Genomic DNA, 288358 nt, shown 5'->3' on the forward strand with positions numbered 1-288358 from the left:
CTGACAACCGATGCCCAGGAAAAAGCCAACCTGCTTGTTGGGTATTTTGAGCTGGTTTTTCACCAGCCCTGCTCAATATGGTACAGGATGGCCAGAGCGAGGAAGAACTTTTACCCTTCATTAATGTGAAGAAAAACCTTGAGAGGCTGGACACCTTCAAGTTAGGTGGCCCAGACAGCTTATACCCCAGGGTACTTAAGGAGCTGACAAGCATTATAGCTGTGCCATTGGCACGGATCTTCAAGAACTTGTGGAACTCAGGTGAAGTGCCCAAAGATTGGAAGAAGGCCAATGTGGTGCCTATCTTCAAGAAAGGAAAGAAAGTAGATCTGGGGAACTACAGGCCCATCAGCCTGACCTCTATTCCAGGGAAGATCTTGGAAAAAATCATCAAAGAGACCATTCTTGACAAACTGGCTGAAGGCAACTTCCTGAGGGATAGCCAGCACAGGTTTGTTGCAGGTAGGTCTTGCCTAACCAATCTCATCTCCTTCTATGACCAGGTGACATATCACCTGGACAAGGGAGAAGTGATTGCTGTCATATATCTTTACTTCAAAAAAGCTTTCGATCTCGTATCCCATGATCGTCTTATAGAAAAACTGGCCAACTGTGGCCTCGGTTACATCACAGTCCACTGACTGGGGAATTGGCTTTGCGGTCAGACCCAGAGAGTGGTAGTTGAGATGTCAATCATTGTGATGCGCTGTGACCAGTGGGGTCCCCCAAGTCTCTGTCTTTGGGCCTATTGTTTTCAACATATTCATTAATGATGTGGACATTGGTGTCAGAAGTGGACTGGTCAAGTTCGCTGATGACTCCAAACTTTGGGGTAAAGCGTCCACACCCAAGGACAGGATGGTGACTCAAGCAGACCTTGACAGACTTGGAAAATGGGCAGATGAAAGCCTGATGGCCTTCAACGTGGAAAAATGCAAGGTATTCCACCTTGGGAAGGAAAACCCACAGCATGCTTATAGGCTTGGCAGTGCTACACTTGCTAGCACCATGGCTAAAAGGGACTTGGGGGTCATGATTGAGCACAAGATTAACATGAGCCACCAAGGTGATGTTGCAGCCGGCAAAGTGAGCAAAACATTAGCTTGCATGCATAGATGCTTCTTTAGCAAATCCCAGGATGTCATCCTCCCACTGTAGTCAGCCTTAGTGAGGCTGCAGCTGGAGTACTGTATCCAATTCTGGGATCTGCAATTCAAAAAATATGTGGAGAAGCTTTAGAGAGTCCAGAGGAGAGCCACACGCATGATCAAAGGGCAGGAAAACAGGCCTCATGATGAGAGGCTGAGAGCTATGGGACTCTTCAGTCTGGAAAAGCGTGGGCTCCTGGGGGACCTGGTGGCTGCCTATAAGCATACAAGTGGTGTACATCAGGATCTGGGGGAACATCTGTTCACCAGAACACCCCATGGGATGACAAGGTCAAGCGGTCATAAACTTCTCCAAGACTGTTCCAGGCTGGACATAAGGAGGAACTTCTTTACAGTCCGAGTCCCCAAGGCCTGGAACAGACTGCCACCAGAGGTGGTGCAAGCACCTACTCTGGACTCCATTAAAAGTCAATTGGACATTTATGTTGCTGGGATCCTGTGACCCCAGATGACTTCCTGCCCCTGGGGTAGGGGGCTGGACTCAATGATCTTCCGAGGTCCCTTCCAGCCCTAATGTCTATGAATCTATGTGTAGACACTCCCAGTTAGTAGCAGAATAAGAAGACCTACATACTAAAGTAACATAAATTCCTGGTCCAAGAGAGACTTAGGTCTCCATGAATTGCTCTCTGAATGAGGGCTATGTGACAGATCAGAATCTGAACCTACTCCTTATATGATAATGGGGGTAGGGGCCTTATTGGGCAAAGGTCTGTTGCAATTTCAGAGAATTTATAGTATCAAGTCAGAAAAATGAGGTGAGTGTGAGGAGAAGACAACAATGAAATGAGCAGAACACAGTAAAAAAGCAGAAACCTAATAGAAGACCATATACGGGGTAATGTCCTTTACATTTCTCTCTTGGATTCGGCTGACTAGTCTAGAATGCTTAGCTAATTTTCCTATGGACCAAGCATGACAATACCTCATTGCACACTCAGGTTGTATTACAGATCATAGGCACATGACTTGTTGTGATGGGAAAAAGAAGAGAGACTGAGAAAATATTGGTTTAGAAAATGCTTTCTCTTCTGGTTGCATTCCCAGAGGGAAAGGCCCAAGAGGTCCCAAACCAGTTTCCAGTGCAACATGATATCCCTAGTGCTCACAGGAAGCACAGATCCCAGTAGCTCTTTCTTCCGTGACAGTTTCTCCACTTTTCTTCTCTTCCTCATTAATTAAGTATAAAACTAGATTGTCTTGTAGGCACAAGCTACTTGGTTTTAGCCTCATTTAATCAGTAGCTTTCACAGTATTCTGGTGCATCATAAATCTGGTCACTCCAATGCCAGCTATTCAGTCTTCAGTTCGAGGCAAGCCAGTGAGATTTAATCTACTGTAATCGAGGTCCTTTGTCTCCAGTGTTCTTCTCCATCTCTCTGGGACTCAATTTACAGTATGTAGAGCAGAACCTTGTCAGTGTAGAAAGGAGAGAAGGGGGACTTGGGAAGCTAGAATGGACGGTAAGGACCGATCTTGAGATCAAGCTGTTGGAATCATGCCCAGAAAGGTTCTGCAGCAACAGTAAGTCAGCCACACCGCATATAGGTTTTATGGCATAAAAGTGAAGAGCATATACCAAAATGAAATGAGTGCCAAAGCTACACCTAAAATTGCACCAGGAATTATAACTTGAAGCTACTTCATTTCTGTGATCCTTCAAATATCAACCAGAATGCTGGATTAATGGCAACGGGTTTTTTTGCATTTATGACTGTTTATAATGGATTTATGAAGCTGGCCTGTGAATGATTCCTTACATTAAAAGCAAGGGCTAGATCAGTGGTTCTCCACCTCATTGGACTTGAGGCACCCTCCATACCTCTTATGAATTAAGCAGCACCCAGTTTCAAAAACTAATTTATATATTATAGTGCTTACTTCCTTGCAGGGAGCCCAGCAGTGGAGATGGGGAATCGACCAGGTAGGGGCAAGCTTTAGCTTGCACATATTGGTTTATCTTCTCATACTTCACTTACCTCCTCACAACTGACAGCACCCTTCAAAAGATGTGGCTGAGAATCACTAGGCTAGATTCTAGTACTGAACACTTGTGGGGTTCCTGTTGACTTCACTGCGAGCTCTTCTATATCCAGAGTCAGCATATGTTTGAGATTTGCATTTCTCATTGTTTGAAATTTGCATTTCTCAGTGTTTGAAATGTGCATTTCTTTAAATAACCTTTAACTTTGATACACAGTTTAGTTTCTTTCTTAGTTTTCTATCTTACATGTAACAATCTTGGAAGTCTTAAGCAGCTGCTGATTTTTTTTTTTTGCCAGAGGTGGCTGCATTACAGGGATGAGTGTACGAATCCCTATGCAGAAGTTGGGATTTCCACTGATTTGCATTTTTGTCACTGAGTTACACTCAGTATGGGCATGGAAAACTGTCAGATTACAATGGTAGCATTCTGGCATCTATTTAGGGTCAATATAAATAACCATATAGATGCAGGGCTATGTAGAGTCAGACACGAAATATAGGAGCCTAAGTTTGTATGCATGCTTTAGCAGCCAGTTTAATAATAGCTTGCATTTTTTTCAGTACTTGGAATAATTACTCAAATGGCTAATTAGAAAAAAAGTTATAACAAAATAGGCCATATTCTTGGCTGCTGCATCCTAGCATAGTCCTTTTCATTATGTTGGTGCTGTGCAAATGTGTGTAGCACCTGTCTTGCTGAATGCTTCTAGATGCAGGCAAACAATGCAGTTGTTCTGAATGGTCATTATTATGCCATTTCCTTGGCAGTATTTTAGATCTAAGTAGAAGAGCAGGGACTCCTTCAGAAGGGGTTTCAAAGGCATGTCATTGGATCACAGCAGCCCATGACTGACGAGCGAGGGTTGAGAAATATGCTAGCTAAGCATATTCTTAGCCATTTTGAGGTGGTCAAAGATCATTCAGTCCTTGCAGTAACTTACTGGAAGGACTCAAGATGCACAGAATACTAAATTATCACCATAGTAAAAAGTTATATATTATTTACAAGCACAGTGTGAGCTGTCAGGTCAGTTAAATCAATTATTCACCATTTGTTCAATTTAGCTTTGTATAAATCTTCATTTTCTCACTCAGCAAATTCCAAATTTACTACAAAGCCTTATGCCATGTCTGTAATGAGAACAGACTGGAAAGTATAAAAAGGCAGACAGCTTACTAAATTTATAAGCAATGGCTTGAAAAAATGATGAGGGCCTACACTTTGCTCTGTTCTATCTAGAGTGTGATTTTTATGCATAAATCATACATGAAATCTATATAAATTAACATTTTGAGATGAAGGGACGCAGCCCCATCCTCTTTCTGGATAGTGTTTATAAGCCATGTCCAGAGAATTCCCCCAAAATCCCAAGTGAACAAGCATGCTCTTATAGATTTTATAACCTTTGTGACATAGGCTATAGACTTTGAAAGTGTTAGAGAGTTAAGAGAGTGTTAGCTGTGCTTTCTTTTTTCCTTAATTGAGCTGTATCTTACCTTTTGGTTTCAATGAAAATGCATCGAAAGATAGAAGTTAGAAAAGGGGTGTTCACTTGCATAACCAGAGGGCTAACAGAGGAGATTTGAAGCCTGAGCTGTTGCATGAGGACTAATTTTACTCTATTTTAATGAAAATACTCTATTTTAATGAAAATAGTCAGCCCAAAAGTATTGGAAAGAGGGATCTCTTTGGGCCTGTCTCCACTGACAGAGGACTGAACAGTCTTAGGACGCACTGCAGTGATACCTTGACGGCGTGTAGTGTAGCCCAGTGCTCAGCACATCCAAGACAGAAAGCTGTCACCCAAAAGGTAAGGACGTTCCACCCTTTCCAGCTGTAGCGCACTCAGAGAAGGCATGTTGTGCTCCCCTGCAGCATGCTGTAGCACGGCTCTTTTGTCTACTGGACATGGCAATGCGTGTGCTTGTCCAACCAACCCACACCTCAACATTACTTACCAGCCAATGCCAATCCCTGCCTTGTCCAGGAGCAGACCCCTGATAAGGTGAAGAAGTTAACACAATTTCTGCTCTTCTGCTCTTGCCTTTATTGACCAGTTTGCAAATGGAGCAAGGTATTGGTGTTCATAAAGACTGAGTGAGGGATAACGTTCCCAGATCAGCCAAAAATGCTGGACCTACCTCTGTACCTGGCCCTCGTGGATTGATTTACACTTGCCCCGAACATGTAGTTTTCTATAGTGCTCATTACTGTGTAATCTAAGTGCTTCCCAGGGGAGTTAAACATGCATGGTTTAAATATTTAAGTCAGCATCATACTTTTTGACGTGGAAATGGGTAGGGTTCTACGGAGCACCATGAAAATGACTGGCTTGGTCTGAAGTCTCTTCTAGAAATCTGCTCCACAACCCAGGCTTTAGATCAAGATGTCCAATGTCCCCCTGCCCCGGCAGCAGGGAGCTCCCAGCCCTCACCCCACGATTGCATGGCCACAGCTGGGAGATCCTTATCTCCCAACCCAAGTCCCACATGGGACCCAGGCTCAGAGATCCTTATCTCCCAGCACCAGCCCCATGACCCAGCCCCACCACCAGCCCCATCACCCAGAGCTGGCTCTGGGTGAGTATGATCTGCCAGTGCCAGCCCTGCAACTGTGGATAAGGATCTTCCAGCCCAGGTTCCACAACCACAGGGCTCGGCTGGGACAAAAGGAACCCCAAGCCCCAGTCCTGTGACTGTGGAGCTGGGACTGGGAGATAAGGATTGCCCAAACCTGGATCCCATGACTGCAGGGCTCGGGCTGCAGATAAGGATCTCCCAGCCCACGATTGCAGAGTAGGGGCAGGGAGCTCCCTGCTGCCGGAGCAGAGGGACATTGTCCCCACCTGGAATCCGTCCCAGCAGCAAACAGTTCCTGGGGGCAGGGAGCAAACTCCTACCCCCGCTACCCAGCTGACTGGGGGCACATTTTCTCCCAGTCAGGAGTCTACACGTGCTCTACTGCACAGTTACTAATGACAAATAAATTTGCTACTTGCATTTGCAGGTAGCAAATTTACTTGCTATTAGAGTAAGTTTCTGCACGTGTAGACACAGATGCTTACTGCACTGTAATTAGCTCTAGCACACAATAAATTGTCTTGTGTAGATGCTCTCACTGTCATGAGTGAGGTGATTGTAGTGCCTGAGTACTAGTCTTATTAGGACCCATCCTATGAGGCCTACAGATAAATTCTGTCGAAGCTCAAGCCTTTCTGTTGTAATTGTGTTGATGTGGAAAGTGGAACTCCCTCCTTCTTGAGACTCACCAAAACCCAAGCTTGGATATCTTTCAGAAGCAGTGTAAGACCTTCCTGTTTGGGCAGGTATTCACCAAAAATACCTAAGTTGAGATGTTGTTTAGGGGGAAGGGGGTTCCGTTTTATCTTGTTCTAATTCTCCTTTAAGCTGTTTTGTTCCTCTTATTGCTCTCCTGTTTTTAATTTACTGTATCTCTTACTGTAAGCCACCATAAGCCTTTGCTCGGAAGGTCAGTATATAAATCAAATAAATACATAAAAATCATATTTAGTTCCATATATTGTGCCTATAGCAAGCTACAGTGATCCACCATGAAAGTTAATGAATACAAATGTCACCAAGAGGAAGGGGTAGAATTTCTTAGAGAGCTGCAGGGGCTGCTGGTTCTCTCGGCAGGATGAGTCTAACAGGGCCCCATGGTGTTATACCATTTGCCGAATAGGAGCCATGTGGCTTCTATTGAAGAACAAGACAATCCCGACTAGTTCATCAAAGCCCTTCTACTTCTGACCAGCACCACTTCACTTTTTACCTTCTTTATTTGAGGACTTCACTCATGCCGTGATCTTTTGAAGCCTTTAGGATGTCTTGGGGTTGGTTTAATCTCTGGAAACGTATGGCGAGGTATCTTAGCGATCTCATGTAGTGTGGTCTAAGGTTTATCATGTACATACAGAAAAAAATGGAAGAAGGGATAATGAATCTAGATGACAAAACACAGGTGGAGAGGAGTAACTAGAGAGCCACTACAATGCTTTCCTTCCTTATCCAGCTATGTGCGTCATAGAGGTCAGTAGCATCTTGCAGTTCCCTGACACATTTCCCAACACATTTCTTTAATGCTTCTCAGGGCCTCTTGTATGTCTTTTATTGGATATTAGGGTTAATAGCATGGTAAGGAGCTGCCAAACTGTGACCCAAATTACAGGGCATAGGAATCAAAATCAATACAGTAGAGCACAGGACTAAGACAGAAGGTCTGAGTTCAGTTCCCAGCTCTGCCATCATTTCCTTTCCCGAAATGTCACCTCTTTTTTTGCATGCCTCATTTTTCACCATCTGTAAAATGGGGATAAGAACAATATTTTTGTGCTAACATGCTAATTTATCATTAGAACAGATGTTTAAATTGTGACTTCTCATTTGGGGCAAAAAGTGTTAATTAAAAGCTCTCATCAAAATATTAAAAAGCTATGGTAGACTCCCCACTAGAGTGGAATTTAAGCATTTATCAAACAGGTACAAGGAAAAGCCTAGCAGTTAAATCAATGCAAAGGTTCATTTCAAAGCTGTTCCTTGATGGATTTGTTTCCTACTGGAATTAGCAATCAAAATTTGTTGCAAGTCTGATTTTTCCCCCTGTCTGCCCATGCAAGGATATAATCTAAGAAAAACTAAATGAAATATTTATGGCAGAAAATGCTTAGAAGCTTATGTAGTACGTAGCATTAATGTGCCAGGTTTCCAGTCTGTTACCTTTTACACATGGCTTTGTCCTTTTACATCCTGCTTGTACTCCATGGCTATTTAAAAAGTCGTCCTTCAGAAAATGCTCCCTCCTGAAGTGAAAAACAATTCTTTCCATGCCACTTCCAAAAGTGACTGTTTTTGAGATGAATGAAATGTGCCAGTGAACAAGTCTAGTAAATGCATCAATAATGCAAACCAAAATGAAGCAATAGGTTAACTGCTCAATGCCAGTTGAAGGAGCCCCAACCTCCTGTCTCCTTACCTATAAGGAGAAAGTTTCATAAATCATGAATTCTACAATCAAACCTTGATAGACCTCCCAGGCCAGCGTCAGTAGATATGGATATAGTCTGACAGTGCTGACTACGTGGTGCTGCTGAACATTGTGATGAACTGTTAAAGCTTGACCTTAACAGCATTTGGCTTGGACACTGGTAGACTTAGGGGGAGAGAAATGACGTCAGGAGACAAAGCCCTTTACCAATAACCTTGCTATGGTTCCCATGTCAATGGAGAATTTGTTAGCTGAGCTGCTCTGAGAGGAGAGATGTGGTCTTTTAAAGCTCCAGGATACCAAGTAAAGCTACTGTCTAATATCTCAGAGGCAAAAACCTGTGTCAGCAGGTAGCCACGTTCTGCACAGGATGTAGCTTCCAAAGTTGAAAGCTGCAGGAGTTGTGTCTAGAGGAAATAGACTGAAGAAGTTCACTGTGGCCTGGCTTGCATCTGAGAAGGGACGTCACAGTCAAACGCGGGTAGAAAAGTAAAAAATTCTATAATGTGGGAGCAGCGCTTTGACAAGCGGATGTTTAAAAGACATTTAGGCATCCTGCTCCCTATTTATGAAGGCACAGGACACCAATGGCAGGAATACTACAGCAGCATAGAATTGATAAGGGCCATACTGACAAGGAAAAAGGAAGAGAATCCCCCAAGTAAGGGAGAGCAGGTCCAAAATCAATCAAATGAAATTCAGCAAGGACAAGTGCAAAGTCCCACACTTGGGATATAATAACCAAATGCACAAATAGAGACAACAGAATGACTGGCTCAGCTGCAGTACTGCAGAGAAGTACCTGGTGGTTACAGTAGACCATAAATTGAATATAAGCCAATGGTGTGCTCTTCTTATAAAAGCAACCAATAGCACACTGATTGTATTAGCAAGAGTACCTCTTGCAAATCAAGGGAAGTGATTCTTCCTCTCTATTCAGCACTGGTGAAGCCTCACATGAAGCACTGAGTCCAGTTTTGGGCTCCACACTTCAAGAAAGATGTGAACAGTTTGGAAACAGCCCAGCTCAAGGCAATAAAAATGATTAGGGGCCTGAGAAACACGATTTATAATGAAAGGCTGAAAGGACTGGGATTATTTAGTCTGGAGGAGAGAAGACTGAGGAGGAATTTGATAACTATTTTAACACCTGTAGGGTGATTATAAAAAGGATGGAGACAACCTTCTCTTTGTGGCTGTAGGAGACATAACTAGGAACAATAGGCTCAGCAGAAAAAAATATAATTTGGAGATTAGGAGGGACTTTCTGACTGTGAGGGTGGTCAAGCATGGGAACAGGTGATTTAGAGAAGGTGTGGAATCTCCATTCTGAAAACTTTCAAGAGCAAGTTACACAGACACTTGGCTGGGATGATCTTGCCTTGAGCAGGAGGCCAGACTAGATGGCTTCATGTGGTCCCATCCAGTTCTACTTTTGTATGATCCCGTGAACTCCAGGCAGTTGCAGGTAGGCACTCAGAAATAGCAGTTGATAGAATTGGTCTACAGGGAGAGCCTTCAGCCCCTGCCTCTTCTTCCCAGTGTAGACAGGAAGAAGAGAACAATGTTCCTGTGCTCTTTTCCCATCATGGCACATCCTTTTTTGACTCAAGAGGAAGAAAGCTATAGTCAGTCCTGATAGGTCTCTTTTGCTTTGTGCTCCAGTACTGCTGGCCAAATTAAAGCAGAATGGTGCACGTGAGAAAAGTTTCTATGAGCCATCTTTCTCTTCTGCCGGGCCCTCACAGAGTGCTTGTACCTTATCCCATGACGGTTTGATACATAATTTCTGATGTCAGTGCATATCAGTAAAAGCGCTTAGTGAAATGAAACTCTTCAAAGACATTATAGGACACAGGGATAGTGAACAGACTACAGTGCTTTTAAAATAAAGTGCCTTTATGACAGAAATAACTTTGTCAGGTCAAATCAGGGGACGGGAGTTGCATCAACAGACTTTCACAATGGGTTTAAAGGCCCCCCACCCTCTCCATGAAACAATACATCATATTTGAAAAAGCCTCTTTCATAAAACCCTGCAAGACCCGTAGCTAACAGCTTTCTATGAAACTTCTTCCAAGAAAATGGTTTGTAAACTCGAGTTCTATCCAGGATTTCTGCAAGCCGGTTTGCATGATTCATTCAGTGCTCAGTAGATTAGATGTCACTGAATTCATAGAAGTTGATGTTAAATAAATAAAGAGAAGCTGAACAGCTGGGGCTACTCATCACTCAGGCACATGACATCCATTGCCAAACCCAAGAGGGACTCAATAGTGTTGTAATCACTAAACTGGGTCAGTGGTGAAATAGTGCAGGGGTTGCTGTAATACCACCCTCTTTGATCTATAGCTTGCTTTGTTCGTTACAGAGAACAGGAAGTATCAATGGGTTCAAACCTGTATATGGAGCATCCTTATTCCAAGGCATAGTTCTAATCCTGTGAATAACAATTACTCACATTAATAAAGGTACAATATGTTAGACCAAACTCTTATCAAGTACAATAGAAAATCAAATGACATTCATAGTACCATGCAGGGAACAGGCTTTGTGCTGCAGAACTGCTGCTTGCAGAATTCCCATTCAGATCTAACAGAAAGGATAGTTTTATGGGTGTTGATAGAGCTGATTCCCATTGCTGGCTCTGTTACAGACTTCCAGTATGCCCAGGGCTCTCCTTGGCAAACTGCCTAAATGCTGTCTTCTTTGGGTTTCTGGGTGGTACTGAAGCTTTGGGGGGCAAAGAAAATGGACAAGAATGAGTGTGAACTGGCAACAATACCAGATCATGTAGGTGCACATATGTTTGGAAAACTACCTGTGACTGGCACCCATACAACTCCAGAAAATCTTATTTACTGTATTGGCAAACACATCCTAGCTAGTATATGTTCATTTTTAATCAGTATCAACAGTTCTCTGTTACTTTACATATTATTCATTATCTGGGGAAGCTTAAGTATGTAAAATTCAGTGAGGTGCCAATGGAGCATGTATGATGCCAAAGACTTTTCAGACAGAAAGGAAAGCATTCTGGACTGTGCCTGGTTTCCATTCCTTGTCCTTGGTTTCCCCTTATTTAATCAAAATCTGCTGAAATATCCTGAATCTTCACTTTGCAAAATATTGATATCTCTAGGTTTCAGGATAGTACAGCACATGTCTTAAAGCCAGGGCTGTTCATTTCAAGTGAATTGGTGCTATTGGGAGAATTGGACACTGTGGCCACATCTAGACAAGCACGGGTGCCACACACCACACATGCAGGTGTTCCTTGTGATGCTACCTTGCAGCACATGGAGATTTTTTGACTGCAGGAGATCCTGGGGTAAAAAAAAAATGCCAAAAAAAGAAAAATGCAGGGTGGCACGTGGTGGCAGCACGCACCGGCCAAAACCAGAGCCCGGCTAGCCGGAGCCACACTCCAGCTGCCAGCCAGGCTCGCAGCTGCAGGAGTGCCAGAGCTGCAACTCCCTGAGAACCAGGACCCCAGGTAAGGCTGCTGGGGCCAGCACAGTTGCTATAATATAGCGTAGCAAAGCATTTCCCTCCACTTCTATTCCCTTTACCCTCAATTTAGTTTGTACCTTTGATACCTAAAAACCCATACGGCAGTTAAAGAAGTGCAAAGTGAATCTAAGCATTCAGTTCTGCCCATCTAAGTTTCTTATCTTTATATAAACATGGAGCTAGATGGTGAATTTTGTAATCCACTGTGTAGGTGTTTTGCAATCTCTGTGTAGGTGTTATCAGGCCAGGAGCAGAATCAGAGATGCCATGCATACCTGAGCAAATGTCTCCCAAGAGTCAGAATGGTAGGGTTGGAAGGGTCATTTAGTCCTACTCACTGCATAGCAGGATTCATCATTCTTAATGCACACCTATCTGGCTTCTTCTGAAGATCTCCAATGAAAGCGATTTCATAACTTCTTTAGGCAGCTCCCCTAGGGATACCAGTCCCAGACCATACAGCACGTCTATGCCACACCATTTGTCCACTTCTATGATTGGCATTAGCCAAGGAGAGTATTGCTTCTGGATTTTTATCTGAGGTGATTCAAGTGAAGGATTTAGATTTGAGCTAATATATAGGGGGTTTCACAATATGGAACAAAGAAGACTGGTGATGAGCCAGAAGAGGATAGAACTGTATTAGATACTCTGTTGTTCCTGTCTCCTCTTAGACTCCCTCACTCACCAGCCCAACACCTGCTCTCAGGATCTGGAACTAGGCCAGCCTGGGGAGCCAGGGCCTAGATCCAAGAAAGGAATTAGGAGCCTAAAGCCCATTGTGGGTGCCTAAGCCCAAAATTACATATTTCAAAACCACTGCTCACCTGTCATCTATTTCAGAGGCACCTATAATCCGAAAGTGCCTTGGTTTTTAATAGCTAAATTCCCTAATTGTCTGCTTCTGGGCTTAGGGACAAGCACTCTGGTCTGGATGGGGCTAAGTATCTTAGTATCTATCTTATGTCTAGGCCCAATTGGTCATTCCTCTACCTATGATACCTGAGGGGCTTGATCTGGTATGTCTATCGAACTATTATCTGTGGCCATAGGGGACAGGACTAAAGCAAGGACCTCAAGCTGCAATAGGCAAACTTTAGGATGGTGATTATGAAGAACTTTCTCACTATGAGGGTGCTTAAGCCAATGGAACAGGCTGCCTTGAAAGTTGTAGGATCTCTATTTTAGGAAATTTTCAAAGCAGGTTGGACAGACATTTGGCTATGGTGATTTAGACAGGAATAATCCTGCCTTGAGCAGAGAGCTGGGCTAGATGACCTCCTGAGCTCTGTTCCAGCCCTGCCATTCTTTGATTCTATGAAACTTGGCTCAGCCCAAAATGAACTGGCAGCCACTGCTGTCACTTAAGCCAGGAGTGTTCAAACCCTGGCCTGTGGACCAGATCTGGCACATGGCCCCGTGTCATCCAGGCAGTGAAGTTTCCCATGGTTCCAGAAATTTGGCATTGCTCCCTGGCTGCCAAATTTCCAGACCCATGGAGAGCCCTGGGCTCTGCGAGGTAGATTAAGCACTCGATCCCAGAATGCAGGGCCAGGCTGGGGTAGAGTCAGGTTCCAGGATCCAATCCCGATATGAGGAGCCAGGAGGGGGCAGTGCTGGGTCCATGAAGTCTAATTTTGGCACACAGGAGGAGGGAGGGGGGTGACACTGGGCCCAATCTTGGTGGGAGGGGGCATTGCAAGGCTTCTGGGGTCCAATTGCAGCTGTGGGGATGGGATGGGGTGGCATCAGGCTCCTGAGGTCCAATCTAGCTCATGAGGCCAAAAGGTTGAGCACCCCTGAGTTAAGACATAGCTGGTACAATGTCCTTCCTTATCTCCAATAGCTCAGTGGCTAACACACTCACACAGGGTGTGGGAGATCAGAGTTCATTTCTCATCTCTAGCGGGGGTCTACCAAACTCATGGTGCCTGCTGGCCGATTTAGCAGGCAGACCGTGGTGGCCATTTTCGTGGGTCAAGCATGGCAGGACCCCCCCAAGCCTCTGATTGGCCAAGGGGCCCAGGACCCCCACCCCTCACTTCTGATTGGCCGTGAGGGCTGCCATCATATGGCCCCACCCCTCACCACTGATTGGTGGAGAGGGGTGAGGCCATATCATGAACAACCCTCACACCCAATCGGTGGTAAGGGGTGGGGGCAGGCAGCCATCTTGGCATGCCAGCAGTCTCTTTTCCACCTTTCCCCCGGTAGACTGTACAGCCCAGCCGCAGCGGCCATGAGGACTGCTGGATCCCCAGAAGGAGCCAGCATTTTATTTTTGGTATGTATTTTTTTTTCAGGAAGCCCACCGAAAGTGTGGAGTTCACACTTTTTTGTGGAGCCTGCCCAAAATCACAGGTTTTGCAAAATCACAATTTCAGTAGGTCCCTACTCAGGTGTCCTGGCAGGATTTCAAATCCATATTTTCCATCTCTGATGAGAGTGCCCTAACCACCAAGCTACATGTTCAGAATGTATATATCATGTCTTGCAGGGGTGTCAAACTCACCCTCGGTCCTGGGCCAGATCTGGACCTCAGGGCTCCCTGGATTCATGGGCCAATGGCTGCAATGGTGGCAGGTCCAGTAGCAACTGTGGCAAGGGTTCAGGATGCAGCAAAGATCTGGCAGCTTCAGAGTCAAGCAGTAGGAGAGTGAGTAAGGCTGTAACACAACTCTCATTTACCTCTCTGCTGCTAATATCCAGCAGGGCCCAAGGGTCCTAAACTCTGTGGTAGGCCTCCAGTAGCTCGCCAGTAGCCTGGATAAAATAGCTCTTCGGGCTGGATCTGGCCTGGGAGCCATGTTTGACACCCCTGTATCCCTGTTTGGAACGTCACTTCCTTCCCACTGCACAGCCAGCCAATTGTGTTGGCTAGATTATGGGTGGGGAAGATCCACAGCCCTGCCTCCTGTCCCCAGGGGAATAGAAAGGAGATGGTTCTTGCATCAGAGAGAGGCACAACTTGGCCTGAAGGGGGTAAATAATAAATGTCTTGTGTCTTTAAAATTGCAACAGGTCTTTTGTCTGAAACTAGTACAAGGGAGGTGCTGAGTAGGACTCTTGCTACTCTTGAAATTTCTCTTGCTAACCGCACAGCTAAGCAGCTTGCTATGCAAGTCGGAGCTTGCACTCTTCGGTTACTACATGCTCTTTGTGTTCATCTGTTCGCTCTTCTGTGACATTATAGCCGCCTTATATAACTAGCATGTGGGCATCTTATTCCACAGGGTTTGCACAGTAACATTTTTTGCTGCTGTTCAAAACTGCAGCTTCTGTTTTCTAGCAGCTGCAACATTTTTCCTTTTAGTTTTCACTGTCCCTTAGAGCTCATTCCAACACTTTGGAAGGAGAAACTACCTAGGTAAGACACTTTCACGGTCTCTTGCATATTAATAGGACTGCAGAGTTTGAACCACACCCTGGAACATTTAAATTGGGGTCAAGAGCTCTTGTCAGACATTAATGTATTTCTGTAGGCAGAATTTGGCCCCACAAATTTTGGGTGCTAGAGGTATGGCTGTGGGATGACTACTTCTCAGTGTTCTCTTGCCCATGCAAGCCTAGTGTCAGGGCTTGTTTTGTCTTGCGTATCTTCCTTGTAATATATACCAATATCTTCTGATATTGATGAAGGTACTGACACCAGGAAAATCTTCCAGACATAAACAATAAATTCTGCAATATTGTGCGGCAAGTAATATGCATGTTGACTTAAAGCCATGGCCCACTGGTCATTTCACTAAGAAGCCTGCTCCCAACTTTGCCATGTTTTTGGGCTTTCAAGAAAAAGCTAGTAATAGGCCCCAGAAATTCACCCTACATTCAAGCTAGGGATCTCTATATGCAGGTAGGCAATAATATTTTAAAAATAGTTTAATCCACATGTTAAACATGACCAGTGGATTGGCAGGTTCTACCTGATGAAGCCTGATTCCAATTGCTGATTCTTCTCATTAATCTGAAGCCCTAAAAATATAGACTATGGCCACTGCAAGGGCCACTGCAAAGAAATGCAGCTGCTTACTGAAATCAGAAGCAGCTGCATTTCTTTGTTGGGGGGAGAAAAGAGAAGTGGGGAGCAGAAAAGCTGGCTATTCATGACTAAGGTTTCCTTTGAGGAACAGATTTATTGTATTCAGGCATAATTTTTCATGAGGCAGAACTGTCATCCCTTTAATGGGGACAGAAATGGCATTCATTTTGCGAGGGTTTGTGGTGAATGTAGAATTGGGAATAAAAAAGTCATGCCACTGCTGGTCCCAGTCCCAAAAGCAGAGCATGCACCAGTTGTGAGACGGGGCAAGCTGGTAAAGGAGGGCTCTGTAGCCAGAAACCATTGTGCCAGACTGACTTGTCCTTGAAGCTGCTTTCACTTACTACAGGGACTGGGAAGGCTGAAGACAACCTTTAAATACAAGGGGAAAGGTATTTCAAGGCACACGTTCCTCCCACTTCTGCATGGACTCACTTGCCAGAACTGTGGATTGGGTCTATGCTGTCTCTGCTGCTTAAGAGAAACCCTGTCCCCTTTTCTATTTCTGTAAACAGATGAGAGAAATGAAAATAGCTGCCTGTGAGGGGAAGAATATGGAACAGGAGAAAGGCCCTGAGAAACTTGAACAAAAGGTACTTACCTCAGGTACTGAGAGGAGCTGATCCAGAGTGAAGAGCATGCAGATGCATTTTCAGAGCTTGTGCTCCATCTGGACTGACAGAAGGAGCCCAAGTACAGGTATTTACAGCCCCAGAGAGGGGCAGCTGAGTGAAGACTGCAGCCTGCACAAGTGGAAGATGCCAGAGATCTTCCCTGCTGACAGTGTCCCACAGACAACTGTGGGGAAAGCAAGTGGGACCATAGGGCAAGGTGGTCAGAGGGCCAATGACTGAACAAGGGACATGCCGTGCCAGAGAACCGCTCCAGGACAGTTGGGAGGAGACAGAAGCAGTGGAGGCAGAAGCCAGGGCCGTGAGTTTGCTTGCTGAGTTCATTCTTCCTTGTTTTTTTTTTCCCTTTTTCTTTCTGCTTGTGGGATTAGTGTCCCTCACTCAAAGTACTGGGAAAGCAGCAAAAGGAAATTTTCTTCTCCTCATGAGAGCAAGTTGATCCTGACCCTGAGGAACTGAGGTGATGTAGGAACCCCTAGCAAAAATGGATTCTGAGTTGACTGACCCCTAGACAGGGGAGGAACTAATTTTCTTTAATGGCTCTTTGAACATTTGAAGGACTGAGATAATTTGATTGGCCCCAGAACCAGGAAGGAATTGATTTTGTATTTTTCAGATTAATTGATGGATTCTGTTTGGGGTTTGACTTGATTAACCCAGGAACCTGGGATGAAATGATTCCGATTTGATTGTCTAAAGGACCCTTAACAGACCTATCGGGATTAATTAGCCCAGGAACCAGTGATGAATTGATGTAAGGCAGAGGCCTCATGGACTCTAACCAGGCTTATCAACTGATGAGCTGGGGAGGCTGTAATGGATTGATTTAAGGTTGATCTCAGAAATCCCAAATGATGGAGTCTAACTCATAAACCTTATTCAGGGAACAGCAAGTAATGGTCAGTGGCATCTTTAGCCAATGCAAGATCCAGGCCATGATGTGTGTCATTCTGGATGTGGTTAAGGTGGGGTGTAAAGGGAGGAGAAGCCCCATGGTGAAGGCTCATCTGGGTGAACAGGCTGCACTCGTGGTGCTCTGGTGTGGTGCCAGAGGACTGGCCAATGTGATCCCCATTTTCAAAAAAGGGAGGAAGGAGGACCCAGGGAACTATAGGCCAGTTAGTCTTACCTCGATCCAGGGCAAGCTTTTTGAGAGAATTATCCTGGCACATGTCCATGAGGGGCCAGCAGGGGAGGTTATGCTTAGGGGCAATCAACATGGGTTCATGAGAGGCAGGTCCTGTCAGACCAACCTGGTGACCTTCTATGACCAGGTCACTAAATCCTTAGACACAGGGGTAGCAGTGGATGTAGTCCTTCTGGCCTTTGACACTGTCTCTCACCCAATTCTCATTGAAAAAAACTAGGGGACTGTGGTGTCAACACCTACACAGTCAAATGGGTCGCTAACTGGCTGGAGGGCTGCACCAAGAGAGTGGTTGTGGATGACTTTTATTCGACCTGGAGGGATGTGGGCAGTGGGGTCCCTCAGGGCTCAGTCCTTGGGCCCACACTGTTCAACATCTTTATCAGCAACTTGGACGAGGGGGTAAAAAGCACCCTGTTCAAATTCGCAGATGGCGCTAAGATGTGGGGAGAAGTGGGCATGCTAGAAGGGAGGAATAGGCTGCAATCAGACCTAGACAGATTACAGGGGTGGGCAGATGACAACAGGATGGGTTTCAACACTGACAAGTGCAAGGTACTGCACCTGGGGAGGAACAACTAACAGCATACCTACAGGCTGGGGAATTTCCTTCTCATCAGCTCAGAGGCAGAAAAGGATCTTGGAGTTATTATTGATGCCAAAATGAACATGGGCCGACACTGTGGGGACATGGTCAGGAAGGCCAACCACACCTTGTCATGCATCCACAGATGCATCTCGAGCAGGTCCAAGGAGGTGATCCTCCCCCTCTATGTGACACTGGTCAGGCTGCAGTCGGAGTACTGCGTCCAGTTCTGGGCACCGCACTTCAGGAGGGATGTGGACAACATGGAGAGGGTCCAGAGGAGGGCCACTCGCATGATCAGGGTTCAGCAGGGCAGGCCCTACGAGGAGAGGCTAAGGGACCTGAACCTGTTCAGCCTCCACAAGAGAAGGCTGAGGGGAGATCTAGTGGCCTGTTACAAACTAGTCAGGGGGGACCAGCAGGCATTGGGGGAGTCCCTGTTCCCCCGAGCACTACCAGGAGTGACTAGAAATCACGGTCACAAGCTGGCAGAGGATAGATTAAGACTAGACATCAGGAGGTGCTACTTCACTGTCAGGGTGGCTAGGATCTGGAACCAACTTCCAAGCGAAGTGGTGCTGCCTTCTACCCTGGGGGTCTTTAAGAGGAGGCTGAATGAACACCTTGCTGGGGTCATTTGACCCCAGTGCTCTTTCCTGCCATGGCAGGGGGTTGGACTTGATGGTCTGTCAAGGACTCTTCTGACCCTACAAACTATGAAACTATGAAACTATATCCAACTCCCATTAATTAAAAATATACATCAAGATGTGGCGGGTGAGAGAAGGACATCAGAGGTTGATAGTGACAGGACCATCCGATTTTCCTCATGGCTTACTCCAGTAACCATCGAAGAGGCAGGGACCACAGCCTTATAGCACCCCCCCCCCACGACAATGTCCTCCTAAGGCACTGCTGGAAGGGCACCTGGATAGCACAGCACAACTCTTCATGTTACCAGCCATGTACCCGTCAATCCAATGTCAGTTTGTTCAATCATAGGTGAGATGAGCCTGCAAATGAGGGCAAGTTCAAGCCCAGAGCTTACAACCAGTGAACAGAACATACATTCACCCTTTGGGGGGCGGGAAGAGACACAAGTCTTAGACTGGGTTCTGCCATTTTTAAACCAGTCTACATGTGCCAAACTTCTATTCTATTACAGGTATAAACCAGTTTCCAATCACTTAAACTGGTAAAAGTGTAATGTCTATACCTGGCCTAAAGCTATAAAGGAATGATCACGGGTAGAATAGTACAGGGATAGCTGTGTGGTCCTAAGTGTTACTAGGTCCATACCATAGCTAAAAATATATTTCTTACATAGGTTGACTTTCCTTTTCAAGTGACTTACAGCACGAATGCTTCAACCGAAGTCAAGAGTGATTAGCTTTCTGTTTCAGTGCCATTCCCAGGGTGCTGTGTCACAGATCACATTTCTCTCCTCTGGGCATGCTGATGCTGAGCTGCTGAATGTGTTTAACATAATTTGACCAGCTGACTACTACAGGATAGCAGAGTTTGCGATTGAGTAACTCATTAATTGTGCCGGGTGAGGGAGAGAACAGATCTGCTTTGAAGGACGACCTCAGCAAAGGGAAAATAATGATGTTAGCCTCTCTTTTTATATCTCTTTCTTTTTTCTTTTCCCTTCCTGTCTGATTATTTCTAAAAGAATTTATAACCGTTGATCTTTTCTGACAGCTGGCATTATAGCTTAACTATCACTATTCATAATCACCCACCCATAATGCATAGATACTTTGAGGATCACTTCTCTCTGAATTCATTGTTACGTCTTCTACCATTAAGCCTTGTCTACTCCATGCCTGGACAGAATTCCTACCCGTGCTAACGCCTGTAGAGCTCAACCGGGGTTTAAAATGTTGGAAGCCCGAATGTGGATTTTGTTGCGGTGTTTGGAGTAGTGCATTAAGTAGGCCCGCTTGGAGCAGGGTTTGGTTGCCTCAGGATTTAAAAAGACAGGAGGGGGCTCATCTACACCAGAACTCCTATACTAATCATTGCTGGTAGAGTCGAGCCTGTGTTTGCAACGGTGGGTGTGCCTGTGTGTGTGACACAGCATGGCCTGAGAGGCACTCTGTACCACTGAATGGCAAGACTGCCACCATGTGACTGCAGTGCAGACATGCAATTGGAAAGGGAAACGAGGATATTTCTAGGTGAAAGTTCACCATGCAGAATAATGGCCCAGGGCCAAGGTAGCCAAAAAATGCACATGCACACACACAAGGAAAATGGAGAGTTCATTGAGGTGCACCCCTGCTTCCTTTTCTTTTGAGGGTGGCATGTTAGTCTTCTGAGAAAAATGGGGGCAGGAACAGGCTTGTCACTGAACACTGGGGGTCTGTGGACAGCCAGGGGCACAGCTTTATAGATTTCCCTAGGCATGGAGCGGGACATGAATTCCCTCTGTGCACTTCTCCAGCCATCCCAAAAGGGTGGGTTTGGCTCTCTTGCCCCCCTATTGACTCCGTTACCTCAGCTGTGTATGCCCATCAGTCCTTCCTGTGGCAATGCAGCATTTTGCCATTGAGCGGTGTGAGCACCTTTTCCATGGGGACCATGGCAGGAAAGTTCCCAGCTCCTTGGCTCTAAACCAGTCACACAGCATTCTCCCTGAACCCTGCCTGCCCTTGTCTATAGGTATCCGGAGAAGAGGTGTGCAGAGTGACCATGTGTGTGCTCTCTGCCTCTACTTGCTGATGCCAATTAAACTAAAACATTGATTATTCTGCATTGTAGATGGGCCTGAACCATAAATCCAGATGCCAACCCACACGAGCTCTGGGACTGCTGAGATACTCGCATAGAACCTCACTCCACATCCATTACAAAGAGGCAAAGTGAATGCCTTCTCTCCTTCTGTGAGTCATGGACATTTTGTGCACCTGTAGGGACTGAGCCCCACAATAAACAGCAAATTAAATCTATAGGCACCAGCTGATGAGATGGGGGTACAGCATCTTCCCATTTTACCAGGCTGACTGTGCATGGTAGTCACACACATCCTTGCACACCAGGAGCACAAATGCCTGTGGGTCTTTGTACATGCCACAAAATTAACCTTCAAAGCAGCTTAAATGCCCTTTTGCAACACTTTAATGGTGTTGCTGTTTGCATACCTAGCAACATATTCCACTTTAAATACACCTCCAAGGTGTTTTAGTTTGCTACCTAACAAAGTGCAACAGTGCACAGAGTGCTGGAAGCTGATGTGCTCAGGGCTTGGCAGGCCCTGCACAGCTCAGGGGCTGTGCGACCCAGCGGCAGCTCCAATGGAGAAACCCAGCAGTCAGACTCCATTGAAGAAAAAAAAAAATAGGGGTGAACCTGATCTTTTTTTTTTTCTCTCTCTTTGGAGTGTGCCTGCCTGCCTGAGCTGTGCGGGGGCCCAGGGCTTCCCTCCACAGCTGCAGGGGGGCAGTGCTTCCCTCTGTGGTGGTGGCACCCCCCAGGACTGCCCAGGCTGGGTGCAAGCAGGTGGGTGCCTCCTGGACAGCTCAGGGACTGCTCGGCCTGCCAGAAGCTCGACTTCCCCCGCCACTGAAGAAGCAGGTAAGGATCAGGCCCCCACCTTTGTGTACATGCCACAGGGGTTTAGCTCAGTTTAATTCTCCCTAAATTGAAGCAGTGTTTTTAAAAACCCACCGTTTCAATTTAGGGAGAACCAAACTGAATTAAACCCCTGTGTTGTGTACAAGCAGCCTATGACTTCATTCATCACTTCAGCAGATTTAAAATAAAAAAAAGGCTAAGACCTGTTCAGGTTGTCTGAGGGGAGTTGTACTTTGGGGGCCTCAATTCTGTTGTGTGCCCGCTGGTAGTTCACGGGATGGGATCTGCCGCAGGCAAGCTCTGCTTGTTCCAAATTCCAGATGGATATCATATAGCCTTGCACATGCAAAGTGCTCTAAAACACAGGAAATTGCACCTTTTTCAGGCTGTTCTTCAGAAGGAGACTTGAACCCTTCGTCTGAAATATCCTCTTGCCCAATACCTGGGTTACTCTGAATAGGGAGAGGGAAGCTCAGTGAACATCACTTGGGGCAGTTAATTTGTTCTGTGGGGAGCATTTGGTACCATTGGGTGCTGAGTCAATTTTGAAGTCTAAATACTGCAACGATAGACTGCAGAGTTACACCTGATCTCTTCTACCAGGTGAACATAGTTTCCCCTTTGTCCTCTGGAAGAAGCTAAGGAACCGTAACACCATCTCGTGGCCTGATATCAGAATGGCTTCTGGCTCCAAATGTAACAGTGCATTGGCACTGGAGCTGTGCCAGTTGACTGGATGGCTGAGATCACAGGAAGGGGGTGCAGGTGAATTCAGGCTGGCTGAGTCAAACCAGTATTCCTGCAGTCAGAGAATAGGAGTAACACTACCGGGATCACTGGAATGTGCCACTTTCTTCTACCTAGGGCAAATCAGCAAAGTGATTGCACGAGGGAAGGAAGAAAACAATATCTTGAACCTGCCCCCTCCTTGCAGCAGAGACCAGTGCAGTGGTGCCCAACCTTCAGGTGCTGTGGGCTGGATGAGAGGCATGGTGTTGGTCCATAGGCTGGATCCTTCATTGGTTCAGTATGTGGGGTCAGTCTGTGGGTATGAACCGGCACACCAGCCCAGCTCTGTGCACCAGATTCAGCTGTGAACTGGCACAATCTGGCATGCAGGGCCATGTTATCCAGCCAGCAGGGATCCCCACAGGTCTCAAAATATGGCAGCAAGTGAGCAGCTATTAATGCTGCCACCATCTCCCTGCCACCAAATTTCTAAACCCTTGGGGAGCGCCGAGGGCCAGATGATGCAGCTCTACAGACCAGATCTGAGCACCCCTAATCTAGTAGGATTGTGCCTCATTGGTTGGCAGAGATGATGAGACGGACAGAGACCTCACATTGCTAAGCTCCAAAAGTCATCATCTTGGTGGTATCTGCCAATAGGTCCTATCAACATACCCTCTGCACATGATTCTATAGAGTTAAATAAACAATCATGCCCCTGCAATACAGGTTCAGCTGGAAAATTCCTATAGCACAAAGGAAGGAGATCATTCTTTGTTAAACTCTGTAGGTTTTCAGAGAAATTTCTGGAGTAACCACGTGGGTGCAGTCCTGCTAAGTTTTAACCTGGGGGTTATACTTGCTTGTATGGGAACTAGTGAACGGGAGCCTTTTCACTGACTTTAAAATGCTCTGAATGAAGGAGAGGGGGCTGTTTCACTAGTCACACATCCTTCCTCACCCAGTTAAGCTGTTGATGAACCTGATTTGCAAGAGAAAAGTTATTTTTCTGGCTTCCTATGAGAAATCTCCACCCTCCAGCATTTCCCTCCCAACCCCAAATGATGTTTCAAGTGGTACCGAACATCCAGATTTAAACAACACTCACTCTCACAGTAAAGTTAGTCCTATATGCTGGGATTCAGCTGTTTCTGGGAGCTTGTCTGTTAATATCACTAAGCAAGGGATGAAGTAAAGCTGTGGAAATTTGATCTTTTTTATTCTGTAATTACTGTTCTCTGAAATCTGAGAATATGTATTTACTTTAGTATTCTTCCAGAGGTGAGGGGAGAGTCCCCAAGGCAAAGAACATGGAGAGGGGAGCTTGGCATGGAAGAATATTATGAACCCATTTGTGCTTGATTAAATATGTTGTATACAGTAGTGTGTGGATCTTGCTTTGAAGGCTGATGTGAATTGGCAGCATTCAGCTCATCTGGAGGCTTGGAAGCCATCAACACTCCCTCTTTGTAGTGTTAGACCTATGGGTTATATAGTTCAGGGGTGGGTAGACTCCCAGCACCTGGAGTCTTGTGATGATTCATTTTTAAGTACTTTTTAGCTTTCATAATTTGAAAACCTTGACAATGGAAACAGGTGTGCCCTGCAGGCCCATAACTCAGAAGGCCCATAAAAAAGACCTAATGTCATATTTGTCTTAAATCTTTGGCCTTAAAGCTTCCCTCCCCCAGCATCCACCCTCCAAAATTGGGGTGTGTGCCTTAAGTGGGGAAGCTGATTTTTTTTTTTTTGCTTTAATAGAAGCATAGAGACTCTATGGCTGTGTCAACACGAGATGTTCCCCGTGCAGTCATTACTGCGCAGCCATTTAGTACTTGTATAAACAAGTACTAAATCACTGCACAGTAACACAAATTACTGCACAGTAATGCCAATGAACACCTTTTTTGTGACACTGACTGCGCAGTAGCCTAATATATCTGCACAGTAGCTTTGCGTCATGGTTTTTGCACAATGGGCATCTTGTGTTAACACAGTCTCTGTGCTCTAATGGCTGCCAAAATAGCTGCCATTTCTTTTTCATCCAGCAGCAGAAGGGCAGATGCCAGTGGTAACCCTTTCAAAGCCACCAAGGAATTTGCAGTAGCTATTGGCTGAGCGCTGTATCTTGTGCCTGAAGCAGCAACTGAGCTGGCTCAGGGCCAGTGAGCTGCTGCATGCAGTCTGTAGCATCTTGATGAGATTTGTGGTGTGGAAACATTTTAATATTGACAGGAACTTTATATAAAGAACTATTTACAGTAAAAAAAAGTAACAGTCTTGCTACTTCCCTTCAAAGTGTCTGGGGCCTAGCCTTGTTCCTATCTTGCCATACTAGGAAGGTCCTGCTCCCTGACCCAGACGGTCTCCTGGGATCTTACACTTCACAAACACTCGGTCCTGCAGTTGCCTGTGGCTCTGGTAAAATCTTTTTCTACATTCTGCCTTCCAAAAACAAGATGAGTGTCTTATTTGGCTATGTGGTGTGTGAGAAGATATGAGATTTGATGGGGGTAAAACCTATTTCTACTTTATGAACCTCAGTGGAACTAACAGCTGCATAACTTCATTTTTTGGCATTTACACACTGCTTGGCTCCCATGTAGTTATGCTAACCCTGCACTGCATTACAGAATATGCTCAGAGGGCTGCAGTCTGCCAGAACAGTTGCCCAGACATGCACGTGACACAAGGTATGTCCTGACTCTTTAGGGAAGAGGACCCTCCAACCTTTTAGCCTGTGATTATGGCACTTGTCTAGGGAACATAGACCCTTGTGCCAGGCCCTCCTCATCCAGAACTATATCTCCCACTCTCCAGCAAGTCACACGGCCATGGGCTAGGGCTAGCCATTACATAATGCACTCTCCTCTTGAAACCAGCCTTCTGGGTAGCCAAGAGGGGATGATTTGTGGGGCGAAGAGGAGGAGGAGAGCAAACCAGAGGGGTGTGGATCAGTGAGGTGGATGCTACACTGGAAGGAAAAGAGCCTTGGCCCCAGCTCCAGTGGCCCTCATAGCTATCCCTTTTAGCCAATGAATATCAAATGCAAGTGGAGCAGGCTTGCCTTTTGGAGGTTGGGTTCAGTCCCACACTTGAAATCTTGCTGTTTTGATTGGTGGAGCTCACCCCCCAATCAGGAGGCAGCAAGAGGAGTGCAGTCATGCCTCTTTCCTGATGGGAGGGGGAGAGGAGTTCCAACCCCTCCCCCCCATGGACCTGATTGAAGACTGCAACACTCAGGTCTGGAAGACTTCAGAGGCGGAGCCCTGGAGCATATAAAAGGAGCTGCGTGCCCAGCATGAGGGGAGCACATCCGGGAGAGAGAAGAGAGAAGAGCGGGGCTTAGAAGAGCTGAGGAGAGCTGCTCAGCAGGGCGAAGCAGCCCAGAAGAGCCCCTGAAGACTTCCATCAGCAGGGAATGGCAGGCGGCTCCAGCAGCTAGGCTGTCTGTGTGCAGTATGGTGCACGGCATCCAGACCTTGGGAGCTTTGTGAGGTGGCTCAGGTCTGCAACCTCTGGCATGTGGCCAGAGACAGTGCACAGGACGGTGCATGGAGTAGGGCCTTTGGAGTGCTTGGGCAGCTCAGGTCCTCAACCCCTGGAACGAGGCTGGGACCTCGGTGCAGGAGGCGCTGCACGGAGAGTCCGGGAGCGGCCTGAGCCTGGTGCTGCATGAGGCAGCCCTGGCCTCTGACCCATATCAAAAGGTTGAGTCCAGAGAGCCAGACGGTGATCAGGCTACTGAGCCAGCAGACGGGGCCAAGCCAGAGGCCCCAGAAGCCCTGCATAGAGGATCCCTGTTCTAGGGCACAGCGACCCCCCCACCCCGAAGCCCACTGCACGCAAGAGAGCAGCTTGGCACCGCAGATGAGGACCACCCTCCAGGCCTGGGAGCGTTGAGTTGCAGGGAAAAGAGGACTCCCACAAGGGAGGGGAGTCCCACCCGGTTAGTTAAGGGCTCCTGAAAAGGGAGGTCCCACTGAAAGGTCCTCCCTAAAGTTAACAGCTTCTTTGTAGGGCTTGGAAAAGCCCAAGGGCATTGGGGTTTCCCCTCGGGATTAAGTTTGTCTATGGGGTTTATCTGTTTCAGATCAGATACTTACCTGTATACGAGAGCACTGGTATAAGGTTTTATGTCATTTACCCAGAGGGTATTGCTTATGTTACTGGTTTAGATATCTTATAAATATATATATATATACATTGTCCATATGTTTATATCCATGTTCCTTTCCCTTGTGATAAGTTAATGTAAATAAATGTGTATATAGTTAAGTCCCCTGACCGTCCTGGCCTGGTTCTATAGGGACGGAGGGAAACTGAGTGGTCTGCAGTTCCCACCCCACAGCACACCTGCCAGCTAACAATCCCCTTCAATTGGAGAAGGGGAGCATACACCCAAGTTACCTGGGCTACACAAGGCAGAGTAGGCCAGCTTCAAGCAGAGGGCTGGAGGGTGCACTGGGCAGTGCCTAGTTCATGGCATGGTGGTTAGAGCACTTTGCTAAGACATAGGAGATGCACAGGCCTTGTCTGCACAAGGGGCCCTAGAACCTGGTTGAAACCGTCTCCCTGGGGAAGTGTGCTACCCACTAGGCTATTGGGCTAAATAGATGGGTGGGCCTTCCTGCGTTTGTGCAGGGGGAACCTGTCTTGCCACAGGGAGAATATAAACTGTGCCAAAATTTGCAATTTTGTGAGTACTCCTTAGGCATCTAAAGGTGAAATAGGATTTGGCCTTGTTTTGGCCAGTGCTGGTGTTAATATTTTAGTCACTCCTATGGACTCCAGTCAGGACCCTGCCATGGTAGGCCCTATATAAATTTGAAATAAAGATTGTCTAAAGAGTAATCCTTGTAGAGATTAAAGTCCAGGTTAAAGATTGGGGGGAGAGGGGGTATCACCACATCCAGTCACCCTTGAAACAAGTGCAGGGTTTGGCCAATGACTGTTTTGATCCCATGGCACATGCCCCCACCCTCACAGCCTTCCTCCTTTCCAAACTACATCTGCGCATGCATGCTCCAGAGCAGAAACAATAAAGCTTGTATGCAGTGCTGTGTCTGGGCTAATCAGCTCAGTTTAGCTGGAGCATGTGGAGCAGTCTTGTGCTGGGAACATTTGGGTGTGGTTGTGGCTGTCTCTTCTCACTATACTGGCCCTCATACCCCCCTCCTGGCACCTCTGTGGCACACCATTGAGAAGCACTGGCTGAGAGCACGCATGGCAGCATGGTTATGGGAAATTTCATACTGCCATAGTGATGAAAGGGTGCAGTAGGCTGAGGAATGGGTGAAAGGTGAGGTCACCCATGTATCTGATAGAAAAACCTTTAATCTTAGCCAAGGTAAGTTTTTTTTTTTTTTTATGGCTCTGCTGGCTCAGTAGTGAACAGAAAGGAGGTAGTCCAGTGTTGCCCTTCACAATTTGGGTGCAGCAAAATCTCCTGAAGTTCTACATACAAATTCCAAAAATATTAAATTAAGCTGGAGGATAAGCACACAGTGTGAATGAGTTTAGAGCAGTTTGAATGGTAGTTTAACAACTAGTCTCTGTGTCCTTGTGTTGATCCTGCAGTATCATTGTTCCCGTGCAGCTGAGGATCTTTTCTGAAGAGACCTGGTCCCAGCATCATGGCCCAGATCCACAAGAAGGATTTGTGCCTAAGGAGGAAGCAGCATGTTGTGATGAGGAAGGCCAGAGAAAATCCCACCCACATGAATCTGAGAACATATGCAGGGGTGAACAAACCTGGAGCCACCTCACTGGTAAGCTTCTGGATCTAGACTGTGCCTGTGATTGGGCCTATGTTGCTCTTGCAGTGATACAGACAAGTACTAAGAGGTGTGGAGGTCAAGTTTTGGTTGCTTTTGGATGCTTGTCTAAACTCCCTTGGGTAGGGAATGGACAAGAAGTTTCAAATGAATTGTCTTTCCTTTAAGGTTTTTGGATACCTGATAGTCGTCCAGTCAAAAATACATCACAAGGGCCCTTTTTCTATAGGATTTTAGCTGTGTTGTGAATGTGTTGAATTTGCTGATGATGTGAACAACTGACATATCTCAAGAGCCAGTCTGAGCATGGTTCAGGGCTATTCTTTATTTCTCTTAACTATCTATCTGGGATGTATATTTAAAGGTTAGGGACCTCAATAGATCACAGCTCTCTAACCTCTGCTCTGCCCCCATTGTGTTTACAAAGGTCCTAACCCTGTTCTTTACATAACGTTGTCTTCAGTTTTGTCTAAAGATTATCAGTTCTACAAAGCAGGAATCTGTCTGCTACCACACTACACCGCACTGTTGTGAGTACATTTATGCTGATAAATAACTGATTAACATGTTCATTTTATTTCATTTAATGTTTGTTTGCAGCAGAAAGCTGATTTTCCACCCTCAGCAGTTGGGGAATTCCTAGGGAACGCTGGCTTTGCTATTTTGAATAAACTACTGCTGGGCATAATGAATTTCTAGGTTATTAATTAAATCCTTAATGACTGAATTTAAGGTAGCCAAAACAATCTCAAAAATGGTGAGCCTGCTCAGCTTAGGTCTGGAAAAACATGGCCCTCAAAAGACTGCTGGGAATTTAGCCAACTTCATTACTAAATTAGAATATCTTAGAATAAGTTGTCTTTTAATTACCTAGCAAGCAACTTTGTAGACTTTCTAGTTTTGCCCCCACATTTAAGCTTGCCTATATTTTAAAATGATTTCATATTAACCCAAATGTATTTGTGTGTTAATTTTCCTCAAAATAAAATATTGCACCAACATGCAAGATTGTGGATGTGTGTTTGGGGGTGGGGGAGGGAGGTTTGGATATGTGCACTTGTCTTTTTTTTACTTATCTGGTATCTCTCTTTGCATTAATCAATCCATTTTAGGCTAATTAGTTCCAATTTGCAATGAGGTATTTCATGGTAAGGTTAGTGTGGACATAGTCCCCTTTTTAAATTAACTATTCACTTCTGATAGTTCTCACACTGTGTTACTGCACATCTGGTCAGCCTTTCTGTGTCCCTTATACTTCTCTGGAGTCTTCTTGACTAGATGTTACCTTGCATCTAAAGGCTGACATGCATCCAGATGTGTCCATTTGTAATTCCAGTTTGTGGTGAGTTAACACACCCAAAGTCACATACTAATTTATAGCAGGAAGCAGTGGAATTGCAATGAAGGTACATTGCCTAAAGATTCGCCTCAGGTTTCCCTAGAAAGCTCAGATTTGGATCCAAATAAATGATGTAATCACTTTAATAGGCCTGGACCAGAGCTCTGAATTTAAATATCTTCATGTTTGGGGAAAGCTGGATCAGACACCAAGGTCTCCTTCAAAACTCATTGGCTTGGTCATGTACAATATACTTACTCCATCTCATTTACTTGAGCAATGTGCCTCTCCATGACTTCTCCTCTATACAGATGCAAATCATTGGTAGGTTTCATCCACACCTTGTGTCTTCATCTGGCTCTCTTCTTGTGGAAGGGTTCAATGAACTGGTCCTTTGGCCATAATAGCAACTTTATAGACCTATAGTGCATGCTCAACATCATTTCAGCTCTAGATTCAGTGAAAATAAAATCGTTGGTTTAAAACACGGGCAGGCGATTATTTTGGCTGAAGGGCCACTTTAGGAATTTGAGTGAGTTGTGGGATGCGGTGGGGAGACGGTTGCTGACCTGGCTAGTGCAGTGGAGGGGGAGGGGAGGGCAATTGATACTATCTGGCCTGGGCCCATCTACCCCGCACCCACAGCCAGGGGTGCTGGGCAGAACAGGTAGGCAGGGTCTCCATGTGGGGAGTGGATCACGGCTTTTACTAGTGGTGGGCGTGGGCTGGATGGGCTGGGGTACCCAGGCAGTGGGGCCAGGTCTGGCAGTGCTGGCAGCTGGTAGGAACAGACACTGCAGGGGCTGCCGGGAAGTGGAGTCCAGTTGCTGCACTGCCTCCACCCCGGGGGTCACAATGCCATGCAATTTTGCTTTAAAAAGGGGTCTAATCCATTCTCCTCTGACTCTAGGCAGCGTCTAAACTACCCTTGATGCAGCTCAGATAATGCAAGCCAAAAATGGCAGTAGGCCACTTTTACCCCCCAATAACTCCATTCTTGTGGCTAGCAGAGGAGGAAGTCCTGGTGTATGTTAAATTCTACTATGCAGAGTTCCCTCCACTATGGGCAGGAAGATGCATTGCATTTCCAGTTGCTTTGTATCATCAGAACAGTGCAGAAGAACCAGTGTAGAGGTAGTGTTCAGAAAGCTGTAGGGTTTTACATATTAAAATGTCAAGTGGTTTGGCAGGCAAATCTGTAGCACTTTTGCTCTGAGCTGGTTTGCACCTGTTTAACCCTGGAATAACTCCATTGCCTTGAGTAGTGCTACTTCTAACTTATTATGACACCTGGTACCAGAAACAGGTTCTCAGTCATGAAAATAAATGGAAAACACTAATTTATCCATCCCCTCTTACAGTGCAGGACTGTTCTTCACAGTATATTTTCGAGTACTTAGACTGAATGAATAACACCAGCTTTGACGTTCTACACATCAAACCCTAAAAAGAAGCCATTCCAGGTAAATGGGAGAATTACATACAAACTAAAACTACTTTAAATAAGGCCTTACTTCAGTACACTATGACAGGTTTGTAAGGGATTGTTTCAGTTCATTAATACATTGCTCCATGAAGTAAAGTTTCACTAAGTGACTTACTGTGACAAAGTGTAACCAGAATTTAGGAGACCTAATGAGGGTCTACACAGTCAAATGAACTGCTTAATAAGTAATCTCTAAGAGGTAAACTGAATAATTTATTCCACTTACTGAATCATGGCAAGAATATGTATTTGTAGCAACTAATCTACTGGGCTTAATTATTACCTAGTTTGGGATATGTATACATGTCTCTTTCTTGCTTGATATCATAACATTCATTCTGAATGAGCCTTGAACATTTTTGTGAAATCATGCATTGACTCAAGGAACACAGTGCTGAAAAGAAGTCTAGTAAAGTCCAGTTGTCCGCTCTGGTCAAGCATCACTCAGTGCAGAACCCAAGGGCTAGTGACAAAGTTGACTGGAAGTCACAAGCAGTCCAAGTTTGGGGTGTCCAACCTGTGGCATCTATGATACAAGTGGCACAGGTAGCCTCTGTGTTTGGCACTCAGAAGACTGGGAAGACAACAGGCAGCACATTGGCAGATAGGGCAGGTAGCAGACAGCAGAACAGCAGATCATGCAGAAGCACAGAGGAGGGAGCAGAAAGTGAGTAGCAGAAAAGGCATGGGGCAGAAAGCAGAGCAGCAGATCAGACAGAGGAAGGGCTTTACAGTGGCACTCAGAGGGCTCAGGATAAATTTGTGTCACACCTTCCAAAAAAAAAAAAAATGGCCCCTGCAAGTCTAATTAATCATAACTGTCTGCAGTTATACATGCATGCTCTTCTACCTCCATATGTACTCTAGGGCATGAGGGTGCCTGGAGATGTGCAAGGACACTGGTCTGACATGCTGTAATAACAGTGCATCACAGCAGATACAATGAATTGAGTCTGCTGGAGTGTGCTAATTAGCGCACTCCAGCAGCCTCTGCATCTCATGTATTCAGGGTCCCCATGCTTCAAAATGGCAGTGGGGGCGCTTTCACTAAAGCTCATTAAGCGAGCTTTAGTTAAAGCACCCCCATCTCCATTTTGAAGTGCGGGATGCTGAATTCAGGAAACACTGCAGGCACTTTAATTAGAGCAGCTCTAATGAAAAGGCCTCCCCCAACCCCAGGAGCATGGGTAAAGATGCCCTGCGTACCTTCCAGTGGCATAGTAAGCACAGCTTTTGCAAGCCAATGCCAGCTGTGGTGGTGGTGCACAAAACCCCTGTGAATCCCTACTATGCAGACCTTGAAAGTCCTTGTGGATCATCCTCCAACCTCCATTTTTGGGTTAGCCAAATCTCTGCTCCCTTCCTTGTCTTGTTGAGTGCATGCTCCATTATTCTCTGACCTCTAGCAGTCATCTTCTTTTTGGCATGTCATCATACAGTCCTAGCACTTACTCTGATGTGGCCTTGGACTTTAGGCTTCTCATGCTAACTGATACTACCTCAGCAGGCCTCACTTATGTTCAGTACTCACCTTTTGACTGCCTCTAGGTGTAGTGACCATGTTCTTCAGGCACTAAACAGCCTTATCTTAAAGCAGAGTTTTTAGAACAAAAACATATCAAAAAAGATCTTAAAAGAGCACCATGTATGCCTGTCTAAAGTTACCAGCTATCCAGCCATCTTCTGCATGAGGATACTGGCAGGTCTAAGCTGTCTGTGGAACCCACCGCCCCCATATTTCTCTGTTCCCTGAATTCCCCAAAATAGTTTGTTTCTCCAGGGACAAATTATTTCCTCTTCCCCATCCCCCTCTCCTGCTGCTTCCCTGCCTGCTACTACGGTTTTCCCCACTGTCCTGGGGATGTGGGAAGCTCCAGAACGAGACCCAGCCAGGGCTACACAGGGGCTGGGCTTGGCTGGGGACTGGGACAGTGGCAACAGCATGCTGGGAGAGCAGTTTCCCCTTCCCTGCCCAGTCCCCCAGGACCATATGCAAGCCTTGATGCTGATGTCATCATCCTCAGCTGAGCCCAGCCCCTGTGCAACACAGCTGGAGTGTGCAGGAATAGCTCTGATGCTACCCTAGGACAGCGGGGAAAGCAGCACCAGCAGGTGGAGGAAGGGAAAGGGGGGTGAGGGTTGAAGAGGGGAGGGAAAGGGAGAGGCCCTTCCTCTGAGTATGAAGAGGAAGGGAGAGGGGATTTTCATCTGGTTTAGGAACTTTAAAAAGTCCCCGGAGGCTCTCATGTTGTGGTCCAATCCAAATGGGGGGTCCAGCTGCACCACACTGGATCTGCCCCAACTTCCTCTTGCCTTAAAAGTTGTCCAGTCTTTAATAGGGCCTCTTCTCAGAGAGCAAGTCTCTTCTGCTGTTTATAGCTCTTCAGTCTATTCTATTGGCTCCCAGTGTGGGCTAAACATCTGTGCAGCCCTGGGCTGGAAGTAAGCCATCGTCCTGTAATTTCCCCCCAGGGATGTGCGGAGATGTTCCTGATCTAGATCCATTGTGTTTCTTTCTTGCTTGTCCTTTCACCAGCCTGGTCTTCAGCTAGAATAATGTATTCACCCGGGGAAGTCTAGTAAATTTGCATAGTTGTACAGGAGCTTTATCTTACTGATGGGGTCACATGCTGGATTTGTAACGTTATAATTATACATCAGTGTTTCATAGCCCCATGTTGGCCATGGTTCTGGTCCCCACACCCCAAAAAGGATATAGAACTGAAGAAGGTATAAAGGAGGGCGGCAAGGATGCTGAGTGGTATGACGGGGTTTCCACATGAGAAGAGGCTGAAGACGATAGGCCTATTCAGTTTAGAAAAGAGATGCCTGAGGGGGGACATGATAAATGTTGACAAAATACTAACTGGTGAGGAGCAAGTAAATAGGGATATATTATTTCATATGTCTCACAATACAAGAACTAGGGGTCACAAAATGAAATTAATAGGTCGTAAGTTTAAAACTAACACAAAAGTGCTTGTCCACACAGCCTGTAATTAAAGTGTGGAACGCATTGGCACCAGATGTTCTGGAAGGTGACAGGTTAGACAGGTTCAAAAAGGGACTGGACACATTCTTGGAGGAAAGGGGCATCAGTAGCTATTAAGCATGGGATTTAGGGAGACAGCCTCTGAATTTGAAGTTCCTAGACCTTAAATGCTGGAGGTTGCTAGTCAGAGAGGAAAAGTGGGAAAAACCCTGATCATACCCTGTTCGCTCTCTTTCAGCATGTACTCTCTGCCACTGTGTGACCTTGGATACCGGGTAACATGGCCCAGTAAATGGCAGTTCTTGTGTTTGTATGTGGCTGTGGACACTGTGGGGCAGAACAGACTGTGGCATGCAGCAGTTTGCATAACACCTCAACCCGAGCCTGCTGCACCTTTGGGCTAAAAATGGTCTAATTGTTACACACAAGCTGTCATTGCTTTAATGCACCCAACATACTGTTTGGGCATTAAAATCCTAAAATACAAATATGCAGAATTGTTGCATCAACCATCTATTTTGTGGATGTTTTTTGGAAGTTGGAGATGGGGAGTCTGGACAAGGACAATTAATGTAAAATGTTTGCTTCCCTCCCCCTCCCCCGAGAACGAGAGACCAAGTTTAGCCATTTTCTCATAGCTGGTGGTAAGTTCTTATTAGGGATGTGAAAGGTTAAACATTTACACAAGAAATAAATGTATACCAGTAATGCATTACCGGTTAACATTTAGCATGGGGTGCAGTCCAGCAAGGAAGGGAAGCAGCTCTGTGTCTCAGGAACAGGAAGGTGGCAAGGCAGGTGGGAGGGAGGGAAGCAAGGAGGAGGGGAAGGGCGAGGGGGGACTAGTACCCATAGCTAGTTTACTGCCTCCCTCCCAACACACCAGCAGCTGCAATGGGCTGGCAAAGCCCCTCGCCTGTTGCTGTCCATGGCTTCACATGGGCTGTGTTGTCTGGTGGGGCTTGCTGCTGCCTCCTCCCCACCATCAAAGGCCCGGAGGAGCAGCTCCCAGCAGCAGCCGTGTCCAAGTGCATCTGTGCACGGCCCCCAGCTCCCCATGCTGCTCCAGGCAGGTGGCAGGCTGGGGCTGGCCCAGGGCTCTGCAGCCCCAACCAGGACAAGGTATGTTGTAGGTAACCATTTAACCAATAAAAGTAGAGAAGGTTAAGTGGATAATTTTTTTAATGATATATGCATTTCTAGTTCTCATGAGGAGAAGACGTGGCTTTTCTGAAAAAGGAGGGTCTGTATTCAGGGATGTGTGGGTGTTGATCATCCAGGCATTGATGCTATGATGAAAAGCTTAACAGTGCAGGAACTTTTCATCTGACTATTGTACTGATGCATAGCCCAGATGATGACTGATAAGATTGCTGCCTAGACTGAAGGCTGGGCTTCCTGAAAAGTAAATAAACTGTGCTGCATATGACACACCAGAATTATTTCCTCGGCAGCTATTTTTCACTCTGAGTTGTGTAGGATATTTAGACAGAACGATGGAAGGGCTGCCAGGGAGAACAGTCACATGATAAATTATTAGAAATAGCACATGTGTTTCCTGGGTCTAACCAAGATAGTTCATACTTGTGTGACTGACCAATCCTCATTTTTTAATATAGCCTTACATATAAAAGGGAGGACAATAATAACCCCTCAGCAAACATGTAGGTGTAACTCACTTCACTTCGCTTGGCATAAGCAGATAAAACTGTGTTCCTGCCATTCATCTGTTGCTCTGACTGCTTGCAAGGAATAAATGTGTGTTGGTAGAGAAGGGGCACCAGGGCAGGTTTTGGAAGAGTGAGGAGTTCGGCTCCAGTGTTCAGTGTTGTTAAATCCTGGGCTTTTCACTTAGGTACAGTTTTTACAAACTAAAAAAAAAAAAAAGTGGAATTGTTAATAATACACAAATTCATTTATATTGCCCCTTTTCCAAGGCACGAGAGGAATGCAGCCATTTCTAATGTTGAGCGCGCAGCCATGTGAAAGAGTCTGGAAGAGTAATTAGAGCCAGTGCTTCCCAAGCAAACCCCTAGTCATAAAGAAGGTGCTGTTGCATCTGCAAGACAAAACTCTACCTTCATCTTTGTTGGTGTACAACTGCCCTGAAGTCATTTAATTGGACAGTTCATTGGACAATCTTACTCTAGAGAGCAGAATTAGTTCTATACTTCAGTAATGACTACATAAAATGGAGGATTTTAGTTTAAAGTCTTCCCTTAAAGACTCACTCCAGTGTTCACTACAATGGCATGCACAGTGAAATCTGGCTAATTAGTCACTGGGATCACTTATCATTATGGTCTTACTGCATTGAATTTCTGCTAGGGTCCTATTGTTTAATGCTCAAAACACTTTGGCTAATTTGTCATCTGTTAAACTGTAGTGGTGGAATCATTAAATCACAATAGAATTTGCTCCTGATAATTAGTTGACTTAAAAGATACTGACCTATATCCTCCATAGCACCTGCCAATGCAGCTGATGCTTGCAAAGCATTGGGTACTCTTCAGTTTTCTTGGCTCAACAAAACACAGTCAACCAACCAGTTCATATTTGCAGAATTATCTCCTAACTTGGCAATGAGTGCATGTAGGAAAGCAATGCAAAAATTCTTGACTGAGTATTTTTCTGCATTATAATTATACAAGTCTTATATACTCAGAATGCTTTATGTAAGAGATTGTACATTAGGCATTTGTATAATCATACAGTTCTCATGTAGCAAGCCAGAATGCCTACAGTTAATACTTGGAATTCTTGTAATATGTTTTTGTTCATCACAAATATAAAAAAAAAAAAAAGCATTCCTCATTGTATCTTGATATGTCAGGTAAAATACATCTTGTGAAATGCTGAAAATACTGATAATAGCTGACTACTATCAGAAAATGACTGATTTTGAGTCATGCTTGGATAATTAGTCATCATTATTAATTTCCTGGGGACTATGAATTAACCAGACTTTACTGTTTACACCTCTGGAGGAGAAAAAAGACTGAAGCAACCCACCTGGGATGTAATCCTGTGACTTTAAAAATAACCTCTATCCTCACCAAATTGTTCCTTATGGAGATGAAGGGATTGTCTTCACTGCCTCGGTGCTGAGACTGGGACTGCTGTCCATTTGGCACATCAAACTTGGAAATTAGGCAGGGTTGGCACAGCTCAAGTTAGCACAGCCCAAAGCTCTCTTGGTCTCTCTGTCTTGGGTATGTTTCTTGACATGGAGTTGGGGCTTCTCTAAGACAACTACACTGTTGGGTTTGTTGGCTTTTGTGAACACTGAGCAGAAGGTAATGGCTCTTGACAAAAGTCCTGGGCTCCATGTTGGCTTGATTGGGCTCAGTTTCAAGCTCGATTTAGCAGAGCAAATAGTATTTGCAAATAGTATAGCCATGCTTTAGTATTCAGCATCTCTGTCTCCAGGCTAGGCTGGAACCTCTAAGTGCAATACACACAAGTGTAGCAACCCACCGTTATGCTGGTGAATGCTTGTGGCAGTGGGACTATTGTTGCTATGATTACTGTATTGCAAGAGTCTCGTCTCTAAGGGTGCCAGCTGAGATCTTGGCTCCAATATGCTTGGTGCTGTACAAACAGAATAGAACATCTTAATAACAAAGACACTGCAGATGTGAGAGATCAACATGAGCAGATTCAAAGTCAATAGAAAGGCACTTTGATGGGCTCTAAATTGCAGCTTTGTTTATTTTTCATTCAAAGCTGACTCTTGGCGCACCAAGGCAAACTTATTTTAAACTCTCTCCCTTTTTTGCAGGTTTTTTTTTTTGATTATCATTAGCACTTGTCAAAACTGTGAATTCCTCAAAGAAAACCTGAAAAAAGTTTGGAGCAGATTTTGAATGTTTTCCCATTTTCCTAAGAATTTCTCTCGCTATGAATAAGCTTTAAGCAGTCAGACCATTAATGGGATCTGAAGTGGTCTGTTAAACAAACATTTTAGGAAATTTTAAAAGGTTGACTCTAAGAAGAGAAAGATTTTGATGGGAAGGAAAGTTATTGTTTTTGTCAGAAACAGCTCACACCCATTGTTTATATTTTTTTCTCAGTAGTATCTGTACTAATTCCTGATTGTCATCGGGCCTTGGGCTGGTGAAAACATTTTCCATAAAAAAACTTTTTTTTTCCTACCCAATGGACATTTTTGAATTAAAAAAAAACTTTGTGCAAAGTGTCATCTTATTTTTTAAAAATATATAACATTATTTCAGTTTAAAACAAAGCCTTTGACACAGACTGCAAGAGGCAGGGGTGGGGGTGCCCAAAGTGGGGGAGGTAGGGAGGAGAGAGTGGAGCATTATGGTGGATGTTGTTTGAGCAATGAATTCAACCAGCTTTGGGGTGAATTGTTTTTGGTTTTTAATATTTTTGACAAAAAATAGAGTTCTCATTTTTGCGTAGAAATATTCTTTGGGGAGTGGAGAACAAATGGGGTGGGACACGGATTCGGATCAGAAGCACAGATATGCTTCCTTCCTTCCTTCTATCGGACCAGGCTCACTTGGAGCTGCATGGGGTGATCCTGAGCGTAAGACTCCCTGGCTTCCTATCTCTTTTCTTTTCTGACTCCCACCTGTCTAAACATCACTTGCCTCTGTTTATCTCCCTTTCTGATTCTTTTCTTGCATTTTTGCAGTATTTTTTCTTCTTTTTCTCTGCTCTCTGTCCCCTCCCCCTCCACTTCCAGTTTCTTTGTCTGCAAGTTGTTACTTTACATCTTTTTTCTTATTGTTTCTTTTTCTTTTTTCCTTTCTTTCTCTCTTTTTTCTTCCCTTTTATCTGTCTGCCGTGGAGAGTTATCTTTATCTCTTGTCTTTCGAGGGACGTAAATTATCCCCTTCTCTCTCTTTTTTTTTTTTTTCCCTATCTTATCTCCCTCTCAGCCTTCCCTTCCCTCCTCCCTCCCTCCCCTCTTTGGGCACCCCCACCCCCGCCTCTTGCTTTTATGGCCTCATTCCCAAACACTTATCTCTGTAGTTAATATACACAATTTTGTTGTTGTTGTTGTTTCCTTAGCTTTAGTTTTTGAAATTAACCCTATCGTAGCAGGAATGGCTGCTCCTACATCCAGCAGCTGGCATGGGGATGACTCTGAAGACCTCCCCTTTAACCATGGCTTCTGGGTTCACACCCCTCCCTATGTTGGGGTTGAGGTCTGTGTAGGTGCCCTAGCTGGTCTCTTCGGACAGCGTAACATACGTTACATGGGTCATGTTAACACTGTCCCAGTGATTTACCTGAACGCTTCCACCCTGGTCAACAGGGTGTGTGCGGAGGGCCTGGAAATCACAGGCATACACTATCTTGTCATGCCCCTAGATACCCAGGCTTTGAGGGTGGTGATTTCCAACATACCCCTGCATGTGTCTGATGGGGAGCTGGCCAAGGGACTCAAGTGCTATGGGGCTCCTACAAGTCCCTTTCACCGAATGATGATCCGAAGCAAGGACCCGAAGCTGAAGCATGACCTGTCTTTCTGAAAGCAGGTTTTCATGCATCTCAGGGAGGGCCCGTGGTCTCTGCCTTGCTCCTTGAACCTTACATTCGATGGAAGGAGGTTTGTGATTTATTTTTCCTTGGGGGAGATCATGTGTTTCCAGTGTAATAGCTCTTCCCACCTACCGGCCAAATGCCCATGGGGAAACGCAGCTGGAACATTGATGACTGCAGTGGTGCTGATGGATGGTGCATCCACTTCTGGGACACAGGTCCTGCCCAGTGAGGCCGGGAGCTCTTCCCGACTTCCTTTCACCCCTGCTCCATCTGAGTGGGCTGGAGTCTCTGGCGTGAGAGCACCATCCAGCTGAGAGGCTGGGACTACTCCCTAGCCCTCTCCACCACCCATTCCACCTATGGTGTCCACCCCACAGTGCAGAGGCCCCACCAGGTGGAGGGGCTGATGTCTACACTTGCCCCCTGCCTGCCCTCACTACCCCGGCTGAGGCAGCTGGGGTGGCTGGTGACTGTGGTGCCAAGGCCCTGTTGGATGTTGGGGTTTGGGACTCCTCCTGGCCACCCTCCACTGTGGCCTTGTCTGAGGTGGCTGGCCCTGGGGAGGCCAGCTCGGAGCAGTCTGGCCCATCCCCTATGAAGGGTGGGCCACCTGCCACTAGGAAGAAGAACAAAGAGAGGAAGGTGAAGGGGGCCTCTCAGAACACCCCATCCCCACTGGGACCCTCCTTAGTTGGTGCTGGGGGCCCCCTCCTGGAGATCCTGACTCCACTTCAGCTGCCATGCCTGTGACCCTGTTGAACACGGACAGGGACAGCTTGGAGGTGGGGGGGAGGTGAAGGTGGGGGTCACCAACCTGTCGCCTCTCTCCCAGCTTCCAGAATTGGATGGCAGTAAAAGTGATTCAGAATGCCTCTCTTCTGGAGGCCTGACCCAGGGGGTGGCAGAGGAGTCTGCTGACCTCTTGATCACATCCCAGCCTATCGAATTGGATAAGGAAGCTAGTGAGATGGAGATTCAGCTTTCTGACTGTCGCAAGCAACCTCGAGAGCAGGATGACCTCTCCCCGCCCCCCGCTCCCCCAGGAAGGTGGGGATCCCTCTCATGGAGCCAGTCCTTGACCTGGATGAGGAGGGGAGGCTGATGTGTCTACATATTGAGCATGTAGACAGTGCATTTGTGGGTGAGCTTCCACCTGGGGTGCAGCCTTTCCATGCTTCTGTCAGAAATGTCCAGCCCATATTGGCAGACCACCCGCCCCCCGGGTCAGACCTGACTATGGGGGTCTCCTGGCCTTTTTGAAATAGACCAAAGGGCAGAAGAATGTAGTGGGGCGCATCACCCAGTGGTGCACAGATCCTAAACTCTTTGTCAAGGGTGCCAGAGCTGCAGCCAAACTTATGCAACAGGATCTAGACACACAGCAGATGGCTTACCATCTGGAGAAGCTTGCACAGCAGGTGAGAGGTGAGTGGGGCCTGTGGGGGTCCCTGGTGTATAGGAGGGCATGATAGGCCTTCCCCAACCTGTCTCTGCTTTTTTGCTCTGCTCTTGAATGCTCGCTCTTCCACCTACACCTTACCTCACTCTTTCTTTCCCGTACCCACACCCTTGGCAGCCACGACCAGTGGCACTTTTAACATCAATGGATGTTGAGATCCGGTGAAACAGGAGGCCATCCTGAAGCTTCTGTGTCAGAAGCGGCCTGCCATTGCCTTCCTCTAGAACACACATTCCAATGGGCTCACCCATGCTGCCTGGCGAGGCCACTTGTATCTGAATCATGGCACCAACCTTAGCACTGGGGTTGTGACTCCTATCATCACAACTACAGCATGATATGGTGGTGGCACAGGAGATTGTCCCTGGCCTCCTGCTGACTGTCTGTGTCACCCTAGCACAACACCACCTGCTACTCATCAACGTCTATGCACCCACTGATGGCCAGGAGAGGGTTGCTTTTCCCAAGACCACTTCTTCTTGAACCTGTAGTGATGGCGAGCAGCAAGCAGTTTTAGATCACCTCAAGACCCCTGAGGGCCAGGTAATCATGGACCCAGGCGAAGTACACGAGCATACCATCGCCTTCTATTGTGACTTGTTTGCAGCTGAGCCATCCTGCCCCGAGGCCACGCAGGAACTCCATGAGGGCCTGCCATGTCTCTGTGCCCTGAAGGCTAGCGAGCTTGAGTGAGAATTGTCTCTGGAGGAGCTGGCAGCTGCCGCAGCTGGCCTCGCCTCCGGCAAACCCCCAGCCTTCGATGGGTTACCTACCGAGTTCTACAAGACCTTCTGGCCTCTCCTCAGCCCCTGCATCCTGCACGTTTTCCAGGAGAGCCTTGCCGACAAGGTCCTGTTGATGAGCTGCCACCGAGTAGTGCTCACGCTGCTGCCCAAGAAGGGAGACCTTGACTGCATTAAGAACTGGTGGCCAGTCTCCCTGCTGTGCACAGACTACAAGATCCTGGCCAAAGCTCTGGTGACCCACCTCTGCACTGTCATAGCCTCTGTAACTGGGCCTGAGCTGAACTAATGTTTGCCAAGCAGGACCATTAAAGACAACCTGTTCCTGCTGCATGAACTACTCACAGCCAGTGAACTCTTCAGTCTAGACATCGGCCTCATTTCTCTGGATCAGGAGAGGGCCTTCAACTGGGTGGGCCATGCCTACCTCTTCCAGACATTTGGACTTCAGGCCTCTCTTCATCGGGGCCCTCCAGGTCTTGTATCAAGACACCCTCAACCTGCTCAAGGTGAACGGCATGCTCTGTGGCCCATTCCCCATGTGCAGAGGCATCCATCAAGGCTGCCCCACATCGGGCATGCTCTATACCCCGGCCATCGAGCCACTGCTGCACACGTTATGGCACCACCTGAGTGATGGGGCCTTGCCATCGGCCACAGGCCTGTCCATTGGCCCTCGGCTCCGGCTGTCAGCTTATGCAGATGGCTTGACTATCTTCCTTAACACCCAGGAAGACGTGTGGGCCCTGACAGACTGCCAGCGATCCTATGAACATGTCTCCTCAGCCCGTATCAACTGGGCCAAGAGTGATACCCTGCTGCTTGGTGTGTGGATCAGGGGGGCCTCACCTGGTGCCACAAGGGCCTCAAGGTCCTGGGCGTGTTACTAGGGCCACTGAGCTTCATAGCACACACCTGTGACAGCCTTGAGGCAGGGGTAGAGGCCCACCTACAACAGTGGTGCTGGCATCTACCCAGCCTCTCCTACCATGGACATTTCTTCATTGCGAACAACCTGGTGGCAACAACCCTGTAGCACTGATGCTCCATACTTGACCAGCCACAGGACCTACTTGAGAGGCTCCAGCGCCTCCGGGTAGATTTTTTGGGGGATGGGTGCCATTGGTTCCCATGAACTGTCCTTTACCTACCTGTCACTGAGGGAGGGAAGAGCCTGGTCGACCTCACGAGCAAGGTGGCCACCTTCTGCCTGCAAGCCCTTCAGTGACTCCTCTACGGTGAGGAGCACCTACCCTGGCAACAACTGGCATGCTGGTTTCTGCAGAGTGGGGGCCCTTGGCTTCAACTGGGAGCTCTTTCTGTTGGACCTCATGCTTCTGAACTGGGTGGTGTTTCTGGCTTTCTACCGTGGTATGGTATGAGCCAGGCAGGCCAGCTTCTACCTCCAGCCCCGGGCTCAGCACCTGCAGTTCCTGCAGCTGCTGAGGGAGCCCCTGGTGGACAACCCAGCTGTGAGGTGCCCCATGCCAAGCCTGGCCTCCACCAACCTCACGGCTGCTCTCATCCAGGTGCATGTTCTCCACCTGTGCCATCTCCTTGACCGCATTCAGTCAGCCTAGCTCTCGCCCGAGACCCTGAACACCTGGCTAGGCATGCGCTCCATCCGTAGCATGGGCCGTCTTCTGCATGACATCCAGGTGGCCCTCCTACCAGAGGCAGAAGCCACCCTGGATGACCATCTCTGGGCACGCCAGGTCCCCCATGCTGCAGATGCCCTGAGTGAGGCTTTTCCCATGCTGCCTGTCACCCCAGCCATTGCTGGTGAGCTAGCCGGCAGGCCTGGCACCCTGCTAACGCTCCCTGTGCTTCCTGACAGTGACACGGGTTTCCCCTTTGCTTTTCTGTTGTGTAGAAGCCTATATGCCTGGGTGGTTCATGTCCGGCATGCCCTGGTGCTGGCATGTAAGTGCACACACCGTGATGATGGTGCCTGGGGCCCCCAGATTCCCTACCAGCCCACCCGGCTTTGCACATATTGTATAAGCTGCCAACAACCAAGAAGACTGGTGACCTGCTGTGGTGGTTGCTGTACAGCATCCTAGCCACTGGCACACTTGTATCCCACTTTGACCCAACTGCCTCGACGGCCTACCCCTTCTGCCCTGGGGGCGTTGAGGAGAACCTCTTTCACGCCTTCCTTGACTGTCCCCACCTGCAGTTGCTCTTTGTCACCCTTGAGGCGCAGCTGCGAGCGCTGGGCAGGAGCTTCTCAGAGACCACCTACATGTAATCCCACCCATACCAGGCAGCCAAGCGGGGTGCCATCTGCCTGGCCAACTTTCTACTGGGTCAGGCCCAAATGGCTGTCCAAAAGAGATGCCGCAACCGGCTTTCTGGGACAGACTTAGATGATGCCCTGTGGCTTTTTAGTTTCCTGGTGCGGCCACGCCTCTTGCTGGAGTTCGAGCATGCTGTGCTCCAGTGGGCAGCGCCCACCTTTGAGGCATGCTGGGCCCTTGAGGGAGCACTGTACCATGTGGAGGACAGCCGTCTTCAATACTCGCTCTGATATCATGACCGGTCTGGATGACCAGGCAGGCTTGGTGTCAGACTGCGACTCCCAGCTTGTGCCACGCCCTGGGCCCTCACCAGGCTGCTTTTTTGCTATTTTATGTGTGTGAAAAGTTGAAGGGCTTGTCATGTGTATGATTGGATAGAGCAGGGTAGGAATCGTTTGTTTATAGAAGGCTTTGGTCTAGACGACCGCGTGGCCAGTGTCCTGACTGCGTAATGGCATGTTAGGCACGACATGTAATACCGCAAAAGTGTCTGTCATGGTGTGCTGTTATGAATGTAATGACATGGTGCTCTTGGTTTGATGGTAATGTATTTGTCTTTGCTTTGTATATTGGACCTGGACCATGGAGGGGCCAACTTTTTGTACCCCAAAGCCCTGAATAAAGTAGTTAAAAAGTCAAAGTCCTTCCTTCCTTCCTTCCTTCCCTAGCTGCCCTTTTGAGTTCATGTAAGAGAGTGAGGGCATTAGTAACACACCAGGAGTTAATACATGGGTGGGGAAGAGGAGTCTTCATATGGGTAGGAAGATAGAACTAGAATTTGTGTGCTTAGTCATGTACAACACATAATGGACTGAATTGTCCTCTTTGTGTCAGTGCTATAAAGCTGGAATGACACTTAAATCAGTGAAGTCACCTTGTCTGTGCTGGAGAGAGATGAGAGTTGGGCCCATTGTTTAAACCTCTATGCTTTTTATTTTAATATTTAAAACATGCTCTACTCAAAGCAGCTTAACATGTTTGCTTTTTATCAGTATCATATAAATGTCAGATGCTATTTGCTTAAATTTGCATGGGATTTCCATACTTGTCTCTTTAGTTAAGGATTTAGTCATCTTCTACTGCAAAACAACATGTGAGGTGGAGGGGTGGGCTTGGACTTTCTTCCCTGCTTCAGCAAGTCTGTTGTGGAGCTGTTTGTTCAATGTGAGTGCAATAATTCTATATGAGGATGGAAGGGAAAAAACAAAATGAAACTTACTCCCCATAAACAGTAATGAGACAGGGGTCGCATGATTCACACATGTTGCCAAGGCCAGCAGTTGGCAGATCTAGGTTCTGTTCCTTTTTCTGACTTGATGGTTTTTGCCAAGTCATTTCCAATTCTGTGCTGCTTTCTCCTTCTACCACTTGTCTATTTAGTAAGTTCCTTGTGGCTAGAATGGTCTTCTCTTGTATTTTGATAAAGTGCCTCATATGACATAGCTCCAACTGTAACTGAGACTTGAGGTGCTGCTCCGGTAGAAAGGAATGGCAACAGAGAGTTTGGACAAAGGTATAGAAGTTGATTGGGGTTGCAAGTGGGAATGGATATGTACTGGGAAGGGACTGGAAATTTGGTAAGAATACTAGATTAGCAATTTCTGGACCTTCTTCAGTTCCTCCATAAATTAACTGAGGGGGAAGAAGCTGCTTATCCTCAGAACTGTAATCAGCTCTACCCTACCAGAACAGTGGCCAGTTAGTTTGGTATCCCATCTCTGAGAGCAGTCACAATACCATCCTTAATGGGCAAGTTTAGAGAACCTCCATATTCCTATTAATGCCTAGTTCTCACATGTTGCTTTCTATCAAGTTTTCTACAAAGGATGGAGGTCTCATTATCCTATTTTACAGATGGGAAAACAGAGGCACAGAGAGATTTAAATTGCTTTCTGACCCCCCCCCCCCCTCCAGAACACTACTAGCAGGGCTAGAAACAGAGCACTGGAACTCGAAAGACCTAGGTTGTAGGGCTGTGTGAAGCTTTGGTCCCTGATTTGATTTGACAGAGATTCAGCCCAATTTGGTGGCCAAATCTCTGAACTGAATCAGAGGACACTTTAATCTCTCTGAATCGAATCATAGCCCTCTGAATTGATTCGGAGACATTCAGAAAGATTTGCCAATTTGGACATAGACACAGCTTTAAATGTTTTTTCTACATACCTCTAGATACCAGGTGGCTTGTGAGTGCTGCGATGGTGGGGCTTATGGAGTGTCCCATAGAACCACGGGGGGCTCCCCAGTGCGCTGGGCAGCAGACCCAGAAGTGGACCAGAAGCGCTTCTGGTCCACTTCCGGGTCTGCCAGGGAGTGAGTGCGTGGGGCCCCCCTCCCCACCCACACCCCCCTGGCTCAGCGGCTGGTGCCTCCTGGGTCTGGGGGGCACCTGGGGTCCCCCCCATGGCCAATTGCTGAGCTGGGGAGCCAGTGGACCTGGAAGTAGACAAGAAGTACTTCCGATCCACTTCTGGGTTCACCACCAAACACATGGAGGCCCCTCACCCCCACTTCCACACTCCTGTGGGGCACTAAATCCGTCCCAGCACCTCAGCATTCACAAGCCATGCTGGTACCTTGAGGTATGTAGAAAAAACATTTAAAGCTGTGTCTATGTCCGAATTGCTGATTTTCCAAATCAGTATCGGATCTTCAGATTCGGATTTGGCTGAATCGAATCAGGGACAGTGATCCGAATCAACAAATCAAATCACTGCCCCTGATTCAGGCCGAATCTGAATTGAACAGGGGCTGCTTTGTACACCCCTACTAGGTTGTATCCACAAGACCACATGGCCTCAATTGCCCAGATGAGATTTCTTCATCACCCTCAGGAGCATGAAGTTTATTTACCTTAAAAATTGTTTGATCTAGCAGAGCAGTGACTATTCTCCTTGTCCCTGTAGGTAGTTGGCCAGTACTTTCAAACATGGCTATTTACATTTTGTAGTTGCTTTAGATGCTTAAAAACAAATTCAAGAACTAAATTTCAAGCACCAACGTTTATGAAAATGACTATTTGTTTCTTAAATTCTGTGAATGCTAGCAATATTATGTGACAACGAGTTTCACCGGTCACACCTCAGGTAACTGTTAAAAATGTGTTCCTTTTCTCCATTCTCAATGTGTTGACTTTCTATTTCAAGACTATCCCCTTGTTGCTTTAAGGGGAGGGGGTCTATAGAACAGCCTGATCTATGACTTTCGTATTGTTTATTATTTTCTCTTTTTATCACAGTCCCTTTTATTTGTCTCCTCAAAAAACACTCAGCTGTTTTAAGTTGGTTCTGCTGCTTTGATGGGAGAAGAGCTAACTGATTTATACAAGCTGACATCCTGCCTCTCATTCTTTCTATGCAGAAGTCTATTTTCATGCTTCCAATTGTTTTGGGGCTCTCTCTCTCATCCTCCCCTCTATTTCTGCTGGTTTTCTCAGCAGGTGGTTGAGGGTAGATCCAATATAGACCTAGGTACTGGAGTACCTTGCTTGTTGCCACCTACCTGTTAGGCCCCTGCAGTAGAATTCAAATCCCACTTAGGCACGAGGGCCCCCTGTCTGGACTCAGTTGGTTGCTTGAGAAAGGAGAGCTGAAAAACCCGCACACTAAGAAAAGAGTGACCTAGAGCTAGCTAGCCAGATGTGATTAGCACAGAAGTGTATCTTACCTCTTGGCCTTCTTGGAACTTAGGTGCCTGACTCGGGGCTGTAGGCAGGTGCTTTGAGTGAATTGAGACCCAGACCTGGGAGTCTTCTCTTGAGGGTAGATACAAACAACTGTTTTTTTCAAACTCTTTAAAAAACTGGGTAGACCTCTCTCATTTAAAGCACAACTGCTAGAGGAGGTAGTCCTGGTGCCCAAGATAGGTCCCACTTTATGTAATAACATGGTTTTAGAGCACTTGCCCAACAAGTGGGAGACATGACTTCTAAGCTTTCTTCCACCTGAGGGTTCAAACCCTTACCTCCCACTTCCTAGGAAAGTGGACAAACCACAAGGCTGTGGGGCTAAGTGTAGAGGAAGGGGACATGCTTCATCCCTCCTGCCGACACTGTGCAAGTGTGCAGAAAGCAATACAAGATTCATGCAGCCAGAAGGAGAAAGCACACAATAGCAAAGGAAGGTTTCCTCTTGTGGTGAAGGCACTCTGACTGGGAGGGGAAGTCCTGGACTCTCTTCCGATTGCTGCTTATGCATTTTATGTTAAGTGATCATTGGATAGAAATCAGAAATAATCCTTAGAGCTGGCACCAATCTTGGGTCATTTACCGTCCCAGCTGAGTGTCCTAACCACACAGCTACACAATTGTGGTCCCTCTTGAGTGCTTCCTCCCTGGTCCCATGAGTCTTGCATAGTTTTCCAGGCACTGGCAGAGCATCAACGGGAAGATGAAGTATGGCCCCTTTACCTTCTACCTTCCCACCCCTAGCCTACAGGCTGGTAGTTTAGGCACTTTCCTAAGACTGCAGTTTTGGATTGAGGTCCCAGGGTGGATCTCAGGCAACTAAAATAAGAATGAAATCCGTTTTTTAGATGTGGCCATGAGTGACCAGGGCTGATCTCAGAAATTATACTGAGGGTCTGTTGTCCATTATAATTTCCATCCAATTTCTTCTCTGTCCTAACATTTTATTGCTTTCTGACTGCTATACACTGACCAAATATCAATACTGAGCTGCCCAGGAAGCCAAATACACTTTGCATTAGTGGTCTATGTTTGGAGAATGTGTTTCCAGGGACCTCTCTTTTGCCGATGGAACTGTAAAGAAAGAGCATTAATGGTCTTTGAAAGCAATCAGGTTCTGAATAGGTGTGTGGTATGGTATGTTTTGTTTTCCTCTGCTTGGAAGAGGATTTATGCAAAAATTCTGACCTTCATTGGTATTTATTTGCATTGCCATCATTCCTCCTTCCCTTAAGTGCTTTGTTTTGCATAATGTTATTCAGGCACAACAGCCAGCACTTTCTTTCCTATTTTGATTGCTTTACTTCCCCAACTATAGCTGTTCTGTGGTAGCTGATTAGTGTGGTAACCTTTAGAAATATTTTGAAACAGAATGAGTAATACCTACTAGCAGTGAACAATGTACACTGGGTGTGACCTACAGGACTTTCTCTATGGAACAATTTCTTTGCCTAAAAACTCACATTTAAGGGCTATGGGCTTTTGCAGAGGGTTTAACATAGGATGCAAAACTTGCTGTTAGTGTGTCCTGACTATGGTCTTTCATGCTGACCAATTTATACATGTCCTTTTGTGTCCTTGTGCCCCCTCTTACGCTATATTCATTTGCTGTATCTTGATGGAGACTTTGAATCTAAGCCTTTTGCAGCTGGTTAGCTAATTCTGAGCCTTCTTGTCCTGGTTGGTACCATAGGTAGCACAGCAGGGTGTTATCCAATGCTCCTAGGTATTACAGGTATGTCTATCCTGTGACCCCTCTGGGGGTGATGATCCCATGGTCCCTCTTGGGAGGGATACTCTTAAATATACCCTGTTCCTGCTCACATGTGGAAATGTGGCAGGGAAGCCATTCCAGCGGCTATCCCCTCCTGGCTGCATTCAAAACCTCTATTCCTGGTGTGCTATGTGGGATACTCAGGAGTGGCTTTACTACTACATTTCTGGTGTTGGTAGGTGTGAGTGGGAGTGAGTGGTTAGAGCATGTTTGAGGACATCCCACCCCAAGAAGCCCTAGGATGCAGTGAGATGTACCCTAAGATAGCAGAAAGAATTGCATGGTTAAAACAGTGGCACAGGAATTAAAAGCAGAGCAACATTACAAGCATTCTGAGACTATTTCAAGCATTGTGAAAGCATCATCTCATGGGGCTTGCCATAGGGCCCTGCTACATGTTCAAAAATTAAAGCTGGATAGAAACCAGCCATAGAGTTGTTACACATTTTCAAGCACTGAGGGCACCTATACACATGTAACGAGGCTGCTCCAATTCCATCCTTCAGTAAATATTGGATAAGAGTAAACAACTGCCTTCAGAGATGGAGAAACCATCAAAGAAGTTGGGTGTAGAAGCTGGAAGAGAAATATAACAAGTTCGCAGCTGATTGACAGGCCACTTCAGAGTGGCTTTGTTGTGCTAAATAGGAGAGACTAGTCCCAAAGAATCAGTCTGGGAAAAATAGGGCAAGATACCCCTGCCCTGCAAAAAAGAAAAAAAAAAAAGATTTGGATAGAATGTCGATATCTAAATCCAAACCTGTGATATGTGAAAACTATACCTCAGTTGCTGTATAACTCTGAAGACATCCAAACTCCACAGCTAACTAAGATTTTGACTTGAATATTTCCCTGACTGCCTAAAGTTCCACTTCTGCTCATACCCAGAAGTATATCAGTCTTGATCAGCAATGAACAGCTCGATGCCTCTTTCCGACCTAATCCTGCTGAGGATCCAGGACATAGGCATCCCTCTACCTAACTCGTCCAAGGGGCTCGGTCATGTGCACTTTCCCAAGGCAGACCTAACTGATCAGATTCCATAGTAGCACTCACTCGATCTTCTTTCAAACTATAGGCAATGTAGTGGTGGTACTACTTTATCGAACAGCTGAGAGGTTTGAGTAATCCCCCGGATGTTGGAAATCCAGACCCGTTACCTACAGACATTCAAACCTACATCTTCTGACAGTGCTTCCATGATCAGGCTTTGAGCTGTTCTAGAGTGGTTGCATTAATTGCTTCTCCTCTTAAAGCTGTTTCACTGGGTGGAAAAGAAATATAGATCCATTGTGCCAAGAAAAGGAGCAAGAGGAACATGACTCCCTAGTTTAGTCATTAAGGACATTCATGAAGTCCAGTTCCTGTACCAAGGGCTGCTGGTACATTGTACACCAACATAAATGCATAGATAGTCCTTGAAGCAGAGAACAGTGCCCAGCATCCTATTTCCAAGTGTGTACCATAACTGTAATCCTCTCTTTCTGAGATGCAGGAGTATGATACCCCAGTTATCAAGTGTTTCGTATTGGGTAACTCTAGTGTACTTTCTGAGTAGCCTGTAGGTCCTGTTGTGAGGTACCTAACTCCCTGTGTTAGCAGTACTCGGCTCCCCGTGCAGGCAGAGGGAGTCAGCATAGCTAATTCAGGATCTTTGATTCTACTCCAAAACAAATTATTTTAAGAGTTAAACACTTACAGTGCTTGCCTTTGTCATGCATAAGGTCCTTCTTGGACTTCGCCTGTAGTTCCTAGGAAATGGCAGCCTCACAGTAGGCCATTAAAAGGGCCAGTCAGAAAAGGATGGAAGAGCTATTCAGTGTGTTATAATTGATCACTATATCACGAAGTAATCACCATTAGGGGTGTGCGAAAAGGTCCGTATTTGATTAGGATTCAGATTCAACCCAAATCAGGGCCAGTGATTCAATCTGTTGATTCAATTCACTGTCCCCAATTTGATTCGGCCCAATCCAAATCTGAAGATTCAATGCTGATTCAGAGACTCAGTGATGCAGATATAGACATAGCTTTAAATGTTTTTTCTACATACATTGAAGTAGCAGGCATGGCTTGTGAATGCTGCGATTCTGGGGCGGATGGAGTGGCCCACAGGAGCGCATGGGGCCCTCCCACATGCTCGGTGGTGAACCCGGAAGTGGACTGGAAGCCAAACGCACTGCTCCCCCACCCCCCCGCATTCCCACTGGCTCAGTGATCGGCTACGAGGGGGACCCCAGGTGCCCCCCCAGAGTCAGGAGGCATCAGTTGCCAAGCCGGGGGAGGGGGGTGCGCTCCCTGGCAGACCCAGAAGTGGACTGGAAGTGCTTCTGGACCACCTCCGGGTCTGCTGCCAAGTGTGCTGGGGAGTCCCCCATGCTCCTGTGGGATACTCCATCCGCTTCAGCATCTCAGTGTTGACGAGCCTCCTGGTACCTTGAGGTATGTAGAAAAAACATTTAAAGCTATGTCTGAATCATCGAATATCTCCGAATCTCTCTGAATTGATTCAGAGGATCCCGATTCGATTCTGAGAGATTAAAGGGTCTCCTGATTTGATTCAGATTCAGAGATTCGGCCACCAAATCGAGCCAAATCTCCACCGAATCGAGTCAGGGACCGAAGCTTTGCACAGCCCTAATCACCATGGGAATATGCAGATGTGAAAATCTGAAAAACCCTAATTGCAAAACGAACAGTGGACCGTCTCAAGCAGAAGTCTGTATTCTACGCAGTGCTGAGCAGCAACTCCTATGGGGCTGTCAATAGGAACAAACTGTTGACTCTTCAAATATTACAAAAATATTCTCCATGTAATCTCATATTTTCCAGGGGTAGTAAGTCAGCTCATTGGCTCACACTTCTCTATGCAATATATCAAATTTGAATGGAAGTTTAGGCATACATCAAGAAAGGGAAAGGAAAGTAGAACATTTGCCAAAGATAATAATTGGAGCTTAAAATTAACTTTGAGTACTTGTGCTAGGAAATTTGGCTGGGTGACTGTTAAGTGGAAAGCAAACACAAAGGGGAGGCAAGCGAGGTTGAATCCAAGATGTTAGGGGGTTTTTTTCTTCCTCAGTTCAAACAAATATTTGTGGAAAAGGATTTAGTATTTGCTCAGCTGTCATTGAAGAAATGAGACTGTAACAGTTACCGATCTTCTCACAGGTTCATAGCTAGGCCATGTGGTTTCTAACTGCACCCTTTTGGGAAACCATCTTGCAACCAATAGGAGATGGTTCCCAATATACCCAGCTTGGCCATGATGTCTGCCACTACGCCAACAGATGTGCACCCTGGAAAGGACATTGTATCCTATTAAAAGTTCATCTTTGTGCTTCCTCTTATAATTCTCTGATAATGAGCCTTTGCCCTCCGCGTACTTCCCTGATGGGTTGCTTGATTCTGCCAAGAGATACTGCTCTGGGGCCAATGCTGTTCATTGATTTAAACCTAATTTGAAAATTCAAGGCCAAATGCTGTCCTGATTTACACCTTATGGAACCTCAGTAGCTTTAATGAGATTGTGCTGGATGTAAATCAGGAAAGGATTTGGCCACCAACTTCTGATTTTATTGATCATTTTGTATGAGGCAATAACTGTAAAGGGGCACTATGGCACTCTGTGCATTAACAAATAGGTAACAAGGCAAGTACAGTTAATGGTGCCAGAAGTACAGGCCTCACAGTTAATAGTCTTTGGAAAGACATAACAATTCTGGTCATGTTGATTGGCGGTGTATCATTTAGAGCCTTTATTTTCATACTTCCATGCCACATCTGAGCTTAAAACTGTATCCCCCTATACCTGGGTCTGCCATGTGTGGTCCTCTGCCTGCCCAGAATGAACTTCCAGGAAACCTATGCCCCGCAATCTTTAAAACAATTTAAAACCAAACTGCTGACACAAACATACCTGAATGCTGCAACTGCATGGCCTTAAACCACAAAGCTAAAGATTATTAACTTCCGTTATCATACCTTAATTTAGATGCAGAGGACTTTAGAGGAAAAGAGTCTCTCTCACATTTCTATAATGTAACCGTGAACATTTATGGTGCTACTAAAAAAATAGTATCTATGTATAGAGATAAACAAGGGCCCCTTTAAAGTGCCGGTCAGTAATTGTCACCATTGGAAAAACAAGTAGAGCAAAAACTTTTAAAAAGAACGATTCTCTACTGGAGCTACTGTGTGACAGAGACAATATTTCTGTCATTCTCTTTTCCTGAGTGGGAAGAGAGCCACACAGCATAAAAGAAAATTTTGGGTGTGACAAAAATGTCGATTGCACCTTAACTTTGATTTACAAGTGCTCAAGGAGTTACTTTTTTCTCAAGAAAAGGCTTTCCGTGGAAGGCTTGACACACTGTCTAATTCACAAGTTTGGTTTGTCTAGAAAGTCTGTTGCTCCCCAATCTGCTTTTTATGTATTTTTACTAGACATACTATTTCCCATGCTCTATGATGCACTCCAGAGGCAAGAACTAGTCTTTGGGGGTGTTAGTGGGCATAAGGAGTCCTTGCAGTAAAATAACACAATATTAACAGGGACGTGTGAAGTCGAGGGCACCGGTTGTTTAAGTAAGAGGCACTGCTGATCTAAATGAGCAGCAGAACTGAAGGAGGAAAACACACTTAAAATGCACTTAGGCAAAGAGTAATTTGCCTCTTTCTTTCATCACTTTTCCATGGGATCAATTAGATCAGGACTCTGCAAAAGCTAGTATAGATTTTACTCAGTTTTTTACAAAAATATTTTGGGAGTCACAGCTTTCAAAGAGTAAGCAGGTTATTCTAGGTTTCCCTCCTAGTTAACAATGAATTTCCTTTGCCTGGTGGCCCACATCACCCAGCTCAGCTATTAAGGACACAGAAAGTAAATGCCAGCCAGCTTGCTCCTTACACATCACATTACCAATGCAGGGTGACAATAGCAGCTTTCACCTGACCCAGCTCTGAGTGAATAGGCAGTTTGGCACAGGGTGCCCACGTAGGCCTTCACTATCTCGAGTGTAAGCTGAGGCAGTGGCAGAAGCTGGAGTTCCTCTGTGCCTCCTGCCAGAGAGGTAGCTCAGTGTAGCTTTGCATGCACTGGTCACTCTCGTCCACTTCTCCTACCATATCCCAGATTTCCTCCTTCCTTATACTGCTGCCAAGAGGAAAGCCGATAATGGCAGAGCTCCTTGGCACACTGGTGGTTAGAGGGTAGCGGCTGTGACTTGCTATGGCAGAGACCTCATAGTTCCACTTGAGTTTGGTCCTTTTGCACCGATGGGGTAGGGAGCAGCATTTGACCTTGTGATTCTTGTTTAACTTTGGGCTGTTAAATAAAATAGCTGCCCCTTTGAGTTCTTTATCACCTGTATTTGCTTCTATGGGACTGAATATGATGCTCCCCCTGTTATTTATTGGCTAACTACATGCCCTGTCCCCTGTTTCCCCATAGGAGCCAGCTCCTAGATACAGCACATCCAGCCTAGACCATGGAATCAGAAGAGGGAGCTGCCAACTGAGGAACAGCAGGTTTTATACAGTAAGTGGCACTGCTGTTACCCCACAAAGAATTTTACACAAGTTTGGAGTCTATTCCAAAACCAGGCTGGGTTTTAAAACAAAGGCACTAGTGTCCTTGGAGCAGGGATTACATGCTGCCCTAGAGACAAACAGGCTAAAAAAGTGCAGGCCTCAAGGGCATAAGTGGTCTTTTCTCTTTTTAAAAGTGTTTGGAAGGCTTCTTGGCCTGTGGGAGAATAGAAATGATGGGATCCTCTGAGATGTTACATTTTATCTGAGCGGGGGGGGGGAGGGGTTAGACAAAAAAACACTGCCTTCTGCCTTGCTCATTTGTCTTTGCTCTGAAACCTCTCTCTTTGTTTTAATCCCAGGAAAGGTAAAGAACTTCTAAAGAAAGGTCCCTGAGTCCCTGCAGGACATAATGGAAAGTACTTAGTGGCTTTGGAAGACTCTTGCACCAGTGCCCCTTGCCTGTTACCAGCTCCCCATCCTAAGATAGTTCAAGAATTTGGCTCTATTTTCCAAAGCCCTTCACAGGCTGGGGCTGAATTACCTCACCATGGTCATCTATGATGTTCTGCTGTTCATTGTGGGGAGGTGGAGTCTGCATCCCCCTTTAGAGAACCAAACTAGAACAGCAAGTAGGTAGCTCTCAATACTGGGTCCCAAGCAGGTGGTCCAACACAGCACTAGCTGGACCACCTTCAGGTGATCTCAAAGGTAACATAATCCAGTGTAACAGCATGTGTTAGAACACTTTTGTAGGAGGGCCTGGAGCCATGGCTCCATGGGATTTCAAAGGTGGGACTTATGTTCACATTTTGCAACTAACTCTCAGTCCCTTGCAAATGGGATAGAGCTTTCGGTCTCTTGTTCCAAAAACACAGACCCTCCAACTCCATCCCTGTTCATCACCACGTACTGTTACACTGTGGAAGTCATAGCATACAGATAAACAGGCTACTTCCATCTAATATAGCTAAATATCTTGACTGCACATGAGCCCATTCATCTCTCATGCTGGGCAATGCCTGTCTGGAACTGGCCCAGTAGACAGAACTGCATTACATTTCTCTGCACCCCAGACTGCTATAGATCTTTTTTTCTAATAAGAAAACTAATTAATAGAACCCATTGTGCTGGATTTATGGTTTTCTACAGTTTAAAGAGCAGGACAAAACAGGGGAGCGGGGTAAGGAAATCAAACTGTTCCTAGAGAAACAGGCAACCACTGCCTTGCCTTTCTGCAGGGTTCATAGAACTGATAAGTGGTTTCTTAAATAGCTGTTAAAATCTCTTAGAAATTATTTCCTGACAAATGCATGTGGCTTCAAAGGTCAGCCAGAGCCCATCTGGGATAGCCTTCAAGAGAAGCCGACTACAGCCATTTGACGTAGATTTGGAGGCAATTGAAAAAACAAAGACGGAGAGGTTAAAGGCTAATTACTAGAAGGAATCTGGCCTGTTGGCCTGGGGTTATTTTAGCAGGAGTACAGTCAATTGTAAATTGTGGGATTAATTGGGAGAAAGGCATTGTCACCTTGACATTCATGGAAGACCTGGTGAAGTGCACTGCCTGCTGCTGTAGTTGAGAAAGCTTTTTTAAAATTTGGAAACCTTGTTTCACAAAAACTTTTTCTTTGCCTTTTTTAAAGTCTTTGAGACTTATAGTCCACACATATGAAGTTTTATATGAATATGTTTCTACATAAGTTTATAAACAAGTCTTCCTGAGTGGCTCCTGCAATTTTTTTTTTCTTTTCCTAACTATGCAGCCTAAGGATAAAAATATTAAAGCACTTGACTTTGTCATATGACTAGAGATGAGTTTGCCAAGGATGGACCATCACTGAACCCAGCACCTAGACATACGTGTGTTTTACTGAATTAGGGTCTTAGGTTCACATGACACAAAAATGTTCTCTCTATCAAACATCTTCCTGTATTTCTGGTACATCAAGTTTAATGTAATACACCTGCTATATAGTTGCATTCAAGTTTTTGCCTTACCCTTCTTAGCTATGAAATGGGAATAGAATAATAGAATCATAGAAAATTAGGGTTGGCACAGACCTCAAGAGGTCATCTAGTCCAACCCCCTTTGCAAAGCAGGACCATCCCCAACTAGATCATCCCAGCCAAAACTTTGTCTAGCCAGGTCTTAAAAACCTCCAAGGATGGAGCTTCCATCAACCTCTTTAGGTAACCTGTTCCAGTGTTTTACTACCCTCCTAGGGACAAAATTCTTCCTAATATCTAACCTAAACTTCCCTTGCTGCAATTTGAGACTGTTGCTCTTTGTTTTGTCATCTGTCCCCACTGAGAACAGTCCAGCTCCATCCTCTTTGGAACAACCATTCAGGTAGTTGAAGGCTGCTATTAAATCCTCTCTGACTTCTCTTCTCCAAACTAAATAAACCCAGTTCCCTCAGCCTCTGCTCATAAGTCATGTGCCCCAGCCCCTGAACCATTTGTGTTGCCCTCTGCTAGACTTTCTCCAGTTTCTCCACATCCTTTCTGTAGTGGAGGACCCAAAACTGAACACAGTACTCCAGATGTGGCCTCACCAGCACTGAATAGAGGGGAATAATCACTTTCCATGACCTGCTGACAACACTCCTGCCACTCCTAGCACTGCAACCCAGTATACCAATTTGTTGAGGTCACTCTGAATCCTAGTCCTACCCTCCAGCATATCTACTACTCACCACAGCTTGGTGTTATCTGCAAACCTTCTGAGGGTACACTCCATGCCATCTCCCAGGTTCTTGATAAAGACATTGAACAAAACCAACCACAGGACTGACCCCTGGGACACTCCACTTGATATCGGCTACCATGGGTGAGTGGTGCTTCCTGCCTCTGGGAGGGGCACCAGCAGCCGATCGCTGACCAGAGGGGCAGAGGACCCCCAGAGGCTGATCGCCGACCCCAGAAGCACCAGTGGCAAAACTGGAAGTGCCACCAGCACTTTTCAGGGGGAGGAGGGGGGGCACTGGCTGGCACTCCCCACTTCCTGGCCAGTGAGGGCCAATCTCAGGGGAAACACGTGCCCTCCCATGCCCTGCCCCCCCTATGCATCGCCTATGCCGGCTGCCAACTAGACAGCGAGCCATTGATTATTACCATCTGAGCCCAATGATCTAGCCAGGTTTCTATCCACCTATAGTCCATTCATCCAGCCTGTACTTCCTTAGTTTGCCTGCGAGAATGTTGTGGGAGACCGTATCAAGAGCCTTGCTAAAATCAAGGTATGCCACATCCACTGGTCTCCCCATGTCCACAGAGCCAGTCATCTCATCATAGAAGGCAATCAGGTTGGTCAGGCATGACTTGCCCTTGGTGAATCCATGCTGACTGTTCCTAATACCCTTTTCCTCCAAGTGCTTAGAAATGGATTCTTCGAGGATCTGCTCCAAGATTTTTCCAGTTACTGAGGTGAGGCTGAGTGGTCTGTAGTTCCCTGGATCCTCTTTTTCCCTTTCTTAGATATGGACACTAAGTTTTCCCTTTTCCAATCATCCAGGACCTCTCCTGATAGCCATGAGTTTTCAAAGATGATGGCCAGAGGCTCTGCAATCACGTCAGCCAACTCCCTCTGCACCCTTGGGTGCATCCCATCTAGTCCCATGGACTGGTACATGTCCACCTTTTCGAAGTAGTCTCTAATCAGTTCTTTCACCACTGCTGGCTGCTTACCTCCTATACTGGTCACCACTAATCACTTGTGGGTGGTCCTCACTGTTGGCTGCTCACCTCTCACCCTCCATTATTTTTTCTGATTAGTTCATCTTCAAAATGGAAGAATGAACAGGAGGTTAGAAGCTACTTCTAGGAATATGGGAAGAGAGCTCCAAGTCATTAAATCCAGCCTCCTACTACTGTAGACAATTTATGAAGCTTCATCTAAAAAGCCATTAGTTTTTTTACTCCTGCTATTCAGATGGGAAGCCTGTTCCAGAACATCATTCCTTTGATGTTGAGAAACTTCCTTCTAATTCTGATAAGACATTTATTCAGTCAGTTTATATCCCTTTCTTATGAATCAGGATTGAGTACCCTTAGGGTTCAGGAACAAACCTTCCTGGCTAGACAAAGCCCTGGCTGGGATGATTTAGTTGGGGATGGTCCTGCTTTGAGAAGGGGGTTGGACAAGATGTTCTCCTGAGGTCCCTTCCAACCCTAATTTTCTATGATTATACAATTCTATTATTTGGTTTGAAAAACCATAGCCCATCTTCATTCTCTTTCACCTTGAAGTAGAGAATTTTTGAAATAAAAAGGATCTTCATGAAACAATTGGGAATTTCAAGAAACTGTTTAATCTTCCATGTGCATTTTGTGATGGGCATGGGAGGCAACTCCCTAGTCTTTTTCTCTCCACTTGTGAACATGCTGAAAGATCATGTATATGTTTTCAATGAAGTCACTGATAATGGAGAATGCTGGAGGCAACAGCTGTTGGGGACTGACTTACCCTCAGGCTATTTAATCTCCTGGCCTCTCACAAGTGTGATTGCTGGAGGAAGGTAGAGAAGCACAACTAAAATTGTATAGCTTTCAGCAGCTGTTGTTATTTCTGAAAGCCAAGAATGGGTCAAAAATGTGATGAAAGTCCTGGATTGTTATCTGCAGTAGGGGTGGCCAAAGTTGATGCCTTGCCTTGAGAATAGAATTTCCTTTGTGGAATGAAACACAGTAAAGTTGCTAACTCCAAGAGGGCTTAGTTGTCAGGGAGTTAGAGGGGCGCATATGCGTGGCTTGGCATTTCCAAAGTTATAAGAGCATTATGTCAGTACAAAGTGATATAGGTCGTGAAAAGCGGGCCTTGTGTTCTGTAACAAGATCTGGGACAATTGGATGGCAAGAAAAGATAATGTAAAACATTCATTAAAATAGTGAAAAACTGACTGGCAAAGTACAGTGCAGCTGCTGTGTGTGTCAGTTAAGATTTCAGAGACTGGTCCCTTTGTTAAGACTTGGGTTCTGGTTAAATTTGTATTCTGCAACCAAATAGTAAATCTCTCGAAAAGGTAGTTGAGAAGGTAAGTTATATATAGTTCCCAGCAACTACTTTTTTATACATACCCATCGTCCACTCTTTGATAGCAGAGTGAAGTGTCAACGTGCATTGTGCCTTGCAACAGGGTGGGTAATATCATAGTGTTTGTTTGAGACATCAAGTTCATGACCATGCTATGTAGTGTGGGCCCTTAGAATTGCATTGCATTGGTGGAGAGAGAATTTGCATCCTCTTCTTTCAAGAGTGCAGGCTGCTTGAGAGAAAGGAGAGGCTTGGATGTTAGCAGTCTAGGGCCTATGATACATGAGTCAGCAGCTTGATTCTGCCCAGTAGAAATTTCCTTTCACACACACACGGCTGTGGATGCAGAAGTGCACACACACACTAATTTAATTAAACATTTGTGTTTTAAAAAGTCCAATAGAATTAGAGATGGGCTTTTAAATTGAAAATGGCTGTATTCAGAGTCTTATGGGTAGGCTGAGCATTTAGATGCCAACATTATGTCTATATGCAGAGAAAAATCCCAAATTATTCTAAAACTGGAGGGGTTTCAAATGTTCTCAAAATATTTGAAAGTGTACAAACCCAGATGAAGGGCAATAAAAGGATTAAAGCCTCAGTCTGTTCTATAACCTACCTGCTCCCTAGTGAACAGGAAGCAGATGAAGGTTAATATTGCAGCACTTTTATGCAAGCTTTAACATTCTTGCTTGACATGGAACAGGCCACCCCGATGTACTGGGCTTATTGTTGTGGTTGATGGTTTGCTTCAGTAGGCGCATGAAAGTTGGATGCTTAATTGAAACATAGTCGAACTATGCAAACATTCTGACTCTAAACAATTCAGCTGGACATCACATAAACAGGGCAATATATATGGTTTATTTTTTAGTTCAAATACCTGAAAATTCCTCTCCACTGAGTTCCAGAATTACCACAGGTACAATTTTCTTTTTGCATTTAAAGCCTCTGCTTTGGGGGCAAGCTGTAAACAAGAAGGCAGAGAGATGCAGAAAAAAAGAAAAGGTAAATAGGAACCAAGTCCAGTGATATGCAGTAAGAGTCTTTCCACTGACTTTCTCACACACTGGATCAGGCTCTTAAACGTGTTACCCCCTGGGTAGATATTACATGCTTAGCTAGTCATGTTTTATTTATTTATTTAGCTAGCTAGATACACACACACACACACACACACACACCCCTACCACACAGTGACATATGTTGAGTTAATTATTTGAAGGAATGTACAAGTTCTGTTGTACAAGAACTTCTTCCCTGCGGAGGAAAAAAAGGTTTTGTTCTGAAATGTCTAGTTTTATTGTGTTGGTCTCAAACCTCAAACCATCCATAACAATCATAGAAAATTAGGGTTGGAAGGGACCTCAGGAGGTCATCTAATCCAACTCCCTGCTCAGTGGAGCACCATCCCCCAAAAGATCATTCAAGCAAAGGCTTTGTCTAGTCAGGTCTTATAAACCTTCAAGGATGGAGACTCCACAACTTCTCTGGGTAACTTGTTCCAGTGTTTTACTACTTTTCTAGTGAGGAAGTTTTTCCTACTATCTGACCTGAACTTCCCTTGCTGCAAGTTGAGACTATTGTTCCTTGTTCTATCATCTGCTATCACTGAGAAGAATCTAGCTCCATCTTCTTTGGATCCCCCCTTCAGGTAGTTGAAGGCTCCTATTAATCCCCCCTCCATCTTCTCTTCCCCAGACTAAATAAGCTCAGTTCCCTCAGAAGTCATGTCCCCCAGCCCCCTCACCATTTTCATTGCCCTATGGAGTCTCCAATTTGTCTACATCCTTTCTGCAGTGGAGGGCCCACATGGTGCTCCAGATGTGGCCTCACCAGTGCCAAATAGAGGGGAAGAATCACTTTGGTCGATCTGCTAGCAGCTCTCCTACTAATGCAGTCCAGTATGCCATTAGTTTTCTTCACAACAAGGGCACGCTGTTGGCTCATATTCAGCTTTTTGTCCACGGTAATCCCCAGGTCCTTTTTTACAGAGCTGCTGCCCAGCCATTCAGCTCCCAGGTGTACCAGTGCATGGGATTGCTCCGTCCTAAGAGCAGGACTTTGCATTTGTCCTTATTGAACCTCATGAAATTTCTTTTGTTCCAATCCTCCAATTTGTCAAGGTTTCTCTGATTCCTAGCCCTACCTTCCAGTATATTTACTATACTCCCCAGCCTGGTGTCACCTAAAAACTTGCTGAGGGTGCACTCCATCCCATCTTCCAGATCATTGGTGATAATATTGAAAAAAAACAGCCCCAGGACTGACCCCTGTGACACTCCACTTGATACCAGCTGCCAATTAGACATCAAGTCATTGATTACTACCCTCTGAGCCCAATGATCCAGCCAGTTTCCTGTCAACTTTGGTCCATTCATTAAACAAGACTTCTTTAGTTTGCTTGTAAGAATGCTGTGAGAGACCGTATTAAAAGCCTTGCTAAAGTGAAGGTATACTACATCCATTGGTCTCCCCATGTCCACACAGCCAGTCATCTCATCATAGAAGGCAACCATGTTGGTCAGGCATGACTTGCCCTTGGTGAATCCATGCTGACTGTTTCTAATCCCCTTTTTCTCCAAGTGCTTAGAAATGGATTCCTTGAGGATCTGCTCTAAGATTTTTCCAAGGACTGAGGTGAGGCTGACTGGTCTGTAGTTCCCTGAATCCTCCTTTTTCCCTTTAAGATGGGCACTATATTTGCCCTTTTCCAGTCATCTGAGACCTCTTCTGATCACGAGTTTTCAAAGATGATGGCCAGAAGCTCTGCAATCACATCAGCCAACTTCCTTAGCACCCTCGGGTGCATCCCATCTGGCCCCATGGACTTGTATATGTCCAGCTTTTCTAAATAGTCCCTAGCCTGTTCTCTTGCCACTGTCAGGTGCTCACCTCCTCCCCAAACTGTGCTGCTAGGTGCAGTTGTCTGGGAGCTGACCATGTCTGTGCAGACTGAGGTGAAAAGGGCATTGAACACTTCAGCCTTTTCTGCATCCTGTGACACTAGGTTGCCTCCCCCACTCAGTAAGGGACCCACACTTTCCCTGATCCTCCTCTTGGTGCTGACAGACTTGTAGAAACCCTTCTTGTTACTCTTCATGTCCCTTTACTAGTTGCAACTCCACTTGTGCTTTGGCCTTCCAGATCAGCAATCTGGATGTCAGTGTAGAAAGCACACTGTTCAAATTCGCCAACAGCACCAAGTTGTGGGGTGAGATGGGCACACTGGAGGGGAGGGACAGAATCCAACTAGATCTAGACAGGTTACAGAGGTGGGCAAATGAGAATAGGATGGGATTCAACGCAGACAAATGCAAAGTACTGTATCTGGGGAGAGGGAACCTGCAACACGCCTATAGGCTGGGGAACACCCTTCTTGTCAACACGGTGGCAGAAAGGGATCTTGGAGTCATTGTTGACTCCAGGATGAACATGAGCCGGCAATACGAGGAAGCAGTTAGGAAAGCTAACTGCACCTTGTCATGCATCGACAGATGCATCCCAAGCAGGTCCAGGGAGGTGATCCTTCCCCTCTATGCAGCATTGGTCAGGATGCAGTTGGAGTACTGCGTCCAGTTCTGGGCGCCGCACTTCAAGAGGGATGTGGCTAGCATTGAGAGGGTCCAGAGGAGGGCCACTCGCATGGTCAAGGGACAGCGGATCAGGCCCTACGAGGAGAGGCTAAAGGGCCTGAACCAGTTCAGCCTCCACAAGAGAAGGCTGAGAGGGGATCTGGTGATCATTTACAAACTCACCAGGGGGGACCAGTGGGAATTGGGGGAGGCTGTGTTCCCCTGGACACCACCCGGGGTTACTAGGAGTAACGGCCACAAATTGTTAGAGAGAAGGTTCAGGTTGGACATCAGGAGACATTACTGTACGGTTAGGGATGCCAGGCTCTGGAATGGGCTCCCAAGTGAGGTGGTGCTCTCTCCTACCTTGGGGGTCTTCAAGAGGAGGCTGGACAGATATTTGGCTGGGGTGATATGATCCCAGCACCTGTTCCTACCTGGGGCAAGGGGTCGGACCTGATGATCTGTTTAGGTCCCTTCCGGCCCTAAGTACTATGATACTATGATTCCACGAAGAAGATGGGACTACAATTAATTAAAACTGAATACATAGCAAACCTCCATCCCACAAAGCCAGAACAACAAAATAACAGGCATTCATCCCAAAACACTTAAAAAATGCACGTATGTAGATCATTTATCCTCTTACTGAAATGGACACACCATGCAGGGTGGGAGTAGCCTTTCTTTGCCATCTACAAGAACCTTTAGACTCAGGAATGTATTCTGAGAGATTCAAGTGCTTTTCCTATTTGTGGTTGTGTGAGCAGCCTTCCAAACTTGGTTGGGATGAGGCTTTAAGCATTTGAGAATTATGGGCTGCTGTGTCCAGCTGTTTCTCAGAATTGGTCCCAAAGGATTTGCAGAACATGAAGACTGCTTCAGTTAACTTTCCACTGTCAATTTGGCCCGTATCCTGGTACCTTCTCTCCCCTGGAAGAGTTAGAAAGTAGCCCATAAGTACAGCTAGCTCCTTTACATCTTGTCAGAACCGACAAACCAGTCTTGTAATATTCACCCTCAGGAGCAACTTCTGCTTTTTACAGGAGAAAAATGAGAGAAAACAAATTGCCATTTCCTTTTTATTCCTTCACTGTGATCTCTGAACTCTCTCGGCAGATATTTTCTGAGCTCACTCGCTCTGCGGAGTTAAATATTTGGTGATAAATGCTCGTGCATGAAATGTTATATAGCAGCAGCTCATGGAGTAGCAGCAAGGACACTTGTGACCTATCTGTGCTATGAAACAGATTGTTTCAGCTCTGTTGTGTTGCCCCTTTGGGGACCAGTAGTGTTACAGCGCTATTTGATCCTGACTATATAGATGCTACTAAAGAAAGTTATAACCAGATAAGATTAAAAAAAACAGGTTGTAATCCTGGTACTTCCTAGACTTAATTTTTCTTAGCCTGGCTATGTAAAGTGCTGGTTTCATTTGAGCCTAATATATGACTTGTTTGTTCTTAGTTATAGCAAAACATCAGCTCAGCTCCATCCTCAGAGGTGGGCATACCAAATCTTGGCATAACGTAACTGGATTTCAGCTGGATTAAAGATCCATCCTGTAACACAGTCACTTTCCTAGTGTAGATGCAAAGCTTGGGAGGTGGCTGGGCAGGGGGAAGGAAACAGTTGCTTCTGTTCTGCCACGGTGTGAAAATAGATAGAAGAATGCCAAAGGGCTTGTACATACCATCCCTGAAAAATGAGCCCCAACTTGCATAGAAGCCTCTTATTAAGCAGTGACAAATTCCTTCCCCTCATTAGAGGGACGTTCGTCTGCAGCAGAGTTGTTTTCTGGAATCTGGTTTTTGAGCTCTAAGGTCATTTTGATGATACAAGAAAAACATCTCCAAGATCTGGAGGAAGAGCCCTCTAAGTTGCTTTCCCTGACTCTACTAACCACCAGTAGAAGAACAAGAAGCAGCCTGTCCAGTGATGTTGCAACTTCAGGAACTTTCTTGTGTTATGCTAAGAGGTCAGCTACAAGGGCAATGCATGGGTAAAAGCAAAAGAAAACATCACCAACGTCAACTACCAGCCAGCAAATGTTATTAACATAAAACGGTATGTTCTACTTAGCAGGAAAAAAGGCAGTTGAAGCTTTCTAACCATTTCCCCTATGATAAATGTGTATTTGTCATTGCTGGGGAGAAGAGGAACAGAAATGCTACCCCATTGCATCATACTGCAGGCAACGGGCGATGTTGTATGAAACCAAGCCAGAGATGGGACCAGTGAAGAACCCAGCAACAGACTTATCCTCTGAGTGGGGCAAATAGGAGAGGCTGAAATAAAGAGATGCAAAATGAGAAACCATGAAAGAAAGGTAAAATCAGAGACTTCTAATAAGAGATTTCCACCCCCCAGACACACTTTCTTCATTGTACATGAATAAAGGAACATGCAATTCAAAGATCCAAATTTAAAACTGATGAAAAGAGAGGCTTTTACACAAAAGAGCTGTGTAAGGCTGTGGGTCCCCAAACAACATGTCACAGTGCAAGGACTGGGGAGGGGATTAAAAAAGGAGTAGTCCCAGGTCTGAATGTTATCCATTTACAGTGGGGAGGATAACAATCAGAAAAGATGTTAACATTCATGTTTTAGGACATAAGCCAAATGCTATAAGGACTTCGGAAAAACCTTTTCCCATTTGCTTGTGATTGGATAATTATCCATGAAAATGGCCTCATCTATAGAGAGTCTTCATCTGTAGCATAGTTTTCCTCTGTGCAGCACTGACCATTTTCCATATTAAGCAGACCACTCATCTTCTTATACCCCTGTGAAAGTTTGCTTTCAGTGTTATGCATTCTGCTGAAATTAAGTGGGGAAGGAGTCTAATTTCAATGTATCTTTTTTTCGGGGTGGAATGTCTTACAAGTAGCACTACATAACCAAAAAATTGCCAAGTGAAATGTACTAAAGTCACTGAAAACATTAAAATACCAAACAGCTGCCTTTTAGTTGAATAATATGCAACTTACTGTAGTCAATGCCTTATGCAGACTGACAATAGCCTTTGCATGGAACTGGTCCATTGACTGTTTTTATCCAGAAATGGAGGATTGTTCCCCATGTTGCTGAAAACTATGAAGTTTCAAGTGGAAATGAAGAATCATCTCACACAGAAACATATGTTCAGGACTTTAGAGGGGACAAATGCTTTCTCTTCAGCAGAATTAGTCCTAGGTTTCTGTGAATATTCTGCAGTGTTGTTTCTACAGGTGCTCTGTTTATATCCAAAAGAAGGGCTAGATATATGCATGTATGATTCTGTGTATACTCTGGGCCAGATTCATTTCTGTAGGGCCACATGAGGCTAAAGGATGCAAAACAAGTCCTAGGTAGCCTGAATTAGCGACTTCCTAAATGGCCCGGACTGCACCATTGGACCACAGCGCATAGGGCTGCTTGGTCTATTGAGCTGAAACAAACCTGCATCTGAGAGGCTTCCTACCATTGGGCTCTGTAGCCTGGGTTTTAAATCCTCCTTACACTTAAGATGTGATTAACTGGTTAACACACCCTAAATTGTGACCTGGCCACAACTTCATTCAATTAATGGTGTGATAAAATGAGGAATAAAACACAAAGTTATTACACCAAACACGTGTAATAACTTTGTTGCTGGTTCCTATCACACCTTTAACTGAAAATATGGCCAGGGCTGAGCCTCTGGAGCACACTGGAGCCTTTCAAGACTCTTGTGTGCCGCAGAAGCTGGGAGCACCTCTCAGCCAGGCGAGCTCAGGGAGCCAAGCTTGCTTGTTGCTGGTGCAGGGGGATCCTGGGATTGGGCTCTCCCTCCAATGGCAATGTGGTGTGATGGGATCTGATGCTTGATCCCACAGTCATGCTTCTTGCTATGCACATATAGCACAACAGGAAATGTGCTTGTTGGGATCCCACATCAGATCCCATCATGTATTTACTTTACATCTATTGGGGATCTTTTACACTCTTCCATCCTCATATGTTTCAGGTTGAATCTAATCCTGAACACCGTGTCACCAAAGTAGTCATAGAAGTTCATAACTTTATCTACACAATGCCCCTGAAAGGTAAAGGCTATCACATCCAGTGATGGAGTGATATAAGGCCAAAGAAGACGGTGGGTACATTTTAGACACCTACGGTTTAACATCCACGGGTGCTGAGTACCCAGTAAGAATGGCAAGTGATCAGTGATTCTGGAAAATAGTCACCAAGGCATCCTACAATGTGCATACCCAAATCTGAAAGCTAGTTTTGAAAATCTAAGTAAGGTAATTTTATCCAAGTTTTCCATATTAGAAACAGAACCCACATCTTCTGACTCCTATGCCTTAACTCCAAGAGTAGCCGTGTTCTGTGCTGGAGTGGGCAAAATATGGCTCACAGAGCGATTTTGTGTGGCCTGCGGCAGGTCCCTCAACCCCACAGGGTGGTACTGGAGCACCCCTGTCCCATGCCAGCCTGCAGCTCACCCCAAGATGCCCGCACAGTGGTAGCAGCCCCCAGCCCCACTGGCTTGGCATGGGACATAGAGGTGCAGAGCATAGCAGCACGAGGGCAGAGGCAGGATTCCCAGTGATGGGCACTGTGTTTGGGGCCAGAGGCTGGTCTTCATGGAGACTGCTTGTGCCCAGGGAGGGAGCTATGTCCGAGGCCAGGAGCCACTTTCCACAGAGTCCATGTGTGGGGCCAGACGCAGTGTCCTCACTGGGGCTCCTGCCACTGCACCTATGCCACTCTGCTCCAGGCCGCTATGCCCCGTGCCAAGCCAGTGGGGCTGGGGGTTGCCGCCACTATGCAGGTATGCTGGGGTGAGCTACAGGCTGGCATGGGACCGGGGTGCCCTAGCGCCACCTGCCTCCCCCAACCCTGGCCCTGGCCCTGGTTCCAGCCTGGTCCTGGTCTCTTCAAATTCAGTGTCAGGTCCACACCCCTCCCTCCCCAACCTGTGGGCTGGATGACCCAGGCAGGGGAAGAAGAGGGGGGGGGAGGGCAGGAGGGAGACTAAGTTCCTCCCGAGCTTCCTCTGTGGGGCTTGCAGCCCTCCTCTCTCCCTCATGGGTGCCATGCCCCCCCCCCCCCCCCGAAATCGGCCTCGTGGCACCTTTCAGCTCTACTTTGGCCCTGCACTGTCACTGCCCCAAGATCCCAGCCCTGGCCCCAGTCATAGCTCCAGGGATCCTTTGGGGAAGGGTGTGGAGCCAGACAGGAATCTGCACCTGGGGCTGGCACTGGGCTCATAGGGAGGTGACAGCATGGGGTTGGGGCAGGGCAGAGTTGTGATTCACTCCCTGCCCCTGCCCGCAGCCCCTGCCCCTGTCACAGGGGCACGCAGGCAGCAGATCGTGGCTCTGACCCAGCCTTGGCTCCACACTGCCACCACCCTGTGATCCCGGCCTTGCCTGCCCATCGCATTCCTGAATATCATTGCCTAGGTCCCCATACCCATCCCATGTAGTTTTGGTGAGTTGTCGAGTGGCGGGGGGCAGTGGTGCTGACGCAGCCCGTGACAGCTTACCAAAACAGCCTATGTGGCTCTCGGGCCCAAATAATTGCCCACCCCTGTTCTATGCTTTACCACTCAAGTATTTTATATAGAAATAGGCTAGAGAGGTTGTATTCAGGACTTAATCCTACTTTAGATTTAGGCAAGGCTTTTGGCCTATCTCTAAGCTCCCTATCAAGCTTTAGGTTCTGACATATAGTAACTGAATTCCACTCTTGCAAATTGTTCTGTAATTTCTGCTTTAAAATGTGTCCATCTTTTGAGGTCAGCTCTTCATGTGAATGTCCATTGTCTGCATTTGAACTGGAACTAAAAAAACTACCCCCTTTTTTCTCACTCCTTTTATTTTCTTTATTTTTTTACATAAAGGAGAATTCTTGCAAACACTTTTCTTTCCTCCAAGCACTGTTTTCATTTTAGTAGCAGCAACTGAGACTGTAGTACAGCTTCATCCTATTGCCTCTCTAGAAGAAATGCCTGGAGCTGGCTGCTGATAGACATCACTCCACTGTTTAATTGCAAATACTCCGCTTTACCACAGTTTGTGTGGCTAGTTGGGAGTGGCATAAAAGTCAGAAGGTTAAAAATGTAGGACCGGGTGCAGTTAGCCTGCTGTACAAGTTAAACAAGCAGGCACTTGTACAGTTTTGTCTGCTGTTGAAAAAGGTATTAGCTACAGTCCTAACTGAACTCTTTCTTTGCACAAGGTGGACATACAGAAACTGCCTTTTCACCTTAAAATAGCCTTAGTGGGGAATGGATTAATAAATTTTTTTGTGGGAGACACTGTCACTTAATGGAGTGAGTCTAGGATTTAAAGTAAAAAAAGTCCTCTGTTCTAACCCCAGCTATGCTCCCAACTTGTGTGTCTTTGAGTAAGCTATTAGCTCATGATTTTCAAGTCTAGGTACCTAAAGTTGTGTAATTAACCCTACAACTGCTACGATGTTTGGGATCTATTGAAATGAATAGGAGTTAGTCACTAATTATGCCAAATATCTTTTGAGGATCAGGGCTTTAATCCATATTTTCACACCTGAGTAGATAGCCTGATTTTTCACTGGTGCAGATATTGGACAGAAGAGTTTTATGAATTACATGGAGGCAAAGGAAGGACCAGGTATCAGATCTGATCCTAAAATCTGTTGACTTGGCCTCCCTTAAAGAGTCTATTCCCTACTTCTAGTTCTGATGCTAACAGGATTTGCCGCTTTCTAGAGTCACAATCTCACCCACACAGCTCGCAAGATTTTGTAGTTAATGAATGTCCTTTCAAAAACAAGATACCTACCTGAATTCTGGTACATGGATTTCAGCGCTCAGCTTCAAACAATCATATAAAACATCTATACATGTCAGATGATAATATTTACTACCTCACAGCATTGTCAGGCAAAAGAAGGCAGGATGGCACCTTAGGGTGTGTACACATATACTGACTTTCTGATAGTTAACTTTAAAGTCAACTTAACTGTCAGAGCGTACACACACATGTGGAGCAGAGTCAAATGTGGTCTGGAATTTTTTGCTCTTGGGTGCACCATTTGAATGTGCGTCCAGGAGCAAAAAGCTCCGGAGCAATTAGCTCTGGAGTTTATTCATGCATTGCACATGGAGCCCAGTGGGAGTAGTCCAGGCTGGCATGAGACCCAGGAGGTCAGCCTGCTAGCCCAGGGCTGCTCTGACAGGGCTCCATGTGAAGCAGGTCAGAGGCTGGCTGAAGCATGAGGGTGCTTCAGCATGGGGGCTGCTCATGTCCCTGCCAGCCATGGAGCCCCATGGGAGCAGTCCTGGGCTGGCTGCTCTGGCAGGGCTCTACCTGTTGTGGAGTGGCTGGCTGGAGCATGAGGGTTTCATAGTTTCATAGCAGCTAGGGTCAGGCAGGACCTGAACAGATCATCTAGCCTGACCCCCTGCCACAGGCAGGAATGAATGCTGGGTTCACAAGACCCCAGACAGGTGATCATCTAACCTCTTTTTGAATTTACCCAAGGTAGGGGCGAGGACGACTTCCCTGGGAAGTTGGTTCCAGATTCTGGCCACCGTAACTGTAAAATATTGCCTTCTGATCTCTAACCTAAACCTATTCTCCTTCAGCTTATTACCATTGTTCCTTGTCACCCCAGGTGGTGTTGGGGAGAAAAGGGCTCTTCCTATTTGCTGATGATCTCCCCTGATGAATTTGTAGGCAGCCACCAGGTCCCCCCTCAGCCTCCTCTTGCTGAGGCTGAACAGGTTGAGGTCCTTCAGTCTCTCCTCGTAGGGCCTGTCCTGCTGCCCTCTCACCAAGCGGGTGGCCCTTCTTGAACTTTCTCCAGGCTGGCCACATCCCTTTTGAAGTGCAGCACCCAGTACTGGACGCAGTACTCCAACTGCAGTCTGACCAAAGTCGCGTAGAGGGGGAGGATCACCTCTCTGGACCGGCTTGAGGTGCATCTTTGGATGCATGACAAGGTATGGCTGGCCTTGCTGGCTGCGGTCTGGCATTGGCGGCTCATGATTCTCTCCAAGATCTTCCCGAGCACTGAGGTGAGGCTTATGGACCTATAGTTACTTGGGTCCTCCTTCCTCCCTTTCTTAAAAATTGGGACCACATTAGCTAGTTTCCAATCTTTCGGCACCTGGCCAGATGACCACGAATGCTCATACAGCTGGGCCAAGGGCTCCACGATGACCCTTGCCAGCTCCCTCAACACCCTTGGGTGGAGGGCATCTGGACCTGCAGATTTAAAAATGTCCAGTGCTTCCAGAAGATCCCTAACTACATCTGCACTGACCGAAGGCCTGACAGAGCTATCCCCGAGATTGTCCCTACCTCTGGTAGGAGGGATGTCCTGGTCCCTGTTCAAGAAAACAGAGGCAAAGAAACTGTTAAAAATATCAGTTTTCTTGTCTGGTGTGGCCACAAGATTACCGTTTGTGTCTTGCAGGGGCCCTACATGGCCTGGTGCTCTCTTCTTTCTCCCAATGTACTTGATAAAGGACTTCTTGTTGTCCTTGATCCTGGACGCTAGCCTCCTTGGTGATAGCTCCTCCCTTCCACTGGTTGTATGCCCCCCTTTTAGTCCTCGGGCATTGCTGAATGCCCTTGCTGAGCCATGGAGGTTTCTGAGCACTCTTACCCTCCTTGCTTCTCTCAGGGACTGTTACCCTTTGGGCCTGGAGGATTGCCCCCTTAAGGTACAACCATCCCTCATGGACTCCCATCTCCTCTACCTTCTGGGCCCTCAGTGCCTCCCCCACTAATCTCTGTTGACTAGCCCCGTGCTGAAGCATCCTTGTCCCCCAGCCTGCCCCATCACCATCTACACATGCATTTAAGCATGGTAATTTACTGCACTGTTGGATAGTACTTGTTTCTGACAGGGCTACCTGACAGCTCAATAAATTAGTCTACACTGATCTAATTGCCATGCAAATGTTGAAGGTGATGCTTTACTGCACAGTATATTAGTTTACTGCGCAGCAAAGCACACGTGTAGACATGCCCGGGGGTGTTTTGTGTCTAGTGGTATGTGTGGAAGACAGGCCAAATAGATGCTCTTGTGTACCCCTTTGGATATAACATCCCCTATACGATGGCCTGAAATACAAAGGATCAGATTCAGGGGCCCAGGCAGCCCCTTCCAGTCCTATGTAACTTTCTCTAGATTCAACTCAGGGGTAAAAGCATAGCTGGTAATTTTGAATGCTTGGTTTAAAAATGAAAACTGTATCATCTACCGTGGACCCATTAGTGTACACATCCATCCATTCATCCATCCATCTATCCATGTATCTCTGTAGACTATACACGTCACCATGACATCTGCTAGTTCCTCCCTTCCTCCCCCCCACAGCTTTGAGTAGAAGGCTGCTCTTTTTCAAAGATTTTTTTTCCCCCCACCACTGCTCTAAGTGGATTTCACCTCACTTGTTCCGAGTTTCTTAAAGATGCTAACAAAACTGAAGTGTTTCTTTTTCTCTCCCATGTTAAAGAACTGTACACGTCTCCATAGCATAGAGAAGCCATGGTGGTCAGAGAAGGGCTGTTCCCAGAAGGTAGTAATGAGTTGTCTCTTCAAATAATATTAATGTCAGCCTCCCACTCTGATCCTCACAGATGGCCAGAAATGTCTTAGAAATGATTCTTTGCTAAAAAATGTTAAGAGGTTAGTGAGAACCACCACATCAGATGACAAAACTGATAGGAAGTCAATTCAGTTCCATTGTAAAACACATAGTTTCTCTTACATTAAAGTGCATTGAGCAGATTTTACTCTGATTGAAAAAGTCACAGGACCTGTTTCCCCTCTCATGCTAGTGTAAAATCATGGGTAACTCATCTGGAGTCAATGCAGTTAAACTGGTATAAAGAAGGGGAGAAGCAAGTCAATTAATTACATGAACTTAAGGGGACTGCTCTAGGTTCTCTGGGGAAGTGATGGAAGGTGTTAGGTCTATACTACTTTGCACAAGAATCATACCACATTATTATGCATCACTCAGAGCCCCAATATTCACTAATAGATGACCTCCAGCAACCAATATACACCTATGTTTACTTTGTTGGTTTAATCATACCAAAAAGCACATGGTGGTAAAAACAAACCCAGGAAAACTCCTGAGAAAAAAACATACATCCAGACATTGCAAGGGGATAGGTGAACCCTATGTAGTTCAATAAGTGGAAAAGTTAAATGTAGAAATAGCAAGCAATAGTAGAGTGTCCATAGGAGAATGTATTGCTGCTTTTCTCATTTTTATATGCTTATCTTCTAATTGACAGCCTTTCAGTACCATGCCCCGCATGCTTCACAAGCATATTACCATTCATAGTCGCATGCCCTGCAGGACAACCTACTGGTTGCAGCTTTGATAGGAACTAAAGGGGTGAGAATGAGATTTTTCTTATGTTCGGATCAATGAGCACTGATGTGACATATCTTACACTCCTATATGTAATGATTATAAAATCTTGAAAACTGTGCTAGTGAGATTTTAGCCATAAATGGTAGCACCCCTACAGAGCCACTGAGGAGTAGTAAATAGTAGTGGGAAAACTGTCTGGTCTTTGGCTGAATAGCAAATTGCTCAAGCTCAGAGCTCAGCTGTGTGCAAGGGATGGGTAGGACACTAATGTCTAAGGGAATGAAGACAGGTTGCAAAGTGCATTGGTGCCCTCTGCTGGCAAGGACATTTTTTAACCAAAGTGATTTAACTCAGAAGAAGTTATTGTCTTTGATAACTAGAGAACGAACTTTTTTCAATCAGTAGCTGCCTGGACAGATTAATAAGAAGTCTAACTGTGTAATCTCTGTTTCAGTTTATTATCTAGGATTTATTGAGGCTGCACTGTGCAGAATTAATTCCCCTCATGGTGATCTCATGCCTAGAGTTATCATATTTCCAGTTTCAAAAAGGAGGCTGTCCAGGGTTGGAGGAGTGGGGGTGGAGTAATATGCTTGGGGCAGCAGTGACATGCCCATGCCCTGCCCCTGCCCCTCACTCCCAAGCCAGAGCCTCCTCCCAGCCCTGCTGGTGCCCCTTACTCCTGACTTATAGCCCCTTGCCCTCCGCCCCCAGCCCTGCTGGTGTCCCTCGCTCCTGACCCACAGCCCCCTGACCTCCCAAGCTCTGCTGCCCACACAGCTTCCTACTGCCCCTGAAGAGACCCCCGCACCTTTCCCCCATTGGAGGGACAGGCACCTCTCTGCCTCCCTGCCTTGCTGCAGCCCCAGTGCCCGGACAGCTTAGGCCCTTGCCCCCCTCGCACTATAGGTCCCTATCCACTCTTTTATACCAGGGATAATGCCCTTTGCCTTTATTTTATCTGAATCAGACATTATTTTTAAAAGGCTGCAAAAAAGATATCAAAGTGCCCCAGGAGGTACATAGGGTATATGTAAAAGTCAGTGCCTCACCTTTGAATGACACTAAGTATTACGCCATGTCTGTAGCTTGTTGTGGAAATGCATATAAGAGCATAGGGCTAAAAGGGAGCACTTGGATCATCAGGTCCAGTCCTCTGCAAATGCAGGAAATCATGTAGTAGATGTTAAATCCTGAAAAGTCCACAAAAACATCCAGTCTAACCCACTGCCACCGGTCATAAGCTACAACGAGTCCCCTCCCCATTATCTTTTAGAACATTTCAGACTTATAGTAAACCACTTTCAAAATGGCCCAAATCAGTTTAAAATAAACCTGGATGAATGTAGTATCAGATTTAACAGATTTAGGTTAAATCAGTTTATTGAACTTCTGTCCCAAATTGCCTCCAGATTCAAGTTAACTCACAGTCCCCCAGCATCCCAGGATGGTTTGTACCTCCCCTGCAATGCCCCCCCCTTGCAGGTTGAGTGGGCTAGCCTTGGCCCAGGTTGCCTGCTCCAGCCAAGCAGGGAGGCATGCTCTAGCACCCCCCAGTTTCTGGTCTGGGGCACAGCAGGCATGTGGCTGTATTTCCAGAATCAAACGTGAATGTCTGTTTATTTGCTTATCAGTTCAATCTATGCAGCTTAGACTAACCTGCAATCAATTCACCCTCAGGCTTTTTGACTGCCCGTACGTAGCCCAAATGTACCTCTTGTTATATCACATTCCAACTTCGTAATTAGACAAACATTTTCCAAGCAACCCTTTGTGGGTGCTTACAGCCCCAGTGAGATTTGAGAAGATAAGACAGGAAAATATGACACTGAACACCACGTGTCGGAAGTGGGCATAACATAAGGTAACAGATGGTCATTTCTAATGGCAATGCATTAGATTAGTTTGTCTCGTTTTTGTTTGATTATCTGTATCTTGCATGAGAGCACAAGAATATTTCTGGGAAATAAGAAGTGGTATGTTTTGAGGAGGGATTGGAGTGACTGCTCACCTCCAGCTGTTTAGTTTGGGGTTAGTGGTGGAACAAAGGCTTACCATGGCTCTCATATCATTTACTGCATAATACAAAGAGTCATAAAACTCAAGGCCAAAATGCACCATTAGATCATGTTATCTGGTTTCTGGTATACTATAAATCATTAGGCTGAAGTGCTCAATGCCTTTTTTGCTTCAGTCTTCATGGGCGAGGTCAGCTCCCAGACTACTGCACTGGGCAGCACAGTTTGGGGAGGAGGTGAGCCCTGAGTGGTGAAAGAACAGGTTAAGGACTACTTAGAAAAACTGGACATGTACAAGTCTGTGGGGCCAGATGGGATGCATCTGAGGGTGCTGAAGGAGTTGGCTGATGTGATTACAGAGCCATTGGCCATCATCTTTGAAAACTCATGGTAATCAGGAGAGGTCCTGGATGATTGGAAAAGAACAAACATAGTGCCTGTCCTGAAGAAAGGGAAAAAGGAGGATCCAGGGAACTACAGACCAGTCAATCTAACCTTAGTCTTTGGAAAAATCATGAAGCAGAGCCTCAAGGAATCCATTTTTGAGCACTTGGAAGGAAAGGGGATTAGGAACAGTCAGCATGGACTCACCAGGGACAAGTCATGCCTGACCAACCTGATTGCCTTCTATGATGAGATGACTGGCTCTTTGGATGTGGGGAGACTGGTGAGTATGGTGTACCTTGATTTTAGCAAAGCTTTTGATACAGTTTCCCATAACATTCTCACAAGCCAGATAAGAAAGCATGAGCTGGATGAATGGACTGTAAGGTGGATAGAAAACTGTCTGGAACATTGGGCTCAGAGAGTAGTAATTCAGATTTCATAGATTTCATAGACGTTAGGGCTGGAAGGTACCTTGAAGATTATCAAGTCCAGCCTGCTGCCCCAAGGGCAGGAAGTCAGCTAGGGTCAAAGGATCCCAGCAAGATAAGCATCCAAGCATTTCTTGAATGAGTCCAGAGTAGGTGCCTGCACAACTTCTGGAGGGAGCCTATTCCAGGTCTTGGGGGCTTGGACAGTAAATATTTTTTTTCTTATGTCCAGCCTAAAATGGTCTTGAAGGAGTTTATGACCATTGGTCCTTGTTTTTCCTTGGGGTGATCTGCTGAACAGACATTCTCCCAGGTCCTGATGTGCATCCCTTATGTACTTATAAGCAGCCACCAGGTTCCCCCCTGAGCCCACGCTTTTTCAGGCTGATGAGTCCTAGGACTCTCAGCCTCTCTTCGTAAGGTCTATTCTCTTGCCCTCTGATCATGCATCTGGCTCTCCTCTGGACTCTCAAGCTTCTCCACATCCTTCTTGAATCGTGGAGCCCAGAATTGGATGCAGTACTCCAGCTGCGGCCTCACCAAGGCTGAGTACATCGGGAGGATGACATCCTGAGATTTACTTGAGAAGCATCTATAGATGGAAGCCACAGCTTTGTTTGCTTTACCAGCTGCAACATCGTATCGGTGGCTCATGTTCATCTTGTGGTCAATCATGACCCCCCAAGTCTCTTTCAGCAGTGGTGCTAGCAAGCGTAGCATTGCCGAGCCTATAAATATGCTGCAGTGGTTTTTTTTTTCTGAGGTGGAGTACCTTACATTTATTGGTATTGAACATCATCAGGTTTGTATCTGCCCACTTACTAAGTTTATCCAAGTCAGCTTGGATCACTAGCCTGCCCTCAGGTGTGGATGCTTTGCCCCAAAGTTTTGCATCATCGGTGAACTTAGTCCATGCACTTCTGACACCAATGTCCACATCGTTGATAAAGAAGTTAAAGAGAACCAGTCCAAGGACAGAGCCTTGGGGGACACCACTGGTCATAGAGCGCCATAATGATTCACTACCATTGACCACTACTCTCTGGGTTCGACCTCAGAGCCAATTTCCCAGCCATCGGACTGTGGTGTTACCGAGGCCACAGTTGGCCAATTTTTCCATGAGAAGGTCATGGGACACCAGATCAAAGGCTTTTTTAAAATCCAGATATATGACATCAATCTTTTCTCCCTTGTCCAGGTGATATGTCACCTGGCCATAGAAGGAGATGAGATTGGTCAGGCAAGACCTACCCATGACAAACCCATGCTTGCTGTCCCTCAGGATGTTGCTCTTCAGCCAGCTTATCCAGAAGGGTCTCCTTGATAATTTTCTCCAGAATCTTACCAGGGATTGAGGTCAAACTGATAGGCCTGTAACTCCCGGGATCCACTTTCCACCCTTTCTTGAAGATGGGTACCACATTGGCCTTCTTCCAGTCTTCAGGTACTTCTCCTGAGCACCACAAGTTTTCAAATATTTTTGCCAATGGCTAGGCTATGACACCTGCCAGCTCCTTGAGTATTCTATGGTGTAATCTCTCAAGACCAGCTGACTTGAAGGTGTCCAGCCTCTCAAGGTGATCTTTTACTAGATCAACACCAATGCTGGTCAACACCAATACACCCTTACCCTGGCTGCCCTGCATCTTGCTAGGCAGGGCAGTCCCATTGGACTGATGAAAGACTGATGCGAAGTACCCATTAAGCAGATTTGCCTTTTCCTGGGTGTTGGTTATCAGATGTCCCATTTGATTCAGCAGGGAGGGATCCAATGTTACCTTTAATTTTTTTCTGACTCCCTACATATCTGAAAAAGGACTTTTTGTTATCTTTGATATACACAGCCAGATGGAGCTTGGTTGCAGCCTTAGCTTTCCTGAACCGCTCCCTGCAGGTATGGACCAGTGCTGAGTACTTCTCCTTGGTGGTAATTCCAGCCTTCCACCCTTTATAAGTCTCTCTTTTGAGGTGTAGGAGGTCCTCAAGTTGCCTGCTGAGCCAAGGGGGTTGCTGTGCCCTTTTCCTACCCTTCCTCCGAGATGGGATGGCCATCCCTTGTGCTGTCAGGATCACTCCCTTGAGGAGCAACCACTTCTCTTGGACTCCTCATCCTGTTGAGTCATGGTCCCTTAGGGCCTCAACAACGAGCCTCCTGAGCTTGTCAAAGTCAGCTTTCCTAAAGTTGAGGACTTCTGCATTGCTGACTGACTTGTCAGCTTTGAGATGGATAGTAAAGGTGATCAGCTTGTGGTCACTATCACCCAGCTGTCCATTGATTCTTAGGTTGCTGACTAGGTCATCCCTTTTGGCCAGGACCAGGTCCAGCAACACTTTACCTCTAGTCAGCCCATAGACTTCCTGAGTCAGGTAGAGCTCGTCCATGCATGTGAGGAAGCTTTGCAACCAATTGGATTTGGCTGAGTGCTCTTCCCATGAGATTCATAGATCCATAGAGTGTAGAGTCAGAAGGAACCACAAAGGATCATTATGTCTGACCCCCTCCCCCTGGCAGGAAAGAGGGCAGGTCAGATGACCCCGGCCAGGTGTCTATCAAGCCTCCTCTTGAAGACCTCCAAGTTAGGTGATACCACCTCTCTTGGAAGCCCATTTCAGTTTCTGGTCACCCTTACTGTAAAAAATTTCTTCCTAATGTCCAACCTGAATCTACTCTGCACTAGTTTGCACCCATTATTCCTAGTTACTCCTAGGGGTGCTCTGGTAAATAGCACATCTCCAATTCCCTGTTGTCCTCCCTTGATAAACTTATAGGTGGCTACAAGGTCTCCCCTCAGACGTCTCTTGTGAAGGCTGAAGAGATCCAGATCCCTCAACCTCCCCCATAGGGTCTTTCATGGAGGCCACTAATCATGCAAGTGGCCCTCCTCTGAACCCTCTCCAGATTCTCTGTGTCCCTCTTGAAGTGCGGCACCCAGAACTGGACACAGTACTTCAACTGCGGCCTGACCAATGCTGCATAGAGGGGGAGCATCACCACCCTCGATCTGTTGGTCATGCATCTGCTAATGCATGACAAGGTGTGATTGGCCTTGTTGATAGCTTTGTTACTGCCGGCTCATGTTCATCTTGGAGTCAGCTATGACTCCAAGATCCCTCTCAGCCACTGAGCTGCTGAGGAGGTCATCCCCCCAACCTATAGGTGTGCTAGAGATTCCTCCTCCCTAGGTGGAGTACCTTGCATTTATCTTTGTTGAATTGCATCCTATTTCATTCTGCCCATTGGTCCAACCTGTCCAGGTTGGCCTATATCTGCTCCCTGCCCTCCAGTGTGTTAACTTTGCCCCATAACTTGGTATCATCTGCAAACTTGGTGAGGGTGCTCCCCGCACCCTCATCCAAATTGCTGATGAAGATAGTAAATAACACCAATCTAAGGACTGAATCCTGCAGGACCCCACTGCCCATCTCCCTCCAGGCTGAGAATGACCCATCCACCACCACTCTCTAGGTGCAGTCCCTAAGGCAGTTGGCCACCCACTTGACTGTGTAAGCGTCCACTCCATAACCTGCTAGCTTCCCTATGAGAATAGGATGAGAAAATATGTCGAAGGCCTTCATAAATGCCAGGTAGATGACATCAGCTTCAGCTCCTGTGTGAAGGCAGTGTGTGACCTGGTTATAAAAGGCTATAAGTTTTGTCAGGCAGGATCTACCTGTGACGAACCCATGCTGGTTTCCTTTCAGCATCATTTCCCCTGCTGGGCCTTCACAAATGTGTTCTTTGATGATTTTTCCAGAATTTCCCAAGGATAGAGGTAAGACTGACTGGCCTAAATTTACCCGGCTCATCCCTTCTTAAAAATGGGCACCACATTGGCCCTTGTCCAGTCCTCAGGGACCTCGCTGGAGCACCATGAGTGCTCAAGCAGCTGTGCCAGTGGCTCAGCTATGACACTGGCCAATTCCTTCAGCACCTATGGATGGAGGTCATCTGTGCTGGCTAACTTGTACCCATCCAGCCCTTCTAAGTGCTCCTGAACTAAGTCAGCACTAACCTTTGGCAGTCCAGTACCTTTTGGAGATCTGTCTATGCTCAAGGTGGGGGATTTGTCTTGGTCAGTACTTAGGAATACTGAAGCAAAGAACTCATTGAAGAGCTCTGCCTTTTTCCCCATGTCAACCACCAACTGTCCTGATTTGTCCTGCAGGGACCCTATGTTACTCTGCGCCTTCCTTTTGATCACTATGTATCTGTAGAAGGACTTTTTATTGTCCTTGATTGTTGTAGCCAGCCTAAGCTCCAGTGCTGCCTTGGCCTGCCTAACTGATTCCCTGCTATAGCGTGCCAGGGAGATGTATTCCTCTTTGGTAGCTGCCCCCTGCTTCCACTGCCTATAAATCTCTTCCTTTGCCCCCAGTCTTTTCTGGAGTTCCCTGTTCAGCCAAGGGGGCTTTTTTGTCCCCTTACCTCCTTTCCTGCATAAGGGGATAGACTCCTTTTGTGCCTCAAAGATCCCCCCTTTGAGAAACTGCCAACCCTCCCGGACCCCCATTTGCTCGATGCTCTTGAGTTCCGCCACTTCACTAACTAGCCTTCTAAGTTTACTAAAGTTGGCCCTTCTGAAGTCTAACACTTTAGCCTCACTGGATATTTTTTTCACCCTTTACTGGATAGTAAAATCTGCCAAATGATGGTCACTATCTCCCAGGTTACTGTGTACTTGCAGGTTCCCCACAAGATCATCCCCTGTTGCTAAGACCAGGTCTAGCAAGGCGTTACCCCTGGTGGGACTGGACACCACCTGGGTTAGGTGGAGGTCCTGCATGCAGTATAAGAACCTAGGTGAGCGGTTTGTTTTGTCTGTCTGCTCCTCCCAGTAGATGTCTGGGTAATTTAGATCCCCCATGTCCACTACCTCCCTCACCTGTATGGCATCTGAGAGCTGCCTGGAAAATACCTTGTCTAGATCATCATCCTGGTGAGGAGGTCTGTAGTCGACTCCCACTACCAAGTCCTTTTCCCCTGCCTGACCCCCCAACCCAGATTCTGACCCACAGTGCCTCAGTATTCCCCTCCTCTACCCTCGCCTTGATGATGGAAGATGTGTACTGCTCCTTAACATAGAGAGCTATACCCCCACCCTTTCCCCACTCTGTCTTGCCTATACAACCTGTACCTCTCAATGCCTACCACCCAGTCATGCATAGAATCCCACTATGTTTCAGTTAAGCTGACTAGGTCATACCGTGTGCCAGCGAGTAAAAGTGTGAGCTCCTCTTACTTATTCCCATGGGGTGGGGAGTGGCAAGCAGCGACTGCCTGCAGAAACCCTGACAGTGTCAACATGCCTTTTTATAGGGTGCGCACCACTCTGCTCAAGGTTTGCATGTGCACCCACATGCAGCCCCTACACGTTGCCCCTTCCTCTAACTGACCTGTCCCTGCACTGAACCCAGTAGCTAGGCATGTCTTCCAGAAAGCCATCCAGTCTTGATATGAATATATCAAGAGACAGAGAATGTATTCCTTCCTTTTATAGTTTGTCCCAGTGTTTAGTTACTCTCAGTGTTAAATTTATATGCCTGCTTTACCAATGGAATATATCTGACCTTATTTTAAGCCATTAGTTCTTGTTACATCTTTCTCAGCTAGATTAAAGAATCTTTAATCATGGTGTTGTATCCTTTAAAAGTCCCCTCTCAATCTTTTTTCTCTGAGAAGCTAAAGTAATTTAACACTTTGGTCATGTCCAGACAAGTTTGGCTGTGTGGTATGTGGCACCGGAAACATGTCTGTGGCACCATATACTGCACATTCAGATGTTCTCTGTGCTGCAAGGGAATGCTGCCGGTTTGTTTTTTTTTCCACTTTTTTTTTTCATGGATTTTTTGCTGGCCAGGCTCTGTGCAGCAGAATTGCCGCTGTTGCACCCCCAGGATGCCCACAGGACCCCAGGTAAGGTTGCTGGGAGCAACCCAGTGCTGGCCCCAACCTCTCCTACCCCATCTGGGGTAACTTCCCACATGCCAAAACACATGTGGCACAAGCAGTCCCTGGGGACAAGTAGCGGTGGCACAAGGTGTGCCACCACTACTTGTCCCCAGGAAACCAAAAATCCACACTTGTGTGGGCATGGCCTTCAAGTCCATCACAAAAGTCATTTTTTCCCCCTTTCAGCCTTTAAATAATTACTGTGCCTTTCTTCTGTTTTCTCTCTCGAAGGTTCTATATCTTTTTAAAAATGTGGACACCAAAACTATGTAAAACTATATACATTAGTCCAGTACCAGTCACAGAAATGTTTTACAGAGATAAAATCACCTCCCTTTGTCTACTCATTACTGAGGTCTCATTAGTTCTTTTTGTGAAAGCATTACACCCGAAGCTCATGTTCAATTTCTTATACGCAATAGCCATGTATACACATGATACTGACTGCACACTTGTTACTGAGCAGTCATTTAGTGCTTGCATACCCAAGTACTAAATGACTGCGCAATAACCAGTGTTACTGCACAGTAGTGTCTGCACACAGCTTCATGGTGATGCTGACTGTGCAGTAGCTCGTTACTACTGCATAGTAAAATATTACTGCATAGTGCCCCATGACACTACTGTGCAGTAGGGCTGTGCGAAACAGCACCATTTTGTTTTAACTTCCATTTTGCCATTTCAAAGGGACAGTGTTTCATTTTCTTGTTTTGAAGCACAGTTCCATTGTGTTTCATTGAAACTGTTTCACTGTTTCGATGCTGTTTCAACGTGTTTTGATGTTTCACCCATAGGCTATAATGGGGAATCACAAAAATGCCTGTAACTCTGTCATTTCTTGCCTGATTCTGATTAAAAATGCAGGGATGGTAGCCTCATCTGAGGGCATGATGCCTGCCAAGTTTCAAGCAGATAGGTGCTTGGAGATTTGTGAAACTTTACCTCAAACTGTTCTCAGGCTGCCACTGCTGGCTAGGGCCAGCACCAGCACTGGGTTCTTCTCGGCACTAGGCACGGTCTGTGCTGGGCAGCCTTGGGTGCTGGTGCTGACCCCAGCCAGCAGCAGCAGCATGCTGTCATCCACATGCTCCACAGCCGGTGAGTGCAGAGCTTTAAAAAAAATAATAAAGCCCTGTACTCACTGGCTCTGGCAACTCTGAAGCCCTGACCCCAGTTCAATTCCCCAGCTCCCTGTTTGATTCTCCAGTCCCTGGTTCAATTCTCCAGCTCCCAATTTGATTCTCCAGTCCCTGGTTCAATTCCCCAGCCCCTGATTCAATTCCCCAGCTCTCTGATCACTTCTCCCAGATCTCTGATCATTCCCCCAGCTCTTCCTGTGGGGTGCGGGCCCCTGTATCTGTGCTCTGGGTTCCAACAGGCTCCTGCTGCAGGCTGGGGCCAGTGGCAGTACTGCAGTCTTCCTTGCATTCAGCGCAGGCGGCGCCGAGCGGCTGCTGCTGGCTACAGCCTGCTGAAACCCCGCGCACAGACCTGGGGCCGGTCCCCCCAACCCCACAGGAAGAGCTGGGAAAATGATCAGAGAGCTGGGGAATGAAACCAGGAGCTAGATGTCAATGTCAGAGCAGTCATTCCCCCCTCCTCCCCCTCCCTCTCCTTAGTTTCTGTTTGGCTTGGCTTCGAAACTTGAAAAGTTTCAAAACTTTCTAAATGTTTTGAGTGCCCTCATTTCATTTCAAAGCTGTTTTGAAGCCTTTTGTTTTGTTTTGATTTTGCTGTTTCAAGCTGGAAACGCATCAAAACAGCTTCAAAATGAAATATCCGTTGATATTTCACACAGCCCTACTGTGCAGTAGTAACGAACTACTGCAGTGTAAGCGTCTTGTGTAGATGTGGCCAATGACTCCTCAACCTTTGACAAAGTGACTGCTTTTCAGGATAACGTGCTTTTTTTGGAAACAGTGGTGCCAGCTCCCTTCTAAGAGCCAGCCACTAAATATAAGTAGGCCCTTCAGAATCATGTCTTGCCAAAATTAAATAAAAATTGAACTCAAATATCCTGGAAAATATCAGGACTTTGGAAGGACCTCAGCACAAGGGAGATGGGATAGCTCCTTATCTTTATAATTTAAATTCTTATTTGGTGCCATCTTGTATTTCTATTTACTCTGCATGATAAAGTTAGAAAAGCAGGACAGGTGGTTTCTATACAGCCTAGTGGTACAGAGCATAGGTTTGTGGTGGCTCCCATTCGAGTCTCCAGAGAGAACAATTGGGTTTGACTGTAAGCAGTTAGAGAGAAAAACAGTTGGGAGATTGATCAGATATGAAAATCCTTCATGCAGATCCCATGAAAAGGAACGGTGCCACTGTAATTCTGTATCTGTAAGCCAATCAAATATGAGTAGTGTAAGAGTGATGTTGTAGCCATGATGGTCCAGAAAATGAATGGCAAGGATTTCTTATGTCCAATAAATCACTATGTCCAATAAAAGACATCTTAGGGTGATAAACTATATCACCCTAAGAAATCCTTTCCTCTCACATCAGACCATCAGAGCTACAACATCACTCTTACACTACTATACCAACATGAATGATATAAAAATCTGCCACTTACTATAGAAAATCCACAACCTAAAGAATAAAAGAAGCCAGGCTCATGGTAACATCTTCTCCCTATGCCTGTCCAACTGTCAATGACACAGTTGGTCTAATAGAATATATCACCCTAAGAAATCCTTGCCTCTCAAAGATGAGTCACTCAGCACCTGTGGAATCAGATTTGTATATAAGATAGGAAATCATATTCCTCCTGGCTGGGAAGCCATTGAAGTACCAGATCCAGAAATGGTCCAAAAAGGGGTATTCCTTGGTCTTCCAACAATTCCATGAAGTTCTTGGGGCATGGGCTTATACCTTCTCCTTTTTCCGTGGTCCTAGTGTGGCTGCTGGATAGTGAAGTACAATTCACCAACTGACTCTGTTGCAGATTACTTCCACTTCAGACGCCGTACTTTGAAGTTCTAATGCAGTTCATAGTCCAAGAAGTAGCAAATAGAAAGAGGAACAAGATGCCTTAAAATACTTCCTGGCAGCCACAAAGCCATATTCAGGTATTTTTGTGTATCAGTATATTGAGATTTGGGTTTCTGTGTCAGATTAAAAAAAAAGAAAAAAAAACCTGAAAACCCATAGACTTAGTATGGCTAAGTCATTCCAGTTTCTATAGGCAATAGCACACAAGAGAATGATGTGACTAGCATCATCTGCAGCCACCCTTGACACCCAAACCTGAACGACCGGATTCCTATCGACGCTGGCTTGACTGAGAGGAGCCTTTGGCATGAAACCAGAGCAGGGCTCAAACTTACACTTCCAGATTTGTTTCACTCCGCCTTGTGTCAAATATGACCCCAAATATTAAGTTCAGAAACAGGATGATTTTGAGGAAGGAGGAGGAAGGGTGATGCAAAAAATTTCTCTTTGCACAACTGTTTAAAGGTCTGCCCAGTAGGCCTGTGTGAAGAGTTTAGTATTCACTTCAGATTTGGATTTGGATGATTCGGGGGGCAGTGATTTGATTCTGTGATTCAAATCACTGTCCCAAATTGATTCAGTCGAATCTGATTCGGAGATTCGGCTGCTGCCAAATCTCTGAATCTCCGAATCAGGCAGGCCCATCCCCTGCCTGCTCCCCCAGCCTGGCAATGGCTGCCCTGCCCGTCCTAGCTCCCGGCACTTGTTAAAAAACCACCTGACTCATAGGGTACTGCTGGGGGGGGGGGGGCGGTGACTCTGCTGCCCCTCACTGCCCCATTCTGCATGGAGGGAACCCTCCATGAGCCCCAACCCCGACTCCCCTTCTTGCTCCCGCACCCCCCCCATGGGTGCCCCACCCAGGCCAGTTCCAGCCCTTTAAGAAAAAAAACGCCCCAAACCCCCCCCAGACTCATTGCTCCTGCCAGTGGGGGTGATCCCCGCTGCCCCCTGCTGCCCTGCGCCACATGGGGAAACTGCACGAGCCCCCAAAGTCCCAAGGCTGTACCAGGAGCAGTGAGTCCCAGGGCTTTTCTCGTCTTTTCTTTTCTTCAAGGGCTGGAGCTGGCCCAGGTGGGGCACCCATGCTGGTCTGGGGGAGCAGTGGAGGGTTGGGTAGCTTGTGCAGAGCCTCCCATGCAGTGTGGGGCAGTGTGGGGTAGTGTGGGGCAGCAGGGATCAACCCCCCCACCTGACAGCACCCAATGAGCCAGGGCTTTTTTTAAAAGTATTGGGAGCTGGGAGTGGGGTGGGCAACCATGGGGGTGCTGAGGGAGCAGGCAGGAGTCCGGGGAGGCTGGGGGAGCAGGGAGTGTTTGGGTGGACTGGCAGGGTTTCCCGCATGGACCCCTCCCCTAGCCCCCCTGCCCCAGCCCCTAGTATGTACCGGCTCGGAGTTGGCTGTAGCTGCCTGCTGCAGCCACTGGGGACTGCCTGAACCAAAGATTCGGAGAGCTTTGAATCAATTCGGACCTTTAAATTCGTCCCTTGATTCGATTTGGATTTGGAGATTCAGCCACTGAATCGGGCCAAATCTCCAAATCGAATCACCACCTGAAGCTTTGTACAGCCCTACTGCCCAGTATCCATGCTTAGGGTCTCTCTGCTCAAGCAATAAGGGATTCTGGGCTGACTGTCAGTTTATTGCTGTGACTGTCTTCTGGTATTGGGTACTAGAAAGAGCTGGCAAAAGAGGGAGAAGACGAGAAGAAACGCACGCTGTAAAAGGATGTAGCAACGGTCACTGTGTGTTCCCTTATGAAAGAATCCAATAGAATGTAATAGGGATGACACTATTACAGAGCAGTAGCAATAAAAAAGCATTTTATAGAAATGACTTTAAAAACTAATAACATTTAATAGGGAATTAGATCTCTTTCACAGCCCTTTTTTAACAGTTCAATTGATTTCTGTGGCAGAGTTTTAATGTTCTTACAGTGATTTTCACCCCTTCTACACAGGCACCACATTATACAGCAGGAAAAGGCTTCAGGATCCGTCCTCTCCTCCTGCCATAGAGCAAGTGAAAGTGGTTGCACCCCTACTGAAACCTGTCCATGACCTCACCCCAGAGGTTATGCTGGCAAGTTAAGAAGCCAGTCGTGATGTTTTAGAAACCCTGCAGAAAAATAATCCATTGTCTTCTACAGTCCATGGGGCATCTCTGATGAGGGTTTCAAGGCACATTGTTTCTGCCTCAGACAATGCCTTTAGGTAATATCAATAGCTAAGAAAACCTCTTCATTCCCCCTGTTAGTTTATCAACCACACTAGAACCTGAAGCAAGGAACAGGAAACCAGACCAGCTATAAAATTGAAGCATCATCTCATGATTGAGTGAGATGTAACTGGGAGCCTGGACATGATCTTGCATAAAACACAGCCTCTATGCCTTTGTTTCCACAAATTCATATATTATTTACCTACATCACAGATATGTGTTGAATACATGGTGGTTCACTAATTGCATAATTCATTTAAATTTAGTGTTTGGGGTCTTTTGTTGCCACAGAGGCAATTGCCTTAATCACTGGTTTTACTTTTGCCACTGACCTGCTGCCCACTCCCCTTTCTCTCTCCTCTCTCCCCCAAGCCTGAAATTTAGGAGCATCTCTCACAGACTTTCTAGTTTGCAGATGACTTTTCCAGAAATGGCCACAGGATGGGGACGTATCACCATGAGATAAGTGGTCAGGTCTGATTCTCAGCACCTGAGGACGTGGTTAAGGAAGCTGATAATTTACAACACAGAACATTTATAAGGATGCCTGGAGAGTACAACCCATTTTGCCTCACAATTTATACTCATTGTTTAACTGTTGTTTTCAAATCTGTTTGCTTTACCAGTCAAAGCTGCCTGGAGTTTCTTCGACTAGAGAGAGCAGAACAGATGTATTACTCAGCAGGTACATCCAAATCAAGAAATGCTCTGAAACACATGCAGCAGGTTGTTGCTGTTTTACCTACCTGATTTGTCTTCCAGGTTTCTTTCTGTTTTTCATCACTCCTGGATGTACCACCTGCCAGAAAAGTATGAGTGAGAATTCCATTAGCATCGAGCAATGCTGATTGCTCCTTCTTCCCAATCGTTTCTTAATACACTTCTGTAAAGCTTTTGGGCTCTTGTGCTTTCAGCCTGTGCATTATATGGGTTTCATGTAGACTGTTAGAGCCTGATGTAATACCCGCTGAAATGAAAGAGAATCTTTCCATTGTCCTCTCTGGGCATTGGGTCAAAATCTAAGATCGTTCTCTGGTTCAGTGACCAGCTCTTCTTCTGTATTTGTACAGATGATTACATTCAAATCTTGATTTAGCTGTAAAGGCTAGACAAAATCATGATGATGATCTGTTCTGATCTCTTGCATAAAAGGGGCTATATATAACAAAAGTGGTCAAAAGAGAAGTTAGCTCTGGTTTAATTGGTTTGAAACAAAGTAATAGGGTTAGGGGACTCAGTCTGGATTTAACAGAAAGCATACCATTTCCTGATCGTGCCTCTTTGCTGTAAACTTAAATTGACCTGTTATGGTTCTGAAATATTTTAATTTCTTTTTCTTTGCCATGGCTTTTGTTGCTGTTGTTGTTTCTGTGTTACATCCTAAACCAAAGGAGAGAATTCAGAGTATTACTGAAACAAGCGTTGTTTTGCAAGAGTTCCAACCTGAGCATATCAAATATTGGAATTAGCTGGAAGGAATATTATGCCCCTGTGTGATTTCTAACCCAGTTTTACATAGATTCTGAGAGTTCAGATAAGCATTCATATTTAATAGTAATTTGACCTTATGCCTGAAGATTTCAATGAGTTTTGCAAACACAAGACAATTGGCATCACTGCACCCTGTTGTGTAAGTACCATTATTATTTTAAACAATTAGAAATAGAGACCCAAAGGACTAAATTCACAAAACAGCTGAAACAACTGGTCCAAAAATTGAAAGCTCAACTTCCCCTTCTCCCTCAGTTACTGCCTAACCCCTCAGCTTCCTAAATTCCCTCAGCATTTAAATATCTGTTGCTTGGCCTGCATACACCTATCCCTGTCCTGAGGTATCAAGCAACTCAGCACTTAAACTTCAGGGATAAGTACAGTCAAAAAGCCCAAGGCTGAATCAATTCAATCTTTGCAGGTTAGTCTAAGCTGCATAGATTGAACCGATAAGCAAGTGAACAGACATTCACTTTTGATTCCAGAAATACAGCCACATGCCTTCAGTGTCCCAGGCCAGAACCTTGTTGCGGGGTGCTAGAGCACACCTCCCTGCTTGGCTGGAGCAGACAGCTTGGGCTAAAGCTAGCCTGCCCACCCCATGGGAGGGGGTTGTGCGGGGAGATGCAAAGCATCTTGGGTTGCTGGGTGACTGACAGTTAACTTGAATCTGGAGGGGATCTGGGACAAGTTCAATAAACCAATTTAACCTAAATTAGTTAAGTCTGATACTAGATTTATCTTAAATAAGTTTTGGCCATTTTGAAAGTGGTTTATTTGCACTGAACTTCTAGGCTAGGGATAGACATTACACATAAACTAGTTTAAATGATCAGAAACTGGTTTGAACCTGTAACAGAACAGATATTCAGTGCACATACACCAGTTTGAAAATGGCCAAAACCAGTTTGAGGTTAACCTGGTTGAATGTAGTATCAGACTTAACAGATTTGGCTCAAACTGGTTTATGCAATGTCAGTCCCAGGTACCCTTGCTGGTTTAAAATAAACCAGACTTCCCAGCACCCCAGTATGCTCTCTGGGCTGGGCAGAGCTCCGTTCTCTGCTCTAGTGAGCTGGGCTGGCCTCTCCCCTCTGCTCTCTAGCCAGAGCAGGGGCTGGGCGTGGCCAAACATTGGCTTGCCATGGCCCCTGAGGCAAATTCCTCCCTCTGTCCCCTCTCAGGCTCCACTCTGAGGCTCTCTCTTTTAGGTGTCAGCAGTCTGGTGATGGGATGCCAAGGTCCACAGTCCCCCTCCAGTGGGATGCATGAGACAGGCTGCTGGTGTGCCCTCAGTTCATGGTGGCCTTGGGGACCCTTCCTGGGGAACACAAATGGGGATGGGGACCCTTCTCAGGGAAGAGAAGGAGTGACAGGGAGGGATGGGACAAAGGGAGGGACTCTTTGTTAATTTCAAGTCTCTGCTTTTGTATTCTCCTTCCCCCTTGATGACTTCTGATGACTCTTCATCTGTGGCTATCTCTGGTTGGTTGTCTCTCTGTGGTCACGTATCCACGTAGCCTTCTGGGCCATCTCCTAATTTGGTCTGTTCCCCCAAAACTGGGACTTAGCCACCCCTGCTCTCTGAGGGCTTGTTGCTGGTGTCACTTATCTTGTGTTATGGGACTGTATAATTCATACTTCATTTGGTTCCCAGGCTGTTTCCTAAACTATGTGTCCTTGTTGTGTTATACAACCCATCTGCCTTGAAGACTGTGATCTCGTGTTATGGCATGCCCTGCTTCAGTTCTCAGGCTGTGTCCATCCACTGGCCTTGTTGTGCTACAGCCCATTTACTTCTAGGGCCATGAGAAATTGTGTGTGCGTCTCCCAAGCTCTTTGGAAATCCATTTAACCCCTGCTGCCCATCTTGACCCCTTACAATACATATATCTATACCTATAAGCCAATTCCCAAAAAACAGACCTTTAAATACCATTTCTAAGCCAACACCCCCTTCCCACCCCCTCTGTTGGCAAACCCTGGGGACTGCAGCTGATGTTTGCCAGTCCCAGACACACCTCCATGGCTTGCCTGCAACCAGGTAGGGATGGAGTTAATTCCTCCCTCTGTCTCCCCTCTCTCCCTCAGAACCCCTGGGAGTTTGGCTGCAGTCTCTGCAGCTTGCATGCAGCCAGGCAGGGAGGGGATTAATTCCACAGCATGTCCTGCAGGCCAGGGAGAGAGGCAAGCTGGTCCCCTGTGTGCAGATCCAAGCCCTGCACCTGTGAGCCCAGAGCTAAGATCTGCAGGACCAGACTGAGAGGTGGGAAGTGTTGGCAAAGACCTGACAATCATCACACGTGCTGGAGATGTAGTTAAGGGAAGTTGCAGACAGCTTCACCAAAGAATACAGAGAGCCACATACCTAAACAAAGCCTTTCTGAATGCCTGGCTATAAGGAGACAATCTGGTCTCAGGATTAGTAAGATTAATTCTTGTCTTTCTTGTTTACATTTTTAGTTAGACTAAGTTGCATATGCTGTGTTTTACTGGGCTGTATCTTAGCTTGGTGAAGTTTTTTGGTACTTCCCTGTTGTATGCTTTGCAAATTGCTGTGTTCAATACATGCTTGCTTCATACAAAGGCCTTTTTCCCCATCCCCACTCCTCAGTCTGGCATCAGCTATACCCCGTCCCCCAGCTGGTGGCTGTCATCCTGTGTGTTGTGCTAGCCCTGGCTGGTGCCTGAAAATGCCCCCTCCACTCCAGCAGAGAGGGGTGAGAGCCTTGGAGAGTCTCTCTTCCCTCTCCTTTGGCAGTGGCTGGCAGACATGCTCCCCAGCTTCTGGCTTCAGCCACTGCAGGCATGGGGCTTCTTTTCCTGGTTTAACAAAGAATGTCTGTCCAGTTATTAATCAGTTTAAGCTGCACAGCTTAGACTAACTTGCAAAGAGTGAATTAATTCAGGCTTGGGCTTTTTTAATGTCTGTACCTAGCCCTGTTGTGTTACCAATTTAAACCAGTTTCCCATCACTTATACTGGTTTATGTGTAATTCTCTCCCTAACCTAGGAGGCTCCACAAACTAGTTAGTTCTCTGCCTTTCCTGTGACACAGTCTAGTAGGCATTCTCATAACATACCTATTGGACCAGGCCTTGAGCAAAACAAAGGGACAAAGGGTACTTAGAGCACTCACAAGGTTTCATCTTTCTGTGCCTGAGCTGGAACAGTGTCCTAAGTCACAGTCTGTCCCGTCTCAGGAGAGGGTTTTTAATCACTGTACAGCTGTATTTTGAGGTCAGAATCCTTCAGTACTTCCTGTTAAACATGTTTTATCGTGTAAGATTATTTAAATATTGAATGGGGCCAAGAGAGAGTGAAAATGACTGTATGGTTTAGTGATTAATTTGCAGCACTGGGAAATGCAGGATTCAGTTCCTAATCCAATTCAAGCAGCCAAGGGATTTTAACTCATGTCCCCTATATGCTAAGTAAGTGCTCAAACCACTGGATCAATAAACATGGGCTTGGTGTTAGAAAATGAAAAGTTCATGTCTAATTTAGGACCATAGGTTCCACTAAGGCAGCATGGCTTCTAGGAGTTGGTAGATAACTTTGTGGATCTTCATCAGAGATTCTAGGCAATGTGGCAAACAGTGGGATGAGTCTACACATGCACTTGAATGTGCAGTAGCCTATTTTACTGATCATTAAAGCATCACATAAAAAATGTGATTATGCTAATGCGCAGTAAAATAGGCTACTGCACATTAAGCATCATTTAAAAACCATGCACATTCATTACTGCACATTAAGGCAGTCTAATGCACATTTCTTTAGTACCTCACATCGGTGGTACTAAATTTAATGTGCATAGAAAAAGCATCTCAATGCACACGTAGATGTGCCCACAGATAGGCTAAAGTATCACTCCTATATCTAAGATACAGAACCTCCTTCCAACAGCATCAGCCACACTAAACCAACACTTCATACCTTCTGGTGTTTGTTCATTTACCTCAAGAGAAACTTATGGTTTATAATCTACATGAAAAGTGACTACATGATAATTTCACTTTTAACATCGTGTTCCTAATTGGTAAAGGCTTCTTTTCAAAGCTTAGATGATACCAGCTAGTAAATGAGGGAGAAACTTATAATACTTTATTATCTTCCATCCAAGGATTTTAACATGCCTTAAAACAAGGGTGTTAAACTCATCTGGCCCTACAGGCTGAAAGAGTAGTGTCGCACCAGTCTTAAATGGTGTGGGACCAAACTTGTGGACTGCATTGTTTCCACACACCCCAGTGCCAGATCCAGCACACACAATGCCTGGTTCAGTTGGTCCAGGTCCCATGTTGTGCACAGCAACCAACCAAGACTGGCCAGGGTAGACACTGCATGCAGTGTGGGTCTTGGACTGGGTGCTGTGTGTAGCGTGGATCTCAGACCAGCGGGAGTGGGCACCACATGTGATGTGTCCCTGGCTCTGTTAATGGGGCTAGTCCACTGCATGCAACCTGCAGTGTATGGGTCAACTTAAGATCTAGAGGCAGCCTTGGAGGCTGGATGCTGGGGCTCCATGAGTTGGATCTGGCACATAGGCCATATCTTTGACACTCCTGCCTTAAAACATTAAATAGTCACCAGGATATTACTCCAAGTCTCAGATAGTATATCCCAGTAACATAGAAGTTACCTGACTTTCTCCAGGTCACACAGTGTGACTGGTGGTTCCAGGAACAGAGTTTTAGACAATACTCAATTTGTTGGCCAGGTTTTCTTATGAATACAGGATTCAAGCTAAATGGAGCTCAGTTGCCAGGGCTTTCTACCCGCCTTTCTCCAGTAGATGTCTTCTCTTCTCAACCTCCTTAATGGACTCTTATTCTTTCTACCCAGACGTAGCCTATGTAGCTCACTTCACTTTGCCTGGGGTAATCCTTGCTCCACATTGCCACTACAGATGGCACCAGTCAGAAGCCGCCAGCTGTGATGCACTGTGCCTCTTCTCTACTGTTGGTTGGTGACAGCAGCTTTTTTCTCCTGCAACCACAGAACATGTCTGGCCAGTGGCAAGAACTTGTGGAACACACTTCTGCTTCCACTCATCATTAGCTGGTCCGCCAAGCTGGTACTAGATGTTGAGTCCAATAATCCACGGTTAAGCTTTAATCATGTGGATGGAGGAAAAGAGCAGGAACTAGGCAAATTCTGCACTTGAATCCTGAATGAGTCAACAACAATTCACTCCAGTCACTTGACCCATTTTGCTTGAGGCAACCTAGCTGGGAAACCAAGTGAAAAGAACAATCTCACTTAAAATCAAATGCCACATCTGAGCTGAGCCTTGGTGGGTAAATGCACTGTAGCAATCAGGGCACAGCTGAGCACAGGGGCCAGAGAAACATGACCTACATGAGAAGTTGGGCTAAACTGCGCCTCTGTTACCAAACTTTTGGCAAACAAAAGGCCTGGAAAGCTGCTTTATTCTAGGCCACCTCCTTCATTGCTGTGCAACGCTAGAAGAGGATGGGTCTTCATCTCCCTCTGCTGGCTACAGGGTAGTGACTTTGCTAAAGCTGCGAGCTGGTGAACTGTTGTGATTTAGCTGAAGCAGTAGAGGCGCGCAAATGAAGTTTGAGTCAGCTGGTTTTCAGTCTGTGCTGGCAGTCAGCATGGGACAACTGCAAGATGGTGTAAATGCTTTTTCACTACTGAGAGCACTCTGTGAGCTAGCCTACTACACCATATGTCTCCTGGTTGCCTTTGAGGCACCCTCTGTCTTCTGTTACTGTCCACATAGCAGTTACTAGGGAAGGATCATGCAGTTCCCTTCCCTCCAGCTTGAGTTAACTCTATCTTGATGACCCAGCCTATGAAAACAGAGTTTAGAAACCTGATTTCCTAGATGCACAATAGCTGCTGTCTTTCCTGACCACCACTAATTCCTATTTGGTTCTTCCAGATAATTCTGAAGTTGTTTGAGGAGAGAGAGAAATCACTAATTATACTTGAATGCAATGAAAATAGAGCCCAGCATGAACTAGGTGGGGCTGAAGCTATGCCAGAAGGCTGGGAATTCTCCTTACAATGATGAGAGAAGCATCCCTTGCATCTTAGCTCCAGAGCTAATCAATTCTCCAGGGCCTCTGCCAGTTTCTGGAAATTTGATTATTTTTCCTAACCAAGACCACTGACTGAAACGAGTGTCCTAGTTACATGCTCATGTGGAGTATTTAAGTGGGCAGGACTTTGTGGGAGTCCAGATGGGACTCTTTCCATTGAGTTCAGCAAGCTTTGTTCAAGCTTCTAATCTGGGCACATATGGCCCAATTTTCAAAGGTGCTGAGAACGTGCAGCTCTCTGTCACTGAAGTACATAGCTGCTCTTTCTGTTTAGTTGCTGCTCAGAGCCAAGGGGATTTCTAAGAGAAATCTCCTTAATTCAGTTCATGAGATGTAACCAATCTGCAATGCAGAACAAGAGCAGCTGAACAATGCGCCAACCAGTTCCAAGTGGCTCCTGTAAGAACTTTCTAAAGGTTAGTTCCTCTCGTCTTCCTTCCCCGACCACATATAACAGCAAGCAGTAGTCAACAATAATATAAAACAGAATTTCAAATTTACATAAAGAACCTATTAGTTCATAAGTTCAGTTAAGAGGACTGTTGTGTGGACCTCAAGGTCTCTGAGGTATCAGCACTGTTGTTGACAGACACCAGTGAGTTCTGGCTGTGCCCTGTTCTGGAGGCTACTTATGTCAGTATGCCTGTCTGAGACCTCTCTGGGCACAATAGCCATGTCGGTGCCCCTTATCCCCCATGCTCTCCACCCCCCAGCCTAGGACTTTTAGAAAATGTCACCTATGAAATACTACTATACGTTTATCTGGGGTGAAAGCCTCCTACAACCAGGGTATGGCTATGATTCAGAGTAACCTAGACAAATTGGAGGATTGGGCCACAAGATATCTCTTGAGGTTCAACAAGGACAAGTGCAAAGTCTGGCACTTAGGACGGAACAATCCCATGCACTGGTACAGCCTGGGGACCAACTGGCTAAACAGCAGCTCTGCAGAAAAGGACCTGGGAGTTACAGTGGACAGTAAGATGGATATGAGTCAACAGTGTGCCCTTGTTGCCAAAAAGGCTAACAACATACTGGGCTCATTAGTAGGAGCACTGCCAGCAGATCAAAGGAAGTAATTATTCGTCTCTATTCAGCACTAGTGAGGCCACACCTGGAGTACTACGTCCAGTTTTGGGCACCGTATTACAGAAAGGATGTGGACAAGTTGGAGATAGGGGTCTGGGGCACATGACTTATGAGGAGAGGCTGTGGGAATTGGACTTATTTAGTCTGCAGAATTGAAGACTGAGGAGGGATTTGAAAGCAGCCTTCAACTACCTGAAGGGGGGTTTGAAAGAAGATAGAACAAGATTGGTCTCAGTGGTGAGAGATGACAGAACAAGGAGCAATGGTCTCAAGTTTCAGCAAAGGAGGTTTAGGTTAGACATTAGGGAAAACTTTTTCACTAAGATGGTGGTGAAGCACTAGAACCGGCTACCTAGAGAGGTGGGGGAATCTCGATCCTTGGAGGTTTTTAAGGCCCATCTCAACAAAGCCTTGGCTGGAATGATCTAGGTGGGGCTGGTCCTGCTTTGAGCAGAGGGTTGAACTAGATGACCTCCTGCAGTATCTTTTAACCCTAATTTTCTATGATTTCTATGACCACATGGCTAATTCTTGCGATAACTGCTGTTTGCCATCATATATACATGTAGTGCCATTCTCATTGGAGCTGAAATCATGTAAATCTTTTGTTTTGCTTCACCAAACTGTTTGCATATCCACAAGTCCCCAGTCACTTTGGCATCTTTTGCGAACAGTGTAGGCATCCTTGTTCTCAGTTTTCTTTGGAACAAAATGTCAGCAGTTGACAACGCAGGCTTCAGTGGCACTGTTCTGTAAGGTCTGAGTGACTCCACAGCTTTTGTCATTAGGCATTTTGTTGTTTTGGTACTGTTTCCTAAAGCTTATTGGACTGGAGACAATGCTCAAACCCATATTTTTGCTACATAGCTCTTAAACTCATGCCCATTAAACTGTGCCCCATTGTCAGACTTTACCATATCACGTATAGTGTGTCTATATCTGATCTTCTGTTTAGTGATAGTATATTCTAGTAACAGTATCTCAGGGAAGTGAGAAGGATAGTTTAAGCCAGGAATATACTCCTTTCCAGCCAAAATATAAAAAAGCCAATGCCTGTTTTGCTCCAGAGGACTGTGTGTTGTTGTTTTTGGTGGTGGTGGTGTTGCTTTTTCCTGTGATACCAGTATAATATTTCTTGCTTACTCTAGCCTGTATTTCTGGTATATATGACAAGCCTTAGCGTGTTCCTCAGTGTTGATGTTCATTTGATACCAGTATCTGGCCCATCTCTTAGATTTTTCAGTTCTTAAATGATTCCCATGTGTCCTCAATTGTATATTTCTATCAAGCTTTAGGAATCATCATCCTGTTGTCTTAACAAAAAATCCATATACTACTGAGAGGTCCTCCTAAATTGAAATAAACTTTTTACAAACACTCTGCAGAATGTATATGCAAACACCAACCATCTCTTCTAGATTTATGATCAATTTGCAAGCCATACTTTTTTAGCTAAAAGCATATATTTTCTATTTCAGTTTTTGGTAGGTAGGCCCCTTCTGGCAATGATAATAAGTAAGTTATAATTAGTTTGAGCTACCACCAGCATCCAATAAATGAAGATGCAAATTGTATGCCCATGTTCTAAGGTCACAACCAACACTTTTGTTTGAGCATATTGAGGGGTCTGTCCAGCACCTCTTATCATCTTTCCTTTGGGTGAGAAGAACTTTCCTATTTTTAGCCCATACATCGAGTTCACCTATTCCCTTAGTGAGAGATAGTTAGTTAGATAGTTTGAAATTAGGCAGAAGATAGGCGTATTTAACTAGTTAGTCTTTAAGGTGCCACCCTGCCCTGACTGTTTCCTTAGTGGATGAAGATCATCACTGTAAGCCATGAGTTTTCTCCTTTTGTCTTCTTTCTGCCCATGCTTTTTCTTTCATTGCTAACATTACTGTTTCTGGCACTGCATTGCCTTGTACACCTGTGTCCAACAAGTACATGAATAAATGAATAAATTGTCCATTTGGTTTCAGGCTGATAGTCCATTAATCTTTTCCTCCAATGATGTCTATTGCTGCTGTGAAGACTTCCCTTGAGCTTATGGTGCTGCTGTTGTCATCTCTGTTCAGCTGTGAGCACCATCCTGGCACTTGCAAACTCTCACTGAGTTGCCTTGGCTTGTGGTGTTTGCGACAACATGTACAGCTCCATGTCTTTTTTGCGGGCTCTGAGCTCCACTTGCCTTTCTGCTTCCGGTCTCTTTTTGCTTTCTAGTATTTTAATGAATACGGAAATGAATGTTAGTATTTTAATGAACATTACAGACACATGACATGAATCAATCTTTCCACTGTACTCAGTACTAGTAAGGCCTTGCTTGAAGTACTGTGGTCAGCTGGAAAAAGTGCAGATAGATGAGCCACAAAGAAATATTGAAGGATTCGGGTTTGGTTAGTATAGAGAACAGAAAACAAAGTGGAGTTGTGAAAATCTTCAAGGATGTAGAAGGTCAGTGCTAAAGAGGAAGAGTGCAAACTCTTCTCAGTGTCCTCGAGGGATGGCACAAGAAATAATGGGTTGAACTTGCAACATGGGATTTTCAAGTTAAACATTAGGAAAAATGTTCTAATTGTAAAGTGGTGAAGTACTGGAACAGTCTTCCTTGGGACATGGTAGCATTTCCATGCTTGGAGGTTTTTCAGATCAGGTAAGAAAGTCATCTGTCAGGAATGGCTTCAGCATAGCTGAACCCAGTAGCATATCAGTGGGTAGGCAAGTAGGACATGAGCCCTGGATGCTGCCTATGAGGGGGGATGGTGCTGGAAGGGAGCTGAGAGGGTGTTTCACCCCCCTGCCCTCTGTCTCCCCGCTTTCCCCCATACCTGGCAACAACTTGGGCTTGGGCTCTGGCAGCTGCCACTTCTTTGACAAAATGCATAATACAGGAGAAATGGCCATGGGTTTGCTACACCTTGTGGGGAAGATGTCACCTCCTTTTTGCCACTGAAAATCAATGGGGTTTTTTCTGCTGAATATGCAGGTTGTGGCAAAAAAAAGGAGGCAACACCTCCCTTGGCAACAGCAAACCTCCAACCACTGCTTCTGCGGCATGTGCCACCACCCAGGGAACAGTATTGACCACTTACGCCTCTTGCTCAGGGGTGGGCAATTATTTCAGGTGGAGGGCCGCTTGCTGAGTTTTGGCAAGCTGTCAAGTGCCACATGGGTAGCCTCATCCCTTGACAGGTGCCCCACCCCCTGGTCGCCATCTTGTGATCAAATGTCCCACCACCTAACCCCTGACCTTTGCTACCAGAAGTCCCTTCCCCTGCTCCTGGAAGTACTCCTTTCAGCAAGGGGTTTTGCCATCTCGAAACCAGAAAAATATCAAATTATTTTCTAAAAAGGGAACGTCTACAACATTCATTGTGGAGGTGGGAGGGGGTTGGGGGTGGGGTGGGGCCTTGCTGTTGGGCTGCTGGGTCCTGCTGCCAGCTTCCCCTGGATCCTACTGCCCCTGACTCCTGTCATCTTTAACAGGCAGCCAGGAGCAGATAAATATTAATTTTCTCAATTTTTTAGGGGCCCCATGGGCCGGATAGAATGGCTTGGTGGGCCAGGTCCAGCCTGAGGGCCATATTTTGCCTGCCCCTGCTCTTCTTGAACTACCCTTGGGACAGGGGGAATAGATTAGGTGACCTCTCAAGGTCCCTTTTACCCGTGTTTTTTTATGATTCGATGGCTAGAGGTATAAAATGGTCAGAAAGGGCCTTCCCTGTTGTTGCCACCCACTTCTCAAAACCACTCCCCCATTAAACATGGCATCGTGAAACCAAAAGCTGACCAATGCCCTCTGATTGCATCCTGCAATCAGCTTGTCTTACTTCAGTTATGCTGTCCATCACTGCCGCCTATGCTATTCAGTGGGCTGGGCTCAAGAGTAATACTTTCCTTTTAGCATCCTATTAGTAGTGCTCCTGAATACCAAGCTATTAGACCATCTAATAGGAGTAATAAAGTTGATATCAGGTACATTTATTTTAACTATACAATAAGGCACAGTATTAAAACTGCGACATGCCAGCCAGATTTTCAGCAGCACATAATACATCTTGCATTTTTACAGTAACCAGCCAAGCATAAACATGTCTCAGAAACTACCCAGGATGCAGAAATATTCCTTGCTGTGCTGCATAAGGGAAAGCAGATGCGATTCTTTAAAACCAAACATGCACAATTAACAGGAAAAATATTGCCAATAAAAGGGAAAGATGGCTGGTGAGCACAGTTAGATGGGTTAGTTCAAAGTGGAGCAACTTGGGGGATCGGCAGAGGAAAATGACAGTTGAAAGCTTCAAAAGGGCTTTTAAGGGAAGTTGTGCTTTTAGTGACAGTATCACAGAAAGTTGTCAGGCTCAAATGGATGGTTCTAGGGAGCTCTTTGCTGAAGCATATAGGGAGCTTATATCTGATGACAGCTCAGTAAAATCCAGGATCAGCTATATATTTGGTTATCTTCACAGAAGTATTTATGTGAGTGAGGGAGTTTTATGCTGAAACAGATGTGGAAGGAAGGAGCTCTGCTGTGATTGCTCTGAAGTAGGCACAAAAATGTGGATTTTGGTGCAGGCTTGAAACTTTTGGCCTCAGGCTCTGATCCTGAAAGCTATTTAGGCCTTTAATTATGATTGATGTAGGCATCAGGAGGGATATAGAAGAGCTGGTTTTGCATCTTTTATCTTCTGACTCTGTGCCTGTGCTTTTTCCATAAGATCATTCTTACCCTGAAAATGTAACCCCTGTACTCTGATCAGATATCAGGCTGTCACAGGATCTGAGCACCTCACTTTAATGTGTTCATTCCCAGCATCACTCTGAGGTCGGGCAGTCCATTATCTTCATTTACATATAGGGAACTGAGGCACAGAAAGACCAAAGCTCTCACCTAAGGTCATGCATGAATTCTGTTAGTAGAGCATTAAATGTGGGTCTCCCAAGTCATAAACTTGCACCCTTGTCACTGAACTAAACTTCATTTCATGGCTTTAATGAACATCCTTGATCACTGAGTCAAGGCCCCTGACATCAAAAGTGACCAGATCATTTAATCCCTTCCATAAACTGGTCAAAGGGCCCAATTATCACATGGGCAAATTTATTGAAGTCAATGGGGTTCCACATTGAACAGCAGGCAAGACTGGGGCAACCCATACTGAACCCCAGGCTGGATTTCAGGCAGTACCAACACAAGGTTGTATAATGCTTTTTATAACGCAGTTGTCCCCCGTGCTTCATCATGATAAGCTATAAACTTTTTACAAGGTTTTAATAAATGGCAAATAAAAATGCCACCATTCAAAGGAAGGAAATCATGAATGGAGACACTGTCATCCATCTCCAGTGCTAAGGAGACCTGGGAGCCAGTCCTGTGTCTCCTTATTAAAATGTGTATGGAATATACTGATTTGAAGGAGCATTCATTGGAACGGAAAGAATCTGCCTCAGAAGCTGACTGCCAAAAACACAGTGAACTGAAAATCAATGGCACTTTTCTCATTTATATCAGCTGATGGGTACCTCAGGGTCATTTGTATAGGTAGATGCTGATGGTCCCAGGTCAGTTCAGTGGAGAAAAATGCTCTAAAACCTGGCCTCCAAATACAGCATGATACATACCTACAAAACAACATGCTTACATGAATGCAACAGCTTGTAAACAGGGCTGATTAACGCATAGGCAAACTAGGCACATGCCTAGGGCCCTAAGTAAAGAAGGGGCCCAGTTGTGCTTATTTTACATATTATAATTATTGAGTGAAAAAACTAATGTAAATTTACAGTATTAAGTAATGGCCCATGAGTTTGTTTGCCAAGGGCCCACCAAACAGTTAATCCCACCCTGCTTGTAAAGTCGCTCTCTGAAAGCAAACATTCATGGCCCAAATCAAAGACAGTGTTGGTTTGCCTACTGTCAGAGTTCATAGAGTCTAGTGGCACGGAGTAAGATGGGGTGATAAGAGGTAGTCCAAGAAACATAGACCGTGCTCAGGACCTTGAGTCACAATCCAGTGAGAATCAGAGCATAGGATTTGGAGTGCCAGATATCAGGTTGCCTTGTATCCACATAGCACTGACATCTGGCACAACTTAAAAAAAAAAAATCACTTAAGTGTTTCTGTAGGGGGCTGCAGTTGAAAGTTTTATTGTAGCTTATTTAGGGTAAACTTTAGATGAATTAGTGATGTGTCAAAAATTAGAAGCATGGTATCATTAACCACTGTTCCTTTACTGCAAATCATTGCTCTTGTTCATTAGCAAACAAGGAACGCCTATCCAGTAAACAGGGTATTATTGTGGATGTCATTTAACTGTCTGTACCTCTCAAGGTCAGGTTGGTTTCTGTTCTTCTCCCCAGGTAGCAAGCGCTGCCCTGCCCTCTGCTCAGGCTGGATTGTAAAGTTAGAGAGTTCAGCCCTTTGTCTGCTCTGCTCAGTTACTATTTTAGGAATATCAGGTGGAGATAGGCCCCTGGGCCATCAAGTCCAGTCCTCTGCATCCTTATCTAAGGATTCCTTTAAATTGCCACTTGAGTAAGGCATAAAACCAGAAATCCCAGGAACACACTACCATAGGTGAAGCAAGGAGCTGAGGGCGCTGCCGGTGCCCTGTCACTGTAATGACAAGGAAGTAGTTTGTTAATATGTGTTGAGAAGATTCCTTCCATGCTGGAGGGAAATGCCAAGCCTTGACAGTCCTTACCAGTTTGACCTCGCGAGCTAGTTATGGAAAGAGGTTGTGTTTCTTAATAGTGGTAAAGACCTTGTTCTCAGTCTGGAATTTTGTATCTGTTTTGATGCGTTTCCTTTCTAGCTTCAGTTGTGTCATCCAATGCTTATGTTGTCTGTCTAGTCCCTGAGGATGTACACATAGTTTCATAGTTTAATAGTAGTTTGGGGTCAGAAGGGACCTGAATAGATCATCTAGTCTGACCCCCCCACCAGTGGAAGGAGCACACGTTGGGATCACATGACCCCAGACAGGAGTTTGTCCAACTTTTTTTTGAGTTTACCCAAGGTAGGAGCGAGGACCACTTCCCTAGGAAGTTGGTTCCAGATCCTAGCCACCCTAACAGTGAAATAGTGCCTCCTAATCTCTAACCTGAACCTATTCTCCAGCAGCTTCTGGCCATTGTTCCTCATCAGCCCAGGTGCTGCTGGGGGGAATAGGGCCCTTCCTATTTGCTGCTGATCTTTCCTAACGAATTTGTAGGCAGCCACCAAATCCCTCCTCAGCCTCCACTTGCTGAGGCTGAACAGGTTCAGGTCCCTCAGCCTCTCCTCACAGGGCCTGCCCTGTTCCCCTCCAACCAAGCAGGTGGCCCTCCTCTGAACCCTCTCAAGGCAGGCCACATCCTTCTTAAAGTGTGGTGCCCAAAACTGGACGCAGTACTCCAATTGTGGCCTGACCAGTGTCATGTAGAGGGGGAGTATCACCTCTCTGGACCGGCTTGAGATGCATCTTTGGATGCACGACAAGGTGCGGTTGACTTTGCTGGCTGTGGTCTGGTATTGGCGGTTCATGTTCATCTTGGAGTCAATAGTGACTCCAAGATCCCTTTCCACCTCTGTGCTCACAAGGGGGGAGCTCCCCAGCTTGTATGTATGCTGTGGATTCCTTCTCCCCAGGTGTAGCACCCTGCATTTATCTACATTGAAGTCCATCCTATTACCATCCGCCCACCTCTGTAGTCTGTCTAAATCTAATGGCAGCCTCTCTCTCCCTTTGAACGTGCCTACCTCTCCCCACATCTTGGTGTCATCGGCAAATTTGGACAACGTGTTTTCCACCCCCTCGTCCAAGTGGCTGATGAAGATGTTGAACAGTGTAAGCCCCAGGACCGAGCCCTGGGGAACCCCACTATTCACATCCCGCCAGGTTGAGTACGACCCGTCCACCACCACTCTCTGGGTGTGCCCCATCAGCCAATTTTTTACTCATCCAACTGTGTAGGCATCAATGCCACAGTCGCTCAATTTATTAATAGGGTGAGAGACAGTGCCAAAGGCCTTCTTAAAGTCCAGAAAGACTACGTCCATGGCAACACCATCATCCAGAGATTTAGTTACCTGGTCATAAAAGGCCATCAGGTTGGTCTGGCAGGACCTGCCTTTAATGAACCTCCGATCTCCAGTGCAGTTTAAGTAATTGGCTACATTAGTTTAATCAGGTGGATTTTGGTTAAGAAATTGTATTTAATTAAAAAAGGGACTTTTAATAGTAGCTACCAGAGCTACTAGACACCAACCAAAGTGACAAAAATGGACCCCTGACCCATACCATGGGACAGGAGATAAAGATCACTTCTGCTTCTCACAGCTCTATTACAGCCCTCTCTTCCATTCATACTCGTGTCTTGTACCTGTTTTGATCATATCACATACATAAATTCATAGATTATTAGGGGCTGAAAGGGACCTCACAGATCATTGGGTCCAGCCACCCCGCTCTAGGCAGGAAGACAACTGGGGTTACATGACCCCAGCGCGGTGACTGTCCAGTCTCATCTTGTAAACCTCCAGGGTAGATGAATGCACTACCTCTGGAGGAAGTTTATTCCACAATCTAGACACCCTGACTGTGACAGAGTTTTTCCCTTTATTATGCCTGAAGTGACCTTCCAGGAATTTGTATCCATTGGTCCTGGTCTTCCCCAGAGGTTCCCTAATGAACAGTTGTTCACCGAGCTCCTGATGCACTCCTCTGATGTAGCAGTAAGCCACTATCAAGTCCCCTCTGAACCTTCTCTTCTTTAGGCTAAAAGGCCCAGGTCCCTCAGCCTTTCCTCGTATGACTTGCCTTGCAAGTCTCTGATCACATGGGTGGTTCTTTTCTGGACCCTCTCAAGTTTTTCCACATCCTTATTGAAATGCGGCACCCAGAACTGGATGCAGAGCTCCAACTGCGGTCTCATCAGTGCTGAGTGCAGCGGGAGTATCACTTCCTTAGTTTTACACGAGATGCATCGGTTGATGCATGCCAGTGTCATCTTACAAACATGGAGAACAGTACATAGGTTTTGTATGCTTCTCTAATACACGACATCACTATGTTCCCTGAGTTCCTTGCAACCTACTTCTCTCCCTCCCCTTTATATGCTGCAGTAGTGCATTGCATGGTAGTTCCACAGTCGTGGCCAGAACTGGGGCAGACAACTGGCATTCTCATATCTCTTTTGAACGTGTGGCATGGTGAACTGTCTTTCAAGTGTGCCTTGGGCCATCTTGTTACAGGATGATTGAATTTTTATTCACTCAAATAACAGCTTTCTTCCTTGTACTTGTGGCATGTACATTAAGCTGTAACTCCTGTGTAGTGTATAAGTCTATTGCATCCCAAAAGATTGAAGACTCTGAGCTGCATACGTTTCAAGGACAGAGTATACTTACAGATATTTCATTGTTGCACCAGAAATATCAAGTCTTACCTAACGTTGAGATAAACTTTTAGCGTGAAAGCTTTTTTGACTGAAAAATGCACATTCAGTGACAATAAAGCCTTTGAGAATTTGTTCTAGTTTTGCCAAAATGTCTATTTAAAAAAATCTTTTAAATGGTCTGCAAATATTTTAAACACTCTCTTTCAATATATTGAAGAAATATAATATGGTTTTCCTATTTGAAACAGTTTTTCTTTTGAAAATACATTTAAATTCATTTAAAAATCATTTCAATTTAAAAAAAAAAATCAACAACAATTTTGGCTTCTCAGTACCTTAAAAATATTTTTCAAGATTTTTACATGCCAATTCAATTCAAAGCACTTTTATTTTTTTAATGAAATTGTTAGCAAACCATACAGAATAATAATACATACATTTCTAGTTCAGCACATTTCTACAGCAATTCTATAAATTTAGAGTTCATAGATTCATAGTTTCACAGATGTTAGGGTTGGAAGGGACCTCAATAGATCATCAAGTCCGACCCCCTGCATAGGCAGGAAAGAGTGCTGGGTCTAGATGACCCCAGATAGATGCTTATCTAACCTCCTCTTGAAGACCCCCAGGGTAGGGGAGAGCACCACCACCCTTGGGAGCCCGTTCCAGACCTTGGCCACTCGAACTGTGAAGAAGTTCTTCCTAATGTCCAGTCTAAATCTGCTCTCTGCTAGCTTGTGGCCATTATTTCTTGTAACCCCCGGGGGCGCCTTGGTGAAGTTGCTGAAGTGTCAGTTGTAAATTGGCAGACAAGGTAAATTGAACACTCATACTGTAAACAGTGGATTTTTTTCCTTTAGTTTTCTAGGAACGCATTTTCTATGTGTTATAGACTTGGTTTCCAGAAGGCCAGCTTGGAATCTATGCCATCATAGAAAGGGAACAAACATCTGGGATTTGTTGCCTATAAAATCAGTCAGAAAAAAGGTTGCCCAATCTGTGGCACGGTTACCACCAGTGGTATGCAGACAGCCTGTCAGTGGTATGCATTAACAGAGTTATTATAATTACTTTCTATAAAAAAATAAATACATTGCTGGTGGTACTTAAGGTTGAACTGGAAAATTTTCTGGCAGTACAGGCAGTCCTCGAACTTACGGCACATTTGGTTCCTGAAAACCGCGTTTCAAGTCGAAACGTTGTAACTCGGTACCAATTTTCCCATAGGAAACAATGTTATAAGTAGGGGATTGATTCCTGAACCAAGGTTCGATACCCTATTTTCACGAAAAATAACCCAGAATTTTGTACTTGATCAATTATAGATGAGTAACATAACTACATGAATGTATTTATATTGTAAATAGCAATCATATTGATTTGGAAGGACTTCTTCCAGGTGACTTTGCTGGACTTTTTGAAGGGCTCTTAGTTGGACTTTTTGAAGGGTTCTTGGCTGTAGGCTTTTCTGGAGTCTTGTCTGCTTCCTTAATGAAAGTGTCCAAGGAAGTTTGGACAGATGTTATCCAGGGAGATGGGCGATGCAGTGAACTTGTTCACTGGTGTGGCATCGCATCGGATCAAGCGTTGTAAAGTTGAAACTGATGTCAGCGTGTCAATTATATAAGAAAACAGCGTGTCAATTTATAAGTGATTTGAAACTGGTCTAAATCTGTAACAGAACAGAAGTTCAGTGCACATAAACTGGTGTCAAAATGGCCAAACCCAGTTTAAGATAGATCTAGATGGATGTAGTATCAGACTTAACTGATTTAGTTTAAACCAATCTATCAAACTTCTGTCCCAGATCCCCTCCTGACTCAAGTTACTTTGCAGTCCTCCAGCATCCCAGGATGCTTTGCACTTCCCCTGCTAACCCTCTTGTGGGGTGGACGAACTAGCCTCAGCCTGCACTCTGCCTCATCTTCCCCATGACTGTCAGAGCTGAAGCAGCAAACGTCTTCTCCCCAGCCCCATGTTCTGCCTGTGTCTGTCAGCTGGGCAGTGTAGAGTGGGCAAGGGAGTGGAGGCTGGGGGGACTATGTGGAAGGGGCTTTCTTTGCTCCCTCACTGACTGGCCCAGAGGGGCTGTGTTCTGCAGCTTCACCCCCTGCCAGCTGCTAGAGAAAGGGGAAAGAGGAGGATGGGGGACTGGGGGTGGAAAGAGGGCCTACCGCTCGAGCCCTGCCACCTCCCCGACCCAGCCAGAACCAAGAAAACCCTGGCTGTGGACCCGCCCCCCAGCAGTTCTGGCTGGGTGTCAGTGGGGGTGGGCAGGGTAGGAATGGGGGCCTCCACTTCCCTCCTGTCACCCACATCACTGCAGGCAACTTGGCAGGGGGGGCAGGGCTGGGGAAAGAGTGTCTGCTGGCTCTCCCCCTCCCTGTGGCTGACAGCAAGGAATGGGGGCATGTGTCCAGGAGCCAAGAAGGTGTGGCCTGCTGATCAACTGGGCTCGTCTGCCTTCAGCAGCATCCGACACATGGGGAGGCATGTGGCAGCACCCCCACCCTGCTACTGTGAGCCAGTGCAGACATCTCTGTGCCCTTCCTCACACACAGGTGGAAGAACATGTATCCTGTTCCTTCCCAATCTATTCGTTGCAGTTTAGAGAAACCAGTGAAGGTTTGATAGATTCCACCTTGTGCTTTTTGATTGCCTGTTTAGCGATGTGGCCAGTTGCAAGGACTTGTTTGCAAGTGGCTGGGGGGGATGACCAATGGCCACATGGGCAGCCTCACCATCTTTGAAGCAAGACTGAAGGCATGCGTGGGTTGCATGTGTTCAGGGGGCCAGCCAGGACACATCTTCACCGTGGGGTAGACAGTTGATTTGAGCACAGAGGAGCAATCATTGACATCAGTCCACTGGTGGGTCTGAAATGATTCGCTGTTGTTTCTTTCTTATTTACTTCTCCAAAAGTTAAACAGTATGTAGTACTGTGAGCTGCTTTGTATAAACTGTTTTACATACTAAGAAAAAGTTTTGGGGATTTTTTCTTAAATGAAAGAAGCCATGTCAAACTTTGTTCTGCTTTTCAGAAAGTAAATGTTCCTGCCAGTGACAGGCTAAATGAGGTGTTGAAGTTGCACACTGTGAAAAAGGGGGAGTTGGCCTTTTGCATAGCAGAAAAACAAAGCTCCAAAACTTGGGTTTAATCCAATGAAAGTCTATATTTGCCAACAGGAATTAAATGCACAATACTGGGAGGGAGGTCAGCATGAAGTTTTGATGCATCAGGTAAGGTGCGGTGGTAAAGACAGAGTTAGGAATAGGGACTGTCTGGGATATGGAGCCCAGGTCCCTCTTATTGTAGGCTGCCACTTCATTTAATCCTTTCCACAAACTCATTTAACTCCATCTTAAAACCAGCAGTGTTTTTGGTTCCACTACATTACTCTGATGGCTCAAAAATAATACTCAAAGCCAGTTTATCCCCATTTGTTTATGTGCCATCAGTGTTCTTCAGTTTAAGTAATGCTTGTTCCTTCCTCCTCGTGTGCTTATAGACAGCAGCCATATCCTCTCCCAGCTTTTGTTTTCCTAGGTGCTAAAGGAGCCAAATCCTTTCTATCTCCTGTAAAATAAGCCTTTTATTCCCAAATCCTCCTTACTGCACATCTCTTTCCTTGTTTAGTTTAAGTTCATCTCTTTTGAAGAAGGATGATCAGTTCCTATATTATACACTCTTCAAACCCCATGGAATTTAATATCATTAAACCAATACTAATGGGTAAGCTTTTCAGAGAGGGGGTGATGATACAGTTGGTGTCACTAAATGTGATATTGTTTAGCTGTCTCTGTACTTAGCATGGGAAATACTAGAGTAAATATGACTACTGCCAGTTAAACATAAAAATCAATAGAGACCCCCTATGTTTACCATTGGCTAGACTAGGATTGCCAACTCTGTTTGAATTTATTCCAGAAGGTTTCATCACATGAGAATGCCAACGTGTCTGCGACACACAACACAAACATGTGGATTACGCACAGTTACAGATTACGGTGCATAGATTTTACATCAGGGAGGCAAATGCAGATGACTATTACATTTTAAATGTATGCACATTACTATTACATTTTAAAACCCCACTGGACTACTGTATAAATTGGATTCAACATTTAATATTTATTTTATAGATTCATAGATTCATAGATGTTAGGGTCGGAAGGGACCTCAATAGATCATCGAGTCCGACCCCCTGCGTAGGCAAGAAAGAGTGCTGGGTCTAGATGACCCCAGCTAGATGCCTATCTAACCTCCTCTTGAAGACCCCCAGGGTAGGGGAGAGCACCACCTCCCTTGGGAGCCCGTTCCAAACCTTGGCCACTCTAACTGTGAAGAAGTTCCTCCTAATGTCCAGTCTAAATCTGCTCTCTGGTAGCTTGTGGCCATTATTCCTTATAACCCCCGGGGGCGCCTTGGTGAATAAATACTCACCAATTCCCTTCTGTGCCCCCGTGATGAACTTATAGGCAGCCACAAGGTCGCCTCTCAACCTTCTCTTGCGGAGGCTGAAAAGGTCCAGTTTCTCTAGTCTCTCCTCGTAGGGCTTGGTCTGCAGGCCCTTGACCATACGAGTTGCCCTTCTCTGGACCCTCTCCAGGTTATCTGCATCCCTCTTGAAGTGTGGTGCCCAGAATTGCACGCAGTACTCCAACTGCGGTCTGACCAGTGCCTGATAGAGGGGAAATATCACCTCCTTGGACCTATTCGTCATGCATCTGCTGATGCATGGTAAAGTGCCATTAGCTTTTCTGATGGCTTCGTCACACTGCCGACTCATGTTCATCTTGGAGTCCACTAGGACTCCAAGATCCCTTTCCACTTCCATGCCACCCAGCAGGTCATTCCCTAGGCTGTAGGTGTGCTGGACATTTTTCCTCCCTAGGTGCAGCACTTTGCATTTCTCCTTGTTGAACTGCATTCTGTTGTTTTCTGCCCACTTGTCCAACCTATCCAGGTCTGCCTGCAGCTGTTCCCTGCCCTCCGGCGTGTCCACATCTCCCCATAGCTTTGTGTCATCTGCAAACTTGGACAGAGTACATTTCACTCCCTCGTCCAAGTCACTGATGAAGACATTAAAGAGTGTCGGTCCAAGGACCGAGCCCTGCGGGACCCCACTGCCCACACCCTTCCAGGCCGAAACCGACCCATCCACCACGACTCTCTGGGTGCGACCCTCTAGCCAATTCACCACCCACCGGACTGTGTAGTCATCCAAGTCACAGCCTCTTAACTTGTTCACCAGTATGGGGTGGGATACCGTATCGAAGGCCTTCCTGAAGTCTAAGTATATGACATCCACCCCTCCTCCTGTGTCCATGCGTTTCGTAACCTGGTCATAAAAAGAGACTAGATTGGTAAGGCACGATCTGCTTGCCACGAACCCGTGCTGGTTTCCCCTCAGCATAGTTTGTCCTGCTGGGCTCTCGCAAATGTGAGCCTTGATAATTTTTTCAAAGACTTTGCCAAGGATGGAGGTGAGACTGACCGGCCTATAATTGCCCGGGTCCTCCTTCCTCCCCTTTTTGAAAATGGGGACCATGTTAGCCCTTTTCCAGTCCTCCGGGACTTGGCCCGTGCGCCACGAGCGTTTGAATATTCCCGCCAGTGGCTCTGCAATGATGTTGGCCAGTGCCTTCAGCACCCTCGGATGGAGCTCATTCGGGCCTGCCGACTTAAAGGCATCCAGTTCTTCCAAGTGACTCTGCACCATCTCAGGGTCTACGCATGGCAGTCTGGCGCCTTGCTGCTGCTTCTCTACAACCCCAGTGAGAGACTTGTCGTGCCCCTCACTTAGGAACACTGAGGCAAAGAACTCGTTGAGGAGTTCAGCCTTGTCCCCCCTGTCCGTCACCAATTGTTTCTGCCCATTTAGCAGCGGTCCTATTCCTCCCTGGGCCTTCCTTTTACTCCCAATATATCTAAAAAACAATTTCTTGTTGTCTTTTACTTGGGATGCCATCTTCAGCTCCATGGTAGCTTTGGCCCGTCTAACTGCCTCCCTACAAGCATGAGCAGAGGAGGTATATTCGTCTTTGGTGATCTCTCCCTGTTTCCACTTTTTATGTGCTCCCCTTTTGGCCCTTAGGCTGCCCTGGATTTCTGTGGTCAGCCAGGGAAGCCTCCTGGCCCCTTTCCCTCTTTTACCTCGCACAGGGATCATCTCGCTTTGTGCCCGAAGGATTGTTTCCTTAAGGCACAGCCACCCTTCTTGGGCTCCCATCACTTCAAAACTCCTACTCTGCAGCGCGTCCTTGACTAGTCGCCTGAGTTCATTGAAATCAGCTTTCCTGAAATCTAGCACTTTCACCCTACTAGTTACCTTACCCACTCAACGTTTTATGGTGAATTCTATTATTAGGTGATCACTGTCCCCCAGATGGCTACTGATCTGTAGGTCCCCTACCATGTCATCCCCCGTTGCCAATACCAGGTCCAGTATGGCATTCCCCCTAGTGGAACCGTGTACCTCCTGCGTCAGGTGGAGGTCCTGTACACAGGTTAGAATCCTGCGTGAGCGGTGGGACTTTGCTGTCTGCGTCTCCCAGCAGATGTCCAGGTAGTTTAGGTCCCCCATGACTACCGCCTCTTTAGCTTTTATGGTCTCCGAGAGCTGCCTCAGGAGCCCCGAATCTATTTCTTCCCCTTGGTGTGGGGGTCTGTAGCAGAGCCCTACCACCAAATCCCTTTCTCCTTGCCCCCCATGTAGCCTAACCCACAATCCTTCTACTTCCTCATCCTTGGATTCCGTCTTGATGAGGGTTGACGTATATTGCTCATTGACATAAAGCGCAACCCCTCCCCCTTTTTTCCCCACCCTGTCCTTTCTGTACAATCTATAACCCTCAATATGTACCGCCCAGTTGTGGGACTAATCCCACCAGGTTTCCTTTAGCCCTACTAAGTCGTAGGTGTTTTGTGCAAGCAGGAGCGCTAGTTCATCCTGCTTGTTTCCCATGATCCTAGCATTAGTATATAGGCACTTGAGCCCTGCGACAGGTGCCTTTGCTGCCCCCCCCCCACTCCGAGTCCCAAGGATTTTAATGAATGCTTTATCATTTGTGTGGCCGCGACACACAACACGAACATGCAGATTGCGCAGTTACAGATTACAGGGAGTAGACTTTACATCAGGAAGCCAAATGCACATTACTATTACATTTTAAAAGCCCATTGGACTACTGTATAAATCGGATTCAACATTTAATATTTATTTTAATGAATGCCTTATTGTTTATCTCCAGGGTGACACACTCAGCAGTCTCCTAGAGATTTAAATCTAATTTCTGGAGACTCCAGGACAATCCTGGAGGATTGGCAACCCTGGGCTAAACCAGGGGTGACCAACCTGTGGTCTGGGTGCCACAAATGGCACAGGCAGCTTGTGTGTGAGGCATGTGGAAATCAGGGTGAGGACAGACAGCACTGTGGTAGATAGGGTGGGGAACAGAAAGAAGACATCAGATCAAGCAGGGAGCACAGGGCAGGGAGCAGAAAATAGAGCAGTAGCCTGGTCAGGAAGCACAGGGCAGGGAGCAAAACGCTAAGCAACAGATCAGGCAAGGGAAAGTGATCAGAATTACACTTAGGGAGGGTCTGGGATAATTTGTGGCATGTCTGCCCAAAAGTTTGGCCTCTACTGGGCTAGACTGTGACCTTTGTTTGTATTGGTACATAGCAATGCCCATTAATTTCCACAAGACTGACTTTGGGAGTAACAGTTTGCCCTTGCATGGGTGGCTGAGATCTAGCCTTAATAGCCTGATCCTGATTTTTCTTAAAATCACATAAAGAAGAACCCAACACAATGGTAGAAAAGACAGTAGTACAATGGGGAAACTTGACAATGAGATTTGTTAGGCTGGGAAATAGTTTCCCGAGGTTAATGGTAAAAGCTCCATCTATCACTTTGGTCTTTTAAGGCTAGACAAAGAAATAGAAAAATGTACTGTAGGAAAACAATCCTCTTATCATGGAGATGGGATAGTTGATAAATCTTTTCCATCTTTAATCTTTGATTCTGCTGAGGACAGGGAGAGCTATTTTTCTATGGCAGGTCTGCCAAACTTCAGCCTCTTGGGATAAGACTCCTTTATTCTTGATCAATTTCAAGTTTTTGCAACCTGTCCCTTCCGATGAAGGATTTGTCAGCATGTTTCATGGAGGCATTCATCAGCTGACTTTGATTTGTTTGAATTCTTTCTCATTCAGATTGCCAGCCCACACTCCCAGCACCTCACAAATTATCAACAGTGTTATTTCTGGAGAATCTGATTTTCTGCCTGTGTAGTGACCTCTTCTTTACTTTAGTTTGCAAATGCAGGGAACTGGATTTTATGGCCAAAGGAACCCTTTCCTTTCCCATGTACTTACGTGTACCGTATCTACTGAATATAAGGTGACCTCCCAGTAATTAGATTCTGTGTGTGAAAAAATTATAAATGTGTTATTGGATTACTGGAGATTTATTGGAGATTTGCCTTGAATTTGTCCTCCTCCCATTGATACATTAGGTAAAATAAATCTGGAGGGGATCAGGTGGCTTTCTTGCCCTCTGCCCTCTCAACTTATTCCCCCTACAGCCCCTTCCACCCCTCACCTCCCCTTACTGTCAGACCCTGCTGTCTCTGAGCACGTGGAAGTGAGGGTAAAATTGGAAAATACTGACTTTGACTAAAACATGCCTGTAGTAATATAATACATCCAGAATAGATGCATTTTACATTTTTTGAAACTGCAGCAAATTTTAGCACAGGTTCACCATAAACACAATGGTAAGTAGCACTTTTCTATCTACTTATGTACATGAAGTAGAAATATGAAGCAAAAGCCAAAAGGCTCATAATTTATCATATAGGTAACTTGGCTGGACCCCAACAGAGTCAACAGTGTTTTGAGCCAGGATGACCCCACAGCTCTACACTACTCCAGCTACCCCCCACAAAGGATCTATATGCTAGTTATCCCCCCACTCATGACTGGAGCCAGGTATTCATGTCACTAGTCCTGGGATCCTCCCAAAAATTTATATGCAGATGAGGCAAAGGGCAACCTGGTCCAGCTCCACCTTATGGAGGGTGGGGCCATACTAATCATATGTGACAGGCTGAGAGAGGGTAGGACAGAGGGATTCCAAGTAAACTATTTGGGGCCCCATTTGGTGATGTTTGCTGGATATTTAGGCTGGTGAAGAAACAGGAATCTTTCTCATTGAAAATGGGAAAGAAAGGCACAACTTGGCTGTGGGAGTAAAAAGGAAGTTGTAATGTATTCAACGTAATGACTCACCATTGACTTGAAAAAGAGTGGGTGAGTCTCTGAGGGGGACTAAATGCAATGGGCACTACCATATGCTTTATTTAGATAAACTTGCCATACCTAGTCTTGGGATAGGTTCTCATCAGTAGATTGCTTCTCAGCCTTTTGGTAAAGACCAAGTAGAGGCTTGTTCTGCACTGGAGGGCTGAGAGGGGATGGAAAGAGTGGCAGCAGCGGGAGCAGAGGGTGCCAGCAGCTCACTTCTTTGGACTGGATAGCATGATGACAGGCCCTGGCTCCCGAGGATGGACATTGATGGTGGATGGCGATTTGGCAACATATAATGGTTGGGAAATGGCAGAAGATGGCCAAAGCAGAAGGTGGATAGGAGTCAGTGGCAGAAGAATGAACAATGGAAGATGGTAGGAGGAACATGGCACAGGCAAGGGCAACTGAAGGACGAGATGTGATGGCAGGTAGAGGGGTGGCAGCAGGTGGTGAGTGGATGGTGACTGGAGTTGTGTGAGGAAGGGAAGAGGCAAGGAAAACAATAGAAGGGAGGTGCTTGTTGGTTAAGGTGGTCTTGGAAGAGGAAGGAACAGAGGGTAACAGGCTAGAGAAAAACTGACATGGCTTTATGGAAGACATTTTGTTGGGAGTTTCAAAAGTGAGGCCTGAAGAGTTGACCAGCCTAATGGTAGTCGCAAATAAATGTATGTGGGAATTCATGTTTTACATGCCTGCAGGTTACAATAATCTTGGGGGTTCATATAAAGAGTGCGCTAACCCTGTTTTAAAATTACACAAGTTTAATTCTGGTGAGATAGCCCGGGGGAGGGTGGTAACGTTGCACATGTTTTCATATCTGATAGTGGCAGAAGATGTAAAAATATGGTTGGAAAGGAAAACAGAAAAAAGTGCAATGGGTCGACAAAATTTGGGACAAATGTGGAGTGTGGACATGGTTGTGGAGGGCAAGGGTGTTTTTAAGGGAAAAATCCCAGGAGGAGAGGAACACCTGTCCCCATTAATAATGCTAGGACCCCTCAGGGCTTTTATTCTTTTTTTTATATTTCAGGCAACCAATGAGGTGCAGCTGGTGTGAGAAGGAAGGACACATGGCTGTAAATTGTGCAGAGACATTATGTTTTAAATGCAGGGAGTGGTGTCACAGTAGGAGTCATTGCAAAGCCCTTTGGAAAGGCAGTCTATGTGGGGAGGAGGGACATGTCTTCAGGACTTATCCAAAGTCGTTCAAGAGTACAAACCCAGACAAGTGAGGGCAGAGCTGAAAGCGAAAAGAAAGACAGAGCAAGGAGAGTGGGAAAATGAGGAGGGGGAGGTAGGAGAGATAAAGGAAGGACAGAATATAGACCTGGAGACCCCACAAGTGGAGGAAATGGAGCACAGGGAAGGAAAGGACAGAGGCAGTGATGGAGTGGAAGTGATGCAGGCTTTACAAAATGAAGAAGCAATGGGAGAAGGGCAAGAGAAAAGATGAGGAGGGAGAGAACAAGGAGTTGAGTGAGGAAGAGCAGAGAGAAGAAATAGTTGTGGAAAGGTAGAGTCATGTGGCACTGGGGAAAAGAAAAAAAATCAAAAAAGAAAGAAACAAAGTTAAGAAAAGGGTAGAAAGAAAGGGAAAAGAAGCTGAATTTCTCATCCATAGCCTCCTCAATGTCTAGCCTGGACTGGGCAGGGGACATTTTTAAAAACCAGGAGAGCAATGCAGCAGAAGGTGTTTTAGATACAGAAGAAATACAGGGACAGGGATGAAGACAGAAGGGACAATTTCATCCATTTGAAGTAGTGAAGAAGATGCATTAGATAAATTTGATAAGTATTTTAATGACAGTGACGGTGGTGTCTTTATGTGTGGGAAGTGTTTTAACAAGGTGGGAGCAAGTGGAATTGTTTTTAAACCAGATAAATGCAGACATTTTATGTTTGCAGGTATGTGGGATTCCAGGTGGCAAAGAGTATTCAAGATTTGAAAGCAGGTGGAAGTGGGAACTCTCATTTTGGTCCGGGACCAATGAAAATAGAGCAGCAGGTGTGGCAATTTTAATTAGAAACCCAGAAACTGAGGTGGCAAGATTGGAGGAGGTAGTATGTGGGAGGCTGCTGCACCTTACACCAAAGGTAAAAGAAACAGTGGTGGAGTTTTCTAATGTCTGCACACCAGCAGAGAGGGACGTGAATTTTTTTAACAATATTGGCAATTAGCATATTAGGAAGGAGGCCCACGATCATTCATAACAGGTCATTTTAATTGTATCTTAGATGAGTGTGACCAGAAGAGAAGCCTGGAAAGTACAGGAATAGACAGCCCATGGAGGTGTTTAAAATGGACTTTAAAAGGGGAACTTTTAAGGGTTGTGTGGACAAGGGAGAAGGCTTTTATGAGAATAGATCTGGGGGGGAAGAGCCAATCAAGAACTGGTTTGGGTTTTATATCAAAGGAGGTGGAAGCAGAAAGGAAGATTTTTATCTGTGTTTTTACAGATTATTTTATGGTTAAAGTGGTTTTACAAATCAGTAATCATTAGATAGGGGTGTAGGATATGGCAGTTAAATATATAGTTATTACAAGAAGAGGAATGCTGCTGAGGGTTTTGGGAGAGCTACAAAAGTTATAGGACACTGAAAAATTGTTAAAAATCGGAACTGGAATGGTAGACAGTAATAAAAGAAAGAAGTAAAAAGTTTTATTTGAGAGAAAGAAGGCGGCAAGTGAGGAGGAAATGAGAAGGATATTAAAAGCTACAACAGGCATTGCAGTGGATATTGTGGGAAGCGGGAGGAGGAAAGGAGGTGAAAGAGGAATTGGAGGAAGTAAAGAGAAAGGTGGATGGAATGGCTTTTAAGTACAAAAGGAAAAAACTTTCCTAGCACAAGCCTCATGGATGGAGAGGCATGAGGGCTGCAGCCCATCCTTCTCTGCCTGAGTGAAGTCAGGAAGAGAAATGAATGGCAATAGTTATGGAGTGGAAGGTGAACGGGAGGAGGAGCAGAGGGTGATATTAGAAGCAGCACGGCACTTCTATGAGAAATTATACCAAGAGAACAACAGGAAAGAGGAGAGGATAAAAGAGTTTCTGGGGAATGTAGAGAGGAAGGTGGGAAAGAAGGAGGTGAGCAAATTGGAAAGAGAAGTGAGCAGAAGTATAATATCAGATTACCTGAAGACCTTCAAGAAAAGGAAGACCCCTGGTAAAGATGGACTCCCTGAAGAATTTTATACAAAATTTTGGGATTTAATTGCACCCGATCTGAAAGATCGTTTTAAAGAAATTTTAAACAAGGGTTTAGTGGAGATAGGTTTTTTATGTCAGGAGTGATTATTTTACTACATAAAAAAGAAGAGAAGGAACTTTTAAGAAATTGGCACCCAATCATGCTTTTAAACACTGATTATAAATTATTACCAAAGTTATTGGTTTTAAGAAAGTGAGGAGTATTGTCTGATGCAATACAAGAAGAGCAAGCATATGCATTGTGCAGTCCCAGGGCCCCAAGTGACAGATATGTTAAGAGCCTTATGAGATGGTTTATAATTTTTTGAAGAAAGAAAGAGGATTGGGCATGGCACTCTTAAACTTGGAGCTAGAAAATGTGCGAGAAAGAGTGACTCATGATTTTTCATATACGATTTTAAGCAACATGGGGTTTTCAGGAAAGCTAATCAGATAGATTAGTGTTTTATATGAGCAAGCAGAAAACAGAATTTGAATCAACACACATATAAGATAGATTTTAAAGATTTTATGAGGGGTTCAGCAGGCTGTCCACTGTCCCCAGTTTTATTTATATGTGCAATGGACCCACTGGTGCATTGAAGAAGGAAAGATCCAGTGCTAAGTGGGGTACATGTGTTGGAAGGGGACAAGCAACAACTGCACTGCCTACTCTACATGGGCAATGTTAACATGGTTGTGAGAGAGAGACTTCTTTTGGAAAAAATATTATGGCATGCTGGGAGGCATGGGGAAGCAGCTGGGGCAAAACTCAATAAGCAAAAATGCACATTGATGATCTTTGGATGGTTGGGGGAGAAGGACACTCTCAAAGTGAAGGTGGAGGACTCAAATATTAAAATCCTTGGAGTTTAAATTGCTGTAGAGGGGAAAGCAGTATGGGAAAAGGTGCAGGCAAGAGTGAGGCAGGTGTTGTGGTTATGGTCTGGGAGGTCATTCACATATCATGGCAGTGAAGGACGTTTTACTCCCACTTATTTTATATATGGGGCTGGTGTCTGTGCTGGCAAAAGTACAAGTGAAACCGATGCAGAGAGAACTGTGCACTTTTTTCTGGAAGAGTAAGAGGGAGCGTCTGGCATGGGTAGAATTGTATAAAGAAAGGAAATGTGACGGGTAAAACACCCCAGAAGTGAGTGGTACTTTTTGTGTATGGTAATTGCATCAAGGTGGTGTTCTGGGCAGCGGAGGAGAATTCAGTAGTGGGGTATTTTATGGGCTATTTTATGGGATCTCTTTTGAAACAATGGGTTTTTTTCAAAGGCCCAGCAACAAAGGCATGGGCATGACAGCTGTCTTTTTTATGAAAGGATGGGGAAGTTTTTAAAAGACTACAATATTGAAAAACAACCTGGGAATCCTGAGAGATCCTGAGATGATAAAGAGAGTCTGGGAAAGGGATATATAATAGCACCTATAAGGAATTTCCCAAACCCTGTAGTACAGAGGGTATGGGAAAGGATGACAAACATACAGATCTGCTGTGGGCAATGTGGATGGGAACTGTACCAGTGCAGGCCCTCCAGTATAAGGGGGGCTTGGGGAGGACAGCGGGGTGTCCAAGAGAACTGTGAGTGTGGAGGAAGCAGTACATCACCTCTTCTGGGAGCGTGGATCTGTATGCAGGTTGTGGGGGAAGGTGTCACATATATACAAGTAAAGACAGGCACAGTGATGGTGACATGAGAAATGTTTTTATTTGGCCTTATTGTGAAAGGGCCAGAGGAAACATTTGTCAGGACAATTTTAGTATGTTTTTAATATGAGCATTTGGAAACTGAGAAACCTGCACATTTTAAGGGACTGGCTTTTACCAAAAAAAGACTGTATTAGATTGGCAGTACATGAACTGAGTTTTTTTCGCAAGCCAGGATCATGAAGAGGACAAAGAAGATGGAATTAGAAACTGGAGAAGGGACTAGGCCCTTCTGTGATCACAGCCCACTAACAATTCATGTGCAAACCCCAGCTTCCCCTTTTCCCCAGCAATCTGCTGGGAAATGGGGTCTGGCTGTTTTTGTAGTCCACTACACTAGTGTAGGAGGAGGCGGGTTATGAGGTAGGGCAAGTGGGGCAGCAAGTAGAGGGGCTCTTGCAGTGGGGGCACTGGAGAAAGATAAAATGGGTTTTCTGGACATTGGATTGGCCTACCTAGGTAAAAGCATTATGAACATAAGGAAAAACTAAAGTGAACCAAAGAGAAAAGGAAGCTTGGGAGTAGAAATATGTGCATGCTTAAGAGTATGGTAAAAACAGAATTTGGTACTTTTATAATAATAATATAAAGGTTCCTATCAGCATGTTTGCCCATTATGAGCCATGTGTTTTGTAGTTCTGCTCAGTGTTGGCTGCATATAATCAACCTCATAGTTGTTTTCCATTACTGAGCCCACACTGCTTTTGGCAGTAGTTTAACGATAGACAAGGTATTTAATGAGGTTTCCTTGTATGTGATTGTAAGATGTGGGGCGTTTTTCTCCGACCTGATTGGGGTGGGGCTGGAAATCACCTTCTATTTGAATAAATATGGTATATTCTGCCATGGCCAGTGCAGTGAGGGGAAGCAAAACTTCTGCCCTATTAGCCCCATAAGAAAACGGACTCTGGCCAGCCCAGGAATCCATAGGGTTAGGTGTTTTTTAATGCCTTGTAGTTAGAGCTTCTGGTAACTTCAGCATACGTGCCAGGCAATTGTGTGCATTGTGTGTAAGTGTGCATCTGTCTGTGAGTGTGTGTTTACATGTATGATTGAGGGGAGGGTGTATGTGCATAAATGATCTAACTTAAAAGTATTTGGGTCTTGCTTAAGACCTCACCTTCATTTTATACGGATGTACCAGCCTCCATAGACTGCAGTAGAACTACTCCTGATTTACATCAACATGTGATAAAACTCAGGTCTGTGCCATATATGCTCAAATACTAAAATAAACTAAATGATGAGCGGTGCAGGATTCTGCTTGAGAGACTAGGTGAGCAAATATTTCTAAAGACAGCAGCTAGGAATGAGGCCATCAGGAGGAGAAAAATAAAATGCAAGACTCTCTCAAAGCGATTGCTTTTCCATAAACATAAGCCTAGAGAATGGTTTGGCATCACTCACTTATAGCTCTCTTATAGTAATGTACTACAGAACTTAATAGTACCATCTAGAAGAGTTTAATAGAAAATTATATCCCTGCTATGTAGTTGTGTGGGGTAGTTCAAAAACCATGCCAAAAGGAGAACATCCATTGAATGCTGTGGGGCTTTGAGTCATTTTGAGAGAAGGCTGTTACATTTCTAAATTATTCCCAGACTGAATTACTTTAGAAATCTAGGCTTTAATTTTTGAATTGGTAAAAGTACAGTCCCCCTTAACATAAAAAGGAACAGAGTATTAGAGAGGGCAGCCCTGCTGAAGAGGGGCCTGTTGTAATTGGTTTGTAATCTGAAGGAAAAAGCATTTCCTGTATGAAGAGAGTTGGGTTTTGATTTGCTGGTACAAAAATATAAAACAGAGTAACAATGAAAAACAGAGTAACAATGAAACCTCATGGTTGCCTGGAGTTGTTGAGCCAAAGTCTCCTTCACACAGTTGACAGTGTTAATCAGGCAAACTACCCACCATAACCCTCCCCCTACTAGTTGCCAGATGTCTCCTCCCTGAGCATCCTTTTCTTCACTACTTCTTCCCTTTTTCCAAGCAGTTTCAGCATAAAAGCCACAAATCAATCTGACGCTTGGCTGTGCTCTCTTCAATACACTAAGGAGCAAGGGATGCTACAGGGGTTTGCTCTACTGGCTTACACAATACCATAGCAAGATCTAGAGCAGAGATGTTCAGCCCCTGGCCCCTGGGCCAAATCCAGCTCACGCTGTGTCATCCAGCCTGCTGGGCTCCTCGTGGGTCTGAAAATTTGGTAGCAGGGGAGCACTGGCAGAGTTAACTGCTCCCTAGTTACCACATTTTGAGACCTGTGGGCAGGTAGCGTGGTCATATGTTCTACATTGGGTGCACAGGGTCAGGGAAGACAAAGCCAGATTCAGGCATGTGGGGTCAGGGGGGGCACAAAGCCAGATCCAGGCATGTGGGGCAGGGTCCAGGTACATGGGGCCTGATCCAGGTGGTAGAAGGTGGGATCCAGGTACAGAGAACCTAACCCCATGTGGGATCTGACCAGCAGGTCAGCCCCATGTCACTCATCTGGCCCTGCCCTAAAAGGCTAGACTATTTCTTTCCTGTCCCCAGCCTTAGTTCTCAGTCCCCTCCCTTGTGTCCAGGAAAGAGTTAACATCTCAACTCCATGGAAGTCAATAAAATGGGACAGCATTTCCATGCAGGGTTGCAACCTCTGCTGGAAGGTGTGTGAAGAAGCTAGCCTAATACCTTGTTACATGGTCCTAGAGGATTTTGCTGCTATGCCCCAGATGGCCTGCACCCTTTCTCACAAGCACTATTCGGAACATGGTATGAAGCTAGCATAAAGCCACAGCTGCTTATAGGAACCCCTGCCTAACTCTAAGCCATAGTCATATTTGCTACTGTGAACAAGGAATGAGCAAAAGAAAAAGTAAATGTCCTCATGAACTCATCTTGAGGAAAACTAAAATTGTAATAAATCACAAGGGCTATTCATTTGAGAGTTGTGAAGGAACTAAAGCTTGAAGCATCTAAGCCGCTACACTCTAATACATAATGGATCATTAACTGCAGTTACTATACCTGGAGATTGCAGAGGGCCCAATGTTGTGTTGAACTCATCTTTATAGCAGTTTCAGGAGGAAGGGAAATAGCTGATTACATCTCTACAGGCAAAGCTGTAAAGCACTGAGATGTGTTTAATGTGGCAAGGTGGGACAGAGAGCCTAGGATGCTCTGTCACTTTGAGAGGGCAGCTGCCCAGAGAGGGCCCTGCAGGACAGGTAGGGCGCAGCTGCAACTGGGATGCCACAGCAACCAGCTCATAAGATTAATTAGGAAGCACCTGGAGGCAACCTTAGGGGAAATCTGCTGACCGGAAGAGGGGCAGGGCCTGAGGGATACAAGGCAGCCCCAGAGGTGGTCAGGCAGGCTGGCCATGGAAGCCATAAGGGATGGAGCCCTGCAGAGGGAACCCAACAGGCTGCCCTGAGTCAAGGGAAACTGGGAACCTCATAGGAACAAGTTCAGTATCCCAGGCATTTTCTATTTTGGCTTTTCTTTTATCTGGAGCCTGCCACCAAGGGGTGCGGTGAACCCCATGTAGGACCTTCTTTTCCACTAGGACTGGTGCTTGCATTTTGGGGCTTTTTCTCCCATAGTCCTGGGGGGGGGGGGGTGCACTGAGTATGCCCAAAGGGGCAGTCCTAGAGAGCCTGGGGGGGAATGACATTAGTGCCTGAGAGGTGCAGGCGGAGGGCTAGTGGACCATGGCCTGAGAAGGGCTGGACTTAGGCTTTGGGACCAGAGGGCTGAGTGTCTGGAGTAGGGTGGAGATGGGGCCAGAGGCCTGCCCAGGGAGGCTAAGCAGCCTGAGATGGGCCAAAGATAAAGGCCTTTAAGGGTCAGACCAGAAGCTGGGAACCCCAAAGCTAACTGCACTTTATCATGCATCAGCAGATGCATGACAGATACAACCAAGGAAGTGATACTTCCCCTCTATGTGGCATTGGTCAGACCGCAGTTGGGGTACTGGGTCCAGTTTTGGGTGCCATACTTCAAGAAGGATATTGATAGACTCTAAAGGGTCCAGAGGAGGCCACTTATATGGTTAGGGGCTTACAGGCAAGCCCTATGAGGAGAGATTAAGGGACCTGGACCTCTTCAGCCTCCACAAGAGACAGCTGAGAAGTGATCTTGTGGCTGCCTACAAATTCATTAGGGGGACGCAGCAAGGGATCAGAGATGCTTTGTTCATTAGGGCGCCTCTTAGGTTAACAAGGAACAATGGTCACAAACTGACAGAGAGCAGGTTTAAGCTAGATATCAGGAAAAACTTCTTTATGGTGAGGGTGGCCAAAATCTGGAATAGGCTTCCAAGGGAGGTGGTGCTCTCCCCTACCCTGGGGGTCCTTAAGAGAGGCTGGACAGGCATCTGGCTGGGGTCATCTAACCCCAGCACTCTTTCTTGCCTAGGCAAGGGAGTTGGACTCGATGATCTGTTGAGGTCCCTTCCGACCCTAGCAGCTATGAATCGATGAATCTATGAAGCTCAATTTGGTCAGTGGACCAGATCTAGAGGGCCCAGAGAGGGCAAAAAGGGCAGAGGCCGACAGCTGAACAATGGCAGGCTCACTCTAAGACCCTCAGGAAAGCTCCTTCGTTTCAAAATAGTAACAATTAAGGTGCGGTGGGCTAGTAAAGGATGTGAGGGTCCCCAGAGTGGGAGCCAGGACAGGGATTGCATGGCCACCAGGGAGCATCATGGCCACTCCTGGAGCACAGCCTTGTCACACAGGGCAAACAAACATAGCTTTCACAAGGGTAAATCGTGCCTCTCGCTTGGTAGCCAGGGCCCCAAGTAGTGTAAATGAGAAGGGGTGGGGGGAATCTTGTGCGGATGCGCCTGTGAGGAGAGCTCATGAAGACACGGAGAATGCCCACTATTTTGCTCCTAAAGCTACTTCCATGACAGAATCCCCCTGTTGCCACTGACTTGGCAGAGGGCTTTTTGGAGTGAAGGGCATTAGACAGTCCATGAAGGAGTGCACAGGCCATGGTCAAAAATATACTGATGAACTTCAAGCCCAGCGGAGTTCAAAATGGTAAGGTAACGGAAGCTGAGGCTATGCATCTTGTCCATGGAGCTCCTTCCACTGCTGGCTTGTGCCTTTAGAGGGTGCTTGGTCAGAGAAATGCACTGGCAGCATATCTATATCCAAACTCGCTTGCCAGGGACTAGGGCCAGGGCTGTTGGGGTCCAGTACTGCAGCAGAGGCACCTGGGCTTTGTGCCCTGGCTTCTTGCTGACCCCTCTGTGATCTGTACAGATTTAAAAATTGCTGTGGGATCTGGCAGGGGTCTCGGTGGCACCCGGAAACTGAGAAGTATCCCACAGGAGGGGATGATCCAGCCTGTTTCTCATGAGATAGCTTAGCAGAAGCCTGATTGTGCCAATGAAACCAAAATAACTCAGGCAGGCAAATTGCATGCTTGTGTGTTCACCCTTTTCAGATGGAATAGTGGCATCAAAATGCCCCAATTTAAACCAAAAATGTGTGCCAAAGACACTGCCAAAACAGATTTACCAGCATGTACTTTAGACACAGCTTTCACCTCATGATAGCTAACCCTATTATTTCTCTTCCACTTCTGTAAACAGAGTTGCACAGTTGACATATTACCAACCCTGTGCCAAAGCACAAGCCATAATGATACTATCAGGCCAGAATTTCAGAGTTTTTCCTCACTAACCCAAACCTGACCTTTCACTCACAAATTGCAAAATGTGTTTGATTGTGGGGCCACCCAAAGGCCTTATGTCTCTCCTATAATATCAGTTACCTCTAAAATTGGGATAAAGTGAGATGAAACGGCTGCATCTGATATAAGAAAGCACATGAAAGCATGTGAAGGGAATGCTGATGGGGCCCAGGAAGTAGTCAGGCTAGTGGAGAAATAGAAGAGAAAGTGGAATGAAAATCTGTGGCTCCAAAAATCTCAGCAGCTCTATCTGAATTTGTCAGGCATGCATACAGATTACAATAATTTGGTTTTCTTTCCAAAATTAAAGGGGTTAGCCTCACAGCTCTATTTCTTTCCCATGAAGAATATTAAAAACTATATTTCTTTGTAGATCTTGAGAATGTCAATTGTATATATTATTTGTCCGTTATCATAGAACGATAGGGCTAAATGTCTATTCCAAGTAAATGTTTGTCTAACCTGCAGTTAAAATCTTCCAGAAATGGAGATGCCACAGCCTCTCAAGGTGATATCTTTCACTGCTTAACCGTCCTCAGAGTTTGGAAGGTCTTTCTAATACCAAACCTAAATGTCCCTTGTTACAATTCAAGCCCATGAGGTTATATAGGTTTTCACTGAATAAGAATGAACTCTGTGGTGTCAAAGAAACAGGTATGGACTGTACTAGGGAATGGACTGTGACAAGGCTGTTCCATCCCCTTGGGTTGATAAGTAAGAAAAATGAGTCAGGCATATTTCATAGATGAAGGGCCATGCCCATGATCAGGTACTATGTTTCATGATTATTCATTACTCCCAAGCATTTTCATGATTGCTTGAGGTTTTTGTGAAAAAATATCTCAAACTATTTTAGGATTCATGCCTACTTGTACTAGAAAAGTATGGGTTTATTTTTCTCCAGTTTATAAAGTTTGCCATGGAGAAGTGTGACAGCTATGTGCCCAAAGAAGCTGCTGATTGGTAGTGTGCATGCCCTGCTCACCTGGTTGCAATGCATTTCCTTCGTCTCACCTGTCACAATTTCTTGTTTCTATAAGATGGATGGTTAGTTATTGGGGGTGGGGGGTGGGGGGTACCTGTGATCACTTGGGAGTCTTTGTGCAGTCAGGTCTGCATTAGTCTTCTGTGGGGCTCCTCTTCCTCTATACTCACTCCTTTCCACTTGGGTGTTACTGTTGGACCTTGATGGTATGTCTGGTCTCTGCTTGGCTCTTCTTGTAGGTGCTACATGTAGTTCAAGCTTGCGTAGGATGGTGCCTGTGCCTGCATTGCTCTGCATGCGGGTTCTGGCATGGACTGTGGTCCTGAAGCATCTGTAGCAGTGAGGTCCTCCTCTCCAACAATGGCAGGGGTGGAGAATGGGGGAACATGGGATCTCCCCTTGAGTCCTGGAGCATTCCCTTTCTTCTTTCTTCAGCCTGTCCTTTGGCCCTGATCCTCCGGGCTCTGGGGTAATCAGACTGCATCTTTTAGCTAGCATAGTGCCGGCTCATTGGATTACAACCTGGCCACCTGGGTCTGAGCAGATCCAGAACAGCTGGGCACATGTCCCCTGAAGAAGGGCCTCATGCTTTTCTTCTTCTTCAGGCTCACACCAACCACCAGCCATCTGTTAGTTGGTGTCTTGGGTGAGGCCCTGTCACAAGGAGAAACGAACTTGCAGGTCCTAAGCAACAAATCACACTGTAAAGATAGTGATTAATGAACAGTGTATGCAAAGCAGCTAAAAAAAAATCCCAAATACTGAGACTAACTCATGTAACCTATTTGATTAGTAAATGGTTTGTGTAATAAGTCATGTAAGCTATGCGATTTGTAAAACTCATACCCAGCTTTTGGAAAACTTGCTAATAAAAAAACAGCTATATTTCTGATAAGTGGTCTTGCGAAATACATAGCTCAGGCAGCTGTACTAATTGCTGCAATTTTAAAGTGACAGTGTTTTAGTTTCAGAATTATGGGGTTGGAAGGGACCTCAAGGGTCTCTTGGTCCAACCCTCTCCATGAACGTGGGATGTGCATGTCATGTCAGACAGATGCTCACCCAGCCTCTCTTCCTATAAATCTCTAGTAATAGTGATTTCCCTCAACCCCTCACAGCGCTACCAGACAGCTTCTTCCAGGTGGATCCATGTTTCTTGTTTTAGCTGAAAACAGATAAGCACTAAAAAAATAACCTTAGGAGCCAGGTGTTAGCAAGGGTGGTATATAAACTGGTATGTAAACTAAAAAATGCCCAAGTGTAAGGGACTGGGATACGGGTGGGCTGGGAAGCAGAGGTCCAGACTGGAGCTTGGCTAAAATCAGAGGAGTTACCCAGGGAGACATCTGTGCTTTTGAGCAGCCTGCCAAACACTGAGAGCTGCTTCTTTGTGGGAAAACATGCCAATGCAGGTCAGTGTGGGCAGGTGAAGATAATTAGGTGGCTGGTAGCCAGGCCCACTGGGCTAGCTGGAAGCTAATCAGCCTGACACCTAACACCCAAGAGGCAATGTGCTCCATTGCACTCCTCTGTGATGGCTGTGGCTCCCCCTGTAGCCTACCCTCCTGCCCACCTGCCTCCCGATGGGAAGTAAGCAGACATCCAGTATGTACAAGCTCCTGCCTGCTCAGCCCAAAGGTTCAAGCATCTCATGCAGAGATGGAAGGGGGGAAGTCTTGCCCTTTCCACTGGGAGCCAGTCTAGCTCTAAGTAAAATGCTCTTTCAAGGGCTTTGTGGCTTTTCACCTGCCTTCCATTGTGCAATAAAACAATTAATATCTGATCTGCTCTAATACATTAATCTGAAAAGTGCCATCACCTCATCCGAGTTCAGAAATCTCCCCACTGGTTGCAATCTATCACCATCTCACCTCCACTCAGCTCCTTGTCTCCATCAGATACAATCCACCTCCACCCTGTTCTTTATCCCCTTTTGTCACAGCTCCCCAGATAGACACAAGACATCTTCAGGTGTACCATCCAGCTGAGCAGCATCTCAATGTACAGATACAGGTAATAACTGATAAAAGCCAACAGTGTGTGAAACTACATTAAAGCTGCATTACCTGCCACTAATTCTTGTTCCGTTGTCATCTAAAGTTACTCACAGCTCTTGTATGCATTTAAAACAAAAGGAGTAAACGGAACAAATTTGAGAGTGACATTTCGATCTAAGATCATTTGTCGGTAATAAAAATGCACTTGATGTGATATATCCTGAAAGGCTGGGCTTAATAAAATAACCTGTAACAATCTGGCCTTGATTGTTTTTTCTCACAGCATAATCCATTTTGCAACACACAGTAACCCCTAAGGCTGAGGCTCGTCTCTTCTCATATTCATCTCGCAAGTTTATTTTCTATATTTTTAATAACACGGGAAATGAATAGCTAGAAGAGGGGACAAGCAAATATAGAATCATAGAAAATGAGGGTTGGAAGGGACCTCAGCGGGTCATGTAGTCCAACCCTCTGCAGGGCCATCCCCAACTAGATCATCCCAACCAAGGCTTTGTCCAGCTAGGTCTTAAAAACCTCCAAGGATGGAGACACCACAATGTCTCGGGGTTGCCTTTTCCAGAGCTTTACTATCTTCCTTGTGAGAGTTTTTCCTAATATCTAACTTAAACCTCCCTTGCTGCAACTTCAGACCTTGCTCCTTGTTCTATCATCTTCCACAACTGAAAATAATCTATCTCCAGCTTCTTTGGAACCACCCTTCAGGTACTTGAAGATTATTAAATGCCCTGTCAGTCTTCTCTTCTCCAGACTAAATAAACCCAGTTCCATCAGCCTTTTCTCAGAAGTCGTGCCCCAGCCTCTGAACCATTTTTGCTGCCCTCCACTGGGCTCCAATTTGTCTACATCCTTTCTGTAGTGGGAGGCCCCAAACTGGACACAGTACTCCAGATGTGACCTCACCAATGCTAAATAGAAGGCAAGACTCACTTCCCTTGATATGCTGGCAATGCTCCTACTGATGCAGTCCATTATGGCAACAAGGGCACACTGTTGGCTCATATTTCATCTTATTGTCCATTGTAACCCCTGGGTCCTCTTCTGCAGAGCTGCTGCCCAGCTGGTCAGCCCCCAGCCTGTACTGGTGCATGGGATTGTTCCATCCTAAGTGCATGAGCTTTCATCTGTCCTTACTGAACTTCATGAGAGTGTTTTTGGTCCAATCCTCCCATTTGTTGAGGTCTTTCCTAGTCTTACCCTTCAGTGCATCTACTACTCCCCCACCAGCCTGGTGTCATCTGCAAATATACTGAGGGTGCACTCCATCTCATCTTCCAGGTCGTTGATGACATTTGAACAAAACTGGCCCCACGACTGATCCCTGGGGCACTCCACTTGATACTGGCTGCCAACTAGACATCAAACCATTGATTACTACCTTCTGAGTTCAAAAATCCAGCAAGTTTTATATCCACCTTACAGTCCATTCATTTAACCCATACTTCCTTAGCTTGCTTTCAGCAATGTTGTGGGAGACCATATCAAAAGCCTTACTAAAGTCAAGATGTATCATGCACACAACTCTGACCAGCCTGATTTGAAGGCAATCAGGTTGGTGAGGCATGACTTGCCCTTGGTGAATCTATGATGACTGTTCCTGACCACCTTCTTCTCTTCCAAGTGCTTAGAAATAGATTCCTTGAATACCCGCCAGGGACTGAGGTGAGGCTGACCAGTCTGCAGTTCCCCAGGCCCTCCTTCTTCCCTTTCTTAAAGACAGGTACTATATTTGCCCTTTTCCAATCATTCAGGTCCACTTCTAATTGCCACAAGTTGTCAAAGATAATGGCCGGCAGCTCTGCAGTCACACTGGCAGCTTTCTTAGCACCCTCAGGTGCATTAAGTCCAGCCCATCCAACTTTTTGAAATAGTCCCTAACCTGCTCTTTCAATCCAGTTGGCTGCTCACCCCCTCCCCAAACTGTGCTGCCAGGTGCAGGAGTCTGGGAGCCGACCTTGCCTGTGAAAACTAAGGTAAAAAAAGACATTGAGCACTTCAGCCTTTTCTACATCCTCTGACATTAGGTTGCCTCCCCCATTCAGTAAGGGACCTACACTTGCCCTGATCCTCCTTTTGTTGCTGACATACTTGTAGAAACCCTTCTTGTTACCCTTCATGTCCTTTGCTAGCTGCAGCTCCAATTGAACTTTGGCCTTCCTCATTTCATCCTGGCATACCCAAGCAATGCGCTTATAGTCCATAGTCATTTGTCCAAGTTTTCACTTCTTGGAAACTTCATTTGTGTTTTAGTTGGCTGAGAGTTCCCTGCTAAGCCAAGCTGGCCTTCTGCCACACTTGCTAGTCTTCCTGTGCATCAGGATGGTTTGTTCCTGCACCCTAAGTAAGATTTATTTTAAAGTACAGCCAGTTCTTTTGGGCTCTCTTCCGCTTCAGATTGGCCTCCTAGGGGATCCTGCCCATCAGTTTTCTGAGTGAGTTTAAATCTGGTTTTCTGAAGTCCAGGGTCCTTACTCTGCTGCTCTCCATCCTTCCTTTCCTCAGGATCCTGAGCTCAGTCATCTGGTCGCTGCTGCCCAAGTTGGTCCCTAGTTGGCCTCTAACACTAGCACCAGGAAGTTGTCCCCAACATTCTCCATAAACTCCCTGGATTGCCTGTGCACTGCTGTATTGCCCTCCCAGCAGATGTTGGGGTGATTGAAGTCTCCCATGAAAACCAGGGCCTGTGATCAGGGAAACTTCTGCTAGCTGTTGCGAAGAAATCTTCAGCCACCTCCAACCTCCTGGTCTGGTGGCCTATAGCAGACACCCACCACGACATCACCTTTGTTTCTCGTCTCTCTGACCCCAACCCAGAGACACTCAACAGGCCTATCTCCAGTTTCACACTGGAGCTCTGAGCAATCATATGCCTCTGCTACTTAAAGAGCAACTCCTCCTCCTCTTCTCCCCTGCCTGTCCTTCCTGAACAGTTTGTACCTATCCGTGACAATGCTCCAGTCATGCGAGCTCCCACCAAGTCTCTTTTGTTCCAATCACAGCATAGTTCGGTGACTATGTGAGGGCTTCCAGTTCTTCCTGCTTGTTTCCCAGGCTCTGTGCATTCATGTACAGACACCTGAGGTAGCTGTGAGAATATCCTGGAAGCAAACTGCGGTGGGGTTTCCTCCTGTGGCTTAGCCTGTCCCCAGGTGTGAAGTAACTCAGGAATTTTCTGGGAAGTCATTCATGCTAAAGCCTTCTACCTCCACAGCAGCCTTGGCATTCCCTTGGCTGCATGCAGGAATGGCGTTCCCTGCCTGGTTTTACCTTTTCCGCACAGGCTCTGCAGTGCTTGAAGTGCAGAAACAACATGTAACTGCACATCATTCCTTCCCAGCTCCACTTCTTCCTATCACATGAACCATGCATAGGATGCCTGGCAGGATTGAGCCCACAGAGGTCTTTTGCTCAACAGAGGGGAGTTCTGTATATGGAGCACCCCCCACTATATAGCCCTCTGGCCATACAGCCCAACCACACATTGATAAGCATGGTTAATCATGGTTAATTGTACTCAATCATTAAAAAGGCCATTGACTAACTTAATCTCTTGCTAATGCATGCCTAGGGACAAAGCATGGTGCAAAATTGGAGATGGACCAAAATTAAAACCGTTTGTCCATGTGTTCACGTCATGTTTAGCTATGGATGCTTGATGTATGCATGACATGAATATAATCAATTAATAGTGCCTTTTCACTACCCTAGCCATCCAAGAACACTGTAGAGCTGATTCTATTCCTTTCACCCTCTATTTTAGTGTAAATGGGCTCATTCTGTTGACTAGTCATGATCCAACTTGGGTAGGACAGCACGTAATACTGCCTCTATCCCCTGATAAAAACTGTAAAATGAGTTGTGATCTCCAGAGATGCTGGCAAGCATGGAGCCTCAACAGAGGGTTATTGTTACTGAGCCAACACAGATGCAGTGTTTTTTTCTTTATGGTTCACTTTAGTCAACAAAATCCATCAACCGACTAATTTATGCTTTGCAAAGAGTGAGGTAATAAGGAAGCCAGTGTTCTCTGTTCAATTTACATCTGTCAGGCAGATGCCAGCATTTTTTGTGTAATATTTTTTGTTTCTATTACCCTCAGGTGCCAGGTCTTGAAATAGCAGTAGGTCATCTTAACTGTGAGTATGGCTGTGCACTTTTTGTCTTTGTCTCCATTGGTACATGTCCCCTGCAATCTGTGTTCTTATGGAGAGAATCTGTTTTTCATGGGAAGGTAGTTGCCAAACAGTCAAGTGCTAAAGAACTCGAATAAGTTCCACGTGTATCTGTATACTGCTCTGGGCCTATTCTTCGGCGCGGCCCAAAGCATGAAAAAAAAGAAACAGAAAAAAACCCTACCTAACTTGGCAGTTGTAATGCATGTCTCTGAAGATTGCGGGAGTGTGTAGAATTTCAAAAGAGGACCCAATTCTGTTCCTTCTATCACTTGCAGAATCTCCATTGCCATCAGTCAAGTTACTTCCAATTTATGTTCTTGAAAATTCAACCAGAATTTCACCCATGGTTGGTTTTATAAGGTGAAATGATTCTTTTTTCCTTTCAAAGCAAGGCATTTTGAATTTTTTAGTATGCTTTAATCAGAACGCTTTAGGTGAACCAAATCAGCCTGTAAATTGCTACAGATTGTTGCTATGTATTATCCCTGAGTCTGTGTGCTAGCACATTGACTGCTCTAAAGTAAAATAAAAATAGATGCATAGTCGAAAAGAGCCATAAAGAAATACTACAAGAGCAAAGACACCACTTGTCCAAGCAGTTTAAAAATGTAGCTTGGAGACACATGGATATGATTACTGAATAGGTGCTTCATTACCTACAGTTTGCAAATTGTCATGCACAACTCCTCCCTCCCTGCCCACCCTGCTGAATAAACTAATTATCATAGGCCAGTGGTTCTCAGCCTTTTTTGGACTCAGGACACCCCTCATTGGACTCAAAGCTCCCCTCCAAAATTGTTGTGAATTGAGTGGCACACCATTTCAAAAATTAATTCGTATATTATAGTGCTTACCTCCTTGCAGAGGAGCCTGGCAGTCAGCATTAGGGATCAACTAGGCAGAGGCAAGCCTGAACCTGTGCTTATCTGCTTTTCTTCTCAGACCTTGCTTATCTCCTCTCACCTCCCCATCACCCTTCAAAGGACCTGGCAACACCCTGGTTGAGAATCACTCACAGAGACATTTGGGGAAGTTTAAGGAAAGGAAATTCAGGGTAGGAGGTGTTTTTCAATGGGACTGTATAGCTAGTAGAGTTGTCCTAACATTTTCCAACATGTACATCATCAAGACAATTGTTTCAAATATTCATTCAAGTAGTTACTTCAGGTCTGTCCACATTCTGCAGTGTGCTGCTTTATTATTTATGACTTATAATTGGCTATAGTCTCAATGTGCTGGTACCAGACTTTGTTCCTCTCCCTTCTTGTCAGCTGGGTCAGTAGTTCTCTCTTCCATGCTAGATTAGCACTTATTAGTGCTGATAGATGTTATCCTTTCAAGTTGTTAGTTTGAAGTTGGATTTGAGATAGACGGAAACATCTATTTAAGCTAGAATTGCAAGCGTGGGCTTCACTAAAGATTTTTTAAAATCTGGGGTCCATGGACCTGGTAGCAGGCCTGCATGGAAAATGTGGTCTTCTCACTTTGCTCTGTTGTGACACCATTATCTGAGTCTTCCAGCTGTGAGATGGGTGACATCATCACTGAGCAAAGCCCAATTTGGTCTGACTCTGAAACAGTCACTTCCAATTGGCCTCTGCCCTCCAGCCCAGGATGCTAGTGGACTAAATGTGGTAAACATCTGACAGCTGTTTGGTAGCTTTCATGGAACAAGCTGAGCTCCTAATAAATCTGTTTACACAGCACAGACAGCATCATAATGGTAACACTGGCATCATCGTTAACAGTCTCAGTAGAAATGCCAAGGACTGAATGCAGATGGAAACGAACCTATCAGTACCTGAATTGCTGTTTTCTCAAGGATGCAGAGCAATGGCAGAGGAAGTTGGTACATTAGAAGTAGATTTAGACAATGGATGATGCCATTAATCCATCTAGGCCAGTATCCTGCATCCAGTACCTTCTTAGTTACACCCCAGGGACAGGGGTACTAGACAGACTTCTCTGCTTAATGTAGTCTCTTTGCCTAATTATCTTTGTCTCTTAGTCCTAATTATTAACCTATTACCTGCACTCCCATTCCTGTTTTGTTATTTTGTGTCACACAAAATTAGTTGTTGTATACTTAGCAGCCTTCCTCTAACCAATGGAAAGGTTTGTGTGTCTGGGCTACTGTCATGATGCAACAAATAGGTCTGTCAGTGCCCCAGGTCACAACCAGCCACTTCATAGGAAAGGTGCAAAAACCCCTGCATTTGGCAGCTATAGACTAACCTGTCTTCAGGAAAAGGAGGAATCCTTTCCTGCGTTAGTTTAAAGAGAACAAGCCCTGAATCTCAAATGCTTATATCCTTTCCAAAACTTTTAAAAAGTATATTTTTGATATGTGTATAAGTGTGCAATCCACTTCTGGACTATAGCAGTATCCTGTAGCAGTGAGTTCCACAGACTAAAAGTGCTTCACCTGAGAAAATATTTGCTCCTGTTCTGCACCTGTTTGGCAAACAAATAAAGCATTTCACTCTCTAGTCTGATAGGGAGGGCATTTATCTTGGAGCTACTGTGGGAGAGGCTGGATTTTGTAGAGAGAGTAGAGGTCGAGCACAGGACTGGGAACTGGGAGATTCTGACTCGGCAACAGCCTCTCCAGTGCTGGCTACCCAAGAGTCTCTTTACTGGCATATCTCTTGACTGGGTTGGGTTGCCAATCCTGGCAGAGCCTTTTTGTGTCTGCGCCAGATAGCCAGCCAGCCTCAGGACAACAGATTGAGTACCACATGCACATAGTCCAGGGGCAGGCAATTATTTTGGCTGGAGGGCTGCTTAGCGAGTTTTGATGAGCTGTCAAGGGCTGCAAGGGTAGCCCTGCCCCTTGATGGGTGACCTGCCCACTAGTCACCATCTTGGGACCAGAAGTCCTGCTGCACCCCCCCCCTTTCTCCAGCCCCTGACCTTTGCCACTGGAAGTCCCTCCCTTTACCCCTTTACCCCTGGAAATACTCCTTTTGGGAAGGGGGTTTGCCAACTTGGAACCAGAAAATAAACATATACTAAAAATAAAACATCCACAATAACCTATTTTAATTTTATTTTTTAAAAATACTTTTGTCCTGAAAGGTGTGTGTTTGTATCTGTGTATCTACAGGTGATGACATAATAACTCAAAATGAAGTCTTACTCTTGTATATTGTGGGGAGTGTAGAGAGGTGGGTGGGTAGGGGGTTTGTTGGGGGAGGTGGGGAGTTGTGTGCATATGTGTGTGTATGTGGGGTATGGGTATATGTGGATGTGGGTGGGTATAGGGAGTTTGTGGGGAGTGTTTTTGGGGATGTGTGGGTGGGTATGGGGTTTATAGGGGGCTGTGGGGTGTATGGAGGGGGAGTGTGACTAGGTGTGTGGGGGGTGGAGTATGCATGGGGCAGTGTGGGTGAATGTGTGTAGTGGGGTGTGTGCACCTACCCCAGAGGCACACAGGTGTGTGTTTGGGGGGGGGGGTGCATGTGGGGAGGGTTGTCAGGTTTGTGGGGCAGGGTGTGGGTGAGTGTGGTGTTTGTGGGGTGTGTGATTGTATGTGGAAGAGGGTGCAGTTGTGGGGCTTGCAGAGGAGGGTTTGTGGATATGGTGGGGTGTGCATGGGAGGCCCTGGTGCATGCCCTGCTGTGCCAGTCAGCACCTGCTCCCACCCTACAACAGCCCAGAGCCTGTGTGCCCTGTGACACCTCCCCCTCACCATCAGCAGGGCACAGACTCTGCCCCACCCCATGTTTACTCTGGACTTACCCTGGTGGGAACCAAGCAACCAGAACCCACACACACAGCCTCACCCCTGCTCCGCACTGCCTGCCCGTGGTGCGTCCTACTGCCCCTGGGCACACAGTGGGGTTAGGGTGGCTCTGCAACTGGACTGCCTTTCTAGGCAGCTCAGGTGGTGGCAGCTCCCACCGGCTGCCACTACCACTGGCCCCAGGCCTGTAGTACCAGTGGGGACCCATGTGCACAGCCCTGAGTTGCCCGTGTGCAACTCCACACCGGCTCTGCACTCACCTGTCCAGGCTCAGCAGCAGTGGTGACAGCCAGGCAGAAACTGTTCCTCAGTGCGGGTTAAAGGTGGCCTCTCTTCCTTGCAGCTCCTGGGCCCTTTCTGCTGCAGCTGCCCAGAGCCCATGCTTGGCTGCCTTGTGGCTGCTGTGTGCTGCCACTGCTGCCCCACTGGGCAGCCTGGAGGGGACAATGATGGCAACAGAGATGCAGGGCAGCCTGGTGTGGGCTCCAGGCTGCTGTAGCAGGAAGGGTCCTGCAGCAGCAAGGGGGAGGTTCCACATTTCCTTTGCACTGAGGAACAGTTTCTGTTTGCCCACCGCCACTGCTGCCACTGCTGAGCCCGGGCAGGCAAGTCCAGAGTAGGTGCAAGGTGGGCTGGGTCAGGGCTGTGTGCATGGGTCCCCGCTGGTACCACGGGGCTGGGACCAGCAGCGGTGGCAGCTGGAAGGAGCCACCTCCTCCTGAGCTACCTAGAAAGGCAGTCCAGTCACGGAGCTGCCCCAGCCCTGCTGCATGTCGAGGGGGACATGCCACAGACAGGCAGTGCCAGAACCAGGCAGGACCAAGGGACAAAGCCCTCCACAGGCTGAATCTGGCCCATGGGCCATATTTTGCCCACTCCTGCTATAGTGCCTTCCCCTCTGCCCCCTGCAGGTGGATTTATCACCACAGGGTAGATCCAACTCTGGATTCAAATCAAACCACATAGGATTATTGTAATGTTTAATCAGCAACCACCTCTGTTGTGCTTTGAGATCCTCTGAGAAAAGGCTACCAAATAGCTGCCAGGGTTTGTTACTAGAACCAGCACAACTGGCAACTGTGCTGAATTCAACAAACAGAGATTGGCATTTGTTTTCCTGCATATGAATGTGTTTAGTGAGGCTCAAAATCAATCAAGAAGGAGATGATGGGAGCTAAACTACAGGGATTTTTTTTTTGCTATGTACAATATTTTTTAAAACTCCTTTACCTTTAAAACATGCTTGCCTCTGCTTCTGGGCTCCCTTTAGAGAGGGAACCTGTCAGCACAATGTGGAAGTTGGGCTGGGAATATTGTTAAAGTAGCAGGAAATAATTAATGAGGCCTTCTAGGACTGCAAACTGGGAAAGGTATTTGTTTTGGGGGGAGTTGTTTTTGAGGAGTTTACACACCAGCTAGTTTTTTTTCCCAGCTATCTCCGCTCCAATTTATGCTTCTCGGGACAATTATCTAACTGTAGCTGCATAACCTTTTTTTTTTGTTCAGATCCACTTCTGAGCAGAGATAGTCAACCTATGACAGATGATTGTGACTCAAGAAAGGGCCTGTTGTAAACCAAATGATGCAGCATTGTGTTCTCTCTACAATTTCTTCTGGCACCTGCTGATAATGGGCTGTAATTAATGTTTCCTGAGCCTCCGGTGTCTTTGCAATATTTAACGTTTTGACAGATGATAGCTGGGTGGTAGCCCTGTGTGTGGATTTCTCAGTGGCACTGAGTCTACAACAGACTTCTGTCCATGAGAACAAAGTACGGGGCAGTGGCAGAGGACCGCAGAGCGTGGAGTCCAAGTTCAGCTCAGATAAGCACTCAAAAGGGTAGCAGGAAGTCATATGCTACCCCCCTAGACTGAGGGAAAAGGGAGATTAAATTTCCTTTACAACCTTGGGATGCTAGATTGTGTTACCAGTATTGCCCATTACTTTGGGGTGTGCTCATTTATTAGGGATAGTTTCTAGGGTCTTGGTAATTCTGTCAATGTGCTGCTTGTGTTACTTGTGTTTCTATACGGAGCTGTATATCTCCCTTCTGCAAGTCCTCACCCCCAATGGAGCTATCTTGCAGGACTCAGTTTCAATGGGCTGGGTTCCTCCAGTCACCAAATCAGTCATACACACAAACACACACAGATTTACGTGACACGGCTGACCTGACTGGGTTGATCAGCATGGACAGGCTGACACCCTCATATGCCAAGAATCAGTTGATCAGTGCAACAATAAACTGCAGTCAGACACAAGCACACAGGTGGACAGAATCCCTCTGAATCCGGCTGGGTGTCCAGCTGACACCCTCCTGGGCCAGCATTCAGTTCATAAGGGCACGTCTGAGTCAAACTGGGTCAATCAGCCTATACAAGCTGATCCCCTTATGTGTTTCAAACTCAGCATGTCCCAATCTTTGGCCTCTTGATGAGCAGACCCCACAGTATTTTTGGGCTTCACAGGGATCTTTAGCTTAGATAAAAGAGGCATTGCTGCAGAGCACAGGAGGAAAGAGAAGTAGAGAAGGAAAAATATACCCAGTTACTACCAGTTTGACTATAAAAGTTATTTATTGCTAAGCATATGAAATATATAATGGTACTAGTAGTAATAGACATGCAAAAGAAAAAAAACCCCAAACAATTACAATACTACCCTGGTTTCACTAAGTATTTGGGGAAACTTAGCTCAAGCTTAATTAATACAGTTCAGGTTCAGAAATTTACACCTAGAGAGAAAAAGAGAGAGAGAGCGCTGGGATCTCACCAGTCCAAGGTACTCGGGCTGCAAAGCTGACAGGCACAGTCCGTAGCACAATCCTTGAAGAGAGAGACGATCTGTTCTTCCAACGTCCCAAGAACAACAGGGGATGGTGTCAGCACAGGAGTTTTCTTCTTCTTGAAGCACACACACTTTTTACAGATTTTTATACTCTCAGTTCAGCTGCTTCGAAGCATTCTCAATAGTGTAAATCATTGTCTCTTCTATTGACAAGGGGTTATCTGGTTTGAAACATCTCAAGAAACTGATTGATATTCAGGAAACACATAAGGTTGGGGAGTAACCAAATACTTGGGGAGCCAGCTTGAAATTCCTATGGATAGCAGATATACTGATGGGATATCTCATGGTTTCTTCAGAAACAATAGATAGCTTGCAGCATCAGGATTTTGGATTTTTACTTGTTGTGCACAAGCCTCAGCTTAGCATGACTTTTCCAAATCTTACTATAGTCTTTTAACAGACGTAAGGCAATTATTGGGGTGCTCATAACCTTTTATGGAGAGGACTTCCACCAGTTGTCTCGGGAAAAGTATGGCAACACCTGTGATTAGGGCTCCAACGGGCTGAATGCTGTGATGAACCCTTTACCATTGTTCAAATATTGCCCATACCCCCTGTGACTCGGTCTTTTTGCCTCAACATTCCCTAACCCGGCAACCGAGTTTTAGTCAATCAGGTTTAAATAGGCCTCCCATAGTGGAACCAGGGAATGTACTGACCAAGATGCCTATTAAACTTAGAGGTGTGTGTGTGTCTCGGGGGGGGGGGGGGTTGGTCCTTTGTAAATCCAGACTAGAACTAGTCTGATAAATGCTGAGCTGGGTGTGTGTAAACATGGGTTGATTAGCATTTGGAGCACAGATTCCCCATCATGCAGTGCTCTCCTGCTTCTCTGGTCCCAGAATTCACTGCAGTCTCTGCTTCAGGCTTTCTGTTCTCCATCTCTCATGTTAATTAATGGTCATCTGGTTCCATCTCGGGTGCAAATGAGACCTAGGGCAGTTGTTTCACTCTGGTCACCCTTATCTGGAGGGTCTTAGGTGTGTCTCTCACTGCATCTTAATCAGTTTCATTTATGTAGAGGAGGGGAGGGAGGGTGAGTCCTTTGAGTCAGATAAGCTGTGTCCTGTGCCAGGGTTGCCCAAGAAACTACTCAAGTTCACAAACTACTTCAAGATCGTTTCAGGCTGGACATAAGGAAGAATTTCTTTAGTGTCCGAGCCCCCAAGGTCTGGAACAGCCTGCCACCGGAGGTGGTTCAAGCGCCTTCATTGAACACCTTCAAGATGAAACTGGATGCTTATCTTTCTGGGATCCTTTGACCCCAGCTGACTTCCTGCCCTTTGGGCAGGGGGCTGGACTCGATGATCTTCCGAGGTCCCTTCCAGCCCTAATGTCTATGAAATCTATGAAGAACACAGAGCTGAGATGTAACAATTGGATCAGGAATTCTTAATGTCCTAGTGTACTTAAGCAACCAAGGAGGTAGTTCTGGTTACAGCAGCTCCACCTGCCTTGCTTAAAAACAGCCTCACAGCCTGGAGCTGCCCAAAATGGTTGCACTAGCACATGCTCCAGTCTCCCCATAGAATCGGTGTTGACCCCCTACCTTCTACTCCGACCCCCACCTCTAAAGTCCCCATGTGACAAGCGTATCTGTGGCTGTGTTGCACAGAACCTGCACTGAAGGACTTCTCCCTCAGCTGGCTCAGGGAGTCTGGTAGAAACCAAGAACACTTTCCCAGATCTGAAGGTAATCTTGACTGCCAGCCAGGCATTAAGCTTTCATAGAGATTTTTAATATGTTTTTCCTTTGTACTACACTCTGAGCAGCAGTCCCAACTCTGACTCTTGCTGAACCCTGGGAACACACTATCCTATTAATATATGTGACTTATATCTCACTGTCGCAGGGCACCTTAGTGCCTGCTCCTAAGAGAGGAGAAACTGCCAGGGAGAGAGCCCTGGCAGAACCAAGTGAGCACAGCTGTGGGTTGCCGGAGCAACCAAGCGGAGCCAGCTGCCTGTAGGGGGCAGGGCCTGGCCCTTATAAAGCCCAGGGCTGAGGCCAGGCTGGCAGTTCTCTGCCAGCAGCCGGAGAGGCAGGAGCTCCCTTGGCTGAGATATGGGAAGGAGCCTAAGTTGCAAGTACAGCTCAGGATAGCCCTGGAGGCTTGAGCTATGATGAGGAGTTATGGCCAGGTGGCTTGCATTTGTGTTACAGTCTAGGGGCTTGTGGTTTTGCGTTGTGTTATTACACCCGGAGGCTTGGGCGAGGCTGTAGGGGTTGGAGGAGGCCTCAATTACTCGCATGCCAGTGCATGAGCAATTGGCGGCGAGGAGCGTGGCCAGTAGGTCGCGGGTGCAACCCGTAGGTTGCAGACGGGGACCTAGACCCTGGATTGCATGTGGGGGAGCATAGACCCCGAAGGCACAGCTCACACGCCACTGCGTGAGCAGCTGGCAGCGAGGAGCACGGCCAGTGGGTCGCGGGCGCAACCCGTAGGTTGCGGACGGGGACCGAAACCCCGGATTGCTTGTGGGGGGAACATAGCCCCCGGCCCCAGGAAAGGGGCGGTATTACTGGGTAGCCCAGTGTGGGCCCGGTGAGCCCCAGAGAGGGGGAACGCCATTGTGTTTTATTGAGTAGCCCAGCGTGGGCCCGGCGAGCCCCCAGAGAGGGGGAACGCCATTGTGTTTTATTGAGTAGCCCAGTGTGGGCGCGGCGAGCCCCCAGAGAGGGGGAATGCCCTGGTACGTTATTGAGTAGCCCAGTGTGGGCGTGGCGAGCCCCAGAAAGGGGGAACGCCATTGTGCTTTGTTGAGTAGCCCAGTGTGGGCACACAGGCATAGCGAGCCCGGCCGCAGGCTAGTGCAGCAATCCCCCTCAGACCAAGGCAGGGCGCTGCGGTTGCCCCTGAGAAGACAGGGAGTAGCAGCGCGGGGAGCCAGAGTCAGGGAGGGTATCCATGCGGTTGGCCCATAGGACCGGAGGCCCGCTAGAGAGTCCCGAAGCGGAACCACACTGGCAGGGGAGGCCCAGAGTGGGCCAGATGAGAGTCTCAGCAAGAAGCTGGGCATGAGAGAGGGAGCCCAGAGTGGGCCACATTAGAAAGGAGGCCCAGGAAGCGGGCGTCAAGACCGAACAACGTCTACTACAGCTGCGAGGCTTGGGGCATGGTATCAGGGGAGGTAGGAGCCACACATAGCCCATAAGGCTGGGGGCGCTTAGGTAGCGCCATTGTACGGGGAGACCCACGAGGGGTCCAGGAGCTGACAGGCCCGAGGAAACACAAGGCAGCCTCCCTATTACATATTCGATCAAGACGTGGAGGGCGAGAATGGAGGGTGCCCTCGGGCCGGAGTAGCGCAGTGAGAGGGCCTCAAGGAGATCACGGCCCTCCGTGAGGACCCCGCCGTGACACTCACCTTCCTTTTGATGATCTCAGAGCATTTTACTTATTCTAACTGTTTAAGCCAGACTTCACTCTTGTGAGGTAGGACTATATTATTTTCCCCCTGCCAGAAATGCAGGAACTGAAGTACAGAGACCTAATCGTCACAAAGGAAATTTATGGCAGAGTCGTGTACCATGCTAGGATACCAGTCTTCCTCCTGTGCTTTACCCTCAAGATCAGGGACAGGTGAAATGTTTGGGTATTTAGAGCTAAAGGCAGTGAATGCATTTCTTTGCTGGATCCAAATTTTCCCAGAGTTCAGGACCTCTTAGATTTATAGCTTTGAATTTCCATATGAAATAATCCTGCAACATGAAAAATAATGAATTGTAGGAGTTAATTGAGCATTTCAGAGCCTTCAGCTGAATTTATTTCCTACACGATTCCAGGAAGGGACAAAGGATTTGGATGAAAGGACCTCATTTTTTTTCCATCTGTTTTTCCTGTTGCAAGTAGTGAACTTGGTGCCCAAGAAGCTATTTCCATGGGGCGGGGAAGAACAGAAAAGGAGGAATGCATGAACTGCATTTTTTCCTTCTTGAACCTTCATTACAGATCTGCAGTATGTTAAACGTGGAGACACAAAAGCTGTCAGCATTGCAAGAGAAGCCCATAGCCAAAAATGATGCAAAACACCTTAACCATCCAATTGTTCACACAACATGCAAGGTCCACCTAGAAATGTCAAGGCACTCCTAGTAGGAGTAGTATTAGGATCAGATTTCCTGAGACATCATTTCTTCTTTGCAAGAAACCATGATTGAAGAATTATTTTAGTAGTCCAGATTCTGGACTTAGTTATTTGTGTACAGTGCCATTAGGACTGCACATATCAATGAGGGCAGAGTTTGCCGCTGAGAAATCCACACAGAGTTTGGTTGATTCTTTCTGAATTCAGCTAGGTTGGAAGTATAAGTTTAGATATCAAACACAAACAAGGACTTGCCCATTTAACCCCAGCTGCTGAATAGCATTCTGAGACCCAAGGAAAGGAAGTGTAGAGGCAGACGGGTAGGCTCTGATTTCAGTTGCACCAGTGAAAATCCAGAATTACTCAGATGAAGCCAGTAGAATGACTGAGATCGAAATTTGGCCTACTGCCTGGGTGTATTGTCCATTCTGAAATGTACATGAACAAGATAGTGATGGATTGGAGGCAGCGTACTAAAGCTTGCCTTTAAAATGAAATTCCCTTAGCACATATTAGAGAGTTGTCGAACAACTTGATCTGGGTTATTTGGAATCCTTTTAAATAAACATCTAAATTCTAATGAGCTTATCTGCTAAAAGAACAAATGTGGAAATTAGGACATGAGCTATTTGCATAGTTGCCAGGAAATAATTGTTGGTGATAATCCAAGCTGCAGAATAGTTTCCATTGTTTCCAGCAAACTAGTTTTCATAAAATAGCATGGACTTCCTGCATGTGAATAACTCGCACACATCAGCGGTGCCTATAATGATATATGGCAGAACGATTACAGAATTGGAGCAAGAGAAAAACAACACAATCTAGATAAAGGGGGGAAAATGAAACATAATCTGCACTAGATCTTTATGTTTAAAGGTCTCTGCAGTGTATATAATTCAAGTTATCATTAAATAAGTGCAAATATATGTTGTTGAAACACACTGGGTTTTCACTTCAGTTCATCTACATATATATATAAATATGTGTGTGTGTGTGTGCGTGTGTGCGCGCACAGAAATATATATATAAATTAATTAATGCCTTCACCATGCAATGATCAGGGACTGCATTAGAGTGTGTGATTATGAATCATTTGAATTTAGTTTAATAGACCTGGCTTTTAGTGGGCAGTAGCTGGTGTTATTAGACACTAGTTTTGAAATTCATCCTTACCCTGACTCTATGTGAGTCAGTTTTCTAAATGAGAAAACCATCCACTCAGCTACAGATCATTTAAACTGTTCTGTGTGTGAGTTGGAAAAATAATGCTGCATAAGAATAATGGCAAAGTAGCAAAAGCCACTGGCCATTTTAGGGCAGCCAGCAGGGATAACATTTGCAGATCATAAAGGTAACTTCCTCATTGTCAGAAAGGATCCTTTTCAGTTGGAAGGTCCCTAGGGACATAAGCATTAAGGAGATTTTTAAAACCCAGATCAGCATTTTGTATTATTAAAGTAGCTCTGCTCCAGAGGTAGCTAATAGGGCTCTATGAAATTTTGCTGGCAGTTTTGTTTCGATGCTGTTTCAACTTGTTTCAAGCTCAAAACAGCGAAATTGAAATGAAACAGAGAGCTTTGAAACAGCCTCAAAACAAAACAAGGCAAGTTGAAACGTTTCAAGATTTTCGAAACGTTTCGAGTTTCGAAGCTCAAGTTGGGCTTGCCTGCAGGGAAGCAGAAACTAAAGTAAGGAGAAAGAGGGGGAAGGGGGGGGGAGGGAAGGGTGGAAAGGACTGCTTTCATTATGGACTTTGTAGCTGGGCAGCAACTGTGATCCTTTCCTGAGGTCCCTTCCAATCCCAGTGCTCTGGGGGAGGGATGGAAAAACTGCATAGAAGGCAGCATTGTTTGAACTGCCCTGATTTCTGCCTTGGTGTAAGTTGAGTGAGGGCGCATCTTAACACACACACAGTGTCACCCACCCATGTCACGAGATTTGCTTGTCTGCAGCTTGAGGTGTAATTTCCCCAAAACTCCTGCACCTATCTCCTTGAAACTTGGCAGGCTTTGCAGTCTCTGCAGGGGCTGGCAGGCCTGCAGTTTGGACCCTGCTGTGGCTTAATACATATACGTGACATGAGTTTTGCTTTCAAGACTTTGAGGTGCTGTTTCCTTGAAACCCCTGCATGTATCTCCTTGAAGGATGGCAGGCATCATACCCTCGGAAGGGGCTACCATTTATGCAAACTTCATACAAATCAAGCCAAAAATGACAAAGTTATAGGCTGTTTTGAGCTTCCCCATTATAGCCTATGGGCGAAACGTTGAACCAGCAAAATTGTTTCAATGAAATGAAATGGAACAGCGGTTTCAAATCGAAACGAAATTTGAAATGAAACACTGTTCTGTCAAAATGTCAAAATGCAAGACAAAACAAAATAGTGCCATTTTGCATAGCCCTAGTAGCTATCTGAGACAAAACTATTTTAGACATACATCAAGGAGTTGGATGCCAGTTACACCAGCATACACCCAGTCTAAGCATATCAGTCAAACAGTTTACCTGGAGCCCCTAACTCCCATCTACTGTCAATGGGGAATGCCTTGCAATCTGAATCTGGTACCAACCATGGGCTGTGACTGTAAATACTGCAGGGCTTTGACTTTCATTCTAACGGCTGGTTATGCTCTTAATCCCAAGCACCTTAGTCAAGTAAAACTCTCCATAGGTCATCTGCTTGAGTGACAGCCAAATAAGATATTCAGGATTTGCCTCACTGCTTAGTTTGTCCTATCAGTCGGTCTGTGTCACACAGAAGTTAGGAACAAAGCATAGAGCTATCGGGCATAGAATGTAGCCCTAAATCATCCAAACTGAAGATAAGTATTTGATATAAGTAAGAAACAAGCTCCTGTGTATGGCACTATTTTCTGAACATAATACATACCAACTCTATTTAACAGCAGTTGTGGATGTTGACTATTTTGAAAGCTATAAAGATTGTACTGCTATAAAGAAAACCTATTTGGTTTAACACAATAGGGATTCATATCCTGAAAGCCCAGATATAGTAATCCGAAAGAACTGTATCCAAAAACACATTGTCATTAAGGTGCTGCATTCTGTTTTGCATTAGGCACTACCCCATTCAGAATGATGATTATGTTGCTACTGGGATATTTTTGCTTGCTACCCCGTAGGAGTTGGAATTGTGAGTAAATAGAAACCAATTTGACTTGGGTGAATGGGAAAATGTTTTCCTGATATGCATGCGTGTGTGTATATTTGCAGGGATTTTTTTCCTACTGATCAACAACCCTCTGATTTTTCTGTTAGGTGTCTTTCCTTTCTCCTCAACCCTTTAAGGTCACCTTTTCAAAAGGAATAAGTACTTAAATAATGAAATGTATGTGGCATAAATACAATGTAAGGAAAGGTTGTCAGCAGCATGGACAGGAAGAATATTTTCTCCAAAGGAAGTTCTTATTTATTGCAGCAGATCCCTGCCCAAAATTGTGTGTCCCAATCCATCTATCAATGGTCCTTGTGGCAGAATGCCACCTGTGTCTCTCCCCAAAAACTCTGCTCTGTGACACTTTGGTTAACATGGACCCTGCAGAAGACAGACATCCCATCTCTTTAGGTAACCTGAGCTGGATACATTCCTGAGGGAGGGGGAACCTGCTCCCTATGCCTATGTGACTGGCATCACATACCTGGGTGGGGGCTTACGCTCCCTATTGCTCTAAGCAATGCCAGTCTACCCAGCAACCAGTGATGCATTTCAAATTGGTTGGCTGGCAGCCAACAGGTGCTGGCCTCCATTGGACCAGGTAAATGAGGTCATAAGGTCTATATAAATTAAGGACTGCCCAGGAGGAGGGGCAAGTAGCCATGTTGAAAACTCAGAGAGAGAAGAGCTGGACCATCTGAAACTTGCTCTCTCTCTTGAAACGCATGATCAATGATCTGCCTGCCTCCAGAGGGAATCTCCACCTGCCTCTGGATGATGCTTGTGAGTAAGCTACCTGAGATCTAACTAGATATAAAGCTTGCAGTAACTCAGATGGTGATCAAAGATTACCCAGCCACCCTGTTTGCTCTATGAGATTTCTCTGATATTGTTGTACCCTGTACCCTATTCCAAACTTACTCTTTGTAGCCAGTAAAGTTCTCCTTTCTACCTAGCATTGGAGACTTATTTGGGAGTGCGTCTAGATTATGTCTTGAGGTCTGCTTGGTTCGGCTGTCTAAGGGACACCGCTATTTGTGCTTCAGACTGAGGGAAGCACCTCAAGTTCTTGAAGTGGGTCGAGTATCCTCAAGGGCTACTAAGCCTGTGTTTCCCAGGGGGCACAGAGCCAGGATCACTCCAGACCCTGGGTGGTGGTGATGTTACCCCCAGGCTAGTGGGTGTGTTCCAGGAAGGGGGGTGGTCAGACATGAGGCTTCCCCAGGGAGCTTGGAAGGTGGTCAGGCACAGTGAGGTGGGTGGCTCAGCGGAGGAGCACCCCCGACTGGCCTGCCACAGTCCTTACATGGACCCATCATCACACTCTCCATGAACGTCTGGGTATTGTTGTGTGGAGCCTTCCCTGTGAGGTAAGGAAGTATTACATTCCCTATTCCTCAAATGAAAACAAATAGGATATGTTCAAGTGTGATGTTTCTACCAGTGAAATCTTAATTTCACCAGTAGAAAGCTTAAGTGTATAAGGATTCTAACAGTTTTTAATGGACCATAAATGGCAGGTCTGGTAGAAACTTTCATTTCATCTGACAAGGCAGAAGTTGTCTCCAGCGATGTTTCCTCTAAGCTGCATAGTGTGCACAGCTCCCGCACACGCAATGCAGCTTAGAGGGAACGCTGGTTTCCAGTAGAGTTTCTACTAGAGAAGCAAGCCCTTATACACTTCAGTAGAGACTACCATGCAGCCCTCTGCTATCTCATTGCTCTCCCTCCCATCCATGCATTGGCGACACATAGGGGGTGCACACGGGTGCATATGCACCCCCTGAGCTTGGCAGTGCATCCCCTGCCAAAAGTGACACCAAGATTGCTGGTGGCGCCTGTGGGCGGTCGGTGTTTGCCGCTTGCCACCCCCACACTGCCGACACTGCTGGTGGTGTCTGCGGGTGGTCACTGATTGCTGCTGGCTGCTGCCACCAATGGTATCTGTGGGTGGTCACTGACTGCCAGTCAGCTGTCGCCACCCATCCACCTTTGCCGCAGACAGTGCCATGGCTGCCTGCAGGAGCTCACTGCTGCCATGCTCCTGCTGCTGACAGCATGGCTGCCACCACCTGCAGGAGCTTGCCATGCCCCCCCCCGCCAGCCTCTGGGGACATGCGGCGTTCATGCATCCATGGAAACAATCTGTGACCAGGACAGACTCCACTGCTCCCGAACACAAAGCCAACCCCTTCCCCTGCTGACCCCAAGGCTAGGAAAACTCAGTCCCTGTCTACAGCCCCAGGGCCATGCATCTGTTACCCTCCTTGACCCTGAACAGATGGGGGAAAGTGATTTACCAGTACCAAGCCCTTGGCCCATCTCCACCATTCCCAAAGCTCCTAGAATCTACACCATTCTCCAAGCCCGCTGACTCAACCCACCAGGGAGGTGGAGCTTGCAGACCCCACTCCTCCCCTTTCCCAAGCTTCCTGACCCTTTCATGCAGCCCCTGGACTCTACACAAGTTCCTGAGACCCCTGACCAGTTCACAGACAAGGCCCCCACAGCACCCAACCACCTATGCTGGAACCAGGTCCTTTGGCTGGTGCCAGAGGGGTACAGATCCATTGAAGGCAACTGGAGGGGAAATAGATAGACTTGAAAAGATTGTAGACACACTCTGGGGTTGCGGTGTGAACGCCTGACATCTGGGAGGGAGTGAGAGGGTGTTGTGGGGAGGGCAAGCATGGTCCCCTGGGACCAGACTGCCCTGACCTGTGCCCTCAGATGCTGTTGGCTGTCTCCAGCAGACAAAGAAGCCTAAAAAGCATGCTGGGATACATTCACTGGAGTCCCCTGTCTGGGTGCCATCAGCAGTACAGGAAGGTGCCATCTGCAGAGCACCAAGCGGGACCCTGTAGTGCTTGTATAGTATTGATAGAATCATAGAAAATTAGGGTTGGAGAGGAACTCTGGAGGTCGTCTAGTCCAACCCTTTGCTCAAATCAGTATCATCCTTGACTAGATCATCCCAGCCAAAGCTTTGTCTAGCCAGGTTTTGAAAATCTCCAAGGATGGAGCTTCCATCACCTCTGTGGGTAACCTGTTCCAGTGTTTTACTACCCTTCTAGTGAGAAAATTATTCCTAATATCTAACCTATGCTGATGAAGATATTGAACAAAACCAACCTCTGGGGATGCATGACAAGGTGTGGTTGGCTTTCCTGACCGCATCCCGACACTGCCAGCCCATGTTCATTTTGACATCAGTGATGACTCCAAGATCCTTTTCTGCCTCTGCACTGACGAGAAAGGAGTTCCCCAACCTGTAGGTCTGTTGCTGGTTCTTCCCCCCCCAGGTACAGCACCTTGCACTTATCAGTGTTGAAACCCATCCTGTTCTCATCCGCCCACCCCTGTAACCCACATCTTAGTGTCGTCAGCAAATTTGAACAGGGTGCTTTTTACAGTTCTCTCAGTCTTTCCTCATGAGTCATGTCCCCTTGGCCCCTCATCATTTTTGTCACCCCCTCAGGTAGTTGAAGGCTGCTATTAAGTCCTCTCTGAGTCTTCTCTTCTCTACACTAAACAAACCTAGTTCTCTCAGTCTTTCCTCATGAGTCATGTCCCTCAGCCCCCTCATCATTTTTGTCACCCTCTGCTGGACTCTCTCCAATTTTTCCACATCCTTTCTGTAGTGGGGGGTCCAAAACTGAACACAATACTCCAGATGTGGTCTCACCAGTGCTGAATAGAGAGGAAGAATCACTTCCCTTGACCTACTGGCAACACACCTATTAATGCAGCCCAGTATGCCATTAGCTTTCTTGACAACAAGGGTACACTGTTGGCTCATATTTAGCTTATTGTCCACTGTAACCCCTAAGTCCTTTTCTGCAGAGCTACTATTCTACAAGGAGGTTTCCAGCCACTCAAACTAAACTGCTAAACTTACACCAGTTTATGTGAGTGTGCACCGCTAGACATACACACATGGCAGTTGGGTGCAGTAGGAGGGAGAGGAGCCTGGCTGGGCACACATGCGGGCTCTCAGCGCACGTGTGCCCCCTGCAATGTACCTGAGGCAGCGGAGGCTGAAAAGCAACAGTGGGGGCGGCAGCAGCAGCTGACCCTCTGAAGGTAAGTGGGGCAGGAGCCAGCGCAGCTGCAGAGGATCCGGAGGGGAAGTCCCCGGATCCCTCTTTGCTGAGCCAGGCAGGGGAGCTGTGCTCCCGAGCCGCACACAAACAGAGCACGCAAACAGGAGCGCTCTGTAAGGGCGCGCCTGCGTTTGTGTGAGGCGGGCGCACAAAGAGTAAGTGACAAGAAGGAGCACCTAGCAAGAGCGATGATGACTCGAAGCTCAGCAGCTAAGGTAAGAGCAGATAAAGTAAGAGCATGGGAAGCAGCTGCAGCTCAGATGGCGCTGCCCACCTGTGGTTCCTCTGAGGTGTCCACTCAGACGGAGCCCTGCTCCCCTGTCTGCAGGGGTGGCCTGGTGGTGACCCTGCCATTGGGGGAAGGGGGGGGGCCCTCGCCTGTCCCTCGTGTGCCCACCTTCGGGCCTTGGAGGAGCAAATGAGGGAACTTCAGGACGCAGTGAGCAGGCTAAGGGGGATCGGGGATGATGAGGCTGTGATTGATGGGTATTTCCATTCCTTACAGCTCCAGATGCCCACAGGTGAAACTCCATGCAAGGAGTCTGCAGCAGTGGAGTGGAGGACAGTCACCTCTGGATCCAGGCGGTGGGGCCCGGCTGGGGCATCACTGCCCAGGCAGAAGAAGAAACACCGAGTGATTGTGGTGGGCGCCTCGATCCTGAGAGGCACAGAGAGGCTGATCTGTCGACCAGATCCTATGGTGAGAGAAGTCTCCTGCATGCCTGGAGCTAAGACCAGGGACATCACTGAGGTGATTCCTGCTCTCATTAAGCCCTCTGACTACTACCCCATGGTCCTCGTCCATGTGGGAACCAACGATACGGCTAGGACCAGCCCTGACCGCATCATGAAAGACTTCCATGAACTGGAAGACAGCCTCAAGAAGACTGGAGCACAGGTTGTATTTTCTTCCATCCTTCCGGTTGACAGCAGCTGGAGACACCAGGGTGCCCGCGTCAAGGAAGTCAACCGGTGCCTCCAGAGTTGGTGTCTTCAAGACAGTTTTTGATTCTACCACCATGACCAGCACTTCCAGGGAGGAGGCTTGCTGGGAGATGATGATCTTCATCTCTCTCCCAGAAATAAGTATCTGTTTGCCCGCAGGTTGGCTGATCTCCTCCAAAAAGCTTTAAACTAGGCTCGATGGGGGTCGGGGAACTGGTGGTCGAAGAGAGCCCAGGGTTGATAAATCACAAACAAGATGCCAGATCGCACCAGGTAAGTATTAAGGGGTTGGTAAGCCATAAACAAGGCACCAGACCACACCAGGTAAGTAATAAGGGAACACATGCCATCAAGGCACAGGGGCACCAAGAGTCCCCTTTGGGGGACTAAAATGTCTTTATACAAATGCCAGGAATATAGGGAACAAGCAGGAGGAGCTCACACCCTTGCTTGCTAGCACCCAGTATGACCTAGTCGGACTAACCAAGACATGGTGGGATTCTACACATGATTTGGCAGTAGGCATTGAGGGGTATAGGTTGTATAGGCATGACAAAGTGGGGAGAAAAGGTGGGGGGTAGCACTCTATGTTAAGGAGCAGTATACATCTTCCACCATTAAGGTGGGGGTGGAGGAGGGGAACACCGAGGCATTGTGGGTCAGGATCCAGGGGGGCCCAGGGGAAAAGGACTTGGTTGTGGGGGTCTACTACAGGCCTCCTCATCAGGATCAAGAGCTAGATGATGTATTCTCTGGGCAGCTAGCAAACGCCACACAGGCGAGGGAGGCGGTAGTCATGGGAGATCTAAACTACCCAGATATCTGCTGGCAGGAGCAGACAGCCAAAACAAGAGGCTCATGGAGGTTCTTACACTGTGTGCAGGACCTCCACCTAACCCAGGTGGTGTCTAGTCCCACCAGGGGTAGCACCTTGCTTAACCTGGTCTTAGCAACAGGGGATGATCTCGGGGGGGAACATGCAAGTTCATGGTAGCCTGGGAAATAGTGACCATCACTTGATCGAGTTCACTCTTCAATGAAGGGTGGGTAAAGTAACTAGTGGGGCTAAGGTGTTGGACTTCAGAAGGGCCAACTTTAGCAAGCTTAGAAGGCTAGTTAGTGAGGAGATGCAACTCAAGAACATAGAGCATATGGGGGTCCAGGAGGGTTGGAGGTATCTCAAGGGAGTGATCCTTGGTGCCCATTTTCAAGAAAGGGAGAAGGGATGAACCGGGTAACTTTAGACCAGTCTTACCTCTATTCCTGGGAAAATGCTACAGAAAATAATCAAAGAACACATTTGTGCAGACCCAGCAGGGGAAACGATGCTGAGGGGAAACCAGCATGGGTTTGTCACCAGTAGATCCTGCCTGATAAACCTTGTAGCTTTCTATGACCAGGTCACACACTGCCTGGATGCGGGAGTCGAGGCTGATGTCATCTTCCTGGACTTTAGGAAGGCCTTCGACACAGCTTCGCACCCTATCCTCATTGGGAAGCTAGCAGACTGCGGAGTGGACACCTACACAGTCAGGTGGGTGGCCAACTGGCTTAGGGACGGCACCCAGAGGGTGGTGGTTGATGGTTCCTTCTCGGCCTGGAGGGAGGTAGGCAGTGGGGTCCCACAGGGTTCGGTCCTCAGACCGATATTATTTAATATCTTCATCAGCGATTTGGATGAGGGCGTGGAGAGCACCCTCTCCAAGTTCGCTGATGATACCAAGTTATGGGGCAAAGTTAGTACACCGGAGGGCAGGGAGCAGATTCAGGCTGACCTGGATGGGTTGGATCAATGGGCAGAGAGAAATAGGATGCAATTTAATAAAAATAAATGTAAGGTACTCCACCTGGGAAGGAGGAACCCCCAGCACACCTATAGGTTGGGGAGTGTCCTTCTCAGCAGCTCGGAGGCAGAGAGGGATCTTGGAGTTATAATTGACTCCAAGATGAACATGAACCGGCAGTGTAACGAGGCCATCAACAAGGCCAATCGCACCTTGTCGTGCATTAGCAGGTGCATGACTAATAGAACAAAAGAGGTGATGCTGCCCCTCTATGTGGCACTGGTCAGGCCGCAGTTGGAGTACTGTGTCCAGTTTTGGATGCCGCACTTCAAGAGGGACGCAGGGAATCTCAAGAGGGTCCAGAGGAGGGCCACTCGCATGATTAGTGGCCTTCGTGATAGACTCTACGGGGGGAGGTTGAGAGAACTGAATCTCTTCAGCCTTCACAAGAGACGGCTAAGGGGAGATCTTGTGGCCGCCTATAAATTTATTAGGGGAGGTCAACGGGGAATAGGGGAAGCGCTGTTTACTAGGGCGCCCCAGGGAGTTACTAGGAATAATGGGTGTAAACTACTTGAAAGTGGATTTAGGTTAGATATTAAGAAGAAATTTTTCACAGTAAGGGTGGCCAGGATCTGGAATGGGCCTCCAAGAGAGGTGATGCTATCACTTAGCTTGGAGGTCTTCAAGAGGAGGCTAGATAGTCACCTGGCTGGGGTCATCTGACCTCGGTCCTCTTTCCGCCCGGGGCAGGGGGTCGGACACAATTATCCATTGTGGTCCCTTCCGACTCTACAATCTATGAATCTATGGAGAGAGAGATACAAAGGCCAAGATACTGAGAGGCTAAGTCTACAGTGGTTCCATGCTGCTGCCAGAAAATAAGTCCTAATGATATTTAGGCACTACAGTCTATTGAGGTATATCTGAGGATCAGGAGAAGGATGGCTTGTTTAAGGACATGTAAGGAACCTTTAGCAGAGCAAGGAATTAAACTGAGGTACCACAAGTTGTGAGCTAATGTCCAAACCAGTCAATCATCCTTCCTGTGAGTCTCACCTAAATGTAGGTTATTCTTTCAATTCCAATTCTAACAGTTTAACAGCTACATATACATAGTCAGGGCATGTGTGGCATATTCAGAGCGTGTGTAGGGAGCATGTAAAGAACATGCTTTACCTCTGGGCAAAGCCCATACTTGGACCAGACAGAAGTGTAGTCTCTGTATTTGAAAGGGAGACTAGAAGAACCAAGAATCTGGGCATTGCCTATCTTACAGAGGAATGTAATAGCAAACACAATGCCCTGCTGAGACACTTTTTATAGTAACACAGAAATTATCTCATATTTATATAACTCACTGTAAGTAGGGTTGAACCTCATTTAGACTCTTGGGTTTTGCTGTTGTCCTGAACTTCAGGAACTGGCAGACAGTTAAGTTCATGTTCTCCACAAAAAAGGCTCCTCACAAATTTGGATGGTCTTGGCATAGAGATTTTGGCCAGGTGTTGTTTTAGGAAAAAAATATGTATATGTGTGAGAGGAGGACACAGAGATGACATTACACTTATGGGGCCCTGGGCAGAACGGGAGATGTGAGTCATATCTTTGTCCCACATGCCCTTCGGATGACTTGTGCTGACTTAACTGAATACAGCGCCCATGGTCTGAGTCGTCTGTTACTTGTCCTTTCAATTAGCTCCGAGGACAGAGAGATGAAGAAAGTCTACACAAATTGAACAGCATTGCCATGTAGCCCCACCTTCCTCCCCCATTCTGAGAATCATAGCAAATTAGGGTTGGAAGGGACCTCAGGAGGTCATCTAGTCCATCCCCCTGCTCAAAGCAGGACCATCCACAGCTAGATCATCCCAGCCAAAGCTTTGTCTAGCTGCGTCTTGAAAACCTCCAAGGACAGAGATTCTACCACCTCTCTAGATAACCTCTTCCAGTGTTTTGTTTTACTACCCTCCTAGTGAGAAAATTCTTCCTAATATCTAACCTAAACTTCCCTTGCCGCTACTTGAAACCATTGCTCCTGTTTTGTCATCTGCTGCCACTGAGAACAGCCTAGCTCCATCCTCTTTCAAACCCCACCTCAGGTAGTTGAAAGCTGGTATTAAGTCTTGTCTCAGTCTCCTCTTCCCTGCACTAAATAATCCCAGTTCCCTCAGTCTTTCCTCATAAGTCATGTCCCCCAGCCCCCTCACCTATTTGTCACCTTCTGCTGGACTTTCTCCAAATTGTCCACATCCTTTCTGTAGTGGAGGGCCCAAAACTGAACGCAGGACTCCAGATGTGGCCTCACTACTGCTTATTGATGGGAACAATCACTTCCCTTGCCCTACAGGCAACACACCTACCAATGCAGCCCAGTATGCCACTAGCCTTCTTGGCAACAAGGGCACGCTGCTGGCTTGTACTCAGCTTACTGTCCACTGAAACTCCCCGGTCCATTTCTGCAGAGCTGCTGCCCAGCCAGTCAGCGTCCAGCCTGTACTGGTGCATGGGATTGCGTGTTGAACCTCATGAGATTCGTTTTTGCCCAATCTTCCAATTTGTCTAGGTCACTGAATCCTAGCCCTACCCTCCAGCTTACTTACTACTTCTCCCAGCTTGTTGTCATCTGCAGATTTGCTGAGGGTGCACTCTGTGGCATCTTCCAGGTTGCTGATGAAGATATTGAACAAAACCAACCTCAGTGGCACTCCACTTGATATTGGCTACTAACTAGACATCAAGCCATTGATTACTACTCTCTAAGCCGGAGGGTCCAGCCAGTTTTCTATCCACCTCACAGTCCATTCATCCAGCCCATACTTCCTTAGGTTGCCTGTGAGAATATTGTGGAAGACTGTATCAAAAGCCTTGCTAAAATCAAGGTACACCACATCCACCAGTCTCCCCACATCCACAGAACCAGTCACCTTGTCATACAAGGCAATCAGGTTTCTCAGACATGACTTGCCCCTGGTGAATCCATGCTGACTGTTTCTAATCACCTTTTTCTCCAAGTGCTTAAAAATGGATTCCTTGAGGATCTGCTCCTTGATTTTTCCAGGGACTGAGGTGAGGCTGACTGGTCTGTAGTTCCCTGGATCCTCCTGTTTCCCTTTCTTAAATATGGGCACTATATTTGCCCTTTTCCAATCATCCAGGACCTCTCCAGATTGCCGTGAGTTTTCAAAAATGATGGTCAATGACTGCAATCACATCAGCCAACTCCCTCAGCACCCTCGGGTGCATCCGATCCAGCCCCATGGACTTTTCTAAGTAGTCCCAAACCTGTTGTTTCACCACTGAGGACTGCTTACCTCCTCCCCAAACTGTGCTGCCAGATGCAGTATTCTGGGAGCTCACCTTGCCTGTGAAGACTGAGGCAAAAAAAAGCATTGAGCACTTAAGCCTTTTCTCCATCCTCTATCACAAGGTTGCCTCCCCCATTCATTAAGGGACCCACACTTTCCCTGACCCTTCTCTTGCTACTGACATACCTGTAGAAACCCTTCTTGTTACCCTTCACATCCATTGCTAGCTGCAACTCCAATTGCTTTTTAGCGTTCCTGACTTCATGCCTACATGTCCAAGCAATGCTTTTATAGTCTTCCCTAGTTATTTCTCCAAGTTTCAACTTCTTATAAGATTCTTTTCTGTGACTTAGTTTACTGAGGAGCTCCCTGCTAAGCCAAGCTGGTCTTCTGCCACACTTGCTAGTCTTCCTGCAAATCAGGATGGTTTGTTCCTGCACTCTCAGTAAAGCTTCTTTCAAGTATAACCAGCTATCCTGGACTCCTCTCCCCCTCAGATTGGATTTCTATGGGATCCTGCCCATAAGTTCCCTGAGCGAGTAGAAGTCTGCTTTTCTGAAGTCCAGGGTCCTTACTCTGCTGCTCTTTCCTTCCTTTTCTCAGGATCCTGAACTCAATCATTTCATGCTCTCTGCTGCCCAAGTTGCCATCCACTTTTATATTCCCCACCAATTCTTGCCTGTTTGTGAGCAGCAGGTCGAGAAGAGCATGGGCCCTAGTTGGCCACTCCAGCACTTGCACCTGGAAGTTGTCCCCAACACTCTCCAAAAATATCCTGGATTGCCTGTGCACTGGTGTATTGCCTTCCCAGCAGATGTCAGGGTGCTTGAGGCCCCCCATGATAACCAAGGCTTGATTGGGAAACTTCCACTAGCTGCTTGCAGAAAGCCTCGTTCACCACTTCCTCCTGGTCTGGTGGTCTATAGCAGACACCCAACACAACATCACCCTTGTGATGTTGACCCAGAGACTCTCAACAGGCCTATCTCCAGCTTCATACTAGAGCTCTGAACAATCATATGGCTTTTTTTCATAAAGTGCAACTCCTTCTTTTCTCCCCTGCCTGCCCTTCCTGAACAGTTTGTACCCATCCATGACAGTGCTTCAGTCATGTGAGCTCCCACCAAGTCTGTTATTCCAATAACTTCATAGCTTTGTGACCGTGCAAGGACTTCTAGTTCTTCCTGCTTGTATCTCAGACTCCGTGCATTTGTGTACAGGCACCTGAAGTAACTAGTTGATTGCCCTGATTTCTCAAGAAGTATGAGAACACCTCCCCTGCTCCCCCTCCTGCTTGCTCTTTCTGCAGGTCTTCCACTTCCCCACTTACCTCTGGGCTTTGGTCTCCATCCCCTGGTGAACCTAGTTTAAAGACCTCCTCGTTAGGTTAGAAAGCCTGTTTGTGAAGACACTCTTCTCTCTCTTCATCAGGTGGATCCCATCTCTTCCCAGAAATCCTTCTTATTGTAAGAACATCCCATTGTTAAAGAAGCCAAATCCCTGCTGGTGACACCACTTGGGCAGTCAAGTGTTGATCTTCAGGATGCACCTGCTCCTGCCTGGGCCCTTTCCCTTGACTGGAAGGATTGATGATGTTAGGGTGACAATATTTGGATCTTAGAGAGCACTGGATTTGCAGCTGAACACAAAGGCTTTACCTGTGGCCTAGCAAAGCTGCTGACTACAAGGCAGAATGATGGTTAAGCCAGCCATTTGCTTATGTTAAGTAACCATTTTAACTGTGTCAACCATTTTCTGAGGGAAAAGCAGCAAGTGAATCTGTGTAAGTCTGTGCACTGTGAACCAACTACAGCAAGGAACGAGATAAGATAAAGGGGCCCAAAAAAGGGTGGAAGATGGTACAACCTAAGACGGAAAAACAGACTGGAATGTGGAAAACAACACATAATTGGTAACAGAATCCAAGATGAACATATGCAAAAAGGTGAATGGTGATTGGTGAAGAAGCCTCCAGAAGCTTCCAGGTTTTAGTCAAAGTCCACCCATTGACCGAAGAAAAGGAGTCAAGGTCTTAGACTTGCACTCAAAAGCAAGAAGACATGTAAGTGAATGAAATGCATAGGCAATTCCATGCTAATGAAGCAAACAGTAAACAGAGGCGGAGCTTGAGATGGGAGGAGAAATGGGTAGAATGAATGTTAATAAACATGAACTGAAGTGTATAAAAGTGGAAAAAACTATTGTTTGTGGCTGTTCCTTGTCTCTTATGGCGAGAGAGCTCACCCGAAGCTGTCTCCATTCTGAATAAAGCTGTTGCGAGCAATGTGTGCTTGTGTTTGCTCCTTGCTCTGCTCTGGCTAATGAGTAACAGGATCCACAGGTAACCGGACCATCGTCTACCTAGTCGCTGGGTGCCGCATGGAGTCGGGGTCTAACAGATGAGAACACAACCTGAGCCCCAGACCCCCTCACTCTTGCATCCAGAGCCCTGTAGTCACTTTTGATCTGCTCAGGGTCTCTCCTGGCAGTATCATTGGTGCCCACATGGATGAGTAGCATGGGGTTGTAGTCAGAGGGCCAGATGAGCCTTGGTAGTCCCTCTGTGTTATCTCGGATCTGGGCTCTAGGCAAGCAGCAAACTTCCTGAGACAACAGGTTAAGTTGGCAGATGGATCTCTTCATCCCCCACAGAAAGGAGTCTCCAACCACCACCACCCATTGCTTCTTCTTGGCGGCAGTCATCTCAATCCTTCCCACTTGGTGAGACCTGGGCTGTCTTCCTCCACCATTGGAACGTGCTCCTCCCTCTCTGCTGCTAGGGCTGCACGTCTGTTCCCCAGACAAACCCCTACAGGGGCAGGTGAAGATCTCTGCTTGCTGCCAGAAGTCACACTCCTCCAGCTTGGAAAGGAATGGAGTAGGTAGAGTCAGGGATGCTCACTGAAAGAAGTATGGAGCAGTGGTGGGATCCCTCCTGTGCTCAGGAAAGAAAGATTACCTGCCTCCTTGCTGGATGGGCTGGCCTGTTGAAAATTTGTCATTTGATTCCCCCAGGTACCAATTTAATAGTGCACCTAGAGGCTAATTTCCTCCTTCTTGCTACTTAACCAGAAAGAGAGCAGATGGAGTTTTCAGGAAGTCTTCTTAATCCCCATCTTACTGGAGAAGAGTATTGTTCTTAGAAGGGTAAAGTGAAAGGTCTCAGCTACTCTCCTCTATCACGTCCCATTACCGTGGAGGATAAGAGCATCACCTTCTTAACAAAGCTGAGGGCTACTTGCCTTGAGTGTAGATTTCCCCTTGGTCACTCCAGGTGGTGGGCTGCCTCTCTGATGCTTTTACACTCATATAAATGCACTTTCTTTCCAGTGCTATAAAATCCTCCTCAGCAACTCTCTGACACGGGTACAAAAAGCCTGGTGAAAACATGCTTTTAAAAGTGATTTTGCCTCCCTTTGGTTCATCTCTGTGAATGGATGAACGAATGAGCAAAAACAAAATGATACGAGATGGGGATAATACGATGGTGGAAATAATAAAACAGGCAGGTAATGCACGCTACAGCAGTAATCTGGTAAGAAATCCAACCCACTTGTCACTGAGAAATGTATAGGTGTATCTACATGATATCTCACACAGTTCAGAACATCCTCGAGTGGCAATGCAAAGCCAGTGACCTATGTAACTCCTCCAAATAACTTCTAGAGGTGCCACTGATGAAGAAAATGGAAGGGAAGTGGATCGTGAATTATTGATACCACATACTGTAAGTGAACTTTTGACATGACCATCTCTCTACTGTCAGTCCCTGTATGCTGTATGCCCTCCTTTAGCATCCAGATTTCAATCTGCTCTCTGCCCTACATACATTGTTCTGTCCTATTAACAAGAGAACTCACTTAATAGATTTTTGAACAAGAACTGTATTTCTGTAATAATTTCTGTATTAATCCTTCTGGCAAACATTTGTTTAGCACATTTCACCTATTCATACTTGGAGAGGGGTTATAGTTTTAAGATTTGATTGCAACTCCAAGTGGAGATGCATTTATTTGTGAAGCTCAGTTTACAGCTCATATATGTAGATATGCCATATTGATGACATTTGGAAAGGTATGGCTTCCTTAGGACTATTTATTAGAGAAGGTACTATTCAGTGAGTCAACATGAGTGAGAATGTGAAAATTTGGCTAATAATAACGATGATATGTAGATGGATCATTGGTTTTTAAATTATCATCGCATATTATTGCTAATAGTAAATTGTTATAAAATATCATAGTCCTCTAAAATTTTCACCAAAGCTGTGAAAGTCATTGGTATTTTGGGTTCTCTGGCCAAGCTGAAACATGAAAAAAGAATTAGTTTAAGGCAAATGAAAATGGTTTTTAGTTTTGTTGAAAAGGACTGGAATTTGAGTAAATTTAGTCTTGAAAAGTTATTTCAAAATGAAAAAGTTAGATGTTCCATTTAAAATATTAACATTTATATGGTTTGACTTTTCTTAATTTTTCTGGTGTCTTTAGCTGAAACAATTTGTTAAATTTGGCATAAATGTGCAAATAAATTACATGGATGCCATGCTTTGCTTTTCAGTGAATAATTAAACCATTTGCCTGAAATAATTAACCCAGCTCTAGTTTTCACTAGATGCTAATAATGGACTCATTTGTACAGCTATAGAATCACCAAACCAGAACGTTTTAAAAGCAAATTCACTGCTCATGGGGCTGCTTCTCTGACTTGCCTCATGTGGGATGAGTCTCTCTAAAACCAATGATACATTCCCATAAGGAAAGGTTGAGGAGTCAAGTCTTTTAGGCAGGAGTAATATTTCCTACCTTGCAAGTACTCGTGACCATCAGAAGGATGGTATCTTCAGCAGCAAAATGACCTCTTAAACTAAGCTGGAGCATTGACTCAGTATTGATTTGGAGTGAAGTCAGCTTCTTGTTGAAACATGAACACCACTTCCTGTAGCACTGGGGTTTCTCTGCAGGGCTTCTGCCCGTGCTCTGCTTTAAGAGTTAGGATGACAGTGTATGGTGGTATGGCTTCAGGCAATGAATGTCCTTTTTTAAAATCAGGAGGTAAAGGGTTTAGTACTATTTCTTGGATTTTTCTTATTCCCTCTAAGCCAGAGGGGATAGCCTAGAGGTCTACACACAGGCAGGAAAGATCCAGACTGGAGACACAGGTTCAAAGACTCAGCAACAAGGTGGGAAGAGTTGGATGACTCAAGGGATAGTCATCATTAATCCCCAGGAAATTACACAAGGTAAGGTCATTGTTACTACTGTCATATGAGTGAAGTTATTTTAGATGTCACTCAGTTTCACTTGGTACTGAATACACTCATCGCTCAGGTTTCAGGAACACTTGCTCAACATCCAGCCCTCTTAAAATTCACAAGCTGAACTTTAGCCTTGGTATCAGCTGGCACAAGTCGAAAGGAGTTACACGTGCTTGGAGCCAGCGAATGATTTTGGCCCATTGTAGTCAGCGTCCTACTAAACCAGGTAATGATTGGGATTGTGCAATGGTAACCAGCCGCTGTATGATACGGAAGGGGGAAAGCTCAGAAACAAACTTGTCTGTGCAGAAAGACGAATCCACCGGCATTGCAGAAATCCTGGAATGGAGAAAGAATTTTCTCTGACGAGGCAGCCAAGTGAGAGAGTCTGCAGCAGGAAACACAGGTGTGCTAAATAGTGAAAGCACACAAAACCCAGGTTAAAGTGCTTTTGTGCCTAATGCATCAGAGAAATTAGTCAAGAAGAACTCAACTGTGAAAATGCAGTTCCTGTATTTGTGCCAAGGTTATTGAGACCTGCTGAGCCAATGCTAGTTGTATAGTCTTATGCAGCTTGGGTGAACATCTCATGTGAGCAATTTTTTTTTCAAGTTTGAAATCAGGGGCTCTGGCATATGAGCTCTTGTATAGTTCGATAAAGTATTTCCTATGGAAAGAAGAAAGTAGTAATGTTATTATACAAAGCTCGGGTGAGGCTTCATCTGAACTACTGGATACAGTTCTGATGGCCTTAGGGTTGTTGGGGCCCTGGGCAAGAGAGTCATTTGGGGCCCCTTAGAGGTATATACTCAGGTAAATATTAATCCACCACAGTTGTATCATGGATCTTTTTAATATTCTGTGGGGGAATTAGATAAATATTTGAGTGTTAAAATGCAAATAGAGCCACTTCCTTGCAAAACTTCACCCCCCAAAAAAATTTGGGCCCCCTAAAGTGTGGGGCCCCGGGCGGTCGCCCAGTTTGCCCTCCCCTAAGGCTGCTACTGTGATCACCCAAGTTCAAGAAACAAGACTCAAACTGGAAGCGGTGCAGGGACACACATGTCCAGTATGGTCAGGACATGGAGGCTTTCTCACCTGAGAGGAGATTAAAAGGGCTTGGCTTGTCTTGCAAAATGAAGACTGAGGGGAAATATGGTTGTTGTCTCTCCAGAGATCCTAGATGTAAATGCAAAGTAGAAAGAAGAATAATTGAAACTAAAGGGCTATGCTGGCACAAGAACAAATGGGTATAAACCAGTCATGAATACGTTTAGGATGGGAATTAAGAGATTTCTAGCAAAACAGCTTGCTTTGTAGGCAGCCTTCCACTATGAGGAGTGGAGGTAAAAAGCCCTAGCTAGTTGGAGGATAGAGTTTGATCAGTTTATGAACAAAATTATGTGATACAACTGCCTACAAGAGCAAGAGAAAGGGCTTGATGACTGGGAAGTCCCTTTAATCCTACATTCCCAACTGGTATTTTTGTAGTGGATGGTCCGGTTCTTCCTTTTAATCATTTCCCTATAGTGGTAAGGACAGGCATTCAACATGCTCTTCATACCCCAACTCCAACCTGAACTGTTCTCCCAAGATGTGCAGCAGATAATTGAAAGCAGGCTGTGTATTTTTGTGTGTAGCCACTTTTTCATTCAAATTACTTTTAAACTTGGCCAGATTGGAGGCGTAAATAAAGGCAGAATACAGCCTGAAGTGTTGTAATAGAAAGTACCTAATGGGCTTCTGTGGGATGTGAATTAATCTGTTTCATGAGGAGAAAGATGTTTGATAACTCAGTGAATATGCTGTCAGGGATGCATTTCACCCCTCCAAGAATTTACTATTCTAGGTACTGTACTCAGTCAAAATCCCCCATTGAATTTTACCCTCTAATGTCTATATAATAACAGTAATATATATTCTTAGCACATAAGCAATACATAGGAAGCATTCAAAAAGACTGTCTTCCATCGAAAATTCAAGATCTTATGGGATACACATTAGTTCCCACAATAAAAGAACACAAATCAAAACAGTGACTGAACAGCAGATGAGTGAATGATTATGCTGGGCTTCTAATGAAACCATACTATAAAAGGCATCAGAAAGATTGATTAGTGTTCGGTTAGCTGACAACACTACCAAATACGTTCATAGTTGTGATGAATCTACACAGAAATATTTCTTTGTGAGCATGTGTGTGCGCATGTGTATCCGTGCTTGTGTTGTTATAAGTTATTTGTTGCAGGCTTTTTTATAGTATCATAAAGAGACTGATTTGCAGCTCTTCAGACTTTGCACTCCACTGTGAATACTCTTGCAAAGGACGGCTCCCAAAATGACTCATTTTCCATACATCTGACAGTCATTTCAATTAACACATTGATCAGAGTATTTACAATATGCAGAGCTAAATAAACATATTTAGTTGGAAGCAAGATGAAGCAAGCCACTCCGTTGGGTTAAAGAAAAAAAGAGTTTAAATTGAATCCTAGCCAGGAGTTACTGATGCTCAGAGTATAGAAGGATTAAAGATCAGGATTGAATATTTTTATGGGGAACGAGAGTTACAATAGAGAGGAATGAAAACAAAGCCAGTGGCCAGATATTCAGCTGGTGTGAATGTATTAAGTGTCACTGCCTTTCATTGGGCCACACCAGTTCATAGCAATTGTGGATCCAGCTGTAAGAGTTTGGAAGGATGATAAACACTCAGGATTTAGGGCCTAAGTCCCTCTGCCTCTGTAAGAGACTAGATATTGGGCTACAGGGATCTGTGGTGTGACCAAGTATGGCATGTATGTTTTTACCTTTCATTATAGGGAGTTGGGAGGAAATTTGAACTGAAGCAAATTGTTCAATAACCACCAACTGCTGGGTTTTTGCATCTAGTTTCTTTGCACATGTCTCTGAAACAGAGACTGCGCAAGCCATTTGTTGGAAGGTACTCAGCTAGAAGGTATAGTCCAGCTTAGCAGTATCATGCCTCTTTGTCCCAAAATGTACATATCTAAGTGACTATGATGTATATAGTTATAAGTGACAAGACTATTATAGGAAATGTTTTTATGTCACTAATATAATAAAACCATTTTTGAGCTCCTGGAAATCAATCTGTAACCTTCAACCAATTTTTAAATCAGTTTCTGTCCCTACTGAAGTCAGTGGCAAAATTCCTACCAACTTCAATGGAGGCATGTTACAGCTCTTGGACGCAAGGCAAAGCTTGATACGTTGTCAAATAAGCAACACAGTAGGCATATCTACATGTGCGCTTTAATGTGCATTCGCCTATTTTAATGCGCATTAAAGCATCACTAAGAAAAGCCCATGCTCTTTAGTTAATGTGTATTAAAATAGGATAGTTGAGCATACATCTGGGGTTCTGGAAATCCAGCACATCAGAGAAGACTCAATTAAATTGAGTCTGCTGGAGCATGTAAATCGACATGCTCTGGCAGCCTCACACGTCACATGTATAAGCGGTGCAGTGTGCTTCCACGTTGAGAAAATGGCGGCGATGCACTTTGAACTAAAACATGTTCTATGTACCATGTTCTAGCAAACTCCAGCATCACGTGTATTAGCATCCCCACCCTGAAACATGGTGGTGGGGTGCTATGAACTACAGCTTGTTCAATGAGCTTTAGTTCGAAGCACCCTGCCATCATTTTTCAGGGTGGGAATACTGATACAACTAACGCTCCAGGCGCTTTTAATTAGCATGGGTCTTGGAGGCTCACTAATTAAAGCTCCCCCTGCCTCCTGGAGCACATCTATACATGCTCCATGCTGTTTAGTTAATGCTCACTAAGGCAGGCTAATGCACATTTTCCTAGTACCTCACAATGGAGAGTGCCTGTAGACATGCTTCCCCGATGCACTGTAATTTTTACAGTGTGTCAGAGCAGACTTGATTAATTGACTCTGCTGGAGCATACCAATTATCATGCTCTAGGCAACCTCTGCATCTCGTGTATCAGCATCCCTGTGCTTCAAAATGGCAGTGGGGGCACTTTAAAGCTTGTTTGATGAGCTTTAACTAAAGCACCCCTGCCATCATTTTGAAGCATAGGGATGCTGATACACAAGATTCTGCAGGCGCTTTATTAAAACAGCTCTCAGAGCTGCTCTAATTAAAGCACCCCTGCCCCCCCCCCCCCCCCGATCCCCACCTCATCCCACCCCTGGAGCATATGTGAAAACTCCTGGAGATAACTAGATTTAATGCACATGAATGCACGTGTAAACACACCCAGTACAATGCAAATTGAAATCAAATTCACCGTTGATTTTATGGTAGAAGTAGCCAAGTGCTCTCTGAACCAGTCTGAGGATTTCCAAATCGAGGAAGGGATTTGTGTTAGGTTGTTTTTTTTGTGGGTTTTTTTTTTCATTATTATTAAATGTATTTAGTATGGTACATTAATCCCTTATAATTAAGACATCATTCTATGGAGTGGGACATCTCTGACATATTATTATCCTCATTCTTAAAGAGAGGAAAGCTATTTGCCTACTTCATGCAGCTGTGTGAATCAGTTAATGTCAGAGCACATTAACATCCTATATTAGATATACTGGTGTGCTTATGTCACTGGAAAAAGGGAAACAGTTTTGGTGAACAATTGGAAAGGTAAACTAGACACAGTGTCGCTAGCCGTTAAGCAGGCAGTCTTTTCAGCAAAGGCATTTAGATGCTGTGGTTATGAGGGGTATACAAACATCCAGATGGACAGATGGCACTTAAAGGGAGCCTCAGTGAAACTGGACACACTTTTCCATCTCTTTTTCAGATCTCAAGATATGCAAAAGGATGATAAATAATTATACAAAGGAAGCTAATCTGCACTGAGAAGACTGCAGTGAATAAATGATGCACAAATGTCCAGAGAAGTATTTCTCTGCTGGTAAATTTTGACCACCAAAGGAACCACGCTGGCACTTAGGCAGGTATCAGAAATGTTATTACGATTCTAAAGCAAAGAAACATTTTCAGAATGACTTCAGGATAGCAGAGACCCTCAAAGAGTGTGAGATCAATACTGTAGTTGCATTAGATGGGTTTATCATTGTTACTATCAGTACTTACCTTTACTGTTATTCATACAAGGGGGTTATGAGAAGAGGTATAACAACCAAGGCCTGTGCCCTGAGTGCCAGTGGTGGCAGAGGCAGTGGCAGGGGCTGGTCTCACAGTGACAGTGGCTGCTTCCTCTAAGTGGTATCCTGGTTGCCCACGATCACTTCTTTACTGTTAGGGAGTTACTTTGCATAAAGGGGACACCTATCTAAGAAAGATAAGAAACACTCTACTGTTGCAAACCCAGAGCAATGATGTGAAGAAACGAATCCTTGGGAGCCCCTTGTTAACATCCCAACACAAAATTCAAGGGAAAGTTGGGCTCAGCTCACATCTGGCTACCAATAAACCAGCATTGTCAAAGGTGATGCTGATCCCATGTGACCAAAAACATTTGTAAGAGCTTGTGGCAAATATCAGCAGTTCAAAATCCTTATGCTTTTAAACTGTGAACTCTGACATGATCATTGCAATAAGTAATCAGTAGTGGACCTGATTCTCCTTTCACACTAATGCAAATTGGGAGTAGGGTTTACGCACTGTTGTAAAATTAGTGTTAGGAGAGAATTAGGCCCAGTTTGTTCTTCAGGAAAAGTATACGAGCATTTTCTGCAAACTGGGCTGGGTATAAAAGTGTTTGCTCAATGACAAAAATTTGCTTACTAGGAAACATTTAGCAACCACCACCACCACGACAAACAACAATGACAACGTGCCACCAAAGAGACATGATTATGAACCATGTCCCCATTATGGTAGATGCTTTGAAAGTGCTGAACAAAAACGACAGTGCCTGCCCCAAAGACCTTGTAAGATAAAAAGCAGATGACTACAGACGGATGGGGGCGCATATAGAAACAGCGAGACAATATTTGTCAGCACGATAAGCAGTGTTCTCGACACATCAGCAGCCTTGCCAGTGTCTTTATCAGCAGAAAAAAAGGATTTTGAAGAGAGCTTTGGAGAAGCAGAATGAATCTGGCAGATGTTTACAGGGAGCTGCTTCTGAGTGCGATGAAAAAGTATGAAGCTGCCTATTCAAAAACTGAATTAGTGGACAATACAGGCTGGTATTACAGGCCAGTCAGAGATGTGAGTCGACCCCTCAGTACTGAATGCGGTTATAGAGATGTGGCCCTTCAGTTTGATGTGAAGGAGAAGAGGAGCTAGTAGAAGGATTAACAGAGAGGAGTGAATTCTCCAGAGAGACTAAGTGGGAGAATAGGTTGCATTTGTCACAGCCAGAGACATGAGGGGTTATGCCTGGATGAGGGACTTTTCAGTGTAGATTGATAGAAAAGGTCATATCTTGGATCTACTAGGCAAGAAAAAGCTGAAAAATTAGATAGCATGATTGTGAGGATGTAGTGTCCAAAGTGAAAAGACATCCAACTTGTAGCCTAAGATAGTAGTGCTAGCAAGACAGGAGATTAAGGGAAAAATCTCAGAAGGAGAAATAAAGAGCTCTGTTTTAACTATATTGAGCTTGAACTAATTGGGGGACATCTGTGAGCAGAAAGAAACAGGTCAAGATTGTAGTTTGGATCAAAGGAAACCTGTGAACTATCTAGAGACAGTAGTTACATTTGTGTTAATGAGATTATAAAGTGTAGATTAAAAAGATCGGGGAACCAAGGAAAGAACCTGGTAAAAACACCGCAAAAGGTTGCCCACTAACCCATTAGGATCCTGGCTTTTGCACATGCAGCCCAAGGTACACAGTTTGGGCAGTGTTATATCTTTGCCAGAGAGCTATATAAGAGTATTATTATGGAGAGTCACTCTTAGAAGCAGCAGTGGGATGGTCCCATGGTTAGGCTTCATGGGTGCACGTACGCAAGCACAGATGCTGGTCCGACGTGCTGTAATTACAGCGTGCCAGAGCAGACTTGATTAATCGAGTCGGCTGGAGCGTGGTGATGACCGCTCTCCAGCAGCCCCCATGTCTCGTGTATCAGCGTTTCCGTGTTGCAGAATGGTGGCGGGGGTGCTTGAACGGAAGCTCATTCAACAAGTTTCATTCAAGCGCTCCCACTGCAATTTTGAAGCATAGGGATGCTGATAGACGGCTTGTGGATAGACGGCTTTGAGAGCCGCTCTAATTAAAGTGCCACCCCCACGACACGTGTAAAAGTATCCCTAGTGTAGGCCTGAGGAAACCTGTTTAGTTCCTTCCTCTGTCAGAGACCCCTCTCACTCCCCCCATTTAACTTGGGGCAAGTCACCTAATATTCCAGTAGCTGAATATCTTTGAGGGTCTCAGTTTCCCCTCTGTAAAATGGGGATAACAGCACTTTCCTACCTTGTGGCTGCGTCGCTATAGCAAATACATTGACCGTGTGAGACACTAAAGAGCTATGGTGACAGGGCCAAATAAGGTCCTATGGGAGGAGAGGCAGAATTCCAGCTGTGCTCTGAGGAGTAGTGATTTCCAGTGGTTTATAACAGCTATTAAAGCTCTTTGAAGCAGTAATTTTGTTGTACTGAAGTATATGTACCAGGCTTTATTTGGGACCTATAGTTGCTACCTTAATATAAATAAATAATAGGGAAGCAATTCCTGCTAGTCAGGAAAGCTTTCAGTCACAAAAATGATTACCTTTTCAACCAACAGCACTGGGCAGAGGTTGAATATATTTTTTTTTAAAGAAATGATTTATTTCAGCATGATTTATTTGTTTCAAAACCATTTAATTATCCCTCCTTTTCAGAGCCAAAGCACATGTACTGTGCTGTAAATACATATTTATAATGGATAATTGGGGGAAAATTTCACTGATGGCAGCCAGAATTATTTAAAGGCTATGACAGCTTCTGTTGTTTCTGCCATCAAATAACTTTAATTCAGGAGGACTGCAGCATGCAAATGAGCTCAAGTTAAATATAGGTGTCCACGTCTCACAAGTTAGCTTCACAGCAGGCACAGATTGGTACCCTCAGAACAGAGGCCAAGAGAGCACCCAGGCCACGTATGCTAAACGGTTTTCTCCCCCATTAGAGGTGGTCTTTTTAAGTCAGGGTTAAGACATATTCATGGGAAATGGGGGAGAGGGTGGGGAGCTTACGTTGTGCCTGCCCTTGCTCTCTCTCTTCAACTGGATGTCATTCCCCAGAGTTGTCAAGCCAGTACTTTCACTGGAATTCATTTTACAAGTATTTTAAAATGCTAGAGAGAGAAATAGTAAGCTGCTCACCTGAAGAAGCTGTCACCAACCTACCAGCCAACAGTCGGTTCTTCCATACCTGTCTTGAAATCAGTGGGCCTCCTTTCCTGCTCTAGTAGAGCATCCTTATGCTACACTGACATAAGCTGCCTAATGAAACAATAAGTGGATCTCTTCCCTCTGTTTTTGTGCCATAGCCCTTCCCTACAGTGGAAGAGTATGGCCATCAACAAAGGGGTTGTCATGTCCCTGTGCACTGGTTGCTCCTGGGATATCCTCTTTAAGCTACTGGCTGCTCTTGTGAAATAGAGAAACTCCCCATTTTACAGGCACAGGGAACTAAAGCACCAAACTATTGCATGACTTGTCCTAGATCACTCAGGAAATCTGTAGCAGATCAGGAAACAGAAGCCAAGTCTCACAAGTATGATACTAGATGCTGGGGTATTCTTCCCCTCCAACCTGCCTGAAGCAGGATAAAGGCTGCGTTCTTCCAAGAGCTGTGTACACACACATCAACCAGCTCCAGGAAGTCAGGGATATTGGTTGTAGTGGTGTTGGTCTAAAGGCGTAGGCAGAAAAAACTCTAGAGGTAGATATCTTTCATTAGACCAAATAAATAGTTGCAAAAAATGCTTTTCTTTGCAAGTTTCGGGCCCACATACCCTTCTTCAGGCAGAGGAGAATTCAAAGATTGTAAAATTTCTCCCCGGTAGAAACTTCACGTTGCACAGGGGAAGTCAGAGATGGTAGGGTTCCCCTAAGGGGAAAAGTCAGTTTGTAAAAAAGCTGCTCTGTGAGTATGCAAATTGAGTGCACACGAAGGCTGAAGCAGGCTGATTACCTGGAGGTGTCAGATGGCAGGTAGGGTGTTGAATTTTGCTTCTTTCTTGTTCAGGTGTGACGTTTTCATTTCAAAACAGCTAATTACAATATCTTCGATGTTTCAGGGATATTGGTTGTAGTTGTGTTGGTCTAAAAGCATAGGCAGACAAAACTCTAGGGGTAGAGGCGATATCTTTTACTAGCAAAATGCCCATCATAAATGACGGGGGGAGGTGTGGGGGTGGGGGACAGAGATGGAGACTAGCATCTCATCCTGCACCTTCCTCCTGCTGCTCTGGGTCCAGCTCTGCTCCCCCCACCCCGCCGCCACTCCGGGTCCTGCCCTGTTCTCCACACCACCGTTGCCACTCCGGGTCTTGCCCTGCTTCCCCCACCCTCCTGCCACCTCTCTGGGTTGTGCCCTGCTCCCCCTGCCACTCTGTGTCCATCCCTGCTCCACACCCCCTACCTGCTGCTCCATGTGCAAGGGAGGGTGGTGCATGGCGGTGCAGGAGCGGGGTAGCGTGCACCTGCAGGGTGTGCCATAGAGATTGGCCACAGCATGAGAAGCGCTTGACAGATGTGTGGCAAGGAGAGCAGCTCCTGGGTGTGGTGCAGGGTGCATGCGGGGGTGTGTGGAGCAGGGCATGCATGGGTGGCACGTGGCCATGGGATGTGACAAGGAGAGTGGCCATGGTGCAGGGAGCACCTGCTGGCTGTGGCCACGTGGCATGGGATGCAGCCCCAGGGTGTGGCAGAGGACATGCAGGGGGGCATGGTATGCAGCCACAGGGTGCCACATGGGGAGCGGGCATGGGGGGGCATACCTGTGTGCTATAGCTGGCACTACCCATGCCTCCCTGACTGCTGCGCTTGTGGCACCCTGCAGCCACACATCATGGCCCCTACCAATGCAGGGCGCACCCAGAAGACCCGCACGCCGCATCCCCATGCACCATGCCCCCCCCGCAGCCGCATGGGGGGATATCGTATGTGGGGGGCGGCATGCAGCCGCAGGGTACTGCGTGGGGAGTGGGTGTGGGGGGTGTGCCCCACCCCAAGGCCATGTATTACAGCCAGTGGGCACTGCTCACGCCCCCCCACCCGCTCCCCACGTGGCACCCTGCTTCCGCATGACACGCCTCTCACGTGCCCCGCCCCCACATGGCCCATGGGGCATGGCTTGTAGCTGCGCAGGGGATATGGCATGCAGGGGGAGGGGTGGCGCACGGCTGTGTGGGACAGGGCCTGGTGTGCAGCCACAGGGTGCCGCGTAGGGATTGGCCACGTGGGGGGCGAACCCCACCCTTCGGCCACATGCTGCAGCTGGTGGGTACTGCCTGCATCCCCCCTGCCCGCTCCCCGCACAGCACCCTACAGCCACACTCCAGCCCCCACCCCTCCACACGGCCATGTGCCATGCCCCCCTGCATGGTCGTAAGTCACAGCCCCCCATGCGGCGGCAACCCATGCCCCCCACACGACCAGCCACCCCACCGTGCCCTGCAGTGGGGAGCACAGCCTGGCCCCAACCACCTCCGCCTGTGTGTCTGCCTGTCAGTAAGGTTTCGGGTGGTGCATGTGCAGTTGGCCCAGCGCGTTACGGACAGACAGACAAAAAGCAGCCAGAAGTGCTACAGCTTGTATTATGTTAGAATTAGGCCAACTAATCACATCAAGTTTTCTTACTGTGTTACAAGACCCTCTAGTCCTATGTTCATTTGTTATTTTGTATTTGGGGGGGGGGGGGGGGAGTTCAGGGGTAAGAACAGAAAGCCCACAGCATCAGGGGGTTGACCCTTGTGGAGTCATTCAGACCAGTGCAAGGTAAATCGTAAGTGTGTGTGGAAAGCTACCATCCCATTTGGTCCCTACCCTGCCCTGATAAATCATTAAATTTGCTACAGTACGATGGTGATTCTTGCTCAAAACATTTAATTAGTTGACATCAAGCGTTAAAGGAATGAAGTTACTCCAGTTTTTTTATCTGAAATTTAAAATGATCAAAATAATGTTATTTGTCTTTTAGGTCCAAACATAACTTTTTCATAATTATGAATGGACTCAATAAAAACAGTATTCGCTAACAAGTGCTTATGCAATACAGAAGCGCTGTTATCATCACATATATATTTACCAGCTGGAGTTCTAATTGAAATTTGTTCAGAACTCAAAATAGCATTAGGTCATGTTATGCTTAGAGCATTAAGCAATGATTACATCTGTGGCTTTTGTTTTTAATTAGCTTTTTCACTTATCTAGGAGAGAGAGAACCTTTCAAGACCATAATTCATGTTTCATTACAGTGGGAAGAGAACAAACCAAGTCATCTTGCAGAAAGTGTGTGAGCATATAATTCACACTACTGACTGGGGGGCTGTTAGATCTGACTGTATTTTGATTTCCTGTCACTTATCAGTTACGTTAATTGCTTTTTGATGGCAAAGAGTTGCGGTCGTTTTACATTCAGGGATCTCAAATGACTTCTTACAAAAAAGAGATGTGCCCATATTATACTGTATCTTACTTTTCCTTTGACAGAACAGGAACGTTGGCTTCAGTGCATCGAACTAAAAAGCAAAGAGCCTCTTCTCATTCTCCAGGCAGTGTTTAGCTACAAGTGCGTTTGAACGAAGATTTCAAATGCAAGGTTAGGAATCTTATAAACCATGGGCTCCAATGCAGGAAGGCATTTAAGCATGTGCCTAGCTCTGAGCACATAACTAGCTCCGAGGAATATTCACCTGGTACAAGTGAAGTGGCTTGCTAAATCCGGGCCTATATAAATGAACAGGGCAAATCTTAGCAAGTGATGTGCTTACAGTCAATAACCACGTGCAGATGGCTCCCATAGGTGACTAATTGACAGGAATGATTTGTGGCAAGTAAAATGGCTGCAATGTAGTTTATTCCCACGCCTGTTCCTTGTGCTGACATGCAGAAGGCTGGAGAAACTACTGCTGCTCTAAATTATACTTTATGTGGTACCTTTTTAATGCATACTCTTGGGGGTGGGGGGAATGAGTAGCCCCACATGCCAAGGTGTGTGGGGGATAATTTGATTTAATTCTCACAAGTGGAATACCTGTTGGGGAAAAAAACCATCAACCCTCTCAATTGCTCTGTGGCATTGGAGTCCTGAAGGGAGCTCCTTCAAAGCCAGCACTCACATAGGCAGCTGGGGGCTTATCCTGTTTTGCATTGCTTCTCTGTGAAAGGGACAAAGCTCTTGACCAGCCTTGAGAGTTTTGTTGCATCAGAAGATGTACAAAGATGTCAGGTGGCTTCATGAGACATGCAGATGTACAGCTAGAGGACAAGAACAAGGGCACTGATTCCAAACAAGCCAATAAGTGTGACACACAGGAGTGCTCGTACAGGGACTGTGTGACATGGCCACTAGACGTGGTTCAGGATTGCAAAAGGCTTACATCTATGTGACATGACAGTTATTTTATTGTTTTTACGGTCCTTTACTTTACCTTTCTTCCTCTCCTTTCTTTACATGAAATGCTCCAAATCTCCAAAAATATAATAGCCAATAAACATGACCATCACAAACTAAGACAACCAGTTAGTAGTACCTACAAATAGAGACATTTAGGATCAGTGGTGATGCATAGTGGGTACACGTGGGCGCATGTGCACCCCAAGCATGGCGGCGCACCCCCTGCGAAATGGCGCCACCAATACTGCCAGCCCCGCCTGCAAGTGGTCGCTGCTCGCCAACTCCCCCGCCCTTTGCCGCCGACACCTGTGGTGCCATTTGTGGGCAGTCTGTGATCGCCGTCGGCCGCTACTGACACTGCTGGCAGCTGACCGCTGGTCGGCGCTTGCCACCCCGCACTGCTGACAGCAGCACCATTGCCTGCAGTAGCTTGCTGTGCCCTCCCAGCCTCCAGGGGCATGTGGCGTTCATGTTTAGGATGGGGGTCAAGGGCAGACAAGGTTCCCTGGGTGAATTTGATATCTTTTATTAGACCAACCCAAATAGTTGGAGAATAGTTATTAAGCAAGCTTAATGGTTCAAAAACCCTTCGTCAGGCTAAGGAAGTTTCAGCAGTTGGAACTCCTTGACTTATTTGGAGATTCTCCAGGTTCTTATTGGGCATCTATTATTATCTCCTGCCAGTGACTCTGTATGCCTTTCCAATCACACCCCACGCCGTGTCCTGGAACGTAGCTCTGTCTCCAGCTGACCCAGTCATTCTGCTACCTGGATCCTTCTTCACTGCTCTAGATTTTTTTTTTTTTTGCTTGTGACCAGACTGATATGCATTATTCCTATCAAAACACGCACGCAGACTGTAGCACTGTGAATGCCATAAGAAGCAGAGATCCAGCATCCTCTCTGTCTTCTTCTTTTTTCTTTTTTTTTTAAGTCTTATCTTCCTCTTGTAATACTGGGGATTACAATGTATTAGTTTGAAGCAGATGATGCAGAGATTACCTCAGCAGGCTGCTAGCCGATTTCTGTTCAGGATCTAACATTTCTCCTGTTTGCAGTGCGGGTAACTGGCTTGCTTACACTGCTTTTTGTCTCTAGTTTCTTGCCCAATAAATCATCTGTAGCCATTTTGGGATAAATGGACTTTGGCTTAAGAATCTCTGTTACATAGGCATAACCATTTTTGTCCCTCTGTCTACAAGTCTCTGAGATGGTGAGTCTAAAAAAAAATAAAGTCATTGTAAGGTAATGACACTATTCTAATATCATGAAACATGGATGCCTTCAATCAGCTAGGCCTTTTTAAAAGGAAGCAAATCCTTTGTGGTTTGTTCTGACTTTTCCACATGAGTATCATATAAGTCCTGCTATTCGAATGGAAGAGAGATTACGTTGTCGATGATGCATGAAGCAAAACAGAGGGCAGCTTGCTCGCTTTGTTAGAGTTAGCTAAGCCAGCTTGCTCTGACTGGAAGTCATACAAGAGAGCAGATACACGGCTAATTTCTGCACTGCACTGAAGCCAATTGAGGGAAATGGAAACATTCCCATAGACTTTGGCTCAGACTTTTAGTTACGCCCGGGTAAATGGAGAGCAGCGGCACTGGTGATGCTGAGAGCAGAAAGATTAAAATTTATGCTCTGGCCAGCAGAGCTGCATCCGAGATAAATGTGGCATAAAGGCTGACGGTTCCTGTCTTCGGTTACACCAGTGAACGTTTTGCTGTCGGCTGTATGCATACATACACGTATTTTAAAACCACAATATCCTCTCTGTGCCATCCAGTGGTGCTGGGTTGCATACAGTTTTCCTGTCCTGTAAAACTCTTCCCATTCCATACAGAGACCACAGCAAGGCCTTTAAAGCTTGTGAGAAAGCCCGTTAGCCAATCCCTTGGTGGCTAGGATGATCAACTGCCTGTAATTACTGGAGGTTTTCGTCTCCTCATTTCTGGGCAGACCTTCTATCCTAGACCCAAGTCACCTTTCCCAAGAAAAGTTTCATAGGAACTGGTAGATTCATGGAAAAAAGTTTCTGCTTTGATTGCCTCACCTTCCCCCCAAAAAGTTTAGTTATAAAATTCCCAGCCAGCTCTACAGTGCAATATAGTGGGATTGTGATGGGGTAATTACAAAGCACCCGAGACAAAGGCAGAACTAGAATAGGCCTTTAGGTATTTCCATTTTTCCTTGTTAGCAGCCTCATTCAGATGCAATTTGTTGCCTTTTCTCTGTGTCAGTAGGACAGAAAAACCCAGGCACGAGGATTCGCATGCTCCCTAGCTGTTGCTTCTCCTAAAATGCAACAATACCTTCAGTAGCTCTCTTCTCCTCGCACAGCAGGCATTCAACCTGCACATCACTGATGTGAGAGCCAAAACAAGCAGCCCCTGGGTGGATTTCCTTTTTGTCTCAGCTCTGTCCTTTATTTGTGTTTCAGATAAGATGCAGATGGCCCAGTTGCTGCCTCTTTGTCCGTGTGTGTCTAGGCAGGGAAAAAAAAAAATTCCCCACTGCCTGTGCAGTTTTCTTAGCTGTCTCCTGCTCACCTCCACCTCCTCATTTCCCTCTTTATCTGGATTCTGTATTCTTCGTGCTGCTGTCGGTCCTGTGGAAATGAACACATCAAAGCCATAAGTAGTCGTTCTTTCACTGCTCCTGTGTCCTCTCCCCCCCTTCCTTCCTATAACATTAATATTAATAGCTACTGTACCTTTCTTAGCTGTTTCTTTCTTCTTGATCCTCAAGGGAGCAAGCCTTTTCTTGGACTTTCTGCTAAAGTGAATACTTGTTTGAAGGAATGCTAGGGCATGCTGGGAAACACAACAGAGGGTGATGCCTGTGATACAATATTGGACCAAACAGCAGAGGCATTAAGTGTTATTGTACTGTCAGAACAGTCGAGCACTGTTTTTTCCAGCGTACTAAATTTTTTTTCTAGTAGGAAGAGATATGCAGGAGGCTAATGATGCCAAGCAGAGGATTTTTTAAAATTATTTTGCACTCCCCAAGGAAAGGAAAGAAAATAGGTTTTTCATCCCCTCCCTTCCCCCCACTGCTCTCCCACTGGGCTGCTAGCTGGGAAGCAAAAGTGCCAGCCCATATAAGCACACTCTTTGTGTTTCTCCGGTACAAATACACACCCACACGATCAAGTGAGACAGACCAGCAGCAGCTATAACCATTGTTTATGGAATTATACTAATTAGATCTCTAGCCTGTCAAAGGGTTGTCTGCTTGGTGCTGTGTTTGTGCATCTGCCTAAACTCTAGTGGTTTGCTTGGGCTGTGATCTCACGTTGGTATTCTGTGATGTGGTTGTATGTCTAACACCACAGAGAAACCTTCCAGGTCCGAGTTGCGTACACACTTGTTGCTGCAGTATCTGGGTTGTTGTTGTGATCATTTTTAATCATGAACACGCCAGCATGCAAGACCACTTGTGTACTGATGTCTTAGGAAGAGCGTATCAAAGTAAGATAACTGACACATTAGTAACATATTGGTGTTCTGCAATTCTGAGACTCCTAAGTGACTCTTGCTGTTATAGGGAGCACCCTTGTAATACATGGTACAGAAAACATTTCCAGGGGAAACACAGCGGGTCAGGGTTTGTTGCTCTTACCAGGTATTGCTGTGAAGGAGCGTTGGCTATAAAGGAATCCACTGCATTACCAGGTTTGGGCTTGTGAATAAGCTATTCCAAGGGCAATTTCACAGCAGACAGACACTCATTTCCACACTAAGTGCCTGCACAGGGCTAGGAGAGCGGTGCTGGCTGCAGGGGTAGCTTTTTCCCAGGCCTTTGTACATCAGGACCCATCCCAACATGCATGAGGCTGGGAGAGAGCTGCCCCTGCCGCCAGCACAGCTCTGCCAACCCCACGAACATCGGGACCAGCCTCTGTACACCCTGCCAGCCCCTGGGATGGCGCCAAGCGGGGCCTGGAGCTCTCGCTGGCTGCTGAAGGAGGGCAGAGCAAGGTAGGAGCAACCTTGGTCCAGGCTGTTCCCGTTGGGTGCAAATCTGTGCCTGACAGGGCGCATGTGTAGATGTGTTCCCAGCCACATCTTACTGTGCTTTATTTTACTGTTCAGTAAACTTCCTGTGTATTAATTGCACATGTAGATGCAGCCAGTATGAAGGAAATATCATAGGCCTGAATCAAAGCCCTTGGACATTAATAGGAGTCCTTCTGTTGTGTTTCATGAGTTTGGATAGGGACCTAATCACAGCCGTTTGGAGGCAAGGCAAATTATAAAAGCACGCGGCTCAGTCCTAGGATGATGGTCCCAAACACTTTGGCTAAAAGCCGTGATATGCAGTGCTCTAGGTTACTGCTGAAAACAGGAGTTGATTGGGTATAACTCAGCGAGGAAATCTTGGTTCTTCTTACCAAGAAGAAAAAAATTATTTGCTTGTCTGTCACAAATAATCACCAGCTGGATAGTTTAAGACACATGCAGCAGCATCACATGCTAATGTAACAGAGCTGCCTTGTGTTTGCAAATATGAAACCAAAACAAAGTTCCAGGCTGCGTCCGAGATCTCTGCAGGAAACCTAATAGGAAAATTCAAATGAGGGCACGCTTTGCTGCTTGTCTACAGGATTTTCCCCAAAGGTCTCCCTAGTCCCCAAGCTTATGATCTTAATTAACCCTCCCTACCTTGTTTTGAGAAATGGAATTTTAAATAATTATTGGGATGTGCTGGCTTCCTCACCAGAATATCAGACCTTTCACTCCCAATTATTAATGCTCATTTTTTTATCATTTTCATTCAATGCTATGGTGCAGAAGGAAAGTCAGATGCACAGATGGCCAGAGCCCCAATTGGTATAAAGCTGCCCAGTGTCAATGACATTGGACCAAAAAATTTCCAGCATGGGCCTTGGATCTGCAGCCACTGAAGCAGGAAACTGCTGCTTCTGGTCAAAGCTGTCTCCAGTTTTCAGGTGACATTTTGGTAGCCCTCCCCCTGAATAAGTGCACTGGTAGAGCAAGTGTGACAGCTTGCTATGGCACCACAGCCAAGAGTTCAAGTCTTGCTCTGGGTTTGTGCCACAAGCTGTCCCCAGCTGTAAATGGGGCCCTGCTTGTTCCGGAGAGGGAGTCAAAGGCAACTGGTTGAGACGGTAGCCACAATTCCTCATCTGTAAAATGAGGAAGGGGGGATAATGTCACAGGGATGCTGTGGGGATATTGAAGACTGTGGGTGCATCTATACATGTGCCCGACTGTGCAGTTCTTGCTGTGCAGTCATTTAGTTACTTGCTTTAGGTAAAGCAAGTAACTAAATGACTGTGCAGTAACTGCTGCTACTGTGCAGTCCTGGCAGCGCATGGATCGTTTCCGACCCTACTGCACAGTAGCAATGAGCTATTGTGTAGTAGCTCATTGCTACTGCCCAGTAGCATCGGTGTCACAGATTATGCCTGCTGATGCTGCATTGCCATACCAATGAGCTACGGTGACATAGCATCTTGTGTAGATGTGCCCTATATGTCTGAAAGAGTGGCAAGTATACAGATGATTGGTATTTATGGGGGTTCCCAAATTAGTTCCTCTTTCCCCAAGACCTAGTTTCTTTGCTTTATGGCCAGGCTTTGTGCTTGTAAGAAAAGAGGGTTTTTTTTGCCTGGTAAGGATGCCCATGAAAGGTTTTTAGATTTACCAGGCATCAGGATAAGATCTCAAGCCTGTGCATGTGTTAATTTGAAGGGGAACACCCAGATCTTTGAAACTGGCCCTTGCAATAGCAGGCAGCCCCTTGCAAAAATGTTTTAACAGCTTTTAAATGAACTCAGTTCTATGTTACTTGCTGTAATCAGTACAGAAGTCTCTGTGTCATTTATTTTGATAGTAGCTTCATTTTGCTTTACACTGTTCCCATGTTTCCAGTATGCAGCAGATTTCTGTATCACCAGTAATGGTCTATTAAGGAAGACATGTACTGTCTGGAAAACGATCTAATAAAAAAGGGTCCTTTTCAAGAAGAGAACTTGGTAATAAGGAAGTACATTCTTTTTCAGATGCAGAAGTCAAGCAAAGGGGTGATGAATCTGAGGGGCAGAAGTGAAGCTCTGGGGTGCATGCAGAATTGAGGGGATGTTGGAATATAGTATTCCTGTGGAGCTGGAACAGCAGAACAACTGCAAGCCTAGAATTGATATGGGGCTGGTGGGGACAGGACAGATTGAGTTGGGGGACAGAATTGCTGGGCAGTGGGCAGGACACATCTAAGGGTGATGATAGACCCTTCCTCCCCCACCTCCCCAAACTCCCCCATTCGATCATGTTAAGCAAGAGCCCCTTGTACCTAGTCTGAATCCCAGAAGCCATGGAGTACCACTGCTGTTGCTGTGCCTAGGGCTCTATCAGTAAGGTTCACATTGCAGGATGAGGGCCAAAGTATGTTCTTGCCTCCCTCGCAGCAAAGTCAGTGCCTAATAATGTAGGGAAGGACTCAGAAAAAATGCTGCTCTGATAGCAATGCGTGGGGAAGCTGAGGAATGTGGTGATAAAGAACTGCTGAGCGGTTGTACTAGGGTGTTCCTTTGCATGTTGTCTATGGTGGAGGAAAACATTTGGGCCTGATAGAGCTGCTCTTCTTTGGAACTGGGTGTACTAGTCACAATTTGTATTCTATTTCCACTGATAAAGGGTGAATCAATGGTTAAATAGATGTTTTATGCAGCTGTTTTATGTTTTAAAACATGCAGATGTTGTAAGTTTTATGCAGGAAGATTATGCAGCACTGGCCCACAGCTGTAGGGAGCAGATCAGAAAAGCCAAGGCTGAAACCGAACTCAAACTAGCTACGGGAATCAAAGACAATAAAAAGTCCTTCTTCAAATATGTGGGATGTCGGGAAAAAAACAAGGGCTACGTCGGACCCTTGCTGAACCAAATGGGACAGCTGACAACCGACACCCAGGAAAAAGTTAATCTCCTCAATGATTAGCTTGTGTAGGTTTTTCACCACCCGAAGAGGATCACCCTGCCTGACAGGATGCAGGATTACTAGGGTAGGAGTGAACATAGGCCTATAATTGGCGAAGATCTTTTGAGGGAAAAGTTTGGGAGGCTGGACAGCCACAAGTCAGCTGGCCCGGATGGAATGCACCCAAGAGTGCTAAAAGAGTAGGCTGACATCATAGCACAACCAATGGCAAGGGTATTTGAGAATTTGTGGTGCTTGAGAGACTTTGGAAGAGGATCAATGTGGTGCTTATCTTCAAGAAAGGAAGGAAGGAAGATCCAGGAAACTACAGGCCAATCAGTTTGACCTCAATCCCTGGAAAGATCTTGGAAAAAATCATCAAAGAAGCCCATCAACAGGCTAACAGAAGGTGACATTCTGAGATAGCCAACATGGCTTCATTGTGGGTAGGTCTTGCCTGACCAACCTCATTTCCTTCTATGGACAGGATATGTATCACCTGGACAAAGGAGAAGAGGTAGATGTCATATATTTAGATTTCAAGAAAGCCTTTGATTTGGTCTCCTATGACGTCCTTATGGTAAAATTGGGGAACTGCGGCCTCGACAGCCTTATGGTCTGATGGCTGGGGAACTGGCTCTGTGGTCAGACCGAGAGAGTGGTAGTTGATGGAACTGAGTCAACATGGTGCATTGTAACCAGTGGCATCCCCCAGGGCTCAGTACTTGGACCACTACTTTTTAATATATTTATTAACGATCTGGATTTGGGTGTCAGAAGCGGATTGGCTGAGTTCACAGATGACCCCAAATTAAGGGGAAGTACAGTCACACTAGAGGATAGGCTGGCAATTCAGGCCAACCTGGAGAGGCTCGCAAATTGGACAAATCAAAACCTGATGACATTCAACATGGAGAAATGCAAGGTGCTCCACCTTGGGAGAAAAAACACACATCATACTTATAGGCCTGGCAGTGTTACACTCACTAGCACCATGACTGAGAGACTTGGGGGTCATGATCTATCATAAGATGAACATGAACCACCAACGTGATGCTGCAGCTGGCAAAGCAAATAAAACTCTGGCTTGCATCTATCAATGCATCTCAAGCAAGACCCAAGAAGCTATCCTCCTACTTTATCTGGCCTTGGTGAGGCCACAGCTGGAGTATGGCATTCAATTTTGACCTCTACACTTTAGAAAGGACGTGGAGAAGCTTGAAAGAGTCCAGAGGAGAGCCATGCACATGATTAGCGGTCAAGAGAGCAGGCCTTATGAGGAGAGGCTGAGAGGCATGGGACTCTTCAGCCTGGACAAGCAAAGGCTCAGGAGTGACTTGGTGGCAGCCTATAAGTATATAAGGGGTGTGCATCAGGAACTGGGAAAACCAGGAGACCCCACTTCAGAGCAGACTCAGTTAATCAAGTGTGCTCTGCAAGTGAGCTGACACACGCTGTGCTGTGCCGCGTTCAGTTGTATAAGCAGAGAAATGCACACCAGCATGCAGAAAATGATGTGGGTGCACTTTTGAACTAAAGCGCCTTCTACGTGTTTTCGTTCACAAGCACGCTGCTGCCATTTTCTCAGCAATTACGTGCATTCTGCTGCTTATACAACTGCAAGTGGTGCAGCACCAGGCACTTTTCAAAGCGCTCGGCGCTGAGGTGCTTACATGTGTAAAAAGGCACCCTGACACCAGCTGCTAGGCCTCACATTTGATCTAAGTCATAGAGTAGTAGAGAAGTAGAGCTGGAAGGGACCTCCAGAGGTCATCTAGTCCAGTGGTTCTCAACCTTTTTTGCACGAGGACCCATTTCTAAACAGCAATGGCCAGTCCCGACTGGGGAAATAGTTTAAGAAGAAAACAGCCCCTTGGCTTTGCTGGTGCCCCAGCCCTCAGTGTGTGGGGCAGGGAGTGGATGTGTGGGGCATGGGGGGCCCCAAGCAGACCCTTGCAGGCTTGAACTCTGTCAGCCTGCAAAGCAAAACCCATGGTTTGTACGTTTTTCTCCTTTAAAGGAGAGCCCATTTTTAAAGTTTGTTGATCCATTTTGAAAGTCTGTTCGCAAGCCTTTTATATATTCTTGTGACCCGCTTTTGGGTCATGACCTATGGGGTGAGAAAGACGGATCTAGTCCAACTCCCTGCCTGAGGCAGGATCACCCCTATCCAAACCACCCTATACAACCATAATCTAAACTCTACGTAAGACTACCCTCAACCCTGACACAACACAGACCTAACACCCTAGCCTGCCACAGTTAAAGCAGAGGAAACACAGCAGCCAATGTCCTGCTTCTATAAAATGTTGTCAATATACATCTATGTAAGGGATAATAACTAACTAGTGTATTTTCCCTCCAAAGACAGTCCAGGACACAGCACTGTAATGAAATTGCTTTTATTCTGTGTTCCATTTCATTATGCAGTTTTGATTTACCTGAACATGCGGCAGGTCCATGAAAGCGCTTACCATCAAACTGTGAATAATGTGCAAAACTTCTTCCCTTCTTCCAGCTTCCTTGTCCCCTCCATGGACACTCTGAAGCGCTGCTACTGTATTTGTCTTCCGTTTCCCTTCTACCTGGTCACCTCTTTCTCTACAGTCTCCTTTTAGTCACACATGCCCATTTAAATCTCTTTAGGGCACTTGGCTTGTCCAGCTGCAAAATTTGCTTGGACTGCAAACTTTAGAGTTTTGATGGGGTGCCAAATGTGCATCTTTGGCTCCAGAACCCATCCCAAAAGAGAAGTTTAGTTCCTGCGTTTAGTCCTAGGAACTGGAATACATCACAGCAAATTACACTGTGACTGCAGGTCTTCAAAACTTTGAAGCCATGTTGTATTTGATATTTCTGTTTTTGCCCCCTGTCTGGGATAACAATGGCCAAAAGGAGAGAGTTTGAGAGAGTTCATTTTCTAATGGCTTTAAGGAGGTTGGGGGGGGGGCGTGGGGGGTGAGGGGGGAGGTGGTACAGGAGCTTTATTTTAATTCTTAGATATGTTGCTTATTTTATTATTAGTACGGTTGGAGCAGTAGCTTAACCGGGGTGGGAGTAGGAGGGGCACCAGCCCCGGGTGCTGATTTAGAGGGCACAGTGCAGCGAGCTGGTCTCAGCAGCCAGGCAGGGAGGACAGAGCTGGCTCCAGCAGCAGTGGCAGTCCCAAGGGGAAGACGAGACTCTCCAATGCTCTGCCCCCTCTCCCCACACAACCCCTCCTCCCCCTTCCCTGCCCAGGGTGCCAAAATAATTTCTTATACCTCTGGGTTGGAGTGGTGTAGCCGTGATCGCAAGGTGATTTGCGTAACAGGAAGTGCCGGGAAAAACCTCCCTTGGAAACCTATTCCAGATTATGGTAACTCTCACCATAAAGAAGTTCTTCCTGATGTCTAATTTAAATCTGCTCTCTGTCAGCTTGTGGCTGTTGTTTCTAGTAACTCCAAGGGGTGCCCTGGTAAACAGAGCATCTCCTATTTCTTGCTGTCCCCCTTGACAAATTTGTAGACAGCCACTAGATCCCCTCTCAGCCTTCTCTTGCGAAGGCTAAAGAGATCCAGGTCCCTCAATCTCTCCTTGTAGGACCTTACCTGCAGGCCCCTAACCATCTGGACCCTCTTGGTTTTCCACATCCCTCTTGAAGTGTGGTGCTCAAAACTGAATGCGGTACTCCAACTGCAGCCTTACCAGTGCTGCATAGAGGGGAAGCATCACCTCCCTAGACCTGCATAGGTCAGCATTTGGTCTTCTGTGCTATGCAGTTACATACGATTTTCTTTTCATATACAGCCTGTCAAAGATATTTGTGCAAAAGAGATAGACAAAGTCAAGAAAGAAGCAACGAGTGCCATTTCCATTTATGCCATAGAGCCATTTTATCATAAGGACCCGAGTGAGACAGACATTCTCCTGTGCAAGATCAGGTTACCACCATTAGCCTTTGCTGCTCCTGGAGTTTCATCAAGGTCAGGTTGGGCCATAAGTGTTGCCAGTTCACTATTTGAGTAACCACACTCTTATTTAAGAAATAATTCATGGAGTAAGTGTGACCCCAGCAGCTGAAACTGGAGACACAGGAAATATCTCAGATTCCAACTCAGCTGAGCCTCTTGTTAAGCTATATGCATTTAGCCTTTGGATGACCATGTGAAGCTCCTGTTGATATTATTGGGAACCTACAGACAGACCTGCGAGGGACGTGTAATTCTGAGGAGGTATCTTTTCAGTTTGTCTTCCAAGCACTTCAGCTAGTTGGAGCTGTGTAACAGCATGGCCTTTCTGAAGAGAGAAAGATAAAAACCTGCTGAATTGCTCTTTCCTATATATGACATGCATTTTATCTCCTTAAGTTCCACAGAATATATGAAGTCTTCAGTTGGAAGCACTGTGCTGTTCTGGTTTGGGACCTTCCACTGATAATCCTGCAAAGCCAATTCATTACACATACTGCTTTTAGCAGGCTACGAGCCTGTTGTCCTACTCTCTATTCACCGCAATTGGACAGGGGATAGATATCAAATCAGTTGCTACCTTGTGTACTAAGTCCCATGCAATCAAGAACAACACCTTCTTATGCTTGGCACTGTATAAACAAGTAAAACCAGAACAATCCTGACCTAATGCATTCAGTTTGTACCCAGGCGCTCGAGGCAGTTATCTCTCCACTACAGCCTTTATCCTGGACCTTGTGTTAGCAGTCAACAGGCTCATCTCAAAATATCTGCATTTAACTGTCACGATGCAAAATCCATACCACTGATTTGCAAGAACAATAGCTCTCTAGCATCAGTGAAGAGAGGCATTTTTCTTTAGGCTGCTTCATTTTGAAGTTTGCGTGAATTGACATAAAATCAACACTGGCTTTTGCTATTTAACACTGGACTCTGCCTCTCAAGAGTCCAGGAAACATCATTACAGAGAGGGGTCCAGCTCTCGGCAGGGAGTATAGATGCTTTGGTGTGTTCAGAGACAAAAAGTTTGTTTAATGGGACTGCTGTTCATAGGATCACACTTTGAAGAAAATGTGCTCGATTAGCACGTGTTCAGCTTGGTTTTGCAGGCTTGTGCTGTGTATTTGTTTTTAGCTCAAGAAAAGAAAATGTCTCATTCTTTTCTCAGTCACCCCAGTGTAGATCAGCATTAACTCCCCTGAACTCCATGGAGTGAAACCGTAGACAAGAGAAATAAATAGCTTGCCTAGGGAGAGAGAAAATTTGTCATCTTGAAATTCTGCTCCACAGGTGTTTCTGCTGTTCCAGATGTCTTGAACAAAGCCCCTGGTGGTATGTAATTTAAATCCAATTGGACTTAAGTAAGGTCTGATATAACAGTCTCTTTTCTCTTTGCTAGCTCATGACATGAGCCCAAGTTGCTTTCTGTCAAGGGCCCCACAAGCACTTACAGTAAATGGCTGGATCAAAAAACCCCAGCAACAACAACAAAAAAAGCAAACCCATATGCCAACTCACAAGACAAATTATATTAAAAAGTAAAAAGCAAACACGTCAGCAGGGACTTAAAAGTCTAAAAGCTGCAGTCTGCATTTTCCTCTGACTCATGTTGCTGATTGGCTGTTACCAGTATAGAGGGCTTGATTCTGCAAGTCCTCTGCAGGCTGAACTCTTAGTGGAACCAAGTACTTGTGACTGCTGCTAACATGGATCACAGTCGCGTTATTAGTTTCCAATTCCCACCGTTTATTAGGGCTGTGCGAAATTTCACCAGCCATTTTGTTTCAACACAATTTCAACTCATTTCAAGCTCGAAACAGTGAAATTAAAATGAAACCAAGGGCTTCAAAACAGCCTCGAAACAAAACAAGGCTAGTCAAAACATTTCAAAAGCTTCGAAACATTTCAAGTTTTGAAGCAGCCGGCAGCCACGTGGTGGGAGACAGAGGGGAACCAGGGCTGCGTTCCCAGTGGCTCCAGGCTCAGCCAGGTGGGGAACGCAGACCTGGCGCTCCCCTCCGCCCACAGCTGGGTTGTGGGAAGCTGATCACAGTGCAGGGGAATCAGAGCACTGCAGTTGGGCTGGAGAAGGGAACTGAGCTGGATCACTCAGGTTCTCTCCCCAGCCTTACGATCGGGCTGGGGAAGGGAACTCAGCCTAGCTGGGCTGAATTCCCAAGCCCAGCCCGATGGTCATACTAGGGAGGGGAACTCAGCCCGGCTGGGCTGAGTTCATTTCCCCAGCCTGATCTAGCGCTGAGGATGGGAACTCAGCCCAGCTGGGCTGACTTCCCATCCCCAGCTCGATCTAACGCTGGGGAGCAGAACTGAGCAATTGGGCTCAGTTGCCTTCCTCAGTCCCAGGCAGCAGCACTGGCTTCCCTTCCTCATCTGGCAGGCAGATCAGGGTCCTCAGCCCAGGAGGACTGGCACAGCCAGCACAGCCCTCCCAGGTTTGGGCCCCAATCTGCCTGCCAGATGAGAAAGGCTGTTTTGAGCTTCCCCATTATAGCAAATGGGCGAAATGTCGAAACAGCATTGAAACAGCCTCACTGTTTCAACGAAGCAAAACGAAACAACTGTTTCAAACTAAAATGAAATTCAAAACAAAACACTGTTCCGTCGAAACCTCGAAACTCAAGTCAAAACAGAACAGTGCCATTTCACACAACCCTACCATTTATCTTTTGTCTTCTAGTGAGCTTAGCATGGCAGAAACCTCTAGCTATTATGGCAATGCAAATCATTAATAATAATAATAATAATAATAATGTCTCAAAAAAGTCCCAGTGGCAAAAAATGATACTAACTGGTCCATTGGGGGTTGTATCTTTGCTCTGACCATAACTGGCTACAAATGCTTCATAGAAAGGTGTTAAAATGGCCCTAGTGGGAAGTTAATTCAAGAACATGCTTAACAGGCCCAAAAAACCATGGAGTTACAGCTTCATGCTACCCAGTGTCCTAGTCAGAGCATCTGTGAAGTACATAATTTCTCTTGCAAACATTAGGAACATGCCCTTTGCTTCACACACAACCAATCATGCAAAAAAGAAAACCACTATGCTTGTTTATGTTCAGAGCCTGAAGTTTTACATTTTCCAAATCTGGGTCACTGAGCAGACATATTAGCATAGGTATTGTTGTGCCTCCCTCTTCCCCCTCTGCTGCTTAATGCCTCCATGCTAAGTAGCCTTCCAAGACAACCATATAGGTAGAAACTTAGGGATGTCAGTGGAGGTCTGTGCAGGGCCAGGTGTCTACCTGTGTGCACACTCTTGGACTATAAACTTCTTAGGTCTTGACACTGATAGTGTAACTAGGGGCTGGTATCCCGATTGCCTATTCAAGTGTCAGTTTAGAGGGCACACAAAAATAGCTTATTATATTTTTTCTTACACACCTAATTACTAGTTTGAGGCCTGGTAAAACACTACTCAGCATTGATAATATGCTTCCAAGAGCTTGGGTGTGGCATATACATTTCTCTGTGCTTGGCCACCTTATCTCATGGAGAGGTGAGATACAATAATCTGGACACCCTCCTTCCTTTGCTATTCCCCACCCCATCCATTGTGGCTACCTGTGAGTGTGCACTACTTGGGAAGCTATCCTTATCTTCAGCTCATGACAAAGTTTGCCATTGGAGGTTGGAGAACTACAATTGTGACTTTCCTGGCCTTTGCACAATTAGAATCTGCCCCCTTTGCATGCTTATGATGTGTCCCTGAATGATTGAAAACACCTCTTTTGCACACATATATCCTCTTTCTCATGCCAAGTGATGCCTCGTTCCATTAAGTGGCCATGTTTGTTTCAACAGACGTTCTGGTGAAGCAAGATATTATACACCATCAATGAATATACCAGAACCTGACCTTAGTTTTTAGCTCTAAAAGAAACTGTCTCCTTCCGTGATCCCTCCATCTCTGAAGGAGAGAAGCTATTCTCTCTCCACAAAACATTGCTGCCACCACTCTGCCAGGACACTGCTGCAGCACACGCCTGTTGCACAATTCACATCATGCATCCCTTATTCTCTTTGCCACTTGATACTGTGTCTCAATCAACTTTGTCTCTGTTGCAGGCAGTCTGTGGCCCAACTGATACCTTTAGCCTAAGGCCATATCTGATTATTTTTTTAGGCTGGAGACTAAGCGTTCATCAGAAAATGAATGACATAGATACAAAATGAGCATAGGATCTCTTCTGTTTTTTTAATTCAATTAACAGCGTAATCATGACGAACAGCCCCCTGGATATGTAGATGGAGTAAAGTCATTAAGATCTCAGGTTACATGTAGTGTTATTTCCCCTTATTCTCCCTTTCTGTGCCCCCAGCAATCATGGCACTTTCCAACCTATCACAATGTAAAATGAAACAAAATCACCAGGGGTTAAAAAAGCCTAAATTGGATTACACTCACACTGTTCAGAAAATGGAGTATTGCTGGTAATTGCATTCCAGTGAATAAATATCCCTACATTAGTTCACATCGCATCAGTATTCCAACAATGATTATTTTCATTGTAATTTGCCTGTCCGGGAATAAATGTAACACAGAGCATATATCCAAACAAGTGATATAGTCTCAGCATTGATGTTTGTTTTAAAGATTAAACCAAGTCCTGGTTGATGCATTAATAAAATGTTAGATAAAAAAGGCCTTCTTTCAATAATGCTGGAGAGCTAACAGCCAAATAACTCAAGCCCCAACCTTGTTTCCGTCCAAGTCAATGGAAGCTCTGCCATTCATTTTGTGGATTCAGGGCGCTTGGAATTTAGTCTTATTTTTATTGCAGCACCTCTAAAGTGTGTTAAGCTCCTTCCAAATGCCTGGAGTCAGGTTGAGATACCTTCTCTCATGTTGGATTTTATTTAATTTCATTTTCTGCAAGGTGACTATAACAGTTCTTAAGTTAACTACACTTCTAACCCTTTCGTAGGTTCGTCAGGGGCATCTCACTCAGGGTTTAGGCCTCTAGCCATGCCTCTTCTTGGGGCAGGAACACGCACTCTCCCCCACCTGACTGGGACCTTCATAGATTTCATAGACATTAGGGCTGGAAGAGACCTCGGAAGATCATCGAGTCTAGCCCCCTGCCCTTGAGTTAAGTCCCCTTGTAGTTCACTGTGATTATCCAGCAGGTCTGAGTTTGTCAGGACCTGCCATTCATGTGTCTCTCTGGGACAATGGCAGTAAATCCATGACCAGACAGCTTTCACAAAATAAGGTATTCATGAGCGAAAAGGAAAGTAAAAGCAAAAGTTTATCTTAGGAAAGCATTTTAATGAGCAGTAAACAGTTTACATGCATACCCATCTTATCTGCTGTTACCCACCTCCATTATTCTTCATAAAATCATGGGGTAAAGTACACAATTCTGTCACTTCTTTGTCCTACAATAAGCCTGTGTCCCTCAGATCAGTGCTTTCACATAATAAAGTCACAGGGTCTTGGTCTTACCAGGCTTCCTGAACAAGGTGAAGCCAATTTATGCTGTCCCCATCCCTCGAGAGAAGCTTCAAAGGGCTAAGCATTTGCACAACCAGCATTGGATGTTGGCATTAATTCTCTCCTTGGCGATTCCAGATGCCAGAGGAATGCCCCTACTTTCCCACTTGGATAAAAACACAACACTACAACCTGGACTTACTGATTCAGTAGTCTATGATCATCCTATGTCCTAGCGTTTGCCACATGTCAGTATACTCTAGCCTTTGAAATATCCCTTTTTTCCATAAGAGCCTCTCTGTCAAGATTACATCTTTTGGAATATTTAATATGAACAAATGTATTGTAAGCTGCCCTTTAGGAAGACATAGGGCCAGATTCTATTCTTCCTATAAGTGGACTTACACACCTACTTGTGATTCTACTCCATCCTGCTCACGTGCCTTTAAATCCATCCATTCATCAACTTTTGTTAACACACCATCATTTGGCCCATAAGATTGTGCCGCAAAAGACAAGAAGGACCCCAGCCATCTTTTGAATTAACGTTTTTTTAAGGACATGAGCAGGATAGAAATAAAATGGCACATAGGTGCTTAAGTCAAGTGGAACACCTAATACGTGGAATAGAATCTGGCCCATGCTGAATGCCCTGAAAACCTTATAAAATAAATATTCAAAGCCAGAAAGAGTGGGAGAAAGTGATTCAACTGAAAAGCAAAGATGCTAGGTTGACAGTAGGGCTGTCTTTAATTTTGGTTACTGGTTTATCTGTATAAAATTTCAGGAATAGATGATTTGAGCACCGCATTTGAAGTCTGTTGAAACCCAGTGAGCCCTCGTTACATGTTTCCCTGTTCGCTGCCACCATGTACCCTGGACCCCATGCTTCTGTATGTAAACCAAGCAGTGATGTTTGCCTCAACAGTCTACTATGAGCAGCATCTCAGTTTTATGTCACAAGTGGCAGAGCTTGGGAAAACACTGCCGTTTGCTTACTTCAAGAGAAGGCTGTCCAGAAGCAAGGAAGATCATCATCCAGGTGGTGTGGCTATTGTCTGTAGCATCACTCCTTCATCCCCAAATGCTTCAGGGGTTATCCTGAAGTTATGTTATGTGTTTTGGTTTTGCTCCGGCTGTTCATACGAACCTCCTGAGGATGGCCCAGGGGTAGCCACAAGTGACCACAACATGGAACCATGTTGGAGGATCTTCACAGGTGCTGCACACCAGCACATCTCCGAAAGTGTAATCCACTCCCAGAACCATTGTGGATCTGGAAGAAGAAACTTTTTTTATTTCATTGAAGGCGAGGAACCCTCCTTATTCCCCCTGACAAAACCATTCCATTCCCATTGAAATGATATAGAAATGAGCCCATTGACTTCAAAGGGAGTTGGATTGAGCTTTCTGTGATCAAGGACAATATGGCACTAATACGTCATGCACTATAATGGTGAGATTTAATGATGTTGGACGGTAGTTTACTGAAATGAACTTTAGGTAATGACCCAAGACACAACAGTTTGGAAGCAAGGGAAGAGAAAAAGGAAACCAAGCATACCATGCAGTAGATGAATTTAACAATAGCTAGTATACTTGCATCTGACATCAGTGTCTTGGCTCAGTAGCCAGGGATATCATAAAATCACCATGTACAATTAGGCACAATCTGCGATCTGTATTTCATTTGAAAGCCAGAACTAACACACCACAGTTACTACATTCATTCTCGAGCTGGAGAGAACATGGTCTTTCCAAGTCACAGTTGAAGCTGCTGTCTTGCGATAGGAAAAATCTTCTGTTTTCTGACTAATTTTTATAACCTTCCCTGCACCGAGTAAATTAGTTAGATTTACTTTTGCTTATGGCATTAGCTTTGGGGGAAAGACACAAAACAAAAGAATAAAAAAAATTTATAAATGCAGAAAAATGCATAAAATGGGAGCTAAAGCTATAAATCCGATCACCCTGCATATCTGGACATGTTTGTTTGTATTGATTGAAGGGAAAAAAAATGAAATAAATCACATTTTAAATTGATCTCCCCATGGTAGCTGGTTTTGCTTTATGCAGGAAGGGAAGGGAGGATTTTCAGGGTTATATATATTTTTGTTTTCATTTTAGTTACAAGTGTTAAATTTTGCATCTGACTTTTCTACCACAGTTAGTTAAAAAAAAGAACAAAACACAAAATAAAACCAATAAAACCCCATCATTGTTAAACAAAACAAAACAAAAAAATCACATGCCGCTCTCTGATCCCACTTTAAGCACAATGTGCTCAAAGCACCCTTGCTCTATTTGGCCAAAGAAAGAGCAGTAATCCATGCACTGGTCTTTGCTTTTAAGCCAAATCTAAGAAACAAAAAACCTTAATCTTAGCAACAACGGGATTTGGCATTTTCAACCAGGAGCTTTTAACAGAAAAACCTTTTTTGGAAAAGTTAAAACCTCAGCAACCAACTTTTCAAAGCCTCTTTTGTGGAAGGAATGAGAGCTTTGCTTCAGGAAAGGTGGAGGAGCCCAAACATGTTCTGCATTCAGCCGCTCCATTCAAATGGAAGGTAGGTCATCTCCCAGGGATGAGTTTTGCTTTGCTCTTCCTCGCTAGCACCAACCACAACAGCAGACAAAGGGACTTTATTTACTACAGGCCAGGTTCTGTCGCCTGAGCAATTCCTGCATCCACATGGAGGCTTAATAAGACCACTAAGTAAAGCACGAAGAGCCTGACCTGTAAGCTTTTTATTAAATGTGGATTTATATAACTTCCTTTTCACTTAGGCTTTATGTAAAATTATTAAAGCAGTACACAGAGGGTGACATTCACCCACTTGCAGGGCTCTGCATTCAGATGAGCCAGGTCTCTGCAGGTCTGGAAAGACTCCCTGCCTCATGAGGCTGCAGGATTGAGAAGCTTTCTTTCCAGAAAATCATTTCCCGCCCCCACCTCAAGATCTATGAGTCAACAATAATTCGATGAAAACACGGGAAACCTCAGAATATATCACCTTTCCTGTGACTTCTGATGCGAGAGAAGACAAAAGGAGCCCTAGATTTTGATTGGCTCTTATTGGAAAAGCCTGACTGAGACCTCAGGATTTAGTAGATGTTATTAACAAGCAGCTCTATGATGGCCAATGAGATATAAAGCTATTTTCATGACTTGGCTTACTGTGTTGGAAGTCCCCAAATGGCAGCTTTTCTCTACCATCTTAGTTTAAAAAAAAAGTGAAACCAACCCTAACCTGGCAGTGAACCTGTTCCTTGTCCTGGGTAAATGGAGTAAAAGTGAAATGTAAAAAAGTAAATACCAAACTGAATGCCATTCAAATACTTTAGACAGAGAAATGTCTAAAGAGGAGTTTCATTAATCATCCAAAGCGTTTCCCAGGACACAGGGATGGGTGTTGCTTTTGAACACAGGAGGTTAAATTCTTTTCTCATTTACACTGTTGCAACCAGATTGTAGCCTATGGCATTTTATCTTGACAAAGGGACTTTTGGTTGGATGTCATTGTTAGGCCTTTGTACTGGGAGTCAGTGTAAAGAGCTGAGACTGTGGGAAAAGCTCATCTCCCCTGACCTTTCCCCTACTAGGAGTTAGAAAAGGAGAATATGCATTAGAATTAGACCTTGCAGTCAATGAGTTAACAGAAGTGTATAAAGCCTGCACCATGTCCCATTAAGGTGCATGGGAAGTTTTCCCTTGACTTTTACGGGAACTGGACTAGTCTCATTCCATAGCCCTGTCTGGAGGGTGTATCCATGTTAAAATTATAGTCTGCATCTTCCTGGAATAAGTGTTTTAGCAGCCCTGTTAAAATAAAGATGGCTTTGTATGGAAATCATTTTGCAGGAATTAGATACAGCTATGATATGAGCAGGTTGGTGCAAGGACTTACTACGCTGAGCATTTTGTTCCTCTCGTGCCCTGGCCTTGCTGCCTTCCAGATATAAAGAGCTCTTTTTTTTTTTTCCCTGAAGATTATTTCTCTTCACCCCACAGCCTTGCTCATGCTGTTCTCTCCCTCATGTGGAACAGTAAAACACTTAAATCTTCATGAAACGGCACACTGCTGCGCAGACCGAGCAACGGAACAGGATGTGGTGGGAAGATGACAACTTCAGCATAGAGAAGGACTGCTCGCAATTAAATGCTGTCTGTCAGCATGAGCATCAAGCCCAGTCTGGAGAGCAGGGCAGCACTTTCCCATCCGCTGCATTGCAAATTGGGAGGAAGAGGCATTAAAACAGTTTCGTCGAGTGCAGCCAAGTTGAAACAAGCACAGAGCCCTGCCCCCCATGCCTCTCTCTACTAAGCTGTGACAGCCTGTGGAGGAGGATGAACTGGAATGGCTAGGGGGCTTCCCTGCAGCTGCTGATGCGGTAGTGTCAGATTCCTGTCTGGCAGACAGCCCAAAAAAGATAAGAAAAAAAAATATATATATAAAAGAGAAATGAATTATAGCATCTCATTCACGCTCCTGTCCCTTTTCCCCAGTTGGAATCAACTCACCTCGCCAGGCAGAAGAACATCTGTCGACAGAGCAGAGAACGTGTACAGCTGTCAGTTTTAACAGGTATTAAAATCATTATTATGAGCACACACATCATTATCCGGAGCGTGTTTTACACACCCGTTCCTGCAGAGCCATCCAGCAGGCCGGCGGCTTCCTCTATAGTCGATTCTACCGGGGAGATGATTTTCATCTAACAAGTGCAAAGGGTAGGAAAAATATCCATCTACTCCCATTGCTGCTTCCTGAAGCACAAGCTGCAAGAGTTCACTGCGAGGAGGGGATAATAGAGTCGCTTGCTTGAGCAGGGGTGAAGGGGAGCCTGCTACCACCTTCCTCCTCCTATGCCCTTTTTAAAGGGATGGTAATTGTTTAACACAGCCGCCGTAGCGCAAGGGGTCTTGTTTCACAAAACAAGCTAATTGTCTCCAGACTCCAGTTTAGCTGAGGTAGAAAATCTTTATTAGTAGCAGTAACAAATAAATCCACACAAGTGACTTTGGCGCCTCGTCCTTGTTAGTCACCTGCAGCATCCAGGAGTTTGGCATAGCATGGCTGTTGAGCTGCAGCCCAGACACATGCCTCGGGGGAATGTCTTTGCCCACGTATTGAGGTCACTCACCATGATCGCATACTTCTAGAGCTGTGCCTGAATGAAGAGACAAGGGCCTCTCTGAACACAGTGGAAAGTAATCAACAGATCTCTAGAACAGGCTATCCATCTGTGGACCGTGGTATTTGAGCACCGCACCATCTTCACAGATCCTCATGCCTTTGTGCAGAAGGGAAGTATTACAGAGAGGGAAGTAGATGCAAAAGCCTATATCTTCAGACACGTATCTGCTTCTTTAAACTTTCAAATCCATCATTTTGACACCATGTATTCTCTCAAAACTACCACTCAGGCTGCTTGTAAACCACAGGAACCTGAGTTTCTACTAGTAGAAATCTGCAAAGCCACCGAAGTGCTGATACCAGCCAGAAGCTAACAAGCTAGTTGGAGCCTGAGCTCAAGGCTGAAGCCCTGGAGCAGACTCTCAGACTAGGTGTTCCCCCGCCTACCTTTCCAGCAGAGCCTGCTCTGTAGATGTGCTCACAGCACTCCTAAGCCTCCCTAGCTGGCTCTGTTTGTCCCTCCGTCCACTAAATGTTAAGGCACATGGATCCAAGCACCTGATCCACAGTCTCTCTCTCATACCCCAGATAAATGCTCTAAAGCTTCATGCCTGATATCAGGTCTTCTGGGTTTGTGTATGTATGTGCATGCTTATACAGAAAAAATGGGCTTAAGCACTCAGTCCAAGAGATGGCTCATGGCTGAGGATGCTGAGGAGAAGACAGCACCGGCCTGGTCAGAAACAGAAGTCTTTAATCCTTACCCCTTTCCTCTGCATTTCATTCCTTGCTGTTTTCAGCTGCTCCCCATTCAGCTGGGGAGCTCCCTTCTCTAACCACCCTTTCCTTGGATGCTTAACTCTCCCCATGTATCCTATGAGGAGCCTGGATATGCACTTCAGGGCAGGTGGCAGCTAAGCAGGGTTTCTGAAGATCTAAATCAGGAGTCAGCAACGTTTTGGGGCAGAGTGCCAAAAACACCTGGAACCTTGACTTTGTTGGCATGCCAGGGGCAAACGGTGGGGGAGCCACGAGGTGCCCAATCCTTGTTGTGGCAGTGCAGCCCTGGCCTCTTCCTCACTGCCATCTGCCCCGAGGCACGTATGCCAAGCAAAATGCCTTCGAGCGCCACACTCTGGCACCCATGCTGGGGGTTGCCTATCCCTGATCTAAATTTTAGATACACGTACCCATAAGGGCAGAGGTGGGACTTGGTGCCCAAATCCTTTGGTGGCCCAAACTCTTAGCACTTCATTTGAAAACATGTAAAAGTCAACAGGAGCCTCTACTAACATCACTGGGCTTTCAGTCAGGCCCTTAATCTGATCCAGCCTGCGATCCCTGGCTAGGGACAGAAATTACACATAAACTGGTTTAAGTGATCAGAAACTCGTTTAAACCTGTTACAGAACAGAAGCTCAGTACAAGTAAACCAATTTCAAAATGGCTGAAACTGGTTTAAGATAAACCTGGTTGAATATAGTATCAGACTTAACTGATTTGGATCAAACCAGTTTATGAAACTTCTGTCCCAGATCCCTTCTTGGTTCAAGTTAAATCAGAGTCCCCCAGCATCCCAGCATGCTTTCCAGCCCTGGGCTGGACTGGGATGTCTGCTCCACATAGCAGGGCTGGCCCTATCCACCCCTCTGCTCCCTCACTGGAGCAGTGAGGGCTGGCTGATGGGGTTGGGGGGCAAGCCCAGTCTGGGGGAGAGGACTGCCCCCAGGAAGGGGGGTTAAACACCCCTTCCCCCATTCAAACTTACTGCTGGCTGCGACTGTGGACTATAAATCCCAGAGGCACCTGGAAGCAGGAAGAGGAAGTGACGAGCAACCCTGCAGAATCCTGCTGCTGTGACTCTGGACTGAAAATCCCAGAGACCTCAGGGGCAGCAGGAAGAAGCAGCTGAATTAAAGGCAAATGTCTGTTCACTTATGTTTCAGTTTAATCTCTGCATCTGAGACTAACCTGCAAAGACAGGAGCAATTCAGCCTCGAGCATTTTGACTATCTGTACTTAGCCAGAGAGGCAGTCACTGAAGGCAGTGATTGCTCCATTCCTCTCTCCTCTTCTTTGCCGTGTCTTACTCTGCAAAACTGAGGCACCGGTTACAGGAATGGGGAGTGTAGGAGAACTGCCTTCAGTAGGTAGGCCCGAGCCAAAAAAAGCAGCCAAGCAAAGACTTGGGAGAAGAGGTTATTTCTCTCTGCAAAGTGGCGATGTTGCAGTACAAACTTTGCTGCAGTTACTACTGTAGTGTCTTTTGCCAAAAAAAGGGAAGAAAACTGGGCTATGCAAATGAGGAGTGATCTAGTGGTTAAAACAGAGACTGGGTTTCTTTCCCAGCAATGCTGCTCTTTGATGATCAACAGTTTTTGTATCTCACTTTATCCATCTGTACAGGACACATAATGATCCCTCTCGTGAGTGTTCTGAAGCTTAATTATTCCTAGCAAAGCACTTTTAAGAGTCTTGGATGAAGTATGCCAGGTAAGTCCAAGCTGGGGAGGGCTTCACAGTGACTAGAGTGCTAGACAAAGTTATGAATTACATTATTCCTGTGATGCCCTCTGAATTCAATTGAGTCACTTTCCCTCTCCCCCTACCTCAGTTTCCCTTTTAAAATACATAGGGTCATTGGCTTCTCTCACAACTATGCTGTGAGGATTAATTAATAAGTAAAATGTTTTGTTTGTATATAAGTGCTTTAATATTTAATGTTTAACTAGCAATAAGGAAATGAGCCAAGGGAAAACTCATTCCCTTTGCTGAATGCTTTCTGTTTAGAGCTTTCCCGGCTGGGTTTTGATTACTGTTTCTGTTTGAAGTCAGACCTACCTCCTCATGGCTGGAGAAAGAGACTTGTATGTAGTGTCATAGGTGGGATTGGTACCTGGAGCTAGTATTCCTAATAGCCCAGACCTCTACTATATTGGATACAAAGTTGCTTTGCTTTTTGTTTGCTGGAAATGTGCCAATAAAAAAATTGCAATCACGAAGTGAAGCACCAGAACAGTAGTTTTCAACCTGTTTTCATTTGTGGACCCCTAAAAAATTTCAAATGGAGGCGCAGACCCCATTGGATTGTAAATATGGGTATTCACATACTTTGGATTGAGCATAGGCATCTTTCGCAGACCCTCTAGGACATAGCCTGCAGGTCCCCAGGGGTCTGCAGACCACAGGTTGAAAACCACTGCCACAGAAATATGGTTAGATGCTTCAATCAAAAACTTTGTGGCTTTGGCAATCTCAGCAATTTATTTTGCCACAGATTGCATTTAGTCACAAATCACAATGTTGAAAGCAGTTAGCCGAGTCTTAAGCTTCCAGCAGGATTTTGAGAAAAACTAATGTTCGCTGATGTGATAGACATGGCAATTAGAGTCTCTCCTGACACTGTTTGACTTATGTGAGCTACACCTCTTTCCCCTTTCAGTTCTTCCCTGTAGCAACATGGTATGTAGCCAGACTCCATTAGGCACAAAAGATCAGATTTCTGAAGAAATTTATGTACCTAAGTGGCACTGACCTGAACAAAAAATGCAGATAGGCACCTAGGGCTAGATTCACAAGACAGACCTGGCTGCTAGGCACCAGTGGGCAAAATTTAGATCCTCAAAACCCCCACCAATCCCTGAAGATGCCTAATCCCTCGGGGCCAAAGTTACCCTGGTAAAGGCCCTGGGTGCCTCCATGTTTGCTAGGGGTCATGTAAATCTTGAGAGCAGAGATCAGCTCAATGTTCACACCCAAGGCCCAGTGAGATTCCCCAGATAGGTTTTCCTCTGCTTGTCAAGCCTGATCCAGTAGATTATTAGGTTAAAGCTCAGGTAACTCCCTAGGAGGAGTCTCCCTTTACCCAAGAGCTTAGTGGTCACATCAGTCACCTGGGGGTGGGAGACTTGCATTCAACTCCCTCTTCTGCCCCAGCAAAGATGAACCTCTGAGCCCACCCTCACCACCAGAATAGTATAAGGTTTTCAGGACTACGTCTCTAACACTTCTGATATTTTTTCACTGCTATGGAAGGCAGGGACTGAAACCCAGCTCTCCCCCTCTGCCCCCCACCTAGGGCCATTTTCTCACTTTGGCCTATTAAGTATTTAATTAGTCCGTGCACAGTGGAACCAGAGATTGATTCAACCCAGAGTACTTTCTGGCCATGTGGTTAAGACACTCTTCTGAGTAACAGGACATGTGCAAATCCAGATTGAACTGGGCCTCAAATGGTCAGTTTGAACTACCATGCCCAATTTAACTGCAAGACTCCTTGGCTGCTGGGCATCAGGTGGTGATACCACCTTCTCTCTCAAGGAAGGACTGACTTGTCTCAGATGTCTAACTACAGGGGAGTGTTCGTGTCCATTAACCAGAGTGGTAGGAAGCACCTTGCTCCAGCTTGGTGTTAGCTACCTAAGCCCTGCCCTTCTCCTCAGCATTTCCTACAGAGCTTGGGAGGCTAAACACAGATGCCTGCTCACTTGTATGGGTCCCAGACTTAAGTGCCTACCTTTCCCCATGCATTGAATAGGGAGCCTAGGCTCACAGCAAAACCAAGGGAAGAGCTTCTATTAACTTTGGCAGGCATTTGGCCCCCTAATGTCCAAAGACTCATTGCTTCTAATTGCATCTGTTGTTAAAGTGTGCTTGATGGATGAAGCAAGGGAGCAGTCATGATGTTCACATACCCAGTGGAGTATAATTAACTTAAGTTCTCACACAGCTTTACTGAAAAAGAGAAATTAAACCTGCTACATAATTCATCAGTGGGATTCAGCCCATTGGCTGGTTTGATGTACAAAACCTACCACACTTCTGTGGCAAGGTGCTCAACCCTTGCTGCTCTGCATTACAGGCTTGTAACAAAAACCTTGGAGGGAGACGAAGGGAAGTAAGAATTCTTCTTGCAGTTAATAATCTTCCTTAAAAAATAAAATTAAATAAAAAGCTAGGCCAGCTACCCAAATTCAAAGGAGCCTAAACTTTGATAGGAGTTTTAAACAACACAGATCTGGATCCAGATTAGGTCCAGGTTTAAAATGTGTGTAAGGTGGCAGATAACAGAGTTAGATGTACAAAAGCAGATGAAGAGCCTGCTGCTCTAGCCACTAGGTATCTAGCCCCCAGAATGTAATGCTAGGTCCTAAATTATGCAACTAGGTGCATAATAAAGCAAGGATAGAGTTGACCCCTCCGAATTCACAAAAACCAATACACTGAGCAAGGAGCTGCCAACAGGAAGTGCTGAAAACGGGCCAGTCAGAAATCCCAGCCCTGGCCGAGGCTTACGTGCCTTATGCAGCATGACCGAGCGAGAACGCACCCTCCTTCTGACATTCCTAACCCTAAATGTCTTACTGAAGGCATGGGTGCTTATGGCCTCTCTCAGACTGGCCAAACAAGGGTGACTTGGTTTCACAACCTGGCTACCAGAGAAGGCGGTGCCCCATTTCATCCAATAGATCACACTCGAGTCATGCTCAATCTTTCTGGCTCAAGAAATGGCATGGCAGCAGCAGGGAGGGGGAGAAAAATGCTCCCACCCCAGAATAGCCAGATGGTCAGGGGACTATCCCACTGTGGTGTATTAGTTTAGCTAACAAATATTGAGCCAAGGTGCAGAAAAAGCTTAGAAAGTGGGAACTAGAACCTCAAGCCCTCACTCATCCAAGGCAATGCCTACTCCCTCCAACTTGCTAACTTCCTCCTGGCCCCAGATATCTTTTCCTCTTGCCTGTCCCAGGGCCTGGCTTCAAAAGGAAGCTGAAAAGCATTTCAGGTATTATTTGCTGGTTAGAGCCATTTGCTAGGAATTTGGCTATTTAGGTTCAAACCCCGTATGAGGGAGGGCCTAGAATATGTTTCTTATTCCTTGATCAAATGTCCTATTTCTCGGGCTAAAAGGTGGGTATTTTAGCTCCCTTTGGCCAGTTATGTTCACAGCCGGAAGCAACCTAGTAGTTTTAAGACATGTGAGAAAGGAGTTCATGTTCTTGGGCCAGGATCCCTTTCATTATGTAATACTGTTTGAGTCAGGAGCTTCAGTTATGGATCAAGACTCTGTTGCGTGCAGCTCTGCACAAAACCAGAACAAAGAAGGGCCCTGTGTCCAAGACCTACACCTGGTCCTCTCCCCCACATAGGCAGCCCGTTTCCACAACACACTGATCCAGGAGACTCCAGGCAGTGCCCAACTTTCATCTCATACCCAGCCCACTTTGCAGTAATCCTCGCTGTCAGCTGCAGTGTTAACATCAGAGGTGGGGAACCTGAAGGCAACTCTTCCATCCCACTTCTTAGTGCCCATTGCTGGGGTGACATGGGGCCACTTCCTTGTTGGGATCACTCTGAGCTGCATGTTTGGGTCAATCGATTCCAAGTTGACACAGCACTCTGCTCCCAGACATGTCCTCCGAAAGGTTTCAACACGGGGATCAGAGCTGCCAGCCTTGTCTTAACACAGCGATTCTCAATCAAGGTGATCCAGCACCCTGGATTGCCTTGAAATCCTTTTAAGGGTGGTGTGGGGTGCCACACTGTGTTAGCACTGCTAGGCATAGCCAACACGATTCACAAGAGAAACCCAGAGATTTCAAAGGGGAATCCTCTGTGTTAAAAACAGGATGACCTATTGTGATCTGAGTTCTCAGCAACAGGAAAATGCCTCTATTATTTTTTCCGTGGTCAAAGAAATGAGTGAAAGCAACGAGCTGGTGTTTTCTGACCGTGAGGCTTCAGTCTAAAAAGCTTCACAGAAATCAGAAGCAGGTCTGGGAGAGCCCTCCAGAATCACCTAGTTCAGCCCCCTGCCTGGGGCCAGATCATGCCTGTCCACACCATCCCATACAAACATAATCTACGCTCAATACAAGACTGCCGCCAACCCTGATGCAACACAGCCCTCCCACCCTAACCTGCCACAGGTAAAGCAGGGGCACCACAGCACCTGCACCTGCTTCTATGAAAGGCCAATACACCCTCAACAGGCCCCTGGTAGAGGGCCAAGCCCCTTGCTTCAGAGAAAGCAAAACCCCCCACAGTCCCTACCAATCCGACCAGGAGTAAAATTCCTCCCTGCCCCCAAATCTGGTGCTGGGTCTCATGCCCAGCAGAGGGGCAATCCCTCCAGCCAGCACCGCCCAGCTTTGCTCCAGCAGGAGCACTGGCACAGCCCAGTCAAAGTCCCCAGCTGGGCTGCCCCCAACACCTCTTAAAAACACCTTGACACTGGGACCAGAAAGGTGAGGGGGAAGCAACCAGCAAGGCCCAGAAGCCACAGCAGGAGCTGGGCCCAAATCCCCCCTCACTGAGCCCACAGGCAGCCGGGGCCCTGCCCGGAGCACTGGAGGCCCTGACTCCAGACAGCCCCTGCCTCCCAGGCACCATGCAGCTGGGTGGGGGGTCCCTGGAGGGGTGTCCCAGCTCCTGTCTGAGGGGGTGCCAGGTCCCTGGATGGGTGTCCCAGCTCCTTTCCCAGGGTGACGCCAGGTGGGTGTCCCTGGAGGAAGTATCCCAGCTCCTTTCCCAGGCAGTGCCAGGTGGGTGTCCTTATCTCAGATCCTATCCCAGGGCAGTGCCAGGTAGGGGTCCATGGAGGACGATCCCAGCTCCTATCCGAGGGCAGTGCCAGTTCTGGGTCCCTAGAGGGAGTGTCCCAGCTCCTGTGTGAGGGCAGTGCCAGGTTGGGGTCCCTGGAGCGGTATCCCAGCTCCTCCCCAAGGACGGTGCCTGATCAGGGTCCCTAGGGGAGTATCGCAGCTCCTACCCGAGGGCAGTGCCAGGTAGAGGTCCCTGGAGGGGTGTCCTAGCTCCTCTCCGAGGACAGTGCCTGGCCGGGTCCCTGGGGGAGTATCCCAGCTCCTACCGGAGGGCAGTGCCAGGTCAGAGTCCATGGAGGAGCGTCCTAGCTCCTATCCCAGGGCAGTGCTGGGTGGGGGTCCCTGGAGGGAGTGTCCCAGCTCGTGTGTGAGGGCAGTGCCAGGTGGGGGTCCCTGGAGGGGTATCCCAGCTCCTCTCCGAGGGCGGTGCCTGGCCGGGGTCCCTGGGGGAGTATCCCAGCTCCTTGCCGAGGGCGGTGCCGGGCTCGGGGCGGGGCGGACGCTGGAAGCCCCGCCGGCCCGGGCGCGGGACAGGGCCAGGACCAGGACGAGCGCGGAGGAAAAGGCGCGCGGGCGCTTTAAATGCTGGGGGCTGAGCTCCCGCCGGGGCGCCCGCACACGCCGCCGGAGCCAGCAGCCCTCCTTCCCGCCCTCCTCCCTCCCTCCCTCCTTCCTTCCCCGGTCTCCGCTTGTTGCTCAGCCCCGGCTGCAGGCAGGCGCCGGAGCCCGGCCCGAGAGCCGCCAACAGGTGCCCGGGCCGGCTCCCGCCCCGCTCCGCCCTGCAGCCGGGAGGGGCATGGGGAACCAGGTGGAGAAGCTGACCCACCTGAGCTACAAGGAGGTGCCCACGGCGGACCCGGCGGGCGCGGAGCGCGACGACGGGCCCCGCATCGGCGTCTCCTACATCTTCTCCACCGACGACGAGGAGCTGGAGCCGGGGCAGGAGGCGGGCGGCGGCGAGCAGCAGCCCTACGACCCGCGGCTGCACGAGCTGGAGTGCTCCGTCTACTACCGCGACGAGTGCATCTACCACAAGGGCTTCTCGCCGCCGGACGCCGCCGCCGCCGACCTGAGCACCTACAGCGCCGAGCACCTGCTGAGCCGCTGCCAGCCGGGCGACCTGGTGGAGTTCGTGTGCCCGGCGCAGTACCCGCACTGGGCCGTGTACGTGGGCGACTTCCAGGTGGTGCACCTGCAGCGCCTCGAGGTGCTCAGCAGCTTCCTGACGGACGCCAGCCAGGGCCGGCGGGGCCGCATCGCCAACGCGCTGTACCGCTACCCCGCGCTCAGCCCCGCCGCCGTGGTGCGCAACGCGCTGGAGCAGGTGGGCTGCAAGGAGCGCGAGCTGAGCTGGCGCAACTCCGAGTGCTTCGCCGCCTGGTGCCGCTACGGCCGGCGCGAGTTCAAAATCGGCGGCGAGCTCCGCATCGGCAAGCAGCCCTACCGCCTGCACCTGCGCCTGGGCCAGCGCCGCGCACACACGCTCGAGTTCCAGAGCCTGGAGGACCTCATCATGGAGAAGCGCCGCAACGACCAGCTCGGCCGCGCCGCCGTCCTGCAGGAGCTGGCCGCCCACCTGCAGGCCGACGAGGAGGACGGCGAGGAGGAGGAGGAGGAGGCGGTGGAGGGCGGCAAGCAGTAGCCCCCCGGGGCCGCGGGAGGATGCGAGGGTCCCGGCGGCGCTGGTAGAGGGCAAAACTCAGGGAGACGTGGCCCCTTGCGTCGGCCAGACCCGGTGCCCATGCTTTTCAGGTGCTTCCCCGGCATGATTTCCACCCGTCTGGCGCTGCTACATGGCACCCACGATTCAGGTGCCAGCTAGGTGTAGTGCTCCCTGGCACTGTTTTCACTTCCCGGACAGGCCTGGTGCTGCCTGGCATCCACCGTCTTCAGGTGTCAGCCAGGCCTGGGGCTCCCTGGCATTATTTCCACCTGCCAGTGAGGTTTGGCACTACATGGCACCCATGATTTTAAGGTGACAGCCAGGTCTGGTGCAACCTGGTGCCCATGGTTTTCAGGTGCCAGCCAGGCCTTGTGCTCCCTGGCACTGTTTTCACCTCCCAGTCAGGCCTGGTGCTGCCTGGCATCTACAGTCTTCAGGTGCCAGCCAGGCCTGGGGCTCCCTGGCATTATTTTCACCTGCCAATGAGGTCTGGCACTACATGGCACCCATGATTTTAAGGTGACAGCCAGGTCTGGTGCTACCTGGCACTGTTTTCACCTTCCAGTCAGGCCTGGCACTCCCTGGCATCCACAATTTTCAGGTGCCAGCCAGGCCTGGCACTACCCAGCACCTACTGTCTTCAGGTGCTGCTCGCTTCAGTGGGAGCTGAGGCCAACTGGCACTTAAACAGGAGCCAGCTGCTGGCAGGGTGCAGCCCTGTAGCCTGCACAGGCAGGATTCATTGTTGTCACTGGCAGTTCATTGATTTTTTTTTTTTTATTCCCTCCCCCCCTCTTTTTGTAGTTGAGTTCCTATTGATATCATGGCAAGGGGCTCCTGACTTGGCAGGAGACCTTTGTGGCTTCCCATCCTCAAAGGGATGCATAACTATGAAGATGAAATGGGGTTTGATGCATCCGATAATGTCCTATTTGAGGGAGACTCCCTTCCTCTCTGTATGGTTGGCTTTTAGGTACAGTAGGACTGGTGAATTGCCCTGAAGGGGTGAGGGAGAAAATCCAGCAAGCCTGGATGTAATCGGGACTCTAACTCGTGCAGTGTGATGTGTTTAAATGCCAGTGCTCATGATGCCCTTGATCTTGCTCCAGTAAAGTTAGTTGGTTTCTGCGGGAGCAGGATTTGGGGCCTTGAAGCAGGTCCTCAGTTACCTTAATGTATTCAGAGAAGTTAGAGTGGTGAGGGGTGGTTTTATGTTCTGGCCAAACTCCAGAGGCTCCAGCTGGTCTGAATGCTGGATTTGGTCTGTTTTGATGCTGTGGTGTGCATAGAAGTTTGCAGAAGCTTTTAATCATCAGGAATACAACCTGTGTGAGATGCCACTGGCTTGCATGTATGGCCCAGTGGTTAACTGGTAAATCTCAAATGGTGATATCAAGGGGGCGTTCTACAAAGGTTTCACCCCATAGTAAGCAGGGCTAAATCAGGAAATATTTGGGAGGGGAAAAGCCCCATGTTTAGAGCAAGGGAAGGAAATAAGTTCTCAGACTGGGAAGTGCATTCAAACCTGGGGAAATTCTGTTTTCTCTTACTACAAGTAAATCCCTAATGAGGAATCAGTTTGAGGTTCTGTTTTCCCCTTGTTAAGTTTTCATGGTACAGAGCTGAGCAGAGGAAAGAGGAAGTAGTCATCTTTTGTGCGACCCATCTTTAAAGTGGCTTGAATAGCCTTGTCAACTAAATTAAATGTGTGTGGAGGGCAAAGTATCACCTGCCTCTCACATTCCCCACCTACTTCTATATGGAACAGTTTCTTTTGAACTCTTATCTCTACTCCTCCCTCTCATTTGGGTTCACAGTAATGCCAGATCTTCATTGTAAGAGTCTTAAATATTTTTTGGTGTATGCTGCTTCTGTGGACTGTTAATATATGTTCTTCCAACCCCCCCTTTAAACCCACGGCTTTAGAAGCCAGCTTGAGGATGAGCTGGAGTTCATTTATAGAGTGGAAATTAATAGTTTGAAGGAAACTTAGAGTATAATTAAGCAGTGTATTAAAACTAATTGTTTTCCCTGCAGTTGTTTACTTTGCTGCTTGCAGCATAGCTGAACACAGCAATCTCTGTTTCTCAAGATTAGAGAGAGAAGTCTGTCAATCACAAATAAGCAAATACCCACTTTGAATAATTAAGACTATAAAGTAGCTTTCATGTGTATGAAAAGAAAACGGGATCCAGATAGATTTTCATTATTAAGACTTAAGTCCTGCCTTCCAAAAGAAAATACTTTTTTGCTAGGAAGAAACTTATTTATGGGGGCGGGGGGTACAGGTTAGGGTTACACAACACACTGTACCTTTTCCCCTTAAATTTCCATGTTTTATTTTTGGTTTTGGAATGCTTAGCTTCTAAGGAGAATTTGTTTAACATAAAACTCCTTTTATAATGCTGTAGCTCAGGCTTCTGTACTGTTTTTTCCTTTCCTGAATATGCAGTTGAGTCATACTCTAGTTACTGTGATCAGTAAGCACACATGCTACACTGCTCAAAAAGTATGAGAATTATCCACACCTTAACTGTGATAAGGTTAACATGTGGCTGTCGGCACACTTTTACTAACTCTGCCACCATTAAAGTGTTTAAGGCTGAACCTGTCACTGATGCTTTCCTAAACAAGAATGAAGGGAAGCATTTTGATCTATCAAGTTTTATTTCAGAAGGAATAAGAAAGATTTAGGATTAAATCGAGACCACAAACGCATGTTTCGCTGCTGTTCCTTTAGTCCTGAAATCTTTTACATAACAAATATTATTTCGCTATGTAATATATGGATGTAAAATAATATTTTCTTACAACTATTTTTGGAAGCTTAAAAATAATTCCATCATAAGAATCTTACATTTTTGAAAGTAAGTTGTTATGCACATTATTTTGGATGGATTTATTTTTGTCATCGGTGATCTAAAGTATATGCTAGGTCATACAATGTAGGAACAGCTATAGATGTCAAATATTATGTATCTACAGGGTACTGAACAGTAAGTTAGTTGTGAAAATATTTTCCTTCCCCCCCCCCCCCACTTTTGTGTCTGAAACATCAGAAGAGTATAACATTTAAGCATCTCCTCCTCCTCTTGATGCATCTCAGATTCTGTTCTGATTATTTAAAAACAAAAAACCCTGCTCCTTTCTGGAGGACGGAGAGCAAAGCCTGTTACAATCTAAGTGAAGCAGCTTTATTGTTTCCTACAGAGCTTTGTGTACCGCTGGGCCCATTGCAGTCTAGTGTAAATTGCATCTGATCATGAGGCCAAAGAGTGGAATAGCAGAGCTCAAGATGCCTTCCTAAAGTGCAGTGGGGAAGCTCTTCCAAAAGCCAAGCCCACAAGAGAGACCCTTAACAGCTCCTTCTTGCTGGAGTGCAGAACTGTTTATGCTGTGAAACCTAGAACATCCTGTCTCTTCTTTTTCTGCACCTGGAATGAAGATGTGCTTGCAGTTAAAATGTACAGCTTGCATAAATGTGACTTACAGAAGAGTTTTAGGAAATGGGGGTTTCTACTGTCTCCTATTGCTCTGCTTTCTTTGTTTGTTTGTTGTTTGGTTTTCTTTGTCTTTTTAAAGGCCTGAAAGGTATGAGTAAGGTAAAGCGAGCAACAAAAATAGCAACTACCTGCAGTATCATGTCTGCTCTGCCTGGTATTATAAGATAGCTTTGGAAGTGGGCTGAGTCATATTATGATCTCACACCTTTAATTAAAGGGATGTGGTTGTTGAATGTTTAACAGGAATATCCTTTTCCCCCCAAGAATTGATTCAAGCAGTGTTGTTTAATGGGTGTTAACAAGCACCAATAAAACCAGCTTTATGCAATCTGATTAAAAACCATTCTTATACTCTGGCTGAGCTTTGAGTTTTGTGGGTCTGCAGGAATACATAAAGAGCATTGTAGTTGCTCACCTCGCTCTTGTGTGAGGCAGCGTCTCCTCCGCCCCGTGTTACTTCCTATAGAATCTACCTGGGCAGACTAGACTTGTATTTGTAATATTTTTATGTTTAAAATCTCTTGAACAGGCGTTTTGTCCAGTCCTTCCAGACTTTTGTTGTACCTCAAAGGGAGTGTGGAAATGAGTGGGTCCAACTTCTTAAGTTTTCCCCTGCAGGTCGCATTTAAATACAGGAAACTCAGGCCCGATCCTTCCACAACTAAGTGCCATTCAGCCAGGGTCTTAAGTGTGCACTTCCCTTTCAGCCTGTGCACAGCATGTTGAAATCAATAGGACTGTGCAGACCTTTGAAGTTAGGTGCATGTTTCAACTCCTTGCTGTATAAAGACCTGGAGGTCTGCACTAAGACCTGCACTGGGAAGGGAGGACATGATTTTTGCAATAATCTACTTGAGGGAGGGTAAAGGGAAATGTTCCCTTTAGGGCTTTAAAGCCGGCATTTCAACACCACTTTGTTTGTCTAGTCCTGTCACCACCTTTTCTAAACATTTAATACGCTTAAAGAAGAGTTGTGATTTTTTTTTTGTTTTTTTTTTTTTTTTTTTCTGCAAATGCATTATCATGCATGAATTCACTCAGGTGGGAATTCCCATGGGCACTGAGGGTACTACTCCGGTGGGTAACGTTATGCATGTGCTTAGGCTTGACAAGACTAGGCCCCAGCTGTGTTGATGTAGCTCCAGTTAGGAGATGCAGACAAGCAGTCTATTTCCCCAGACTGCCCATGTGTTCAAGGAAAAATGATTTTTCTTGAAAAAGGCCTTATGAGAGAACCTACAACTGCCCTTGGGTTAAAGATCTTTAAAAATATGATTGAAGCATTTATTTTTGATGGCAAGAAGGGGGAAATTAAATTTAGAACAACTTCAGTTTACCTTCATAGAGAATCGGGCATTGATAAAGTGTTGATTGAGAGCTACTCTTAAGGCTGTCCAGTGTGGCAGAATGGGGGTGTTCTTGACAAACAGTGCTAATGCATTAAAAAAAATATATATATTTTCTTAATTGAAAAGAATATTTTCTCCAGATTGAAATAATCCAGTCTGTGGGTCTAGCCTTTCAGCTCTGCACAGCTTTTACATCGGTGAGACATAACTCATTCCTCCTTCTTTAAATAGTTTTCAGATTTAAATGAAAAGAGATCCCCCCACCTTCCTCCTCCCCCAACCTGGGAGAAATATATTCCAAACTTTAAATGTGACGTGTTTTCTTCAGTCCTTCCAGAAGGCTCGTCCCTGGTGTGTGTGAGGTTTGTTTGTCAGGTGATTTGCCACCTGTGCTTTTTGACAATTAACTGCACCAACCGTAATTACAACAGCCATGTGGGAACAAATATTTTTGAGAGCAAAATTTTAATTTTATATGACAGATCAGATATGAATAACAAAGTAGATGTAGGAAATCAGTAGTTTCTAAATGCAATTTCTTATTCTTAAGGAATCTATCATTCAAGTACGTGTATTCAATCAACCAGTCTTAAGAGTTTAAGTGCAGTGATAAGGTCACTATCATTGAATGGGCATATGCTTTTAAACACATTTTTACTTGTGAATAAAAAAAAATTAAAAAAAAATCAGGGTAACTACAAACGCCAGTGGCTTAGACAGTTCTTCTCCATTAGTATAAAATTGGGAGTTTTCTTTACGCATACTTGAAGTTTTTTAATGTTGTAACACCTTCATGAAATCATCCACGATAACAAGTGTAATCACAACAATGATTTTTTTTCATGAGCCTTTTCTGTAAGTCGTCTCTTGTCAGTAAATGTTGAATTGTTAGCGCAAATATCTTTTCTTTTCCTGAGAAAGAAGTACAGACTATTGATTGTACCATTTCCTTCAAAATGAAGGGCATTGCATAGCAATTAAAAAGAAATAAAAGATTTATAATATCTTTTAAACATGTCTCATTTTATTAACCATCTATTTTCCTCTGACTTGTTTGAGAAATTGTAGTGTTTTGTGTCTCAAATTGCATGCAGCAGGTGCAACATGTGCTTTTCCAGGTGACTACATTACATTTCACATAAAAATCTTTGGTTGTATCCTAGCTGTCAAGGGAGAAGAAAACTAATCTCTCTGCTGTCTGAGATCATCATTTGGTCTCACTGACACTAGCTCCATTGAATCCAAGAATCGGGCCCATAATTTAATTTTAAAGGTGGGAAATGCATTCAGCAGATGATCATACAGCATTAGTTAGCAATCATGCATGTCCTGGCTGCCAACAATTATTAAAGGAACAGATGTACTTTCTGTGAGAATGAGAAATGGGAGCGCATTAGAACTTGCTAAGAGTCGATATAAAATCTGTATAACTGTTCAGTTTGTGTGATGTTTCATGTCACAGAAAAGCCAGGGCTGTTACTAGATCTCTGTTCTGCCCTCTGGTGAGAGCTTGGATCAGCCACTAAGTTTAATATTGAAGGTTATGAGGGTTATTCATAGTAATAAGACTGTATCCCTAGGGTGAGTGTTCCTAATTTGTCATGCCTTCTACTGTACATGTACACTGCTGACAATATGTAATAAGCACAGTATACTTGTTCCCGAGCATGACTTGAAAGCCGCTTGTACCTCACACGAACGGACTCCCTCTGCGTACACAAGACCAGCCAGAGGTACTTTATCTGTTGCAAAATGCATTTGGTTTTGCTCAATTTACTAACAGACCACTTAATTCTCTCAAGGGTTGAAGTTGTCCTTCCCAGTCTAGATAAAGTATCATAAATATGATTAAAAAGTAGGTTGCTGGTCTTGGGGTCAAGGGCCTTGACTGTGATTCTGACTGGCCTTCGGTCTGTGACTGTCACAGGCCTCTTGCGTGCTTTTAAGCAAGTTGCCTGAGGGACTTGGGTGTTGCAGTAATGAGCTTTGCAGTGTCTTCAGGGTGATTGGCTCTGTGCCTTCTTTGCAGATCTCGCCCAAACTGAGAAATGAAAAGGTGTTACGCACTTAAACATAGGTGTAAATGCAACGGCAGCAGCTACCGTGTTCTTTTAAAATGTATTTCACTTAGTACCTGTTTCATGTACAGTGCATAAACTGTCCTTGGAGCATGGGCTTGGATGCCCTCGGGCTGACTTATTTTTATGTAGCCCATGCAGTTTTAGGATATTGCCTTAACATGGCTGAAACAATGTCATCACCAACGCGAAGAGCTTGAAGGCCACCAGGTAGCATCGTATGGACACAAATCGCCAGTCAACAATGTTTCTCGTGCAGATGAGAGAACTAAACCCAGTTCTTCCATCCTGGGTCAATGCTCTAGATACTATGGGCACTTCTACACGTGCTCTGGTGGGGGGGTGGGGGGTGCTTTAATTAGAGCAGCTCCAAGACCCACTCTAATTAAAGCACTGCAGTGTTTCATGTATTGGTCCCCCTGTGCTTCAAAATGGCAGTGGGGGTGCTTGAACTAAAGCTTGTCAAACAAGCTTTAGTTAAAGTGCCCCTTCCTCCATTTCGAAGTGTGGGGATGCTGATACATAAGATGCAGGAGGCTGCTCTGTGCTGTAATTACAGCATGTTGGAGCAGCCTCCCTGCATGTCCATGGGTACCTTATAGTACTGTGTGGAAAGGGGGAGCTCATTGCCTCCGTGGCTCTATTTTAAAAGGTTTTACACATCGCTCCATCAGTTAGGTATACACTAAAAACACCTACCACCTTGCTTAAAGTCCTCCAGCCTTCTCTCTGTGGCTCAAAGGCTATTAGGCAGAAGCAGGATAGATTTGCACCTTAAAAACAGAAACTCCAGAAACAAAGTTACCTCAGACAGTTGACACTTGTAGGTTATAGGGCACTGCCCTGTAGCTCAAGTTCAAATCCCAGCTAGCTAATAGCTGTGAGCAAAGACTCTTGCTTCCCGGACATGCATCCTACTACCAGAAATGAGACTTGCAGCAAGACAGTTTAGGGTTCTTAAGGAATTAGGGTCCTTTTGGGGAGGCGTCAGCCTACAGTATGCGGGCTGGATCCAGCACATAGAGCGGCAGGGCTTTGCCTGTGCCTGTGCCTGTGCCAGGCAGCTACAAACCACTGCCACTCCCCCAAGTTCCTCCTTTTCCTGGCTGGTAGCTCCTAACTAGTCAAGCTGGAGTTGGGTTGTTCTGCCCTGGCATTTTTTTGAGGGTTTTGACCCCTGCTTTTGGGGAATGTCTATTTTAAGAGTCCCGATTCAAGGCCTCGGGAGCTCGGCTGAAGCAGGGTCTCTGCGCTCTGGGTCAACACTGGTGCTTAGACTTCTCAGTGCCTGTCCCCTGGGGGAACCATGAATGCTTTGGGCATACACTTAGGTGCTGGGGGAATTTAGGTACCTTCAGGTTACAGAGTAGCTGAATGGCACCTTGAAGATGTTGGTGAAACCTAGATGGACTGTGGTGCCTAAAAACCTATAGAAGTACTGAAGCACTTGTGAGGATTTGGACCTGTCAATATAACTAGACATTTTTTTTTTCTTTTTAAAGATATGGGACAAATTAGATGATACATTCAACATTAGAGAAACAAGTTGCTGAATATCCCGGTTGGAAACAAAGCTAAAGATATGCCATTCTCCTGTGGGTGTCTGAAGTGACAGTGCCCAGCTTCCCCTTTGTGCCGTCACGTGAGCATTTATCCAGGCTTAGGTGTTTACAATGGTCAGGTGCTTAGAGGCAGCCTAAGCTCGCCAGCCCGATCGGTTCACATGGCATGAAGTAATTATAATACAGAGGAAAAAAACAACCGTGAAATTATTCAATTTAAATATTACCCCAGACTGTGGGAAATGACTGCAGGAAGAAATACATAACTGTGTCTGAGGACTGGGTAACCTCAGTGTGCCTCATTGTGTACACTGTCAGGGTGCTGCTCCCTGCAGACAAGTTGTCATTATACTTCGCTTGCATTAAAGCGAAAGCAGTTGTTCCATTATATTTGTTCCTGAATCGGTTGTACTGTGTGAGACTCCAGCGCCAGGTAAATAGAGAGTCGGTACATGGTCACATGTTGGAAACCTGCCACCCGAGCAAGATAACGCCGACAGGGCAACCTTATCTGAGTCTCTGCAATTCCTGGGGGGTGGAAGGGAGACAATGCCTCTTGGAAAAGCAATTCATTTACTTGCAGATAGGAGCATAACAAAGGAGCCTGTTGGATGTTGTTTAAAGCCAGAGCAAGAGGACTTGAATTACAACACATTCCTAACCTTAGATATGAGGCTAGATATTGACTGAGCACTGACCACGTGTTTTTGAGGTGGGGATCTGCACAACTCTTTCTAGATCTGCCTAGGAAGACCCATAGTGGAGAGAAACACTCAGCAGCTACCTGGGCCCAGATTCAACAGAATATTTAAACGTACACTTAACTCCCGCTGAAGAGGCACTTGAGCATGAGTTTAGATATGTTGCTGATGTGGAGCTTTGGAAATTATTTGGCCCTTTGATGGGACCTCCTCCTCTCCTTGTTGCTGAGCAGATCCTGACATAGTTCTTAGTAAATCTCTGGATGCATCTACATGTGCTATTAGTGCACATGAATAATAGCTCCTGGGAGTGCAGCACATTGAGTGGTGGGGTTGACTGGGGCACAAGGGTCCTTCAGCACAGAGCTAGACAGCAGGCAGCCCCCACACTGAAGCATCCTTATGCACCAGCCAGCTGGGGCAGCATCTACGTGCGTGCTGCTGCAGGGTGAAAAACTGACACAGAAGGAGTTAATTAATATAAGTACAGAGTGAATTAATCTGCTGCAGAGTTAATTAATCTACTCCAGCCTAATAAGGGTGTACGCGTAGACACATGACATTTATTGCACATCTAACTGGTCAACTAATCAATAAATATCTTGTGTAGATGCACCCTGTGTATAGCACAACAGGCAAGTGTGATGTAGTACACAGCAAACAAAGCATAGGGCTTTTGTCATGGGTTTGCTTCAGCCTCCTTGCACTGAGATACGATCATTTTTCTCAGAAACTTCCTTGCTGGCATTTGCCTTTTTATGAATACATAAGCTCTGATTTACAGACAGGCTCTCAGACTGCTGGAGTACTTTCCTGCCTCTCTTAAAGGGATGGAAGAGAACAGGCTTTGCCACGCAATTCACTCTAAAAAAAGATATCACTAATAATTGTGTTTCATGAGTAAAAATACATTGTTCTAATGCTTGGGCTTCATAGAGCCTGATCCAAAGCCCAGGGAAATTGGTGGAGTCTTTCCATTGACACCAGTGGGTGCTGAAATAGCAAGGTTTTCACCAGTTAGCGTGGGTAAGTATTAGTCTCATTTTACATTTGTGGAAACTGAGGCAGAGAGACAAAGTGACTCGTCCAAAGCCATGTAATATGCAGATCCTTCCACCTGATCTAACAGTGGCATCCCCATTTAGCAGAGAGGGAATCTGAGGCCAGATAGCTTTCTCATTAACTTTCAGAAACTGAGGGGCCTGGGATCTCTCAGAAGGTAGTCATCTCCTACTTGACCCTAGTGTACAAGATCCCTGCTTCATGTAGGAATTAAACCACAGAGGTTCTTGTCAGGTGTTCAGACTGCTGGACTATGAGTCTCTCCAATGAATGTAACCTATTTAGAGTTAAAAGTTCCAGCAATAGCCTTAACTGTGGCCCCTGCCCACAAAAAGATCTTTCATTACATATATGACACTGTTTACAGTGCTTATGATGACTTACTTTAAAAGTCACATCACATATGGAGTCTAGTCAGGAACCTTGAGATATCTAGCAGTTCTCTTCCTGAAATAATTCCCCGGATATTATCTTAAAATATAATTCACATCTAGATATCTCTGCATTTGTTTTTATTCCTTTTGGGACAATGCAACATATACTTTTCAAATATTTACTATTAACTATATGGGTTAATACATAGAAATACAGAAGCAGGATGCGCAATGAACAGGACTGGAAAGGGTATGACAACGTGCTGCAGAGGGATATATATGTTGTGCTAGCCCTCCTGACAGGTGCTAAGGCCAGCAGAAACCCAGGTTTGATCTCTCTAGGAGTCCTCTTATAAAATAAATAAAGCTACTGCTTAAGCTGTTATGCAAATCTATACTCTTGCTTCTGGCTCCTGGAAATTAAGTACAACTCGTGGGTCACCTTAGCAGGTAGAGGTTGTTGCAATTTCTGTGTTAAGTGAACCTCTCACCTCTTCATAGTTTTCTTGAGAGCACCCACACTTAGGACTCAGCATGCATACCTACACCTGCACTTTAATGCACAGTAGACCATTTTACTATGTATTAAAGCATCATGTAAAAAAATGAAACTACAATGCACAGTAAAATAGTCTACTGCGCATTAAGCGCCACTTTAAAAAGCGTGCAAATGCACTACGGTACATTAGCACAGCCTAGCAGACACTTTTTTCCATCACCTGCATTTCTCTCTTTTAAACAGAGTTTCTGCACCTAAACCTAGAACAAAAAGGAAGTGTTTCTCCCTCTGAACTGCCAAGCCTATGCTTTTACAACCCAACCAAAGTCCACTGATAATCTCATCTGTGTTACTCCTCTCCCAGGGTGCATCCTGAAAGGCTCCACGGCTCTCTCAGGACTGTGGTAATTATTATATCTCTTTACATCTCTGTTGCAACGCAAAAACAAATTCCAGCCAAAGCAAAAGACAAAAGGAGAATGAGGGTTAACCACTGTTACAATTAACATAAATTAACTTCACTGAAGTTGGCTTTACCACTTCTTCCCAATAGAGGCAGCAGTGAACTCCAGCCCTGTAGGTCATCTTCCTGGGGCTCTTGTTCCAAGCATATTGCACATAGTCCGGGTGATCGCTAGCAATATTGTAGCACTCCGTTTCCCTGAATATATAACAAGCAATTCTAAGGTGTGTGCTATTTTGAATGCATAATATCAGAATTTCTACTCAACACCCATCTCCAAAAGTACGTAGTAGACTGAATATACAGTGTCTACTGAACTGGGGAAAGTCTACGTTCCAATAAGAATATATGCTCCTCACTTTTTCTGAATGACACACCTAAAGTGAAAAAAATGAATAGGTATTTAATTAAACATTAATTATGTGCTGAGTGCTGTATACGATGCAAATGAGACATATCTCTGCAGCAGCTGTAAAGGTTAGCTGCAGCAGAAGGATCTGCAAATGTGGTTCCTTCACTTGCATACAAGTCCTGTTGCGGATGATGTGGAGTGACAGAGAGGCAGATTCTGTGTTTGCAAATGCTTCTATGTAGGCCTTAGGACCAAGGGTGAAATCCTGGGTTCCCTGAGGTCAGGGGATGTCTTGTCTGGATTTCAACCCTAATGTGTTGTATTCTGAAAGGGGTTTATAAACATGTATCCACGGGGTGCTTTGGGCAGGAAGGCTCCTCTCTCTCTGTGGAACCCTGTTCACTTACAACAGGGCAATGTATTGCACAGGCATTCACTCTTATAGAGCTCATGTGAGGCTCAAAGAATGATGCACCTTTTGTGCTTTTTCCTTCTTTACCCAGGCTGTGTGATGTAGAAGCACCTCACAACAACATGAAATGCTTAAGCTACAGATACACATGATGGGGTTCTGGTGCCTTCTGGAATACAGAAGACAAGAAGACTACCAGAGGATATTCAAGCTTTCTAAAGCACTGATTCTCAAACTTTTTTTTGTCATGGACCACTTGAAAATTGCTAAGGGTCTCGGCAAACCACTTAAACAGTATTTTTTGTTCTACAAATCAAAGCACACAACTCATATTTTAATATCAGTAGTCTTACCTTATGAGTACTGATATTTTCGATTGTCCTGCAACCTTTCTGTGGACCGTCTGAATGGAGCTTGTGGACCAGTGGTGCTCCACAGACCACAGTTTGAGAACCTCTGTTCTGGAGGGATAATGCCCACTCCTACACACAACAACCCCAATCCTCTAAACACTAAAGCATGTGATTACAGTTTACTTTCAGGAGTAGCTCCACTGAGGTCAAACAATTAGCACCTGCCCAGTACTTTGCATGATTGGAGCCTTCAGTAAACCCCATGTGATCATGCAGTTCACCAACCATGGCCTGCCAGCTTTTGTTGGTTTCTAGGACATCAGGTCAACTACAAGGATTAATCCTTAACTCCAACTTACTTTGGCCTATCATCTCCACTCTGAAAACTCATAGGTCTTTGCCTTTATGGTGTTTACATACTAGAACTTCTGTAGATTGTGGGGAAGGAAGAATCCTACTTCACCCTGTTCACTGTGCTTACTGGGCAAATTTGGCTCATGTCTGTACTCCCACCTGGTCCTCTGGGCCATACATTGAGAAGAGGTGGTTTGGCTGTTCACTAAGGCTAGGGACAGACATTAAAAAAGCTGGAGCTTGAATTGATAAAAATCTTTGCAGGTTAATCTAACTTAGCTAGGCTGAACCAATGTGTAACCAGACAGACATCCCCTCTGAACTGAAAAAATGCAGGCACATGCCTGCAGTGGCTCAGGCTAGAAGCCAGGGGGACACTAGAGCAGCCCTCCTTTTCCTTCCATTGTGCTGAGCTGAGGGGGCATGGCAGGATGCTCTGATTAGGGAAGTCTGCCTGCATGGTCCCAGGTTTTTCCCAGCTCGCTGCTCAAGGGGTGGGAGTGTTGCCAGGCCCCAGCTCCCCGGCTAGCACTCTGAGGCAAGTTGGGGGGTGTGCAGTGCATGCATCTGCTGATGATACAGAGCTTTACAATCTCCCTCTCCCTACATCTTTATGCTGTCTGCAGCAAACTGACAGGTGAGCAAGCCAGCAGAGGGCTGATAACATACAGCAAAATAATATCAGCAAAACACCCTATCAGCACAGCAATAGCCTCTCTCATTAGTTCAAGCTCTTTTTAAACAGCTTTTTTCCAAGGAAGGAAGGAGGGAGCTTACCAGCTGACCTGTTGATTAGCTCCAAAAAGCCCTAAGTGGACACTGTCCTGTCTGCCTTTCCCAGTGAAATTGGAGACACAGGAGAACTGGAGAAATTGGAGACTCCTCTCAGTATTAGCTGGCATACCACATGCCTAGGGCCCATGCTGTGGGAGATGGGCGGGAAGGAATGGACGACCCCTGCTTGAGCAGTGAGGGGGATGGCACAGGGGGAAGCCAGGCAGACCCTGCTGTGCCTGCAGTCTCTGCCAGAGCTCTTGCCAGGGAGCAGGGGGGCAGAGCCAACCCTGCTGTGGAGCAGAGGGCCCAGCCCAGCGAGCATGCCAGGATGCTGGGGGAGTCTGGTTTAACTTAAACCAGGAAGGGGTCTGGGACAGACATTGCATAAACCGGTTTGACCCAAATCAGTTAAGTCTGATACTACATTCCCAATTTTGTAGATAAACTCGTTTACCTTAAACCAGTTTCAGCCATTTTGAAACTGGTTTATATGCACTGAACATCTATTCTGTTACAGATTTAAACCAGTTTCTGATCACTTACACCAGTTTATGTGTAACGTCTGTCCCTAGCCTTGTAGACAGTCTGGGGACTCTTCAGGATTAGCAGAGCTATAATATTGTATCATTACCATTGCCCATTGCAATATTGAACAGCTAGGCACAGCTTGAGAGAATGTGCATGTGTGTGTGTGCAATGACATTTTTAAAACCTACTTTGACTTTTTAGTTCTCTATACATTGCATACTAAACCAGCCCTAAAGCATTCAGGGCCTGTAGCAAGATCCAGAAATTCATCCTCTAGTACAGACAGTAACTTTTTGACTATTTGAGCTGTTTGGGCCAAATACACAGCTCCCAGCTACTGCTAAATGACTGAAAGGCTGCCTTTTGTTTTGCAACTTTAGCAGAGGATGGTCAACCTTTTCATACTCTGCTGCCTACAGCTGGTGGTCTACTCATGCACAGCTCTTGCTGAGGTCAAAGGGAATTTTGACCTCCAGTCTCTCAGTTCTAATTCTCAAAGGGAATTTACAAAACACCTTTCGTAAACAAGACTACGAACTTCACTTCACTTCACTTCACTTCATAAATCTACTGGATACAAAAAAGCATGGACTAAATATAGACATTGGATTTATGGCACATTATAACCTACCTGCCAACTACTAACCCTAGGGAACCTCTCTACATTTTACCAGCTACATTCTTATCACCAGGGAAACATTTCCCCACCCCACCCCCCTACCTGTCTCGCACCTTTTAACTCACATCCCCTCTGATCTTCCTGGGCACACATTTGCATTTTCACAGACCTGCATTTTGCATGTTGGCTTAAGCTTCTATTCCACCCAGGAGAGCTTATAAACACCAGCAGAGTCTCCCTATGCCTGAATAATGATGTTTGTGCCCTAAAGCTTGTAAAGAACAATTTTTCCAACTATTTAGTTGGTCTAATAAAAGATATTGCATTTACCCACAGAACCTTGTCTGCCAGGAGTAAAGTTATGCACATGAGAAGTTGTGTGAACTAAGTTCTGCTTTTGCGGGATATGGGTCTTATTTAGGTGCCTAAGTAATTGGTGTCTGATTTAGGAATTCAAATTGCTGATCTAGAAAAAAACAATATTAGATGAGTACTAAAAAGCCATTCAAAATTCATAAATAATCTTGTCAAAGAGCCAAAGGGGGGAGGGGGGCATCCCAAAGGATTCCACTTGACACCTTTCAAAAGTTACATTTTCTTTACCAAAAAGCCTGAAACACCCCAAACATTAAAAAAAAAAAAAGCCTGGAAATGGACTGTTGTCTACTGCTATATATTTTTTGAATGCTCCATTTGTCCTGCACTATCTGCCCACCCTACCTATCTTTGCCCTTCTTTTTTGATTGTCTAATGGGAAAATGTTGCTGTATATGTTTGGAATTATAGGGATTGACTGCCCTTAGACACAACCCAGGGGTTGACTGTGCCCTTAGGCACAACCCAGAGCAAATAGCAGAGCACAAACTGCACCACCTCAAAAGTTCAGAAGCAATTTCAGAGGCAATCATTTGTGGCATCTCTACTGTGCTAAGGAAACTCTGCATTCTAGTACAACACAGTAAGGAGAGAGACAGTCTAGCCTGAAAGGTGTAGTGCAGATTTCTGAGGAATCATAGGCCCAGGCAGTATGTATAGGTCGGTGTTTTCTCGGGTTCTCTCACAGGGGGACACTTTGATAAAGCAGAAGACAGTGTGGTTGAGCAGTTTGAATGATGAGATATGGTGACTACTAAATCTTGTAGGGTTATGTACAAGTATGCAGAATGTGGAGGTTTGAATTTATAACTGTGTTAACTATGTTATGATCATGCAGCTACTAAAAATATCAACTGTTTTGCAATGATGCCTGTCATTCTATTATATTAGTATTATAGTACGTTGGAATAGATCTTTTGAGTGGAAAAATAGGATTCGTTAAAGTCAAAGTAATTTACAAGGAATGGTAAATTGTTGGGCCTTTTTTAAGGCATGTAATTTACAATAATGTCCCATCATAGTCAGAACCATCACTATGGAATCTCTCAGGAACCCGCCTACATTAGGGCAGACATATATGTATTGAAACCTTTGGGGAATAGTATTTACAGAAATGCTCTATAACAATTTGAGATGGGACATTTAACTCTGAGAGCCCACATTTTTATCAATTACTATTAAGTCTAGTCTTACTGTAGACAGTACAGGGACAGGGATGGTGCATGCACGGATGTACATAGAGTGAAGCCTACTTTCCCCCTGCTGTTCAGGAGGGAAATGAATGAAGTTTACAAACTGTAGACTGCTTTAAAGCAGAAGTTGCTGCACCAAATAATTAACTTAAGTCCTATATTCTTTCAAAATCCTAGGTAACTAATGCAAGCTGTTACATTCACAAATAAAGGTCTCCTCAGATGACATTGTCTAGGACTCATGCTTGAGGTTTATAGCACATCTGCACTTTTTATAGGAAAAAAAATATTACTATGACATGACCTAACATGCCTTGGGTGTTTCACTAGAGGTACATACTGTCTAAGATGGGGCACTTGGGAATGTGTGTGTGTGTTATAGAGCTGACTATTATATTTATTACATTACGTGAAGGAGTGCAGTGAAGTAAACTGACTGCAATCCAGTTTTAAGACATCCCAGTTCCTTATGCAATAGGTATTGGCCAAATGGAAGTGGGAGGGTATGGGAATGTGTGGCATAGCTCTCAGTAACATAAAGCTCCAGGACAGGGAGTGGGATGTTTCAGCTACTCTGTAGCAGTCCAAGTGGTGCAGGCATGTGTTATGTTAGGTGACCCAGGAAGTATTTTTTTATTTATACATTTTTAAATATCAATGATCAATTTAAATAAAAAGCCAACTGCATCCCGTGATGTTTGGGTTTTGCTCACCTATATCACAGAATCACAGGAATGTAAGGCCAAAAGGGACCTCAAGAGATCATCCAGCACAGCCCCCTGAGCTGAGGCAGGATCTATATAACTAAACCATTTCAGCCAGACATTCATCTAACTCAGTGGTGCCCAACCTTCTGGCCCTGTGGGCTGGATGAGTGGCACAGGCTTGGTTCACAGGTTGGATCCCACAGGGGCTTGGCACGTGGGGACAGTCCAGGGGCAAAATCTTGTGCCAACCTGATCTGGCTGTGTACTGCTCCAGCCCCATGCCAACCTGATCCAGCCATGCACCACTCCAATCCCATGTTGGCCCAATCTGGCTGCATGCCACTCCAATCCTGTGTGTTTGTATCTGGTGGTATGCCAGACCAGTTCCATGTACACGGCCATGTTGTCTGGCCCAAGGTGCTCCCCACAGGTCAAGAAATTTGGCAGCAGAGGGATGGCAATTAACACTCTCACTGCTCCCCTGCCACCAAATTTCTGGACCTTTGAGGATGACAGGTCAGACAACATGACTGTGGGCTAGGTCTGAACTGGGGGTTGACCACCACTGATTTAACCTGTTCTGAAGCCCCCCTAGCAAAGCAGATTGCATAGTCCACACACAGCACCCCGTGCCAGGCCCTAGCTCTTGACTACCTCTACTCCTGCCGTTGAGTTGAACCTGACATCCTGTGGATCTTTTCTATTCTGTGACCCAAATTCTCACCAAAAAGTCATGGAAGCTGCATGGAAGCAGAAGCTTTGACTAAGGACAGTGTCTTACAAAATTCAATCTCACTTATTTGGTTGAGAATTCACAGAATTTAAATTTACATTGGTGTACTTTTTAAAACAACATTTGGCCTTTTTCATAAAGACCTGAGAACCATCGGCCTCATAACTTGAACTCATTTGTTGGCACATAGCACACAAGTATTGTGCTATGCTTCAGCTCCCATCCAGAGGAAGACATTCAGGCCAGAGAAGCAATTCCCTTTTGTATGTTAATTATGCACTTAATGGGGTGCCTCTGCTCTATTTTTTATTAAAGAGAATTTGCTGCTGGAATGGTTTTATCTACAGTTAGACACAGGCACCTGCCATTAACCTGGGCAAAGTTTTATCGAACGCTTGTTTTTCAAAAATAAGAATGTCTGTTTTAAACAAAAGCTCTTTTTAAGACCTTGAAACCAAATCATTCTCCTCTGTGAAATAAAAACATCCTTTCATTCTCAAGCAAGCATTCTTTCTAGGGGCACATTTTCAATTAGGACCAGGTCCCTGTGATCTGTTGGTGATGGCAATGGTGATGAGATTTTACAGTGCCGCTTACGGAGTTGGAGTCATTACTGCTAGCAATGGTTTAGCTAACATCATCCTTTAGAGCTGACTAGTGTAAGCAGAACTGGCCTGGGCTGGTTGTAGATGACAAAGGACGACCTGGACATTTTTATTTCAGTCATCAGCTACACAGGGAGCTGTAGGAAAGAACAGAACATAGCTATTAGAAGTATAAAAGTTATGTTGGGCTCCATTTGGAGCACAAATTGGAATCGCTGTTCAATTCAAATCTGCAGGTAGGAAAAGCAAACCGTTCTAACAGCTTTTAAGATGACACTGGAGTAGAGACAATATCAAATTCCTAGAGCCAGATCAACTTAGCTTTATAAAAACATTGTATTACAGAACAGTAAAGGTCCCCAGGATCATTTTTTTAAGTTCTAAGCATTTTGATTACATTGCAGGAGGAATGTGAAATCCAAAGACTGCAGTATTATTGTACGTGTGTCTGAGAAAGTAAAAATGACTAGATGCTGACTGGCAATATAGGTGAATGTAAACTGCTTATTTGTATTGCCCATAGTGGCTGAAAGGAAAAAAAAAGCAAACAATCAACATTAGTGGCAAAATTAATTAGATTTAAAGTAACCTTTCAGTGTAGTAACCCACAATTTATTAATAGCGCAGGTGATGAAACACACTTCTAAAAATAGTATTTTTGATTTGACAGCTTCCCCTTAAATCTAGTTAAAAATTAAGGAAAACAAGCAGCAGTAATTAATGAAAGAATGGGCTGAAAGACCTGATAACCAAGCTGCAATTAGGAATTTGAATCTGTGTGTGTTGATTCTGTTCTTACATTGTTTTTACATTGCATTGTTTAATGCAGACGCAAGGATTTTTGTGGATGATATCTTTTTTTGGGCCAAATGTATAGTGGGAGAGACATAACCAGCTTGCAGGAACCACATACCTTTTCTCAGGTCTCGCAACATCAGCCTAGAACAAACACATTATTCCAAAGGATTGTTTCTAACCCACACTGGTATAACTGGCACCAGAATCTGACCCAAAGGTTTTAAAAGGAAGATAGTCATTAACGAATGAGCAATCTGTGCTGTGGTCTGATAGTCTTAAGTGTCAAGTTAGGAAGATCAAGAGCCAGATGTCCTGCTACTGCAAATCAGCATGGCTCCACCTTCAAGGGAGCCAAACAGATTAATACCATCTGTTGATTTGCCCTGCATCTCCACACTGCTAAGGCAGGGAGGCACAGCATGAAGGGCCACATACAATTTACCAGAACAATCCCAGCAGACCACCATGACTAAGTATAGGCAGTGAAAAGCCCAAGGCTGAATCAATTCAGCCTTTGCAAGTTAGTCTAAGATGCAGAGATTAAACTGAGAAGCAACTGGCCATACATCTACTTTTGATTCAGGAATTGCAGCCATATGCCTGCAGTGGCTCAGGCCAGAAGCTCGTGGGGGCAAGAGCATGGCTCTCTGGTGCATAGCTAGCATGGGCTGTGTGTTCACTTTGTCTTTCTGCTGCCCCCGAGGTCTCTGGGATTTGCAGTCTGGAATCACAACAGGAAGACTCTTCAGGGTTGCTCATCGCTTCCTCTTCCTGCTTCAAGGCACAGGCAGGGGCTACTTCCAGGTGTCTCTGGGATTTGTAGTCCAGCAGTAAGTTTGAGTGAGGGAAGGGGTACTTAAACACCCTCCATGGCCCCAGACTCCAACCGGTGATTGAGGGGAGCAGGGGAGGAGGGGGCAGTCCCTGCCTCCCCGCCTCCACAACTTCTCTGCTGGAGCAAATAGTCCAGCCCAGCCCAAGGCTGCAAAGCATGCTGAGATGCTGGGGGGGGGCTGTGATTTAACTTGAACCAGGAAAGGGTCTGGGGCAGAAGTTTCATAAACCAGTTTGACACAAATCATTTAAGTTTGATACTGCATTCAACCAGGTTTATGTTAAACCAATTTCAGCCATTTTGAAACTGGTTTATGTGCACTGAACTTCTATTCTGTTACAGGTTTAAACCAGTTTCTGATTACTTAAACCAGTTTATGTGCAACTTCTGTCTCTAGCCCGTCAGTCTTTATTAAACCACTTTGCTAAATGTAAAAGGATTGAAAAAGCCAAACTGAGAGTCCTACTTCCCTGCTGCATGGTGATTCATTAATCTGCACGCTGGCTTGGGGGGGAGGGGGAGTGGGGGGAGGGATGTTTGGTTTCCTGCTTCCAAACATGCTGAAACTTCCCATCCCACTAGTAGCCCTGCTTTGGAAAGAGACCATGCACATGGCCCTGAAGGCTAGGTACAGATATTCAAAAAGCCCAAGGAGGAATCAATCTAAGTTAGGTGGTTTTCTGTAAGCACCATAGTTTAGATTGGTAGAGTTTGAATTGTGCATCCCTGTGTAAAGGTGGATAGTTTGAGTTTTGCTGAGACAACTTTTCTTCTCTAATGTGGTTCTTTCCTTCACAGTTTCATAGTTTCATAGTTGGTAGGGTCAGAAGGGACCTGAGCAGATCATCAAGTCTGACCCCCTGCCATGGCAGGAAAGAGTACTGGGGTCAAATGATCCTAGCCAGGTGTTCATCCAGCCTCCTCTTAAAGACCCCCAGGTTAGGAGCCAGCACCACTTCACTTGGAAGTTGGTTCCAGATCCTAGCCACCCTGACTGTGAAGTAGCGCCTCCTGATATCTAGCCTAAATCTACCCTCTGCTACATTGTGGTCATTATTTCCTGTCACTCCTGGGAGTGCTCGGGGGAACAGAGACTCCCTCAATGCCTGCTGGTCCCCCATGACCAGTTTGTAAATGGCCACTAGATCCCCCCTCAGCCTTCTCTTGTGGAGGCTGAACAGGTTCAGGTCCCTTAGCCTCTCCTCGTAGGGCCTGCCTTGCTGACCCCTGATCATGCAAGTGGCCCTCCTCTGGACCCTCTCCATGTTGTCCACATCCCTCCTGAAGTGCGGCGCCCAGAACTGGACGCAGTACTCCAACTGCAGCCTGACCATAGAGGGGGAGGATCACCTCCTTGGACCTGCTTGAGATGCATCTGTGGATGCATGACAAGGCGTGGTTGGCCTTCCTGACCGTGTCCCCACACTGTCGGCCCATGGTCATTTTGGCATCAATAATGACTCCAAGATCCTTTTCTGCCTCTGCACTGACAAGAAGGGAGTTCCCCAGCCTGTAGGTATGCTGCTGGTTCTTCCTCCCCAGGTGCAGCACCTTGCACTTGTCAGTGTTGAAACCCATCCTGTTCTCATCCGCCCACCCCTGTAACCTGTCTAGGTCCGATTGTATCCTATTCCTCCCTTCTAGCATGCCCACTTCTCCCCACATCTTAGTGACATCTGGGAATTTGAACAGGGTGCTTTTTACACCCTCGCCCAAGTCGCTGATGAAGATGTTGAAGAGCGCGGGCCCGAGGACCAAGCCCTGGGGAACCCCACTGCCCACATCCCTCCAGGTCAAATAAGACCTGTCCACCACCACTCTCTGGGTGTGGTCCTCCAGCCAACTAGTGACCCATTTGACTGTGTAGGTGTCGAAGCCACAGTCCCCTAGTTTTTTAATGAGAATGGGGTGAGAGACAGTGTCGAAGGCCTTCCTTTGTGATGCAGTATGCTGGCGTGCTAGCACTCTCTTCCCCAGAAGTGGTTGTATTTCAGTGGGGCTCTGCATACATTTTGTATATGAAACTACTGTTTATAAGTGTACAATGCTAAAGTGTACAATACAGAGTTCTTTGCAAAAAAAAGAGAGACATTATTATTTTATGATGAATGCACTCGCATCTCAGACTGGCTACTAATGTGGAAACAAGTAAACATGGATTTTTTTTTTAAGTGAAAGGTCACTGATTCTCAGTCCCCTGGAGTATCCCAGCAAGCCTTTAATAATATCCTGCTGATAAAGTATATTGTGTGCCTTTCCAAACTGGTGGGATCAAGAAAAAAAAAACAAACCTGGGGGTTATTATTCCTGTTTTCTGCCCCCGTCTCACAGATTCACAGCGTAACTTTAGGCAAATCATTTGGAGCCACCTTTTCTGAAATGCCTTTTAGTTCTGTATACCTAACTGCACATAACAGAAATCTGATTTCGGAGAGATTCAGCATCAGCAAAGCCAGAGCTGGGGGGTGTGCATCTCTGAAGCTGTATTCGCACAAGGGGAGGCACACTAAACTGGAGGCCACTTTTGAAAGGGTGGGCTTCAAATTAAATGCCTCTCAATCAGCAAAACAAGCAGCTTTAAAACTTGCAGTTATGTTGTGGCTACCCCATTGCACTCAGGAGATTTCTACATTGGTGGGCTCTGAAAGCTTACTGATTTTACCCAGGATAAATAGGTTGTTTCAGTGTTTGCAGCACTTCCCTGCATAAGAAATAGCTTGCATATTGCAAATGCAAGGTTATCTAACTGCAAATATTTATCTAGTTACCTAATCCAATCCACAGGCTTTAAGGATATCCACCGCAGTGTTTGAGAGCCTTGAGTAGAAGGCACTCTGGACGCACAAGTTTTATTTGAATAATTCAACAATTAATTTATATCAAGTTGATAAACATTACCCCCTCTTATTTTGGGTGCTTTTAATTTCCAGGGAGAATGACCAACAGAAGCCATGAACTTTTCAGTTTCACAGACAGACACCCGTATCTGAAATGCCAGCTCCAGTTCCTGAACATCCCCCATATACTGTATTTCTCACACAACTGTTCAGATTTTTAGACAAGCTCTGATTACAATTGCTGGCATTGGACAAAATGCCAGCAGCGAGAGAGAAAGAGAGAATAAGACATGCAGAAGCACTGGTGAGATATAAACATTACTTGTCCTATCATATAAATGCAAGTTCTGAGCCTTAGAGATCATTCAAACTATGCTTCACTTTCCACTTGGAGCAAGATTCAAAGATGAGATTATACATCTATACATTTCTAACAAATTCCAAATTCTAGGAGACTCAATCCTACTTAAGATTTTTTTTTTTTGGGGGGGGGGAGCTCATAATACCCTCTAGCTCTATCACTTGTAAGGTATTAAATAAGTATAGATTTACTCTGTATTATTTACAGCCTGGCCTGTATCTGTTATGGATGACTGTGAAAAGCACAGGCTGTGTGCAGCCATTTATATGACAGGAGCTGTATCTAGATGTTTGAAGAGCCATCATTAGTATTACCACTGAGTGGTGCTGGTTGCTTCCAGTGCCCACAAACACAATGTGGTTCCAGTTCAGGAGAAAATATTTTTAACCTGTTTTATTAACTGTACCCCCCAGATGCTGTTATTCCCTTTTCAGTGTATGTGAACTTTCAACTTGACTTGCCTTCTCATGCCGTTAACCAGCATGAGCTTTTAAGCCTCCGAAAAGATGAGTGTCTAACTTGATAAGAAATCTGTTCAGGTAAAAAGGTGACCTCTAGTTATTAAGTAAGCCTACAATACACAGGCTGGAGCAGATCCTTCTTCCTGCAGCCTTTAAAAAGGGGGCTTTAAAAGTCATCCCAATCAGACAATTATTGAAGGTAAAACCTCCAAGCAGCAGAGGTTTACTGAGCATATCTAAGCTGAGGTGACTTGACGAATAAATCATGAGCTGACAGCCTAAGTGGCTTATCTCTGTGTCACTCGGAGCTACTTTGCTCTTAACTCTCTCACTCCAGAAAGAAGTGCTTCATTGGTTTTCATTGATCTAATACTTGGTTTCAAACTTTAGGAACTTGCCTTCCCTACCTTGGTTTTTCAAGAGTCCTTCTACATTTGTCACCTTCTCTCTTTTCAGATCCATTTACTACCCTGCTGACTCATTCCATCCTTGCAGTCTTAACAGACTCTGACCTCTGGTGAATTGGTTCATTTGTTATTTCACCGCTTTTTGGTAGCCATTGGTAGTTTGTGAGCTCTGGGCAGGAGGGTTGTTTTGTGCATGAAACAGAGGCTTTGCCTCTCAGGGACTAAGGGTCCGTTGCCTGCTTCTGATCAGGCAGGAGGCTTTAAAATCAAACAGTGACAGCAGGGAACTTAGAAACAGGAAGGTAAATAGGGGAGTTTGAGCAGGATTTTGGGGAGGTTTGGATTGTACAAATTTTGTAGGGATAAAAAAGAAGATGATTACGCTGCAGCAGCAATGGAGGAGTCCCCAAGCGTTGCAGGAATAACGGAAACAATGGAATGTAAAAGCGGTAGGATATAGGTTATCCTAAAATGATTTCTCAGCACAAGCTACATATTCATGAAGTGTTTTGTAATACAGTTCATGAAAAAGAAAATCCCGGGACTGGAAATGCAGGTGAAGACAATGATGGATTCAGATGGTGCTTTGAGGAGAGATGAGGCTGAATGCACAACTGAGAAGTTGTAAACGCCAGGAGGATCTAGACTTGTAGAAGAGGGCAACCCATTGCAATTATGAGAACATAGCAAAAAGAGATGCTGGTTAGTTGATGAGAAACAGAATTAAGGCTTCGCTTTTTTGAATGTCTATCTCTAGCCTTGGAGCCAGGAATTTTTATTTTTTCCCTTTTCATGCTTAACTTGGCTTTTGCGATTATTTTCACCTGAAACATCAGGGCTAGGGACAGATATTCAAAAAGCAGGAGCCTGAATTGATTCAATCTTTGCAGGTTAGTCTAACCTGCAGAGATTGAACCAATTTGCAAGTGAATAAACTTTCACTGTTGATTCTGGAAGTTCAGGCACATGCCTGCAGTGGCTCAGGCTAGAAGCTGGGAGGTTGCTGGGAAAGACCTCCCTTCCCTTCAGGCTGGAGGGAAGCTGAACTGAGGGACATGTGGCCAAGCCCCAGCAGGCTGTGTATGACTGGGGAGTGTTTTAAACCCCCACCCTGGCCTGCAGGGACCCTAGTTGGGGTCTTCCTGGCTTTTCCTCCTTACTCATGGCTCAGCACAGCCTGGAACTCATAGAGCTGCCAGCCAGCAGGCGATCCCACTGCATCTTCCCAGCTTCTGGGGCCAGGGTTTTGCTTGGGGCAGCCCATGAGCTAAGGCCCAATTTGGGGGGAAGGAAGGGGCCAGGAGCAAAGGTCCATAAAGGAAAGCTCCTGCCCAGCACCCCTTCTATCTGGTAGAAAGCGGCACCCGGGATGGCCCTGGTTCTCACAGTGGTACACACAGCATGGACTTGCCTACTCAGCCCCAGTGCTATTACCAGTGTTCCCTGGGCTTCCAGGCACCAAGATGGGCGTACCCTTTTCACTGTTCCCCTACCCAATGGGGGTGGCACAGCATGGCCCTGTGTACCAGGGGTGGGGTGCTACCCCTATGACTGTCCCATCACTGCCACCAGCATCAGGGGGGCCCACCCTGGCTCTACTGGCAGGCACCACCCGGGCTGCTGAACTGAAGTTGGCCACTGGGCAGGCAGACAGCAGCAGGGCAGCTGTAGGTGTTGCACTTCATAACTGGTACATGGGGCTGTATTGCACCTACAGTTTCCCTACCACTGCTGCTGTCCAGGCCCTGGCCAGATGCCAACCTGGCATGGCCCTCTAAGGCAAAGAGGGAAGGGAGAGGGTTTATTCCTCCCTCCATCCCCCTCTCCCACCTAGGGACCACAGCCAGGGTCTTGTCCTCCTGCTAAACGCAAATAACTATGATGTCATAGGGATAACAGAGACCTGGTAGGACTCCACCCATGAATGGGCCACAGGTATAGATGGCTATGCTCTGTACAGGAGGGATCGAGTGGATAAAAAGGGCAGAGGTGAAGCTCTCTATGTCAAGGAGAGCTACACATCCCTGCAAGCCAACATTGGTGCCCACAGTGGATGACTTGAGACCCTCTGGGTTAAAATCCATGGGGAACATGGCACAGGGGATACTATGGTGGAAGTCTACTACAGACCCCATACCCAGGGTCAAGACCTTGACCAGGAGTTTGCCAGGGAATTGGCTGAGGCTGTGCGCTCCCGGTGCATGGTTGTCATGGGAGACTTTAACTACCCAGACATGTCATGGAAGGAGCGCTCAGCCAAATCCAAAAAGTCACAAAGCTTTCTCTCGTGTGTGGATGACCTCTATCTGATGCAGGAAGTCTACAGGCAGATGAAAGGTAAAGCTCTGCTCGACCTTGTACTGGCAACCGGGGATGACCTAATCAGTGACCTAATGATCAAAGGGAAGCTGGGTGATGGTGACCACGAGCTGATCACCTTCACCATCTGCCGTAAAGCTGGCAAGTTAGTCAGTAATACAGAAGTCCTTGACTTCGGGAAAGCTGACTTTGACAAGCTAAGGAGGCTTGTCAGTGAGGCCCTAAAGGGCCACAACCCAAACGGGAGGGGAGTTCAGGACAAGTAGTTGCTCCTCAAGGGAGCAATCCTGGATGCGCAAGCAAAGTCCAACCCATCTCAGAGGAAAGGCAGCAAAAGGGCACAGCAGCCCCCTTGGCTCTCCAGGGAACTGGTGGACCTCCTGCATCTTAGAAGGAAGACCTACAAAGGATGGAGGACTGGAACCACCACCAAGGAGGAATACTTTCCTCTGGTCTAGACCTGCAGAGAGCACACCAGGGAAGACAAGGCTGCGATGGAACTCCAGATAGCTACAAATATCAAGGACAATAAAAAGTCCTTTTTTAGATATGTGGGGAGCTGGAGAAAAAGCAAGGGCAACATTGGACCCCTGCATAACCAGATGGGACAACTGACAACCAATGCCCATGAAAAAGCAAACTTGCTAAATAGGTACTTTGCGTCAGTTTTTCACCAGTCCCATGGGACACCCCTGCCCACTGTGGATCAGGGAGGCCTGGGTGAGGGAGATTCCTTACCCTCCATTGAAGCTGACCTTGCGAAGGAACACCTTGATAGGCTGGATACCTTCAAGTTAGCCGGCCCTGATGGTTTACACCCAAGGGTACTCAAGGAGCTGGCAAGCGTCATAGCTCAGCCCCTGGCACAGATCTTTGAGAACTCCTGGTGCTCTGGTGAAGTGCCCGATGATTGGAAGAAGGCCAATGTCATGCCAATCTTCAAGAAAGGGAGGAAAGTATATCCAGCAAACTACAGGCTCATCAGCCTGACCTCTATCCTGGGGAAGGTCTTAGAAAAGATTATCAAAGAGGCCATCCTTAACAGACTAGCTGACAGCAGTATCCTGAGGGATACCCAGCATGGGTTTGTTGTGGGTAGGTCTTGCTTGATCAATCTCATTTCCTTTTATGACCAGGTGACCTACCACCTGGACAAGGAGGAAGAGATTAATGTCATATATTTTGACTTTAAAAAAGCCTTCCATCTGGTATCCCATGATCACCTCTTGGCAAAACTGGCTAACTGTGGCCTCAACCTCACCACGATCCACTGGCTGGGGAATTGGCTCCATGGTCGGACCCAGAGGGTGGTGGTTGATGGAAGCCAATCATCTTGGTGCGTGGTCACCAGTGTGGTCCCTCAAGGCTCTGTCCTAGGTTCTATACTGTTTAACATCTTCATCAATGATGTGGACATTGTTGTCAGAAGCGGACTGGCCAAGTTTGCGGAAGACACCAAACGCTGGGGTAAAGCATCCACACCTGAGGACAGGAGGGTGATCCAGGAAGACATTGACAGGCTCAGGAAATGGGTGGACAAGAACCTGATGGTGTTCAGCACTGAAAAATGCAAGGTTCTCCACCTTGGGAGGGAAAACCTGCAGCATGCTTATAGGCTCGGCCGTGCTACATTGGTTAGCACTACAGATGAAAGAGACTTGGGGGTCATGATTGACCACAAGATGAACATGAGCCTTCAATGTGATGCTGTGGTTAGTAAAGCAAGCAAAATGCTGGCTTGCATCCATAGATGCTTCTCAAGCAAATCCTGGAACATCATTCTCCCATTGTACTTGGCAGCTGGTGTACTGCATCCAGTTTTGGGCTCCACAATTCAAAAAGGATGTGAAGGAGCTTGTGAGATTGCAGAGGAGAGCCATGCACATGATCAGAGGTTAGGAAAACAGACCTTATGCTGAGAGGCTGAGAGCCATAGAAAAGCCTAGAAAAGTGCAGGCTTATAGGTGGTCTGGTGGCCACCTATAAGTTTATCAGGGGTGCTCACCAGGATCTGGGGGAACATCTGTTCACCAGAGCGCCCCAAGGGATGACAAGATCGAGCGGTCACAAACTCTGCCGTGACCGATTTAGGCTGGACATAAGGAAGAACATCTTTAGTGTCTGAAACACCAAAGTTTGGAACAGACTGCCACCGGAGACGGTTCAAGCACCCATTTTGAATGCCTTCAAGACACATTTGGATGCTTATCTTGCTGGGATCCTATGATGATGACTCAATGATCCTCCAGGGTCCCTTCCAGCCCAAATGTCTATGAAATCTATGCAATCTGACAGCCCTGTCTGCCACCTCTGCCACTTGCCCTGGCCAGGCAGACCCCAGCTGCGGTCCCCCAGGGGGAGAGGGGACAAAGGGGAGAATAAACCCCCTCACTTCCATCTTCACCTTAGGGGGCCATGGCGGCCAGCATCTGGCCATGCCCCCACCCCTTCCACTGGACTGGTGAGTGGGGGGGGGTGACCTTGATGGTGCAGCAGCCCCTGTCATGGTGTCCTGAAGAGTGCAGACCTCTTCCCAGTGTGGGGGCTGTGCTGTGGGCAGGAGCTGAGCAGGCAGAGTTGCTGCAACCTGTGCAGGGTGAGTGGTGGCAGTGCTGTGTGAGAGGGGGGGGGCTTGTTGAACTATGGACACACCAACATTTGGCATAGCCCCCGTAGCCATCCCTCCAAGCCCTGCCACTGCTGCTTGCCCTGCACATGCTGAAGCAGCTCTGCCCACCTGGCGCCCACCCGCAGCGTAGCCCCTCTACCAGAAGGAGATTTACACTCTCCAGGGCACCATGATTGCTGACCCATCAGAGCTGTTCCCTCCTCACTGGTCCAGCAGCGGGGATGTGGGCATGGCCAGACACTGGGTGCTGTGTCCCAACTGAGGTGAAGGGGCAGGGAGGGGGTTTATTCCCCCCTCCATCGTGTCTCCCTCCAGGGGACCACAGCCAGGTTCTGCCTGGCCAGATGTGAGCAGCAGAAGCAGTGGCTGGGTCTGGCAGACCCCGGCTGTGGTCCCCCAGTGGGAGAGGGGATAGAAGGGGGAATAAGCACCCTCCCTGACTGCTTCGCCTTAGGGGGCCATATCAGGCTAGCATCTGACCATGCCCCAGATAGCGGTAGTGGTGGTGGGAAAGTTGTGGGCGTAGCATAGTCCTGTGTACCAGGCATGGGTTCTACCCCTATGGCTTTCCCACCACCGTCTGCCCACCCAGCAGCTGACCACAGTTCAATGGCACAGGTGGTGCCTACCAGTACAGCCAGGGTGGGCCTCCCTGATGGCAATGGTGTTGGCAGCAAAGTCATAGGGGTAGCACCTGGTATGAGGGACCATGCTGTGTCATCACCACTGGGTATGGGAACAGTGAGCAGGGCACACCCAGCTCGGCACCCGGTGGCTGCAATTAGAAGGGTTTGGGGCTGAGGAGGCAATCTTGTGCTGTGTGTGCTGCTGCAGGTGCTGGGGCCAGTCTGGGCCCCACTCTCCAGTGGGTAGAAGGGTCTGCCAGGCAGGAGCTGCTCCCTCAGCTGCATGCTCAGCTCAGCTCTACCGCTAGTTAGCTCTGTTCTGGTGGGACAGGGGAGGGAGCAGGGAATTAAATCCCCCACTGTCTCCATTTGCTTGAGGCTGTGGACAGGGCTGGCCATGCCTCCCCGCCTGTGCTTGAGCAGTGAGGATGGGGGAATGCCTGACAGGGGCTATTACACCCTAGCCAGGCAGACCCCAGCTAGGGTCCCCCTGGGAGAAAAGAGGAGAGAGGGGGGAATAAACCCCCTCCCTGCTCCCTTTGCCTTGGGGGGCCATGGCTGGCTGGCACCTGGCCACACTCCTGCCCCTGCTCCAGCTAGACAGCAGAGGGGCAGGCCCAGCCCTGTTCTCTGGAGCAGACAGCACAGCACAGCACAGGGCATGCTGGGATGCTGGGGGACTCTGATTTAACTTAAACCAGGAATAGGTCTGGGACAGAAGTTTCATAAACTGGTTTGACCCAAATCAGTTAAGTGTGATACTACATTCAACCAGGTTTATCTTAAACCAGCTGGAGATGGGATATTAATTAAAGCGTGGCAAATGCTCCTACTGGTATTGAGAAACCCCTCAAGCATATGCCCCGTAGGGTTTGTTAAGAAACTGAAGACTAGGTTTGAGGTCAGAGTCAGGATTAGGAAGGAGTCTTTGGTTCAAGGGAAGGACCCTTGAATTTATTTTTCCCCTTCCTCCATACCATGGGGTATGGTCAGCCTCCAAGGATCATTTGGGTAAATTTTCCCTAACAAATTCCCTGACAGTCTCTGGGTACTGCTGATGCTTTTTCTTAATCTTTTACTATGGGACTTTTTAAAGATTTTTTAAAAAGATGTTGTAGTGCAGATCCTATACTTGTTATATGTTATAAGGAGAAATGTTGTGCCTTGAGGTGAATCAGAGGAGCCATCATGGATGTTCTCATGAAGCTTTTTGGATTTACAGTTACTGCGTGGTTGCCTGTGACTGTGGGACACTGGATTCAATTTTTACTCTAATGCTTTCATAACCTGAGTTTTGGGTGGGTGTGTAGGAATCAGCTTAATTTTTGCTATTTCATCTTTCTAGAACTACCTCCACGCAAGCTGAATCTCTTCCATGCTTTCAGTCTCCTTTTCTATTCATTTGGGGTCCATTCTCCATTGCACTTCCCCAGGTTTATGCTAGATTATCTCCATCGATTCATAGTGTATGGAGAATGAGACCTGCCCTTTTCACCCTATTTATAAGACTGCAGCTCTTACTCCTCAAGAACAGAAAGGCTAAATCAGTTCTAAAACCCCATAATTCATCAATTGAACTAAACAAAACAACTCCTACAAATTGCACTCACGAATAACTTAAAAGCAGCCCTGTCAGAGAAAGCCTGCAGTAAACAAACCCTGTGAGTCAAGAAACACTGGCTCTGCAGCCCTAAACGAAAAGAAAATGTTAACTCTGGTTTGATCAGTCAGTCTGCTCTGGAAATGCCCTTACATCAGTTCCTTCAGATTTGCTATGCCCTTAGTTAAGTGTCCCTTGCTACCATGTATAGAGTATGCTATGCTAACTTGTTTGATTAAGCAGTGAACACATGATGCTAAGCTTCTTAGAATTACTTGTTTCCAACCCAGCTGTTCCTCCTTTGGAGGTTACCAAATTGGGGTCTGTAAGAAGGCAGGACAAGGTGCCTGTTTCAAAGAAGCATGAGCTTTCAGAGGCAACAACCTGTTTCATCCTAGATGTCTAACATCTGACGAAGCAAGCTGTTGCCTATGTAAACTCAGGTGTCTCCAAGTCATTCAGTCTCTAAAGTGTCACCCTACCTTCGCTTCTGCCCGACTTCAGACTAACACAGCTAATCAACTCTGACATCAAGTACCATTGAAGTGCATACACAAGTCTGTTCCGCAAAACATCTTACAAACAAAGCTCCTGTTTGCTTTGTGCAGTTTTTCTTATTCCATTTTCTTACCGTATGACTTAGTTGCGAGTCCTCCTTACATTTTGTGCTGTGTCCCACATTGCAACTTCTACCCTCGAGGTAAGCTGGGTAGTAGAGTACCTGCATTTCAGGGAGGCTCTGTGCAGACCACTGTTTGGGGAAGAAGGTTGCTGTGTATACTTCAGGTACAGTGCATTGTAACAGTATTTTTTAAATGTCAAGCAGGGCCAAAAATGCCACATGGGCCAAAAAACTAAATTTGGCTAGGAAAGAGCATTGGGTTGTTCCTAGGCAGAGAGGGCAATGTTATTTCTAAGTGCATGCACCAAAACGGCAGGAAAGGGTTTGGCATTTCAGCACATAGAAATGATCCAAGACATTCCGGTCTAGGCAACGGAAACCACTTTCTTCAGAGAACATTTTTTTGTTGAATTCTCACATGGGATTTATGCGCTGTTCTTTTAATAATGCATAAATCCCTAGTATGCTGTGCAGTCTCTAGGAAACATCCACAACATGCAATCAAGAGAGGAGACAGATTCTTCGGAGACAGCTGTTTTCGCATGTTTTCTGCTCCTGTTCACATCCTTGCTTTTGCTTTCTGGATAGGCATTATCCTACTTGATGGTATATAATATATCCATGTAGATACACTGCTGCTACTACATTAAACATGGATATGTATGTTATATATCCATTATGATATAATCTATGTAAGAATCTACACGTGTATATATTTTATGCCTTCTGTATTTCTAACATGTAAAGTAGCAGATTCTCAGTTGGTGTAACCTAGATCACACCACTGGCTTTGCGCAGAATCTGGCCCATCATATGTATTATAAACACACAAGGTAATAGCTGAAGGGTTTATGGATATCATTACCAGAATGGCAAAGAGGTTACCAAAACCTAGAGAAATGTACATGACTCACTCCAAATGAATCAGTTTATAAAACCATTATAGCTCACTATGTATTCTCGACATGCATCATTTTACAGACTACTGTTTTAGGCATGATTTATAATTTATCTTTTTATTGGTATTTTCATCTCTCCACCTGGGACTCCTTATTCATTTAATTACCATGCATCCAAATATAAGTTTGGAACAAGAGGAGAATGAGACACAATTTTATAGTCTACCAAAAATAGATGTATTATATTTAAAAAACACAGTCCTGCATGTTTAATACTGATTTAGGATTTCCAGAGATAAAAGCAAGTTCTGCATGCCACTATGAAGCTTGATTTTTTTTTTTTCCAGGGGCATCCCTTTGCTTTTTGTAGAGGTCATAGTCAATAAACTTCTCACTAGTATAAGACTGAATATTGCTCATCTCATACCTTAGGCCAGCATAAGTTTGGGTAATGAAATCCCATGGTTTGAAGAAAAAGAATGGAAAACATTTTGCCAGCAGATTTAAAAAAAAAAATAAAACAGGGAAAAAAATGAATGTTCTAAATTTATTCATAGGATTGGAAAATGAGAAAGAGCCTAATAAAGGGAAACTGGCAGGAAAGGCGCAGATGAAAACACCAGAATTGGATTTGAAGATACATGTATGTATCTCTCACGCACACCCTGTAACACAGTGAACATTTTGGGGTTAATGGAATTACTTGGCTGTATTATTGGATACAGTCTGGTTCCAGCCTTTCCTTTTCTTTCTGCTCATTTCCGTGGCATGTAACCTTCTGGTTGTGTCACTCCATGGGTCTTGTGCCCGCTGCATCCAACCATGCATACACCAAAACAACCCTGTGTCCCTGGATCTGGCCACGGAGGGACCCTGCTGGATCTGCGTCTGAAGAGGCCCCAAGCACCGGATCCAGACTCACACACCGACCCACGTCATCTGGCTTGAGGTGCGCTCCCTGGGTCCATGCTTTAGGGTTATAGGTTATAGCTGTGCTGGTCTAAAGACATAGGCAGACAAGGTTCTCTGGGTAGATGTGATATCTTTTATTAGCCCAACTACATGGTTGGGAAAGTTGTTCTTTGCAAGCTTTCGGGCACAAGCACCCTTCTTCAGGCATAGAGAGGCAATGGGTGCCTAAAGAAGGTTGCTTGTGCCCAAAAGCTTGCAAAGAACAACTTTCCCAACCATGTAGTTGGGCTAATAAAAGATATCACAAAAGCTTGCAAAGAACAACTTTTCCAACCATGTAGTTGGGGTGGTAAAAGATATCACCAAAGAATCTCCCTGGGTCCAGAAATTTAATGGCAGGGGAGTGGTGGCAGCATTAATTGTCATGGCTTCCAAAACTGTGGCAATTTAATGCTGCCATGATTCCCCTGCCCCTAAACTTCTGGACCCTTGGAGGGGCCCCATGGGCTGGGTGATATGGGTCTTCAGGACAGCTCTGGCCCATGGGCTGGGGATCGAGCACCCTTGGCTTATTCAATGCATATATTCTCCCCACTGGGGATGTATCTACACAGCACAATGCAGAGCCATGTACTAACTTGAACTAGTGCTGAACAAAATAGCTTAGGTGCCAGAAACACTACAGTCTGTGCTCTGCTTGGGTTAATACACTTTGCTTCTAAACAGGGCTAATTAGTCTAGGTGAAGCACCACACAAATGTGGCTGTACTGTTTCCAATACGCAAGCTAGACTGTTGAGAGCTGGCTCAGGTATCTCTGCAAAACATGGCATTGTCCCATGTGGACTTCCCCTCAACACAGTTAAACCAGCAAGTTCCATCCTGTGAGTCTGTACGTAGAGTTAGTTTCTATCAAACTGAAAAGTCCCTTTACAAAACTGGTGAAAACTTTAAAATGTCAGTTTAAAGGACCACTGAAGAATTTAATACAGCAAATGAGGATTGGCAGCAATATGTTCCTTGATAATAAGATTATAGATAAGGAAAACAAAAAAGCAATTTTCTCCAGCATCCGTGGCAGCCCTCTTAAGAGGTTGTTTGAATGTATCAGAAGCCAGAAGTTAAAAAGACCTGCAAACAACCTAAATGAGCACTACATACCAAAGCTAAGTAATATTGGAGAACATTTCACAGAAGGATGCGGAGGAAAAGGGAAATTGTTGCTGTGTATATAGCAGAATTAAAGACTAAGACAATATTGCTTATCTGGAAACATCCTGAAGAATATGCTGTGGGACAGACTGGTTTCTGCGTTTAATAATGAGAAAGCTGAAAATCATCTTTTGGGGGCAGAAGCCAAAGTAGAAACATCAACAACATCGCCAAAAGGTACAAACTTGCAAGACTTGCAGTCAGACTGCAGAGACACTTAAACTGGCTCAATAAAGAAAATGCATAGCAAGCTGGAAAGGGCCCAGGTCTTTATGGGTGTCTCTGTTCTGAGGGAGCTAATTTTATATCAGTTTGTAAATTTAAAGCAACTGTGTGTCACAAAGGTCTCACAATTGAACACTTTTCCAGAAGATGCCAAGGCATCTATCATAAAGCATCTTGTAGCCATAAGGGGGGGGGGGGGGGGGGGGGGGGAACTCCAAAAGATCAGGGAGTAACAACAAAAGCAAGCAGTTTTTTTAATTTTACTCAGAAAACACATTGTATAGCTCTCTGAAAAGGAAGAAAATGGGGCCCTACTAAGGAATAGTAGGATTTAACTATCAGTCAGTACTAAGAGAAGTATATCCAGGCGTTTCAGTATCTGTGATGAGCGAATATTCATATCAACAGTTCAAAGCAGGACAGCATCCACTGAGAATACACAAATGACTCCATGTACTTACAGTGGAGAACATGTCTGAGTGGTATGTTCTGTGCTTGGTCCGTAACATTTAAGTGTCAAAAGAAAAATGTACAGGGCCCTCATGACATCCGAGAAAAATATTTGAATTAGTTAGGCTGGCCAAGGAGAGAATCATCACATCAGTACAAGTTTTGAATGGGCCACAACTGTAGCACCCATGATTAAACCAGACAGGACGAGACACACTGTGGGGATTATAAAGCCAAAGGGAACCATAGCTCCAAGCCAGACAATTATGCCATTCCACAGAGGATTTGCTCATGTGCTAAGCGAGGCTCAAAAAATCAGTGAGCCAGAAATGTGACATTTATACTTGCCACGTACAAGTCCTCAGAGTAGTTGAGACTGAAGGAGGATTGCAGAAAGTTTACACACATAAGGGCTTATAACAGTAAAATAAATTGGCATGTGGGACATAATCAGCACCTGGAATTGCCCAGAAAGCCAGGAGAGATTTGTTGAACAGTTTGTCATATACCATAGTTGGGTTAATAATACCCTCATCTCAGAGAGAAGCGATTCTGAACATCTGGCAACACTGGTCTGAGCACGTGGTAACACTGGAGCAGGAACTTCAAAGACTGGGGGCACGGGCACTGTGTGTAAAACAATGTGAGCACTTCCTTTTTTATTTTAGAGACCTGAATTGGTATCTGTGAGCTACAGGATGGATGAGGGGATTCACACTGTGGTAGACAAGGTTATTATAAATTAATTAAAACCAGGCAGCTCAGACTTGCTGAGCTCTAAGCATACTTCCATAGGTTAGATGGTATCACCGGTTTCTCCCAAACGTTTCAGCCCTTTTAACTCCAGATGAAGGTTTCCCACTGATATTGGAATAAGAGTTCCAAAAGCTACTCAGAGTTATTCCCTGTGGATTTTGATCCAGAATTAATCCTATTATGAGATGATTTGTCAGTTTGTGGTAAGAACACTTTAGATACGCAACGTGAGAGATAGTGGAGACCAGCCTATTGGATAGGTCTCCAGGTCACTGACTGAAGCTAGAAAAAAGCATAGCTATTAATTTTGGAACTACAAAGAAATCTATCAGCACTGGCAGGAAGCTTTTACCACTGTGATGTATCAAAAACTTTTGGGAATCTTCAGTGAAAACCAAAGGGTGACTAGTATGGCAGCTTCCTCTCTACAGAGATGGTCCTTGATCTTAACTATATAGACACAAGTAAAATAGTCTATAAAGCTGGGCACCAGCATGATACCATCAGTCAATCCCTGTTTACCAGAGCAATCCAGTACTTCGGGGCTTCCAGGAGAGATTATGGGTGCAGACAGAAATTAGATTTGTCGCACAATCGGCCCCCTGAAAGCATTCTACAGCCATGCCGTGACACATACATAGGTGAAGAGCGCTTTTTAAAGTGGCCAATCACGTGACAAACTAACCCCTATCAAAAGAGGGATCAGATGAAGGTGCTCCACTTTAGAGCACCTTAGGGAACTTATGTTCCCCAGGGTTAATTTGTTGTGCGGTTGGGCCTGGGCTGATGCAGCCCAGCCCTGCCCCCAGGGCTATTAGCAGGAAGGGGAGGGGAAGCAAGCTGCCAGCTGGGGTTTGCCTGGCTTGAGCTGGTGGGGTGGAGGGGGAGATTGAAGCCCCCATACCTCATGGTGCACCCCTCCAGCTCAGGCTGGGCAAACCCTAGCTGGCAGCTCACTTCCTTTCCCCCCTCCCTTCCTGCTGACAGTCCTGGAGCTGAGGAGAGGGGAAAAGCAGGGCTGGGAGTTGCAAGCAGGCTCCTTGGGCTCCTGCAGGCAGGTTCAATCCCTCCCCCGCCTCCCCACCTGACCATACAAGTAAATATCTGTGGGGTTGAGATAACTCATGGCACTTCAAGTAAAGCACCATGAGTTAGAGTGGAGGCCTGCATGCCTGTCAGCACCCTATGTGACTAATGGACTCCTCAATGAGATACTAGTAAAAGTTCCCAAGATAATAGAAAATGGACTCAATAGGAACCTAGCTAGTGCAGGGCTGCCTAACACAATGTGAAGAAGAAGTGTTGTGTCTGTTAAAGGCTAGGAATGCAGAACTGAGCAGAGAGAATAAATGAATACTGTAGGGTACAAGAACCATTATTTCTCCAACAGGATGAGATCAAATCCTGGTAGGATTACATGAAGCACATCCTGGCATTTGAAATCTTGGTCTTACAGTTCTCTACAGCAGGCAAATATGGATGAGGATTTGGAGGAAGTAGCAAAGAAATGTCAAGTACATCAGAAGAATTGTTTACCCTTGGGAGCAGTTGAGACATCCGTGATTCTACATACAAATAAACTTTGCAGGCCCACACCTGGAAAAAAACACTTTCAGTCATAGTGGATGCACAAATGAAATGGTTTGAAATGCAAGTGAAAATCTCAACAATCTCTACTGCTACCTATGAATGGCTCATATAGGACGTGTCTATTTATGCAATTAATCTGAAGCAATACACTCTGGAGCTTATTGCTCTGGAGTTTATTGGTTCTGGGGCACCATTTGAACATGTGCCTGGGACCACAGCATGTTTAGCCAGGTTGGAGCAGCTCTGGGGTCAGCCTGCCAGCCCATGGCTGCTCCCCCCAACTCAAGGTGCTGCAGAGGGGCTGGCTGGGGCATGAGGGTGCTTCATTGAAGAGCTAGCCAGAAGGCAGCTCGTGTACTGAAGCACTCTTGTGCCACAGCCAGCTAGGGCAGTAGACAAACATGTGCTGCTGTGGAATAAAAAAACTGCAGGAGGGTAGTACTTGTATGTACTAGTAGATGTGCAACATTTACTGCAGAGCTAATTATTCACTCCACAGTAAGTGTTTCATGTAGACACACCCATAGAGATGTACCTGGCAAGGACAACGGACCCAGTTTTACTAGCAGAGTTTAATTTCTTTGTAAGAAGCAACACTGGACAGAGAGGGGCATGAGAGTAATCAGGAAGTCAACAGATCTAATACCAAAACCATATGAGGTAATGTACACCAATGAGTACTAGGTACAAACGCAGGAAAAGGAGTTAGATACTCAAGAGTGTCAGCTGGGTATGTTGAGTAGATGCTGTCATCTGGCCATAAGGCCTTTATACGCTCCATAGTTTTCCATCCCTGCCACTACAGAAACCAATAGTGCTTGTCCCCTCTCAATAAATTTGCAACAGTTAAAGACATGTGAACTGCCAGGCTCCTGCAACAGAAGTTAGAGGGAGTCATCGCACTTTATGAGCAAGAATGGATTTAGATATAAGGATGGGTTTTAGGCATACAGGCCCACATACTGCAAACACTTTTGCATACAAGTGACTTTAGGTATATTCTTCCATGTTGCTAAGCCAATATATATTAGCTGAACACAGGGGCAGCACCAACCTCCTCCTGGTAGGGGGCTAAGGTGGGCTAGACAGAAATATGTGGGGGCTGTGCTATACATCTTCTGGCCAAACATAGTTATTCAGCCAAGCCGAGATTGCTGCACTACCGTGGGCAGAACAGGACCGGCTCAGCTGTGTGGGGTGGGTGGCAGTGGCCCAGTGGGGAGGTGGGACAGGGGTGGTGTTGGGAGGGGTGGCTATGCGGGGGGAGGCCAAGGTGAATTTTGGCGTGGCTATAGTCCGCCCAAGTTTCCTCCTAATGCCAACCCTGGCTGAAGATCTGGCCTTTACGTGACTGCAAATGGTCACTGTGTTTAATAAAAGATCAATATCCCATGTGTTTACAAAGAATCAGCTCAGTGTATAAGGAAAGAAGCCACCTATCCTATATGATCAGACGACTAACAATAGCCTGAGTCAAATAAAAAGGCAATTCCATTTCTTATCTCTAGAATTATTTCCAGGTTTGCTTATTTCCAGGTTTTAGGCAGGTGTTTTGACTTAAATGCTGGATTTAGCAAATCAACTCAATAGCAAAACAATGAAAAAATGCAAGCTGAAGTATTAATGCTTCTTTCCACAGTTTGATTTCTGCTTTGTTAGAGGATGGAGGCTCATGTTTTTCTGAACCAGTTTGTTTAACCATTCAGGTGCAAAGTTCCAAAGAAAACCTATCTCCTCATTTTTGTGGGCACAAAGTACTTATTTTTTCAGGATTTCCATAAGTACAAATACCTGACATTATCTGCTGACTGGATCAGCTACTTAGGAATACACAAGGGGAAAGTATACCACATACTGCAGCAAATACTTCCAGCCAGATTCCATACAATCTGTACAGCAGCCTATCTGAAACAGTGAGCCTTGTGTGCGCATGCACAACTGCTACCATTTTTCATATGCAAACAAAAGGAGCCCAGTCACTTGTGCTTGTAGTTATCTGATTCACACATGCGGTTAGTTGCATGATTCTGCACACGTTTTGCAAACCAAAGTTGCCTGAAAATACAGTCCTTCATTTTCAATGACAGTTCCCTTAGGAAATATTCTATTATTGGAAATGAAAGGACTCTGTTAATGACTAACTATTTAAATGGCACCTCACTCTATAATCTACTAGAAAAAGGGCAGTTCTCTTCCACCAGCATGTTTTCAGAACTGCTGATTTAGAGAAAGCAATAGCCAGGGTCCAGCATTACCATAGAAAACGGAATCTCTGATATCAAGCCTTGCAAAGTGTTAGGAAACAAAAGTGTTAGGAATCAATATACTTCATCAGCCGCTCAGCATTTTAGGGGTCAATTACTATCCTCCACATTCAAGTATTTTGCCTCTAGCAACTTCGTGCATAACTCAGTACTGAGAAAAATAATCTTGCCCAGCAAGATTTCCTTCTCCAGGACATCTCAATATAGAGTGGTATTTTTATTCTCTCTCATTTAAGTAAGCCAAAGTGACTTATTTTTTCTTTGCTGTGTACCATGGGCAAAACTGCTTCTGACACCTATAGAAAAGGTTGCCTAACATTTCCCATGGCAAGCCCCTGCTTTCAGTTGCTTATTTCTACACTATATGTAACCAATTGGGTTGAATTGTATCATGCTTGATGCTTGTCTGAGATTATTTTGTTCCATATTCAACAAAATGGTTTAGAATCTTCCAAAAATGGGATTAGGGAAAAGCAGATGGTTTTGCTAGTGTTAATGTCTCTCCCAATCACTTCCTTGAAAATCCTGCAGGTTTTGGAATACAGGATTTCAATTGTGGCAGTGAGGTAGGACTAGAGTGAATTAAGTTAATAGATTCATAGATTGTAATGCTAGAAGAAGTCTTATGATCACCGAGAAACCATGAAGATGCCATCATGATCAACTACTCTGACATTCTGCATAATGTAGACCATAAAAGTGCATTCATCTAGCCCACGTTTTCAGTATGGCTCCTTTGAATCAAGAACATATAATAATCATCCTAGAACCTACAAAGCACAATCTCTTGTATCAAGCCTTGTGACTATTATCTAGGACATCAAGTCATCAGTTCTTTTAGAATAATATCCTGGCTTCACTGAAACCATTGGTCATTTTGCCAGTGACTTCAGTGGGGGGGCCAATATTTCACCTTTAGTAAGGAAGACTCTACCATACCCATTAAAAAAGTATAGCTTCACCCTCTTCCAGCTTCCATACACTGGATATAAGAAACTGCTTTAGCACACAAGCTATATAACCAACACATGACCATTAAAAAAAAGCATTAAACACTCTGGAAATGACTGACTAGAAATACAAGTTTCCCTCACTTTATGTTGTACGTGCGTTCCTGGAAAACGGCACATAACTTGAATTTGCATAAAGGGAGCCCACTTTACAATGTAACAAATAGGGACACGTTCCAAGACCATGACTGTACTGACCCCCAGACCCATTTCTACTGCTTTTACGAGACAAGTTTGGTACTCACCGAGAGCAGCCAGTGCACACAAGCACAGGGCACTATCATAATGGGGTTAGCAAGTACAAAAACGCATGTCGCAGACTACAAGACAGGAGCACAGATCCACAGAGGAAACTATACTTCATGTGCATCACTCCCACAATGCACCACATAGAGCAGCTGACTGTGGGCTTCCACCACATCAATCACGTAAGAGTGAATTTACCTTGCATATAATAATTTTTTGTTATAAAAAGGGTCATCGCCTAAGAGCAAATTCACACATACAGAACCTGCATAAAGCGAGGGAAACCTGCATATGTTCAATTAACTTTACATATCTGCTGAATGGCAGTATAAACAACTACATTTAACTAGGGTTCCATAGCACACGTTTAGAAGTTCTGCCCCACAGCTTATAGAGTTCACATGAATCAAAAACTACATCACTAACATGTACGGCTAAGTACAGACATTCAAGAAGCCCCTGGTGGAAGCACTCTAACTTATCTCACTTTACTCAAAGTGCAATAAGTTAGAGCATGAGTGAACCAAACAGATGTTTGCTGTTCAGTGGGGGGTGGGGGGAAGAGTAGGGACTCAGAGTCTGCCCACAGTGGTCGCTGGAGGCACTCCCACATGCTTCCCAGGAGGCTGCTGGAGTGGTCCCTCTCCCCAGCCCCCTCCCCTCACCCCCACATCAGCTGGTGACTGTCAGCAGTGGCTGGGGTAAAGAGAGGGTGTACAGAGCCCCCACCCCCACAAGGGCCCCCCACAACTTGCTGGCTGGGATCTCAGGCAGGTGATGGGCCAGGTCTGCATGGAGAACCCCTTTCCCCCCTGCCCTGACTCTTGACATCTGCAGACAGCAGCTGTAGTGCAATGTGGCCCAGTCAGGGCTGCTGCAGGGACACAGACCCTGGAGCCCAGCCCTGCCCAAAAGAGCTCTGTTGAGCTCCTTCCTCCTTCTGCTGAAATTACATTGAAGAAGTTACTTTGTATGTCACATGTCTCCATCCCCAGCACTGTGCCCTTCCACAGGACATTATTCAAAGACAGCACAGAGACCCTTTCTCTGACTTTCTGACTTACTTTTACACCTGTGTAAAAAAAGGAGCAAACAGATGATACAAGCCTGTACCCTGAGGCTAGTTCACCCAATCCTGTGTAGAATTATTTCTAAGAGTCAGGGGTAAAACTATGCCATAAGTTACTGTGTTGTTGGTGTCATGTTTCTGAAGCTCAAGTCCCACTACTCACTGGTGAGGCCTTCTACTGACCATCAAGTACCTTTCTCAAGACAGCATCGTGTGTCCTCTCTTGATCTCAGTGCAATTCACAATGCCATAAAAACCCAGTACAAATTACATCAGATGTAAATGTATTGTCTTTCTAGGTTCTTAGATATACAGGGAGTGTGTAGCCTATTCCCAGAAAAAGCCATGGGCAGATGCCAAGTGAAATGTCAGCCAATTCTGTACCAACTCTTTTCACTGTGCTGTATCCCCCTGCATACAGTGGAAACATCTACACATGCAATTAGTGCAGCTGAATAAACTCCGGCACAGTTTGTGCCAGAGTTTATTGTTCCTGGGCACAGAGTTTACGTGTTGAGCAGAGGCAGAACATCCCCAGCTGGCAGGAGGTCCAAGATTTATCCTGCCAACCCAGGGCTGCTCCAACCCAGCTCAACATGCTGAAAAAGGGGTTGGCTGGGGCACCAAGATGATACCCGCAGGCATCCCCTGCACTGTAGTACCCTTGTCCCCTAGCCAGCCCTGGTCATTCTAGCCAGCCCTGGAAATAAGTTCACCATAGGGTAGTACTTGTGTCAGGCAGTACTATCTGATGGTTAGAAAATGGTATTTAAAGATTTGCTTTTGGGAATTGGCTTGTAGGTAAAGTAGGTATTGCATTAGAACAATGGTCCAGGGGAATAGCCAGGGTTAATTGATTTCTTAAAGCCTGTTTGTGTCAAAGTTTCCTTCAAGGTCCACTGTGGCTAAAGCTAGTAGACACACAGGCTGGGAAATTGAAGACATGAACACTTCCATAACAGAGATAAGGGACTCTGAAGCATTGGCATTAGATCAGAGTGCTTAATTGCAGAACCCTTGGGGGTTTTCAGTTTTGGTGAACAGATCAAATTAGGAGGCCCAGTAAATAACCAAATTAAGATGTGTGCACGTAATGGGTTTGTTGGAACAAAGAAATATGCTGACAGGACAGAATTTGGACAGTATGATGACCACAGGGAAACCAATCAATGATGCCCAGAGATGAAGAAGATCAGAGGAGAACAAGGATACGAAAGGAGGGATTTCAGAGCAGCAAAGGGTTCCCAAGAAGGGAACCCAAGGCTACCATGGACAGAGGGTACATCGCCAGTGGCGGGGTGGGGGAGGATGGGCCTCAGCCTTTGACCTCCAGCCTTTGACATCTGACGTTCAAGAAAGAACCTTAGAGTGAAGTTCATGTACTGGCCAGACATACCTTCCCCCCTGTGACAGCTCTAGGACTGGTACGTATAGAATCTGCTTGCCTTGATTGCACTATTCTTATCTGCTATCACTGTGTATCAATAAAATTTGCCTATTATCAAATGGAGAGGTCACAGTTGGTCTGAGGGTTTGGCTCCACCCAGAAAAAGGTGTCCGGGTCATAAATTCAGTGCCAACACTGTCCTACCACAGAGTTAATTAGTTTACTCTAGCCTAACAGCACTGCTCATGTAGACGGTAATGCTTTACAGTGGAGTTGATTAGTTAACCCCACAGTAAAGTGCACATGTAGATGCCCTAGACTCAAGAACAGAAACAGAAATCAAGTACAGACTATTTCTAACTTTCACATTAGCATCTCACACTGAGTTATACTTGGATTCCTTATTAGACAAAGCATATTATATCTGTCACAGATGATAAAACTATATAAATGAATGAATGTAAGCCATTCATTGGTTTATGAACCTAAAGTCCCACAGAGACTGCTGGATTTGGCAAGCAGAGCTATGATCTAACTTAAAAGTAAGATAAAAATCGCATAGGCTAGGACCAGAATTTCTATCTGAGATGTTATTCCAGTGAGCTGATTGTGTTCATTGTGTCTTCTTTACTGTGCTTTCACTGGGAGCCACCAGCATCATCACCAAACATTTAAATACAAGCACCACCAAATGAGGCACCAGGAATCCCAGAGAAAACATGATGCGTGTGGCAACTCATTCAAGTTGGAAACAGATTAAGGGTTTGTTTAGAGGTTCTTCTATTTTACCACCTAGACAAATATCCTTTTCATCATAAAATCTCAGCTTGCCCCTTGCAATGTCTTTCTTCTTTTTAACAACAAATAAATATCAATATTTAAAAACCCATCATTTCCTGCAAGATTGCATTATTTCACCTAGCACTTTATGAAGAAAAAGAAGTCAAACATGAAAATATTATATGAATAACTTTTGTGGTGCTGATGGGACACATTTAAATCTGGATTCAGTTTGCTCAGAGATAGTGGCAGTGAGGATATTTAAAAAGCTCAATTGCTCAAATAGGTTGTGTGTATATATATATATATATATATATAACATGAAAAGGAGAAATGATACTTATGGCATGCCAAGACAGGATGTGACATTCAAATTTGTGAATCTCGTACCAGAGCTCCCAATGTATAACTCACAGAGGGGGTGAGGAAACCCAAGCTGGCATAGTGAGTGTGTGGAAATAGAGGCTAATATCTTTTAGGATTTGTCTTTAAACTCATAAAGATGCAAACATTTATTTATCGGCAGAGCAGCAGGTTGCTAGTATTGCATATGCCAAAATATGATTTGGCTGAAATCCTGAGACAAAGCCCTGTCTGAGACACACTGATCAGTCTGGAGCATTTAAATGACACACTAGAGGTTTAAAATCAAGGGGTCTGCTCTCTGAGACATCTGTGGGAGAATCATTAACCCTATTACCAACAGGTTTCCTGTACTCAGTCAAGAGGGCAGTACTTTTGTTTCTCCCTCTTCCAGCTGGGCGAGTTCCCAATTGGGTTTTTCACTTAAGTACCCACCTATCTTCCAGTATCCAAGTTCAGGCTCTGAACATGTTAAACTATTATTTGTAAATTAAATTAAATTAACTGTAAAACTATTTAGTAACTATTATGCTGCTGAACTATTCTGCTCTCCAAGCTGAAGAGTTGCACATTTCTAGGAGCTGTGCTGCTGCTTTGTAAGGCAGTGCACGCCCCTGCTTGTGCAATTTGCAGTGGGACATGTTGTCCCACTGCTCCATATTCTGCAGGAGGGGCTGGCTGGGGCAAAGGATGCCTCAGTGTGGGACTAGCCGGCAGGCAGCACCCACGCTGAGGCACCTTGTGCCCTAGCCAGTCATGTAGAGACATATTGCAGCTACACCCCAGCTGGCTGGGGCACAGTGTACCTCAAGACAGGGGAGAAGCCAGCTTTGGGCCTTGGGCTGTCTGCTCCCCTGTCTCTGCATTTGACCTGGCACATGATGCAACATGTGTGGTTTGTGGTATCACAAACCACATGTGCCTGCACATCTGGATCTGGCCAGTGGGTTTTGGTAGAGGGGCAGGAATATTGTGACCAGTGTAGTTATTTTTTCACTGACTGGTCCACTCCACCACAATCCTTGGGTGGCAGGAGAGCACAAATCTATTGCAGATGCTTCTGCTATTGGCTCTCCTATTGGAGACAGTGAAAGACCTTTCTCCCTGATCTCTATACCTACATACCTGATTGGCTGTACACAGGGCCTAAGATTTGTTTTCAAAGGCTAGTTACCACTCCGTATTCTCTGAGGAACCATAGAATGATTTATTCTTTATTTAACCTTTGACATTGACTGTAAGAGGAGGAGGATTCCCTCTGGGGGACAATTCAGGGTCTGACAACAGCCTAGCTGGTAGGGAAGATTCTGGTTTTGCAGCAGAAAAAATATCTGCATGGAAATTAAAGACCACTATATTATGCATTAAGACCCAATATCCCTCATTCATTTATTCAACCTCTGCTAAAAAACATAGTGCCTCTAATGGGAAACCACTGGTGAGAACTTCTAGATTTACTAAGACATTATGATAATGGGGGGAAAAAAAAATCTATCCATTGAAAATATGTATAGATATTAACATGGAACATAATATTCTCATCCATAAAATGGCAAAACATAATTAAAGTTTCAGAGCTATTAAATTAATAAGAGCTGTATTTGTCTGAAGCAACTGGTAAACAGCAAACCCCGTGTTCTGTGTTGCTAATGGAGCAATCCCATGTCTCAGGGGCAGTGGGAAGATGAAGTTGCAGGCAGTGGGAGGATGAAGGCTAGCATAGCCCAAATTCAGCTGCTAGAGATCAAGTGGGAGTGCGTGCGAGTGGAAAACTCTCTCTACATAGCTTCATCATTAAAATTTCCCTAGCATGGGCAGAAAAGTTATTAACTTCCCAATAAAAAAATGTTTAAATGTCATTAAAAAGTTTCAGTTGTATCATAATTCTCCTTAATGGTGCAAATTTCAGCACTGGTCTTCCATCCTGAAATTGCATTTTCAAAGAACCCTGCGCTTTAAGTCTCAAATTACCTAATTACCATATTTATTGCCGGATTCTGTTTTCTAATCCCTGATGACTTTGTCAGATATATTTATGTTCTTTTCATTTTACTCTCATGCAAGAAGGACATACAGTAGTTAGTAAGGGTAGCATGTTGCAACCTGAACTGGCTAGGTGGATGTTATCACACAGTATTAATGCTGAGTTAGTTCCTATGCACTGAAGGCTCTGTGGATTGTACACCCCCCCACATGAAAAATTATAGCTGTTTCTTCCACTTAACATTTATCAGTGTTACCCTTACAGTATGGTCATTGTAAATGATATAAATTAAACTTCAAAAATAAACCACTCAATCTCAAGTTGGCAGCACCGAGAGCAGTTTTATTTCACTGAAGGTTCAAAGAGGAACTGTTCCTCTACTTCTTGACTTCTTCCTTTAATTAAAGCATTGCCACAAAAAATGTAATTTGAGTGAAGAGAAGAGATAAAATATTAATAAAAGTAAGCATTCGTGCTGTCCAAGAGTAAGGCAATTGGACTTTCAAGACTGTTTAAAGAGATAGTGTTTGGTTTTTTAGAAGCCATAGATGTAGGTTCTCTAAAAAGACAGTTTTTAAAACAAAACTACTATAATATTTGCAGCTCTCCTAGAAAAAATGACTATGTAGAAATAGGATCACAAGGTGCCATGTAATTTGCCACTCAGTGACTTACAGATCAAGTATAACACTAGTGTTGTAGTGTTGTTGTAGCTGTGACGGTCCACAGAACACACAAGAGGCATGATTTGCTTGGTAATACATTTTTTAAATTGGACTGACTATATATATTTGAGAAAAGTGTTAGATATGGTGACCTGAGGAAGGGCATTTTTATGCCAGAAGGTTTGTTCATCTCTCTTCCGCCTGGATTGCTGGCCCACTAAAAGATATTACCAAACAGATCAAGGGTACTCGGTTTAAAATCTAAACATGTTTAAAAATTCAGGCTGGAATGTGCTAATCAAGTTGGATTCTCACCAAGACTGCATGAGAAATCATTTTATCATTTCCTGCTCCATGAGCATTTCAAGAGTGTAGCATTTGTTTCTATCCCTAAACTGGGATAGAGAGCAGAGATCCTGAAACTTTCTGTGAACTGATAAATCTAAAAAAAAAATTAGATTGAGTCCACCAATGTTTTATTTCACTACTGACATTTTTGTTCACATTTTAGAAGTGTAAGTTAACAACCATCTAAACAGCAATTCATGTTTTTCCAATTAAGATGGAAACTTCCATTTAAGAAGTGTCCAAACATAACTTATGGCAATGATTTATTTTGTTTTCAAAATGAAAAATTAGGTAAAGACCTGTCATTTCCAGGGGAAAAAAGAAGCTGTCATTCTTAACTCCTATGGTATCATCTGCACCAGTGATAAAGATTTTGTAGGCTAGATTATACTTGTAGGAACACTCATGAAATACCATGCTGTCAATGGGCTGGCATAGATGTAGCTGTTTGGCATTTAATAATTAAATAGAAAAATAAGAAAACAGAATCCTCAGCTTATCATATAAGAGAGGTTCTTCAAGGCCAATGGAAGTTAAAACTACTGTATTTTGTCCCTAAAATCATCATCAGACACATTCCCAAACCTACACAAAGAACAGGACTATGGCATAAGTTCCCGTTTTTAGAATCACTTTTTAGAATATAGGCACTCTGCAAAACTGAAAGAAGGCATAAAGTTGCAAAATACAGATTGGAAGGGCTGATACATTTTAGAGTAACTAGAGCTTGAATTTTGTCATGGTCCCATGGAGAGACAAGGGGCAGATCCAAAGCTAAGCTTATGATAAACACTTCCCCAATTTTGCAGTGATCAGATCTGCAGTTTTGCTACTTTCTAATAAAAGATGAATATGGCTTTTAATAATGACTAAACTAGAAATTAGAGATTGGAGATTAACAATATTAATGGAATAGATCTCTTAGCACAATAGTTGGAAAACATAAGACAATGTAAGAACTGTAGGAACAGAACAAAAATTCCTTACAGCATCCAAGCACAGTTCTGTCTTGGGTTTAATTCCAACGAGAATCTATTTCTCCTCAAAAGCAGAAATTTCTTCATATTTTGTATAAATAAAAACAAGCAGTAAGTTTAAATGAATAGGAATGGTGCAAAAAGAACAAAAAGGTGCAAAAAAAGAACAAAAATACGAAGTTTCATTATTTTTACCTTGAAAAGCAGGACGATTTTGAATGAAACCTGCTTAAAACGGAATGACAGACACCAAAAATCACATACAACTATGGCACATAACAATCTGCTCCTATTTCAAGAGGTTTCATTATGACACATCTCAATGTCTGGTAAAGCAGCAACGCCCTTACACTTTTTTAAATGGCAAGGGAAGCACTAATGCACTGGTGGGAGTCACATGCCCATGAGAACAGATCGTCTTTATTGATATTACAGTTCTTGTGTCCTTAACAAAATAGGAAATCAGCTGATAGTTATATTTGTAGTTGCATACAATTCATGCGTTTTCAGCTTTGTTAACTTTCCAGGCAATGGTTAGTTCTGACTTTCACTAAAGTTAAATGCTCTGATTACTGTTTTGTATCAACTTGCCTTTGCAGTTTTTACCAACTTGACTCCAATAGGAGAAAGAATGAAAGTAGATTTGCAAGTCAGAGTGCATTGCCATTCTAAGATAAATAGTAAGTTGCCAGAGATGTTGTCTTTATTTGAAGAGTATAGGATGTACTTAAAACGCTATGGACAAGCTTTTATTTTATTTGCAAAATAATAAACAACTAAGATTACAGTCTACATCACTACCCAGTTGTGGGGTAATATTTTTTATTAAACATTGTGAACTACAAGTTTCATAGATTTCATAGACATTAGGGCTGCAAGGGACCTCAGGAGATCATCGAGTCCAGCCCCCTGCCCAAAGGGCAGGAAGTCAGCTGGGGTCATAGGATCCCAGCAAGATAAGCATCCAGTTTCATCTTGAAGGTGTTCAATGAAGGCGCTTGAACCACCTCCGGTGGCAGGCTGTTCCAGACCTTGGGGGCTCGGACAGTAAGGAAATTCTTCCTTATGTCCAGCCTGAAACGATCTTGCAGTAGTTTGTGACCATTCGACCTCGTCATCCCTTGGGGCGCTCTGGTGAACAAACGTTCCCCCAGATACTGGTGGTCACCCCTGATAAACTTGTAGGTGGCCATCAGATCACCCCTGAGCCTGCGCTTTTCCAGGCTAAAGAGCCCCAGGGCTCTCAGCCTGTCATCGTAGGGTCTGCTTCCCTGACCTCTGATCATGCGCGTGGCTCTTCTCTGGACTCTCAAGCTTCTCCACATCCTTTTTGAATTGTGGAGCCCAAAACTGGACACAGTACTCCAGCTGCGGCCTCACTAAGGCCAAGTACAGGGGGAGAATGACGTCCCGGGATTTGCTTGAGAAGCATCTATGGATGCAAGCCAGCGTTTTGGTCGCTTTACTAGCTGCCGCATCGCATTGCAGGCTCATGTTCATCTTGTGGTCAACGATGACCCCCAGGTCTCTTTCTTCCATAGTGCTAGCCAACATAGCACTTCCGAGCCTATAAGGATGCTGCGGGTTTTTCTTCCCAAGGTGGAGAACCTTGCATTTATCGGCGTTGAACACCATCAGATTCTCATCCGCCCACTTGCTGAGCCTGTCCAGGTCAGCCTGGATCACCCGCCTGTCTTCTGGTGTGGATGCTTTGCCCCAAAGTTTGGTGTCATTGGCGAACTTGGCCAGTCCGCTTCTGACTCCAGTGTCCACATCATTAATGAAGAGGTTGAACAGTATGGGTCCAAGGACAGAGCCCTGGGGGACCCCACTGGTCACAGGACACCACGATGAGTGACTTCCATCAATTACTACCCTCTGGGTCCGACCTTGGCTCAGCATGCTGTGGTACTGGGCTCGCATTCAAATGACATGCCCAGGAGCAATAAACTCCAGAGCAATAAGCTCTGCTATAAACTCTGGAGCAATAAGATGCTGGTTTTTCCTTCCCAGGTGGAGCACCCTGCACTTCTCTATGTTGAATGCCATCAGGTTTTGGTCTACCCACCTTGTTAGCATGTCCAGGTTGGCCTGTATCCCCAGCCTGAGTTGCTAACATCTAATAAGAAAGGTAGACATCCGGACTGCCTGGAGTCAGTAAAGGTCCCGCAATATTAAAAAAAAATAAGGATGGTTATCTTAACTTTATTTTTTCCAGCTAAACTCTCAAGAACATTCTTCCTTATTAAATTTCCATCATAATTTCAGCTGAATATCTGAACTTATCCAGATCTCCACTTCATCACTCTGGTTTCATGCTGACAGAACTTCACTGAAGACCCAGCTTTGTCGTGTTCTGCCAAACTAATGATGCACTTCAGCCCAGACCCGGCTGATGTCAATGGTGACTTAAGTGTTGTTTTTCCTATTTGTTTCCATGCCTGCTTCACTCTTAGAAGACTTAATTAGTTTCTGTTTGTGAAGGGGCTTGAGAACCCTGAATAGAAGACACTCTAGCAGTGCAATGCATTATTAGGATATAAAAGCTGGCCTCCAACAAGCATCAGTCAAGGTAACAGGCATGAAATACCATCTTAATACCTCAGTCAGAGGACAAAGAAATCTCAATATAATAACTGAAATTAAAATTACAAATAAAATGGGACACAAAGACTATATAGTCATAATAGCATGTGAAGGCCCATCAGGGTTGGGCCCAACTGTTGAGCACGAGCACATATAACAGACAATCCCTGCCTAAAATGTTACCATCCAAGGCAGAAAATATTAATGCCCATTTCAGAAATGGGGAACTGAAGCACAAAGATTAAGTGTCTTATCCAAGGTCTCAGTGTCTGACCAGTGCTAGCACAGAAGCAATACCATACCGTATCTGTCAGCAGTGCCCTCAAAAACACTGCAAGGTTCTCTATATGCCACTATGTCCATGCAGTGCAAAGGGTGGCTAGTGAGACTAAGTGCCAATTAGTTGGCTCTCGGCATCACACACGTGTGACTATATAGCTTCTAGTCTGGATGGTAACACACTGGGGGCTACATGATGTAACTTGAGGGTGCCACTGCCAAGCTGGTATCCTGAGTTACCTTTAAACCATCAAAAAGCATTTAAAACTTTACTCTGAAAGAGTATTAAACTATGCTAAGTCCCTTCTAAACATTTTAAAGTTATGCCACTTCAGGTGACAGTTGGATCTTGGATCCAATTTCCCCATCTCTGAGTTACATGTCACCTCTGCCCTTCTCTTCCACCCCAGAGGAGGGATGACTTTGTCTCCTGTCCATGCCTCTGCTTGCCAGGCCCTCCAGTGGCAAGTCACAGTTGTGCAGGTCTGAGATGGCATTAAGCCTTCACCTGTGATTGCTCTGAATCTGCTCTAACTTTAGGACAGCATGACATTCCACAGATTTGAAATGTTTTAAAGGTAACCTGTAACAGCACCTTATTTGTGTCCTCTAAACATGACATCTCCGTTAGAGCAAATAATTGAATCTGGGTCTTTCTATTCATAGGTTAATACTCAAACCACTGGACCATCCTCTCCCTCAAAAAGCACTTTGCAAAATGTGAACATCAATCCCCTTCCCTTTCAGATACTAAACAATCTACCATTCAGTCTACCATTCCAGCTAATTTTCCCCAATGTCCATTTGAAGGAGGATAAGGTAATAACTGAAAGTCAACGGAGCTATGCCAATTTATACCAACTGGGGATGAAACTTGGAGAACAGACTCTGAAAGTAGCAACGCTAATGTTAGAGGCTTACTGTTTCTCTGGGGCAGAGGTAGTAAATAGGAACCCTAAATTCAGAGATGATGAACCTCAGCAAGGATGTGTTAAAGGGAACTCAAACCCTTCCGTCAAAGTTCTTTCCTGTATCAGTAAATTTATTTACAACAATTCTAAATGACTTGAATGAATACCATAAAGTAAGGCAATGCAGGAAGAAAACAACACACAAATAAATAGATGTCTTCAACCTTTCCCACTTACTGCTTAAACTATAGACTACAGCAGTATCTTGAAAAAACAACCAGCCCAACCAAATAAAAAACAACCAATTAAATATTCCCCCTCCCCCCATCCTCCCATAAATACACATTTTCCTTAGACCTGGTCGCCAATCTCTAGCAGACTTCAGAATACTTTTTTTTATAAGCTTTAGAGTTTCCTTTGTGCAATAAATTACTTTTCAGGATATTAGAATGTTTCCTACTTTGCAACTGTGTGCAAAAGCTTTTTGCTGAGTCAAACATTCACAACTTCACAAAGTCGGAGCTAGAGACTATTACTTCACTGATTGATATTTAATCTTCACAGCATCATTGTAAATCATCATAAAAGTAACATTTTTTTTAACAAATGGGGTTAACTGTACCTAGGAACTCCAGCAAGAAGCACCTCAGCAATGAATAATCACAAGAAATTGAAATGCTACCTTAAGCATGCCTTTTCCTCTCTTCTGTGTGACTGTCCTTGGATAAAGAGACCAAACCTCCTAGATGTTTCAGTCCCAAATTTTGGAGCCACTCCTAATATCGCTGAGGACTCAAGAAATGAGACTTTCATCCCAGATGTGAAAAACTGGTTCTGGAGCTAAGCCGTGTCCTGCTACATACAGTAAGAGGATGCAGCACAACCCTGTAGGGAATCATGGGAACGTGGCTGTAAGGCTTGGGTGAAGTATCAGAGGGACAAAACATGGCAGTGTTCACACAGCACTGAGCCCAAGCTCATGAGCTCTGCTTTTCAGCAGACCTAGAGGAACCCAAATCAAAAATTGTTCAACTGCTTCTGATTGCAAAGGTCTCTGGAGTATCTTCTTGAAAAAGATTTTACTTTTTCAAAGTTGGCTGCTTCAACTGTGGAGCTAAGGCCTAGATTTAAAAAGCACTCAAATGGAAATGTAAAACTCAGGCAGAAACCAGAGTAGAGTTTTACCTTAAAGATTATAGCATTTGATGAAGTCAGCTATTGCTTACTGAAGCTCTGATGTAGTTAAGTCTGTAAGGGGCAACTCTACCCTCCCTTCTGCCTGACTTAAGACTAATACAGCTAACTATCTCTCCTAATGTAAAACTCTGCCTTTTTTCCTACTTTGTATACAACAAACACTTTTCTCCAAAAACATAGGCTGCACAATTTACCCTAAAAACCCATTACAGTGAACAGCATCAGTTTGGAATTCAATATTACCACAGCACAAACAAGAATAGTCTTAATAATAATGATGAAAGGAGGGTAGTTGCATTATGGCCAAATCCTGCAGTATTTATTTATTCTTTAATTAGACCACGATCCCTCAATAGGTTTATTAATATGCTTAATTTTTTTTATGTAAGTAATCCCAGAAGGTTAAACCTGAGCACATGTATCAAAATAAAGGAAAGCCAAGGCAATTATCACATGCTCAGTTCTATTACCCTCCTGCCCTCCCCACTACACACTTTTCCCTGCACCTCATCTTAACTTTTTGCTGAAACATAATCCAGAGTTCAGGAGTTTTTAAAAAGCATTATGCAGGGTAATTGGATTGCAAACCCTGATCAGTAGGTGTTAATCAGATTCAAAGAGAGTGTCACGGGCTATTTCTTAGTAAATAAACATGCAAAGCAAAGACCTTCTAGGTGGTATATTTAAATGTTAGTTATACAATGTAGTCCACCAGTGCTATGTATTTATTTATTCAATTTGTATGCCATTGGTCCCCAAAAGGCTCAGGGTAGCTTACAAAAAGAGAAAAAGATTATTTATAAAAGAGAACGATCAAAAAACTTAAATGGGGACTAGAACATCAACATAAGACAAAGACCCCCCTAAGGAATATCTCAGCCTAGTTTCATAGTAGGTAGGGTCGGAAGGGACCTAAGCAGATCATCAAGTCCAACCCCCTGCCATGGGCAGGAAAGGATGCTGGGGTCAAATGACCCCAGCTTGGTGGTTGTCTAGCCTCCTTTTGAAGACCTCTAGGATAGGGGCAAGCACCACTTCCCTTCCCTAGCTTTGTTTGCTAAATGCCTGCCCAAATAAGAAGGTCTTACAGCAGTTCTGGAAGATATCAAGGCTTAGGCTCTGGTGAGCCTCAAGAAGGAGGGAGTTCCAGAGCTGAGAAGTAGCTGCTGAGTCCCACCTCCCACATGTTTTCACCAAGACATGGTATATTGATGGCACCTGCAGAAGATTGCTCTGGGCTGACCTTAGGGACCACAATGGGGTGTAAGGGAAAAGACAGCTCCTTAAGTACACAGGGCTCAGTGCCTGGAAAACTACTGGGAACCAGTGTAGACTCTGGAGAACTGGAGCCATGTACTCCTGGGCTAATTACAGAAAGTCAAAGGCTGAATTGATTCCATCTTTGCAGGTTAGTTTAAGATGCAGAGACTAAACTGCGAAGCAACTGGACAAACATTTACATTTGATTCAGAAAATGCAGCCACATGCCTGCAGTGGCTCAGGCCAGAAGCCAGGGGGTGATATGGCATGGCTCTTTGGCATGTAGTCAACATGGGCTATGTGCTTGTATCCTTTTCCTGCCCACAAGGTCTCTGGGATTTGCAGTCCAGAATCACAGAAGCAAGACTTCAGGTTTGCTCATCACTTCTTCCTGCTTCCAGACATAGGTAGGGGTTGCTTCCAGGTGCCTCTGGGATTTGTAGCCCAGTCACAGCCAACAGTAAATTTGAGTGGGGGAAGGGGTGTTTAACCACCCTCCCTGGCCCCAGACCCAAGCCAGGCTTTGCCTGGGAGGGACAGTGCCTGCCTGCCTCCTCCCCTCGCCCAACCCTTGTTTGCTAGAGCAGACAGAAAAGCCTAGCCCATGGCTGGAAAGCATGCTGGGGGACTGTGATTTAACTTGAACCAGGAAGGGGCCTGGGAGAGAAGTTTCATAAACTGGTTTGACCCAGATTAGTTCAGTCTGATACTACAGTCAACCAGGTTTATCTTAAACCAGTTTCAGCCATTTTTAAACTGGTTTATGTGCACTGAGCTTCTGTTCTGTTACACGTTTAAACCAATTTCTGATTACTTAAAATTGTGTTATATGTAACTTCTGTCCCTATCCCTGGCACCTATGCCCACCAGAAGGTACACTGTGTCATTCTGCACCAGCTGCAGCTTCCGGGCAGTCTATAAGGGAAGTCCTATGTTAAGCACATTGCAGTATTCTAGCCTGGATGTGACCAAAGCATGGATGATAGTGGCCCAATCTGAATCTGAAAGAAAGGGTCACAGCCTTCTCACCAAAGAATCATAGAAAATTAGGTTTGGAAGGGACCTCAGGAGGCCATCTAGTCCAACCCCCTGCTCAAAACAGGACCATCGTCAACTAAATCACTTCAGCCAGGGCTTTGTCAAGCCAGGCCTTAAAAACCTCCAAAAATGGAAATTATACCACCTCTCTAGGTAACCTGTTCCAGTGCTTCACTACCTAAGGAGAGAGTTTTTCCTAATATCCAACTTAAACCTCCCTTGCTGCAACTTGAAGCCATTACTCCTTGTTCTAGGGCAAGGTCAGGACTTCAAGGAAATGCGTGTACCAAGAATGGTAACTTTCCTTCCTGTGTTCTTTTCTCTCACTCAAACTTTGTCTAATCTACCTATATGTGTTCTTAAAAACTGAGCTAAGGAATATGAAGGGGTCTAGACTGGTTCTGATCAATTTTACTATAGGTTCACACATATGTGACATCACTGATTTCACTGGGCAGCTCCTAGTTAACATCACTGTACAAAGAAAATAGGCTTCTAAAGTCTATGGAAGATACATTCTGAATTACATTCAAATCTAGAACAAACTGTTCTTCCTTTGCACATTTGCTCATCCACTTTTTCAAAATCCCATCCAGCTACAAAATACATAAGGATAAATCAAAGGTGCTACCACTATTGAGGGGATTTTTAGCTCACATATTAAACAGAAGTACTGATGGGTCCCAGGGGACACACTTACCTAGGACTATTTAGTTGTAAGAGCAGAGACATAATCAACTTCAATCTGGGGCCAATAATTAAGAAATACAACTGGACCTACTGTAAAAAGCTAAATGCTGTAGCATATTCTGTAGGATAAAACCACAGGAAACAATGCCCTTAAGTTTTTACTGTGTTATCAATGAACAGTGCATATCAATGCTTTATGGATATCAATAAACAATTCTAGAAGTTTATTGGAGAGTAGTGAGGATCCTGTTCCACATACAAACAAGGGAAGTTCTCAATTTACCAATGGCCAATTGTAACTGAGGCTGTATACATATGTTCTAATGACCTTGGAGAGTTCTCCCATGTTTGCTTTCCTGGACAAGCAGGCTCTTACATAAAATCAGAGGGAAATTCAGAGAATACCCAGGAGAGCTTGTCTGATGGAAGGATAGCCAATACATTTCAGGCTTTGTTTTTAAATAATAACCAGCCACTAATACACCAGTTGGAATTTCTCAGTTGGAATTTCTCAGAGTAATACATTGATTTATCCATAGGTGGGAGAGTTGAATTTCTCTCTGATTTTATTAAACAACTTACCCAGAAATTCTTCAACAGACAATTGAATGCTGAACTCCAGAAGAGCAGACAGCTTGCAATACTTATACTGTGCAGCCAGCGGGCCCCTGTATGTACATCTACGTGCACTGTATACTCCCTCAATCTGCCTGGAGACAGATGGCAGCAATTCACAGGGATTTTTGGTCTGGTAGGCTCACCCAAACCCCTCAGGGTCAGCTTTGGTCTCCCTGCAGCACGATGCATGATTGTGATGGAGATATGTTCTGCTCCTTGCTTAACTGAAGAAGCAGAGTCCAGCAAGTGACATGAAGTCTCCTTGGGGAATGGGACAGGGGGATGAAAGAAAAGCCCCCTGGGATGTTGGAGGACTGTGATGCAGCTTTTTGTACAAGAGACTGTATACAGACATTTGCTCCCTCAGGAGTGATTTAACCCTGGCTATTCCCAGGGTTATATTTCTCCCAGAGTGGTCATTTTTGCTCTGGGAGAAAAAGCCTGAACATTGATACACTCATGATTTCTTCTGGGATAGCAGTGACTCTCCTAGGAGAAACTCAATATCTGTATGCGGCTTGAGGAAACTTGCTATGAAATAATACAAGATAGTGAAGATTACCTTTCATTTGCCACAGGGTACACACATCCAATGTTGAAATTTCACAGTCCCGCCATTGGTGTTACTGCCTCCCTCAGTATGGACTCAGGCCTTGGAATAGCTTGGATATTTTGCATGGCCAATCTGTATTCACTTTTGGGTTCTGTGGTTTATTTTGCACTTCCTCCTATCATATCTACTAGAGACATTTACTGTGGAGTTGACTAATTAAGTGTGCAGTAAAAGTCTCAGTGTTTACACATGTGCTCCTATTAGGGTACATGAATCTAATTAACTCTGCAGCAAAGTAGGACTTGTAAATACAAGTCCTATCCCCTGCCAGCCAGGGCTGTTGTGACCCGGCTCCATATGCTACTGTCTAAGTGCATGTGTAAACTGTGCACCCAGAAGCAATAAACTGCAGAGTAATAAGCTCCACAATTTATTGCTGCCTCCTAATGACACGTGTAGACATGCCCTGTGTCACCAAATTCCAGACGTGACCACTAATTTGGGCACTTTTATATTCAGACACATTTGCAGACATGCCTCTGGGCTGACAGTTTTGTGTGAGTAGCGCTCTCAGCTCTCAATAAATGCAGCTCCCATTGGGTGACTTACTCCTGATGTGCATCAGTATAAATGAGTCAGGTTCACTGCCTGTCCAGGGTTGTCCCAATATAGCAGAGAACAGGACTTGTCCCTTACATCATAAAGTTATTTACACGGTTTTCCAGATTGAAGATCAGCAGGAGGCTTGAGGGGGGGCTGTTTTTTTTATTATTATTCTCTGCTGAATCCCAGCCAACATAAAAATGTGCTAACTTCTGAAACATATTCATTTGCATGTGAATTTGGTTAATTTGTGTGTGCGCTTTTAAATTAGTTATTATGTAAATTCCCTTGATATCTTAAGCAGAGTAAGCGCCGCTATGTTTAACTTTAAATTATTTTGTGCAACTCAGAAAACGGAACAATCATAAAAAAATACCCAGGAGAGCTTGTCTGATGGAAGGGTAGCCAATACATTTCAGGCTTTGTTTTTAAATAATAACCAGCCCTTAATACACAAGTTGTAATTTCCCAGAGTAATACATTGATTTATCCATAGGTGGGGGAGTTGAATTTCCCTCTGATTTTATGAGCTGCTGTCTTTGATATTAAGCCACTGAACTTCAATCAGATATCTGTCAATCATGTTTTAGAAGCAGCAGCTGAGGTACAGCATGAAAAAAATATCATTTTTATGTACTGTGTGGCCCAGCACTGTTTTATGCATTGCTTTGTTCAAGGAAAATCTCAGTGTAAATCAGTCAACGTGGTTTTCTTCCACTGAACTGGAAAAAGGAATGATGTCAAAGGACAGAATAATGTTTGGTAAACCATCAATTTTCACTTAATGGGTAAACTTCACCTCTAAAGCATGTGAGTCATCCTGATAAAGTCAGTGGCATTAATCATGCTTTTAAAGATAAGTCCATGCTTAAGTCCTTCGCTGGATCAAGGCTTCAAAGAGCATATGAATTACTTTGTCCAAATATATGGCCTAACCTTGCAAAACTTTACTCAGGGCAGAGTGGTATTTACTCACATAAATAGTACCACTGATGCCAACATCATCACTGCAGGTGAGGGATCCACAGATCTGAAGGCACCGACATTGATAGGACTATCATGCTTTCTGTGTTAACTATACCTCTGATTCCTTTGTGGTCTCTTCTGACCTGCACAGGTCTCAGGCCTCCAGCACTCACTTTTCTCAAGGCAGGAACCCACATTCCTTCCTTCCCAACTGTGACCTGGGGCCTGGGTGCCAGAAGCAGTATGACCGTGTTAATATGCCTATTCACCTAGGCTGAATAGCCCTGTTGAGAAGCAGGGGATAGAAGCTCAGGCCAAGAAACACTGCATAGATGGCATTACTGTTTCCAGAACCCGAGCTAGCTCATTCTGAACTAGTTGGCATATCTGCATTGTGCTGCTTAGACAAGAGTTCAGTGCAGGACCTGCAGCTCTGCTCTCTTGCAGAGATGAAGGGTGAACCAGCAACAAGCCAAGCAAACTAGTATTTATATAAAACAAAAGGGTTGCGGCTACAGGTCATGCTACGCAACCGCTGTGATGTGCTACATTGCTGTAGCGACCATGTGAGTCTGCACGTGACTGGCAGCTACTTTGCCGTAGCAGTATACTCCCCGTTATAGCGCGCCACTATGGCAAAGTAACGGCTAAAAATAACTGTGCACTGCATATACGTACAGGCGGTTACTGCACCATGCTTTAGTACTTCCACAACGTCACTGTGGGGCAATTTGGAGATGCATCTAAGTAGTACAAAACAGCTTGCATGTGTATTCAGCTTACCACTTATCACCAGAGGGAACTCACCTGTAAAGGCTCCGACTCTTGGATTGAGAGCAGGGACTTTCTCCTAGACTTGGGCTTTCTTTTGATACCATTTCCAGTTCTTTGTTTGCCAGTTCCCTTGTAAGACAAACCAGTCTATGTTATTTGCCCAAAGGGGTAAACACTTGTACAGTCCTGTTACCGGTACTAAACATTTGGATTCAATATCCCTGGGAAACTGTAGTTCCCTGAGGAGACTCACCCATTGAGCTTTGAATTCAAACTCTAATCAGCTTATAACACAACGCTTGATACAATACTCTTGGAAAATTCAATGACTATATTGAATATTCCCCGCTAAGGCCTACTCAGGTGAGTATGGATTTGCAGAATTAGGCTCAGGACTACAGTTTTCAATGCTCCTGCATTCCATCCTAGGCTTGGCAGCATCTACTTTTCAGTGAATCATCCACAACATGTGCCAGATACCAACCTTGTTGCAGTAAATCCAAACTGTAGAGCATTTACTGGCGGCAATTAAAGCAACTGTATTTGTTGCATGCTACAGAATACTTCTTCAAAAGAATTGCCTTCTGAGTGATTTTTATGGGAATCTCTTTTGGGTTGTAACAGGCCAATAGTTCATTAGAAAAAAGATATATACAAGCGTCTGGCTTCCAATGCAAACCTCCCAGCAACTATAGGAAAGAGCTGTGAAAATCATGGATAAATGAGTGTAAATGAAACTGCAATCTCCTATGCAAGTTACACAGCTGATTACAGCTGCTGAACGAATGATTAAGAACTGGTGCTCACTGTGCTTAGTGCCTCTGAGGAAGAAGGAGAGAAGAACTGACATTACAAAACCTTTGCACTGCTTCATGCAGACTCTGTCTCCTTCAAATTAAGCACAACTCATAATATCTGCACCCTCTCCCCCAGAAGTCATGTACCAGACAGTGATTTACGGAGCTCATTGTCCACCCATCATGTTTCCTGTCGACTGATGGCAACCAAAAGCCGACCATGCTGGTTTTATGCTACAGGGTGGCTTTATGAAAAGGAAGTGCCTGGTTCAGTGTTTTAACAGTTCTGCATTCCTTTTCACACTGATGAAGCAGCACCAAGGGAACGGAGTGGAAATCACTATCATTTCCTGGCCTTTTATTACCACAAAACTGTTCCTAGTTTTGTACCTCTTTTTGCCTGGCCCCTTACACCATAAACAATCTCCCATTCCTTTATCCTTTATTCCTCTTCAGTCTGCCTCAGCTCTTCTTTTAAAAAGCGCTGGCGATCTCACCTGTCTGGCAAAGATGTTCAGTACCAGCAAGTGCCTATCCTGTTGTTTCCCTAGTGCTGCGGACTCTCCTGAAAGCCCGATTCACACTTGGTGGGACCACATGACCCCCTCCCCAATAAGCAACACTAGCACTGGGCAACAGCCACATGTGAGTGACTGAAAAATGAATCTGGATTGCTCAACAGTGCAAAGCAAAGCTACATGAAGAAGACCATCTACTCTGGTTGAAACTGCAGTTTGGAGACATCCTTCTCATGGAACGTGCTGGAGAATTTTGAAAGAGCTTTCATCAAGACCTTTTTGTGTACATAACAGACAAGCAGCCCCTCGGTCTGCAGAGCACCTTTTTTTCCTTAGGTTGCATTTCCCTTCATGCAATCCCCATGGCTTACAATCTCAGATAACATCAACATGCAGATGGATGGGACATAAGAAGCTGTGGGGTGGGAGGGGAGTATACTAGGCAGTTGTCACAGCATGCCAAGTACCTGAGCATAGTCACATCCTTTATGACACTGATGTCATGGAAGTGCAGAATGTTAAGGGAGGATTTGAAGGACAATGAGCCGTCTCGCTTGCATCTATCCCCTTGCTCCCCACTTCTCGGCAGTCATTCTGCATCTCTTGGTCTACAAGAAGGGGCCAAGCTTTGCCACAAGTTAGATTTTGCACTCTAAAATGCCACTCTGATCCCTGCCCGCCCCAGAGGTGTACCTGACAGAGTTTGCCTTTGCAGGCTCAAGTCTCTGGCTGCAGTCCCATGGGGAACAGCAGCGGCAGGACACTTCTGTGAGAGGAGGTGTCACTGCCAAGAGCCAGGTGAATCCCTCCCTGGCTTCACAACTGCTGCAATTTTGCATGGTGAGTGAGGATTCAAAGACCTGAATTCAATAGCAGTGCAGGGCCAGGGAAGGGTTGACCCGGCCGTTGGTGACACTTGATATCTCTTTGCACAGAATCACCCTGCCCCTCTCCACTCCATATGCGGCACTCGCTGCACTCCCTGGCTCCATTCTGCTTTCTTCCTTTACTGAGCACACGGGGCTCACATGCCATACACTGCTGCTGCCTGTTCATTTGTGGCAGGCATGTCATAGGCTGGCCATCCCTGCCCTATACACAGGTTTGGAAAGAGTCAAATCTTGCAGCCTGGTATTATTATTTCAGCTTTACAAATGCGCTTAAAGGTATCACAGAAGGCCACAAGCAAAGTTAGTTTCAGAGCTGTGATTACAACGCAGGGGCTCTTTACTCACCACCAGTCCCAGCTTCTCCAATGAGAGCAAACAGCCCCTGCTTTTACCAATGAGCTCCCTCTCTTTCTGGCCAGAAATGGCACCGGATGTTCAGTGCCATTTCTGGCCTATGGCACCTTCAGAAACACAAATCTTTGGGGTACCTAGACGTGAGGTGCCCCTGCACATTGATTGCAGCAATTCCAAAGCCAGTTTGGAGGCAGGATGGGACTTGCCTAGACTTTTCCTATTTAATTTCTACTAAGAGAAGAATTGTGATCTGGGAAACAAGCTACTAAGCACAGCAAAAGGTAAGAAGGACTTAAAAACATTTGAATTAACCCTTCTCATCTCACCAACAGGTTCCCGAACTATCAATATGACATGAAAAGTCAAAACCTTTTGCTAGCTTTCCCAACAAGGTTAAAATAAAAACATCCCATTGTCAGTCTTTCATCTTGGACCATGATTCTTGCTCTGATCCTCTGGAGAGATGTGACAGGATGAGGCAAGCTTCATGTCCAAAGCAGTTCTTTGGAAGAAGTGATACTAACCAAAAGAGATAATTGACTAGCTCAACGAGATGGGAAAAGCAGAACTGTCATGAAGTAGACAGGCAATCCTTATGGCCTCTTGATGGGATTACAAATGAGCTGTTCAGAAGCAGCAGGGTATTCTGCTCCCTAGTTTGCTTGAAAAGCCAATGCCCAGGAACGTAATAGTCTAATAAACAAACCCATAGTCCCACTCAATCCTTGGCTTTAAGCTACTTCTCAACATCCCTTCAGAACTTACTTAGGCTTATTGCCAGCCAGCATGGATTCACTCAATTACAATGTCTAAAGCTGCTCAAACGCATTAACGAAAGAGGGATCCACCATATGGTCTAAGTCTTTACTAGTTACAATCAAACCTCCAGTGCTTTCCAAGAGAGAGCTCCTTCCCTCCCCCTCCCCCCACAACTCCAACACCCACGGCTTTCCATGGTGGAGTGCCCAATTTTATAGCTGATATAATTTTTTTTTCAATGTACAGACCAAATGAAATGCCTTGCATGCCTTCAAATATTTAAAATAATTACAAGTGGAAATGAAACAGGCAGCAGAATGGACAGTGCATGCTGTTCCCTCTACACTGGAGGTACATCTACACTGTGAGTGCAAGGAGCTCTCTTATGCTGCTGAGGCAATAATCTCCTTGGAGCCTCTTCCACTTCACATGTGTCAATCACAGGAATCAAGTGGTGACAATGTCCTTGGAGCAGCCCAGCTGCTGCTCTTGGACACACTCAAATGCCACGTCTTGAGCAGGGTGCCAGGAGCCCCCCAGGCATGCCTACTGCTGAAGGGTTGTACGCATCAAATAGGAACAGGGGAGTGGAGTTTATTGCCTTTGGCAGCAAGACTAAGCACCAAAATGTAGAGCTCTCAGGACCTGGACACACAATGCATTTGTACTGGCATGATTAGATCTGAGTGAGTAACAATGAGGTAGGGTTTACACTGTGGGCACGTCTACACGTGTCCCTATGGCAATGTAGTGGTGCACCATACAGTGTGCTATGGTGACAGCGATCACAGGGGTCTACACACAATCGCCAGCTATGTTACCATAGCAGTGCACTCCCTGGATATAGTGAGCCTCTATGGTGACATAGTGGGGAAATCTAAGCAAGTGCTGCCCATATGACACAGTAATTGCCCATAGTGCACCATGCTTCAGTGCTTCCAAAAGGAAGTACTAAAGCATGGCACCATAGCAACGTCACCAAATGGTGACATGTAGTTTTGCCCAGTGTGTCACTCTTTCTTTACACCTGTATAAAGAAACCAGTTCATGTCCAGAAGGTTTCAAGGAAACTGCACCTCAAGCTGTTGAAAAGCAGGAGCTGGGGAGCCCCCGCAGCCCTCCTGGGGGTGCGGGCAAGCCCCTGATCTGCTTGCTGGATGACAGGAGGCTGGTGCCAGCGGCAGCACCAGTATTCCCAGCTTGAGCAGGTCCCAGCCAGCAGCACCAGCCTCTTGTCATGCCTGGGACCAGTGCTGGGTGCAGCCCATACCCAGCACGGCTCCATGGATCTGAGCCTGGTGGTGGAAGGTGCCTCCCACCACCGGGCTCAACTCCCAGCAGCTTGCAGCCCTGAGGAACTCAGCCCAGTGGTAGGAAGTGGAGCACAGCCCCGGCTCTGCCCACCTTTCGATACCAGGCTGAGCTCCACGGGGCTGGTGGAGCTGACTGGAGCGCAGCCCGGCGGTGGGAGGCGGGCAAAGCCAGCACTGTGCTCTGATCAGCTCCGCCAGCCCCATGGAGCTTAGCCCAGCGGCAGGAGGTGGGGAGAGCCAGGGCTGCGCTCCCCACCGGGCTGAGTCACGTAGGGCTGAGGAGCTGCTCGGAGCGCAGCGCTGGCTCTTCCCTGCCTCCCACCACCTGGCTGGCTGCTTCAAAATTCAAAACATTTCGAAACATTTCAGCTGGCCTCGTTTCGTTTCAAGGCTGTTTTGAAGCTCTTCGTTTCATTTCGATTTTGCTGTTTTGAGCTTGAAACAAGTCAAAACAATCTCAAAACTTTGCACAGCTCTACTGTCTAGGCAGCTAATGCTGGATCTGACAGCAGCTTGCCTAAAGCAAGCATAGACCCAGCAGTGCTTACAATCAGGGTCAATTGAAGATTTCCAGGAAGAGTCATTTCGTTTTCTTCCATGTGCTGCTCCCCCTATTTAGGCATGTGTTCCTCTCCTTTTCTAGCTATCAGCAATATTTTTACAGCACTTGTCATAGTAAAGCACTTCATAACATATCTGAACCAAGAGTTCTAGAGCTTTGCATTTCTTTTTGCACTTTTAATGCTTTCATCCTCACCATACTCCATGAGGTGATACAATGCTCTGGTCTCAGTGTTACAAAGACACTATTACTTCCCAAGGTCACACAAAGCAGAAGAGAAAACTGAACCCAGGTCTCCTGCATTCTGAGTTGGTGCCCCTTATGACAGGATCACACTTCCTCTCTAGCTTGTCATTCATCCCACTGTTTATGATGCCTCGAGTTGTCAGGAATAGCTTGGATGACCTCTTATACCCCTTGCAGGGAAGGGCTGCATTTCCAATAGGATGTTAAGCATATTTCAAGGCCTTGAAGAGAGGAATGTATCAGTCTTTCTGGTTATCAACTGCCTATGCTCATCCACTTTTGTTCCAAAAAAAAGTTCTTAGCAGTCTAGAACTAGAAACAAATGCTTTCATACCATGGCAAAGCCCATAAAATACTGGCTGTTCAAATGGTGTCCAAACAGAAGCAGGAGAGTTGGGGAAGCAAAGTGGTAATTTAAACTGTCTGGTTTTAAAGGTTCAGATCATCACATTCACTCTGAGGAGCATTTTAGTGCCTCAATACAAACACTTCTGGGACAAGGGAACTTGGCAAATTATTGGTCCTGGGTCTCTGATCAGAAAGGTAAAAACAAGTCCTAAATGAAGAGAGATCTTTAAGAAACTTTCTCCCTTTGATTTGAGAGACATTTTCACTGGTGGGTTCTTTAATTAGAAGGAGCCTTTGGGAGTATCTATACATCAAATATCCATCTAACACACTAATGAGATAAGGAATTCTTTAAAATATAGTGTGTGCAGCCAAAACATTAACTGCTCCTCTATTTGCATTCTTCTCTATAATAAAAGAGGCTTAGTGAATGAATATTTTTCTGACCTTTACATTTATTTCTAGTTCGCTGATGTGTCTAGAGCAATCCTGTCACTCTTTCAAGTGTACTCAGGATTCATTTTCATTTTAACTCAAGTAAATGTTTTAACAGAGATGGGTCCTCGTAAAACACCGAGTACAAACCTCTACCCTGAAACACTGAAATGGCATCTCTAGCCTTTGGGGAGCAGGTATAGGAGCTAGACAGTTGCATAGGAGAAGAGCACTAATAGTACTGTAGCTACAAAGCAGTTGCCCTCCTGCACTTTGTTCCACTTGATCTTTTGAGGGGATGAATCCGTTCTTCCATGCAGTTTACAGTACTCAAACTCGGTAGTCACACATGCATGGCTGGCTGTGGTCCTGAGAGTATGATGCTATTTTCTGTGCAGTCACAGTTTGAGGGGGCCATTTGGTTGATGCCTGTCTGAGTAACAAGCAGCCCCAAAGAGAAAAATGAGCGAGGGATATGGCTCACTTTAACAGTCCGAGGGCATATGCTCTGGAGATTAGGTTATAGCATAGAAGAAAGTTTTGCAAGTTCCCTGCACATTTCATTTTCACTACGTACGTGCAAGAGTAAATATTGGTTTAGGAATTTAGCTTTAGGCACCTTCATTTAAAAATGTTGTCCTGGGATTTCATCCTTGCTGAAAAACCATGGGCATTTTGATGGCTCCATATACAAATAATTAATAAGGAACTAATGACCAACCAAAGTTAGATTTGAACCAATGGCCTAGAGGTGAAGAGGGCTGTTGCCCATTTTTAGTCCCGAGAGCAAACCACTCCTCGATTAGGATATTACTTTTGAGCAAAAGTTTTAATAACGTGTAATATCTCCGCACTTTTGAAGCACAGCACAATTCTGCAGTTTACAATCCCATCTGGGCCTATGTTAGTAATTTACCAAAGGAAAAATATACCCTCTGGGAAAAGAAAAAAAAATGTCATGTCAACTTCAGTGTTAATGCAGATTCTTTTAGCTAGAGTATATTTGAAAAGAGCAAAATAAAACAACAACGAACCAAAAAACAAGATAACCCCACCTCCCAGTTTAAAAATGCATTTGCAAACAACATAAAAGTAAAAAGCAAGGGAAACTGTTGCAATGGTAATTGCTTTCTTAGCTTCTCTCATAAAATGCTGACTGCTTTGAAGGATATGCTTTAAACTACAGTGAAAAGAAATTTGCCTCAAAACAGGCAGATGAGAGATTTATGTTCCAGGAACCGAAGAGGATTTGCAAAGTGTTCCCAATGATTTGGCCCCAGATTGGCCAAGAAGGTGGATTCCAGGGGAGAAGAGGAAGGCAATAATGCTGTCGCCCAATAAATATAACCATAATACAAGCAAGCACATCTCAAAAATCGGAAGAACAATCAAGATTCAAAACAAAGACCAGCAAGTAGGAATGCCAGATATATCTGTCTGCTTTCCTCATGAACTATATGAGGCGGATGCAAGCATTAGATATTGAGTCAGTCGGATGAAGCAATATTGGTAGCGAAGGTGCTTCTAGTTTCCTTTGAACTAAAACACTCTGCATTTGACGGCAAAGGACTGTACGCTGTAATCTTTCAGTTTTTAGCGTAAGATTTCCTATGAGTCTTGACCAGATCATTGGGGTGTTCTCATGTATTAAATCTTCATCCGACGATCTCAAAGCACACTGCAAGTCTACATGCTTGCTTATTGATTATTAGACAGAAGTTGTCCCAGACATCCTGAAATACAGTCAGAGTAGTGGTGAAATGCGAAGAGGTGTTCCACAACACTCATTGCTACCCATTGGCATGTGGAAAATATTCTGTCCAATTCAAAATGTTTAAATACATTTAAAATAGGCAGAATTTACTTGCCCAAATTTAAAACAGGACAGGAAAAGGGTGGAGCAATGAGGACTTCCAGTTTCTCTCTCAGGGGCTCCTGCTCTACCAGAAAGGTATCTTCCTTATTGCTTTGGTTCGGAGCTGACTTAGATGGAAGAGTGCTACACAGAGCATCATCAAAAGGTATTTCCATATGCTACTCAGACTTCCTCTCGAAGTACTGACTAGGCTCAATCGTGCTCAGTTTATGGTGTTGAATGAGGGGCTTATTTGCTCAAGACTCTCTCTCTTTCAACAACATACAGACAGGCTTCTCATTACTTTCTGCTAACTCTAAAAGGTGCTGTGTTAGACTGACAATGCCACAGTCTGCAGCATTTTGCATCAGTTGGAAAAAGAGACAGGCTGGGCTCACTAGGCAAAAAGTCAGCAAATGATCTAACTCTTTTATTTTCCTCTCATTTAAGTTATAGTGGCCACCTAAAGCCAGGCAGGGGTAAGGGGATAGATGGTTGAGAAAGAGAGAGTGGGATCCAAGTGAGATCTAAGCACCCTGGGATACCCAGGGCAAGTGAGTACCCAAGAGAGTGGCATCCATGTGAGATCTGAGCATACTGTTATTTGGAAACCTTAAAATGATTTCCCAAGCCACTGGATGGCCTACTAGAAGTAAGTAGCAGCTGCAGCATTGTGCTCTTCGTTCCAACCCCAGCACTCAGTTTTTCAGTCTGTATACAGACAAATTATTTTTATACTTCCAAAAGCAGCAGTTAAAGGAAGAGCAATATTACCATAAGAAAAACCTGTGGATTCTCCCTGAAGGCTTGGTTCTGGTGCTAGCATACAAAGGGATGCTGGTCCACATTCCCAGGTTCAGCATTTAAGGATGAACTTGACCTCAATCAAATGTCAGTATACTGCCCGTCCTTAAGTTTGTGGAAATGTGTATCCAGGGCCAAATTCTGGGTCTTGGGCCCATGATTAGCTACAGCAGTTGCTGTTTTGAAGTTTGCATCTGGACTAAAACCAACAGGTCCCATAAAGGATGCATGAACCCTTCAGATGCAGAGGTGCAGTGATGGTGGTCTCTGTCCTTTCCTAAGCTGATGGTGGTGGTGTTGGGAAGAAGGCCACCTGGAGTCACCAGTGTAAGAATTCCTCCCCAACACAGAGCCCTTGACGGAGAAGAAATGATCATACTGCAAAAATCTAAAGAGCAACCAAGGGAACAAAAAAAAATAGCACTGGAATAGGATAAAAAATACTTTAAAAACATTTCCCTCTCAGTGACAAGTCTCTGGTACTTACAGAAAGAGTCTGTGAGAAACACTGAACTTGTGATAGCAGAAACATCCCAAAGAGAGGAGTGGGGTTAAAAAAAAATTAATAATACAGCCTGGTGGAATTTCTGAAGGCTCAGCACAAAAGCTTGAAGCAGCCTTTTGAGAAGCCGAATCAGCTTTAATTACTGCACTCTGGGTTATTCTTTTAAAATGCTTTTGCTGTGAAAGTTTCTGAGTCTGGGGGAGGGCAATGCTGTTCTCTCCTATCATTTCCCCTCATTGTTACAGACTTCAGCACACAGCGTCTGTGTGAGAGGACAAGCAGATCCTCCACGTCTTTCATTTCAAGTGCTATTTTTTTCCCTTTTCATTAACAGCCTTCAAGAAGAAAAAGAACTACTTAGGGTAGGGTTTTTCTTTTTCTCGTTTTTGGCAGCCCGGGTAAGGCCCTTTGCATTCACAATGCCTTGTTATCTAAAAGCCATTATAATAGAGATACACAGATGCTCATTACTAGTAGCTATGCCATCGTCGCGCTTCCTATAATGGTATTTTCAACTCACAATAGACAGTGGCTGATCTGTGCTGAATAGTGAATGTGGGTCCTGATGCTCCTCTCCTTTACTCCAGTGATATCAGCACAGTATATCTATCCCTCCGACTTGTAACAGTCTAGGACAGGGGAGAATCCAGCCACCCTGAGCCTGTAGCAGCTCAGCACAACACAGTGGCTACACTATCTTGCTCTCTGACATGAAAGGGAGGGGGGGGTTCATTTCAGAGAAACAGAGAATGAGTTTCTGGACCTTCAAAAATGACAGAGAGGAGTTATGTCTGGTACAGCAAATAAGGACCTGCAATTGGAATGGAAAGGACAAAGGCCTGGGGGGAGAGAAGGGGAGAGGGAGAGAAAATCTAATCAGCTGCCTCAGCTGAGGTTTAAAAACTTCAGCGGCATGTAATATAAAGGAGGAAAGAGGAGGAACCGCACAAACAACATCTCAGTGGAAGCCGAATCAATGTCACCTGCTTCTCGCTGAATGGTGTCTGGCAAGTGTTTGTGAAGGTCACCGAGGCAAGCAGTAGTGAGAATGAAGGATGATGACATGCACTGATATAGGAACAGTTAATTGGATGCATAACTGAGGTCTGAACAGCCTCTCTCCCAGTATACTTTGTGTGGCCGAGTAATACTGGTAGTAACTTTCAGGGATTAAAAAAAAAAGCTGGCACAGGGAGTGAGCAGGACAAAAGCATCATTTGTCCAAAACTGGGGAAGAGCTCAAGCAGCTCTAAGGTAAGGTTGGACTCACTGTTTAAGGAAGAAGCTAAGCTGAGTGACAGCAACTGGATCAAGCAAGCAACAACTCTATACGTGTATCAGCCAGGATCCAAAAGGACCTCTTCTCTGGGTACCAGGGTAGCCTTCTTCTCTGGGTTTCGAGGCTTTTGCTGAGCATGGCAACAGACCTCTTTACACTGATGCCTAAACAAGAAGACTTTGAATAGCCACCAGATGTGCTTTATGACCATTAGTATTTACCAGCTGGGATTTTGAGCCAGCAATCAAGACAAGAAAGGCGCCAGCTCTTTTTACAAGTCTCTTTTGTCATCTAAGCCCTTCACAGAAGTGTTCCTAAAGTGCTTTTAACTGGTTTCCAATAGGACTATGGACCTGCAGTGATTCTACCACTGCAGAATTTGCCCCTCATTAATTAATTTACAACCATGCTTGGAACCCCACATAACTCATTTCCTTTGTGCTGGCTGTTTGAGCACTTGTACTCAATCTCACAGTACAGGATTGTAGGTTCAGCAACTGGAGCTGCGGGTGTTATGATGATATAGTGAGCAGGGTCTCCAATCCTTTTTAGTCCTCTCGTGTATACTCGCTCCTTCCCTTCTCTCTCAGGGTGGAGCCCTGTGGTCCAACTACCCTTAGGGCCACACTGGATTGGTAAATTTGGCACCTCAATGAGACTTAGGTAGAATTTAGGTGTCCAACTCACTGAAAGCAGTCCAGATGAACCCTGCTCCAGTGGCTGCAGAAGCCCTAAATTCAGTTGGTGCCTATAGTTGGGCCAGTAAAGATGCCTGAATGTAGCCTTCCAAGCACATAAAAGTCTGAGCTGCTAGGCATCAAACTGCTGCCTAAGGTCCAGTGCCATCCAGAGAAGAGCTGGGGAGATATGTCAATGGGTCTCCAGAAAGCCCAGTACATTAGGCATGCTCAGAGCTTGCCCAATTTACACTTCCAACATTCAGTTCAGTACAAAGCAAAATTAGTAGACCTGTGTGAATAGAGAAGTATTCGATTTGGATTCGGCCAATTAAGAGGACAGTAATTCGAATCACTGTCCCCGTTCGATTTGGCCAAATCAGAGATTTGGTGCTGATTCAGCTCCGATTCAGATCGGCTGGGGAGAGGCAGGAACAGCCAGGTGACTACAGGTTCTCCTGCAGCTCGAGAAGCTCGAGAAGCCCCCATGGCTGCCTGGCCCCAGACTAGTCCCAGCACTTTAAAAAAAGCCCCATGCTCACCAGCTGCAGCAGCGGGGATCAGGGCCTCTGAGGGCTCATCAAATGACCTTTAGTTCAAAGCACCCTGCCACCATTTTTCAGAGTCGGGACACTGATACACGTGACACTGGAGTCTGCTGGAAGGCATTAATTTTCACGGTCCAGCAGACTCGTTTCATCAAGTCTGCTCCGATGTACTGGAATTCCAGGGCATCAGAGCAGACTTCCTGCACATATATAGGAGCCCAGAGGTACTAAATCTAATGCTCATTAGAAAAGGTGCATTAATGCATGTGTAGACATGCCTAGTGTTTCCTACTGGCTAGTCCTAAATGCCTCTCTTACTCAGTGCCTGCGGTCTCTGGATCATCCTTTGAGCTGCCCATGCATTGTTAAAGGATCAAAGGCCCCTGACCCAAGTTATTTGCCTCGCTCTCCTGGGGTAAGGCTTCTATTTTCTAGGTCTGCTAAAGCCAAAAATAGACTGCTTACCAGGATGATCTGGATTTCACCTTTATTCTCTGGTTTGTAGCCTCCATTTCTAGCCATATTGACATGAGCAGCAACAATGTTTAAGACTTTTTCCAGGAGCCTGTAACCAATGGTTGGATCAAAGGCAACTTCCAGACAAACATATAATTTATTTATTCCCACATATGAAGAGGAAAAGGACAAGGCAACAGAGAGCTTACATGCCTAGTTCTTCCCTACGCTCACTTTCCTTGAGAATTTGAAGTAAATTCCACTGAGCCCCGACACCCCCTTTCCTGGGGTTTAGCTTGATTGAACTGTGGAATTTTCTGTATCTGTGCCCGACATTCATCTCCAGCTCCTGCTCAGTGTCTTTTTTATCCATAGCCTGGAATCACTTCCCTCCCTTCCCTTTGATCCTAGGTAAGGGACATGATAAGGAAGCCTTGTTAGCCGGACTGGAGCCAGACAGATGGACATTCCCTAATCAGCAGTCTTCCCATTGCTTTCTTGTGGACCACTGGTATTGTCTATCATGGTAGCTTATCTTTGTCGGTGTATTTCTTGTCCATGTCCCTGCAACAGCCTTCTGTGATTTAAGTCTATGAAGTCTTAAAATATTAGACAGAAAAACTAAAGTGCACAGAACAGACATAAAATATACCTTTTCTTTCCATAGGAGGTATGAAAGCCTGCGGAGGGAGGAAGGATGGGAAGCAGGAGTCAGTAGATGACCTTCAGCATTCAACCTTCTCTAGAATATGGGGATTCCCTAGAATCCCAGAGGGCTGAAAGGGTTGAGTTTTACAAAAGCTCCAGCTAGAATGATAGCCTGGCAGGTCCTGCTTAGCATGGGTCCAGGACCAGAGTAGCAGAGACGTTGAGCATCTTTACTCCTACAGCTTAAGCAAGGCTGGTTCAATGTCTGGGGAGGCTTGCTTACTACTGGCTGGCAATTACCTATGCAAAGCAAAACCCACAATTAATGCAATGTTATGGATCAGCACTTAAATGGATCAAAGCCAGGATATTACAATCTGATCCCCACGTAAACTACTGTCATGTGTCTCTACTGCACCTATGCTGTATTTTGTAATAGGTTACTGTTATGTGTTGCTTTGTGTTTTATACCTGTGCATGGAAACATCCCAGGTGAGTCCTAGAGGCAGCATTTGGATCCAGATTCTGAACCTTCATGGACTTCATTTAAATTCAGAGCGTCAGCCAGAATCTGGCCCTCAGGCAAAATTAGTGTCCAGCTTCAAAATTTTAACTCAGATTGTCTAACTGTCAAATGTCAAAGTGTCTGGTACTTTGGTTCAGCTAAAAAAAATGAACACAGGGCCTAGATAAATATTCAGTGTCCTGGATTCTATATTTCTCAGTTCAGAGGTTGTTTGCATTACAGATATTGGTTTATGATAGTTTAATATCTCTCTATAGTTGTGTTCTATCTGCTGTGGGAATCAGAGCTTTAAATTTCTGACTTTGGCATGGTTAGATCCTTAGATGTAGCTTTCCAATCATATGCGTTTTATTAAAAAAAAAAAAAAAAGCATTGTTTCATTGATTGCCAGCCCATATTTTCTTAAAACAAAAATAAAAGAGGCAGCAAGCCTCTGATTGTTAGAAAGTCATGAGGTTATTGAATCTGTTTGAATTATCAAGTGAATTTCCAAGAGAATTACAAAATAACAGAAGACATGACCCTGTTTCACATGATGAGGAAGCATGATAATCAAGGCTGAAGACCAGATATGGTTGCTGAGGTCTATTTTTAAGAACTGGGTAGGCTGTCTAGTATCTCAGGCCATTTTTGATTCTCTCAGGCTCTCTGGTTGGTGGCCTATACTGATACTATCTAGCACCCTTTTCACTGGCATCCTTTATCTGAGGGTGCATGCCACAAAGGGTTAACAGTTGGCCCATGGGCTCCCACCCAGCCACAGCTCCTCCTGCCACCCTTGTTGCTGCTGTTGCCAGGGTCTCCCAGCTCACCTTCCTTCCTCCAGTTTCCACTTCTTGTCCCACCCCTGGAGGCAGGGGGCAGTGGGGCTTACAGGGGCCTAGCAAGTCTGCAACCTGGAGAGAAATGGGCAGGGGGAGTTGCCTGCACAGCAGTGGGCACATTCATACAATAGTGGGACAGAGCCCCGGGAGCGGGGAGGCACAGCACATCCCCCAGCTGCTCAAAATCTGGAAGACCCTGATTTACAGTGTCCATTACAGTATGGATGTATAAATAAGATACTGGGGGGTAGAGTAGGGGGCCACATATCAGTCCCTTCCACACTGGGGGCTAAGCCACCAGGGTTTAGCTTTCACTTATCACGGGGTGAGAACTTGGACACATGGGTAGTTATTGCAGAGCAACCTGCATGCAGTAAAGACCTTCCGTCTTACCTCAGAGTAAGTTGTACCTATGTCCATAACTTCACATTGTGGAGCTCATGGCTACATGTCAGAAGGCAGCAAGATTCAAAGGGAGATCGGATGGTTATAGAAATAACAAGATTATCCAGAGGTCTTAAAGCTGATGGTATAGAAAAAGAATTGGAAGGAATAAAACTTTAATGTTTTTGAGGTAAAACTGATCCCTAATTCCTAGGGATGAAGATGAAACATTGATAGGAGTTAGATTTACACTACATTTGCTTACTGGAGGGTCTTGCACTTTCCTCTGAAGCATCTGATGGTGGTCCGAGTTGGAGACAGAATACTGCCCAAAATGGACCTCAGGTCTGATCCGCTCTGGAGTTCCTATATGTAACCAGCCAGACACGGAAAGGGGAGTGGCTGCTGTCTTGAGAGAGAAACATGGCTATTCATCATCCCATCTCGGTTTCTTTGACTCCAGATGATGCTACTGTTACCTTGCACATACGGAAAGCCAGTCTCTGTGGAGATCAGACAATTCATTTCTTCCCTGCAATGAAGGATTTGGGCTTGGGATCATCCCCTTCACTTCTAACTCCTCTTGGAAAAAACAGAGATGCCTTTTTTCTCGAGTTGTTAAATGCCAAACCTTACTTTTGGTCACAGTCCTAATTCCAGGAGCACTGTGACGGGCTAGCTGGCAGTGACCTAGCCCAGGGGTTTTGAAAGGGCAAAAGATGATTGGAGGACTTGGGATTCCCTTTCCTCACCAATCAGGCCCCAGAGATTCACCCCTCATGTCCCCTGATTGGCCCCTTGGGTCACCTGGAGGGGGATAAAAGGGGCAGCAGCTGACTCAAGAGAGACCAGAGAGGGACCATGAGGAAGGAGCTTCAAAGAGCTGGCAAGAGCTGAGCCAGCGGGGCGGGAGCAGTTGCCTCAGAAGAGCCTGAAGGAGCAGGACCTGCAGGCAGCAGTTGGACCCTCAGCAGCACGGCGTGTGGCCGGCAGGAGAGGCTCCCCGCTGGGCTCCAGGATCACCTATGAGAGGCTGCGGCCAGCAGGAGAGGCTCCCCCGCTCCAGCAAGGATCTGAGCAGCCACCTGAGAGGTTCCCAGCTCGGCTTCCAGCTCCTCCAATCGGAGACCAGGCAGCTGGACATGAGGCCGGGGCTCCAGGAAGGTCAAGACACCCTCACAGCTTGGCATAGCGCCAGCACTGGTGGGAGTATGGTAGTGTTCTTACTTACTGCATGGGAGATCTAAGTTCAAGTCCCAGCTTTGGTGACTTGGGATGAATGAGCTAACAAGGAAAAATTCCTCTTGCAGTGGAAAGGGGCAATTGTGTTTTCCCCCTTTCTCCTCCTCCAGGTACCTAGGCCCTATATGTCTTTGTCCTTTGACTTTTTTTGTATTTTGTGCCTTTTTATATTTCCCCAGCCAGTATTGTTTGCTCTGCTGTTTGTGTTTTATATTTTGTTAACCCTGTCTTTTGTCATTGATTGTAAGTGTCTAACCTTTGTTGAATCCTGCCCCTTGGGGCATTGTGGTGTCCACTATACCCCCTGATTATGCCTGTTATGTTCCCAGTATTGTTCCCTCATTAAAAGGTATATGGTTAAGGCCCCAATGGTGGTTTGGCTCCCCTCTATAGGGGGAGGAGAGTCCCTACACCTCCCACACAGCTTGTGCACCTGCTCTGATCCCTTCAACTGGAGAGGGGGTACCTTTTGGAGTACCGCCCAGGTTACAGCACAAACACAGCAAAGCAATTTTTACTGGGTATTTATGAGTGTCTACTTCATGCTTCTCTTCAATTTATACTTGGAAAATGTGCACTTGAACTCAAGTGCAGTCCTTAGCACACAAACACTTGCTAAAGACACAACCAAATAGATTAGCTGTTTAGACATTGCAAAGAGAAAGCATTCCTCTGTCTGAGCCAAACACAGGCTTGCTTAAAAACATTAGCTGTTTACATTTATGTCAACAGCAGTAGCAGTCTACTTACAGCCTGGGGGTTGGATATAGCCCATGGCAGGGAGGATCAGTGGCAAGCAGTTTAGCCTGGTGCACTGGCAACACGTAGGAGGTGCATGAGGGTACCATTTGAGATTGGCCATGCACCCCCTGGAAGCGCCAGCCATGAAATCAGCCACTGGGGGACCCCTCCCCACCATCATTGATCTAATGCCCCCCAGACTTGGGAGGCAGCAGTCACCCATGTCCTGGTGCATCCCCTTTCCTGACCTGTGCCATGTCACTGATCCCAGGTGGATCAGTTAGTTCTCTTCTCTCCTTTGCCCTCCTCTCTTCCCCTCCCTCCAACATTGGCAACCCCGCTTCTCTCTCTCCCCTTTTCTCCAATCAGAGTGGAGTGGTAGACTTCAGGCGAGCTGAGTTGCAAGCACCTAGCCTGCTACTCTAAAGGGTTTAGCTGCACTGGTCTGCAGTAGGGATGTGCAAAGCTTCAGGTGCAGATTTGATTCGGAGGAGTTTTGGCCTGATTCAGGGCTCCAAAACTCCAGATCAGAATTGAATCAGGAGGCCAATTAGAAGATCTGAATTGATTTGAAGCTCTCCAAATCAATTTGGAAAACATTTGGAGAGCTTTGGCGATTTGGGCAGTCCCCACTGGCTGCAGCAGGAGCTAGACCCGGACTCCATGCTAGTAAGTAGGGGGCGGGGATGGGGGGGCTGGAGGAAGGCAGAGGGGACTATGGGGGGCCCCGTCTCCTGACTGCTTCCTCAGTCCCTCTGAGTGCCACCCAACCCATGCCTGCTCTCCGAGCCCCCCCATGGCTGCCCTGCCTGGCCCCAGCTCCCAGTTGTATAAAAAAAAGGACCTACTGACTGGGTGCTGCCAGGCAGGGGGGCGATCCCTGCTGCCCCCCACTGTCCCACGCTGTGTGGAGGGCAGCAGGAATTGCCCCCTGCCTAGCAGCACCCGGTGAGTGAGGGCTTCTTTTTTCAAAAGAGCCAGGAGCAGGGCCAGACCGGGTTGGGAGAGCAGGTGGGGAATGGGGCCTGGGTGGTTCGGCTGAATTGATTCGGGATAGTGATTTGAATCACTGAATCGAATCAGTGTTCCCCAAATCAGCCGAATCTGAATCCAAGGCAAATACTAGGCGCTTAGCATAGGCCTAGTCTACAGTATTGTTTTGTAGAGCTTGCCAGAAGTATCATTTTTGCCAGGTGTAGGGCTTTGCAAAAGGAAAAGATGGCAACCTCCCTTAGTACAAATAAAAGATAAACTTTCTTTAAAAAAAAGTCAGTCAGTCTGAGGCAAGGACTGAGTATGGAAAAAAATCCAGGCCCAAACAGTTAAAAACTGTCAAAATTTCAAGCAGCTAAAGACAATAATGGGGAGTGATAGACAAGTTCTGTAGAAGTAGTCACTACCATTGCATCTATCAGACAGAGTGAACAATGGTCACTGACAGCAATGCTCACTACATGGAGGAGGAAGAAAGATGGGAAAAACAAATAACTACATCCTGTCACCATACTACTGAAAAAAATGGATTAAAGTGCTACTCTTCATGGGTGAAGGTGGCAGAATCTCACCCCCTGGCGAGAAAACCTGAAAAACTGTCACATTTGCAAGAGTTTTATTTGTAACTGACGTGCGCAGAGTTTCATAAAGTTCATTTTGGTTTGACAATTTTTATATATAATGGAAAGAAACAAAATGGCTAAACCATACTACTATTATTTTGGATTTACATGGAGCACCTCCCCCCTGGCTAAAAAATAAAATAGCCTAGAGTGCAAAATCCAGTCCTGTAAATTGTAGTGAGTCCCCCAGAGTGGAAAACAGGTATTTAAAATATTCCTTATCTTCTAAAAGCACTAAGGTGCCTCTGTTTGTGCAGCCACAGGAAATCCAAGTGACAGATTATGCCTTTAAGCAGAGCCTTGCATGAGTGGTGTTATATACACTGCGCCACCAATGGAGCTGCCCTAGGATGCATGATGCTTTTATTGCATAATGAACTTTTTTCTTCCTCTTTATTTCAAGCATCAGTAAAATGCTGCTGTCCAGCAACACTCACTCAAGCAAAAGCTCAGAGGAACTGGAGGCTGTACCAGAGGGGTAAAGCTAAAATCTATTTTCCCCAATCCCCATGTATGCACTGCTTCAGGGTGGGAGTAAACTGTCCTGTGGTACCTGCTTATTTTGCGTGTGTTTGTAACAAAGGCAGGGTTGTAATCTGGAGTAGGAGGGAGACTATGGGGAGTCAGGGCAGCAGGGGGGAAGGAACTGGTTCCATCAGAAATGGAAACAAATATTATCAGATTTAGCCTCACAATAAAAAGGGAGAATTAATTAAGAATTCAAGTCTGGGTAAAAGGCCTTTAAAGAAAACCTATAACATCTCCCTCAATAAGCCTTCCATGCCATCCACATCATATCATACACTTCCCTATCATTTCTCCGTTATGAATGAATCGGTCAGCTCATTCTTAATGTGTCAGGCAAGCATTATTTTTCCATAACTCTCCTTAGCTGGCACTTTATGCACCCCTGCCCCCACTACATTACTCCCCCCTCTTAAAACTGGATGCAGAGTCTAGCCAGACAGAGGGAAGATGAAGATGCATATCTAGAAAACCAAGAATATATAATTTAAGAGATGACATTCACCATGAAGCTTCCAAGGAACAGAAGAGGCTCTTTCAAACTTCAAACCAATATTTCTAGATTTCAGGACAAGAAAACCATTTCTGACAGGTTCACTGGCTGCTTAAATGGATGGCCCAAGTCCTTCCCAACAGAGAAAAGACCCAACATGCATTTTCTCATGTTCAGCCAAACCTGTGAGGAGCTGTATTATTTCAGAATACAAGCTGGGGAATTCTGTGTGTTATTCAGTCTTTCATTTTACATCACCCCCAAGTGTGCTGAGTCTCTTATCTGGTGTTTTCCCCAGCCAGATGCTTCTGTGTCATTATCTTTTATGAAACCTTTGACTGACAATGTATCTGCAGCAATTTAATCTGGCATTATATGTTTGTCTAATAAATCAAGCAGTTGCTCCATCCAAGCCAGATTGGAAGGATGGTACTTACATTTTGTTTAGAGACTACTTAGGACCTGATACTGTATTTATGATGCAGGCAAAAGCCCAGATCCTTAAAAGAAGATAGATACCTAAGTGCCTTTGAGAATCTGGGCCAAAATCACTAGGAGATTGTTATTTTTTTTTTTATGTTAGGGACATGGTTTTAAGCCATTTAGATGTTTGAAATAAGAGGTACTGATAAAATACCTTTCCTCTCCTTTTCCCCTGATGGAAATCATTTTATTTCCAAACATAAAGTTAGTGTTACAGCAAACAGGAGGGTTTTTTTTCTTTTCTTGAGATGCAGTTAATGTATATTTAGGAGGCCTTGGTTCTGGTCTTGCTTGCATCAATTTGTTACAGTTGCCTTTAGTGAAGTAACTCATTTACAACCAAAGAACAAAGTAGATCCAGACCTAACACTGCCTGGTAAATAATATTGTAGGCAGCACAGAGTAGAAGTGTGTCAACCCTCCAGTGCCAGAAACTGGCACAAGAAGCAAGGAGGAATTTCCACTTGTATATAGAAAATCATAGAGGTTAAGGTCACAAGCCAATGGGTTGAAGGGCAGGAACAAGTAAAAAAGATAAAGAAACATCAACACTGTGGTAACATATATTCAGCACCTTACTCGAACCTCCCAAGGGGTCCCTAAACCAGCCTTTAGTCCCTAGAGCACTCAAACAGAGGCTTGCAGCTGCCCCCAAGTCTCAGTCCCCAGTCCTGGCTGACCGAGCCAGTGAGATCTCCAGCTGCACTGTGCACTCCTCTGCGTAGGACTGACCAGGCTCCACGTGCACGCTGCTCTCTCTTCCCTTTACTCCAGCCTCAAGCTTCCTCTTCCTTTTCCCATTGCCCCCAGCCCCTGGGGGTTTCTAGGAATTGCAGTCCAAATTAACAGACATCACAGCTCTGCAGACTGTCCCCTGGTTCCACCCGCTGTCCCACACATTACACAGGCTATTCCCACCAGGGACAAGCAGTTGCTGTAAATACTAGCACCATTTCAGGCCATGGGCAGATGCAGGGTTTACTACAAGGGAGTGTGGCACACCTCTTTCAGACTATGGGGGTTGGCAGTGAGGAATGGCTAGAGTCCCTGGGCTGGCAGAGGGCACCGGGAGATGGGCAGGGAATAGGCAAACGAAGGACAGGAGCCGCTGACCACTGCTGGTCTCAAGTTGTGTGGACGGACTGGGCAGGGTGCCACGCTCTTCTGGGAACACCAGCAGTGGTGTGCAGGTTCCTTCTTCAAGCCCTTAAATAACGCAAGAATAATGCCTGGACCTAATAATACATAGTTTCATAGTTTCATAGATGGTAGGTCAGAAGGGACCTGAGCAGATCATCAAGTCTGACCCCCTGCCATGGCAGGAAAGAGTACTGGGGTCAAATGATCCCGGCCAGGTGTTTATCCAGCCTCCTTTTAAAGACCCCCGGGGTAGGAGCCAGCACCACTTCTCTTGGAAGTTGGTTCCAGATCCTAGCTGCCCTGACTGTGAAGTAGCACCTCCTGATATCTAGCCTGAATCTACCCTCTGCCAGCTTGTGACCATTATTTCTAGTCATTCCTGGTAGTGCTTGGGGGAACAGGGACTCCCCCAATGCCTGTTGGTCCCCCCTGACTAATTTATAAATGGCCACTAGATCTCCCCTCAGCCTTCTCTTGTGGAGGCTGAACAGGTTCAGGTCCCTCAGCCTCTCCTCGTAGGGCCTGCCCTGCTGACCCCTGTTCATGCGAGTGGCCCTCTTCTGCACCCTCTCCATGTTGTCCACATCCCTCCTGAAGTGCGGTGCCCAGAACTGGACGCAGTACTCCAATTGGAGCCTGACCAGTGTCGCGTAGAGGGGGAGGATCACCTCCTTGGACCTGCTTGAGATGCATCTGTGGATGCATGACAAGGTACGGTTGGCCTTCCTGACCATGTCCCCACACTGTCGACCCATGTTCATTTTGGCATCAATAATGACTCCAAGATCCTTTTCTGCCTCTGCACTGACAAGAAGGGAGTTCCCCATCCTGTAGGTATGCTGCTGGTTCTTCCTCCCCAGGTGCAGCACCTTGCACTTGTCAGTGTTGAAACCCATCCTGTTCTTATCCGCCCACCCCTGTAACCTGTCTAGGTCCAATTGCAGCCTATTCCTCTCTTCTGGAACAATGCCAGAGCACCACGAATGCTCATAAAGCCATGCCAGGGGTCCCGCAATGACCTCTGCTATTTTCCTCAGCATTCTGGGGTGGAGATCATCAGGACACAAATAAGGCTTAAGTAT

At 45.6% G+C, this 288358-nt stretch overlaps 2 protein-coding genes and 2 long non-coding RNA genes across 7 annotated transcripts; 3 read left to right on the plus strand and 1 right to left on the minus strand.

The window, feature by feature from the left end:
- The first annotated feature begins 34823 nt into the window (after positions 1 to 34823).
- LOC109281734 (uncharacterized) lies at positions 34824 to 159364 on the plus strand. Of its 3 annotated transcripts, XR_009460627.1 has the most exons (6): positions 34832 to 35101; positions 54910 to 54996; positions 128827 to 128897; positions 133002 to 133038; positions 151545 to 153518; positions 158508 to 159364. XR_009460627.1 is itself a non-coding variant. In XM_019481761.2 (4 exons), the coding sequence occupies exons 1-3, from the start codon at positions 34874 to 34876 to the stop codon at positions 152046 to 152048; spliced, it is 819 nt and encodes a 272-aa protein (XP_019337306.2). In that variant the 5' UTR covers positions 34824 to 34873; the 3' UTR covers positions 152049 to 153518; positions 158508 to 159364. The 3 variants fall into 3 exon arrangements, 1 of the variants encoding a protein (XP_019337306.2); XR_009460626.1 differs by lacking the exon at positions 128827 to 128897; XM_019481761.2 differs by lacking the exons at positions 128827 to 128897; positions 133002 to 133038 and having other exon boundaries at positions 34824 to 35101.
- A 14457-nt stretch (positions 159365 to 173821) lies between these two features.
- Positions 173822 to 193241, plus strand: LOC109281735 (uncharacterized). 2 transcript variants are annotated; one of them, XR_002088509.2, is made up of 2 exons: positions 173822 to 174052; positions 191986 to 193241. It is a non-coding gene; the product is annotated as an uncharacterized LOC109281735 (long non-coding RNA). The 2 variants fall into 2 exon arrangements; XR_002088510.2 differs by lacking the exon at positions 173822 to 174052 and adding an exon at positions 186858 to 187074.
- On the minus strand, positions 175352 to 178657 carry LOC132249223 (uncharacterized). Its single transcript, XR_009460628.1, has 2 exons — positions 177564 to 178657; positions 175352 to 177458 (listed from the first exon to the last, which is right to left on the minus strand). It is a non-coding gene; the product is annotated as an uncharacterized LOC132249223 (long non-coding RNA).
- An 11191-nt stretch (positions 193242 to 204432) lies between the features above and the next one.
- Positions 204433 to 211468, plus strand: LRATD2 (LRAT domain containing 2). Its single transcript, XM_019481760.2, has one exon. The coding sequence runs from the start codon at positions 204737 to 204739 to the stop codon at positions 205580 to 205582; it is 846 nt and encodes a 281-aa protein (XP_019337305.2). The 5' UTR covers positions 204433 to 204736; the 3' UTR covers positions 205583 to 211468.
- The last annotated feature ends 76890 nt before the right edge of the window (positions 211469 to 288358 follow it).

Source organism: Alligator mississippiensis, chromosome 3 (genome assembly GCF_030867095.1).
Source record: "Alligator mississippiensis isolate rAllMis1 chromosome 3, rAllMis1, whole genome shotgun sequence".
Classification (NCBI taxonomy): Eukaryota; Metazoa; Chordata; order Crocodylia; family Alligatoridae; genus Alligator; species Alligator mississippiensis.

What these genes read in the sequence shown, in the direction of transcription:
- LOC109281734 (XM_019481761.2), top strand. Translation starts at nt 34,874, where the DNA reads ATGGGCTGGCAAAGCCCCTCGCCTGTTGCTGTCCATGGCTTCACATGG. An exon ending in GCAGCCCCAACCAGGACAAG is followed by an intron (nt 35,102 to 54,909) that starts GTATGTTGTAGG and finishes GTTTCCCCATAG; the next exon opens with GAGCCAGCTCCTAGATACAG. An exon ending in GGAACAGCAGGTTTTATACA is followed by an intron (nt 54,997 to 151,544) that starts GTAAGTGGCACT and finishes CATTCCTTACAG; the next exon opens with CTCCAGATGCCCACAGGTGA.
- LRATD2 (XM_019481760.2), top strand. Translation starts at nt 204,737, where the DNA reads ATGGGGAACCAGGTGGAGAAGCTGACCCACCTGAGCTACAAGGAGGTG.